The sequence below is a fragment of the Hyla sarda genome, chromosome 5 (genome assembly GCF_029499605.1).
Source record: "Hyla sarda isolate aHylSar1 chromosome 5, aHylSar1.hap1, whole genome shotgun sequence".
Taxonomy (NCBI): Eukaryota; Metazoa; Chordata; class Amphibia; order Anura; family Hylidae; genus Hyla; species Hyla sarda.
The window spans coordinates 296,846,046-297,077,890 of record NC_079193.1 but is presented as its reverse complement, the minus strand read 5'-3'; the positions used below and the strand labels follow the sequence as shown (position 1 = coordinate 297,077,890).

General features: G+C 44.4%; 1 protein-coding gene across 2 annotated transcripts; it reads right to left on the bottom strand.

Moving 5' to 3' along the window:
* Positions 1–41,986: 41,986 nt before the first annotated feature.
* On the bottom strand, positions 41,987–167,840 carry CLVS1 (clavesin 1). Of its 2 annotated transcripts, none has more exons than XM_056522022.1 (6): positions 167,464–167,840; positions 144,593–145,171; positions 116,927–117,101; positions 81,328–81,438; positions 75,980–76,215; positions 41,987–44,590 (listed from the first exon to the last, which is right to left on the bottom strand). In XM_056522022.1, exons 2-6 carry the CDS (start codon positions 144,979–144,981, stop codon positions 44,503–44,505), a joined length of 999 nt encoding a protein of 332 aa, XP_056377997.1. In that variant the 5' UTR covers positions 144,982–145,171; positions 167,464–167,840; the 3' UTR covers positions 41,987–44,502. The 2 variants fall into 2 exon arrangements, with proteins under 2 accessions (XP_056377997.1, XP_056377995.1); XM_056522020.1 differs by lacking the exon at positions 167,464–167,840 and adding an exon at positions 149,471–149,659.
* Between the last annotated feature and the right edge of the window lie 64,005 nt (positions 167,841–231,845).

Genomic DNA, 231,845 nt, shown 5'->3' with positions numbered 1-231,845 from the left:
GCCCCACACAGTCTCCACCTTCAGCATAGGTAGATGCAGGCCTCACTGTGCGGTACTATTGCCGAGGCAGCTGCAAAGTTTCGTGGACCATGCCCACCTCGGCGACTGTATTGCCCAACGTGGCCTGCGTCTCCCCGCACTAAAGGTGAAGATCAAGCAGGTCTGAAACTAGGGACTTGCACTTTAAAGGGGTACTCCAGTGGAAAACAAAAATTTCAAATAAACTGGTGCCAGAAAGTTAAACAGATTTGTGAATTACTTATCTTTAAAAATCTTCATCCTTCTACTACTTATCAGCTGCTGCATACTACAAAGGAAGTTGTGAAGTTCTTTTCAGTCTGACCACAGTGCTCTCTGCTGACACCTCTGTCCATGTCAGGAACTGTCCAGAGCAGGAGAGGTTTGCTATGGGGATTTGCTCCTACTCTGGACAGTTCCTGACACAGACAGAGGTGTCGGCCGAGAGCACTGTGGTCAGACAGAAAAGAAATGTAAAAAGAAAAGAACATCATCTGTTGTATACAGCAGCTGATAAGTACTGAATGGGTTATGATTTTTAAATAGAAGTAGTTTACAAATCTGTTTAACTTTCTGGCACCAGTTGATTTAAAAAAAAAATAAAAAAAAAATAAAAAAAATTCCACCAGAGGACCCCTTTAAGTATTCTGGGACTAACATCATCTTTTCTAGTTGGGTTTCTGTCTTCTCTAGTGGTGGTCTGTTATATATTCAGAGTTATATATTCAGGATTTGTGATACTGTGATTGACTGTGGTATATACTGTTGACATATCTCAAACCCACCCCCAAGACGACATGAATTGTTAAAAAGTGGAAACCTATAAGAAGACATCCCTGGCTCTAAGATAGAAGCATTACGCTAGTATTGACATGGATCTTTTACATTGCTTGTGTGGGAATTCTCTTTTAGTCTCAAAACCTTGCCTGGCTACCACCCGCCATATCACTTATATGGTAGGGGCTTAATTTTATCCCCTGGACCCGTCAGCTATCTTTAAAAATGGATTATACATGATTAGAAAAAACATTATACACGTCCTTCCTTTCCATAGCATTACTTCCAGTGGAGATGAGCTGCAATACCAGACGCTGCCAATAGTAAAGACTGGTGCTATAAACCCTTATTATAACCCTCAATAGCCCCTTTAATATTTAAAACGGTGGTGGACTTCATCATTTGCACATGGCATTTGCACACTAGATTTTTTTTATTATACAATTGTTTATGAAATGCAATGAAATGTAAGGTTTAAAGGGGTACTCCGGCCTTTATACATCTTATCTCCTATGCAAAGGATAGGGGATAAGATGTATGATCGCGGGGGTCCCGCCGTTGGGGACCCCCCGCAATCTGTCATTAGGCACCAACCTTTTTGAGCTCTCTTCAGCGCTGGAGGCTCCGAGTGCCAGAGCTCTGCGGAGAGCTCAGAAAGGTGGGTGCGTAATGACAGATTGTGGGGGTCCCCAGTGGCGGGACCCCCGGGATCATACATCTTATCCCCTATCCTTTGGATAGGAGATAAGATGTATTAGGCCGGAGTACCCTTTTAATGTACTTTGATCTATTTAAGGATGCAGAGTTCTGTTTTCTCAGATGATTTATGTATGACCATAAATTCTTGTTCTGGGTTCATGTACATTAGTAATAATTGTGTTTCCTAAATATACACTCAATATAGATACAGTGGTCCCTCAACATACGATGCTAATCCGTTCCAAAGGGACCATCATTTGTTGAAACCATCGTATGTTGAGGGATCCGTGCAATGTAAAGTATAGGACAGTGGTCTACAACCTGCGGACCTCCAGATGTTGCAAAACTACAACACCCAGCATGCCCGGACAGCCGTTGGCTGTCCGGGCATGCTGGGTGTTGTAGTTTTGCAACATCTGGAGGTCCGCAGGTTGTAGACTACTGTTAGAGGAAGTTGTACTCACCTGTCCCCGCCGCTCCGGACCGTCACCGCTGCCCCGGATTCCGCCGTCCATCGCTGTCGCCGCGTCCCCGGGGTGTCCCTGCCACTCCAAGGCCTCTGCTTCCCCGGAATCCTCACTCTCCGTCGCCGCCATCACGTCGCTAAGCACACCGCTCCTATTGGATGACGGGACGGCGTGCGCAGCGACGTGATGTCGACGATGGAGAGCGCGGATGCAGGGGATCCTGAAGAGGATGGGCCAGACCCCCGAGGACAGGTAAGTGATCGTCAGCGGACCACACGGGGCACAGTAAATGGCTATCCGGTGGCAGCTGAAGCAGTCTGCGCTGCCGGATAGCCGTTTATGCGATGGCCCCGACATACAAAAGCATCGTATGTTGATGCTGACTTCAACATGCAATGGCCTCTGAGAGGCCATCGTATGTTGAAATGATCATATGTCGGGGCCATCGTAGGTCGGGGGGGTCACTGTATTTATTTTCTCCAAGCTTAAGCCTTAAGAGCTGTTTGTAATATGAGGACAGGGAATGGGGACAACATGGAACTGAACACAAATTATTAATGAAGAAACATTTCATGTAAAAATCTCACTTATTATTCTTGTATTTTTTATGGATATGATGAGATCATTGTATGTTGAATTTCTGTAGATAAATACATCAAAGTACAAGGAAATAAATACCTTCTAATTGTGTCATAAAACTGAGTGTCTTATGTGTGAAATACTAAAGCTCACAAATTGTAGAAGACCTGATGTACAATAGTTTGAGCTACAGAAGTAGCAGAGCTGAATCTTAATCCTTTTTAAGAAAATATAACATTCCAAAATCAGCACCCCTCCCCATCCTGTGTCTTGCTTTGAAGTGTTGGGGTCTATTCACACGACGGAATTTTCGATTGCGGAATTTTGCCTCAATCTAAGGCCCATAGACTTCTATGGGATTCCACACTCCCATTCACACTTCTAAAATTCCTCTTGGGGAATTACGCTAGCGAAAGTGTGAATGGGGGTGCGGAAGCCCATAGAAGTCTATGGGCTTTAATTTGATGCGGAATTCCGCAAGCGGAAATTCTGCCATATGAATAGACCCTTCATGTCATTTCAGAAAAAGTTTTCATGAGTGAGGGTCCAGTGCTGCTTCTTCCCAATAGCTTATGTTCTCTGAAGATGGGCTCCAAAGAAATTCTATAGAGCTTGTCTTCAATGAGCGCGGTAAAGGGTTGAAAAGCAACAATCTCTCAGAACTCATCCCCATTGGTCGTTATGACATATCAAAAGTTTTCTGAAAGGACAGTGTGGTGCACCACAGCGGTGAATGGCGCAACCACGGGTGTTGTGGTGTGAGTGGTGGGATCAGATGTTATTAACCCCGGGGGTCAGATGGTATTAACCCCTATGTGTTTGTGACGCCAGTGTGGTTTTCGTGTTCTGGAACACCACACGCCCGGATTCTCCGCTATCCCATGGGCTAGTAGTGAATAAAGAGTCCACAACCAGTTATGGGTAAACGGAGGCTTTACTGAATAGAAGACAGGTTTAATTATCTTCACAGCAATGGCCAGAATTCCCAGAGATGTGACCAGTACCCAGAGGACCTTGCAGCTTGCTGGACCAATACTTGTAATTATCTTGACTTTGACTTGTCATTTAGACTACTATGTGCAGGACTTGACTAACTTCAGTGACAGCAGACATAGACTTGTAGACTTACTGGAGAGTTGTAGCTTTGTGGTACTCCAGATGCTGAACACTTATCTCTAAGGCCTATGGTAGCTGCTTCAGCAAAGACTTGTTCTCAGCAGCAGGTGGTAAAGCGAAGAGAGTGAATTAAAGATGAGAACACCCCTTTATATAGTGGGGGGCTGGACTAAAGCCCTTTGGTCAAGCTGTGGGTCATAGGTTGAAGCTTGTGCTCTCTGGGAGTACATGTTACAACCAATAACTGCATAACTAAACAGGATTACAGGATGTGACAGGATTACTCACAGGTCTTTGAGTCTTCCAAAGGTCCTCTTTACTATCTAGACATAAGGATCCTGTCTATACTCTTAACCTGTTAAGGACCCAGGGCGTACCTGTACGTCCTGAGTCCGCTCCCGATCTATAACGCGGGGCCACGGCGTGGCCCCACGTCATAGCGGGTCGGGCCCGGCCTCTAACAACGGCCGGGACCCGTGGCTAATAGCGCGCGGCATTGATCGCGGTGCCGTGCGCTATTAACCCTAAAATGAAAGTGAAAGCATGCCGGTTAGCTCAGGGAGCTGTTCGGGATAGCCGCGGCAAAATCGCAGCATCCTGAACAGCTTACATGACAGCTGGCGGATCCCTACCTGTCTCCTCGCTGTCCGATCGCCGAATGACTGCTCAGTGCCTGAGATCCAGGCATGAGTAGTCAAGCGGCAGAATCATCGATCACTGGTTTCTTATGAAAAACCAGTGATCAATGTAAAAGATCAGTGTGTGCAGTGTTATATCCCCCTATGGGAGCTATAACACTGCAAAAAAAAGTGAATAAAGATCGTTTAACCCCTCCCCTATTAAAAGTTTGAATCACCCCCCTTTTCCCATTAAAAAAAAAAAAAAAACAGTGTAAATAAAAATATACATATGTGGTATCGCCGCGTGCGGAAATTTCTGAATTATAAAAATATATTGTTAATTAAACCGCGCGGTCAATGGTGTACGCGCAAAAAAATTCAAAAATCCAAAATAGTGCATTTTTGGTCACTTTTTATATCGTGAAAAAATGATCAATAAGTCCTATCAATGCAAAAATGGTACCGCTAAAAACTTCAGATCACGGCGCAAAAAATTAGCTCTCATACCGCCCCATTTGTGGAAAAATAAAAAAGTTATAGGGGTCAGAAGATGCCAATTTTAAACGTCTAAATTTTCCTGCATGTAGTTTTGATTTTTTCCAGAAGTACGACAAAATCAAACCTATATAAGTAGGATATCATTTTAACCGTATGGACCTACAGAATAAAGAGAAGGTGTCATTTTACCGAACAATGTACTGTGTAGAAACGGAAGCCCCCAAAAGTTACAAAATGGCGTTTTAAAATTTTTTTTGTCTCACATTGATTTTTTTTTACGTTTCGCCATACATTTTTGGGTAAAATGACTGACGTTATTACAAAGTAGAATTTGTGATGCAAAAAATAAGCTATCATATGGATTTTTAAGTGAAAAATGTAAAGAGTTATGATTTTTTAAAGGTAAGGAGGAAAAAACGAAAATGCAAACACTGAAAAACCCCGGGTCCTTAAGGGGTTAAAGATATACACAAAATATTTCATAAATTAACAAGAGAACAAGGGGAGTCACTGTAGGGGAGCCCCCATGTCACTGAGGGACTCAACTGACAGGGCCTACAGGTAGTACAGGGACGTCACAACAGTTAGGGCTAGTTCACACTGAGAAAATTCAGCCAGAATCTGCAAGGAATCTGATGTGAATTCCGTTGTAAATTCTGCATGGATTCCACCTTGAATCAGATTCCCATTGATTTTAATGGGATTTCCATAACTCTGTTTACACAGAGTATTTTCCATGTGGAAATTTTTTACGTGGATGTGAATTCTGCCAGAAGAATTGACATGTCCATTCTTTCTCCAAATTCTACAAGTAAAATCTCATCAAGTCAATGGGACTTTTAATTTCCGCATAAAAATAAGCTTAAAATTCCACACCTAAAAACGCACCACTTCCAGTGTATTTCTGCTTCATTTTACCATGGAGTCGACAGGATTTCTGCAAGGAAATTTTTCTCGACATTTCCTAAGTGTGAACATAAACATACACTTTTAGGCCCCTTACACTGCCATCTGGCTCTGTTAGGGGGAGCTCCGTCGGGAGTTCCAGCAAGTTTAGCGGAGAAAAAAATTGTGCAAGCACAACTCCGCTTAACTCCTGTAAAATTACTGGATCACTGATGGACCCCATGCAAGTGTAGCCGTTTGCATCCGACCTGTTTCAGGGTCCGTTCAGCTCAAGAAAAAAGAAAAAAAGCTGATCGGACCCTTAAGGGGGTACTCCGGTGCTTAGACATCTTATCCCCTATCCAAAGTATAGGGGATAAGATGCCTGATCGCGGGAGTCCCACAGCTGGGGACCCCCGGGATCTTGCATGCGGCACCCAGTTTGTAATCAGTCCACGGAATGTGTTCGCTCCGGGTCTGATTACCGGCGACCACACGGCCGGCGGCGTGTGACGTCACGCCTCCGCCCCCGTGTGATGTCACGCTCCACCCCTCAATGCAAGCCTACGGGAAGTATTTCACACGCCGCCGGCCGGGTGGTCGCCAGTAATCAGACCCATATCGAACACACTCCGGGGACTGATTACAAACGGGGTGCCGTGTGCAAGATCCTGGGGGTCCCCAGTGGCGGGACTCCCGCTATCAGGCATCTTATCCCCTATCCTTTGGATAGGGGATAAGATGTCTAAGCACCGGAGTACCCCTTTAATGGGTCAGATGCAAATGGCAATGTGAACCTAGCCTAAGCTGTCTGGATGCAGAAAAAGTTGCCTCCTGCTTTATATGAAGATCACTAAGTCTCACCTCTGTGGTCATGTTCAGCTGTGAGAGCCATCTGCTTGCTGAATATAGAAGAAATCCTGTAGACTTTAAAGTTTAAAGGGGTACTCCGGTGGAAAACACTTTTCAACTGGTGCCAGAAAGTTAAACAAATTTGTAAATTATTTATATTTAAGAATCTTAACCCTTCCAGTATTTATCAGCTGCTGTATACTACAGAGGAAGTATTTTTCTGTCTGACCACAGTGCTCTCTGCTGACACCTCTGTCCATGTCAGGAACTTGTCCAGAGCAGGAGCAAATCCCCACAGCAAACCTATCCTGCTCTGGACAGTTCCTGACATGGAAAGGTGTCAGCAGAGAGCACTGTTGTCAGACAGAAAAGAACAACTCAGCTTCCTTTTTTAGTATACAGCAGCTGATAAGTACTGGAAGGATTAAGATTTTTTAATAGAAGTCATATACAAATCTGTTTAACTTTCTGCCACCAGTTGATTTAAAAAAAAAAAAAATAATGTTTTCCACTTGAGTACCCCTTAACCTCTTTAGGACATGGGACGTTCTCTAACGTCCCCGCTACCTGGGCTTTAATGCCCAAGGACGTTAGAGAACGTCGTGTTGTATTTCCAGTCCCTGCCGCTCGCCGGGCAGAGATCGGAAGTGGATGCCTGCAGAAATGCTTCAGCAGGCATCCAGGGCAAACACCGAGGGGGGCCATGTAGGCCCCCCATGTCGGCGATCGCCGCAAATCGCAAGGGAAATCGCCCTTGCGATCTACGGCAATACCGGGCTGATCGGGTCTCTGGGACCCGATTGCCCGGTAATTTTGCATGATTCCGGTTGTCACAGACAGCCAGGACCATGCTGGAGGCTAGGAGAGAGGTGGCAAGCCGGCCACCTCCTCCTATCCCCTGCAATCCGTCGGTTAGCTAACCGACCAATCGCAGGGGGGGGGGGGGGGGGCGGCGGTTACTTTGAGGGAAGTGCCACGGTACTTACCTCGTCCCTGAAGACCCGGATCCCGGCGATGAAGACGGCGGCGGCGACAGGTGAGTTCCTCTTCAGCCGCGGTCGGGCCCTTTACAGCAATGCACGTCGCCGTAAAGCGACATGCATTGCTCTAATGGGACCCTGTATACTACAACTCCCAGCATGCCCAGCCAGCCCTTGACGTCTGGGCATGCTGGGAGTTGCAGTTTTGCAACATCTGGAGGTCCACAGTTTGGAGACCGCTGTGCCCTTCCAGATGTTGCAAAACTACACATCCTCAGCATGCCCTTACTGTCCAGGCATGCTGGGAGTTGTAGTTCTGTAACATATGGCCCTTCAGATGTTGCAGAACTACAATTCCCAGCATGCCTGGATAGTTTTGGCATACTGGGAGTTGTAGTTTTGCAACATCTGGAAGGGCACAGATTGGGAACCACTGTATTAGTGGTCTGCAAACTGTAGTCCTCCAGATGTTGCAAAACTAAAACTCCAAGCATGCTGGGAGTTGTAGTTCAGCAACATCTGACTCTAAAGATGTTGCCGAACTACTACTTCCAGCATGCCTGAGAATGTTTGGGAGTAGTGGTTTTGCAACAACTGGAGGCACACTGGTTGGGAAACATTGTCTGTTTCCTAACTCAGTGTTTCCCAACCTGTGTGCCTCCAGCTGTTGCAAAACTATAACTACCAGCATGCACTGATAGACTGTGCATGCTGGGAGTTGTAGTTTTGCAACAGCTGGAGGTTCACATGGGCAGGGGCAGGGGCAGGGTACATTCACATGGGCAGGGGCTTACAGTGAGCATCAGGCTGCAAGTTTGCGATGCAGCAAATTTTGCGCGGCAGCTCAAACTCGCAGCTGGAAACTCGCTGTAATCCCCCACCCATGTGACTGTACCCTAAAAACACTACACTACACTAACACAAAATAAAATAAAAAGTAAAAAATACTACACATACCCCTACACAGCCCCCCTCCCCTCCCCAATAAAAAACGTCTGGTACGCCACTGTTTCCAAAATGGAGCCTCCAGCTGTTGCAAAACAACAACTCCCAGTATTGCCGGACAGCCGTTGACTGTCCAAGCATGCTGGGAGTTTTACAACAGCTGGAGGCACCCCCCTGTTTGGGAATCACTGGCGTAGAATACCACTATGTCAACCCCTATGCAAATCACTAATTCAGGCCTCAAATGCACATGGCGCTGTCACTTTGGAGCCCTGTCGTATTTCTAGGCAACAGTTTAGGGTCACATATGGGGTATCGCCGTTATAAATTTATTTTTTTTTTCCTCCTTTAACCCCTTATGAAAAAGTGAAGTTGGGGTCTACAACAGCATGTTAGTGTAAAAAAATAAATTTTTTACACTAACACGCTGGTGCTGCCCTATACTTTTCATTTTGACAAGAGGTAAAAGGGAAAAAAGCCCCCCAAAATTTGTAACGCAACTTCTCCCGACTACGGAGATACCCCATATGTGGGCGCAAAGTGCTCTGGGGGTGCACAACAAGGCCCAGAAGGGAGAGTGCACCATGTACATTTGAGGTGATTTGCACAGGAGTGGCTGATTGTTACAGCGGTTTTGACAAACGCAAAAAAAAAAAAAAAACACATGTGACCCCATTTTTGAAACTACACCCCTCACGGAATGTAATGAGGGGTGCAGTGATAATTTACACCCCACAGGTGTCTGACAGATCTTCGGAACAGTAGGATGTGCAAATTAAAAATTTTGTACAGCCCACTGTTCCAAAGATCTGACAGACACCAGTGGGGGGGTAAATGCTCACTGTACCCCTTGTTACGTTCCTCAAGGGGTCTAGTTTCCAATATGGTATGCCATGTGGGGGTTATTTTGCTGTCCTGGCACCATAGGGGCTTCCTAAATGCGACATGACCCCCCCCCCCCCCCCCCCCCCCGAGCAAAATTTGCTCTCCAAAAACCAAATATGACTCCTTCTCTTCTGAGCATTGTAGTTTGCCCGTAGTGCACTTCAGGTCCACTTATGGGGTACCTCCATACTCAGAAGAGATGGGGTTACAAATTTTGGGGGGTATTTTCTGCTATTAACCCTTGCAAAAATGTGAATTTTGGGGGGAAACACACATTTTAGTGAAAAAAAATATATATTTTTTTTACATATGCAAAAATCGTGAAACACCTGTGGGGTATTAAGGCTCACTTTATTTCTTGTTACATTCCTCAAGGGGTCTAGTTTCCAAACTGGTATGCCATGTGTTTTTTTTTGCTGTTCTTGCTCCATAGGGGCTTCCTAAATGCGACATGCCCCCCGACCAAAATTGCTCTCAAAAAGCCAAATATGACTCCTTCTCTTCTGAGCATTGTAGTTCGCCCATAGTGCACGTAGTGCACTTCAGGTCAACTTATGGGGTACCTCCATACTCAGAAGAGATGGGTTTACAAATTTTGGGGGGTATTTACTGCTATTAACCCTTGCAAAAATGTGAAATTTGGGGGGAAATACACATTTTAGTGGAAAAAAAAATATTTTTTTTTACATATGCAAAAGTCGTGAAACACCTGTGGGGTGTTAAGGTTCACTTTACCCCTTTTTACGTTCCCCAAGGGGTCTAGTTTCCAAAATGGTATGCCATGTGGGGATTTTTTGCTGTTCTGGTACCATAGGGGCTTCCTAAATGCAACATGCCCCCAAAAACCATTTCAGAAAAACGTACTCTCCAAAATCCCCTTGTCGCTCGTTCACTTCTGAGCCCTCTACTGCGCCCGCCGAACACTTTACATAGACATATGAGGTATGTGCTTACTCGAGAGAAATTGGGCTACAAATATAAGTATAAATTTTCTCCTTCTACCTCTTGTAAAAATAAAAAAATTGGGTCTACAAGAAAATGCGAGTGTAAAAAATGAAGATTGTGAATTTTCTCCTTCACTTTGCTGCTATTCCTGTGAAACATCTAAAGGGTTAAAACGCTGACTGAATGTCATTTTGAATACTTTGGGGGTGCAGTTTTTATAATGGGGTCATTTGTGGGGTATTTCTAATATGAAGACCCTTCAAATCCACTTCAAACCTGAACTGGTCCCTGAAAATATTGAGTTTGAAAATTTTGTGAAAAATTGGAAAATTGCTGCTGAACTTTGAAGTCCTTTGGTGTCTTCCGAAAGTAAAAACACGTCAATTTTATGATGCAAACATAAAGTAGACATATTGTATATGTGAATGAATTTTTTTTTTATTTGGAATATCCATTTTCCTTACAAGCAGAGAGCTTCAAAGTTAGAAAAATGCTAAATTTTCAATTTTTTCATCAAATTTTGGAATTTTTCACTAAGAAACGATGCAAGTTACCACAAAATTTTACCAATAATATAAAGTAGAATATGTCACAAAAAAACAATCTTGGAATCAGAATAATAGGTAAAAGCATCCCAGAGTTGTTAAAGTTTAAAGTGACAGTAGTCAGATGTTCAAAAAACGCTCTGGTCCTAAGGTGTAAAATGGCCTGGTCCTGAAGGGGTTAAAGGAAGGTGTCACGTACAACATTTTTGGAAACACCAGTTTTATTGCAGTTGTTTTCAGTTCCACCCAGTCCCTTCACGGTAAACTTCTACTTTGTTTTATCCCTTACAATGTTGAGGGGGTTCATGTGCAGGTTTAGTGCTCAGTTCTGTGAACACTGCAAAGGGCATAGAACTTTTTACCTTAAATAAACAAAAAAAAAAACTATAACACTGGAATACTCCTTAAAGGGGTACTCTGGTGGAAACTTTTTTTTTAATCAACTGGTGCCAGAAAGTTAAACAGATTTATAAATGACTTCTATTAAAATGTCTTAATCCTTCCAGTACTTATTAGCTGCTGAATACTACAGTGGAAATGCTTTTCTTTGTGAAACACAGAGCTCTCTGCTGACATCTCTGTCCATTTTAGGTACTGTCCAGAGTAGAAGAAAATCCCCAGAGAAAACATATTCAGTTCCTAAAATGGACAGAGATGTCAGCAGAGAGCACTGTGGTCATGATGTCAACAGAGAGCACTATGTTCCAAAAAGAAAAATTTCCTCTGTAGTATTCAGCAGCTAATAAGTACTGGAAGGATTACGTTTTTTAATAGAAGTAATTTACAAATCTGTTTAACTTTCTGGCACCAGTTGATAAAAAAAAAAAAAAAAAAGAAAGGTTTCCACCGGAGTACCCCTGATGTTATAAGGCTTCCCATAATACAGCCAGTGTCCCCCATAGCAGAGTCAGCCATAATGCCCTTATTACAAGGTCAGAGAGAGAGTTCTTACTAACAAAGCCATCTACAATCAGATCATATACTGTATAACTTCACAATGTGGGCACTGTTTATATGAAAAGCCTAGCTCTGCCATATCTGTACACCATCAGTTCTGTCTTATCTGCACTTTACATGTGCTATTTATGGGGAAAAAGAGGCATTAAAAGGAATATGTCTGCTGCAATGAACTTTCCAACATATAGTTATAGCGTATAAGCCGACCCGAATATAAGCCGAGGCCCCTAATTTCACCCCAAAAACCCAGGAAAAGTTATTGACTCGACTATAAGCCTAGGGTGGGAAATATATCATCCCCCACTGTCATCATCCCCCCTCCCTGTCATCATCCACAATCCCATCATTAACACCCTCATCATCATCACCCTGTCACCATCCCCCCTTCATCATCACCGCCTGTCATCATTACCCTGTCATCATCCCACACCCCCCCTTCATCATCACCGCCTGTCATCATTACCCTGTCATCATCCCACACACCCCCCTTCATCATCACCGCCTGTCATCATTACCCTGTCATCATCCCACACACCCCCTTCATCATCACCGCCTGTCATCATTACCCTGTCATCATCCCACACCCCCCTTCATCATCACCGCCTGTCATCATTACCCTGTCATCATCCCACACCCCCCCTTCATCACCGCCTGTCATCATCCCCCTGTCATCATCCCACACACCCCCCTTCATCATCACCGCCTGTCATCATTACCCTGTCATCATCCCACACACCCCCCTTCATCACTGCCTGTCATTATCCCCCCCTGTCATCATCCCCCCTTCATCATCACCGCCTGTCATCATCCCCTTGTCATCATCCCACCCCCCCTTCATCATCACCACCTGTCATCAGCCCACCCCCCCTTCATCATCACCGCTTGTCATCAGCCCACCCCCCCTTCATCATCACCACCTGTCATCATCCCACCCCCCCTTCATCATCACCACCTGTCATCAGCCCACCCCCCCTTCATCATCACCGCTTGTCAATGTCTGATTACAGTGGTCTTCAACCTGCGGACCTCCAGATGTTCTAAAACTACAACTCCAAGCATGCTGGGAGTTGTAGTTTTGAAACATCTGGAGGTCCGCAGGTTGAAGACCACTGCTGCCTTCAACATCATCCAGACAGCTTCTAGCTAATTGTCAATCAAACAGGAACAAGGATAGGAAGTTACAGCGAGGAGACGTTCCAGCGCTAAGCATTTCAGGATATTGGAAAATCCTCTCCACCAGAGAATAAAACAATTGTTTAGCCTTATGAAAGCACAAATATGTGAGAGGCCAAGCGTCTCCTTGCATTGACAGTGTCAGCAGGTATGAACTTGAATTGCAGCTGACAGATTCCCTTTAAATAAGTAAATGTATGAGCGAGCCATTATGCTTTTATGCTGCTACTTAATTCAGTTTTATATTCTGCATTTATTTTCCGGTATTGTATAAAATTACCTTTCTATTTCCATGTGTGACAGTAAAAGGATTGAGTACTTGGGTCAGGATTACTCTATAAACTATTTATCATACATTGCAAACTTGCTTCCATTTAGATTGCCTGGTAAAAATATTAGGTGCCGTTTGTCTTTATTCCCTTCGCCTCTGCAATCTTGTTCCGTTTGATGGTAATCTTATATATTTCTGTGTGATCTCTCGGTGATAGGTGTGTGGGCTGGTTCATCAGCTTAAATCACAGATGAACTAAGGCTCATACAGCGGCTGATAGGAAAACATGAATATGTCATCCATCTGCGTCCTCTGTTCATGCACTTGTATTAAAGGGGCACTACCCTGGAAAACATTTTTTTTTTATCAACTGGTGCCAGAATGCTAAACAGATTTGTAAATTACTTCTATTAAAAAATCTTAATCTGCCTGTACTTATCAGCTGTTGTAAGCTCAACATGAAGTTTGTTTCTTTTTGAATTTCCTTTCTGTCTGACCACAGTGCTCTCTGCTGACATCTCTGTTCATTTTAGGAACTGCCAAGAGCAGGAGCGAATCCGCATAGCAAACCTATCCTACTACGGAGAATTCCTGAAATGGACAGAGGTGTCAGCAGAGAGCACTGTGGTCAGATAGAAAGGAAATTCCAAAAGAAAAGAACTTCCTGTGGAGCATACAACGGCTGATAAGTACAGGAAGGATTAAGATTTTTTAATTGAAGTAATTTACAAATCTTTTTAACGTTCTGGCACCAGTTGACTAAATTTTTTTTCCCCACTGGAGTACCCCTTAAAGAAACGGATTACAAACAGAAATAGAAAGTAATTGTATTTATTTATACATAGGTTTGGAATGATTTGCTCCATCTTATGATTTATGTATCGTAACTAACAAAAAAAAAAAACAGCTATCTATCTCTATAACAAGACATTTGCCTTGTATTACATTTGAGGACCACCATGCAAGTACTAAGACTGCACACTGTAATCGCACTATAAGAAATACTCTTCACAGTCCTGTGCTGACCTCCAGCAAGCAGCACCCCTCTGAGACTAAGCGGGTTGACCTCATGAGGTGATGACACTAAGCCACATCCCAATCAAGAAGTAGCCTAACATGTAGCCCACTCAGGACACAGCTGCATTCTTGCATTTGCATTTTTTTTTGGTCAAAAACGTGACAGCAAGATTTTTTTTTTGGCAAAAACGTGACAGAAAGTAAAAGATTTGGATCAGCGATACATTTCAGCCACCATGCAAATGTTGTATTACATGTACTTCAGCTTCAGTCATCTCTATATTATGCTCAGAGCTCAAGGAACAAGGAGGCTTTGATGAGCCTCAGCATGCATGCCTCCTCTCTCCCCCACCCCTATCTGCTTTGACTGATTGATGTACAAGGCTTAGTGCATGAAGCCAAGCTTTAAACTTCAATCATGAAGGTAGGGAGGGGACATACTTGATGAGGCAAAGTCTCTTGGTTGCCAAGAATGAAATCCATTATTTCTCAGCTGCTCCCTATTCATGCTTGAGATTTGGATGGTCCTGAAGGACTCCAGCTAATGAGAACAGTGTTCCTGCTGTGAAAAAAGAGCAGGAACTCTGTTCCCATGCATTCCTGCATGACCTAAATGGGCACTGTCCGATAAGAAAAACTTTTATATGTTGTACATTTTGGCAAAACATTAAACTTTCTAATATACTTCATAAGAAAAATTTATTTCCTTTTTATAGAAATCATGGCTTATAAAATCATGGCTTTGTCCAAGCTGAAGCACAGGCATGGACAAAGTCCAGTAAGTGAGGGATGGTTTGCATTCCTCTGTGCTCTCTCCTGTCGGATAATACTCCTCTGTGTTCTCTCCTGTCTGATAATACTCCTCTGTGCTCTCTCCTGTCTGATAGCACTCCTCTGTGCTCTCTCCTGTCTGATAGCACTCATCTGTGCTCTCTCCTGTCTGATAGCTCTCCTCTGTGTTCTCTCCTGTATGATAGTACTCCTCTGTGCTCTCTCCTGTCTGATAGCACTCCTCTGTGCTCTCTCCTGTCTTATAGTGCTCCTATGTGCTCTCTCCTATCTGATAGCACTCCTCTGTGCTCTCTCCTGTCTGATAGTACTCCTCTGTGCTCTCTCCTGTCTGATAGCACTCCTCTGTGCTCTCTCCTGTCCTATCAGACAGTGCTAGCCCACACTTACTTACTCAATTTTGTCCATGCCTGTACTTCAGCTTGGACAAAGCCAAAGCCTGCATCTTCTGTCCTTAAGGAACCTAGACGTACAGGTACACCAGTGGGAATTTGGGTCCCCGCCTAATCTCGGCACATCGCATCCCGGCACATCACTGAGTGGGTCCTGACCGCACCAATCACAGTATATGGGGACGAGGGAGAGGAGCCAGGAGCATGTTGCTCCATTCTGATCAGCACCATTGTGTGTCTGGTACTGAGCAGGACGGATTCCCGTTCTGCTTCTTCTCCTTTTGAGTGTTTTAAGTGCCCCTTGCCGTTGTTTCTGTGCCCCCTGGCGCAGGAGTGATTAGGGAAAGCTTTAGATTAGGCAGGGACAGATTTAGATTGTAAAAAAATAGAATTATTTTTTCAGTGTGCCGTCTGTAGGTGTCCGCGGGTCCGCAGCACCTTTAGCTGCGTGACCCGGGCCCTATAGGGTAGCTGCGGTCTGCCCCCAGCATTTTTTTGGGGGGCGCAGAACTTTTCTTTTTTTTTACTGTGTGGTTGACCCTCTTCCGTATAAAAGAGTGGTAGGCCACCGTTAGCTAAAGCCCACCTACTGCTGATCAGTCCCATAGTACTTATCAGCGTTTTTTGTAGTGCAGGTGCTTTTTCAGGTTATAGCGGCTTTTCTTTTTCTTTTTTTTGCACCTAAAGTCGGTCCGTGCCACCAGTAGCAGGCCTATGCTGTGTGGAAAGACCATACCGGTGTTAGGCCTGCCTCACCGCTGTCAGTGATTTATCTCCCCACTGACGGACCCCCCCACTGACTTCTGCGCCCCCTGCTGCCACAAAGCGCTAATCAGTGCACACACCACTGATTAGGTAAGCGCTTTTTTTTTTGGCACAGGGCTTTTTGCGCTAGGGTAGGGCAGGAAGTAAAAGCACACACTACACACAGCACATACACCAATAAAGTGTTCTCCACAGGGAAATGGCCCGCAGGGCATTTTCACTGGAGGAGGCATATGCCATACTTGCCTCTGACACTGAAAGTGCCACAGAGGATGAGGAAGACCCCACCTTCCTTATTTCTTCCACGTCCTCCACATCATATTCTGATGATGAGCCACCAAGGCGGCTGAGTCGCCGCCATGCGAGGCCGCAAACCTCTTCTTCTCCTGACCCTGTGCCCCATGCTAGTATGAGTCCCCCTGGCGCTCATACTAGTCAAGTCCACCAGCCAAGTTCACTGGTGCCCTGTACATCATTAGGTTCACTGAAATAGACTATTTTAGTTATTATTTCAGTGATGACTTTGTCAATATGATGGTTGAGACGACGAATCTGTACGCCCAACAGTTCATCACTGCAAACCCAGGCTCCTTTTTTAGCTAGGCTGGTTCCCAGTCGATGCAGCCAAAATGAGGACCTTTTGGGGCCTCATGCTTCATATGGGGCTAGTTAAAAAACCAAAGGTTTGGCAGTACTGGAGTGGGGGCATCCTCTACCAGACCCTGCTTTACAGTATGGCCATGACCCGTCCCCGGTTTGAGGCCATTCGGAAATGTTTGCATCATGCTGATAATGCGGTATGTCCCCCCCCCCCAAACTGATCCCACGTATGACCACCTTTCAGGTCGGTCATCAATCACTTCAGGGCCAAATTTTGGGAGGCTCATGTCCCTGGAAGGAAGGACTCTGTTGATAAGTCTCTCATCAGCTTTAAGGGGAGGCTCAGCTACCGGCAATACATCTCATCCAAGCGTATGGCGTGTAGATGTATAAACTTTGCAAGAGTACCTCAGGGTACACTTGCAAGTTTATGGTGTATGAGGGACAAGATTCCGTATTGAACCCCCAGAATGTCCCCCCACTCTGGGTGTTAGCAGAAAAATCGTTTGGGGCCTTTTGCAGCCATTGCTAGATAAGGGTTACCACCTTTACGTTGATAACTTTTACACTAGTATCCCTCTCTTCACATTCCTCGCCGCCAGATCCATGCTCGCTTGTGGGACAGTCCAGAAGAATCAAAGAGGCCTTCCTTCCTATCCCCTGCAGACTCCTATCCCCCGGGGTGAGTCCTGTGCCCTTACCCATGAAAAGCTGTTGCTGGTCAGGTACAAGAAGGATGTCAATATGCTGACCACAATTCATGGGAACGGCAGCACCCCTGTCCCTATGTGAGGTACCTAGGGACCGGCCCTCAAGCCTGATTGTATTCTGGGCTACAATCAGTATATGGGGGAGTTGATCTCTCTGATCAAGTCCCCAAGCGATATAATGCTATGCCAAAAACACGGGCATGGTACAGGTTGCCATGTACAACTCTTTTGTACTGTCCCAGTACGCTGGCAACACAGAGACATTCCTGTAGTTCCAAGAGGAAGTTCTAAAGGCCCTAATCTTTGGTAACCGCCAAAGAGCGGGTCAGAGCCCCTCTAGAACTGTGGTCGCCCGGATCGTCCCCGGCCAACACTTTCAAGGTGAGGTCCCGCACACTGGAAAGAAGGGACGATCCCCCCCAAAAAATACAAAGTGTGTCACAGGAGGTGGATTCGGAAGGACACCAACACTCAGTGGGATACTTGCCTCTATAATCCGGGCCTCTACAAAAGAAAAAAAAAAAAACCTCTTTCCCAATACCCCTGATAATCTCCCCCCCCCCCCCAAAAAAAAAGGGTCATGGGACACAGAGTCAACAGCATTGGGGGTTAGCATTGGTGAAAATAGATAGGTTTGCTATGGGGATTTGTTCATGCACTGGACAGCTCCTGACATGGACAGAGGTGTCAGCAGAGAGCACTGTGGTCAGACAGAAAAGAACTACATAACTTCCTGATAAGATGATAAGTTCTTGAAGGATTAAGATTTTTTTTAAATAGAAGTCCATTACAAATCTGTTAAACTTTCTGGAACCAGTTGATTTAAACAGTTGATTTAAAAAAAAAAAATTTCCAACAGAGTACCCCTTTAATGTTTTGCTAAGATGTACAACATATTAAAAGTTTTTGAATTTTACAGTGCCTATTTAAGCCCTGCAGTGGACCTGTTATAGCCATCCTACCAAATGATTCTGCTACATAGTGGTGAAGGTGGAGAAAGAAACATTGGGGAAGATAATCAAAAATTGTCTCAAAGAAAACTGTCTTTATTCAGATCTCTGCTTTCATTTTGGATTTTACTTTTTAAAAAAAATGAAAGCTGTGATTGGTTGCTATGAGAAGGAAAGACAGTTTTTCTTTGAGACAGTCTTCCCCATTGTGCTAATTTTCTGTTTAAAAAGCAGATGAATTAACTTTACATACACAAATATACTCTAGAAGTGATTGTGTATCATAGGGGCAGTGCCATGGCTTTATAAATGCTTAAAGGGGTACTCCGGTGGAATTTTTTTTTTTTTTTTTATCAACTGGTGCCAGAAAGTTAAACAGATTTGTAAATTACTTCTATAAAAAAATCTTAATCCTTTTAGTACTTTTCAGCAGCTGTATTCTACAGAGGAAATGCTTTACTTTTTGAATTTATTTTTTGTGTTGTCCGCAGTGCTCTCTGCTGACACCTCTGTCCGTGTCAGGAACTGCCCAGAGTAGCATAGGTTTGCTATGGGGATTTTCTCTTGCTCTGCACAGTTCCTGATACAGGCATCAGGTGTCAGCAGAGAGCACTGTGGACAACACAAAAAATAAATTAAAAAAAATAAAGGTTTTCCACTGTAGCAAAAAGCTGCTAATAATTACTGGAAGGATTAAGATTTTTGAAGAGAAGTAATTTACAAATCTGTATAACTTTCTGGCACCAGTTCATTAAAAAAAAAAAAAGTTTTCCATCGGAGTACCCCTTTAACCCCTTAAGGATGCAGGACGTAAATGTACGTCCTGGTGCGGTGGTACTTAACGCACCAGGATGTACATTAGCGTCCTGTGCATAACCGCGGGCATCGGAGCGATGCCCGTGTAATGCGCGGCTGATCCCGGCTGCTGATCGCAGCCAGGGACCCGCCGGCAATGGCCGACGCCCGCGAGATCGCGGGCGTCCGCCATTAACCCCTCAGGTGCCGGGATGAATACAGATCCCGGCATCTGCGGCAGTACGTGATTTCAATGAATGATCGGATCGCCCGCAGCGCTGCTGCGGTGATCCGATCATTCAGAACGCCGCACGGATGTCCCCTCATGTTCCTCCTTCTGGCTCCTGGCGTCTCCTGCTCTGGTCTGAGATCGAGCAGACCAGAACAGAAGATAGCCGATAACACTGATCTGTTCTATGTCCTATACATAGAACAGATCAGTATTAGCAATCATGGTATTGCTATGAATAGTCCCCTATGGGGACCATTGAAGTGTAAAAAAAAAATGTAAAAGTAAAAAAGTGAAAAATCCCCTCCCCCAATAAAAAAGTAAAACGTCCGTTTTTTCCTATATTACCCCCAAAAAGCGTAAAGAATAAATTTAATAGACATATTTGGTATCGCCGCGTGTGTAAATGTCCGAACTATTAAAATAAAATGTTAATGATCCCGTACGGTGAACGGCGTGAACGTGAAAAAGTCCAAAATTGCAACTTTTTAAAAACATTTTATTAAAAAAAATTATTAAAAGTTTTTTAAATGCAAATGTGGTATCAAAAAAAGTACAGATCATGGTGCAAAAAATGAGCCCCCATACCGCCACTTATACGGAAAAATAAAAAAGTTATAGGTCATCAAAATAAAGGGATTATAAACGTACTAATTTGGTTAAAAAGCTTGTGATTTTTTTTAAGCGCAACAATAATATAAAAGTACGTAATAATGGGTATCATTTTAATCGTATTGACCCTCAGAATAAAGAACATATGCCATTTGTACCATAAATTGTACGGCGTGAAAACGAAACCTTCCAAAATTAGCAAAATTGCGTTTTTCTTTTTAATTTCCCCACAAAAATTGTGTTTTTTGGTTGCGCCATACATTTTATGATATAATGAGTTATGTCATTACAAAGGACAACTGGTCGCGCAAAAAACAAGCCCTCATACTAGTCTGTGGATGAAAATATAAAAGAGTTATGATTTTTAGAAGGCGAGGAGGAAAAAATGAAAACGTAAAAATTATATTGTCTGAGTCCTTAAGGCCAAAATGGGCTGAGTCTTAAGGGGTTAATGGGGATAGTGAATTTTCATCACCATTCATAATTAGTCTTGTGAACCCAGCAGGGATGGAACTGCCCATTTTGATGGCACTGCCCACTGACAGCTGTCTGTTTGGGTCATTGGATTTACAGATGGACTGGGACTTGCAGTACTAATACAGATGCAAAAATCTGTCCATATTATGCTAGGGTGAAACTTTCCTAAGGGTGTACGATGGGTGAGACTAACACCTGAAGGCCCAATTACAGACTAAAGATTTATTAGAATGATGATTGAGTAGAATGTATCATGTGGAAGCACTAGTTTGTACTCAACAACAGTACAAGCAGGAAGTCTTCTTTGTACTCCGGAGACTGATTCCAATGGCTGGGAAATGTCATATCAGCAGTTTTGTCGCATAAGGCAGCACTGAAAATGGTTTGGATATGGAAATTGCTCCAAGCACTTGATTCTACTTAGAAATCTTACAAATGGAGGCTCGATTGATAGGAATTGGAGACATTGGAGAAAGTTATAAAATTCCATGGCTTAGGTTAAGTGCACATCTGCGTCCGTCACAAAATCCATTGAACAATAAACGGCAATAGATCCCATAGACTTTTAATAGAGTCCATCTGGTATCTTAGTCGTAGGCTTGAGCAAAAAAAAATAATAAATAAATAAATAAAAACAGCAGTATTTTTTTTCTCTGCTCATGCCCATCTATTCAAACAGTGAACTTCGCTCCAACGCAGATGTGAACTTAGTCTTAAAGGGGTACTCCAGTGGAAAACTGGATTTTTTTTTTAGATCAACTGGTGCCAGAAAGTTTAACAAATTTGTAAATGACTTCTATTTAAAAATCTTAATCCTTCCTGTACTTCTCAGCTGCTGTATGCTCCACAGGAAGTTCTTTCTTTTTGAATTTCTTTTCTGTCTGACCACAGTGCTCTCTGCTGACATCTCTGTCCATGTCAGGAACTGTCCAGAGCAGGATAGGTTTGCTATGGGGATTTGCTCCTGCTCTGGACAGTTCCTGACATGGAGGTGTCAGCAGAGAGCACTGTGGTCAGACTGGAAAGAAAATCAAAAAGAAAAGAACTTCCTGTGGAGCATACAGCAGCTGATAAGTACTGGAAGGATTAAGATTTTTTTTTAAATAGAAGTAATTTACAAATCTGTTGAACTTTCTGGCACCAGTTGACTTAAAAAAAAAACAAAAAAAATATGTTTTCCACTGGAGAACCCCTTTAAGGCTCAAACACAGGGCATACGCAGGGTATTTGCTGCTGCAAAAAATCTGCCATGTAGAAATATGGGGCGGGGGGGGGGGGGGGGGGGAGATTTATCAAAACCTGTGTAGAGGAAGAGCGGTGCAGTGGCACAAAGCAAACAATCAGATCACTTCTTCCATTTTGCCTCTGAAAAATGAAAGATGCAATCTGATTGGTTGCTATGGGCAACTACACCACTGTTCCTCTATACAGGATTTGATTCATCTCCCCCATGTTGTATATGCTGTGTATGGGCTATGAGCAGACACATGGGGCTTTCCCGCTGCAGCCCTATGTGTGTAATAAGGTTTGGAGGCGGCCAAGCGCACCAATGTAACTGTGACATGCGGCCCCCCTCCAAACCTTATTTCACCCTCAGGGCCGCATCATATGCACAGCGTTTTTCCTGCTGCCTGGTTGTTTTCTCGCAGCTTCAAATAGGGTGTGTGTGACCCTACCCGAAAGAAGACTTTACAGCTCCCATACTTATACTCCACATGAACAAAAACCCGGAAAATAACATCTTTACTGGAGCAACTCTGTGTGGTATTTATTTTGGAAATATATGTCAGTTTATGGCTAGAATTAACAATTAAACAATAGAAATGTTACCATATAGACACCCACAGCACTGACTTATCACACTCAGAGTACGTAGGTACACATCTTATTACGAAGCAGAACAGTAACACTCATTAGTACATTTTCTGTATACACTTCCAGGAGGAATAACAGAGGAATGATGCTTCTGCATTATTTCAAGTAAAGTATAAGTATTTATAGAACAGATATGTCAGCTAGTCTACCCATCATTGCACTTTATAAGCTCAGTATGCTTTAAAGGGGTACTCCGGTGGAAAACTTTTCTGTTTTTAACCTCTTAAGGACCAATGACGTCCTGGGACGTCATGGCACCCTGGGCCTTAAGGACCAATGACGTCCCACGACGTCATGGCCTTTTCCGGTCCCTGCCGCTCGCCGGGCAGAGATCGGAACTGGATGCCTGCTGAAATCCTTCAGCAGGCATCCAGGGAAAACGCCGAGGGGGGCCATGTAGGCCCCCCATGTCGGCGATCACCACAAATCGCAAGGCAAATCGCCCTTGCGATCTGCGGCGATACCGGGCTGATCGGGTCTCTGGGACCCGATCGCCCGGTAATTTTGCATGATCCCGGCTGTCACAGACAGCCAGGACCATGCTAAAGAATAGGAGCGAGGTGGCAAGCCGGCCACCTCCTCCTATACCCTGCGATCTGTCGGTTAGTTAACCGACCAATCGCAGGGGGGGGGGGTTACTTCCTCCCGTCCTTGCCGGCCCCTGAAAGTCCGGACAGGACGGGAGGAAGACCGGAGGAAGTGGCGGGCGACGGGGGAGTGCTGGGGACCGGCCCCGGTACTTACCTCGTCCCTGAAGACCCGGATCCCGGCGATGAAGATGGCGGCGGCGGCGACAGGTGAGTAGCTCTTCAGCCACGGTCGGGCCCTTTACAGCAATGCACGTCGCCGTAAAGCGACATGCATTGCTGTATTGGGACCCTGTATACTACAACTCCCAGCATGCCCAGACAGCCCTTGGCGTCTGGGCATGCTGGGAGTTGTAGTTTTGCAACATCTGGAGGTCCACAGTTTGGAGACCACTGTGCCCTTCCAGATGTTGCAAAACTACACATTCTCAGCATGCCCTTACTGTCCAGGCATGCTGGGAGTTGTAGTTCTGTAACATCTGGCCCTTCAGATGTTGCAGAACTACAACTCCCAGCATGCCTGGACAGTTTGGGCATACTGGGAGTTGTAGTTTTGCAACATCTGGAAGGGCACAGATTGGGAACCACTGTATTAGTGGTCTGCAAACTGTAGTCCTCCAGATGTTGCAAAACTACAACTCCAAGCATGCTGGGAGTTGTAGTTCGGCAACATCTGGCTCTAAAGATGTTGCCGAACTACTACTCCCAGCATGTTTGAGAATGCTGAGAGTTGTGGTTTTGCAACAACTGGAGGCACACTGGTTGGGAAACATTGTCTGTTTCCTAACTCAGTGTTTCCCAACCTGTGTGCCTCCAGCTGTTGCAAAACTATAACTACCAGCATGCACTGAGACTGTGCATGCTGGGAGTTGTAGTTTTGCAACAGCTGGAGGTTCCCCCCCCTGTGAATGTACAGGATACATTCACATGGGCAGGGGGCTTGCAGTGAGTATCAGGCTGCAAGTTTGCAATGCAGCAAATTTTGCGCGGCAGCTCAAACTCGCAGCGGGAAACTTGCTATAATCCCCCGCCCGTGTGACTGTACCCTAAAAACACTACACTACACTAACACAAAATAAAATAAAAAGTAAAAAACACTACATATACACATACCCCTACACAGCCCCCTCCCTCCCCAATAAAAATGAAAAACGTCTGGTACGCCACTGTTTTCAAAATGGAGCCTCCAGCTGTTGCAAAACAACAACTCCCTGTATTGCCGGACAACCGTTGACTGTCCAGGCATGCTGGGAGTTTTGCAACAGCTGAAGGCACCCTGTTTGGGAATCACTGGCGTAGAATACCCCTATGCAAATCCCTAATTCAGGCCTCAAATGCACATGGCGTTCTCACTTTGGAGCCCTGTCGTATTTCAAGGCAACAGTTTAGGGCCACATATGGGGTATCGCCGTACTCGGGAGAAATAGCCTAACAAATTTTGGGGGGCTTTTTCTCCTTTCACCCCTTATGAAAAGGTGAAGTTGGGGTCTACACCAGCATGTTAGTGTAAAAAAATAAATTTTTTCACTAACATGCTGGTGTTGCCCCATACTTTTCATTTTGACAAGAGGTAAAAGGGAAAAAAGCCCCCCAAAATTTGTAATGCAATTTCTCCCGACTATGGAGATACCCCACATGTGGGCGCAAAGTGCTCTGGGGGCGCACAACAAGGCCCAGAAGGGAGAGTGCGCCATGTACATTTGAGGTGATTTGCACAGGGTTGGCTGATTGTTACAGCGGTTTTGACAAACGCAAAAAAGACAAAACCCCACATGTGAACCCATTTCGGAAACTACACCCCTCACGGAATGTAATGAGGGGTGCAGTGAGAATTTACACCCCACAGGTGTCTGACAGATCTTTGGAACAGTGGGCTGTGCAAATAAAAATTTTTGTACAGACCACTGTTCCAAAGATCTGACAGACACCAGTGGGGGGTAAATGCTCACTGTACCCCTTGTTACGTTCCTCAAGGGGTCTAGTTTCCAAAATGGTATGCCATGTGGGGGTTATTTTGCTGTCCTGGCACCATAGGGGCTTCCTAAATGTGACATGCCCCCAGAGCAAAATTTGCTCTCAAAAAGCCAAATATGACTCTTTCTCTTCTGAGCATTGTAGTTCGCCCATAGTGCACTTCAGGTCAACTTATGGGGTACCTCCATACTCAGAAGAGATGGGGTTACAAATTTTGGGGGATATTTTCTGCTATTAACCCTTGCATAAATGTGAAATTTGGGGGGAAACACACATTTTAGTGACATTTTTGTAAACATTTTTTACATATGCAAAAGTCGTGAAACACCTGTCGGGTATTAAGGCTCACTTTATTCCTTGTTACGTTCCTCAAGGGGTCTAGTTTTCAAAATGGTATGCCATGTGGGTATTTTTTGCTTCCTAAATGCGACATGCCCCCCGAGCAAAATTTGCTCTCAAAAAGCCAAATATGACTCCTCTTCTGAGCATTGTAGTTCGCCCATAGTGCACTTCAGGTCAACTTATGGGGTACCTCCATACTCAGAAGAGATGGGGTTACAAATTTTGGGGGGTATTTTCTGCTATTAACCCTTGCATAAATGTGAAATTTGGGGGGAAACACACATTTTAGTGACATTTTTTAATTTTTTTTTTACATATGCAAAAGTCGTGAAACACCTGTCGGGTATTAAGGCTCACTTTATTCCTTGTTACGTTCCTCAAGGGGTCTAGTTTCCAAAATGGTATGCCATGTGTTTTTTTTTCCTGTTCTGGCACCATAGGGGCTTCCTAAATGCAACATGCCCCCCAAAAACCATTTCAGAAAAAGGTACTCTCCAAAATCCCCTTGTCGCTCGTTCGCTTCTGAGCCCTCTACTGCGCCCGCCGAACACTTTACATAGACATATGAGGTATGTGCTTACTCAAGAGAAATTGGGCTACAAACATAAGTATAAATTTTCTCCTTTTACCCCCTGTAAAAATTCAAAAATTGGGTCTACATGAACATGCGAGTGTAAAAAATGAAGATTGTGAATTGTCTCCTTCACTTTGCTGCTATTCCTGTGAAACACCTAAAGGGTTAAAATGCTGACTGCATGTCATTTTGAATACTTTGGGGGGTGCAGTTTTTATAATGGGGTCATTTGTGGGGTATTTCTAATATGAAGACCCTTCAAATCCACTTCAAACCTGAACTGGTCCCTGAAAAATTGTGATTTTGGAAATTTTGTGGAAAATTGCTGCTGAACTTTGAAGCCCTCTGGTGTCTTCCAAAAGTAAAAACACGTACATTTTATGATGCCAACATAAAGTGGACATATTGTATATGTGAATTAAAAAAAATGATTTGCAATATCCATTTTCCTTACAAGCAGAGAGCTTCAAAGTTAGAAAAATGCAAAATTTTAAATTTTTTCATCAAATTTTGGAATTTTTCACTAAGAAACGATGCAAGTATCGACAAAATTTTACCAATAACATAAAGTAGAATATGTCAGGAAAAAACAATCTCGGAATCAGAATGATAGGTAAAAGCATTCCAGAGTTATTAATGTTTAAAGTGACAGTGGTCAGATTTGCAAAAAACGCTCTGGTCCTAAGGTGTAAAATGGCCTGGTCCTTAAGGGGTTAAATCAACTGGTGCAAAAAAGTTAAACAGATTTGTCAATTAGAAAATGTAATAATCAAGAATGACAGGAGCGCTACAATTGTGGACATGGGGTTATATCCTGTAGAGCTGCTAGACCATAACGTATGCAATCCCGCAAAAACATACATGTTTATTTAGAAAGATAATAAAAATAAGTTGTTATGGTCAGGGCTATGGGACTTATTTGTATATATATATATAAATATATATATATATCTACATAAAGCGTATCTGATTGTAATGGAAGTAAGTATGGTAGCACTGTATACTGTAGATAGTGTTATGATGGATACTATTGTTTCCCACTTGTTCGGATTGTATTGATATCTATACACAGAAATCGCTATTAAATAAACGCTATATATTAAATAAGCATTCGCTATGGGTTGTACTGATTTTTTGAATGTTCAAATGTACTTGCGTTTTTTGTTGCCGTTCGGTAGTACTACAGTATACAGTGCTACCATACTTACTACTATTACAATCAGATACACTTAATATAGAGATATATATATACAAATAAGTCCCATAGCGCTGACCATAACAAATTATCATTAGATTTGTAAATTACTTCTAGTAAAAAAAAATCTTATTCCTTCCAGTACTTACTAGCTGCTGAATACTACAAAGGACATCACGAGCACAGTGCTCTCTGCTGACATTCCTGTCCATTTTAGGAACTGTCCAGAGCAGCATATGTTTGCTATGGGGATTTTATCCTACTCTGGAAAGTTCTTAAAATGGACAGAGGTGTCAGCAGAGAGCACTGTGCTTGTGATGTCAGCAGAGAGCTCTTTGTTCCAAAAAGACGAAAATTTCCTCTGTAGTATTCAGCAGCTAATAAGTACTGAAAGGATTAAGATTTTTTTTATAGGAGTAATTTACAAATCTGTTTAACTTTCTGGCACCAGTTGATTTAAAAAAAAAAAAAGTTTTCCACTGGAGTACCTCTTTAAACCTGTGACTCTCAAGCTCAGTGTTTTCCAACCAGGGTGCCTCCAGCTGTTGCAAAACCGCAACTCCTAGCATGCCCGGACAGCCAAAGGCTGTCCGGGCATGCTGGGAGTTGTAGTTTTGCAACAGCTGTAGGCACTCTGGTTGGAAAACACTGCTCAAGCTATTACAAAATAACAAATATAGTATACTCTAAGGGCCATGTTATGGTGACGGGCTGCAGATCTTGGTGATTCTTCAGAAGACTTGATCACTAGTGTGGCCCTTTAACTTAATCCTTGTTGGCCGCATTTCCATTGTTTACAGGGGGTGATGTGTAGCCGATAGTAATAATTTAAATGGCTGCAGAAAAGATTTAGTCAGCTGACCAGCAAGCCAAACACAGGAACCAGCGTTCCTAAAATAATTCTAATTCGCTCTATAACCAGCCAGTGTACGAGCCTTTAAAGGGGTGGTCGGGGGAAAAACAACTTATGCCCCTATCCACAGGATGGGGAATATGGGGGAGATGAATCAAATCTGTGTAGAGGATAAATGGTGCAGTTACCCATAGCAACCAATCAGATTGCTTCTTTCATTTTTAAAAAGGCCTCTATAAAAATGAAAGAAGCGATCTGATTGGTTGCTATGGGCCACTCAGCTACTTTTCCTCTACACTTGTTTTGATAAATCTCCCCACACGGCAGAATTTCCAAGTGGAATTCCGCATTGGAATTCCACATGGAGATTCCGCAGCAGCAGAGTCCCATTAAATTTAATGGGATTCTGCTGCGCTGTTAAACATAGCAGAATTTCCGTGACGGAAACATCTGCTATGAAATTCCGTTGTCTGCAGAAAGAATAGACATGTCTATTCTTTCTGCGGACTCCGCACGGAATGCATTGCCGTCTATGAGACGGTGCAATACCAAGCGGTCCTAGCGCCGCCATGTTATGCTGGCACTCCACATTCAGTGGAATGTCCGCATGGAGAGTCTCTGTGTGGCGTTCCCCCGTGTGAGCATAGTGTACAGCACGCAGGTCTCCTTGGCACTTCCATAGAGAATGAATGGAAAGTGTGCCGCCTGCCGAGGGTCCTGTTCAAGAGACAAAACTATATTCAGACCTCAAAATAAAACTGTTTCGTATCATGTTGTTTTTGTGTCCTTATTTCGGAATCTGGATTATTTTTTAATAAAAGATTTAAGCGTAACTTGCACCTTTTTTGTATCGTTTCTTGTATTTTTCATATGAAATGCTGATAGTATGAAGCAAAGGTAAATGGATTGTTGTCTTTTTATGGTATTACACTTGAACACACAATAACCATTGTTCTGTGATAGCACAGACGCCTTATAATTCAAGGTATAAAATCAGATCTAATGAAGTCTCGGGTGCATTGTGTTTATAATGTATTGTAGAGTCTGCAAAATGATTGTTACCAATTACTTTAAAAACTACTCACCTTGAAATTGCTCATTATCTTTAATAAAAGGGTTTCAGAAATAGATTGAAATCATGCAGTACAAGCTGTGTTTGCAAGCTATAACATTAAACCTAACACTGCTTTCTCGTGTCGCCATAACAGCTTTCACCCTTGACCTCTGATGGTGTCAGATCCTTTATTCCATGTAAATGTAAGGTGGAATCTCCATGGATTAGAAAGAAAGAAGCTGGTGATGTGGTGTACAGTAAAACGGTTCCATTACTATCCGACTTTAAAAACAGCTAAATCCCACTTGTTTAACAAACAAAGGCCCTGGACGCATTTTGAGCGCATGTGCCCTTTAACTCAAAAAGCATGCGCTTGAAATGCGTCTAGGGGCTTTGCTTGTGATTGGCACCAGTTTGATGTATCGTTTTAAAAAGTTTAATAATAAAGGAACTGCGGTGACCCACAGGTGTATGATGGGACCACGGGTGCAGCAGTGTAAGTATTAACCCCTGGGGCAAGATGTTGTCAACCCCTAGTGTTCGTGACGCCAGTGTGGTTTTAGGGTTCCGGAACACCACACACTTGGTTTCTCCGCTATCCCAGTTGCTAGTAGTGAAATGAGAGTCCACAACCAGTTATGGTCAAATGGAGGCTTTACTGAGTATGGAAGGAAGACAGGTGGAATTATCTTCACAGCTAAGGCCAGATTTCCCAGAGAGCTGGCCAGGACCCAGAAGGACCTCACAGCTTGATGGACCAATATACTTGTAATTAACTTGACTTGAGATTGGACTTGACTTGACTATATGCAGAACTTGACTAGTTTCAGTGACAGCAGACATAGACTTGAGACTTACTGGAATGACTGTAGCTTTGTGGCCTCCTAGGTAGCTGATCACTTGCACTGAGATCTCTGGTGGTTGCTGTGCTCAGTAGCAGATGGAATCTCAGAAGAGAGTGAGTTGTAATGGCTGCCCTTTTATATAGTGGGGAGCTGGACTAAAACCCATTGGTCAAGCTGCTGGTCATGGGTTAAGCTGGTGTTCTCTGGGAGAACATGTGACAACAAGTCATGTGACTACATAACATAACATGTGATAGACTTACGCAGGTCCTTTAGACCTCCCTTTGTACTACCTATACATTAGGATACTGTCTAGGCATTAAAGCAATACACACAACATTCTGTAAACAACAGGGGATACCCTACAGGGGAGCCCCCAGGTCACAGAGGGTCTAAACCTGACAGGGCCTAAGGGTAGTACAGGACCATGTCCTATACTGGGACCAGGGCCAGTTTTAGGCTTAGCGTGGCCCTGGACAAAATCAAAAGAGTGGCCCCAAAAGTCATAATAGTGCACTAACCAGATTTGCACATTTTTGGTCACTTCAAATACCATAAAAAATATCTAAAAAAGCAATTGAAAAGTCCCATCAAAACAAAAATGGTACCGATAAAAACTACAAATCACAGCGCAAAAAACGAGCCTCATATCCCCATATACAGAAAAATAAAAGAGTTATAGGGATCAGAATAGTACAATTTTATATTTTTGTATAGTTGCCCCACATTAGGTTGGCAGTACAGTTCCCCCACATTAGGATGGCAGTATAGTTCCCCCAAATTAGGTTGGCAGTATAGTTCCCCCCACATTAGGTTGTAGTTCCCCCACATTAGTTTGGCAGTATGTTCCCCCACATTAGGTTGTAGTTCCCCCACATTAGGTAGACAGTATAGTTCCCCCACATTAGGCTGGCAGTATAGTTCCCCCACATTAGGTTGCAGTCCCTCTCCCCCATTAGGTAGGCAGTATGTTCCCCCACATTAGGTCGCAGTTCCCCCCCCCCCCCATTAGGTTGGCAGTATGTTTCCCCCCCATTAGATAGGCAGTATAGTTTCTTGTGGGCTGTGGGGATAATATGACGAGTGACGTCTCCTGCCGGGTCCTCTCTGCTGCGTCAGGGACGTCACTCCTCATTTCCTGCAGCCGGACACAGAATGCTTCACGACACAGTTTTTTTCACTACACCGGCGCTGCAGGAAATGAGGAGTGATGTCCCTGACGCCGCATAGAGGACCCGGCAGGACACGTCACTCATCATATTATTCACACAGCCCGCAAACCCGCCGTTTTAAAGTGACTGCGGCCAGGTTGCCATACGTAATTGCCTGGGTTGCAACCCCCCCCTAACGCCAGCCTTGACTGGGACATTACAGAACAATTTTACTGTGCGCTGGATCATCTGCTTCTTCCTTCTGATGTACTTTGCACCTGGCCAGTGTGGATCCAAGTGCTAGCCCTTAAGGAAGGTAAGCTGAAGTCTCTTCCTACATTAACTCTTTGTCTCCATGGATTTGACTTGCTTTTCCATCACATTCCACAGATATTAATATAAATTAGATTCATAGGCATAACTAGAGTCCTGTGGGCCACAGAACAATTTGTATAGGGTATAGAACTAAAAATTACACATATATAACATTACATATATTTTATATGAATGTTTACACAGTGTGCTCTGTGAAAAGCATAAAGAGTTAGGACCCATGCCCACTACGGAATTTCTCTGGGCGGAGATTCTGGTGCAGCAGCCTCCTATTGTCTTGAGTGGGATTCTGCACTATGTACACTGCTAAGTTTCTGGAAGTTCCAATTCCAACTCTGACCAAAGAATGAACATTTGCATTCTTTTGGCGCAGTTCTGCATTGCAGTCAACAGGGGGTCATAGCACCGATTCATTCCAGCAGGGCCGACTGCACATGAAATCTCTGCCCAAAATTCCTTCATGTGGAGATTCCATAGTGTGCATGGGCCCTAACACTGTTTGTGTGTAATTAATCAGACCACATTCTATTAGCGATCAATCAAAAAAAAAAAAAAAAAAAAAACAGGGGAAATTTAACTTTTTCGGGCAACTGTATTCCATCTGGACCTGGTGATTTGAATTATTTAATCTATTTAAGGCAGCACTTCTGGGATATACAGATTGCATTTAATGGAGAGTTTACCTTATCCTTCTGCATTTCACCTGACATTTATTTTCTTCTGTGAATACAATGGAGAAAAACATGTTTAATATATTTACTTTCTCCTCATCACCCTCCCTTTTTATTTTTAAAGGGCTACTGTTGGGACGTATCAGTTCTTTACCATATATGGTAAAAACAGTGTAAAATATAGATATTTCCACAAAATAAGGCTAAAACTGTTATAACAGGATGTCTGTGCTAAGCACCTGATTTGCATATTACAGTTAGATCAGATAATGCAGAAGTAATAACTACAATCCCTTCTTATAAAAAACTGTTCCTATTTTTGCAGAGTAACAGAGACATTGGGGGAGATTTATCAAAACCTGTGCAGAGGAAGAGTGGTGTAGTTGCCCAAAGCAACCAATCAGATTGCTACTTTCATTTTCCACAGGCCTCTAAAGAGGCCTGTGGGAAATGAAAGAAGCAATCTGATTGGTTGCTATGGGCAACTACACCACTCTTCCTCTGCACAGGTTTTGATAAATCTCCCCAATTACCCTGCTGGAAGAGGCCACTGCTATCAAGAAATTCTGCTGCTATGAATTGGTTTAGTTGGTACTGTGGCAGTGTGGCAAGGAAAGGGTGTATTTCCTTGGCTCACCCTGCAGAAGCTCTCACCTGCTTCTTAAGTAATGAGGCAGGAGGGAAGGGAGGTGTATATGAGATGGAGACTTCCTAGGAGACAGCATGTGGGCTGTAGGGAAGAGACAGAGCCTGCTGAGGAGTACACAGCCCGAGCTATGAGTGGCTCAAAGAGAGTGACATGAATTGTGAGTAGAAGGTTGCAGGGGACATATGTTTAACCGGCTGAGGGAAGCTCAGCGGTTGTTAGTCAGGACAAGCTGATCTGTTTAGTCAGTGACCAGACGGTCTAGGATTTTGTTTTGTTCCTGCTTTTTGTTTATTTCTTTCCCTGCAACCTGTCTAATAAAACTGGCAAGGTGCCAGATTTGCATTATAAGCGTTTGTTTGCTGGTTTATTGAGAAGAAACGCATCCTGTGGCGTGGTCCAGGACGATCCCAGAGCTAATCCCCAAGTCGGATCGTCACAGTACTTTCACATGAATGCAGCAGAACTTTGCACAGACCATCATCAAGGCACCTGCTGGCTTGCATTCTTTCCATAGCCCATCCTGGTGCCATCTCTTGCCACACATGCACCCATTCGCTCACATGATGCAAAAGAAAACATCAGATTTCTTCCACTTCTCTGTGGTTCAGTTCTCATCCTCATGTCACCATTGTAGGCACTTACTTACTTGGAAAAGGTGGGTACAGTCCTAGGAGAGAGTCTCCAGCCCACCGGAGCACCTGAAAGCTGAACTCATTTATGCAGGCTAAAGTCAGCAACCGCCGAGCCGAGAAGTTTGTGACAAATCAAATTACTGTAAGGCTGCTTTCATACTATGAAAATTCATCCGTAATGAACGTCCGTCATAAAAATCTTGAAAATCGTCCGTTAAAAAATTCCATTATAGTCTATGGGATTTTTCTAATAGCCGTTTTAACCCGTTATCGCCCGTTATTAATAATGGACGTTATTTTGTGACATTTTGCACTATTTCTCCTCTTACTATCGCCCGTCACAAAATAACGTCCGTTGAATAACGTCCGTTAAATTATTAACGGGCGATAACGGGTTAAAACGGCTAAGAGAAAAATCCCATAGACTTTAATGGGATTTTCTAACGGGCGTTTAACGGCCGATTTTCAAGATTTTTATGACGGACGTTCATTACGGATGAATTCTTATAGTGTGAAAGCAGCCTAACTTTGCTCATCTCTAACAGCAGCATTGACTTTTCCAGCAATTTGTGCTACAGTAGCTTTTCTATGAGATTGGACCAGATGGGGTAGCATTCACTGCTCATGTGTATAAATGAGCATTGGATCCCATCAAAGGCTTACCTGTTGTTTTTCGATGCTAATGACTTCACACTGAAAACACTCCACAGGACCCCTCCATTTAAAAGTTGCTTTGACCCAGTAGCTATTACAAATGGGCCCTTGTCAAAGTCACCCAGATTCTTATGGTTGTCCATTTTTAGTGGTTCCAACACATCCATTCTCAAACCTACTATTCACACACTGCCTAATATGTCACCCTCTTGACACCATTGTCACAAGATAATCAATGATATTCACATTGGCCTTGTTATATTTAAGGGGTATGTGTCATTAAAAAATGATCGGTTGTTTGAATCCAGTTTTTTTTTTTTTACATATTTTTATAGAATTTATAAAATTATCCATTTTATTACGGTATATGTTATAAAATAATCTTGAAAACCTACAGTTTTTACTAGGCTCAATATTGCATAAATACTTCTGCATGTAACAATTTATCCACTATCTACAGGATGGAGATAAGTGTCTGATCGTTGCGGGTCGTCTTCGAACTCAAATCTCCTGCTGCATTTAGTGTAGAGTCGGCTCATGCTCCATAAATTCTCTATGGGAGAGCCAGACATAATAATAACAATAATAGTATTAATTCACTTTTGGGTTAATTATTTATGTGGATAGTGCTATAGTTCACAGCATAACTGATATTTGAGGAAATATAACAAAACAATTACTAAAATGTAGCAGTGGCTGTCAGGCACCATTGTGGAGATTACAGGGGGTCCAGTGTTTACCAGGGGTGTCAAACACCCGGCCCGCCAGACCTGGTCATGTGGCCCGCCGCCAGCCTTCACCTTTAATCTTGCGCTTTAAAAAAAATAAATTAATAAGAAAGCCGCCTCTTCAGCGCATGCGCGGTGATCCTCCTTCGGTCCTCCTGGTCCTCCGCCTCTATGGTTGTACGTCAGTGACGTCCCGCGCGTACAACCATAGAGACGTGGGAGGAACAGGAGGACGCGCGCAGGCCCTGGTAAGTGACCGGTCACCGATCAACCAGTCCTGGCACCTACTGCTATGGTCCATGGGCCATAGCAATAGATGTGACCCCGGGCCGGAGGAGCGGTGACCGGATCACAGTGGGGCCAGCACACAGACATACAGCCTCCAGCCATACACTGTATATGGATGGAGGCTGTATGTCTGTGGGGAGGGAGGGGGGGATGCTGCCAACCTAATGTGGGGGGAACTATACTGCCAACTAATGTGGGGGGAACTATACTGCCAACTAATGTGGGGGAACATGCTGCCTACCTAATGTGGGGGGAACTATACTGCCAACCTAATGTGGGGGAACATGCTGCCAACCTAATGTGGGGGGAACTATACTACCAACTAATGTGGGGGAACATGCTGGCAACTAATGTGGGGGAACATGCTGCCTACCTAATGTAGGGGGGAACTATACTGCCAACCTAATGTGGGGGAACATGCTGCCAACTAATGTGGGGGAACATGCTCCCTACCTAATGTGGGGGGAACTATACTGCCTACCTAATGTGGGGGGAACTATACTGCCTACCTAATGTGGGGGGAACTATACTGCCTACCTAATGTGGGGGGAACTATACTGCCTACCTAATGTGGGGGGAACTATACCGCCAATCTAATGTGGTGGTGGGGGGGACTATACTGCCCACCTAATTTGGGGGGAACTATACTGCCTACCTAATGTGGGGGGAACTATACTGCCAACTAATGTGTGGGAACATGCTGCCTACCTAATGTGGGGGGAACTATACTGCCAACCTAATGTGGGGGGAACTATACTGCCAACTAATGTGGGGGAACATCCTGGCAACTAATGTGGGGGAACATGCTGCCTACCTAATGTGGGGGGAACTATACTGCCAACCTAATGTGGGGGAACATGCTGCCTACTCATGTGGGGGAACATTCTGCCTACCTAATGTAGGGGGAACTATACTGCCATCTGATGTGGGGGAACTATACTGCCAACTAATGTGGGGGAACATGCTGCCTACTAATGTGGGGGAACATGCTGCCAACTAATGTGGGGGAACATGCTCCCTACCTAATGTGGGGGAACTACACTGCCTACCTAATGTAGGGGGAACTATACTGCCAACTAATGTGGGGGAACATGCTGCCTACCTAATGTGGGGGGAACAATACTGCCAATCTAATGTGGGGGGAACTATACTGCCAACTAATGTGGGGGAACATGCTGGCAACTAATGTGGGGGAACATGCTGCCTACCTAATGTGGGGGGAACTATACTGTCAACCTAATGTGGGGGGAACTATACTGCCAACCTAATGTGGGGGGAACTATATTGCCAACCTAATGTGGGGGGAACTATACTGCCAACCTAATGTGGGGGGAACTATACTGCCAACCTAATGTGGGGGGAACTATACTGCCAACCTAATGTGGGGGAAACTTTACTGCCAACCTAATGTAGGGGAAACTATACTGCCAACTAATGTGGGGGAACATGCTGCCTGCCTAATGTGGGGGGAACTATACTGCCTACCTAATGTGGGGGGAACTATACTGCCAACCTAATGTGGGGGAACATGCTGCCTACTAATGTGGGGGAACATGCTGCCTACCTAATGTGGGGGGAACTACAAGGTACTGTACATTGCGGTAGGAGGGGTAGTCTTATATGGCGAGTATATCCCAAACTCTACATTTTAACTGTAAAAGTTGGGGGTCGTCTTATACACCCAGTCATCTTATACGCCGGCATATACGGTATGTGGGGGGGGGGGGAGGGGTCCTACAGATACAACCAGCCCTTTGAGGGTGACCACACTGCTGATGCGGCCCCCGATGAATTTGAGTTTGACATCCCTGGTTTAGACCCTGGTGAAAAATGAAACACTCATTCCTTATGTTATCCTTTGGATAGTGAATAAGTGATTTAACTTGGAATACCCCTTTAAGAAAATTCCTAATGTTTGATCACCTGTCAGTTATTGGGAAAATGTGGATCATCTTGCCTAGTAGCCTTTACCCTATTAAAATCAATGGGTTTTCTGCCATAATATTATGCCAACATATACCTCTAAAGTACTGTTGGGTGTAAACCCAGCCTTACTTTTCAATTGTTTCTCTAACTTTGCATTTTAGTGACAGAAAAAAAAATGTTCACCCCTCCACTGTGATGTTAGTGTAACGGGACATGGCAGGTGGTGGATCCTCTGGGCCTGTGTGAATGATGACGTGAGCCGTGCCAGGGAGCGGAGTCTAAGGTGCCGCTGGTTTTCACCAGAGCCCGCCGCAAAGCGGGATGGCCTTGCTGCGGCAGGCGCACCCAGGTCACGTCCACACAGGTAGCTGGGTATGTAAGGTAGCAAGGAACACGGTAACAGGGACACAGACTTTCACAAGAGCACAAGGTAACCAAAGATCTGGCAGGAAACCAAGGGAGGAGCTGATATTTAAGGACAGGGTGCAGGTGTAGACACTTGATTAAATGAGCACTGGCCCTTTAAGAGTAAGAGCTCCAGCACGCGCGCGCCCTAGGAGGCGGGGGCACGCGCGCCGAGGCTGCGAGAACATGGAGAGGTGGAACATGAGGGCTGGGATTCGCATGCGGGCACGTCCCGCGATGCGAATCCCAGCCCCACCGGCAGCGGGGACATGAGCAAAGAACGCTCACACCCAGCGTGTCCAGCCTGAATGCAGGCGTTACAGTTAGCTTCCAAGGACTTCTGACCGATCATGTGCTCAGGGCATGCAATCGGTATGCAAGTAGAACAACACAGAGCAGGATCCAATAGGAGAAGTTGTAGTTTTGCTAATACTAGGGGAGATGTGAGCAGACAGCATACTGAGGGAGGGGGCGGAGACCTGTACAGGTCAGGATTAAGTACTTAGTGATATATTTAAAAAACCTTTTTTTTGTTGGATCTGACGAGTACGCTTTAAAACAAGGTTCAGACTGTATAATGTAGGCATCCAGGTTTCACATGTTTAAAAGAAGTCAAGTAAAAGCAAATAAGTTATAGCATAAATTTTATTACATGGTGAGGAACATTGCAAATAAAAGAAAGCAAATAGAATCTTTGGCACTTGAGATATAACTGTTGAATTGACCCTTACATTTTCCTTATGAATCGTTTTGTTCACATTTTAAGTACAAATGATTCTAAATAGTTGTCATGTGTTCAAACAAAAGACTAAAGACTCATTCACACTGTCACCATTTTCTTGCTATTCAGATTTCTATCCTTTATTCCCTAGTTTAAGGGGAAAAACCGAGCTGTATGACACTATCATGGTACTGCTAACAACAGTCAATGAATGTTCACTTTAAAGGGGTACTCCGTCCCTAGACATCTTATCCCCCATCCAAAGGATAGGGGATAAGATGTCTGATGGCGGAGTCCTGCCGCTGGGGACCCTTACAATCTCGGCTGCGGCACCCCACGGTGCACGGAGCGATGCGGGGCGGAGGTTTGTGACATAATGGTCACGCCCCCCTCAATGCAAGTCTATGGGAGGGGGCGTGATGGCCGACATGAGCATGGAGGGGGTCGTGACCGTGACTGTGGAGATAGAGGATAAGATGTCTAGTGGCGGAGTACTCCTTGAGAGGTCGACATACCCTTACTTTTTCTTATTATAGTTTAGTAGAATGGCCTGAAATTCAGATGCACAGTCACTAAAGCTTGTGAGGAAATAAAAAACATTGCCTAGTTGGTTGTACAGGCACCCACAGCTACTGACTATTCAAGTTAGGAAGATTTTGAAGGTTTTTCGAAGACTTTGCCATTGGTGGAGACCAAAAGAACAAAGAAGCTCTAAGACAAAAAAATTCTAGCATTATTGGTTAGTTCAATAAAATCTCATCATCGGACAAAGCCGTCACATTTCAGTCCTATTGTCCATTTTTATGGCTGAAAAAGAGCAATATTGGAGCTGGAAGTTCTTTCTTCTTTTGTGCTGTACTTTCCCTTGGCTTTCAGTCAAACCTCCTGCCCCCACCATACTGATATTGATGGCCTATTCTAAGGGGCTCTATTACACGGCCTGACACTCCGTGTAAACAAGTGATCGTTGCCCATTTTCTGTGCATATTACAAGTCTTGACTATGGTGTCAGGAGAGCCGCATAGATGATTGCTCAATAATTTGTGCCATCATTCGTGGGTCTCACATGCCCTATTACACACGGAGATGGGGGCTGAAGAAAGATTATTTTTTAGCAGGGCAAATCAAAGTGATCCGCCATTTATCAGCTGATCACCGGCCCTATTACACAGGGTGACATTAGCCTATTTGGTCCACAATCGCTCTAGGCTAGGTCATCAATATCATCAATTCTGGAAAACACTTTACAAATTAATTTTCATATTTTACGGATCCCTTGTGCAGTAGTCAGTTTATCAGGACTGCCTAAGGGAATGATGCCTTGATATTGCCTACAGCACCATGATGTTGGCAGACCATAGGAAAGCAAGTATCGGTTAAATAACTAGAATTTATGTATCCATATAACTAGCATGCTGGGGCACATTTACAGTCCAGTCATTTCCTACCCCTGCTCAAGATACTGCTGTGCATGGGTCATACTGTTATTCCTGGGTTTAGTTTGTGATGTCTGGATTATACATTCATTTTCAGCATTGCTTGGTAAGGAGAACAGAGTTGGTAAGTGAATCGCAATTGATGAAGGCCAGTTTAGGGTAAATGGTACGTCACCTATATATGTTACACAGGTCAGAACTGAGTATGCCAACCACACAATGCATTATAGCCACTGTATTTCCACACTTGTGGTATCACCTTGCTGGCACATCAGGAAAGGTCAGGAGAATAAAAAGTGATAAAAAAAAAAAAAAGAACAAGGAGATAATAAAGCCAAATATGTTGTTGTAATCTACATTTTAAAGTTGTAGATTTTAGAGTTTTAAAAGAGGGAACAATGCAGTCCTGTCTGCATCTTTTCTGTGACAGCAGAATGCATCTCTGCGCAGTTAAGCTTAGGAGTCCAGGGGGAGGTCCTAATCAGTGACTGACACCTATCTACTGTATATGCACACTCATATAAGGAAGAATGTACATGAACTTTCCCACTGGAGGCTGCTCACTGGACTCCTAAGCCAAGGGATTTCAATCAACAAGTATATACACAGGGTGGGCCATTTATATGGATACACCTTAATAAAATGGGAATGGTCGGTGATATTAACTTCCTGTTTGTGGCACATTAGTATATGTGAGGGGGAAAACTTTTCAAGATGGGTGGTGACCATGGCGTCCATTTTGAAGTCGGCAATTTTGAATCCAACGTTTGTTTTTTCAATAGGAAGAGGATCATGTGACACATCAATCTTATTGGGAATTTCACAAGAAAAACAATGATGTGCTTGGTTTTAACGTAACTTTATTCTTTCATGAGTTATTTACAAGTTTCTGACCACTTATAAAATGTGTTCAATGTGCTGCCCATTGTGTTGGATTGTCAATGCAACCCTCTTCTCCCACTCTTCACACACTGATAGCAACACCGCAGGAGAAATGCTGTTATGATTCGGCTAGCTGGATGTGGATCCTCTGTGTCAGCAAGGGATTGGCGTGGACCGTGTCGGTGGACCGGTTCTAGGTTGCTACTGGTTTTCACCAGAGCCCACCGCAAAGCGGGATGGTCTTGCTGCGGCTGTAGCAACTAGGTCGTATCCACCGGCAACGGCTCAACCTCGCTGACTGCTGAGAAGGCGTGGGACAGAAGGATTAGGCAGAGGCAAGGTCAGACGTAGCAGAAGGTCAGGGGCAGGCGGCAAGGTTCGTAGTCAATAGCAATAGCAGAAGGTCTGGAACACAGGCTTTGGACAACACTAAACGCTTTCTCTGGCACAAGGCAACAAGATCCGGCAAGGAAGTGCAGGGGAAGTGAGGTTAAATAGACAGGGAGCAGGTGGAGGCTAATTAGACTGATCACTGGTGCACTGGCCCTTTAAATCTTAGAGAGCTGGCGCGCGCGCCAGAACGTGACAGCCGGGGACCAGGACGGGTAAGTGGCTTGGGATGCGATTCGCGAGCGGGCGCGTCCCGCTATGCGAATCGCATCCCCATCGTGAATGTCAGTGCAGCGCTCCCGGTCAGCGGGTCTGACCGGGGCGCTGCAGAGAGGAGATCGCCGCGAGCGCTCCGGGGAGGAGCAGGGACCCAGAGCGCTCGGCGTAACAAATGCTAGCACAGGCTTCCAGTATCCGTAGTTTCAGGTGCTGCACATCTCATATCTTCACACCATAGACAATTGCCTTCAGATGACCCCAAAGATAAAAGTCTAAGGGGGTCAGATCGGGAGACCTTGCGGGCCATTCAACTGGCCCTTGACGACCAATCCACTTTCCAGGAAACTGTTCATCTAGTAATGCTCGGACCTGACACCCATAGGGGGAGATTTATCAAAACCTGTGCAGAGGAAAACTTGCCCAGTTGCCCATAGCAACCAATCAGATCGCCTCTTTCATTTTTCACAGGCCTTCATAAACATGAAAGCAGTAAACTGATTGGTTGCTATGGGCAACTGGGCAAGTTTTCCTCTGCACAGGTTTTGATAAATCTCCCCCATAATGTGGTGGTGCACCATCTTGCTGGAAAAACTCAGGAAACGTGCCAGCTTCAGTGCATAAAGAGGGAAACGCATCATCATGTAGCAATTTCGCATATCCAGTGGCCTTGAGGTTTCCATTGATGAAGAATGGCCCCACTATCTTTGTACCCCATATACCACACCATACCATCAATTTTTGTGTTCCAACAGTCTTGGAGGGATCTATCCAATGTGGGTTAGTGTCAGACGAATAGTGGTGGTTTTGCTTGTTAACTTCACCATTCACATAAAAGTTTGCCTCATCACTGAACAAAATCTTCTGCGTAAACTGAGGGTCCTGTTCCAATTTTTGTTTTGCCCATTTCTCCTGCGGTGTTGCTATCAGTGTGTGAAGAGTGAGAGAAGAGGGTTGCATTAACAATCCAACACAATGGGCAGCACATTGAACACATTTTATAAGTGGTCAGAAACTTGTAAATAGCTCATGAAAGAATAAAGTTACATTAAAACCAAGCACATCATTGCTTTTCTTGTGAAATTCCCAATAAGATTGATGTGTCACATGACCCTCTTCCTATTGAACATGAAATTTAGTGTATGTATTTGGTGGTATGTTTTAGTTTATTATACGTGTAAAGTGTTTTGTTGGTGTTTTTCAAGTCCTATAGATAAGCCTATAGGAAAAATGTCCCAAAAAGCACCTTACCAAGAGTATGCTGCACTTTTTTTTTTTTTTTTTTTAATGCCACGGATCCTAAAAGTGTGACAAAATAAAAAGCATTGGGGGGATTAAATAAAAACTCTCTACAACAAAACTGTCTTAGTTGTCCATAGCAACCAACCAGCGCAAAGCTTTCATTTCTTAAAGGGGTTGTCCAGGCAAAACGTTCTTTTAGAAATCTGGTCAGGGAGAGGATATGTAATAAAAAAAAAAATTATGAAATGTGTTTGAAAGGGTTTTGTATTTTGTTCTTTACTTTTAATCCTTACTATGCCCTCTTTGTTTATTGAGTGTTTTCTAAAATCCTTTGCCACCAGGTTTGACCAACACTGGAAGGTCTATGGTAGCCTCCCAACTCTCCACCGACAGATAATTTCAGTGGAGACACAGATTTTCGCTACCCGATCCTTTTGTTTAGAAAGGGATAAAATGAAACCAGCGATGACTGTGGATTATCGCTCCCATGAAGAACACTGTGGATTAACTCTTCCCATGAACAACACACAAACCTTCATATGTGCTGAATGTCCATGTGTATAAGAAAGTTAGCCGAACAGTTATTGAAAACAAATGCCACCTTAAACTGTCAGCTTTCTCCCCCCGCACTAACCAGCGGTACTGGTTGGTAGTGCGGGGGGATGCTGATCCTTACCGTGCCCGTAATCTTCTATTTTCAGTATATGCAAATGAGGTGCTATCTGGCACCGATTGGGCTAACTGGCCGCAGCGCCCCAAGCTCATCAATATTCCTCCCCTCTCTCTTCATTACAGAGCAGGGAGAAGAGGGAGAGGCGGAGGGAGGGGAGGAATATTGATTAGCTGGGCGGCGCTGTGGCCAGAGGCACTGACGTAAGATTGCCAGTTAGCACCTCATTTGCATATACTGAAAATAGAAGATTACAGCCAAACGGTGCTGCGGATCCGGGCACGGTAAGGATCAAACTGATCAGCATCCCCCGTACTACCAGCATGTACCGCTGGTTAGTGTGGGGGGAGAAAGCTGACAGTTTTCCTTTAAGCTGATCTGCGCCTGCTCGAATCTAAGGGTGTGTGTAAATGTTCTTTCTTTAAAATTAACAAGGGAGATAAGGTATAAAAACTCAGTGCACATGAGCCCCAGGGCTACCTTACTATGGCACTATGTAAGCATTCAGAAGTCAAGCTACTCTTAAATCCGAGTGTTTGTTGGATACCCAACAGACTGGTGTAAGACTTTATAGATAAGTATGTCTTGATGTCTCATCTCGGTTTACTTCTTTGTATCTTGTTTGATTTTTACTGGTCTTGTTGCACTTTTTTTGCTTTGTAATTTTTATATCTATTCACTCAGCTATTGTGTGTAGATCTATTTATTCTCACATACTTAACATTTACTGGAAAATAAGTCAGTGTACATCAGGGGTATATATCAGGGGTATACATTGGGAGAATTTTCCACTGTTTGCCTCCAACATATGCCACTCTATATGTAAACAGTGGATTACCATGCCCCCTCATGTTTAAATATTCAATCAGTTGAATATATTTGATATGTGCACTTGTTTTTATAATAATGTGAATTCAGCCTTATAAAACTAGTAATGATAATCTACTTAAGTAATTACCAAATAAAAGCATATTTAATATAAATGCAATGTCCTTTAATGTGTAGTGTATAGTGCGGACCACCAAAACAGGGCCATTCCCTGATATACTAAAAACAAAGGCAATATCAATCAGGCAAACCTGCATACAATCAATCTCATTTGTGTAGATGTGAACAGATTTCCTTTGATGCGAAGAACATTCATTACATATCCAATAAAATTGGGCAAAACGAGTTCCAATTAAGTTATGAAAAAAAAGTGTTGGGTAAATACTTGGCACTACTAAACTGATAGAACATGACTTTTACTTCAGATTTGTTTAGCTTTGTTATATTTTGCCAACTTTTTGCTGGTGATTTACTTGGTAAACTAAACGAAACCTCATTTGTCTCTAGGACGTGGTATAAAAATACTAACCATATAAGCTTTTTTTTTCTAGACAAAATGTACCCTATATTATATTTCATTTACATTAGGCAGTACAGTATATGTCTTACTATATGGAAGGCTCTAATGCACTTTGTTTGGGTCCTTTTTGGCAGTAAAGGAATCTTCACAGTTATAAAGTTGCTCCTGTTGGTTGGCACTATGGCAATGAAATAAACAAAGTCTTTGCACCTTGTGCAAGTAGCTGGTGAGAATTTCGCAAAGTGACAGAAATAAAGAGAAAAAAAAAGACCCATTGGTGAATTATAAAGTGAACGTAGTGATGTCCGAGAGATCAGTCCAGGGCGAGAAGCGGCTGAGTGTTTTCACTGTCTCTGTGGTCCTCGTGCATCAAGGTACCAGGTTCTACCACTGATTGAGACCTACAAGAAATAAGAAAATGTCACACTTATTGTTGACTATGGTTGTCGACTGTTGTGAGCAAAGTTTTACAGATTGGGAATCAGTTTTCCATTTTCTGGTTCTTAATTAAGTGATGACCACAATAAATATAATCTAAATATTGGATCATTACTGAAACATGAGGGAAGCAGCTGTAGGAGTACAGAGGTGGCAATTATACAAGGGCCATAATGGGACCCCAATGCTTTTTCTGCCATTTAAAGGAGTACTCGCTCCGGGGACTGATTTTAAGGGGGTGCAGCGTGCAAGATCACAGGGGTCCCCAGCGGCGCGACCCCCGCAATCAGGCATCTTATCCCTTATCCTTTGGATAGGGGATAAGATGTCTAAGTGCTGGAGTACCCCTTTAAAGTATCCCTGTCATGAGAAGAACACTCACTGGTCACTTTATTAGTTACATCTTGGTAGTACTAGGTTGGACCCTCTTTTGCCTTCAATCCTTGTGACATACTGTACTTTCTACAAAATGCTGGAAACAATCCTCAGAGATTTTGGTCTATATGATATAAATATACAAAAAACCCTCTGGGTATTGACCCCCTCAGGGCACTGACCCTAGAAACATGGAATGAATCTCCCTTAAAATATAAAATGTATTGGTTAATAGAATAATTGTGCAATTTTCTTAGAAAATATAAAATGAAAAAAGTTAAAACCCAGTAGAATGCCTACTATTGGGTATATCCAAATGAGATACTTCTTTTAACTCCACATGTGGGTATAGCAGAAGATACAGTGAACGATTTTGTGTGACTGAGACCCTCAGGAAAATAGGGGTTAGGTCTTGATATATTTATTCTGACAGCCACCTAATGAACCATACCGTGATAGGACACCAACACTTTAGCGAATAATTTAAAGTGGGCAAACATAGGCATCCTAGGTTTATATGATAGATTGTGCAGCAGGTCGTCTGCTTAATCCCATCAATTGTAGAGGCGTACTGACTTTACAACTGTTTCACAGTCTTTCATTACCATTCATGTATGGAATGTATGTATGTATAATGTATATGTTGCCCTAATTACATTAAAATACTTTGGTTGTAAGGAGTAGTGTTGAGCGGCATAGGCCATATTCGAATTCGCGAATATTCGCGAATATATGGACGAATATTCGTCATATATTCGCGAATATTCGCATATTCGTTATATTCTCGTTTTATTTTCGCATATGCGGAAATTCGCGTATGCGAAAATTAACATATGCGAATATTAGCATATACAAAATTAACATGCGCGAAAATTCGCATATGCGAAAATACGCATATGCGAATTTTCGCACGACAGTCTCACACAGTAGTATTACAGCCTTCTTTACACCACACAAGCTGGAAGCAGAGAGGGGTGATCACTGTGATGTGTACTGTGAAAAAGAAACAAAAAAAAAAAAACGAATATTCGTAATTACGATTATATAGCGCTATATTCGCGAAATTCGCGAATTCGCGAATATGCGATATTCGCGAATAATATTCGAATTGCGAATATTCGTGAGCAACACTAGTAAGGAGTAATTATTTGAGTTACTGTTGCCTTTCTATTATCTTGAATCAGTCTGCCCATTCTCCTCTAACCTCTGACATCAACAAGGTATTTTTGTCCTCATAACTGACACTCACTGGATATTTTCTCTTTTTCCAACCATTCTCTGTTAACTCTAAAGACGATTGTGCGTGAAAATCCCAGTAGATCAGCAGTTTCTGAAATACTAAGACCAGCCTGTCTGGCACCAACATGTCCAGGCATGCTGGGAGTTGTTTTGCAACAGCTGGAGGAAGCCTGGTTGAGAAACACTGTAGGAGGTGCAGGCTTTGCTCTAGATTTTAGCTTGAAAACAGATGTTAAGAAAGTTGATCTTATTTCAGTGGAGCTCTAATCATAATACCCCATTTAAGGTTATTTCAATTTATTCCTTGAACATCTATGACATAGGTAGAGAAGGAGTCGTCTGTATGACTGGGGTTAAGGGTTCATTGATAGTATGAGTTCTGTTAATTACCTAATTAGTCTTATAAAGCTTTGATGAGACCAGATGTCAACATCTCGCCAATAGAGGGTAATACGGCTAATACATTCTGCTGTTTGATTTATATTACAGAACTCAGAGGATCTTCTAAATTATGCAGCCATGAAATCTAACTCATGTGAAGGTCAGAATTTAGCAAGATAGGAAATGTGGCTAATTCATTGGAGGGAATTAGAACATAATTTCTAATGATGTACCATAAGGCTTTAAAAGTGCATCACTGAAAGGGGGAATAACTATTAACTGTGTGTTATTACAGGTATAAAAGGTGCTTGCGTTATTAAATGTCATTAAAGAGACTGTTTAGTTATAAAATAAAAATTATTTGCCATAAAAAGCAATATATATATATATATATATATATATATATATATATATATACATATACTTTTTTTCATTTTTTTTAAGATTAAGAATATTTTACTATTCTGTGGCTAGGTGTCCCCTTGGGTTTCGGCATGGTCACATATATATATATAAAAGATAGTTTGTGGTATACATTGTCAAACAACCAGAACAGTATGCCTACTTATACCGTGGGATATCTGCACCGGATCCATTAAGTTTAACCCCTTAAGGACTCAGCAGTTTTTCACCTTAAGGACTTAGCCCTTTTTTTGCATTGCTGACCACTGTCACTTTATGCATCTCTTCGATGCTTTTACCATTTATTCTGATTCCGAGATTGTTTTTTCGTGACATATTCTACTTTAACATAGTGGTAAATTTTCAGCATTACTTTCATGCTTTCTTGGGGAAAAATCAAAAAATTTTATGAAAATTTGGAAAATTTTGCATTTTTCTAACTTTGAAACTCTCTGCTGGTAAGGAAAATGGATATTCCAAATAAATGTTATACTGATTCACAAATACAATATGTCTACTTTATGTTTGCATCATTAAGTTGACATTTTTTACTTTTTGATGACATTACAGGGCTTCAAATTATAGCAGCAATTTTTTAATTTTTTATGAAAATTTCAAAATCAAAATTTTTCAGGGACCAGTTAAATTTGAAGTGGATTTGAGGGGCATTTCTGTGAGAAATACCCCATAAATGACCCCATTATAGAAACCTCACCCCTTAAAGTATTCAAAATGACATTCAGAAAGTTTGTTAACCCTTTAGGTGTTTCACAAGAATAGCAGCAAAGTGGAGGAGAAAAATCAAAATCAGCATTTTTTTACACTAACATGTTTTTGTAGCCCCATTTTTTTTCATTTTTAAAAGTAGTAAATGGAGAAAAAGCCCCCCAAAATTTGAGTATGGAAATACCTCATTTGTTGACATAAAGTGCTCAGCGGGCTCACAACATGGCTCAAGAGGGAAAGAGCAACTGTGGGATTTTTTAAAATAAATTTTGTTGTCATGGTTTTTGGGGGCCCTGTTGCATTTAGGAAGCCCCCATGGTGCCAGAACAGCAAAAAAAACAACAAAAAAAAAACAACAACATGGCATACTATTTTGGAAACTACACCCCTCAAGGAACGTAACAAGGGGTATAGTGAACCTTAACACCTCACAGGTGTTTGATGACTTTGCATTGAAGTTGGACGTGAAAATGGTAACTTGATTTTTAACACTAAAATGATGGTGTTACCCCAAATTTTTCTTTTTCACAAAAGGTAATAGGAGAAAAAGGACCCCAAAATTTGAAGCCCAATTTCTCCCGATTAAGATAACATCCCATATGTGCACATTAAGTGCTCTGCTGGCGCACTACAGGTCTACGAACAGAAAGAGCACCATTGGACTTTTGGAGAGAGAAAATTGAAGTCGGGGGCCATGTGCATTTGCAAACCTGCCGTAGTGCCAGAACAGCCGAAACCCCTCACATGTGACCCATTTTAGAAACTACACCCCTCACAGAATTGTATAAGGGGTGCAGTGAGCATTTACATCGCACTGGCGTTTGACAGATCTTTGGAACAGTGGGCTGTGCAAATGAAAAATAAAATTTTTCATTTTCACGGACCACTGTTCAAAAAATCTGTCAGACACCTGTGGGGTATAAGTGCTCACTGTACCCCTAATTACATTAGTTTCAAAAATGGGATCACATATGGGGGTTCCACTATTCTGGCACCATAAGGGGCTTTGTAAACACACATGGCCTTCAATTCCAGACACATTCTCTCTCCAAAAGCCCAATGATGCTCCTTCTCTTCTGAACATTGTAATTCGCCTGCAGAGCACTTTACAGCCACATATGGGGCATTTCCATATTCAGAAGAAAGGGGTTAAAAATGTTGTGAAAAAATATTTTTTTTCATTTTCATGCCCAACTTTAACGGAAATTCTTCAAACACCTGTGGGGTGTTAAGGCTCAATATACCCCTTGTTGCGTTCCCTGAGGGGTGTAGTTTCCCAATGGGGTCACATGTGGGTGTTTTTTTTGCGTTTATGTTAGAACTGCTGTAACGATCAGCCACCCCTGTGCAAATCACCTCAAATGTACATGGTGCTCTCACTTCTGAGCCTTGTTGTGCGTCTGCAGAGCATTTTACGTCCACATATGGGGAATTTACGTACAAAAAGTATGGGGCAACACCAGCATGTTAGTGTAAATAATAAAAAATTTTTAGAAATAACATGCTGGTGTAGACCCCAACTTTACCTTTTCATAAGGGGTAAAAGGAGAAAAAGCCCCACAAAATTTGTAAGCCAATTTCTCCCGAGTACGAAAATACCTCATATGTGGCCCTAAACTGTTGCCTTGAAATACGACAGGGCTCAGAAGTGAGAGAGCACCATGTACATTTGAGGCTTAAATTAGGGATTTGCATAGGGACTGACCCAGATGCAAGAATTACACTTGCCTCCGATACCAAAATTACCTTATGGCAGTGTTTCCCAAACATGGTGCCTCCAGCTTTTGCAAAACTCCCAGGATACCTGGACAGTCAATGACTGTCCGGCAACACTGGGAGTTGTTGTTTTGCAACAGTTGGTGGTCCGTTTTAGAAACCGTGCTGTACCAGATGTTTCTCATTATTGGGGAGAGGGGGGATAACTGTGTAGGGGTATGTGTATATGTAGTGTTTTACCCTTTATTTTGTGTTAGTGTAGTGTAGTATAGTGTTTTTAGGGTGCAAACACACGTGCGGGGGTTCACAGCGAGTTTCCCGCTGGGAGTTTGAGCTGCAGAGGAAAATTTGCTGCATCTCAAACTTTCAGCGAGAAACTCACTGTAAACCCCCGCCCGTGTGAATGTAGCCTGTGCATTCACATGGGGGGGCCTCCAGCTGTTGCAAAACTACAACTTTGGCTTTCCGTGCATGCTGGGGGTTGCAGTTATGCAACAGCTAACATTGGTTGCAAAACACTGAGTTAACACTGAGTTAACAAACTCTCAGTGTTACGCAACCAGTGTGCCTTCAGCTGTTGCAAAAACTACAACCCCCAGCATGCAAGGACAGCAGAAGGGCATGCTGGGATTTTTAGTTATGCAACAGCTGGAGGCATACTTCTACAACTTCCAGCATGCCCTTTGGCTCTCCGTGCATGCTGGAAGTTGTAGTTATGCAACAGCTGGAGGGAATACTGTAAGAAGTACTGTGACTGAGCATTGAGAGTTTCTGTGTATTCCCCCCCCTCTTTTTTCTGTCTGGAGGGGACTGCAGGTGGAGAGTGGGTGAACTAATTATTGATTGTTTTATTTATCTTTATTTATTTTTATATATTTGTTACTGTTAATACTTGCAATCCCCAAATCTAGTATGGCCTCCATGTTGGAAAATGCAGTCCAGTGTACATCTTGTGCAATGTATGCAATCCTTGAACAGCAGTTTTAGGGTGCATATTGTTGTGCGAGATGTATGTGAGTTGCTCATTTGGAAGTCCAGATCCTGGATCTAGAGGAGCAACTGGCAACACTGAGATGCATTGACAACCTGGAGAGGAGTCTCCTGCTCACTGAGCAGGTACTCTCTGGGGTAGAGGTGGGGGAGGATAGTGGGACGGAGGTACAGGAAAGTCAGGCAGTTAGCTGGGTTACAGTTAGAAAATGGGGTAGAGGGAAAAGTGTCAGGAAGGCTAGTCCTGATCTGGCACACCCCAACAAGTTTGCCCATTTGGCAGATGAGGGGGATGCCATTTCAGAGCTAGCAGAACTGCAGCAGGCCTCTGACCGCCAGGGGGGTGTCTGCTCCAGTAAGGAGGGAGGAGTGCAGGGCAGGCCAGACAGGTACTGGTAGTGAGGGACTCAATTATTAGGGGGACAAAAAGGGTGATCTGTCACAAAGACCAGGATCGCTGAACAGTGTGTTGTCTTCCTGGCGCTCTAGTTTAGCACATCGCGGATTGGGTTGACAGGTTGCTGGGTGGGGCTGGAGAGGACCCAGCAGGCATGGTACATATTGGCACCAATGACAAAGTAAGAGGTAGGTGGAGTGTCCGTAAAAATGATTTAAGGGACTTAGGCTGCAAGCTTAAGGCAAGGACCTCCAAGGTAGTATTTTCTAAAATATTACCTTTACCACAAGCCACACCAGAGAAGCAGCGGGAGATCAGGGAGGTAAACATGTGGCTCAGAAGCTGGTGTAGGAAAGAGGGGTTTGGGTTCATGGAGAATTGGGCAGACTTCACTGTCGGATACCGGCTCTACCGTAGGGAGGGGCTGCACCTCAATGGGGAGGGTGCAGCTGTGCTTGGGGAGAAGATGGCTAGAAGGGTGGAGGAGTGTTTAAACTAGGGACTGGGGGGGAGGGAACCTACAACGTAGAGGGGGAAGATAGTGTAGATAGAGAGGGGGGACTTAGTAATATACCTGGGGGTGGAGTGGAGGAGGGGTTAGAGTAGTTAATAGGGATAGGCTTCATAGGAAAAAAAATCATACACCATTGTATTGCATGATAACTATTGCCAGAAGTCTGTCCAATAAAACAGAGGAACTGGAGTGGTTGATGTCTGAAGAAAATTATGACATAGTGGGTATTACAGAAACTTGGTTGGATGATAGCTGTGACTGGGCGGTCAACATACAGGGTTATAGTCTATTCAGGAAGGATCGGACAAAACGGAAAGGGGGAGGAGTTTGTCTTTATGTAAAGTCCAGTCTGAAGGCCACACTGCGGGAGAATATGTGGGAGGAAAACGATAATGTGGAGTCATTATGGGTAGAAATATATGGAGATAAAAATGCAAAAATTCCGGTAAGGGTTTGTTATAAGCCACCAAACATAATGGAAGAGGCAGAAGGTCAATTACTGAGGCAAATAAACAAAGCAGAAAATCAGAATGAGGTGATAATAATAGGGGACTTTAACTGTCCTGATATAAACTGGGAGACTGAGACCTGTGAATCTCATAAAGGAAACAGGTTTCTGACTATAGCTAAAGACAATTATCTGTCCCAAATGGTACAGGGACCGACCAGAGGGGGCGCCCTACTAGACTTAATATTAACCAGCAGACCTGATAGAGAAACTAACGTGCAAGTAGAAGGATATCTAGGAAATAGTGATCATAATATAATACATTATAACTTGTTCTTCAAAAAGGGACTCTCTTAAGGGGCCACAAAAAAAATGAACTTTAGGAAAGCAAAGTGCGATCAACTCAGAGAAACCCTTAACAATATAAAATGAGATAATGTCCTCAAAAATATGAATACTGACACTAAATGGGAGACTTATATCTTAAATATCTTAAATTCTCACTGTAAGATGTATATACCCTATGGGAAAAAAAGGGTCAGAAATAAAAGAAAACCAATATGGATGATTAAAAATGTTAAGGGGGGGGGAATAAATGACAAAAATAAAGCATTTAAACTACTAAAACAGGATGGCAGTGAAGAAGCATTAAAAAGCTATAGAGAAAAAGTTAAAATATGTAAAATACAGATGAAAGCCGCAAAAATAAAGACTTATTGCCAAAGAGAGTAAAACTAACCCCAAAATGTTCTTTAACTATATAAATACCGTATTTATCGGCGTATAACACACAATTTTTAGGCAAAAATTTTTAGCCTAAAGTCTACCTGCGTGTTATACGCCGATAAGCCGCTGCAGTTTAATGATTTAAAGCGGGCGCTTTAAATCAATGAACTGCAGCGGCTTTGCAGGTGCAGAGACCTGCCGTCGCTGCCGGCTTCTCTGCCTGTCCTGGGGTCTAGAGCCCTGCTGCCAGCCCTTCTCTCCCCCTGGCTATCGGTGCCGCTGCCCGTTCTCTCCCCCTGGCTATCGGTGCCACTGCCCCATTGCCGGCGCCGATAGCCAGGGGGAGAGAAGTGGCGCCGGCATTGGGTAAGCGGCGTCGACAGACAGGGGGAGAGAAGGGGCAGTGGCACCCATTGCCGGCGCTGCTGCCCTGTTGCCTCCCCCATCCCTGGTTGTATAATTGCCTGTTGCCGGGGTCGGGTCCGCGCTGCTTCAGGCCTCCGGTGTGCGTCCCATGCGTCGTTGCTATGCACTGCACGGCGCGGTGCAATGACGTCACTCATCATTGCGCCACGCCGTGCAGTGCATAGCAACGACGCACACCGGAGCCCTGAAGCAGCGCGGACCCGACCCCGGCAACAGGTAATTATACAACCGGGGATGGGGGAGCCAACAGGGCAGCGGCACCGGAAATGGGTGCCACTGCCCCTTCTCTCCCCCTGGCTATCGGCGCCGGCAATGGGGCGCCAGCACCGATAGTCAGGGGGAGAGAACGGGCAGCGGTGCAGATAGCCAGCGGGAGAGAAACGGCGGCAGCAGGGCTCTAGACCCAAGGAAAGGCAGGGGGAGAGAAGCGGGCATCGACGGCCTCTCTCCCCTGCCTTTCCTGGGGGTGTATCGGGTTATACGCATGCACAAACACGCACCCTCATTTTACCAAGGATATTTGGGTAAAAAACTTTTTTTACCCAAATATCCTTGGTAAAATGAGGGTGCGTGTTACAGGCCGGTGCGTGGTATACCCCGATAAATACGGTAGCAAAAAGGTCAAAAATGAAAGTGAAGGCCCTTTAAAAAATGATGAGGAAGAAATTATAGATGGGGATCAGGAAAAAGCAAATATACTAAACAAATTCTTCTCCACTGTATTCACCGAGGAAAATGAAATGCCAGGTGAAATACAGTGTGATAATGTAAACTCCCCAGTACAGGTCACCTGTCTAACCCAGGAAGAAATACAGTGCCGCCTACAAAAATTCTAAATAGAAAATCACCAGGTCCAGATGGCATTCACCCCCGAATTCTAAAGGAATTAAGTATTGTAATAGAAAGACCTTTGTTTTTAATATTCAGGGACTCTATAGTAACAGGGACTGTTCCCCAGGACTGGCGCATGGCAAATGTGGTGCCAATATTTAAAAAGGCGTCAAAAGGTGACCCCAAGAATTATAGACCTGTTAGTTTAACCTCTGTTGTATGTAAATTGTTTGAGGGTTTTCTAAGAGATGCTATTTTGGAGTACCGTATATACTCGAGTATAAGCCGACCCGAGTATAAGCCGAGACCCCTAATTTCAACCCAAAATCCCAGGAAAAGTTATTGACTCGAGTATAAGCCTAGGGTGGGAAATACCTCATCCCCCCCTGTCATCATCCAGACCCGTCATTAACATCCTCATCATCCCCTTGTCATCATCCCACACATCCCCCCTTCATCATCCCCTTATCATCCCACACATCCCCCCTTCATCATCCCCTTGTCATCATCCCACACATCCCCTTATCCCACACATCCCCCCTTCATCATCCCCTTGTCATCATCCCACACATCCCCTTATCATCCCACACATCCCCCCTTCATCATCCCCTTGTAATCATCCCACACCCCCCCCCCTTCATCATCCCCACCCCCCTTCATCATCCTCTTCTCATCATTCGCCCTCAGTGGTCTTCAACCTGCGGACCTCCAGAGGTTTCAAAACTACAACTCCCAGCAAGCCCGGGCAGCCATCGGCTGTCCGGGCTTGCTGGGAGTTGTAGTTTTGAAACCTCCGGAGGTCCGCAGGTTGAAGACCACTGCGGCCTTCAACATGCGGACCTCCAGAGGTTTCAAAACTACAACTCCCAGCAAGCCCGGGCAGCCATCGGCTGTCCGGGCTTGCTGGGAGTTGTAGTTTTGAAACCTCCGGAGGTCCGCAGGTTGAAGACCACTGCGGCCTTCAACATGCGGACCTCCAGAGGTTTCAAAACTACAACTCCCAGCAAGCCCGGGCAGCCATCGGCTGTCCGGGCTTGCTGGGAGTTGTAGTTTTGAAACCTCCGGAGGTCCGCAGGTTGAAGACCACTGCGGCCTTCAACATCATCCAGCCCCCTCTCACCCCCTTTAGTTCTGAGTACTCACCTCCGCTCGGCGCTGGTCCGGTCCTGCAGGGCTGTCCGGTGAGGAGGTGGTCCGGTGAGGAGGTGGTCCGGGCTGCTATCTTCACCGGGGGCGCCTCTTCTCCGCGCTTCCGGCCCGGAATAGAGCCGTTGCCTAGACAACGACGCATCTGCGTCATTGTCAAGGCAACGTGACTATTCTGAGGCCGGGCCGGAAGCGCTTAGAAGAGGCCTCCCCGGTGAAGATAGCAGCCCGGACCACCTCCTCACCGGACCACCTCCTTACCGGACAGCCCTGCAGGACCGGACCAGCGCCGAGCGGAGGTGAGTACTCAGAACTAAAGGGGGTGAGAGGGGGCTGGATGATGTTGAAGGCCGCAGTGGTCTTCAACCTGCGGACCTCCGGAGGTTTCAAAACTACAACTCCCAGCAAGCCCGGACAGCCGATGGCTGCCCTGGCTTGCTGGGAGTTGTAGTTTTGAAACCTCTGGAAGTCCGCAGGTTGAAGACCACTGCGGGTGGGGGGAGTTCACTCGAGTATAAGCCGAGGGGGTGTTTTCAGCACGAAAAATCGTGCTGAAAAACTCGGCTTATACTCGAGTATATACGGTATATTGCTAAAAATAAAAACATGACCCCATATCAGCATGGATTTATAAGGGATCGGTCCTGTCAAACTAACCTGATCAGCTTTTATGAGGAGGTGAGCTCCAGACTGGACCAGGGGCAATCGCTGGATGTCGTATATCTGGATTTTTCCAAAGCATTTGATACAGTGCCACATAAAAGATGTACAAGAAAGATATAGTGGAGCTGGGGAGGGTTGAAAGACGGGCAACCAGAGTAATATGGGGAATGGGAATGTGGTGCCTGGTGAGGCAATGGTGTTACAGGGTCTGGTGGTATTAACCCTTGGTTTGTCGTGACGCCAGGATGCGGTTGTTTTGTATAGATGGCCCTGCTGGCAACCGGCCCAAAAATGGAGGGATAATAAACGGAAGGTCCACAGCAGGATTTATGAGATAACTGGAACTTTTACTTAACTTCTTGAGCAAACAGTCTTTACAATTAAACAGTTTCTCCTGAGGTAACCAGGATGCAGGTTCTTCACAAGCTTGGCTGGGACTAATAGTCTTGAGCTTTAAGCAGGCCACTGTGCTACTAATTATAGGATTTGAGTTGAATAGTAGTCACAAGGAATTTGTAGATAGAGCATTATAACTCATGGTTTTAGTGGCTGCCAGTCTAGGCTTTGGCCTAGGTAAGATGAATTGAGATATGCTGATTGTGCTTGCTTGAGTGTCCAGCAGGAAGGGCAGGAACAAGAGAGAGAATTTAGTGACTGCAGCCCCTTATATACTAAGGAGGCTGGACTAATCCCATTGGTTGTCAAGCCTGTAGGTCCTGAATCCAGAGAACTCTGGGTGCATCACATGACATTATCACATGACCCAGGAAGATCCTATACATCTATACAACTTTGTACATAACTTCATACATAACGACCAATATACACTATACCTTTATAATGCATTATACAAGGCGAGTAAAGGGTAAGCCCTGCAGGAGAGCCCTGTGGAATGGAGGGACTCTAACTGAGGGGACTTAAGACAGGGACAGGACAAGGTCATGTACCGGGATACCACAAGAGGATTACAGTACCCAGAAAGATTATCAGAATTAAGGTTATTTAGTTTAGAAAAAAGAAGGCTTAGGGGCGACCCTAATAACTATGTATAAATATATCAGGGGACAGTACAGAGATCTCTCACATGATCTATTTATACCCAGGACAGTATCTATAACAAGGGGGCATCCTCTACGTCTAGAGGAAAGAAGGTTTCTACACCACCACAGACGGGGGTTCTTTACTGTAAGAGCAGTGAGACTGTGGAATTCTTTCCCGGACAAGGTGGTCACGGTGAACTCTGTAAAAGTGTTCAAAAGGGGTCTGGATGCATTTTTGGAGAATAATAACATCGATGGTTATGTTTACTAGATATTAACCCCTTAAGGACCAAGCCCATTTTCACCTTAAGGACCAGAGCATTTTTTGCACATCTGACCACTGTCACTTTAAGCATTAATAACTCTGGGATGCTTTTACTCATGAATTTGATTCCAAGATTGTTTTTTCGTGACATATTCTACTTTAACATAGCGGTAAAATTTTGTCCATACTTGCATCCTTTCTTGGTGAAAAATTCCAAAATTTCATGAAAAATTTTAAAATTTAGCAATTTTCAAACTTTGAAGCTCTCTGCTTATAAGGAATATAGGCATTCCAAATAAATGATATTTTGATTCACATATACAATATGTCTAGTTTATGTTGGCATCATAAAGTTTACATGTTTTTACTTTTGGAAGACATCAGAGGGATTCAAAGTATAGCAGCAATTTTCGAATTTTTCACAAAATTTTCTAAATCTGAATTTTTCAGGGACCAGTTCAGTTTTGAAGGGGATTTGAAGGGCCTTCCTATTAGAAATACGCCATAAATGACCCCATTATAAAACTGCACCCCTCAACGTATTCAAAATGACAATCAGTAAGGAAGTTAACCCTTTAGGTATTTCACAGGAATAGCAGCAAAGTGAAGGAGAAAATTCTAAATCTGCATTTTTTACACTCGTATGTTCTTGTAGACCTAGTTTTTGAATCTTTATAAGGGGTAAAAGTAGAGAAATCCCCCCAAAATATGTAACCCAATTTCTCTTGAGTAAGGAAATACCTCATGTGTATGTCTAGTGTTCGGCGGGCGCAGTAGAGGGCTCAGAAGGGAAGGAGCGACTGGGATTTTGGAGAGTGAATTTTTCTGAAATGGTTTTTGGGGGGCATGTCACATTTAGGAAGCCCCTATTGTGCCAGAACAGCAAAAAACCCTCACATGGCATACTATTTTGGAAACTACACCCCTCAAGGAATGTAACAAGGGGTCCAGTGAGCCTTAACACCCCACAGATGTTTGATGACTTTTCGTTAAAGTCGGATGTGTAAATGAAAAATTATTTTTTTCACTGAAATGCAGTTTTTTCCCCCAAACTTACCATTTTTACAAGAGGTAATAGGAGACAATGCCCCCCAAAATTTGTAACCCTGTTTCTTCTGTGTATGGAAATACTCCATATGTGGATGTAAAGTGCTCTGTGGGCGAACTACAATGCTCAGAAGAGAAGGAGCGCCATTGGGATTTTGGAGAGAGAATTTGTTTGGAATGAAGGTCGGGGATCATGTGCTTTACAAAGCCCCCCGTGGTGCCAGAACAGTGGACCCCCCCACATGTGACCCTATTTCGGAAACTGCACCCTTCAGGGAATGTAATAAGGGGTGCAGTGAGCATTTACACCCCACTGGCCTTTGACAGATCTTTGGAACAGTGGGCTGTACAAATGAAAAATTAGATTTTTCATTTTTGCGGACAACTGTTCAAAAAATCTGTCAGACACCTGTGGGGCGTAAATGCTCACTGTACCCCTTATTACATTACGTGAGGGGTGTAGTTTTCAATATGGGGTCACATGTGGGTGTTTTTTTTTTGTGTTTATGTCAGAACCGCTGTAACGATCAGCCACCCCTGTGCAAATCACCTCAAATGTACATGGCGCTCTCACTCCTGAGCCTTGTTGTGCGCCCACAGTGCATTTTATGTCCACATATGGGGTATTTTCGTACTGAGGAGAAATTGCGTTACAAATTTTGGGGGTCTTTTTTTCCTTTTACCTCTTGTGAAAATGAAAAGTATGGGGCAACTCCAGCATGTTAGGGTAAAAAATGTAAAAACATTTTTACAATGACAGCTGGTATAGACCCCAACTTCACCTTTTCATAAGGGGTAAAAGGAGAAAAAGCCCCCCAAAAATTTGTTAGGCAATTTCTCCTGAGTACGAAAATACCCCATATGTGGCCCTAAACTGTTTCCTTGAAATACGACAGGGCTCCGAAGTGAGAGAGCGCCATGCGCATTTGAGGACTAAATAAGGGATTTGCATGAGGACGGAACCGGATGCAAGAATTACACTTGCCTCCAGTACCAAAAATACCCTATGGCAGGGTTTCCCAAACAGGGTGCCTCCAGCTGTTCCAAAACTTCCAGCATGCCTAGAAAGTCAATCGCTGTCCCGCAATACTTCGAGTTGTCTTGCAACAGCTAGATTCTCCATTTTGTAAACAGTGTCATACGAGAAATGTTTTATTCTTATTTGGGGGGGGGGGGGGGTGAAGGGGGGCTGTGTAGGGGTATGTGTATATGTAGTGTTTTACTTTTTATTTTGTGTAATGTAGTATAGTGTAGTGTTTTTAGGGTACACTCACACGGCCGGGTCTACAGGAAGCTTTCCGCTGAGAGTTTGAGCTGCGGCGGAAAACTTGCTGCATCTCAAACTTGTATCATGAAGTTCGCTGTAGACCCCCGCCCGTGTGAATGTACCCTGTACATTCACATGGGGGGGGGGGTCCAACCTCCAGCTGTTGCAAAACTACCACAACCAGCATGCCCTTTGGCTGTCCGTGCATGCTGGGGGTTGAAGTTATGCAACAGCTGAAGGCACACTGGTTGCAAAACACAGTTTGTTACTTAACTCAGTGTTTCGCAACCAGTGTGCCTCCAGCTGTTGAAGAACTACAACTCCCTGCATGTACAGTTTATCAGTGCATGCTGGGAGTTGTAGTTTGAAACAGCTGGAGACACACTGGTTGCGAAACACTGAGTTAGGTAACAAACTTTGCAACCAGTGATCCTTCATCCGTTGGAAAAACTACAACTCTCAGCATGCAGTGACAACTGAGGGCATGCTGGGACTTGTAGTTATGCAACAGCTGAAGGCCTACTACTAACACTCCCAGCATGCCCTCTGGCTGTCCGTATATGCTGGGGGTTGTAGTTATGCAACAGCTGGAGGCACACTGGTTGCAAAACACTGAGTTTGTTACTTAACTCAGTGTTTCCCAAAAAGGGTGCCTCCAGCTGTTGGGACATGTTGGGAGTTAGTTTTGAAATATCTGGAGGGTCACAGTTTGGTGACCACTGTGCAGTGGTGTCCAAGCTGTAGCCCTCCAAATGTTGCAAAACTTCAACTCCAAGCATGCCCAGACTGTCCAGGCATGCTGGGAGTTGTAGTGCTGCAAAATCTGAAGGGCCACATGTTACAGAACTACAACTCCCAGCATGCCTGGACTGTCTGGGCATGCTGGGAGTTGTAGTTTTGCAACATCTGTAAGAGCACAGTTTGGACACCACTGCACAGGGGTCTCCAAACTGTGGGCCTCCAGATGTTGCAAAACTACAACTCCCAGCATGCCCAGACAGCCTTTGGCTGTCTGGACTTGCTGGGAGTTGTAGTTTGGCAACTCCTGGAACGCAGCAGTGAAGATCACTGCTCCGTCTGCCGCTGCCTCCGCTGGTCCCGCGCTGTCTGTCCGGTACCGCCGCGGTTCCCGCTGCGATCGCTGGCCCCGGGACATGATCGCTGGTCCCGGGACCCTCTGCCATCTTCCCCCCCGCTCTGCCCCGACATCCAGGGGCGGGGCAGAGCGGGGATTTCACCTTTAACTCCCCGCCCCCCTCCTGCCATTGGTCGCTAGTCCTAACGACCAATGGCAGGGGTTTAGGAGCGAGGTGGCAGCTGTCACCTCGGTCCTATCCCTTCAGGATGATCGGAGCGGTCTCTGACTGCTCCGATCATCGTTATTTTCCGGGTGATCGGGTCACCAGAGACCCGATCAGCCCGGAACCCCGCAAGTCCTTGTCATTAGTCAGTCACTAACTGACTGACTAATGACAATGATCTGCAGCAGGGGACCAGTCTGATTGGTCCCCTGCTGCATAGTGTCATCGGTCAGCTGTCCAGGACAGCTGAGATGACATTTCTATCACCATGCCAACGGACATGGTGATAGAAAATGTATTGGACGTTTATACATGTCAATTTGCGTTGTCACAGAAAAAATGGATGTGTATACACGTCCATTTGCGGGAAGGGGTTAAGGGAAAGCATGTTGATCCAGGGATTTATTCTGACTGCCATACTGGAGTCGGGAAGGAATTTTTACCTCTAGTATAAGGGTTTTTTTATCCTTCCTCTGGATCAACTCAGCAGGGACTCATTAGGGATATAGGTTAAAGTAGATGTGCTCTGGTCTTTTTTCAACTTTATGAACTATGTTACTATGTTACACTGGTTGCAAAACACTCAGTTTGTTACTTAACTCCGTGTTTCCCAACCTGTGTGCCTCCAGTTGTTGCAAAACTACAGCCAAAGGGAATGTTGGTAGTTGTAGTTATGCAACAACTGGAAAACAGTTTGGAGACCACTGTTTAGTGGTGTCCAAACTGTAGTCCTCCAGATTTTGAAAAACTACAACAACTACAACTCCAAGCATGCTCAGACTGCCCAGGCATGCTGGGAGTTGTAGTTCGGCAACATATGAAGGGCCACATGTTGCCGAACTACAACTCCCAGCATGTCTGGGCATGCTTGGAGTTGTAGTTTTGCAATATCTGGAGTGCTACATTTTGAACACCACTGTATAGTGGTGTCCAAACTGTGCTTTTCCAGATGTTGAAAAACTACAACTCCCAGCATGCTGAGACTGTCCAGGCATGCTGGGAGTTGTAGTTCTGCAACATCTGAAGGGCCAGATGTTACAGAACTACAACTCCCAGCATGCCTGGGCAGTCTGTGCATGCTTGGAGTTGTAGTTTTGCAACATCTGGAGGGCTACAGCTTGGGCACCACTGTATAGTGGTCTCCAAACTGTGGCCCTCCAGATGTTGCAAAACTACAACTCCCAGCATGCCCAGAAAGCCTTTGGCTGTCTGGGTATGCTGGGAGTTGTAGTTTGGCAATTACTAGAAGGCAGCAGTGAAGGTCACTTAACACTGATCTTCACTGCTGCCTCCATTGCTGCTCCGCCGCCGCTTAATCACTGCCGCCGATCCCACCACTGCCGGATGCCGATCCCGCCGCCAATCCCGTGGAGTCTGGCCTCCTTGTGACTCTGGTACCTGCCGCCATCTTCCTCGCCTATCCCCTGCCATTGGTCGGGTTGTAATCAACCAAACTACTCTCTTTATCAGAACTTATGAGGGTAAGAAGTTTATTTTTATAATTTTTTGCAGAAAATATGAAATTAAAGCAGGCATCTTACTGTTTACCAGCGTTCATATCACCCTTTAGGGTACATTCCTATGGCTCTGACGCCATTGTAGAAACTATACATAATTATCACTTAAAACTCCCTAGAAATAGATGACAAGTGTAATTTCCACCAAGGTCTCCTCAGAATGTAAACTACTTAGAGCTCTGGGGGGTGGAATAATATATAGGATTGCTATTTTAATTGCACGCGTGTCCTTGGTGTAGGTCAATGCTATTAATCTGATTGCAAGTCACAGCTGCGGCTGCTGAACCACGCTTATATCTTATGCTGCAGGCTACAGTACAGCTGGGAAGTGTATGGTTGCTTTCTTCCATTCACTTTCTGTCATGCTACATTATACACATCAAAAATGATGTACCATGTTTGGGTGAGCGACAGCACTGTTTCACAGTATAGACTACTCTTGTTTTTTGGTCTAATGGAGACTGAAGATGAGGCTTGGTATGTAACCTAGGGTCATTGTGATGGACTTAAAAGATCAGGGCACTTGCTTTACACATTCATTCTGCAGACCATAAAAATAAATTCAGCACAGTTACAGCCAGTGACTTACAGGTGACACATTCCATTTTGATCCCAATCATGACTTATGGAACCAACATTAAAAGGGGTACTCCGCCCCTAGACATCTTATCTGGGTACTCCCATGATCTCCCTGCTGCACCCAGAGTTTGTTTAGAGTATTGGGTGGAGCGCCAGAGGCTCGTGATGTCATGGTCATGCCCCCTCAATGCAAGTCTATGGAAGGGGGCATAATGCTCCCTCCCATAGGCTTGCATTGAGGGGGGAATGGCCATGACGTCACGAGTGGGGCGTGATCGTGACATCACAAGCCTCTGCCTCGCATCGCCAGTCATCTGGCACAAAGCGAAGTTAGCTCCATGCACCGAATGGCTGGGGTGCCGCAGCCAAGATTTCAAGGGTCCCCAGTGGCAGGATCCTGGCGATCCAAAGGATAGGGGATAAGATGTCTATGGGCGGAGTATCCCTTTAAACTCTGTCCCAGACATATATGATAAAGAGTTCTTCTCGAAAGGCGTGATGGTCTATGCTTTTATTCCTTTTCCCTCTCTTTTTTGTGATGATTTTAACAAGATTAAAATAAAGCTTGCTATTTTTACTATATTCTGCCTGAAATATGGCGTGCTGGTTTCCTCCTCTTGGGAGTTACTGGCCCGCCAAGAAGTGGAGGAGACATGCGCCGCTTCCTCCGCTGGGCGGGCAAATAATGATGAGGAGAGTGGCGTGGGAGGTGGTGTTGCGAGCATTCAGGCTCCTGAAGCAGACACTGTTGAGGAACCTGAGAAGGACATCAGTGACATGCAGACACAACTCGATGATGATGAAGCTGATCGCACTTGGGAGCCGAGTGCAGAAGGGGCTTCATCATCATCAGGAGAAGAGGGTTGCAGGTTGCCCATGAGGCATGGTTGGCATTCAGCATGATGGCAGAAGGGGAAAGTCTGGAGCCAAAAGTGCTTCGCGGCAGCCTACCTTCACGGGAGGTAGTGGAACAGGGGTTCCGGGAGTCGGCGGCAGTAGCAGTCAATCAGTGCGGACTGTTGTTGGGAAAAGCTACTCGGCAGTGTGGCAGTTTTTCATCAAGCATCCGGAGGATGTTTACCTGGCCACATGTAAGATGTGTCGGCAGAAGGTGAAGCGGGGCCAGGGTCCCAATGTTGGCACCACGGCCCTGCATCAACATATGCAGCATAACCATTAAGCGGCCTGGGAGAACCGTGGCTCCGATGTCGTGGTCCAGCCTGCTGCATCACCCAGTGGCACGCCGCTCCCTGTTTCAGCCAGCCAAAGCTCCACCACCTCAGCCGAATGGAGCTGTGTGTCATACTCCAGATGCTCCTTCTCCTCCTACTTTGAGTCAGTCATTCCGCCAGCAATCCATCGGTGAAGCCATGTCAAAGAGACAACAGTTTGCACCCACTCATCCAACGGCGCAGAAGCTGAATGTTCTCCTGTCCAAGTTACTGGTGCTGCAGTCCCTCTGCAGTGGACTCTGCACCTTTCAGAGGACTGATGGCTTGTGCCGAACCGAGGTGGAGAGTCCCAAGCCGTCATTTCTTTGCAAATAAGTCAACACCAGCCCTGCACAATTTTGTGGAATAGAAGTTGGGCCAGTCCTTGAGCCACTGGGATCGACCCGATATGACACGGGGTCACCGCGTGACCCTGCGTTATATTGCAGGAGACGGCACAGGACCTAAATATACATCCTGTGGCGTTAAGGAATTAATTATATTCTTAGGATAAAATATATGTACCTAAAAATGTTTTTTAAATCAAACAAAAGGAAAGGTGTGCAAAAAACACCATGTGCCAGAGGAAGTTTTTACTCCCACCGGTTACAATGGACCATATGTTGTTCCCTTCCACCTTTTAGAGGTCTTTGCATCACATCAATACTTGGTGGTGTAGGTGGTACATGGTGTTATTTGCACACCTTTCCTTTTGTTTAATAATAAAAAAAAATTGGGGTCCATATATTTTATCCTAAGCAAATTATTAAATTAACTTAATTTAACTTTTACGTAATGCATATCCTCAATACTTACCTGAGCACACTAACACTAAGGTAGTTTTTTTCTGCCTACCTGCCTCAGCTACTATTCTGATCCTGACACCCGCCTGATGCCACACATTGGATGCCAAGTTCTCCTTTTTTCATCCACCTTCAACACTGGGAACTGGTATTGCCACCCACCGCAACTATGTTCTCCTCGTGCTGATGTTACCTCCAGGCTGTCTCATTCTGCCACCATATGTTCTCCTCATGCTGATGCCAGCTTCAACTGTCTCATACTGCCACCATATGTTCTCCTCATGCTGATGCCACCTCAAGGCTGTGTCATTCAGACACTGTATGTTCTCCTCATGCTGCCGCCAACTCCAGGCTGTGTCATTCAGGCACTATATGGTCTCCTCATGCTGCCAAGAGCTCCAGGCTGTGTCATTCAGCCACTATATGGTCATCTCATGCTTTCGCCACCTCCAGGCTGTGTCATTCAGCCACAATATGTTCACCTCATGCTGCTGCAAACTCCAGGCTGTGTCATTCAGCCACTTTATGCTGCCGCCAACTCCAGGCTGTGTCATTCAACCACTTTATGTTCTCCTCATGCTGACGCCACCTCCATGCTGTGTCCTTCAGCCACTATATGGTTTCCTCATGCTTCCGCCACCTCCAGGCTGTTTCATTCAACCACTTTATGTTCTCCTCATGCTGCGACAAACTCCAGGCTGTGTCATTCAGCCAATATATGCTTCCACCAACTCCACGCTACGTCATTCAGCCTCTATGTGGTCTCCTCATGCTGACGCCAAATTCATACTGTGTCATTCAGCCACTGTATGGTCTCCTCATACTGATGCCACCTCCAGGCTCTGTCATTGTGCCGCTCTGCGACAGTGATTCTTATAGTGATTCCTCTGATCTGCAGTCATATTGAATAACAGTATTATTTCACTAACCCAGCAGACACCCTCTGCTAGGCAAATTGTTCTACACCCCTATTGAGGATCCCATTAGGCCAGAAATAGACGTTTGTATTAGCGATTCGGACTTATCAAATTTTTCAAAAATTCTCTCATCTCTCGCTGGGACCCCCCCCCCCCCCCCCGCAATCTCCTGCACGGGCCTGGCCTCTGCCGTGGCTCTCCCGTGCAGGAGGTGTGCCAGCAACAGCATGACGCCCTGTCTTCATGCATCCCTTCATCTGAAATAAAGCTGCATAGGGGAAGGGGCTTGTTCTTCGACCTCTGTGAGGACAATGACACACGCATTAGCCGGCGCATAGCGGGGTCCTGTACAAGAGATTTCGCGGGGGGTTCCCAGTGGTCGGACACCCCCATGATTAGACCTGTGGATAGAGGATAAGTTTATTTTACTGCAGATCTCCTTTAAATGATGGACATTCCAGTACATATCTCCTGTATATGCATATATGCCTATGTGTCATTAAAAAAATCCTTGTTTAGGAGAATGTACATTTTTCACCTTCCATATAAAAATCTACATGTACAGTGTGGGCCATTTATATGGTACACCTTCATAAAATGGGAATGGTTGGTGATATTAACTTCCTGTTTGTGGCACATTAGTATATGTGAGGGGGAAACTTTTCAAGATGGGTGGTGACCATGGCGGCCATTTTGAAGTTGGCCATTTTGAATCCAACTTTTGTTTTTTCAATAAGAAGAGGGTCATGTGACACATCAAACTTACTGGGAATTTTACAAGAAAAACAATGATGTGCTTGGTTTTAACGTGACTTTATTCTTTCATGTGTATTTTACAAGTTTCTGACCACTTATTAAATGTGTTCAATGGGCTGCCCATTGTGTTGGATTGTCAATGCAACCCTCTTCTCCCACTCTTCACACACTGATAGCAACACCACAGGAGAAATACTAGCACAGGCTTCCAGTATCCATAGTTTCAGAATGGGCAAAACAAAAATTGGAACAGGACCCTCAGTTTACGCAGAAGATTTTGTTCAGTGATGAGGAAACTTTTATGTGAATTGTGAAATTAACAAACAAAACCACCGCTATTGGTCTGACACTAACCCTCATTGGATAGATCCCTCCAAGACTGTTGGAACACAAAAATTGATGCTATGGTGTGGTATATGGGGTACAAAGATAGTGGGGCCATTCTTCATCAATGGAAACCTCAAGGCCACTGGATATGCGAAATTGCTACATGATGATGTGTTTACCTCTTCATGCACTGAAGCTTGCACGTTCCCTGTGTTTTTCCAGCAACATGGTGCACCACCACATTATGGGTGTCAGGTCCGAGCATTCCTAGATGAACAGTTTCCTGGAAGGTGGATTGGTCATCATGGGCCAGTTGAATGGCCCCAAGGTCTCCCAATCTGACCCCCTTAGATCTTTGGGGTCATCTGAAGGCAATTATCTATGCTGTGAAGATACGAGATGTGCAGCACCTGAAATTACGGATACTGTAAGCCTGTGCTAGCATTTCTCCTGTGGTGTTGCTATCAGTGTGTAAAGAGTAAGAGAAGAGGGTTGTATTGACAATCCAACACAATGGGCAGCACATTGAACACATTTTATAAGTGGTCAGAAACTTGTAAATAACTCATGAAAGAATAAAACATGAAGAAAAAAATATAGGGGAAAATTTTTCCAAGCGCTCAGAGAAGTGATTAATAATCTAACACAATGTATTATGGATAAGGACTTACTCCACAGTGGGGGGGAAATGTTATTAAAACGTATCCCCCCTCCTAGTAGGCACATCAAGCAGATACAGGACCAATGGCAGTCACATGTTTCCACCCAGGTTACTAACCGATTCCGGACTGAGGTGAGCAGACCACTGAGTCGGCAAGCTGTAGATTCTTAATAGTTTATTTGACACATGCGACGCGTTTCTGAGGTATTTTATTGGCTTGCGCCAACTCCTTCATTAGGCATATAGTATATATAATACAAACAGTTTAAATACCTTCACTCTGGGTCTTCGCATGTAGCGTCTTCCGGGTGGTCCCGCATGACATGTGACGGACTTCCGGTCGGCGTCCGATCACATGACTCCACTATGCGTTCCAAGGAACGTCATTTCCTGTGGGTGGTGGAACGCAAACGGAAGCAAAACATTACAGAAGACCCAAAGATCAGGTGACAATAAAATTTACACTTTTAAGATATCATGTTACTATCATCTAAAATAAGGAGCTGTATATAAATATACAATTATACCAAAGTACATAAAAATATTGTTTAAAAAATAATTAAATAATAATATGAATACAAAAATATATTAAAATATATATTTTTTCTATAAAAAATACTAGTATGCCTGTTCTAGACTCTCATTGAGACCATGGGGAAAAAGAGTGTTTTATAATCTCGAGGTTTCTTTTTCTCTACGGGGGAAACTTTCATGACTCCAGCATTTTTATCATGATGGGTAAGGAAATGTCTGGATACGCTATGTAAAGCATATCCATTTTTAATGTCGGACCTATGTTTGTTGATTCTAACTCTAAGACTATTAATAGTCCTCCCTATATATCTTAGGCCACAAGGGCACTCTATCATATATATAATGAAATCACTACTACAATTTAAAAATTCTTTAATAGGATATGGTTCAGATTCCCCTTCAATGGTTATTTCTGTCCTCTTATTACAAATATGTGTACAGCATTGGCACCTATTTTTACCACACTTGAATATTCCCCTGGTCTCCAGCAAAAATCCTTCTTTATACAATGTTAATTTAGATTGTTGTTTACGGGGTACAGATGGGGCAAGAATATTTTTTTAAGTTTTACTTCTCCTAAAAATACAATTAGATTTTTTGGGGATATGTTCTCCAAGTATAGGGTCACTGGTAATCAAATGCCATTTTTTTTGCAATATTTTCTTTATCTCCGCATGTGAATTATTATATCTAGTAATAAATGCTATATTATAGTTGGAATTAAGATCTCTTGATATTGGTTCTTCATCCCTTTTTTTGTTACTGGGTAGACATTCTACTTGAGAGAGTGTTTTAATTTTCTGCTCTGCTCCCTCGATCAGAGGTGGTGGATATCCCTTTGACTTAAAACGATGGCGCAATGTACACAGCTGTTGGCTAAAATCTACCTCGGCTGAGCAATTGCGTCTGATTCTTTTCATTTGCCCGTAGGGTATGTTGTTCTTCCAACTTTTTTTATGGCAGCTGCTGTAATCTAGGTAGCTGTTTGTATCCACCTCCTTAAAATGGGTGGTGGTATGCAGACAGCCGTCCCTCACCTCAATGTCCAAATCCAAAAACGTGGCTCTAGAAGCACTAATGTTGGATGTGAAGATTAGGCCCCAATCATTTGTATTGAGCTTTTCTATAAAATCAATTAAGGACTCTTCACTGCCATTCCATATCATGATGATGTCATCAATAAACCTTCTATAGAACACAATTTGTTTGTTACAAATGCACGCCTCAAATGCCCCTACGTACAGGTTTGCGTAGCATGGGGCAAATTTTGTCCCCATTGATGTGCCGCAAACCTGCACGTAGTGGTCACCATTGTATGCAAAATAATTGTGAATTAATGTATACTGAATGGCATCTAGTATAACCTTTTTTTGTTTTATAGGCATAAGGGGGTCCTCCTGCAGAAAAAGACCAACTGCCTCAACCCCCTTTTTGTGAGGTATATTTGTATACAGGGCGGCTACATCTAGGGTAACCCAGATGTAGCCCTCCTCCTATTCAACATCTCTAAGGAGGGACAGCAAGTGTCCCGTATCTTTTAAATAGGCTGGAAGGCTAGTGGCGAACCTCTGTAATTGATGGTCTATATATTCAGATAATCCACTGGTGACAGAATTCATACTCGCCACTATTGGTCTACCCGGAGGTTTCTTTTTATCTTTGTGCACTTTTGGCAGAAAATAAAAATAAGGAGTGCTTGGATAGGGGTTATACATAAAGTTCCGTTCACGTTTTAAGATACATCTATCTGCTAGGGCTTGATCTAATAAGATTTTTAGATCTTTATTATATATATCCGTAGGATTTTTGTCCAGTTTTTGATAATATTTTTTATCTGACAAAATTTTGGTGGCCTCTTCATGATTTTCTGCCTGATTCAAAATAACAACTCCCCCCCCCCCCCCCTTATCGGCTGGCTTAATCACTATATCTTTATTCTTCATAAGTGTTTGGAGTGCTATTTGTTGTTCTTTATTAAGGTTTCTTGGAAATGTAATTCTTTCTCTCTTTTTAAACATATCTCTAAAATTTTCTAGGACCTTATTATAGAAGGTTTCCAAAAAGAATAAAGTTACGTTAAAACCAAGCACAACATTGTTTTTCATGTGAAATTTACAATAAGTTTCCTTCCTATTGAAAAACAAAAGTTGGATTCAAAATGGCCAACTTCAAAATGGCAACCATGGTCACCACCCATCTTGAAAAGTTTCCCCCCTCACATATACTAATGTGCCACAAACAGGAAGTTAATATCACCAATCATTCCCATTTTCTGAAGGTGTATTCATATAAATGGCCCACCCTGTATATAGATCTGCTACTAATACAGCAAGTATTAATAAACAACTAGGCATTGCAAGAAAACCAAATGCTTTTTCAGGGAATCAGAGGTGGAGCCATTGGGTTGTTATTAGGTTTGGCTTTGGCTTTAGTTTAATTTGGCAAAGACATATGTCTTTTCTGGAAGGGATCCAGGTTGCAGTTCCCAGCACAGAGGGCATCCTGGGATACCAGAGGCTTAGTAGTCCGACATAGTCGTAACAGTGCAGTCGATATAGTCGAAGTAAAAGACTAAAAACAAACTGGCAAGCATCAACACAGATCAATAGCATTCATAGACTTAGCGAATTGGGATATATACTGTATTTTGCAGCTCTAGCAATGTATATAGAGCCACGTACAGGCAGCCAGAATCGGCAGTCCTTGCAGGTCATTACTACGGTGCTGTAAGCACTTTATTTGCTGCCATATGGTGCCTCCATCCCACATCATAATATGGAGTAAAGCTTCTAAGGATTACATTCCCTTACTATGGCGTCTGAATGAACACATCGTAATAGTTTCCTGTTTTATTCAGAAACAGCCTGACAAAAAAAAAAAACTCCACTATTTCTCCATATGAAATCACAAACATGGTAGTGCAATATTGCCCAATAAGCTTGTCTGGATGCTGTATTACAGCTGTGCACAATTCAGAGATTGTACTTAACATGATCTTACTTTAGGACAGAGACCATGATATCAGTGAACATGTAGTAAGCAATGTGTGGCTAAATTACATTAAAATGTTCAGTATAGTCTGACAGATTAAACAGCCAGGTACACACAAAGCCTATGTGCCAAGCTGTACGTTGTCACATGCAATACTTGGTGGGGCTATGAATGGTGGTCTTTTGTTTGATTATGGTCTTGCTCATACAGTCACCAGTACACCCAGTAATGTTGATCTTGGTTTTTAGAAAATTGTCACCCCAGAACTGTAAGCATTGCTGCAGATCTCTGGGAGACTGGCATCACAACCCCATGGCATTAGCAATAATTCAGACATCTGGTATCTGCTTTTTTTGGTCAAAAGACAACTAACTTACGATACCCAGTAAGGTCCCCTTCACATACATCAGTTGTCCGGCAGTCTTTCCCTCCAGCAGGCACCAGAGGGAAACTGATGCTAGAACTGAATGGGATAGTTCACAGTCATCCGGTGTCTCAGTTTGGAGGCCGGATGGCTGGATGTGCCGGACGACACCGGACAGGGGAGCACAGCTTGCTTGATGCTAGACAACTGATGACAACTCACGCATATTGTCATCAGTTGTGGCAACAGTTCCGTCAAGATTTAGGCTAAGTTCAATAGCAAAAAAAAAGAAAATGGGTTTGTGTACTGCTCACTTCTCCCGTACATGGGAATACGGTCTTCTTCAATGTTAGTGGGCAGAATCCAAAAGGAGAAAGGGGAAATCACAGCCCGGGTGCAGGGCCCGACCAGAGGGGGTGCCCTACTAGACTTAATATTAACCAACAGACCTGGCAGAGTAACTAATGTGCAAGTAGAAGGATAGTATTGAGCGGCATAGGCCATATTCGAATTCGCGAATATTCGCGAATATATGGTCGAATATTCGTCATATATTCGGTAAATTCACATATGCGAAAATTAACATATGCAAAAATTAGCATATACCAAAATTAGCATAAGCGAAAATTCGCTTATGTGAAAATTAGCATATGCAAATTCTCGCATATGCAAAAATTTGCACGCCAGTCTCACACAGTAGTATTAGAGCCTTCTTTACACCACACAAGCAGGAAGCAGAGAGGGATGATCACTGTGATGTGGAAAAACAAAACAAAAAACAAAACAAAAAAACAAAAAAAACGAATATTTGTAATTACGAATATATAGTGCTATATTCGCGAATATTGGCGAATATGCGATATTCGCGAATAAAATTTGCATTGCGAATATTCGCGAGCAACACTATAGAAGGACACCTAGGAAATAGTGATTATAATATAATACATTGTAACTTGTTGTTACACTATGCGCTCCGGGCTCACACGCTGGTCATGGGCGCATGGTCTCCTTACCTTCTGCTGCCGACGGGGCTGGGACTCGCATCGCGGGACGTGCCCGCATGCGAGATCCAGTCCGTCACTCTCCAGGTGTTTCTCCTGCCTCTGCCTCCACCTCTCTGCCTCGGCGCGCGTGTCCCCGTCCCTTAGGGCATGCGCGCACCGGAGTTTTAAGGTTTAAATGGCCAGTACGCTCATTAGTGTAGCCACCTGTGGCTTTTTTTTTTTTTTATATAAATTCCTCTACCCTCCTCAGTTCTCTGCCGGGTCTTTGTTGCCTTGTGCCCTAGAGAAAGTGTTCCTTTGTTTTGCCTTGCCGTGTACCAGATCTCCTGCTCTTGTGACTTGACCTTGCTCCTCTGCTGCCTTCCAACTGAACTCCTGCTATGTCCCAACTACGCTACTCTGCCGCCTGCCCTGACCTACTGCTATACAGACTACGAGTTTCCTCATCCCTCCTGTGACTCGCATCTCCTCAGCCGCCTGTGTGGTCGAGCCGTGCCAGGGGTAGCGACCTGGGTGTCGCCTGCAGCTGCAAGCCCATCCTGCTTTGCGGCGGGCTCTGGTGAAGACCAGCGGCACCTTGGACTCCGCTCCCTGGTATGGTCTGAGTCATCTGCCACACAGGTCTAGCGGATCCACATACACCGGAGTTCCTGTCTTCAGAAACGTGAGTGTAACACTTGTTCTTCAATAAGGGAATCTTGCGAGAGGCCACAAAAACAATGAACTTTAGGAAGGCAAAGTTTGACCAACTCAGAGAAGCCCTTAACAATATAAAATGGGATAATGTCCTCAAAAACAAGAATACTGACGCTAAATGGGAGACTTTAAAAAATATCTTAAATTCTCACTGTAAGATGTATATATTTATACCTTATGGGAATAAAAGGATCAGAAATAAAAGAAAACCAATATGGATGAATAAAAATGTTAAGGGGGCAATAAATAACAAAAATAAAGCATTTAAACTAGTAACATAGGATGGCAGTGAAGAAGCATTAAAAAGCTATAGAGAAAGATGTAAAATATGTAAAAAAAAAAAAACAGATAAAAGCAGCAAAAATAGAGACAGAAAGACTCATTGCCCAAGAGAGTAAAACTAACCCCAAAATGTTCTTTAACTATATAAATAGCAAAAAGGTAAAAAATGAAGGTGTAGGACCTTTAAAAATGATGAGGAAGAAATTATAAACGGGGATCAGGAAAAAGCAAATATATACAACAAATTATTCTCCATTATATTCACTGAGGAAAATGAAATGCCAGGTGAAATACAGTAAGATAAGGTAAACTCCCCAGTACAGGTCACCTGTCTAACCCAGGAAGAAGTACAGTGCCGCCTACAAAAAATCTAAATAAACAAATCACCAGGTCCAGATGGCATTCACCCCTGTGTTCTGAAGGAATTAGGTAATGTAATAGACAGACCCCTATGTTAAATATTCAGGGACTGGCACATGACAAATATGGTGCCAATATTTAAAAAGGGGACAAAAGGTGACCCTGGGAATTACAGACCAGTTAGTTTAACCTCTGTTGTATGTAAATTGTTTGAGGGTTTTCTAAGAGATGCTATTTTGGAAAATCTTGAAAAAAATAAATGTAAGACTCCATATCAGCATGGCTTTATGAGGGATCGGTCCTGTCAAACTAACCTGATCTGCTTTTATGAGGAGGTCAGCTCCAGACTGGACCAGGGGGAATCGCTGGATGTCGAATATTTGGATTTTTCAAAAGCATTTGATACGGTGTCACATAAAAGGTTGGTGCATAAAATGAGAAGGATTGAGCTGGGGGAAAATGTGTGTAAGTGGGTAAGTAACTGGCTCAGTGATAGGAAACAGAGGGTGGTTATTAATGGTACTTATTCTGATTGGGTGACTGTTACTAGTGGGGTACCACAGGGGTCCGTCTTGGGTCCTGTTCTATTTAATATATTCATTAATGACCTTGTAGAGGGGATGAATAGCAAAGTAGCAATCTTTGCAGATGATACTAAACTCTGTAAAGCGGTAAACACTATAGAGGACAGTGCACTATTACAAATGGATCTGGATAGGTTGGAGGTTTGGGCTGGGAATTGGCAGATGAGGTTCAACACTCATAAATGTACGGTAATGCACATGTGGAAGAAAAATCCGGGCTGGGATTATGTATTAAATGGGAGAACACTTGGGACGACTGATGTGGAATAGGACTTAGGAGTCTTAGTTAATAGTAAATTTAGCTGTAGTGACCAGTGTCGGGCAGCTGCTGCCAAGGCAAATAAAATCATGGGGAGCATCAATAGGGGCATAGATGCCCACAGCAAGGAAATAATTCTACCGCTGTACAAATCACTAGTCAGACCACACATAGAATACTGTGTACAGTACTGGGCACCAGTGTACAAGAAAGATATAGTGGAGCTGGAGAGGGTTGAAAGACGGGCAACCAGGGTAATACGGGGAATGGGAGGACTATAGTACCCAGAAAGATTATCATAATTAGGGTTATTTAGTTAATAAAAAAGAAGGCTTAGGGGAGACCTAAAAACTATGTATAAATATATCAGGGGGAAGTACAGAGATCTCTCCCATGTTATATTTATACCCAGGACTGTATCTATAACAAGGGGGCATCCTCTACGTCTAGAGAAAAGAAGGTTTTTATACCAGCACAGACGGGGGTTCTTTACTGTAAGAGCAGTAAGACTGTGGAATTCTCTCCCGGAGGAGGTGGTCATGGTGAACTCTGTAAAATTGTTCAAAAGGGGTCTAGATGCATTTTTGGAGAATAATAACATCCCTGTAATGTATACTAGATTTATAGGGACAGAAGGTTGATCCAGGGATTTATTCTGACTGCCATATTTGGAGTCGGGAAGGAATTTTTACCTCTAGTATGAGGGTTTTTTGCCTTCCTCTAGATCAACTCAGTAGGGACTCATTAGGGATATAGGTTGAACTTGATGGACTCTGGGCTTTTTTCAACCTTATGAACTATGTTATACTATGTTATACACAGAAACTCACTGTAAACAGGTTGATCCTGCCATGTGTGTGAAAAATGGTGAGAATTTGGATCCGATTTCTTCATATATTAATCTCTAAACTAGAAAAAACTAGTATTTAATCCATGTGAGCCAACAGCCTTTATTGCAGCTACAGTTTATTCTGCATTTGTAGTATGCTTGAATCTGTTGTTATGTTGACTACAATACTCATTGCAAAAAAATGTAAATTGGCTATATTGTCATTTGGACCTATTATATTGTTTTGTGACCAATGGTCTTAACAGTAGTCACATTGCCCTTGTTTTACCCCTATGTAAAATAAATCTATTATTGAGAAGCAAACCATTGATAAAACTTGTCCTCAAGCAGTGGCTGTGGGACTCAATGTGACTCTTCATAGGAATTCTGAGTAATGACCATATGCACTGGATACAATAAAACATCTATATTGACTGAATACATATTCTAACCCTCTTAACAGTGCCAATGTGGATGGTATAATACCAGCATAATCCTATGATCAAAAATATTTGTATATGTTTGTAATTTCTTGTTTTCCCATACTTCATACTGTATATATATATTTCCTTCACTTAAATGTGTTTCCTGACCATTACAGCTGTATACTGCTCACAAAATGCAAAATGACGAGAACCCGTGATTTCCATAACTCCTTTGATGTACATTGGCATTTTTATGTATTGTAAATTATTATATAAAGGACTAAAATATTGATGCTTGTTAATACTGTGAACTTTATGGTGAACTTCAGGGTGTAGCTGCAGAACATAGTTACCTTTTCATATATTTCGGCGAGCAATCTCTGTCTACATTGGTAGGCGCACACTTCACATGGATGGCATTGTAAGAAGTGTGAGTATACTCATTCTCATCATTGTAATCAGGACCAAGCAGAGTCCTCGCCCATGTCCCCATGTCATATGGTGGCAGTGTACCCCCAAACTCTGATGGTAAACATTCTGGGTGGATCAACTGGTGCAGACTGTTAAGATTGTTACCATGGAGGAAAATCTGAAAAATAAAAACAATAAAACATGTAAATATTTCAGGAAAATTTTCTTAAATAGCTGAAAATCATTTTCTTTGTCAACCATAATTATTCCATATAATGTGTTGTTGTCGTTCTAATCCCTCTCATTAAATAGGATTCTCTGCTATTCAGTTTTCTCCTACATTCACTTCACTGAGTTAATATCATGTCTTCCAGGGGCAGAACTCTATCTACTGACTGTAATAGCTTAAAGAGTACCTTTCGTGATCTAAACTCTCTCTAATCCCCCCCCCCCCATCTGTCCCTGCCTCTCACTGACACTATCCCTGTGTTTCTTTTCATTCAAAACACCCTCTTTTTACCTGATTTATTGTCTTCTTGGCTGCTCATTCAGCCTTTCTGGGGGACATGTGAACTCTTGTGTCTCATGGTCCCAACTACTATTTTATTAATACAGAATTAATATGTACCATAACCATAGATGTCATGGGACCTATATTGTTCCCCTGTACCTAAAAAAAATTTATGGAAAAATCCTTGTAATTAGGGCATGGGGTGAGGTACACTTGTGCAGGTTCATATTACCCCCAAAAAAGAAGATTATGTGATCTTGCTATAGCTCTCTCTGCCCACCATCCATATTAGGCTATGTTTAGGCTAGGTTCACATCTGCATTATTTTTTCCATTCATCTGCTCCATTGAAGAATTAACAAATGAATTGGCAGATCCACCGCACACCGGATACAAATGACCCTGTTGGAACCAATTGACTTTAATGGAGTCCATTTGGTTTCCAACATGGCGTTCATTATTTGACTGAATAAAATAGTGCTGCACTCTTTGCTATATTGTTTGTTATTTTAGACGGAACCCACAACAGATTCACTAATAAAGCCTCCGACATGTGTGTGGTGAGGGTGGGAGGAGGGCAGATGGAATTACCCTAGGGGCAGATGGAATTAACCCCTTGTATTCGTGACACCAGGGCGTGGTTTATCCTCTACACCGCCCAAAAGTATACCACTGGATCCTGGGCTAGGCATGGGGGCAAACAATGACTCCGACGCCAAGTTACGGAACAACGGAGTCAGACAGATGTAACAGTTTATACAGCTTGGCTAGGCCCACGGGGGGGGGGGGGGGGGGGGGGGGGGGTTGGGCAGTGATTTCAGGGACCACAGGGTTTGCTGGGGCCTATGGTGGACTTGGACAATTTGATGCAGGGCCATGCTGACTTGAGACAGATTGATTTGGACTGACTTGACTGAGACTGACAGACTTTACCCCGTTTGTAGTTTACCAGGTTTTGACCTGGGGGTAGTGGACTTCTGGATCTGTGGCTGCGTGGTAGACGTTTGTTCTCTTTAGGACACCAGACACTCTCTCTAGACTTGACCTCACTGTGGCTCAGCAAAGACTCAAAGAGAAAGAGGAAGCTCCACCCAGGATTTATATTGGGAGACTCTGGATGGGTCCCATAGGTCACCCTGTAGGTCACATGGTCACTGGTACCTTCCTTGGTTACAATCACATTAGAACAGTACTTTACTCCTTCCTTCTCCATACCCGTACATCCTGGGTCCTCTCCCTTTCCATAATGCCGGGCCACTGCGTGGCCTCGTGCCATAGCGGGTCAGGCCTGGCACCTAACAATGGCTGGGACCCGTGGCTAATAACCCTTTAAACTGAAAGCTAATCTAAACTGAAAGCTAATCAGTGCCGGTTAGCTCAGTGGGCTGTTCTGGACAGCCGCGGTGAAATTGTGGCATCCCGAACAGCTGGAGTACACGAGGAGGGTGCCTTACCTATCTCCTCCATGTCCAATCGCTGAAGGACTGCTCTGTGCCTGGAATCCAGGCATGACAGTCAAGCGGCAGAATCATTGATCAATGTTATCCTATGAGATAACAATGATCAATGTAAAAGATCAGTGTGTGCAGTGTTATAGCCCCCTATTGTTAATCAAACCGCACGGTCAATAGAGTACGTGCAAAAAAAATTCCAAAGTCCAAAATAGCGTATTTTTGGTCACTTTTTATATAATGAAAAAATGAATAAAAAGCGATCAAAATGTCAAATTAATAAAAAAAATAGTACAACTAAAAACATCAGATCACTGCGCAAAAATTGAGGCCTCAAACCGCCCCGTACGCGGAAAAAAAAAAAAGTTATAGGGGTCAGAAGATGACAATTTCTAAATTATTAATTTTCCTGCATGTAGTTATGATTTTTTTCCAGAAGTACGACAAAATAAAACCTATATAAGTAGAGTTTCAATTTAATCATATGGACCTACAGAATAAAGAGAAAGTGTAACTTTTACCGAAAAATTTACTGCGTAGTAACGGAAGCCCCCAAAATTTACAAAATGGTGTTTTATCTTCAATTTTGTCGCACAATGATTTTTTTTTCCGTTTCGCTATATATTTTTTGGTAAAATGACTGATGTCATTACAAAGAAGAATTGGTGGTGCAAAAAATAAGCCATCATATGGATTTTTAGGTGCAAATTTGAAAGAGTTATGATTTTAGATAAGGAGGAAAAAACTAAAGTGCGAAAACAGAAAAACCCCGGGTCATGAAGGGGTTAAAGGCATAGAACAAATATATACATTGCATTGGATAACACATGCATTATTTAACTATTCAGGGGACACAGGTGAAGTGGAGGCCCAGGGCTCATGGAATGGAGTCTGCCTGACAGGGCAGCAATGGTACAGGGGTGCAACTCCTGTACTGGGCCACTACACATGAGTGAACCTAGCCTTACACCTAGTTTCTTTGAGTGTATTTTGAGACACACACCCTTTTATGCCTGAAAAATATCAAAACTGGCCCTCCTTTACTAAGAGTGTTGGGTTTTACTAGTGTGAAATGTTGTTTCTGACTTGTAGGATTCCACTCTATTTACTATATAGATTCACAGATTTTTAAGTTTGGAAAGTTTTCTGACCAGCTTTTTCTTAATGGAAATTTCCAGCCATTTATTCTCAGGATTTTCTGTGAATTCAATAGTAAACAGGTCGGGTTGTAGAAACCTCGCCCATTTTCCGGGCGCCCATGCCCCTTTTTCGGGATTGTCTGGTAAAATGAAAGTTGAGCTGTGATTGGTTATTGTGGGCAACAGAGAGAATCTTATTATAAGACAGCGTGATAACTTTCCCTCAGTTTTTTTGTCAGTATTTTTAAGCAGATATCTAAAGTGGTTCCAAAAACCACAAAAAGATGCAAATCTTTCCATTATAGTGTTTCCATTCCCCTCCTGGTTTTGGCTAAAATATTCTGACCAAAATACTAAGTATGAACCCAGCCAAATACTTGAAAACACTTGAAAATTGCAAGCAAAGACCTGAAATACATAAAACTGTAAAATAAAATGAGCCATAAAATATTAAAAAGGCACCTAAAAGTGCATAAAAAATGTATATTAAATGTAAAAGTAATATATTTTTTATCATAAATTTTTTTTACATTTTTATTTGTAATGTATTTTAATATTGTGTTTAATAAAGTGTGTGTGTGTTTCACTTTTTCTCTATTTGTTACATTTTTTTTTAGATAGTACTACTACAGACTGTTCCATGATGGGAGTAGTAGTACCTGTACTAATAGACAGATAGCTCCCGGTGTCACTCCTGACATCTGATGCGATCATCCTATCTATTGCAGAGATGTGGAGCGGCTTTCTCATGCGCTCGCATCTCTGCACTATAATACTACTACTCCCACTACCTAAAAAAAAAAGTTAAAAAAAGTTAAAAACACACACACACACACACTTTATTAAACACATTATTAAAATACATTACTAATAAAAAGTTTAACAAAATGAATTAAAAAAAATATATTATATTTACAAATAAATGGCCCTTTTCTACATTTTTATTATTGTCTGCTACATTTTTGGTTCCCTGCCTGCCCAAATAAATTGATCCCTGTTTAAAAATTAATAAAAATGTTGTTATAAAAAATATAAATTTCGTTGAATACAATTTTTTTCATCACTACTGCATTTTTTTTAATGGTACCCTACAAAATGTTAATAAAATAGGGATCTCCATCCCTTTTTTGGGATCGCTGAAGTCCAAAAAAAGAATAAAAACTGCCTGCAAAAACGCCAAAGTTAAAACCCACATGGCCTGAAAAAAATAGATTTCTGTAAAAAAATGCCATACTTTAAACTTGTGGTTGTTTTTGTAAACCAGTCTCTGAGATCAAAATAGCTGAAAAACGCCCAAAGAATAAAAAAATAAAAAAAAAAACACCAAAATGAAAAATGCCAAGTGGCTGAAAAAGTGCAGTGCGGCAAAATAGATGTTTTTTTTCGACATTTTTGCGTGAAAAGCCTCAGTGGAATGCTAGCCTAAACAATTATATTTTTGAACCTTGAATTCAAAATAAGGTTAAAAAGGCAGATGGATTCTTTCCTATAGTATATCATTATTTATAAACCCATATTGTACACCCAAATTGTGCATTGTGTTTTTTGAAATATGAGTCTTACATTAAAAAAAATATCTACGTGTGTGTCGACGTATTGCAGACTCTTTATTTGATGGGTTTTGGTATCAGATTGTAAGGTGATATCCTCAACTATACTAAGCATAAAGACTGTGTAAGAAGAGAAAGAAACTAATCTACTCTCCCAGTCACGGCTAAAGACTGAGCGTTTGATCATATTACCAGGCTCGGGAGAATCTGTTCTAAGATGGACAGATACAGCTGCAGGAAAATAATGAAATAATAAAATAGTGCACCTTCTGCTGTAAATAGACCTGCTCCATTATGTACAGCAGCTGATCCTTCATACAATTGTCAGTAATTACAGCTTCTAGAGCTGCCAGTAGTTTTAATATATTCCCCCCTTCATATCACAAATGAGATTCTGACTGGTTAGTTCCTGTTCCTTCTAAAGATCAAAGATGCCCTCATCCCGAAGACTCACACTGAATATAATCCATTGCCATAGCTTTATTGATCGGAAGCAGACAATATGCAATCCACAGCTGTGACCACAACACACCATATGTTTTAATCTCTGAGGTTTCCAGCAAAAATACTGACTACACTGCTCCTCTGGAGATTTGGAGAAAGCCCAGGATGTGGCCTTGCATGATTTTTCATGTCTTACCCTTTTTCGTGTCTTGTCTTTAAGGAAAGGTTTAATTATGGTATACAGGGCATGGATGTACCAAGGTTGATTGACAAAGTGGACGCCTCCAAAGCGAGCTGGAAAACTGTCCTAGAAGCAAGAGGAGAACAGATGCTCATTACTGGATATAATAGGATGGCCAGCTGGTCAGAAAGGCAATCCATTACATCAATGACACAAGTTTAGAACAGTTTTCTCACTAAACCTTATTATATATCTGCATACATAGTCTACAACATACAAGTTGTTGGAAAAAAGGATTACATATTGACATCTATGAGATATAAAATGTTATGCAAAGGTACATATTTTGTAAATGCATACAAATATAGTTGAAAATGAATTAAAGGGTATCTCCGGTGAAGAAAAAAAAAAATCAAATCAGCTGGTGCCAGAAAGTTATACATATGTGTAAATTATTTCTATCTTAAAATCTTGACCCTTCCGGTACTTGTGAGGCACTGTGTGCTACAAAGGAAGTTGCATAATTCTTTCCAGTCTGACCATAGTGCTCTTTGCTGCCACCTCTGTCCATGTCAGGACATAGAAGACCACTCCTGCTCTGGACAGTTCCTGACACGGACAGAGGTGTCAGCAGAGAGCACCGTGGTCAATCTGGAAAGAACTACACAACTTCCTCTGGAGCATACAGCAGCGGATAACTACTGGAAGGCTTAAGATTTTTAAATAGAAGTAATTTACAAATCTCTTTAACTTTTCTGGAACCAGATGATTTGAATTATTATTTTTTTTATTTTTTTTTTTACCACCGGAGTACCCCTTTAAATTATAATTCTCTAGGGTCAATCTCAAAATTTTGTCTAGTACCAGCAATATCCTGGGTATCAAAGCAGGGGAGCTAAAAGGGCATGTGGAGGTCTTAGATGGGTGCCAGCAAGCCATAAAGCCTTAGAAGTGTTGTTGCCTAAGGTCAATCACTTCTTATTAGAAGGATGTCTTAAAAATAAGAAGAAAACAAAATGTCCCCATGCTTATCTGTAATCTGTATAGAAACCTGCCACTGTTTCCCTACAGCACCACGACAGGATACCAGAAGGATTACACATTGTACATTCACATCAGTGGGTTGTCTGTATAACACAGGTCAGGTTGGTCCTGATGCTCTATGCAAACTGCAACACTCACGTTTCAGAAGACAGGAACACCGGTGGATGTGGATCCGCTGGACCTGTGTTGCTGATGACTCGGACCGTACCAGGGAGCGGAGTCTAAGGTGCCGCTTGTTTTCACCAGAGCCCGCCGCAAAGCGGGATGGACTTGCTGTGGCAGACGGCACCCAGGTCGCTACCCCTGGCATGGCTCGACCACACAGGCAGTTGAGGAGATGCGAAGTACAGGAGGGAAAAGGCAGCTCGTAGTCAGGATAGCAGAAGGTCAGGGCAGGCGACACAGTAGCGTAGTCAGGGCATAGCAGGAGGTCAGTAGGCAGGCGGCAGAGGAGCAAGGTCAGAGAAAAGGATCAGATACACGGCAAGGCAACTCTCAGGTATGCTTTCTCTAAGGCACAAGGCAACAAAGATCCGGCAGGGAAGTGTGGGAGGAGGAATTTATCAATTATCCCCAGGTGTACTACACTAATGGGCACACTGGCCCTTTAAATCTTAAAGCTCCAATGCATGCGTGCCGTAGGGGAAGGGGACACGTGCGCCGGAGCAGAGAGGCAGGAGCAGGAGAAGCACCTGGTGAGTAACAGACTGAGATTCACATGCGGGCACGTCCCGTGATGCAAATCCCAGCCCTGCGGGCAACAGCAGGTAACAGGACCAGCGTGTGTGGCTGGAGCGCATAACGTAACAGTACCCCCCCTTTAGTCTCACCTTCTTTTACGTCTCAGAAAACTCCTGAGAAGGTCACAGTCCAGAATATTCTCCTCAGGCTCCAAAGACCTCTCCTCAGGACCGTAACCCTCCCAGTCGACCAGAAAAAATTGTTTACCACTCACGGTTTTAGTGGCAAGAATCTGTTTAACTTTGTAGACATCAGAAGAGCCGGAGAAAGGTGTGGGGACAAGATTCTTTTGAGAAAACCAGTTTATGACAAGAGGCTTGAGGAGAGAGACGTGGAAGGAATTGGGAATTCGTAACGTAGCAGGTAGACTGAGTTTGTAGGAGACGGGTTGATTTTTTGTAGACTCTTGAAGGGACCAAGGTAGCGAGGACAGAGCTTGTAACAGGGTTTCTTGAAGCGGATGTACTTGGATGAAAGCCACACCATGTCACCAGGAGAGAAGGACGGAGGAGGTCTTCTACTTTTATCAGCTTGTGCCTTTATGCATGAAGAAGCCTGGGATAACAACTGTTGGGTCTTTTGCCAGATGGTGGAGAAGTCACGGGCCAGCTCATCAACAGCAGGCACACCGGAGGAATTTGGGAGAAGAAGAGGAGAACGGAGATGGAATCCGTAGACAACAAAAAAGGGAGACGACCTCGTGGACTCAAAATCCTTGTGATTATAAGAGAATTCAGCACAGGGGAGAAGGTCGACCAAATCGTCTTGGCAAGCAGAAACAAAATGCCGAAGATAAGTCTTAAGGATTTGGTTAACCCTCTCCACCTGACCATTGGACTGAGGGTGGTAGGCCGAGAAGTCCAGCTTGATGTCCAGACGGTTACAAAGGGCTCAGCAGAATTTAGAGACAAACTCCACACCGCGATCCGAAACGATATGCTGAGGAAGTCCATGTAAACGAAAGACATGCAGCAAGAAGTACTTCACCACCTGTGGGGCAGAAGGAAGACCTGGTAGAGGCATGAAATGAGCCATCTTGGAAAACCGATCTACAATGACCCAAACGAGATGGCGGCAAATCGGTGATGAAATCCATGGCAATATGGGACCAGGGAGTCTCCGGAATGGGTAAAGGCTGTAAGAGTCCTGCAGGTCTCTGTCGTGGGGTTTTGTCAGGGGCACAAGTTTCACAGGAATTAACAAAATAAGAAACATCACATTCAAGATGGGGCCACCAGTAGTCCCGGGAGATTAGAAGTAGAGTCTTGCGTATTCCAGGATGTCCTGCTTTCAAGGAAGAATGACCCCATTTCAGTACCTTGCATCTCAATCTGGCGGGCACAAATGATTTTCCCAGAAGAACTTGCTGAATTTCAGCAGGAGCGCCAGGAATCAAACGGTCAGGAGGAATAATATGCCTAGGCGTGGAGTCCAAACCAATGACCTAAGAGGACCTGTAGAGGGCATATGCTCTGATGTTCTTGTCTGCTGGACGCAAGTGGATGAAGAAGTTGAACCTAGAAAAAAACAGTGACCACCTAGCCTGACGGGGTTCAAACGCTGAGCAGACTGAAGGTATAGAAGATTCTTATGATCTGAGTAGATGCTGACCGGATGAGAAGAACCTTCCAATAAATGTTGCCATTCCTCCAAAGCTAGCTTAATAGTGAGGAGTTCACAATCTCCAATGGAGTAATTCCTCTCAGCAGTAGAGAATGTCTTGGAGAAGAACCCACAAGTTAGAGTCTTGCCATTGGCGTTTATCTGAGTGAGAACAGCACCTGCTCCAATAGATGAAGAATCAACCTCCGAAGCAAAGGGCCTCTCTGGATCAGGTCTTGTAAGCACGGGAGCAGAGGCAAATGCAGACTTTAAATGGGAGAAGGCCTCTTCAGCCTCTTGAGGCCAAGATTTAGAATTAGAAGTCTTCTTAGTGAGAGCCACAATTGGAGCAACCAAGGACAAAAAATGTGGGATAAATTGACGATAATAGTTATCGAGTCCCAGAAAGTGTTGAATAACACGTAGGCCTGAAGGACGAGGCCAATCCAACACTGCAGACAATTTATCTGGATCCATCTGCAGGCCCCGATGAGAGACAATGTAGCCAAGAAACGGAAGACTAGACTTCTCGCACAGACATTTCTCCAGTTTGGCATAGAGATTATTCTTCCGTAGTCGCAGAAGAACCAGACGAACTTGAGTACGATGCTCCTCTAAGTTGGAAGAGAAGATCAGGATGTCATCTAGGTATACAACAACACAGGTGTAGAGATCATGGAAGATATCATTGACAAACTCTTGAAAAACGGCTGGAGCATTGCAGATACCAAAAGGCATTACGAGATTGAGTGCTGCGGAATCTGTAGGCGCTATATAAATAAAATTGTTATTATTATTATTATTGACGGCCATTTTCCATTCATCTCCCTTGCGGATATGAATGAGGTTATACACTCCACGTAAGTCCAACTTGGAGAAGACCTTGTAGACGGTCAAAAAGTTCTGAGATAGGAGGTAGTGGGTAACGGTTCTTGACCGTGATTTTGTTAAGTCCCCTGTAGTCAATGCATGGACGGAGTGAGCCACCCTTCTTCCTAAGAAACCAGCTCCAGCAGGAGAAGTGGACTTACAGATAAAACCCTTTTGGAGATTCTCCTGGATATACTCAGCCATGTCTTTGGTCTCAGGAACCGATAGAGGGTATATTCTTCCACAAGGAGGAGTGGTACCAAGCAGAAGATCAATAGGGCAGTCGTAAGGACAATGTGGAGGCAGACACTCAGCCTGTATCTTGCAGAATACATTAGAGTAATCTTGGTAAGGTGGAGGCAGACCAGGCAAAGGAGGAAGACGAGAAACAACTTTAGGCTGGACTGGACTGAGACAAAGATTTTGACAGAACTGACCCCAGCAAATAATTTCTCCAGTTCTCCAATCTAGTTGTGGAGAGTGACGTCGTAGCCAAGGAAGGCCAAGAAGAAGCTCAGAAGTACAGTGAGGCAGTTCATAGAATTCAATCTTTTCTTTATGCAGAACACCCATTTGCATGACGAGAGGCTCAGTATGGAATATCACCTTACAGTCCAAATTTTGTCCATTAACAGAGGAGATGAACAAAGGCCTGGCAAGCCGAGTAACAGGAAGATGATATTTGTGGACGAAAGAAGCATCAATAAAGTCACCTGCAGATTCAGAATCCAAAAATACTATAGTGCTGAAGGAAGTGCAGAAGTGAAGACTTGTACAGAAATGGTCAAGCGAGGAGAGGTTGTATTCACACTCAGGGACGCCTCTCCTACGTGACTAGGTGCAAGCGTTTTCCTGGATACTGTGGATGAACACAACAGTCTTTGAGGAAGTGTTCCGGGAAAGCACAATACAAACACAAATTCTCACTGCATCGTTGTGATCTTTCCTGTTGCGTAAGGCAGGAACGGTCCACTTGCATAGCCTCTTCTGCAAGAGGCACAGGAAACTGTAGAGGTGGACGTTGAAAGACGGGTGCCATGTGAGGATATCTCCGTGTTCTAGCAGGTTCCCTCTCTAAGTGCAGTTCTTCCTGCCTATCAGCAGAACGCATGTCAATACGTGTAGCAGGTGGATGAGTTCAGTCAGAGAAGAAGGAGGATCAAGTGCAGCAAGGGCATCTTTAATCCTGCTAGACAGTCCTTTTTTGAATGTGGCACACAAGGCCTCATCATTCCATGCTAGTTCTGAGGCTAGAGTGCTGAATTGAACCGCATAGTCACCAACGGAAGAATTCCCTTGACATAGGTTCAGTAAAGTCGTCTCAGCAGAAGAGGCACGTGCGGGTTCCTCAAAGACACAGCAACATTCTGCCAGAAAAGCCGTCAAGTTGAAAGGTACCGGATCAACGCGGTCCCAAAGGGGTGTAGCCCAGGCCAAGGCTTTTCCCGACAGTGGGCTAATAACAAAAGCCACCTTAGCACGTTCTGTCGGAAACAGTTTAGACATGAGCTTTAAATGCATGGAGCATGTGTAATGAAGCCTCTGCATAACTTGGAATCACCGTCATATTTAGAGGGTAATGGTAGATGTAGCTGGGAGCCAGAAGATACTGCAAGAGCTGGAGGAGAGAGTGGGACAGGTTGCGGATGCTGCTGTTGCAAGGCCAAAAGCTGTCGTATCATAGCAGACAGTTGGGTAAGTTGCTGTGCCTGTCTCACCAATTGCTGAGACTGACGTACCACAACGGAGGGAAGATCCGCGACTTTAGGCAAGGGTACCTCAGTGGGATCCATGGCCGGATCTTACTGTAACACTCACATTTCAGAAGACAGGAACACCGGTGGATGTGGTTCCGCTGGACCTGTGTGGCAGATGACTCGGACCGTACCAGGGAGCGGAGTCTAAGGTGCCGCTGGTTTTCACCATAGCCCGCCACAAAGCGGGATGGACTTGCTGTGGCAGGTGGCACCCAGGTCACTACCCCTGGCATGGCTCGACCACACAGGCGGCTGAGGACATGCGAGGCACAGGAGGGATAAGGCAGCTCGTAGTCAGGATAGCAGAAGGTCAGGGCAAGGGGCACAGTAGCATAGTCAGGACCAAGCAGGAGGTCAGTAGGGAGGTGGCAGAGGAGCAAGGTCAAGTCACAGAGCAAAGGATCAGATACACGACAAGGCAACTCTCAGGTATGCTTTCTGTCAGGCACAAGGCAACAAAGATCCGAAAGGAAGTGTGGGAGGAGGAGGAATTTATCAATGAGCCACAGGAGTACTAGACTAATGGGTGCACTGGCCCTTTAAATCTTTAAGCTCCGGTACGTGATTGCCCTAGGGGACGGGAACATGCGCGCTGGAGCAGAGAGGCAGAGGCGGGGGCAGGAGAAGCACCTGGTAAGTGACAGACTGGGATTCGCATGCGGGTGCGTCCGCAATGCAAATCCCAGCAGCAGAAGGTAACTGGACCATGAGCTCACAGCCAGCGTGTGCGGCCGGAGCGCATAACGTAACACAAACGTTCTATGCTTTGGCTAATAGATAAAGATCCTGAACCTGTTGCATATGGACAGGAATTGTCTCAAATTTTACTTATAAATTGACAAAGGTGATACTCTTTATATGTGGACAATTGGACAGCATTAAACTTTTTGTACCTTGATCATCACAAAGTATAACTTTAATATGATGTGTAGGAATGAAGTAAAACTGAAACCTCAACCTTCTGAAAAATGAAAAAAATGATATATAAAATATATATAGAAACCAGTCCTCAAGAGCACTAGGGGTATACAGTGAGTAAAAGGATAAAAAGTGTATTTTAAAGTGCAGTTAGTGTGGGTGTATTTGGTGTTGGGAGAAGTAGGATTAGTGATGGGTTGTTTGATAAAATATTTTTTGAGACATAGCTTTCTTATGTATTTTTCCACACAAATATATGCGTCAAACTTATTAAGTGGTTGACTTGGTGCAAATTTCAAACCCTTGTTGAGTAGTTTAGTTTGTGTATCAGTAACTGATGTTGAACTTAAATTGATAATGTTAGAGTTTTCTAAGTGGTTTTTCCTATTTTCAATGGGGGTTGTGTTCCTCGCTGTGGTTCGCTTCTGTCTTCTTCTAACCCTCTTTTTCTTGGGGTGATGGTGTGTAATGAGAGGGTTGAAGGGATTGGATGGATCTCTGCTTGTACTGATTGTGTCTTGGGATAATATATTGCTGGATTATGTGTGTGTGGGTAACGTGTAGTGGGTGGGTGTGATATTGGGTGTCCTTGTTGGGTGGTAGGGTTGGTGAGTGAAGTGGGGTCTGTAATAGTTGTTGTTTGGTTGTGGGGAATATCTGTGTTGATAATTAATAATGGTGGTTGTGGTGATTGGTGATTGATAAGGTGACCTTCCTCTCTGTCTCCCTAAAAAATTATCATTATTAATATCATTCAAAGGGGCAAATCTGTTGTGGATTGGTATAGTATATTTTGTTTGAACTTGTTCAATTTGTGGTTGTGTATTATCTGCTTCATTATTTTTAGAGGGCGGTGTACTTTTCTTAATCTGCCAGGAGAGTTAATTTTTTATTTTTCTGTGTGATTTCTTTTTCTAAAGTGTCCTCAATATAGGAATATATTGTTTGCCCGGACCCCCCCCCCCCCATCTATATAGTTCTATCATATGTCTATTTTTGCATATAATACCCATATATTTTTATCATATGCCTATTTTTGCATATAATTCCTATTTATGCTTATTTTTGCATATAATACCCATATATTTTTCACCATTAATTATATATGTATACTTCTATTTATTTATTTTTTATTTTTATCTCTATTTTTATCCTATTTTTGAACAAATCTATTTTCAACATATTCATATTTTTAACATACCTTAACATTTTATTGTATACATTGTCATCTATATATCTTTACATCACATACTTATTAATATACTGTATCCAGATTCTAGTGATTTAAAACATAAGTCCTGCATTTATATGCATGTATATGTCTAAATATATTAATATATATATATATATATATATATATATATATATATTCATTGTCATATTCAGTATATGCTTTATATATACACTATATCCCACATCCCTTTATTCTTTTTCACATATACTTAATGAACAAATATCCATAAGTGATAATAACTATATTTCTTTTTCTTTTCTTCTATCCTTCTATTCTCCTTCTATCTTAATTGGATCCATCCCTTACTTTGTATAAAACTTTGAATTGCCAATCTCCATGTTTTACTTGCCACCCTAATTATTGTGACATCACTGAATACAGACTACATAAATATAGACCTCCTCACCAGGTATACATCCTCTTTTGTCACTGAAGAAAAGGCCTGTGGCCTTGAAACGCGTCTGACCCGCCATTAAGCACTATTCCACTAAGTGTACATCACTTACAAATAGACTATATCCATTTTTCTTGACTTGCAACTGCTGGATGCCCTTACTATTGGGACCACTGTGACGCGCGAATTGTTAGCGCACCATTCAGACATGCATCTGCTTCCAGTAATTTACTACACAGCCCCGGGCGGCGGAACTCCCGGACACTATTCCACGAGGCCGGACGCCTTTCCGTGCCAGTCCGGGACACTTGGAGCCCACGGGAGAGCCACTCACCCAGATCACAATCCAGCAAGGCATCGTAAATACAGACAGACTTCGCTACCTTAAGACACTGCCGTTCCAAGCCTGCATCCGAGATCTGCCGAAGAGGGTGAGTGGTGCTGTGCACCGTTCCTTTCCAAACATCGCTGATACAACTGTGTTACAATTACCTAAGACTGCAACATAGTTACAAGCTTTACAACTGATGTGATTTACTCAGCACTACTGGAATCTAGAAATATTTGTGTACACAAATGTGTCTTTTTTTTTCCAGAATAACGTTTTTATTCATCAAATATCATTCACAACAATGACAAAGAGGTAAGAAAAAATCTCGCCAGTAAGTAAAGGTACATAAAACATTGTAGATAACTAGCTAAGCAAGAATTGCACAATATATAGTCACAGGTTACAGCATCGTCTCTTGGTATCCGAGATGAGCTTTCACAATTAGTGCAATCAAACGGGAAGTACGCATTTCAGTGGGAATGGCAGTCATGAGAGTCAATCTCTATCTAAGGTAACACTTTCCACCGAAGCATAATGGAACCAACGTACATATCACTTATACGTAGCTGTGGAACGAGTAAATAAGTGATGCAGAAGCAAGGTTGAAGCTAACCTGAGTCTAAGAAGGTTGCGGGGGTGTGAAGGGGAAGGGGAAGGCAGAGGGAAGGAGAGGGAAGAAGAGAAGGAATGAAGAAGAAGAGAAGAAAGAAGGAAAGTGCTAGGGATATGAGGGGGAGGGAAGAAGACAGGCAGGCCGAGGAGCACCCCGAGGGGGAGGAAGGTAGAAAGAGAGGAGGGAAGAACAGAAGAGAAAGACAAGGAAGTGAGTAGCTAGAGCTAAAAGGTTTAAAAGCAGCATAGTGAGATTCTCTCGTGGTGCACATACCTCTCCAGACCAGTTGCCATCCATCGATCATCCCTTCTATCCATTCAGGTGTAGGGTCCTGAAATCAGGCGAGGATATATAAGCTAGCCAGGGGGCCCAAACCTCGTGAAATTTGATGCATTGGCATCTGGGGTCAGCCAGTAGCTCCTCCATTCTACAGATGTGTGAGACTTCCCTAAGCCAAGATGAATGAGTGGGGGCCATAGAAGACTTCCAGAGCCTGGGGATTACTGATCTGGCAGACATCAGTAAAAAATGTGTTTGTTTGGTGGCACGTTTTGGTGAGTCTCGCGGGAGGATCAAGAGCAGTAGGGTAGCCGGGTCCCGAGGGAGGTCCAAAAGTTGTCAAGTTGGGGGCAAGACAGCCATATATGGGTCATGGTACCCCCCTCGATTTCCACATCTCCAGCAAGAATCCGAGACAGAGGGGTATATACGGGAGAGGAGAGCGGGCACTCTGTACCAACGGGAGATGATTTTATAGTTAGTCTCGTGTATCCTGCAGGAGATGGAAGATCTATGACAGAGGGTCAAGGCTTTGCACCAATCAGCATCTGAGAACACACTGCCTATTTCCCTTTCCCATGCTGCTCTGAAAGGCAAAGGAGTAGAGGAATCCATATGCAAGAGTAGTGAGCACTACTGGAATCTAATATCATTGATAACTCGCTGATACAACTGTGTTGCAACTACCTAAGACCATAACATTGTTACAAGCTTTACAATTGATGTTATTTACTCAGCGCTACTGGAATTTAATATAATTGATAACTCAGCTACTGCTGGAATATCATTTGCTATTTAATCTGATGAACTGTGTCTTTTGGAATACCTTTTGCCATCTAATCTGATGAACTGTAGCTAATGAACTTGGTATCTGATGAATTGTGATCTATGGTGAGTGCATCAGTCTGGCCACACCACTTCCGCATGCCACACCCCATCTTACAAAGCCACACCTACCATATAAGCCACACCCTCTTTATTTTCTACCCTTTTTGTACATTGCAAGCTACGGCCACTTTCACAAAACCACACCACCTTCTATTTTCACCCTAAAATCTCTTCATCACAACTCAGCCCCACCTGAGGACGGGATTTGAGGATATGATATGAAAACAGGAGATGGAGACAGGAAGTTAGGTTAGGATGTGAGGTCATCCATGATTGCATATAAGGTCGGGATATGAGGACGGGATATGAGGACAGGGTATGAGAGCAGGAGATAAGGATGGGAAATGAGGTTGGGATATGAGGAAAGGATATGATGATGGTATATGAGGACAGGATATGAGGACGGGATATAAAGTCAGGATATGAAGTCAGGATATGAGGTCAGGATATAAGGATGGGATATGAGGATGGGATATGAGAACTACATAAGAGGACGGGATATGAGGTTGGGATATGAGCATGGGATATGAAGTTTGGATATAAGGTCGGGATATAAGGACAGGATATGAGGACAAGTACTTCCTCCTATGTTGCTTTTCCTCCCCCACAAGGATTAGGTAGGAAATACCGGGCAATGCTAGTATATAATAAAGTAAAAGCTGCAGGATAGTCATTTCCTTTGTATGATTAATTTGTCAGCACTGGGATATATTATGGATGGACATTGGATTAGACAATAGAGTAGGGATATGTGACAAATGGGCCACTAGGAACATTACACCTCTAAAATACATCAGCTGTTAGGTAGCGGACTGCATATTGGTTTGACATGTCCAGTTAGTAACATGATGGTCTTATTCACATGACAAAGATATAAATATAAAATGTGAAATATTTTTGTTCCCCCCCCCCCCTTATTGACTCTACCAATTCTAAATGGTGTTGATGTTTCAGATAAAAACACATGTTTCAGATAAAAACAATATTAACACTAAGCCAATTCATCATAAGTGACATTAGTTAACCATATATCATGTAGAAATGTTATGGTAACTTTATGTTAGAAAATGTGTGCATGGCATAGCCAGTTGTAACTCTTGCAAACCCTCTTTATGTATAATGAAGAACTGATTGTTATGGAACAAGCATATGACCCTATATCTTTTCCCTCATCTTTATCTAGCATTCTTAATCTAAGATTAGGGCTGGTCATACACATTAGATACCTGCCAGACACTTGTTCCTATTTGAATGGAGCGTTGGTAACCGTGAGTTACTTCCCTTTGTCCCTGTAAACTCTGCTATGCTAATGACTGTGAGAAATAAGATTCTCTGGTCCGATTAAACCAAGATTGAACTTTTTGGCCTGAATTGTAAGCATCTTATTAAAAGGAAACCAGGCACTGCTTATCACCTGCACAATACCATCCCTACAGTAAATCATTGTGGTTGCAGCGTCATACTGGGGGCAACGTGTGGAGGGGGACAGGGGAGTTTAAAACACTGGGTCAGGGAGACTGGTCAGGGTTAAGGAAAAGCTTAAAAGAGCAAAGAGTACAGAGATATTCTTAATGAAAATCAGATCCATAGCTCTGGACCTGAGACTGGGCTGCAGGTTTATTTTCCGACAATGACTCTAAATACACAGACAAGACAACACAAAAGCTGCTTAGGAACAACTCTGTGAATCTCCTTCAGTGGCCCAGTCAGAGCCCTGACTTGAACTTAATCTAACATAGACGAGACCTGAAAATGCTTCCATCGCTGGTCCCCATCACACCTAACATAGCTTGAGGGGATTTGCAGAGAGGAATGGCAGAAAACTCCCAAATCAAGGTGACATCATACCCAAGAAGACTTGAAGCTGTAATTGCTGCCAAAGGGGATTCAACTAAGTCCTGAGTAAAGGGTCTGAATACTTATGTAAATGTACTATTTTTTTTTTTTTTTATAAATTAGCAAAGATTTCAAACATTCTGTTTTCACTTTGTCAGTATGGGTATTGAGTCCAGAATGATGCGGGAAAACATGACTTTTGTTATTTTATTTTAGCATATGACTGCGACACAACAAAATGTGAAACAATTAAAAGGATCTGAAGACTTTCCAATTGCATTGTATTCTTGTTAACACAATGCGTTATAGACACATTTATTGTTGATGCTGAGAATGTAGCCTGTCCATTATATGTGTAACTAGTATTAAAAAAAGGTTTTGAAGTAAGAGTTCCAATTTGCAGACTTATTCCTTTAATAGAGCATTTGTTATGCAGCATGTGTGTACAATGCAGCAATCTAATGGCTTTTCAGTTGTATCGTTTTGCTTTCTCACCCACACCATCACATAGGTCCCCAGTGAAGCCACCTGAATATAACTATCTGGAACACAAAGAATGTCTGTGCATAATTGAGAGCCTTAATTCCCAATGAATCCCCTGACATGCAAAACAGAAACAATTAAAATATCCAGCAGCAACCACAGATCTGTATTCACTAGGCACTTTTACGTGGACCCAGCACCCAGCCCAGAACTTTATTCTACACATCACTCTTATGTTTTCATTCACTTTCTGACACATTTCTGTGGCTAAACTTGTTGTGGGGTTGCCCCTGTTATTGGGAGGGGGGGGGGGGTGATTGAACCTGTTATAGAGAAACTTTAACTAGCAATGTCTGCATTCTACCAGGTTCAGGATGCACACGAGTGGGTCATATTGATATGATCTATTTACAGTTGATGTACCTTCTAAATAGCTTTGTCTAACAGGAGTAAATCTAAATGACATTTCCTGATTTAAGAGAAAACCAATTTAGCTAACCAAAAAAGTTAAGGAAGCAATAAACGATAGGAGGAAAGCATTTAGATTACTAAAACAGGAAGTTAGTTTGGAAACATTAAAGAATTATAAGGAGAGAAATAAAATCTGCAAAAAAGAAATGAAACTAGCAAAAATTGCAGCAGAGTAGAATTGCTGCAGAAAGTGAAAAGAACCCAAAAATATTCTTCACCTACATAAATAATAAGAAATTTCAAGCTGAAAATGTTGGCCCCTTAAGAAATAATATGGGGGTAATGTTGGAGGAGGATGAGGAAAAGGCCAATCTACTAAATGACTTCTTCACTACTGTATTTACAGAGGAAAATCCAATGTCAGATAACAGGAGAGGGAACGAAGTAAATTCTTCAGCATATCTCATCTGTTTAAACCAAGAAAAGGTGAGGTGCCACCTTAGTAACATAAAAACACACAAATCCCAGATGGCATCGGGCCCAGATGGCATCCATCCCGGGGTTTTTCAAGAATTAAATACTGTGCTAGACAGACCCCTATTCCTTGTATTTAAAGTTTCTATAATGACAGGGATTGTTCCACAGGACTGACACTTAGCAAATGTGGTACCAATATTAAAAAAGGGGTAAAAAAGGGATCCTGGGAACTATAAGCCACTAAGTTTAACATCTGTAGTGGGTAAAAAAAATTTGGGGCTTTTCTGAGAGATGCTATTCTGGAATATCTTAATGAAAATAACCTTCTAACAGAGCACCAACATGGGTTTATGGGGGATCGGTCCTGTCAGACTAATCTGATCAGCTTCTATGAGGACGTCAGTTATAGATTGGATCAGGGTAAAGTTGTGCATGTTATGTATCTGAACTTTTCTAAAGCATTTGATACTGTGCCACACAAAAGGTTAGTACATAAAATGAGGATACTGGGATTGGGGGAGGACATATGTAAATGGGTTAGCAACTAGCTCAGTGACAGGAAGCCGAGGGTGAGTATCAATGGAACTTACTCTGGTTGGGTGACAGTTACAAGTGGTGTACCACAGGTGCCAGTACTGGGTCCACTTCTTTATAATATGTTTATTAATGACCTTGTAGAGGGAAGTAGAATTTCTATATTTACAGATGACACTTGATGGCCTCTTGTCTTTTTTCGATCTTACAAACTAAGTTACTATGTAAGAGACTGTAGGTTTTAAGGGTCCGTATGTATTTCAGAACATTCTAAAAATGTATCCTAATATGATGCATTGTGACAATACTGATTCTAGGAAGGAACCAAAAGGAGGCACCATATGGCAGCACAGAAGACATTACAGACCCACAATGCTCCCTGCATACGGCTCTGCGCTCATTAACAAAGTCTTGTGCTGAATAATGGAAATGCTTACGATTATTTGGAATGGTAAAAAGAGCAAATCTGGGGGGGTAAGTCCTCCCGCAACAGCATGTGGGGGGAATAGGGGGTGCCAACATTGCCTTAACCTGGGTATTTAGCTAGAGTACAAGGGCAGGGATCTGAATATTTGTAAAGAAGCTGAGATATGACTCTAAGCTTTTAAACAGTTTTTAATCTGTATTCCTTGAATGCTATTGGAACTCATTTTCACTTGCATGTCATGTCATGGAATGCAACATACAGTAGCTTTAATCACCAGAAAGACATATAGTACATATTGGAAAAACTGCAGTGTTCACACAAACGTTGTGGCCCCCTAAACCAGCTGATGGCGAGAGCGCTGGGAGCCGTACCCCAAGGATCTAATGTTGATGACCTATATTTTACTTTATCAGGCTTGGAAACCTCTTTGGGGTGTATTCACATGTACAGTATCCTCTGCATATTTGATCTGCATGATTTTTTGCTGCAGATTTTAATGTAAACTAAAATACTGAACACAGCTTCAAATCCTGCACACGCCCTCAATTTTAAGTTTTACATAAAGCTTTCTTCCATGTTAAACTTCACTGGACATGTGATATATGGACTTCACTGTGGAATAATTTTAAAAAAGGGAATAAGATCATTCTTTAACATTTCTTATTGAAATATTTAAGAATCCACTATTCATATCAAAGTATAATGGATATTATTTCTGACAACAAGGGAGAAAAAACATAAAGAAAAATAAATCTTCTCCATTAACCAAATAAAGCCGTGTATAACACCTATATACAGCCGTCCTGGGGTTACATCAAAACGTATTTTATGTCAAAGCTTATAATATATCTACATGCCATCTAAACCAGCGCATATGTTACAATGCTAAATCTACAATAGAGGGTGTTGAAAGATGGATGTAATACTTGAGATGTAAATGTTCAAAGATTCTTTTTCATATGATCTCTTGGGATGAGCAAATCGAATCTGATGAATCAAAATTCGTTAAGAATTTCAGGAGAAATTCGATTCGTAACTAATGCGAATATCACAGCCATTCGATCATGCAAATCGCTTCATTAAACTCCATTTAGTGTGGTCCAGGCTCCAGGGCATCTAAAATGGCGGATCCACATGTGAGGACATGGGGCAAAGAATCCTGGGAAGGCGGGAAGAAGGGTCGGCAAAATTACAATGAATCACATGCAGCATGCAGCCGATCAGCAGCCAGCCACCCCTGTGATGTCACAGCCCTATATAATCGTCAGCCATCTTGCAGCCAGTCACATCAGCGTTCTATTACAGAGAGAGGGACAGACAGCAGTGTCTGTTGCACAGAAAAGCATTTTTACAGCATTGATTCACCTCCCATTCACATCAGCGTTCTATCGCAGAGGGAGACAAAGAGCAGTGTGTTTTACAGCAGCAATTCACCTCAAGCCTAAATCCAGCCTAGAAGCACTGATAGGGAAGGGAATGAGATTGAGAGAGCAAGTGCAATTTTGGGTGTAGTACACAGCGACTGTGTGCTGCAGCACTGGTGTGTACAACAACTGAAAAGCTAATAGTAGCCAGCGAGTTAGGGTGAGCAGAGCACTAAAAGCGTAAGTGTAACCTGTGCATATATCTAAGTGGTATACCTTTTTGTTCCTGTTAAAGTCTTAAGGGCCTAGATGCTGTGAAAGGCCAGCCAAAAGTACACACCTGCTGGTGTTGTAGACAAATACTGTTTTAAGCGTACTGGAGACCATTTTTTCTCCCCTCATAAGTGCATACCACATACGTACATCTAAGTGGTGTACGATTTTGTTCCTGTTAAAGTGTGCTGGTGTTGTAGACAAATATTTTTTTAAGCGCAGTGGAGCGTATTGTACTCCCCTCATATACACACTAAGTATGTCAGGCAGAGAAGTGCCAGGACATGCACAGAGTAGTGGCAGAGGCCTAAATTCATCAGCCAGAGGTTGCAGCAGAATAGGAGCGAGTGGCAGCAGGAGTTGCAGCGAGAGGCCTGAGCTCCCGGTATCAGCTAGCTGTCGTGTCTCGACCAGCAAGCCATCTGCCATCATCGATTGATTAACATGGTCATCCATTTCATCACAAGTGACTCCCCCAGTCAACAGTCGGTGGGTTCCTCAGACACAACCCTCAGTTGGCATGGCCCGGGAACAGTCCCTGTCCTCTCATTGCCTCTGTCCTATGCTGTTCCCTCCCCCACAGAAGTATCTTATGCTGTGGGTTCAGCTCCACTATTTAGTGAGGACGATCTAGAGGACAGTCAGCAGCTACTGCACAGCCAAGAAGTGGAGGAGACATCCGCCCCTTCCTCCACTAGGCGGGCAGGTAGGGATGAGGAGTGGGGCGTGGGAGGTGGTGTTGTGAGCGTTCAGGCTCCTGAACAGATACTGTTTAGGAACCTGAGGAGGACATCAGTGACGTGCAGCCTACCTTCCTGGGAAGTAGTGAAACAGGGTTTTCTGGAGTCGGCGGCAGTAGCAGTCAATCAGTGCGGACTATTGGTGGGAAAATCAGCTACTCGGCAGTGTGGCAGTTTTTCATCAAGCATCCAGAGGATGTTGACCTAACCCAATGTTGACACCACCACCCTGCGTCAACATATGCAGTGTCACCATAAATCTGCCTGGGAGAACCGTTACTCTGATGTGGTTGTCAAGCCTGCTGAATCACTCAGTGGCACGCCGCTCCCTGTTTCAGCCAGCCAAGTCTCTACCACCTCAGCCGAAGGGAGCTGTGTGTCATACCCATCTTATGTCGCTCCAGATACTCCTGCTCCTCCTACTTCGAGTCAGTCATTCTGCCAGCAATCCATCGGCGAAGCCATGTCCAAGAGACAACAGTATGCGCCAACTCATCCAACAGTGCAGAAGCTGAATGTGCTCCTGTCCAAGTTGCTAGTGCTGCAGTCCCTCCTTTTTCAAGTGGTGGACTCTGCACCTTTCAGAGAACTGATGGATTGTGACTAGCCGATGTGGAGAGTTCCAAGCCGTCATTTCTTTTCGAAGAAGGCAGTACCAGCCCTGCACAATATTGTGGAACAGAAGGTGGGCCAGTCCACGAGCCTGTCGGTGTGTAAGAAAGTGCATGGCAGTGCCGACGTGTGGAGCTGTAGCTACGGTCAGGGACAATACATGTACTTTACGACCCACTGGGTAAATGTGGTTCCTGCACAGCCACAACAGCAACTTGGACAGATCACGCCACTTCCTCCTCCATGCTCTCAGGCCGTTGGTCCTGTGACAGTGTGCTACTCCGCCTCCTCATCCTCCACCATGTCCTCAGCCTCCACTGCACGGACAAGTCTCAGTGCCCCTCCAGCATGCCATATGTGCACGGCGGTGTCACACTGTTCTTCACATGGGTTGCCTTGGTGAACAGAGTCACACAGGGGAGGAACTGCTAAAAGTAATTCATCAATAAATCTAATCATGGCTTACTCCACGAAAACTGGAAATGGGAACCATGGTGACCGACAATGGGAAGAACATTGTGACAAGGAAGCCTGAGACATGCGCCCTGCATGGCACACGTGTTCAATCTGATTGTCAAGCAGTTCCTGCAGTGTTCCCCCCATCTGCAAGACATCCTAACAATGGGAAGGAAACTTTACATGCACTTCAGCCACTCGTACACCGCAAAGCACACCCTCCTTGAGCTGCAGTGTCAGAACGGCATCCCCAAACATCCAAGCGGATCTTCAATATCTTCAATATCAACCAGTGGCAGCTCATACGTGACACATGCCGTTTGCTCAGGCCCTTTGAGGAAGCCACATTATTAGTCAGCCGCCAGGATTACAGGATGAACAACGTCATTCCACTGCTTCATTTGCTACAACATGTGTTGGAAATGATGGCTGGTCAGGGAACTGGAGACATGGTGCCTACATCTCATGGCCACATGAGCCCTGTGGGGACGGAACTGGAGGAGGGGAGGGGCACAGTGAAGCACAATTTAGGTTTCGCAAGATGGGCACTTTTTCTAGTCATCTGAGAGGAGAGGAGGAGCAGGAGCAGCTAGAGGAGCTAGAGGGTTATGAGGAAGGCGAGACAGAGGACCCAGACACATTGTGGCAGTATGCTGTGGAGATGGAGGCAGGGAGTCCCTCCGAGTCCCTTGCACAAATGGCACGATGCATGCTCACTTGCTTGCTTAGTGACCGCCGAATTGTCACCATTCAGCAGCAGGATGACTTCTGGCTCTCCACCTTATGAGACCCTCGCTGCCGGCACAAATTGGGGCCTTTTTTTATACCTACTGAGAGGGAGGATAAATTGACCTACTACAGAGACATCCTACGTAGTTAGTTGGCCGATGCCTATCTGCGCCATCGTCCATCCTCTCGCAGGTCTGACTCCGGGGGCCCTCTGCGCTCACCTTCCACTGCCATGGCTGCTGGGGAGGGGTGGGGTGGCAGGAGCAATACCAGTTCTATCAGCAGCAGCCTGAGTCTGCAGTGGCTAATGAGTAGCTTTCTTCACCCGCATAGTGGAGCAACTCATCAGCAGCAAGTAGACCTGGAGCAGGACCTAAACCAGCAGATGGTGGCATACCTACACACCTTGAAGATCCGCTGGACTTCTGGGCAGCCAAACTTGATTTGTGGCCACAACTAGCAGAGTTTGCCCTGGAAAAGCTGTCCTGCCCAGCCAGTAGTGTGCCATCAGAGCCGGTGTTTAGTGCGGCAGGGGCCATAGTCACCCCAAGGAGAACTCATCTGTACATGAAAAATGTGGAGAGACTGACCTTTGTAAAGATGAATAAGGCTTGGATCGGCCAGGATTTCCACCCACCAATGCCTGACGCATCAGAGCAGATTGACCATGGTGCCACACCAACACTTCACAAATATGAATAGTGCAAAACATATTTAGGTGCTGCTCCCCAGTAACAGACATTCCTCGGCATAAGACCACAAGTAAGTATTGAGGATATGCATTAGCTAAAACGTAACTTTTCTTAGGATCAAATATATGTACCCAAATTTGGAAGGGTGGAAGGGAACAACGTGACATTGTAATCGGTGGGCGTAAAAACTTCCCCTTTAAGGTCGTACTCTCGCATGATTAATTCCCTTCTTGGCAAGTGTTACCCGCTCGAAAAAGGATGGCCCCACACAGGAACCTCTCCCTATCTCCACCTACAAACACTGCCATTTCACAGGGTTTTTAGGTGGAAGTAGGGAGAGTTTTCTGTGTGGGGCCGTCCTTTTTAGGGAGGGAATTAACCCCTTAAGGATCGGGGTTTTTCCCGTTTTTGCATTTTCATTTTTTGCTCCTTGCCTTTAAAAAATAATAACTCTTTCAATTTTGCACCTAAAAATCCATATGATGGCTTATTTTTTGCGCCAACAATTCTACTTTGTAATGACGTCAATCATTTTGCCCAGAAAGCTACGGTGAAACGGAAAAAAAAAATCATTGTGAGACAAAATTGAAAAAAAAAACGCTGTTTTGTAATTTTTGGGGGCTTCCGTTTCTATACTTATATAGGTTTGATTTTGTCGGACTTCTGGAAAAAATCATAACTTCATGCAGGAAAATTAATACGTTTAAAATTGTCATTTCTGACCCCTATAACGTTTTTATTTTTCCGCGTATGGGGCGGTATGAGGGCTAATTTTTGCGCCGTGATCTGAAGTTTTTAACGGTACAATTTTTGCATTGATAGGACTTAATATGCACTATTTTGGACTTTGGAATTTTTTTGCGCGCACGCCATTGACCGTGCAGTTTAATTAAAGATATATTTTTATAATTCGGACATATCCGCACGCTGCGATACTATATATGTTTATTTTTATTTACACTGTTTTTTTTTTAATGGGATAAGGGGGGTGATTCAAACTTTTAATAGGGAAGGGGTTAAATGATCTTTATTTACTTTTTTTTTTTGCAGTGTTATAGGTCCCATAGGGACCTATAACACTGCACACACTGATCTTTCTCATTGATCACTGGTTTCTCATAAGAATCCAGTGATCGATGATTCTGCCACTTGACTGCTCATGCCTGGATCTCAGGCACTGAGCAGTCATTCGGTGATCGGACAGTGAGGAGGCAGGTAGGGACCCTCCTGCTGTCCTGTAAGCTGTTCGGGATGCTGCGATTTCACCGCAGCTATCCCGAACAGCCCACTGAGCCAACTGGCACACTATCACTTTAGGCGTGGCATTCAACTTTGAACGCCGCGTCTAAAGGGTTAATAGCGCGCGGCACTGCGATCAATGCCGCGCGCTATTAGCCACGGGTGCCGGCTGTTGTTAGAGGCCACGCCCGACCCGCTATGACGCGGGGCCACGCCGTGGTCCCGCGTTATAGATTGGGAGCGGACACATGACGTCCCAGTACGTCATGTGTCCTTAAGGGGTTAATAGGGCGAGAGTAGGGGAATTTTTTACCCCCACTTGCTACAATGGACAATACGTTTTTCCCTTCCACCTTTTCGAGGAAAGTGTTACTCGTCTTAAAGGCTGCCTCACACAGTAACCTCTCCCTATTTCCACCTAAAAACCCTGGGAAATGGCAGTGTTTGAAGGTGGAAATAGGGAGAGGTTGCCAAGAAGGGAATTAATAATGCAAGAGTAGGGTCTTACAGGGGAGGTTTTTACCATACGTTGTTCCCTTCCACCTATTAGAGGTCTTTGCATTACATCAATACTTGGTGGTGTAGGTGGCACGTGGTATTTTTTGCGCACCTTTCCTTTTTGGGTACATCAATTTTATCCTAAGAATATTATTAAAAGCTTAGTTTTACGTAATGCATATCCTTAATACTCACTTGTGCACACTAACACTTTTACAAAAGAGACCCTTTTCTTCTACCTGCCTGCCTCAGCTGCTATTCTGATCCTGCCACCCACTTGATGCAACACGTCTGATGCCAAGTTCTCTTTTTTTCACCCACCTTCGTCACTGGGTACTGGTATTGCCACCCACCGCCCCACTATCAACAGGTCACTTTTAGGACTCCTGATGCTGCTGATGCCACCTCCAGGCTGTTTCATACTGCCACTTTATGTTCTCATCATGCTGATGCCAGTTCCAGGCTTTCTTATTATGCCACCATATGTTCTCCTCATGCTGCTGCCACCTCCAGGCTGTCTCATTCTGCAGCTATATGGTCTCCTCATGCTTCTGCCACCTCCAGGCTGTGTCATTCAGCCCTATATGGTCTCCTCATGCTGCTGCCAACTGCAGGCTGTCATTCAGCCACTATATGGTCTCCTCATGTTGCCACCAACTCCAGGCTGTGTCATTCGGCCATTATATGGTCTGCTCTTGCTGCCGTCAATTCCAGGCTGTGTCATTCAGCCACTATACGGTCTCCTCAAGCTTCCACCACCTCCAGGCTGTGTCACTGTACCACCATGTGGTCTCCTCATGCTGCTGGCACATTAAATAAAACTTTTTAGGTTCATCTATTTGAAAGCTTAAATTTAAATGTTAAAAAATATCTTTAATCTTTTCAATTGTGAGGCCCTATGGTCTTGTCAGGCTGTTGCCACCTTCAGGCTGGGTCATTCAGCCACTATTTGGTCTCCTCCTGCTGCCGCCACCTCCACACTGTGTCATTCAGCCACACTGGGTGCGATTTAACAAAACCTGTCCAGAGGAAAAGTTGCTGAGTTGCCCATAGCAACCAATCAGATTGCTTCTTTCCTTTTTCAGAGGCCTTTTCTGAAATGAAAGAAGCAATCTGATTGGTTGCTATGGGCAACTCAGCAACTTTTCCTCCAGACAGGTTTTGATAAATCTCCCCCTATATGGTCTCCTCATACTGATGCCACCTCCAGGCTCTGTCATTGTGTAACTCTTCAACAGTGATTCTAACAGCAATGCCTCTAATCTGCATGTCATACTGAATAACTGTATAATTTCAGTAACCCAGCACACACCCTATGCATGTTACAGCAAGGCAAAGTGTTCCACACCCCTATTGAGGCTCTCTGTAGGCCAGAAATTGCCGTTTTTAACCTCTTGGGGACCAAGGGCGTACCTGTACGCCCTTAGCTTCCTCCCTTTCTATAACGCGGGGGTCATAGCGGGTTGGGCCTAACAATGGCCGGGACCCGTGTCTAATAGCGCGCGCCACTGATCGCGGTGCTGTGTGCTATTAACCCTCTAGCTGTGGCGTTCAAAGCTGATTGCTGTGGCTAAAGCGAAACTAAAATGCTTCCGGCAGCTCAGTCGGGCTGATTGGGATCATCGCAATGAAATCGTGAAGTCCCGATCGGCTAGGACGCAGCAGGAGGGTGCCTTACGCGCCTCCTGCGCGTCTGATCTCCGAATGACTGCTTCATGCCTGAGATCCAGTGTCACGAACCGGCAGGACTGGTAGTGGATCCTCTAGACCAGAGAGGCGATGGCACGGGCCGTACCAGGGGAACGGAGTCTGCGGGATGGACTTGGTGTGACAGGTAGCCCCCAGGTCGTTCCCCCAATAGCGGCTAGACCTCTCCAGCAGCTGATATGGTGAAGTACACAGGGAGCAGGCAAAGGTCAGGGCAGGCGACAAGGGTTCACAGGCGAGTAGACGGTAGCAACGGGTTCAGCAATAGGCAAGGAGATACAGGCTACTAGGAACGCTTTCTCAGAGGCACAAGGCACAAAGATCCGGCAAGGGCAGGAAGGGGCAGGCAACTTTTATTAGGAAGGAGCAGGGGTCATTAGCCAGCGCACCAATCAATGGTGCGCTGGCCCTTTAAATTTACTGAAGGTGGCGCGCGCGCCCTAGAGAGCGGGGCCGCGAGCGCCGGGAAGCAGAGAATATCGGCGCAGGGAACGAGGCGCCGGGTAAGATATACTGGGACGCGGCGCGTGAGCTGGGACCAGCCGCCATGGCAGCCGCGTCCCCGACACAAGGGATCCCGTGCTCCCGGTCAGTGTGTCTGAGCGGGAGGCACCGGGATCCCGAGGAGAGGGAACGAGGAAGCGGGCGCTCCGGTCCGGAGGCGGGAACCGGAGCACTCGCTGTGACATCCAGACAGGAGCAGTCAAGCGCCGATAGCACTGATCAATGCAAAGCTATGGCTTTGCAGTGATCAGTGTAAAAGATCAGTGTGTGTGCAGTGTTATAGCCCCCTATGGGAGCTATAACACTGCAAAAAAAAAGTGTGAAAAAAAGTTAATAAAGATCATTTAACCCCTTCCCTAATAAAAGTTTGAATCACCCCCCTTTTCCCATTTAAAAAATAAACATATGTGGTATCGCCGCGTGTGAAAATGTCTGAATAGTAAAAATATATTGTTAATTAAACCGCACGGTCAATGGTGTACATGAAAAAAAATAGCCAATTTTTTTGGTCACTTTTTATATCATGAAAAAATGAATAAAAATCGATCAAAAAGTCCCATCAATACAAAAACGGTACCGCGAAAAACTTCAGCGCAAAAAATGAGCCCTCATACCGCCTGAAAAATTTTAAAAGTTATAGGGTTCAGAAAAGGACAATTTTACAAATTTTTATTTTCGTGCATGTAGTTATGATTTTTTCCAGAAGTATGACAAAATCAAACCTATATAAGTAGGGTATCATTTTGAACATATGGACCTACAGGATAAAGATAAGTTGTAATTTTTACCGAAAAATTTACTACGTAGAAACGGAAGCCTCTAAAAGTTACCAAATACAATTTTTTCTTCAATTTTGTCGCACAATGATTTTTTTTGACATTTCGACGTAGATTTTTGGGTAAAATGACTGATGTCATTACAAAGTAGAATTGGTGGTGCAAAAAAAAAAGCCATCATATGGATTTTTAGGTGCAAAATTGAAAGGGTTATGATTTTTAAAAGGTGAGGAGAAAAAAAATGGAAAAACCTTTGGTCCCCAAGGGGTTAATACAGATTTGCCACCAATAAATTCGGACCGAACCAAATTTTTTGGGAAAATTGGCAAATCGGTCGAATAACATTTTTCTAAAAGTAAGCTCATCGCTAATGATCTCCCTTACTAACAACAGCATATTCTGTGATTCCTTCATTGTGACAGAAAATGGAAGCAGTATAATTGTAAAACAAACTAGAAAGTGAAAATAAAATAACTATTATAGTAAAACAAGTTAGGAGCTGAGTAGCAATGGGGTATAATCCTTTATTAGCTCACAGTAGCTAAAGCTAAGGAACAATGCTTTTTTCCTGGCAGATATAGATGTCATTTTGCCTCAGCCATCTTTACACTCAGTCAACAATAGTGATTTGAAGAGATTTAGTATGTCATTCCTAAAAGGTCAGTGGTATGTTCACTGTCTGTGGCATTGATGGTTTGGTGCCTGGCGGTAAATGGAATATTCATCATCGGGATCTTGACTGTGAATGGTACATTAAGGTGCCCATACACCTCCAGTAGCTGTCATCTGAACATTTATTTGGCTGATAGCTATAGTTCCTGATCTCTTCACACACATAAACATTTGGCAGAAGAGGAAGGATATGCCTCTACCAGACAGCTTCGGTGTTGGCTTATATCTTGGAGAACAAAAGACATGGGTGGTTGAAACTCAACAAGCCTGATCTTTCTCTCCCTAACATCATCAGGAAGCCCCCTGTCACGATGCCGGCTGGCAGGTAGTGGATCCTCTGTGCCAGAGAGGGATTGGCGTGGACCGTGCTAGTGAATCGGTTCTAAGTCACTACTGGTTTTCACCAGAGCCCGCCGCAAAGCGGGATGGTCTTGCTGCGGCGGTAGTGACCAGGTCGTATCCACTAGCAACGGCTCAACCTCTCTGGCTGCTGAAGATAGGCGCGGTACAAGGGAGTAGACAGAAGCAAGGTCGGACGTAGCAGAAGGTCGGGGCAGGCAGCAAGGATCGTAGTCAGGGGCAACGGCAGGAGGTCTGGAACACAGGCTAGGAACACACAAGGAAACGCTTTCACTGGCACGATGGCAACAAGATCCGGCGAGGGAGTGAAGGGGAAGTGAGGTGATATAGGGAAGTGCACAGGTGATAACACTAATTGGAACCACTGCGCCAATCAGCGGCGCAGTGGCCCTTTAAATCGCAAAGACCCGGCGCGCGCGCGCCCTAGGGAGCGGGGCCGCGCGCGCCGGGACAGGACTGACGGAGAGCGAGTCAGGTACGGGAGCCGGGGTGCGCATCGCGAGCGGGCGCTACCCGCATCGCGAATCGCATCCCGGCTGGAGGCGGTATCGCAGCGCCCCGGGTCAGTGGAACTGACCGGAGCGCTGCAGTGAGGAGAGTGTAGCGAGCGCTCCGGGGAGGAGCGGGGACCCGGAGCGCTCGGCGTAACAGTACCCCCCCCCTTGGGTCTCCCCCTCTTCTTGGAGCCTGAGAACCTGAGGACCAGACTTTTGTCCAGGATATTGTCCTCAGGTTCCCAGGACCTCTCTTCTGGACCACAACCCTCCCAATCCACTAAAAAGAAGGTTTTCCCTCTGACCTTTTTTGATGCTAAAATCTTTTTGACGGAGAAGATGTCCGAGGAGCCGGAGACAGGAGTGGGAGGAACAGATTTGGGAGAGAAACGGTTAATGATAAGTGGTTTAAGAAGAGAAACGTGAAAGGCATTAGGAATACGAAGAGAAGGAGGAAGAAGAAGTTTGTAAGAGACAGGATTAATCTGGCGCAAAATTTTGAAAGGACCAAGATAGCGTGGTCCCAACTTATAGCTAGGGACACGGAAGCGGACATATTTAGCGGAGAGCCATACCTTGTCTCCAGGGGAAAAAATGGGAGGAGCTCTTCTTTTCTTATCCGCGAATTTCTTCATGCGTGAAGAAGCCTGTAAGAGAGAATTTTGGGTCTCTCTCCATATGATGGAAAGATCACGAGAAATTTCATCCACAGCGGGCAGACCAGAGGGCAAGGGGGTAGGGAGGGGAGGAAGAGGGTGACGGCCGTACACCACGAAAAATGGGGATTTGGAGGAAGATTCAGAGACTCTGAAATTATACGAGAATTCGGCCCAAGGTAGAAGATCTGCCCAGTCATCCTGGCGGGAGGAAACAAAATGTCGTAAATAATCACCCAAGACCTGGTTAATTCTTTCTACTTGTCCATTGGATTGAGGATGGTATGCAGAAGAAAAATTTAATTTAATCTTGAGTTGTTTACAGAGAGCCCTCCAGAATTTAGACACGAATTGGACGCCTCTATCCGAGACGATCTGCGTAGGCAACCCGTGAAGACGAAAAATGTGTACAAAAAATTGTTTAGCCAACTGAGGCGCTGAAGGAAGACCAGGAAGAGGGATGAAATGTGCCATTTTGGAGAATCGATCAACGACCACCCAAATAACATGTTGCCATGGGATGGGGGTAAGTCAGTAATAAAATCCATACCAATCAGAGACCAAGGCTGTTCGGGGACAGGCAGAGGATGAAGAAAACCAGCGGGCTTCTGGCGAGGAGTCTTATCCCGGGCACAGATAGTGCAGGCTCGCACAAAGTCCACCACATCAGTCTCTAGAGTCGGCCACCAATAGAAGCGAGAGATGAGTTGCACAGATTTCTTGATGCCCGCATGACCTGCGAGATGGGAGGAGTGACCCCATTTGAGGATTCCGAGGCGTTGGCGTGGAGAAACAAAGGTCTTTCCTGGAGGAGTTTGCCTGATGGAGGCTGGAGAAGTGGAAATCAGGCAGTCAGGAGGAATGATGTGTTGAGGAGAGAGTTCAACTTCAGAAGCATCTGAGGAACGAGAGAGAGCATCGGCCCTAATGTTCTTATCGGCAGGCCGAAAGTGAATTTCAAAATTAAATCGGGCAAAGAACAGAGACCACCTGGCCTGACGAGGATTCAGCCGTTGGGCAGACTGGAGGTAGGAGAGGTTCTTGTGATCGGTGTAAATAATAACTGGAAATCTTGATCCCTCCAGCAGATGCCTCCATTCCTCAAGTGCTAATTTAATGGCTAGAAGCTCTCGATCCCCGATGGAGTAGTTCCTCTCCGCCGGAGAGAAGGTCCTAGAAAAAAACCCACAAGTAACAGCATGCCCGGAAGAGTTTTTTTGTAGAAGGACAGCTCCAGCTCCCACTGAGGAGGCATCAACCTCCAATAGGAAGGGTTTAGATGGGTCAGGTCTGGAGAGCACGGGAGCCGAAGAAAAGGCAGACTTGAGCCATTTAAAGGCGTCTTCCGCTTGAGGAGGCCAAGACTTGGGATCGGCATTTTTTTTGGTTAAAGCCACAATAGGAGCCACAACGGTAGAAAAATGTGGAATAAATTGCCTGTAATAATTGGCGAACCCCAAAAAACGTTGGATGGCACGGAGTCCGGAGGGGCGTGGCCAATCTAAGACGGCAGAGAGTTTGTCTGGATCCATTTGTAGTCCCTGGCCAGAGACCAAGTATCCTAGGAAAGGAAGAGATTGGCATTCAAACAGACATTTCTCTATTTTGGCATAGAGTTGATTGTCACGAAGTCTCTGAAGAACCATACGGACATGCTGGCGGTGTTCTTCTAGATTGGCAGAAAAAATCAGGATATCGTCCAGATATACAACAACACAGGAGTATAGGAGATCACGAAAAATTTCATTAACAAAGTCTTGGAAGACGGCAGGGGCGTTGCACAGGCCAAAGGGCATGACCAGATACTCAAAGTGTCCATCTCTGGTGTTAAATGCCGTTTTCCATTCATCCCCCTCTCTGATGCGGATGAGATTATAAGCACCTCTTAAGTCCAGTTTGGTAAAAATGTGGGCACCTTGGAGGCGATCAAAGAGTTCAGAGATGAGGGGTAGGGGGTAGCGGTTCTTAACCGTGATTTTATTAAGACCGCGGTAGTCAATGCAAGGACGTAGAGAGCCATCTTTTTTGGACACAAAGAAAAATCCGGCTCCGGCAGGAGAGGAGGATTTACGGATAAAGCCCTTTTTTAAATTTTCCTGGACGTATTCAGACATGGCAAGAGTCTCTGGGACGGACAGAGGATAGATTCTGCCCCGGGGTGGAGTAGTGCCCGGGAGGAGGTCAATAGGACAATCATAAGGCCTGTGAGGAGGTAGAGTCTCAGCTTGTTTTTTGCAAAAAACGTCCGCAAAGTCCATATAGGCCTTAGGGAGACCGGTTACAGGAGGAACCACAGAGTCACGGCAAGGGTTACTGGGAACCGGTTTTAGGCAGTCCTTGGAACAAGAGGGCCCCCAACTCCTGATCTCCCCAGTGGACCAATCCAGGGTTGGGGAATGGAGTTGAAGCCAGGGAAGTCCAAGGAGAATTTCAGAAGTGCAATTGGGGAGGACCAAAAGTTCAATCCTCTCGTGATGAGATCCGATGCACATTAGAAGGGGCTCCGTGCGGAAACGTATGGTACAGTCCAATCTTTCATTGTTTACACAATTGATGTAGAGGGGTCTGGCGAGACTGGTCACCGGGATGTTGAACTTGTTGACGAGAGAGGCCAAAATAAAATTTCCTGCAGATCCGGAGTCCAAGAAGGCCACAGCAGAGAAGGAGAAGGCAGAGGCAGACATCCGCACAGGCACAGTAAGACGTGGAGAAGCAGAGTAGACATCAAGGACTGTCTCACCTTTGTGCGGAGTCAGCGTACGTCTTTCCAGGCGGGGAGGACGGATAGGACAATCCTTCAGGAAGTGTTCGGTACTAGCACAGTACAGGCAGAGATTCTCCATGCGGCGTCGTGTCCTCTCTTGAGGTGTCAGGCGAGACCGGTCGACCTGCATAGCCTCCACGGCGGGAGGCACAGGAACAGATTGCAGGGGACCAGAGGAGAGAGGAGCCGGGGAGAAGAAACGCCTCGTGCGAACAGAGTCCATATCCTGGCGGAGCTCCTGACGCCTTTCGGAAAAACGCATGTCAATGCGAGTGGCTAGGTGAATGAGTTCATGTAGATTAGCAGGGATTTCTCGTGCGGCCAGAACATCTTTAATGTTGCTGGATAGGCCTTTTTTAAAGGTCGCGCAGAGTGCCTCATTATTCCAGGATAATTCTGAAGCAAGAGTACGGAATTGTACGGCATACTCGCCAACGGAAGAATTACCCTGGACCAGGTTCAACAGGGCAGTCTCAGCAGAAGAGGCTCGGGCAGGTTCCTCAAAGACACTTCGAATTTCCGAGAAGAAGGAGTGTACAGAGGCAGTGACGGGGTCATTGCGGTCCCAGAGCGGTGTGGCCCAAGACAGGGCTTTTCCAGACAGAAGGCTGACTACGAAAGCCACCTTAGACCTTTCAGTGGGGAACTGGTCCGACATCATCTCCAAGTGCAATGAACATTGGGAAAGAAAGCCACGGCAAAACTTAGAGTCCCCATCAAATTTATCCGGCAAGGATAGTCGTAGTCCAGAAGCGGCCACTCGCTGCGGAGGAGGTGCAGGAGCTGGCGGAGGAGATGATTGCTGGAGCTGTGGTAGTAACTGTTGTAGCATAACAGTCAGTTGAGACAGCTGTTGGCCTTGTTGCGCTATCTGTTGTGACTGCTGGGCGACCACCGTGGTGAGGTCAGCGACAACTGGCAGAGGAACTTCAGCGGGATCCATGGCCGGATCTACTGTCACGATGCCGGCTGGCAGGTAGTGGATCCTCTGTGCCAGAGAGGGATTGGCGTGGACCGTGCTAGTGGATCGGTTCTAAGTCACTACTGGTTTTCACCAGAGCCCGCCGCAAAGCGGGATGGTCTTGCTGCGGCGGTAGTGACCAGGTCGTATCCACTAGCAACGGCTCAACCTCTCTGGCTGCTGAAGATAGGCGCGGTACAAGGGAGTAGACAGAAGCAAGGTCGGACGTAGCAGAAGGTCGGGGCAGGCAGCAAGGATCGTAGTCAGGGGCAACGGCAGGAGGTCTGGAACACAGGCTAGGAACACACAAGGAAACGCTTTCACTGGCACGATGGCAACAAGATCCGGCGAGGGAGTGAAGGGGAAGTGAGGTGATATAGGGAAGTGCACAGGTGATAACACTAATTGGAACCACTGCGCCAATCAGCGGCGCAGTGGCCCTTTAAATCGCAAAGACCCGGCGCGCGTGCGCCCTAGGGAGCGGGGCCGCGCGCGCCGGGACAGGACTGACGGAGAGCGAGTCAGGTACGGGAGCCGGGGTGCGCATCGCGAGCGGGCGCTACCCGCATCGCGAATCGCATCCCGGCTGGAGGCGGTATCGCAGCGCCCCGGGTCAGTGGAACTGACCGGAGCGCTGCAGTGAGGAGAGTGTAGCGAGCGCTCCGGGGAGGAGCGGGGACCCGGAGCGCTCGGCGTAACACCCCCGTACACATTAGACAGTCCTCAGGTTTGTCCAACTTTTGAGTGAAATGTATGGGGAACTTAAAGGGGTTCTCTAGTGCTTAGACATCTTATCCCCCATCCAAAGGATAGGGGATAAGATGCCTGATCGCGGGAGTCCCGCCACTGGGGACCCCTGTGATCTTGCCCACAGGGCCGACGGCGTGTGACGTCACACTCCGTCCCTCAATACAAGCCTATGGGAGGGGGCGTGATAGCTTTCACGCCCCCTCCCATAGGATTGCATTGAGGGGCGGAGGCGTGATATCACACACCGTCGGCCCTGTGGTCGCCGGTAATCAGACCCGGAGCGAACACGCTCCGGGGACTGATTATAAACGGGGTGCCACGTGCAAGATCATGGGGGTCCCCAGCGACGGGACTCCCGCGATCAGGCATCTTATCCCCTATCCTTTGGATAGGGGATAAGATGTCTAAGCACCGGAGAACCCCTTTAAAGTGTATCTTTTTCGGTGGTCGAAGTAACAGTGAGCGTGTAGTCATACTGTTGCAATGCAGCATTACATCTTGAGTTGGCCATACACATCATTTCAAAGTTGGCTGAAGCCAACTACAGCATTTTGTCAGGAGCCAATAATGTAATGTGTATAGGGCCCTCAGTGATGGATGTGGGGGAAAAACAGGATCAGACATGTTGACGTCCAACATGCCTAAACCTACTTACCTGCTTGTGCTTTTCTTTCAGCCATTGGAGGACAGACATGAAGTCCCCATATGTATATGTATTGTCAGCCTGATAAGAACATTTCACAAACACTAAGGAACGGTGATCATTTAGCTTATGAAACACTAGCTGAGCACCCTGCGTTGCCCAGTTTTTCCTTCCTAATCCTTGTTGGGGAGGAAAATCAACAAAGGAAGAAGCGTTTGACTTCATATCCCTTCCTCATATATTGTTGTCATATCCCAACCCCATATCCCGACCCTATATCCCGACCTCCTATCCCGGCCTCCTATCCTGTCCTCCTATCTCAACCTCCTATCTCGACCTCCTATCCCGACTTACTATCCCGTCCTACTATGTCGACCTCCTATCTCATTCTCCTATCCAGACCTCCTATCCCGTCCTCCTTTCCCATTCTCCTATTTCGACCTCCTATCCTGTCCTCCTATCCTGTCCTCATATCTCTACCTCTTATCTCGACTTCCTATCCTGTCCACCTATCCCATCCTCCTATCCCATCCTCCTATCTCGACCTCCTATCCTGACCTCCTATCCCGTCCTCCTATCCTGTCCTCCTTTCCCGACCTCCTATCTCGACCTCCTATCTTGACCTCCTATCCCGTCCTCCTTTCCCGTTCTCCTATTTTGACCTCCTATTCCTCCTATCCCATCCTCCTATCTCGACCTCCTATCCCGTCCTCCTATCCCGTTCTCCTTTCCCATTCTCCTATTTTGACCTCCTATCCTGACCTCTTATCCCAACCACCTATCCCGACCACCTATCCTGACCTGATATCCCGTCCTCCTATCTCGACCTCCAATCTCGACCTCCTATCTCGACCTCCTATCTCAACCTCCTGTCCCATCCTCCTTTCCCGTCCTCCTATCTCGACCTCCGAGCTCAACCTCCTATCCAGACCTGTAATATGTGTACCAGGTATTAAAATATCTCCAGCCATACGGAAGTTATGTGGAATATACATTTCCCATTGATTTGCATGGGACTTTAAACAAAAACCCCAACCCTGGCAAATGGGGGTGAGTAAGGGTTAAATTACCTATCCTATGTTTGTTGTTGACATATAAGTAACATGTGTGACAAGATTCATGTTAATATCTTTAGCCATTTGGACCTGATGCTGGAACATACACACATACACATACACACATACACACACATACTGTACATAAACACACACACACATACAGCTTCCAGCTTCAAAAATTATGGACTTTCATACAAACTTCCAACCCCTTTTTCACCCCCTTAAGGGTTGAATTTCTAAAAATGATTTCTTATTCCTCGTCTACGTCTTAAAAACAACACCTGTGAAAAAATTCAGCTTTCTAGGTCCAAAGGTTTAGGCTGGGCGTTGATGAGTCAGGCCTTCTCTTTTTTATATGTATATAGATAATAGCTCCTTCTTCTTATTGTAAGTGGTCTGATGGTCAGTTGACCATGCTGTTTGGTTAAATATTAAGCATACAGTCCGTGATAGTCTATGGCACTATTATCTTATTATAGGTATCTAAGTATCTGTTAGACAATAGAATAGTTACTATTCAGTGATTGAAGGTCATCATTATGGTCCCTGGTGGTCAGCTCAATATCTACTGAAATATTAGTTCAAAATCCTTGGTGGTCAGCAATGCAGTATGAATGGGACCAGGGGACCAGAGTAAGCATTCTGTAGATATTTGTAGATAAAATGTAGGGAAACCTTAGTAAATACAGTGGAAAAAAATTGTAGGGAATTAAAAACCCACAAAGAAAACTACACAACACTCTTAGTAAATCAGGGCCATTGTGTATGTGTCAGTACTAAATCTAGTAACAACTCATGTTTCAGCGGTCTTTGGTGAACCAATAGTTTTAGGGGGTAGTTCCATTCCAACCATTTTAAGTATCTGTGAGACTTGTCCGATTCCTCTATCTACATATACACAGATATTTTATCAGTATGGAACCATTTCTCCTCTTCCCTATGTGTTTTAATTTAGTTAAACCTTCCTATTTTATTAAATGGAGTTGCCTTTGATATGCTTTTCGGATGCTGTTTACAGACTGCAGTTGTGACAGTAACTTATCTTGATTTTTAGGTGGGTCATATCAGTTTTCTGAGACAAATGTCCACACATCATTTTAGGTTGATATCGGTCTCTTGTATAGAAACTGAGTAGAAATCTGGCATGGTACCCTTAATAATAGGTGGTGTCAGGAGAAATCCAGCAAGCCTAAAATAACTACATGTGTTTTAGTCTCAATCATATACTTTTATGCCTGTCATGTTTATTTGCCACAATATAGGAAAGCAAATTGCCATATTTGCTTTTGACTTCTAAAATTGACAGCTAAAATAGCCTTAGAATCCAAGAGACATTCTATTTTGGACATAACTGTGCACAAAGCCCTACGTCTGCCATAATAAACTCACTAAGCTTGTGAGCCAAACCATAATGTGTGTGGCTAAGTAGAGGATCAATTGAGTGAGACTGCTGCAATAAAGAGAACCTAGAATGCAGTAAAGAGAATCACTTTGTGTGAAATGTTAGCAATGTTCTGGCAATGGAACATCTATTTAACAGACTGAAAACTCTGTAAGTGTGTAATGTGCAGTCCATTGCCTACAAATAACTAGTAAAAAATTGCGGATGACCACAGGCAGTTTTAGATTTTCTAAAAGCTAAAGGACTGCATCTACTAGTATGTATATAGATGATAGATAGATAGATGCCCAACATTTGTGCCCAACTTGGAAATTTGTGCACATAGTAATGTTACCCACTTAGTGAAAGTGCCCACCTTAGTAGCAATGACCCACATAGTTTGACACCAATAAAGTGTTCCTCTTTTTCCCCTTCACATACTGTAATTGTATTTCCCTTGGTCCCACCAAAAACAAAACTCACCTAGCCCTGCTCTCATAAAAAATGAAGTGCCTCGGGCAATAGGCTTCTTTTGGACAATTGCCTTTGCCACAAGGCAAGAGCAGTCAATATCACTACATCACGTCAGCCTTAAGAGATGGGGGGGGGGGGGGGGGACATAAAGATTTGCATGGAGTAGACCGAATGATACTGTATGTAGAAACTTATTTCCAGGCAATATTCAGTGGGAAAATGTATGCAAATCTCATACTAGCCAAATCAGAATCTTCTCTAAAAGTGATACACCATGGGGGAAATTTGGCATTTGCCATTTTTCATACATTTTTTCAAGTCTGCACTTGCTCTTTATACCAGTTACCTTTTTGATGTTTAGTTTGTACGCTACCTATTGAGCCACCTTTTAAAATATCATTCATAATTATTTTGGTTATTTTCCTTTTTTAGGTGATTTTGCATGAGAAAAAAATGCATTTTATGCAATGTAGCTTTCCTCCCGAAGGAAGAATTCTCCATATATATCGCTGGGGTTCTCCAACAACGTTACTTTTTCACATTATTCAATAGATTTTTTTTTTTTTTTTTTCAAAAACAGCAAAACTAACAACAAAAAAACAGGAATAATTGCCTTTGTTTTGCATGGGTCATTTGGGGAATACAAAAGTATGAATGATCCATTCTCCTTATTGTTCTGTAACCCTGCCACACATCTCCAATTTTACAGATTCATCTCTCTATATCCATCTATTCCTATGGCAGTAATGACAGTTTTTGTTCATGCATGTTACATTGAAGGTGAATGTTCTCCTTTTAATTTAACAGATGCTGCACATTTAAATCCTCTAAACCTCTGCTGAAGGATTACACAGAAAATCTCTATGCAGCATTTAGGAAAGAGAATACCAGCTGTAACTACGATTTCAGAGAAAATGGAGCACAAATTCTGCCTTTCCATACTAAGTAAAAGTAGCTGTTCACTTCACATACCTGTAGCCCTTCGATGGCTAGCCTGAGGATTGAAGGGGTGAGCTTGGAGGCTTGCTTGAAGGAAAAATTGCTCCAATCTATTATTAAAATAAAACCATTGACCTGAAGCTCTTGGTCTTCTATTAGAACTTCTAGCGAAAGGAGAATGGCACGTAATATGTCCACAAAGGAGTTCCTTAAAAAAAAGAAATGCTAGTTAAGGAGCATCTTGAAAAAAATAAAAGCTTTACACAATTGTTATTTTTAAAGGGGTACTCCACTGCTAAGCGTTTGGAACAAACTGTTCCGAAAGCTGGAGCCGGTGTCGGGAGCATGTAACGTCATAGCCCCGTCCCCTCATGACGTCACACTCCGCCCCCTCAATGCAAGTCTATGGGAGGGGGCATGACATCCATCATGCCCCTCCCATAGACTTGCATTGAGGGGGCGGGGCGTGACATCATGAGGGGGCGGGGTTTTTGACATCATGAGCTCCCGGTGCCAGCTCCAGCATTCGGAACAGTTTGTTCCAAATGCTGAGCAGCGACATACCCCTTTAAGGAATGCATTTGTCTACAATAGACTTTCATCAGTCTACAATGCACAGTTCCTATTGCCCATATTATGTCAAACTTATATGGAAGCCCACAGTCTCACATAGCTTATTCAATCGGTCTGGCTTCAAGGAGAATGCCGGCTCCACGTGGCGCAGGATACAAAAGGAATGGAGATCAGATAAAATCGAGGTCGTTTATTTCCCAACATGCAATGCGTTTCGGTGCATGAAAGCAGCTTCATCATGCATCATTGCTGCCTGATGAAGCTGCTTTCCAGCAGCGAAACGCGTTGCATCTTGGGAAATAAACAATGTCGATTTTATCTGATCTCCATTCCTTTTGTATCCTGCGCCACGTGGAGCCGGCGTTCTCCTTGAAGCCAGACCGTTTGAATACCTTGCCTAGCCGGGGGCTGCGGATACACTACCTCTTGATGCGCTTACCATTGTTGTGGATGACATTACACACCCAAATCTGGTGAGCTGCTGTCTTATTTCATTTTTATACTGAGTATCTCTCTTTTATCCAATCATGAAGCGCTCTCCCTTCCCCCCCCCCTTTAGATCACATAGCTTATGTCTAAGATAATGGGTATTTATTCTTCATCCAGTCAAATGAATAGCAGTCTATGTAATGTATACAGTAAATGTGCTGGAACCCCTTCTATCATGTCTAAATGCCCTGAAAGGGCATAGAACAGGGGTTGTGCTGGTGAGCCAACTTCAAAAGGTTTTGTATGTAATAACATCTATGGCCAGGTTTAGACCACCCATCCTGTAGATGATCTATAGAAAACTATCAGGTACATGCCCACATGCCCATACATTAAGATAATGTTTCTTCGACATAAGTTTTGATGTGATATATTAGGATCTGGCAATGACCAAAACATTGAAAACATAGCAGAAACCACTTTGATACAACTGAATACAAGAACAGCATACCATGTAGTATACACTTATTATTGCAGTCAATGGCAGACATATGCAACTGTGTAGGCATACAGTTAAATTCATATGACAATATGTTCCGCAGGACTAGTTCATCTAATACTGCATTTTAGTTGATGGAGAATGTTATTAAATGGGTGGGCGGGTGAAAAACAACGTATTCTTTATCCACAGGATATGGGATAAGTGTCTGATTGCGGGGGGTCCAAATGCAGTGACCACCTGCAATCTCCTGAACAGGACCCCGCTCTCTGAGAGGAATGTGTGCTGCAGACTACACGCACTCCATTCATTTATCTGGTCTCTTTGGTAGTCTCATAGAGAATGAATGGAGCACATTCTGTCTGCAGCACACACTCCTCTCAGAGAGCTGGGTCCTGTTCAGGAGATCGCAGGGGGTTGGTTCCGGGGGTCAAGTCCTGGGAAAAAGAGTGTGTGAACTCACCCAAGATTTCCACTTAAAGGGGTACTAGACATCTGCCACTGGGGACCCCCGCATTTTCCCTGCTGCACCCGGCATTCGTTTAGAGCATTGGGTGCAGCACCCACCTCACCTCATGAAGTCACGCTCACGGCCCTTCAATGCAAGTCTATGGGAGTGGGCGTGATAGCCATCCCGCACCTTCCCATAAACTTGCATTAAGGGTGCATTACTGTTATGTCATGAGCATCTGCCGCGCATCACCAGTCATCCGGCACGGAATGACGATCGCTCCATGCACCGGATGTCTGGGGTGCCACAGCCGAGATCGCGAGGGTCCCAAGCAGCAGGACCCCCGTGAACTGACATCTTATCCCCTATCTTTTTGATAGGGGCTAAGATGTCTAGGGGCAGAGTACCCCTTTAAGGGCTGGTCCTGCAGGACTCCTGCTAATGGGAACTCTGTTTCTGCTGTTGAAAAAGTGCAGGAACTCCGTTCCCATGAGTTCCTGCAGGACTTGAGCCCTGGTTGGTTCTGCACTAATCCCCTACCCTGTGGATAGGGGATAAGATGTTTTTCACCGGACCACCCCTTTAATGCATTTTACAGGAAAAAATTAAGAGCATTTGACCAATTCTAAGTTATTAACAGAGAAGGTGAGAATAAAAGCGGGATAAAAATGTAAAGGTGTGCAGTCCACGCTTGTAGTTTGTAGGTGTTTTAACACAACATTTTGGGTAAATCAGCTGTAAAGCTATTTGTTCAGGAATACTGAGTTGTTAAAAAGGGAGAGTGATTTTTCTAGAACTATATTTCTGGCTTTGTACCAAAATGTTAAGTTTTATAGGCATAAATAGTGCTCAGAATGTGTAGATGCTTTCAAATTTTTATTTCAGATATAAATGCAACTGGAGAAAAATGCCAACAGAAAACACTAAACACATTAACTGTTAGGTACAGCAATACAAAAATATATCTGAGCATTACACATACACCTTGCCCTAATCTACTGCAGAACATTCCATTTATTTTATGACTTATTCTAATAGGGTCAAGAAGCTAGTCATAGTCAGCCAGGAGGTGAACTGGAGAAGAACTGCCCCTTTTCCATTGTTCGCTCTTTTTCCAGTATCATTTTGTGGCTGCATGCATCCTGTTAAAGTGGTTATCCAGCCAAAAAAAATGAAAAAGTATCCCCTATTCATAGGATTACAGTAAATCAGTAGATTTGGAGTGGCAGACGGCAAACGCTCCATGCACTTTCAATAGGAGCGCTGGAGATACCCGAGAGCTGCACCTTAGTATGGTCAGCGCTCACCTAGACACTGTATGAAGCGGCAGACACTCTTATTCTCTGTGGATAGGGGATATGGTTTTTTTTTGGTTAGAGAAAATACGGTAGGAGGAATTCCGGTCGGAAATTCCGTAGTGGGACCCTAGCCTAATAAGTCATCAATAATGATGTCACATCACTGCTTATTTCAGTCCATGATGTGGTAACTTTTTGCCCATAATGGTCTTTATCCTGGACAATATGTCACATATCCACAGTATAAGGACTTGAGTGGTGCGGACTGACAAAGACTGTCAGCGGGCATACAGTTACAGGTCAGGATTCTACAAATGTTATTTCAATGGAGGGGTTTTCCTATATTCAGAAAAACTCATAAAAAAATTCTGAATATTATAAATTTGTTCTGCATGAATAGTGTTTTGGGTGAATTTCTAATTATTAAACCAACTACATTAAAGGGGTTCTCCGGTGCTTACACATCTTATCCCCTATCCAAAGGATAGGGGATAAGATACCTGATCGCGGGAGTCCTGCTGCTGGGGACGACCGTGATCTTGCACGCGGCACCCTGTTTGTAATCAGTCCCCGGAGCGTGTTCGCTCTGGGTCTGATTACGGGTGACAACAGGGCCGACGGCGTGTGACTTCACGCCTCTGCCCCCGTGTGACGTCACGCTCCGCCCCTCAATGCAAGCCTTTGGGAGGGGGTGTGACAGCTCACGGGATAGGGGATAAGATGTCTAAGCACCGGAGAACCCCTTTAAAGGGGTACTCCGCAGCTCAGCATTTGGAACAATCTGTTCCGAACGCTGGTGACGGCACCGGGAGCTCGTGATGTCATAGCCCCCTTCATGACGTCATGCCCCACCCTCTCAATGCAAGTCTATGGGAGGGGGCGTGATGAATGTCACGCCCCCTCCCATAGACTTGCATTGATGGGGCGGGGCATGACGTCATGATGGGGGCGGGGCTATGACATCACAAGCTCCCCGACATCGGCTCCAGAATTCGGAACAGTTTGTTCCAAACGCTGAGCAGCGGAGTGCACCTTTAAGGGAACCAGCCAAGGAATATTTTTCCTATTTCAACACCCATACAGAGCTTATATATTGGTTCCATTTTGTTGCCATCTGAAAGCTCCCTGTGCCTTGCACATGTGGAAAAATACTCAGGTGAATGCTAAATATATTCATTTTGAAAACATAAACTTAATGGGACCTTGGCCACAAGGGGTTAAATTTGTGTACCTAAGAGCAACACCTGTAGGGTCTGACTAGGGGTACAGGAAGGCACTGCTGTCTCTTTTATAGAACATTTCTGTTGACATCTTGTTATTTTTTCAAGTATCTTATGGTCCACTTGTACAGAAATTCCTTGCAATAAAGGCAGACATTGATTTTGTCTGAGACATCTTCTATCTAAGTGATACTTACAAAAATGTCCAATAATTGATTTTTCAATCACAAACAAAATGTTGCAAATAATAGAGATGACAATGCGCATCAGCCCCTTTCATGGTCAATAAAATATCACATAGAATGTATGTATCTACTATATGTCTTGTTAGAGGACTCCGGTTATTTGCCGTGACATTTTAATCAACATGGCTTGTATACATTAGGACGTATCCGCCACTGTTGTAGAAATTATTATAACCATTGTTATCTTTTCATATATTCCCACTGAAGCTCTGAGATAAGGGATGACTCACACTTCGGCTTGCTGAAATGTTATAAATTTTAATAAGGTACATATAAGTCTTCGGGTTCATGCACTTGGCACGGAGTTTGTATGAAGCCAAATGACTGGCTCCTAAGTACAGAAAGTACAGGATAGTACAGACTGTTGGGCGCCTTATGTTGTGTGCAGGTATAGAGATGATCGAATCGAAGTTGACGAACCCGAATTCGTTACGAATTTCATAAAAAATTCGATTCGCAACGAATACGAATTTCGCCGCGATTCTATAGTGCGAATTGCTTCATTAAACTCCATTTTACAGCATTTCAGGCTATTGGGGACCTAAGGTGGTGGATCCACATGTGAGTACATGGGACAGGGGATTATGGGAGGGCGGGAAAAAGCGGCGGGAATGAAGGTAGGCGGGCTGACCCTGAATCACATGTGAGATGCAGCTTATCAGTGTTCACTGACCCCTGTGATGTCACAGCCCCTATATAATCGGCGGCCATCTTGCCTCTCTTCATTTCATCTATGCACTCAGATGGAGAGGACGGGACTGCGTGTGTGTGAATAGCCCATACCACAGCGTTACACTGCAACTGCTAGTCACATCAGCATTAGGGAAAGGCAGGAGTGCAGAGTGCTTTGCTGTTACACTGAGAAGGATCATTGATAGCTAAACCTCCTATTCACGTTATTGAGCATTGCAGCAGAGAGGGGCAGGTAGCTGTCAGCTGCCTCATACAGATCTCCAAGCTGCCTGAACTTTCTGAAGCATCTTATCTCCTCATTTTTCAGCTCAATTGAGTTTATTTTTATTTGCTCTACAAAACTTCTGCTGCTCAGAATTGTGTGACAGAGTGCAATTTAGGGTTTAATCCCTGGATTTTTTTTTTTGGTGGTACTGCACTGTTGGGTCCTGCTGCTGTTCAGGAATATGTGATTGTTCAGTGGACTGTAGTGCATTTGCACCATTTTGTACCTGTTAATCTGTCAAGGGGCTGGCTACATACTGTGCAAGTCCAAACAATACTGTTTACCGGCAGTTTTTTATTTTTTAAACAGTTTTTTCTGTGTATAGTTACGCATATATAACTGCCCTCATCAGTGCATACCGCATAGGTACATGCAAGTATTGTACCATTTAGTACCTGTTAAGCTGTCAAGGTGCTCCATACCGTCAAAGTCCAAACAATAGTATCCACCGGCTGGTGTTTTACAAAAATACAGAGTTTTTTCTGCTAATAGGCCCTCATCAGTGCATAACGCATACATACATCCAAGTACTTTACCATTTAGTACCTGTTAATCTGTCAAGGTTCTCCAAACCGGCTAGGTATGTCAGGCAGAGAAGTGTCAGGACGTACACAGAGGAGTGGCAGAGGCCTAAATACTTCAGGCAGAGTTGGCAGCAGACTTGGGGCGAGTGGCAGCAGGAGTCACAGCGAGAGGCCTGAGCTCCCGTTATCAGCCAGCGGTCGTGTCTCCACTAGCAACCCATCTGCTGTAGTCGATTGGTTAACACGCTCATCCACATCATCACAAGTGACATCTGACACCCTCAGTCAACAGTCGGTGGGTTTCTCAGACACAACCCTCAGTTGGCATGGCCCGGGAGCAGTCCGTGTCCTCCCATTGCCTTTGTCCTATGCTGTTCCCTCTCCTAAAGAAGTATCTTATGCTGTGGGTTCAGCTCCACTATTTACTGAGGACGATCCAATAGAGGACAGTCAGCAGCTACTGAACAGCCAAGAAGGGGAGGAGACATGCGCCGCTTGCTCCGATAGGCGACCAAGTAGTGATGCGGAGAGTGACGTGGGAGGCGGTGTTGCAAGTGTTCAGGGTCCTGAAGCAGACACTGTTGGGGAACCTGAGGAGGACATCAGTGGCGTGCACACAACTGTTGATGATGATGAAGCTGATCGCAATTGGGAGCCGGGTGCAGAAGGGGCTTCATCATCATCAGGAGAAGAGAGTTGCAGGTTGCCCTTGAGGCAGCAAGGCGGTAGCACGGTTGGCAGTCAGCGTGGTGGCAGTAGTGGAAATTCAGGAGCCAAACGTGCCCGGGGGAGACCACCTGCTTCGCGGCAGCCTACCTTTCCGGGAGGTAGTGGAACAGGAGTTCCTGGAGACGGCGCCAGTAGCAGTCAATTAGTGCAGACTGCGGGTAGGAAAATCAGCTACTCGGCGGTGTGGAAGTTTTTCATAAGGCATCCTGAGGAGGTTCACGTAGCCACATGCAAGATCTGTCGGCAGAAGGTGAAGCGTGGCCAGGGTCACAATGTCTGCACCACAGCCCTGCCTTCGCCACCATAAAGCGGCCTGGAAGAACTGTGGCTCTGATGTAGTGGTCCAGCCTGCTGCATCACCCAGTGGCCATCCGCTCCCTCCTTCATCCAGCCAAGGCTCCACCACCTCAGCCGAAGGGAGCTGTGTGTCAAACCCTCCTTCTGTTGCTCCTGCTTCTCCCGCTTTTAGTCAGCCATTCCGCCAACAGTCCATTGGCGAAGCCATGTCCAAGAGACAGCAGTATGCGCCCACTCATCCAACGGCGCAGAAGTTGAATGTGCTCCTGTCCAAGTTGCTGGTGTTGCAGTCTCTCCCTTTTCAAGTGGTGGGCTCTGCACCTTTCACAGAATTGATGGCTTGTGCCGAGCCGAGGTGGAGAGTCCCAAGCCGTAATTTTTTTTGCGAAGAAGGCAGTACCAGCCCTGCATAAGTTTGTACAAGAGAAGGTGGGCCAGTCCTTGAGCCTGTCGGTGTGTTCAAAAGTGCACGGCAGCGCCGATGTGTGGAGCTGTAACTACGGGCAGGGACATACTTGTCTTTTATGGCTCACTGGGTAAATGTGGTTCCTGCACAGCCACAACAGCAACTTGGACAGGTCACACCGCTTCCTCCTCCACGCTCTCGCTCCCAGGCAGTTGGTCCTGTCACAGTGTGCGACGCTGCCTCCTCATGCTTCACTGTGTCCTCGGCCTCCACTGCACGTCCAAATCTCGGTGGCCATTCATCGTACCATGTGTGTAGGGCACGGCGGAGTCAAGCTGTTCTTCACATGGTTTGCCTTGGCGAACAGAGTCACACAGGGGAGGAACTGCTAAAGTTCATTCGTAAAGAAATCCAAGTATGGCTTACTCCACGAAATCTGGAAATGGGAACCATGGTGACAGACAATGGAAAGAACATCGTGTCCGCGCTGCGACAAGGAAGTGGGAAACATGCGCCTTGCATGGCACACATGTTGAATCTGGTTGTCAAGCACTTCCTCAAGTCTTCACCCCATTTGCAAAACATCCTGAAAATCATCCTGAAACTGTGCATGCACTTCAGCCACTCGTACACCGCCAAGCACAACTTCCTTGAGCTGCAGCGTCAGAACAGTATCCCACAACATAGTCTTATTTGTGACGTTGCCACACTTTGGAATTCCACCCTCCATATGTTGGACAGACTATACGAACAAAGAAAAGCCATCACCGATTTCTTGATGATCCAAGCAGATAGGAGTACTCCTCTGTGTAACTTCAATGTGAACCAGTGGCAGCTCATACGTGACACCTGCCGTTTACTGAGGCCCTTTGAGGAAGCCACATTATTTGTGAGTCGCCTGGATTATGCCATGAACAACATAATTCCACTCCTACATTTCCTACAACAAATGATTGAAACCATGGCTGGTCACGGCAATGGAGACGTTGCGCCTACATCTCAAGGCTACATGAGCCCTGTGGGGGCTGAACTGGAGGAGGAGGATGATGAGGGGCAGAGCGGAGCACAGTTTAAGTTGGATGAGATGGCCGGTGTTTCTAGTTTTTGGACAGGAGAGGAGGAGCAGGAGCAGCCAGAGGAGCTGGAGGGTTATGAGGAAGTTGAGACAGAGGACCCAGACACACCGTGGCAGTATGCAGTGGAGATGGAGGCAGGTAGTCACTGGCGCAAATGGCACGATGCATGCTCAGTTGCTTGCGTAGTGACCCCCGAATCGTCAAAATTCGTCAGCGGGATGACTTCTGGATCTCCACCTTATTAGACCCTTGCTACTTGCTGGGGGCCTTTTTTACACCCACTGAAAGGGAGGACAAACTGACCTACTACAGAGACATTCTACGTAGTCAGTTGGCTGATGCCTATCGGCCACATGGTCCATCCACTCGCAGGTCGGACTCGGGGGGCCCTCTGCGCTCACCTTCCACTGCCATGGCTGTTGGGGAGGGGAGGGGTGGGAGGAGCAGTACCAGCTCAATCAGCAGCAGCCTGTGTCTACAGTCGCTGATGAGTTGCTTTCTTCACCCGCATAGTGAAGCAACTCCTCAGCAGCAGGTAGACATGGAGCAGGACCTGAACCAGCAGGTGGTGGCATACCTTGACATGGCCATGCCAACAACCATTGAAGATCCGCTGGCCTTCTGGGCAGCCAAACTTGATTTATGGCCACAACTAGCAGAGTTTGCCCTGGAAAAGCTATCCTGCCCGGCCAGTAGTGTGCCATCAGAGAGGGTGTTTAGTGCGGCCGGGGCCATAGTCACCCCAAGGCGAACTCATATGTCCACCAAAAATGTGGAGAGACTGATGTTTGTCAAGATGAATCAGGGATGGATCAGCCAGGATTTCCAGCCACCAATGCCAAATGCCTCAGAGTAGATTGACCAAGCTGCTACACCAACATTTCCCAATTATGGTTGGTTATGAAACCCTCTTGGGTTTTCAATTAGGGTTATGGAACCCTCTTTGGTACTGCGATTGCCTGCTCCTGGCTCATCCTTTGTCTTTCAGGAACTACTTGCCTCACTGATGCTTCTGGCCGTGGGTCTTTAATTTTTTGATGTTTAGCAGTAGCTAAATACATGCCTAATGCAAATTTCAACATTCATCTTTAAATGTAAGGGGTTGGTTAGGAAACCCTCTTGGGTACTGCGATTGCCTGCTCCTGGCTCATCCTGTGTCTTTCAGGAACTACTTGCCTCACTGATGCTTCTGGCCTTGGGCCTTTAATTTTTGGATGTTTAGCAGTAGCTAAATATATGCTTAATGCAAATGTCAACATTGATCTTTAAATGTAAGGGGATATGAAACCCTCTTGGGTACTGTGAATGCCTGCTCCATACTCATTCTGTGTCTTTCAGCAACTACTTGCCTCCCTGCCCTCAGGCCTTGGGCCTTCAATTTTTGGATGTTTAGCAGTAGCTAAATACATGCTTAATGCAAATTTCAACATTGACTTTTAAATGTAAGGGGATGGTTTTGAAACCCTCTTCGGTACTGCGAATGACTGCTCCTGACTCATTCTGACTCATCTTACGGCCACATGAGCCCTGTGGGTGCTTGTGAGATTAGGTCCTTTGTACCCACACGGCTGGGTCCGGGACACAAATTTTGATTTAAATTTCAAATAAAAAAATCACACATTTCAATGGTCTCCTCATGCTGCAGCCAACTCCAGGCTGCGTCATTCTGGTAATATATAGAGAGCACTCGCTGTCCTAAATTTTGTTAAAATTTTTCATCAAAAATGTTTGTCTTTTTTATTAGGGATTGTGAAGTTTTGGTGCGTACTCATGCATCAGCCAACTCCAGCCTGTGTCATTCAGGCAATATATGGTTTACTGATGGCGCTGCTGGGCCTGGGTCTGGGAATTTCAAATTTTCTCATAGGTAGCACCCGCTATCCAAAATCTTCGGTTTACATTTCTTAATTCATCTTTTAATCTTAGGGATCGTGAAGGCCTAGTGCCTACTCATGCTGCCGGCAACTCTGGGCTGTGCCATTCAGCCACTATATGGTGTCCTCATGCTTCAGCCTCATCCAAGCTGTGTCATTCAGCCACTATATGGTGTCCTCATGTTTACAACATGTCCATGCTGTGTCATTCAGCCACTATATGGCGTCCTCATGCTGCCAACATGTCCATGCTGTGTCATTCAGCCACTACATGGTCTCCTCATGCTGACAACACCTCCATGCTGTGTCATTCTGCCACTTTATGGTGTCCTCATGCTTCAGCTTCATCCAAGCTGTGTCATTCAGCCACTATATGATGATGTCCTCATGCTGCCAACACCTCCACACTGTGCCATTCAGCCACTATATGGTGTCCTCATGCTGCCAACACCTCCATTCTGTGTCATTGAGCCACTATATGGTGTACTTATGCTTCAGCCTCATCCAAGCTGTGTCATTCAGCCACTATATGGTGTCCTCATGCTGCCAACACCTCCACACTGTGCCATTCAGCCACTATATGGTGTCCTCATGCTGCCAACACCTCCATTCTATGTCATTGAGCCACTATATGGTGTCCTCATGCTTCAGCCTCATCCAAGCTGTGTCATTCAGCCACTATATGGTGTCCTCATGCTGCCAACACCTCCACGCTGTCATTCAGTCACTATATGGTCTCCTGACACTGATGCCACCACCAGGCTCTGTCATTGTGCTGCTGTGCGTCAGTGATTCTAAGAGCGATGCCGGTAATCTGCATGTTATTCTGAATCCAAAAATTTGGTTCGAAACAAACTTTTTCGGAAAATTCAGCGAATCGGCAGAATCGAATTTTTGAAAAGTTCGCTCATCTCTATTCAGGTATTTAACTTTTGAAGCAGTAATTGTAGATAATACCTCAGTTGGATTTATACAGGAGCGACAAAGATGAAAATCCTCTGTGTGCCCTGGACATTGTACCTGGTGGCACAGTGCAAACTCTAGTTTTAACTGTATTTAGTAGGGGTGTTGTTACGCCGAGCGCTCCGGGTCCCCGCTCCTCCCCGGAGCGCTCGCTTCACTCTCCCCGCTGCAGCGCTCCGGTCACATCCTCTGACCCGGGGCGCTGCGATTCCGCTGCCAGCCGGGGTGCGATTCGCGATGCGGGTAGCGCCCGCTCGCGATGCGCACCCCGGCTCCCGTACCTGACTCGCTCTCCGTCTGTCCTGTCCCTAGGGCGCGCGCGCGCCGGGTCTCTGCGATTTAAAGGGCCACTGCGCCGCTGATTGGCGCAGTGGTTCCAATTAGTGTGTTCACCTGTGCACTTCCCTATATCACCTCACTTCCCCTGCACTCCCTTGCCGGATCTTGTTGCCATTGTGCCAGTGAAAGCGTTCCTTGTGTGTTCCTTGCCTGTGTTTCCAGACCTTCTGCCGTTGCCCCTGACTACGATCCTTGCTGCCTGCCCCGACCTTCTGCTACGTCCGACCTTGCTTCTGCCTACTCCCTTGTACCGCGCCTATCTTCAGCAGCCAGAGAGGTGAGCCGTTGCTAGTGGATACGACCTGGTCACTACCGCCGCAGCAAGACCATCCCGCTTTGCGGCGGGCTCTGGTGAAAACCAGTAGTGGCTTAGAACCGGTCCACTAGCACGGTCCACGCCAATCCCTCTCTGGCACAGAGGATCCACTACCTGCCAGCCGGCATCGTGACAGTAGATCCGGCCATGGATCCCGCTGAAGTTCCTCTGCCAGTTGTCGCTGACCTCACCACGGTGGTCGCCCAGCAGTCACAACAGATAGCGCAACAAGGCCAACAGCTGTCTCAACTGACCGTTATGCTACAACAGTTACTACCACAGCTTCAGCAGTCATCTCCTCCGCCAGCTCCTGCACCTCCTCCGCAGCGAGTGGCCGCTCCTGGGCTACGCCTATCCTTGCCGGATAAATTTGATGGGGACTCTAAGTTTTGCCGTGGCTTTCTTTCCCAATGTTCCCTGCATCTGGAGATGATGTCGGACCTGTTTCCCACTGAAAGGTCTAAGGTGGCTTTCGTAGTCAGCCTTCTGTCCGGAAAAGCCCTGTCATGGGCCACACCGCTCTGGGACCGCAATGACCCCGTCACTGCCTCTGTACACTCCTTCTTCTCGGAAATCCGAAGTGTCTTTGAGGAACCTGCCCGAGCCTCTTCTGCTGAGACTGCCCTGTTGAACCTGGTCCAGGGTAATTCTTCCGTTGGCGAGTATGCCGTACAATTCCGTACTCTTGCTTCAGAATTGTCCTGGAATAATGAGGCCCTCTGCGCGACCTTCAAAAAAGGCCTATCCAGCAACATTAAAGATGTTCTGGCCGCACGAGAAATTCCTGCTAATCTACATGAACTTATTCACCTTGCCACTCGCATTGACATGCGTTTTTCCGAAAGGCGTCAGGAACTCCGCCAAGATATGGACTCTGTTCGCACGAGGCGTTTCTTCTCCTCGGCTCCTCTCTCCTCTGGTCCCCTGCAATCTGTTCCTGTGCCTTCCGCCGTGGAGGCTATGCAGGTCGACCGGTCTCGCCTGACACCTCAAGAGAGGACACGACGCCGTATGGAGAACCTCTGCCTGTACTGTGCTAGTACCGAACACTTCCTGAGGGATTGTCCTATCCGTCCTCCCCGCCTGGAAAGACGTACGCTGACTCCGCACAAAGGTGAGACAGTCCTTGATGTCTACTCTGCTTCTCCACGTCTTACAGTGCCTGTGCGGATGTCTGCCTCTGCCTTCTCCTTCCCTGCTGTGGCCTTCTTGGACTCTGGATCTGCAGGAAATTTTATTTTGGCCTCTCTCGTCAACAGGTTCAACATCCCAGTGACCAGTCTCGCCAGACCCCTCTACATCAATTGTGTAAATAATGAAAGATTGGACTGTACCATACGTTTCCGCACGGAGCCCCTTCTTATGAGCATCGGATCTCATCACGAGAGGATTGAACTTTTGGTCCTCCCCAATTGCACCTCGGAAATTCTCCTTGGACTTCCCTGGCTTCAACTTCATTCCCCAACCCTGGATTGGTCCACTGGGGAGATCAAGAATTGGGGGTCCTCTTGTTCCAAGAACTGTCTAAAACCGGTTCCCAGTAACCCTTGCCGTAACTCTGTGGTTCCTCCAGTAACCGGTCTCCCTAAGGCCTATATGGATTTCGCGGATGTTTTCTGCAAAAAACAAGCTGAGACTCTACCTCCTCACAGGCCTTATGATTGTCCTATCGACCTCCTCCCGGGCACTACTCCTCCCCGGGGCAGAATTTATCCTCTCTCTGCCCCAGAGACTCTTGCCATGTCTGAATACGTCCAGGAGAATCTAAAAAAGGGCTTTATCCGTAAATCCTCCTCTCCTGCCGGAGCCGGATTTTTCTTTGTGTCCAAAAAAGATGGCTCCCTACGTCCTTGCATTGACTACCGCGGTCTTAATAAAATCACGGTTAAGAACCGCTACCCCTTACCCCTCATCTCTGAACTCTTTGATCGCCTCCAAGGTGCCCACATCTTTACTAAATTGGACTTAAGAGGCGCCTATAACCTCATCCGCATCAGAGAGGGGGATGAGTGGAAAACGGCATTTAACACCAGAGATGGACACTTTGAGTATCTGGTCATGCCCTTTGGCCTGTGCAACGCCCCTGCCGTCTTCCAAGACTTTGTCAATGAAATTTTTCGTGATCTGTTATACTCCTGTGTTGTTGTATATCTGGACGATATCCTAATTTTTTCTGCCAATCTAGAAGAACACCGCCAGCATGTCCGTATGGTTCTTCAGAGACTTCGTGACAATCAACTCTATGCCAAAATTGAGAAATGTCTGTTTGAATGCCAATCTCTTCCTTTTCTAGGATATTTGGTCTCTGGCCAGGGACTACATATGGATCCAGACAAACTCTCTGCCGTCTTAGATTGGCCACGCCCCTCCGGACTCCGTGCTATCCAACGTTTTTTGGGCTTCGCCAATTATTACAGGCAATTTATTCCACATTTTTCTACCATTGTGGCTCCTATCGTGGCTTTAACCAAAAAAAATGCTGATCCCAAGTCCTGGCCTCCTCAAGCAGAAGACGCCTTTAAACGACTCAAGTCTGCCTTTTCTTCAGCTCCCGTGCTCTCCAGACCTGACCCTTCCAAACCCTTCCTACTGGAGGTTGATGCCTCCTCAGTGGGAGCTGGAGCTGTTCTTCTACAAAAAAATTCTTCCGGGCATGCTGTCACTTGTGGTTTTTTCTCTAGGACCTTCTCTCCAGCGGAGAGGAACTACTCCATCGGGGATCGAGAGCTTCTAGCCATTAAACTAGCACTTGAGGAATGGAGGCATCTGCTGGAGGGATCAAGTTTTCCTGTTATTATCTACACCGACCACAAGAACCTCTCCTACCTCCAGTCTGCCCAACGGCTGAATCCTCGCCAGGCCCGGTGGTCTCTGTTCTTTGCCCGATTTAATTTTGAGATTCACTTTCGTCCTGCCGATAAGAACATTAGGGCCGATGCTCTCTCTCGTTCCTCGGATGCCTCAGAAGTTGAACTCTCTCCGCAACACATCATTCCACCTGACTGCCTGATCTCCACTTCTCCTGCCTCCATCAGGCAGACTCCTCCAGGAAAGACCTTTGTTTCTCCACGCCAACGCCTCGGAATCCTCAAATGGGGTCACTCCTCCCATCTCGCAGGTCATGCGGGCATCAAGAAATCTGTGCAACTCATCTCCCGCTTCTATTGGTGGCCGACTCTGGAGACGGATGTTGTGGACTTTGTGCGAGCCTGCACTATCTGTGCCCGGGATAAGACTCCTCGCCAGAAGCCCGCTGGTTTTCTTCATCCTCTGCCTGTCCCCGAACAGCCTTGGTCTCTGATTGGTATGGATTTTATTACTGATTTACCCCCTTCCCGTGGCAACACTGTTCTTTGGGTGGTCGTTGATCGATTCTCCAAAATGGCACATTTCATCCCTCTTCCTGGTCTTCCTTCTGCGCCTCAGTTGGCTAAACAATTTTTTGTACACATTTTTCGTCTTCACGGGTTGCCTACGCAGATTGTCTCGGATAGAGGCGTCCAATTCGTGTCTAAATTCTGGAGGGCTCTCTGTAAACAACTCAAGATCAAATTAAATTTTTCTTCTGCATATCATCCCCAGTCCAATGGACAAGTAGAAAGAATTAACCAGATCTTGGGTGATTATTTGCGACATTTTGTTTCCTCCCGCCAGGATGACTGGGCAGATCTCCTCCCATGGGCCGAATTCTCGTATAACTTTAGGGTCTCTGAATCTTCCTCCAAATCCCCATTTTTCGTGGTGTACGGCCGTCACCCTCTTCCCCCCCTCCCTACTCCCTTGCCCTCTGGTCTGCCCGCTGTGGATGAAATTTCTCGTGATCTTTCCATCATATGGAGAGAGACCCAAAATTCTCTCTTACAGGCTTCATCACGCATGAAGAAGTTCGCAGATAAGAAAAGAAGAGCTCCTCCCGTTTTTTCCCCTGGAGACAAGGTATGGCTCTCCGCTAAATATGTCCGCTTCCGTGTCCCTAGCTACAAGTTGGGACCACGCTATCTTGGTCCTTTCAAAATTTTGCGTCAAATTAATCCTGTCTCTTATAAACTTCTTCTTCCCCCTTCTCTTCGTATCCCTAATGCCTTTCACGTCTCTCTTCTCAAACCACTCATCCTCAACCGTTTTTCTCCCAAATCTGTTCCTCCCACTCCTGTTTCCGGCTCCTCGGACATCTTCTCTGTCAAAGAAGTCTTGGCTTCCAAGAAGGTCAGAGGGAAAACTTTTTTTTTGGTGGACTGGGAGGGTTGTGGTCCTGAAGAGAGATCCTGGGAACCTGAGGACAACATCCTAGACAAAAGTCTGCTCCTCAGGTTCTCAGGCTCTAAGAAGAGGGGGAGACCCAAGGGGGGGGGTACTGTTACGCCGAGCGCTCCGGGTCCCCGCTCCTCCCCGGAGCGCTCGCTTCACTCTCCCCGCTGCAGCGCTCCGGTCACATCCTCTGACCCGGGGCGCTGCGATTCCGCTGCCAGCCGGGGTGCGATTCGCGATGCGGGTAGCGCCCGCTCGCGATGCGCACCCCGGCTCCCGTACCTGACTCGCTCTCCGTCTGTCCTGTCCCGGCGCGCGCGGCCCCGCTCCCTAGGGCGCGCGCGCGCCGGGTCTCTGCGATTTAAAGGGCCACTGCGCCGCTGATTGGCGCAGTGGTTCCAATTAGTGTGTTCACCTGTGCACTTCCCTATATCACCTCACTTCCCCTGCACTCCCTTGCCGGATCTTGTTGCCATTGTGCCAGTGAAAGCGTTCCTTGTGTGTTCCTTGCCTGTGTTTCCAGACCTTCTGCCGTTGCCCCTGACTACGATCCTTGCTGCCTGCCCCGACCTTCTGCTACGTCCGACCTTGCTTCTGCCTACTCCCTTGTACCGCGCCTATCTTCAGCAGCCAGAGAGGTGAGCCGTTGCTAGTGGATACGACCTGGTCACTACCGCCGCAGCAAGACCATCCCGCTTTGCGGCGGGCTCTGGTGAAAACCAGTAGTGGCTTAGAACCGGTCCACTAGCACGGTCCACGCCAATCCCTCTCTGGCACAGAGGATCCACTACCTGCCAGCCGGCATCGTGACAGGTGTGAATCGCCAAGAATTTGGCGATTCGATTCGAATCGCGATACCAGTGTGGCGATTCGATATATCCCGATATATCGCGATACCGTCTAGGTGACGATACATCGCGATATATCGCCCACCTGGGAGCATTCATAGATCCCAATAGACGCCGCTGTCAGCTTTGACAGCGGCGATCTAGTACTCCGGTGCTCACTTTTCTCATGTTATCCCGTCCGGGCTGCAAAATAAAATAAAACGCACTTTATCTTACCTGCCAACGAGCCCGCGGAGCTCCGGTACACTCCGGTACAGGTGTTCGGTCCCCGGGCTGTATTCTTCCTACTTCCTGTTAGTCCGGCACGTCACATGGAGCTTCAGCCTATCACCAGCGGAGGCGGGACATCGCTGCGGCCAGTGATAGGCTGAAGCTCCATGTGACGTGCCGGACTAACAGGAAGTAAGAAGAATACAGCCCGGGGACCGAACACCTGTACCGGAGCTCCGGGGGCTCATTGGCAGGTAAGATAAAGTGCGTTTTATTAAAAATTCCACATCCCTAAAAGAATCGATTCAAAAATATTTTGAATCGATTCTGTATCGGCAAATGAAAAATCGCGATTATCGCGAGAATCGATTTTTTCTTACATCCCTAGTATTTAGGTACTCAGGATGCAGATACAGTTATATGATACTGTGGAGCAGAGAGCCATTAGCTCTCTCCTCTGCTATGTACTATCCCAGGCCGCTGGTCAAGACATATTTGTTGCTTATTTGTTGCTTTGTTGCCTTGTGTTCTATGTGAAATCTGCTATATATAGCCCATTCTCACAGTGACATACATACAACAATTTTAAAGGAGTTCTCCAGGAAAAAACTTTTTTTTTTATATATCAACTGGCTTCAGAAAGTTAAACACATTTGTAAATTATTTCTATAAAAAAAATCTTAATCCTTTCAGTACTTATGAGCTGCTGAAGTTGAGTTGTTCTTTTCTGTCTAAGTGCTCTCTGATGACACCTGTCTCGGGACCTGTCCAGAGTAGAAGCAAATCCCCATAGCAAACCTCTTCTACTCTGTGCAGTTCCCGAGACAAGCAGAGATGTCAGCAGAGAGCACTGTTGTAACGCCTGCTCTCCGGCCGGACATGCCATCCATGAGCACTGTTTGCTCATGTCCCCGCTGCAGACAGGGCTGGGATTCGCCTCACAGGACATGCCCGCATTGCGAATACCAGCCGTCACTAACCTCCCTCATCCTCCGTCTGTTAGGCGCCTTATGTTGTGTGCAGGTATTTAACTCTTGAAGCAGTCTTTCTTGTAGATAATACCTCAGTTGGATTTATACAGGAGCGACAAAGATGAAAATCCTCTGTATGCCCTGGATATTGTACCTGGTGGCACAGTGCAAACTCTAGTTTTAACTGTATTTAGGTACTCAGGACGCAGATACAGTTATATGATACTGTGGAGCAAAGAGTCATTAGCTCTCTCCTCTGCTATGTACTATCCCAAGCCGCTGCCTACAGGAGTAGGAGGAAGTCAGTTAACCTGTGACATTGTCAGCATGCTCCTGAGTCTTATGGGCCACAAGTCTACACCAGCCTGTTGCCTATGAGGATGGCCCAGAAGATAGAAAAATACCCAGTAAAAACAAATCCACAAGTTTTTTTTTCTTTTGAAAAACATATGGACCAATATTAACCCCTTAAGGACCAGGCCCATTTTATTTTTGCATTTTCGTTTTTTCCTCCTCGCCTTCTAAAAATCATAACTCTTTTATATTTCCATCCCCAGACCCATATGAGGGCTTGTTTTTTGCATCACCAATTCTGTAATGACATCACTTATTTTACCATAAAATGTACGGCGCAACCCAAAAAATATTATTTATGTGGGGAAAATTGAAAAGAAAGCCTCAATTTAGGAATTTTGGAAGGTTTTGTTTTCACAGTGTACACTTTATGGTAAAAATTACGTGTCTTCTTTATTCTGTGGGTCAATATGATTAAAATGATACCCATGATATATGCTTTTCTATAATTGTACTGCTTAAAAAAAATCTCAAACTATTTTAACAAAATTAGTATGTTTGAAATTGCCCTATTTGACCACCTATAACTCTCTCATTTTTCCGTATACGGGGGCGGTATGAGGGCTCATTTTTTGTGCTGTGATCTGTAGTTTTTATCGGTACCACGCTTGCTTAGGTTTTACTTTTTATTAAAGGACAACTGTAGTGGGACACTTTTATATACGGTATGCCTGTGCCGGGGCCTAAAAAAAAACAAAATAAACTCATACATACCTTCCTACGAGCCCCCGTTGGTCCGGCACAGGCCTCACGGTCTGGCAGTGCTGACCTCATTCCACTTCGTGGGGACGGGGACGCGATCTGATCATCCATTTAAAGTACCTCACTGCCACAGATGCCGTGATCTGTATTGATCATGGCATCTGAGGGGTTAATGGTGGACATCTGTGTGATTGCGGATGTCCGCCATTACCGGCAGGTCCCTGGATGCTGATAGCAGCCGGGACCTGCCGCACATGATGGGAACACCAGTCCGGTGCTTGCGGTCATAGCGGAGCGTAAATGTACGTCATGGTGCCTTAAGGACCACGGCACCATGACGTACATTTACGTCCATTGTCATTAAGGGGTTAAAGGGGTATTCCAGAATCTTTTTTTATTTGACTATGCTACAGGGTCTCGCAATACTTCTGTGATTATTGCCCCAATATTTATTTTTAACAGCATACAAAAATACAAAAAGAAAACCAATATGTCAACAGAAATGTTCTATAATCACTATGAGCCAGCGGTACCTTCCTGTACCCCAGGTTGCAGTGCATCGAGACCTGACATCACTAGTCAGGTGATCAGAAGGAGCCAGTCCTGCTTCATTTTAGCTGTAGGCCCCCTGGTTAGGAAACACTGTGTTTCAATGGGTGGGGTGGCTGATGTGTGGAAGGAAGGAAAGTGATCTCAAACTTTCAAGCGTGGAACTGTGGGATGTGTAGTTTTTGCAGTTCTGGCCAGTAAGTACTAAAATCACCTTATGGTGGACAACCCCTTTAATAAGCAGGGGCTATTGGGGGCGAAAACAATGAATGGAGAGGGCATTAAAGTAAAAGGCTTACAGACTGGGGGTAGACTTACTAAGTGGGGTCCAAACAGGCCCATATTACTCTGTGGAGTTTATAGGGGGCCATATAACTGTGAGGCCACACATAGGGGGAACTATTGCTGTTTTGGTGGCACAATAAGCAAAGTGATTTTATGGTTCGTGGCACCAAGGGGGACATTATTACCATTTGGGGGCACTATGATATATGAAAAGGAGAGGGTGGTGCTGTAAATACAGGAAGCCTCAGATGTTTTCCAGCATATTTTACAGATACAAGATATGGTTGAAAAATATCTTCATTGCAGTCCCTGGGCTAGATAGAGAAGAAAAAGAGAATGACTTCAAGAAGACATCACCGGTGAGTCACTGGTTGTAACTACAATGTAACCTCTTGTACTGTCTTCAGAGCCTTGTACAGATGGTATCTACCACTATATGGTCACTGTATGGGAGGAATTGATTAAAAGTAAAGCCGCCTGCACTTTGGGGTAAAGCAAAAAAACACTATGGGGCAGATTTATCAAAAGCTATGCAGAGGAAAAGCTTAACCAGTTGCCCATAGCAACCAATTAGATTGCTTCTTATTTTTTCAGAGGCCTTTTTTAAAAATAAAAAAAAAGCTAATTGATTGGTTGCGATGGGCAACTGGGCAACACTTCCTTTATACATGTTTTTATAAATCTCCCCTATGTGTCACTAGTAGACTATAGTTGGTCCATTAAACTCAGTTGCCAGGAATGGATAGAACACTGTATACAATGGCACATCATTCTGCTAGTACGCACACATATACCCCGAACATAGGATACATTTTCAAATGTGAATGTAGCCTACAAAACAACCTAGATATTATCCTCCTGGGCCACCATGAGATTAGCCTCATGCAGAAAATAACTGTCCCTATACATTCAATCATCTAACTTATCTTTACCATAAATATATGTACTCTTTGGCAAAGCTTATTTGTTGCTTTGTTGCCTTGTATTCTATGTGAAATCTGCTATATATAGCCCATTCTTACAGTGACACACATACAACAATTTTAAAGGGGTTATCCAGGAAAAAAGTTTTTTTTTTTTATACATCATCTGGCTCCAGAAAGTTAAACAGATTTGTAAATTACTTCTCTTAAAAAATCTTAATCCTGTCAGTACTTATGAGCTGCTGAAATTGAGTTGTTCTTTTCTGTCTTAGTGCTCTCTGTTGACACCTGTCTCGGGAACTGTCCAGAGTAGAAGCAAATCCCCATAGCAAACCTCTTCTACTCTGTGCAGTTCCTGAGACAAGCAGAGATATCAGCAGAGAGCACTGTTGTAACGCCTGCTCTCCGGCTGGACACGCTGGCCATGAGCGCTGTTTGCTCATGTCCCTGCTGTCATCGGGGCTGGGATTTGCCTCGCAAGACACGCCCGCATGCGAATACTGGCCGTCACTCACCTCCATCATCTTCCGGCTCTCCGTATCCTCACAGCCCCGGCACGCGTGTCACCGCCTCCAAGGCCAGTGCTTATTTAATCAAGTGTTTACACCTGCACCCTGTCCTTAAATATCAGCACATCCCTTGGTTCTCTGCCGGATGTTTGGTTGCCTAGTGCCATAGTGAAAGTCCTGTGTTCCTGTTACCGTGTACCTGTTCCTTGCTACCTTACCTACCCTGCACCTGTGTTATCTGCTCTTACCTACTGCCATCTTGCCACGTCCTGCCGTCTCCCTCTGTGCTACACCATCTCCCAGCTACCTGTGTGGATAAGTCGTGCCAGGGGTAGCAACCTGGGTGCCACCTGCCGCAGCAAGACCATCTTTGGTGAAAACCAGCCGCACCTTAGACTCCGCTTCCATTACAACTGTTGCCAGACATAAAAGAACAACTCAACTTCAGCTGCTGTTAATTATTGGAAGGATTAAGATTTTTAATAGAAGTAATTTACAAATCTGTGTAACTTTCTGGAGCCGGTTGATATATAAAAAAAAAAAATGTTTTTTTTCCTGGAATACCCCTTTAAGCTATCTAAACTGACAGTCCTAAATAGCCACCAGGAAGGGGAAGGAATCAATATCTGTGTTCTTGAACATGCAGTTTACATGACCAAGGTAAATAGCTTTTTAATGTCCTGGCCACTGTCTCCTGAAGTGTCAAATAATCAGGATCTTCTGTTTCCTTCCACCAAGCCTCCTGTACTAAGAGCCCTCCCAGCCTTACCTCTCACCTATGATTGACAGCTCTAGCGGTTGTCTGACTAAACCACTGTTTCCCAACCGGGGTTCCTCCAGCTGTTGCAAAACTAAAACTCCCAGTATGCCCGGACAGCCAAATGCTTGGAGTTGTGATTTTGCAACAGCTGGAGGCACCCCAGATGGAAAGCACTGGACTAAACAATAGAGCTGTTTCTCGGTCATGTAAGGTGCATAACTAAAAGCACAGGTATGGTAGCTCAGATTTCCTTTAAAGGGGTATTCCAGGGAAAAACTTATATATACTGGCTCCAGAAAGTTAAACAGATTTGTAAATTACTTCTATTAAAAAATCTTAATCCTTTCAATAATTATCAGCTGCTGAAGTTGAGTTGTTTTCTGTCTGGCAACAGTGCTCTCTGCTGACATCTCTGCTTGTCTCGGGAATTGCACAGAGTAGAAAAGGTTTGCTATGGGGATTTGCTTCTAAACTGGGTGGTTCCCGAGACACTTGTCATCAGAGAGCACTTATACAGAAAAGAACAACTCAACTTCATCAGCTCATAAGTACTGAAAGGATTAAGATTTTTTTAATGGAAGTAATTCACAAATCTGTTTAACTTTCTGGAGCCCGTTGATATGTATAAAAAAATGTTTTTTTTCCTGAATAACCCTTTAAATACTGCAATAAATGCCAATGAGAATAATTAAATTCTCGTAAATTCAACTAAATAAGCGATTATCTAAAGATTATATGTTATGTCTCGGTGACAAAGTTCAGAAATGAAAGAATTAAGCACAAATGCTCCTACCTAGACATTGTTTATTTTGTTACGTCCTTCTCTTTTGAAATCTTCATACAAAGGACAATGTATTTTTCGCACTATCAACTTTTCATGTGTGGGTGGCTACATTAGTTGAGTTCAAAATAGACAGTTTCCAGCTTCATTTACAGTTTGCTATTGTGGTTGGACAATGACTGTTCTCATAGACCAATGGATGCTGTTGGCGGCCATCTACTGCTTTTAGTGTTTTCAATGCACTTACATTTGTCTTGGATACAATAACATTTTTCCAAATTCCTTACAGATGGGATCATAGAAGAGTTATGGGTTTTAAAAGATGAGGAATACAAATGAAAATGCAAAAAACAAAAAATCGCTGCGTCAATAAGCGGTTAAGAACAATAAAATGCAACCGCCAGACAATAGCTTAGAAAAGTCTAACCGGTATTGCACAGTAAGGACCTTTGAACACTACATTTACTCATTACAAATAGCTTCCCATTCTCTCCAGAATCACATTTAGAAAAAAAAATTCTAATCAAATCAGACAACAACATACGGCATGCTGCTTGGCAATTACAGTCCTTGGCAAGTAAGTAATTTACATAGAAATAACCACCCAAAGACCTCATAGTAATTATGCTTAAATACCAGAATCCACCTCTAGCAGATTTTATGCAGCATCTCTGGGTAAGATATAAACTAGTGTTCTCTGCTAAGGATTGTGCCGTCCAAATGGCATCTTGACATTTACACGTAATTCAATGAAATAGACAAAATATGACACGGCTGAATATTAAATTGTTTCAACATAATGAGAACATCTCCCCAGAAAATGTATTTATTAAATAATGAACAATGCAATTAGGGTGAAAATAATTAAATCATTACTTAAAAATAAAAAGATAGAACACCAGCAATGCTGGTAAAAAAGGAGAATTATTAATTATAGTTAAACGAGAAGTATCCTGCAGAAAAATGTATCCTCAATCCAAAGATCACCAGGGGGGGGTCACGGGCACCCCTCGTGATCTCCTGCACGGGACCCTGGCTTTCCACAGGAACGGAGTGTGTCGACCCCCGCATGAGGCAGCGGCCGACACTCCCCCTCCACGTATCTCTAGGACAGCGCTGTGTCTCCAGCTCTCCCATAGTGATACATGAAGGGTGTGTGTCAGCCACCGCTTTGTGCAGGGTTAAATACGCCCCATTCCCGGGAAGAGCGAGGGTCCTGTGCAGGAGATCCCGGGGGTCCGGTTGAACCTCACAAAATCAGACACTTATCCCTTATCCTTTCGATAGAGCATAAGTGTTCCTGCGCGATAGTTTTCCATTAATTTTGGGAGACAAATTAAAGGGGTACTCCACTGCCCCAGCATACGGAACATTATGTTTCGAATGCTGGGTGTGGGCTGCAAGGGCTGTGACATCACAGGCATGCCCCTCGTGGTGTCACACCACGCTCCTGAATGCTGAGGCAGTGGAGTACCCCTTTAACTATGAGTAGAGATGACTGAGATTCCTGAAATTGGTTTCTGGAGGATTTGCTGTTTTCAGGATTTGACTATACACTTGCTGCCACCTGGCACAACAAATGTACAGTCGTGGCCAAAAGTCGTACCAAAATTATTATTATTTTTTTTTACAAAGTTTACTGCTTCCGTTTTTTTGGGAAGGTATTTTAATCATTTCTATGGTTACTGTAGCAAGTATGTAATAGATTTTTACAATTTTAGTTACACACACACACATCAGGGGGAAGTAATGATTGGTTTTATCCTGGCTTTGTGGGGTAAATTTGTCACACAGTTTGTCTCAGATGCTGTTTAGAGACTTTTCATTGTGATCTTTGTTTTAGACTTATTCAAAAACAGTCATGAGCAATTCTATACCAGTCTATACCAGTCACCTAATGTGTGGAAACTGCTACCTAATGTGTGGAAACTGCTACCTAATGTGGGGAATCTATGCTACCTAATGTGGGGAAACTAAAACCTAATGTGGGGAATCTATGCTGCCTAATGTGGGGAAACTGCTACCTAATGTGGGGAAACTGCTACCTAATGTGGGGAATCTATGCTACCTAATGTGGGGAAACTATCCTTTCTAATGTGAGAAAACTGCTACCTAATGTGGGGAAACTGCTAACTAATGTGGAGAAACTGCTACCTAATGTGGGGAAACTGCTACCTAATGTGGGGAATCTTTGCTACCTAATGTGAGGAAACTGCTACCTAATGTGGGGAAGCTGCTACATAATGTGGAGAAACTGCTACCTAATGTGAGGAAACTATGCTACCTAATGTGGGGAAACTGCTTCCTAATGTGGGAAAACTGCTTCCTAGTGTGGGGAAACTGCTACTTAATGTGGGTAAACTATGCTACCTAGTGTGGACAAACTATGCTACCTAGTGTGGGCAAACTATGCTAACTAATGTGGGCAAACTATGCTAACTAATGTGGGAAAACTGCTACCTAATGTGGGGAAACTATGCCACCTAATGTGGGGAAACTGTGCTACCTAATGTGGGGAAACTGCGCTACTTAATGTGGGGAAACTGCTACCTAATGTGGGGAAACTATGCTGTCTACCTAATGTGGGGAAACTATGCTGCCTACCTAATGTGGGGAAACTATACTGCCTTCCTAATGTGGGGGAACTATGCTGCCTACATTGACCCACATGGTGAAGAGGTGGGGTAGAGGTGATGGCCACACCATGACCTTAACACCACCACCCCACCACCAGACTGGGCTTGCTGGGAGTTGTAGTTTTGCAACATCTAGAGGCACCTTGGTTGTAAAACAAACTGCATTGAAAGGCTTCCAAGACAGTGTTCCACAACCAGGGTGGCTCCAGATGTTACCAACCTACAACTCCCAGCATGCCTAGACAGACAAATGCTGTTTGAGCATGCTGAGAGTTATAGTTTTGCAACCGCTGAAGGCACCCTGGTTGGGAAACACTCAACTACTGTCATACTGGACTACCTAACCTATCTACATACATGCCTACATACCTGACTATATATATATATATATATATATATATATATATATATAAACATTTAAATTAGCTCACCACACCACCTTCACAGGTAGTGTGACCTGTGAAGGTGGTGTGGTAAGCTAATTTAAATGTTTTTTTACCCAGAAGCCCGCAGAGTGCTAACTGGCCTAACTTGAATCTTCGTTACACCTGAAGAGGTGTCCTCTCCCTGAGGAAAGTACTGACCCTGTTTATATATACAGATAGATAGATAGATAGATAGATATAGATAGATAAATAATTACTTTTATGGTATACAGAGCCAGCCTGTGTACAGCTGGTATACACAGTACCTCTATATGGTCCTCTATATAATCACTTATTTGGTGCATGTGTTTCATTTGTTCATTTTTTGTACTGGTATTATTGGTAATATTGGTCTTAGATTTGGTTAGATATGGTCACTAACAGTATGGCGGTAATATGTACGGGGACAATTCTCCTTGTATACTGGTATACTGTGTGCAATTGGGTGTGAATGAAGGCGTGATTAGGGGTGTAATTAGGGGTGTGGTTAGGGGCGTGGCTTGGGTTTTGGGCTCTAGCTCCCGGTCTTTTGCAGACCTGGCAATGCCCCTGGAATAAAAAGACATTCACCTACGCCACTTTTCATGAATACCCCCATTCCCCCCACTGGCCCTGATTTTTGAAACTGGAGAAATTTTAATCCTAACAACCTCACAGCTTGGCTTTCATATTTTAATGAGGTCTGGTAACATGAAAGCTGAACTGTGATTGGTTGTTATTGGCAAAATCTCTCCGGTTTTGATAAATCAGTGCCATTAAGTTTGGGGGGTCATGGAAACTATGGGCAGGGTACTACTGTCAAAGACAAAAGTCCCTACTCCTGTATTAACTGAGCAAGGCATACACTGTATGCCTCACTGCTCAGTGAATATCTGCTGGGGCAGGTGCAAAGTGCCCGCCCGGTCTAACAAACGTGATTAAGCATCAATATACAGCATCATCACTTCTGGGCAGCCCATAATATTTCCTGGGCTGGGGGCTCTGCACCAAGGCCAATGAATGTGAACTGAGTGGTGAGGCATACTGTGTATGTGTTTCTGCTCAGTGAAAGGAGCATGGACTACTGTCTTACATAGTGGCTTGCAGAGAATGTTTACGGCCTACTTGACATTTACTGAAATGTGTAAACTCAACAGATAATCATTCGGTTCGTTTTTTACCCTACTAAATGCATTTTTGTAGAATATTACCCATGAAAGATTTATACAAACAGACAATAAAATATTCCATCTTTATACCGATAGATTTTAGGCCATTTAACATAACAATTAGTAAAAAGACTAAATGCTATCTACATTTACCTACTCTGGTCCCAGTTGGCTGCAAAGAGTAGAAGTATCTTCCTTCCATAGTGATCACGGCTGTCCAGCACACCAGGAAATCCATCCATGAGAGCACGTTTAACTCCTGGATCGTCTGGTTTAAGATTTTTAAACATGTCCAAATTAAGTTGACGATACTGGAAATACTGGGCGAGAAGCCGAAAAGCTTCCATCTGATTGAACTTTCTTGCTCGTAGAAACCTTAATATGAAGGCATCGTCTGTCCGTAGGAAGCCAATATCTGGTCTAGTGATGATCATGTCTCTAACTTGTTGGATATCCTGATGTAAAGTGTCTGGATTTTCGTTCAGTTCCAAGCGAGCTTTTTCTATCGTCTCTGGACTTAGTCCAACCTGTAAGTGGGTCATCTTTATAACCTGTGGATGTGTTAAACCTTTAATTTCTGCTTAAATAGATGCAGAAATGCTCATACCCTCCACCAAGGCTGGATAACAAATCCTCCAAAATGATATATTATTTCAGTGTCCCACAATACCACGATCAGGAGTAAATGCAAGGGTGAAATGCGGAGAGAATCCAGCAACTAAGGCTTGATATCTACAAACAGAAACACAAAGTTTCAGTTAAAAATTGGCATTACACAATGTATTCCACAATATGCAAATCTTTTTTATTTTCTTTTAAATTTTATTGATAAAGGAATGTAAAGGATGCCAATATCTCATATAATGTTGATGATACGTACAGTAAAGTCACAGTAAAATCACTGCATTACGACAACTAAATGACTTTCATAATTCCTTATGGCAGTGTATTCCAAGCCCAGTCCTCAAGTACCCGCAACAGGTCCTGTTTTCAGGATTTCCTTATTCTTTCGCAGGTGGTATAGTTATGGTCAGTGCATCAGGTATAATCACCTGTTGGGGGTATTTGAGGACTGTGCTTAGGAAACACCCTATGGGGTAAAAAGTCATAGGCCCTACAGATAAGTTGTGATGGTCAAGTGACTTTCCATAGTGAGCTTGCACCAGCTGGACTGTTGAGCCCTATTGAAAGCCTAGGGTATTATCAGTGTTTTCAAAGCTAAAGACATTTCCACTGAAGCTATGTTCACTCAGCAGAATTTCCACAATTCCAGACAAATTCTGTTCAGCAAAGCTTACTGAGTGGAATTGTGGAATTGTGAAATTACAGGCCCCATTGACTTCAGTGGAATTCAGGCCCCATTGACTAAGGAATTTAGCCATGAAATTCTGCAAAATATAACACTGGTCTTATATTTTTGCGGAATGCAGAAAGAAGAATTTCCACCGCAGACATTCTGCTGTCTGAATGGGACTATCCCATTGAAATCAATGTGCAGTAAAATTTCAGCAGAATTTCCGGCAAAACTTCCGCAGGATTCTGCATGGAAGTTCCGCCGTGTGAACCTAGCCTTAAAGTAAAAAAATTGCACTTATCTAAAGCTACCATGTAGATTACCTTTAGCCAGCATTCAATTATGTAAGTCCCTATGTTGGAAAGAGCTGTTTAACAAACTGAATAATCCAGACCAAGCCACCTGTGAACTTATCCCTCATAGCGAATATTGGGGTTGTTGAATGAAAAACTGTAAAACAAGTCTGAAAAAGTACGTAACTTTGGAAACATAATCTTTTTAGCATCTCAGTAAGGATCACATGGCACACGTCTCTCCATGCTGATCTTATTAACGGTAACAAGGGCTCCTGAGTTGATGGCATTCACCACCTAAATGACAGCTCCACATTACAATATTAAGCATGCAGTTGAACCCACATACAGACTCTATAACCTAAATGTAGTCTATACTTAAAGGGGTACTCCGCCCCTAGACATCTTATCCCCTATCCAAAGGAAATGTGGATAAGATGTCTGATTGGGGGGGTTCCGCCGCTGGGGACTCTCTCAATCTCCCTGCTGCATTGGGCGTTCATTTAGACCATGGCGTCACAAGCCCCACATCGTCAGTCATCCAGCACGGACCAAAGTTCGCTCCGTGCACCAGATGTCTGGGGTGCCGCAGTTGAGATCACAGGGGTCCCCAGCAGCGAGACCCCGCGATCAGACATCTTATCCCCTAACCTTTGGACAGGGGATAAGATGTCTAGGGGTGGAGTACCCCTGTAAGGGTTCCTTTCCTTTTTAGATGAATGTAGATACATTTTCAATTGTTTAACTATGGACACATATTTATCATTCAGCCTGGTTTTGCCCATAGCAGCCAGTCACAGCTTGGTTACTATGGGCAAAACCAGACAGTTTTAGATTCATGCAGAATGATTAATCTGGGCCTATAAGTACATTTCTGGAACTATTAAAGGGGTATTCCAGGATTTTTTTTATTTGACTATGCTACAGGGGCTGTAAAGTTAGTGTAGTTCATAATATAGTGTCTGTACCTGTGTATGACGGTTTTCTTACAATTCTTCTGTGATTTTCACCCCAATATTTATTTTTAACAGCATACAAAATTAATGTTGTCTCAGAATTTTCCCAGGTAGCAATGCGGCCGAGACCTGATATCACTAGTCAGCTGATGACAGGGAGCCTGTCTGCTTCAATGGGTGGAGCGATCGCTTGGTGGGAAAGAGATCAATCTGCAACTAATGCAACAGCTGTAGGCACCCTGATTGAAAATCACAGGTCTTTTGAATGGATGCAGCTCATTTATGTTTCAATGGGTGGGGTGGCTGATGTGTGGGAGGGAGGAAAATGGAATTATGGGATTTGTAGGCAAAAAAGAAAAGCTCAAACAGGAAATACCAGTTCACAAAAAGCTAGCCACAGTGTTATGGTAATCTCACAACATAGTCAATTAGCCCCAAGACAAGCACAGATCCTTCCTAAGTATGTCCATTACTGTCTGGCAGGTATGTACTAAAATCACCTTATGGTGGAGAATTCCTTTAAGTGTATTGCTGAATTGGAAATAAGTTGGCTATTATATAATATTGCTATAGAAAAGTGATACGTGACAAAGATTGCTGAATTAGCTGTCAACTATTCATAGTACTGTTAACAATACATGATCATCTACTTTATACATTGTTCTGCACATAAACATATCATGCCTGGAGCCCTCAAATAACAGCCTGGCACACTGGCATTTCTGATTTTTAAGAACAGTAGGCACAATCTGTACACACATGTGTATATAGTGTCAATACATGTATACAATCAATATACATGCACACACAGACATATGTGATGCATTTAGGACTTCATTGAATCAAGTAGGGAAGAACAGAAGTGACTGCTCAATGGTGCGGTGACAACTCATCCAGGAAGTCACAAAATATCTTATCTAAACGCACCAGCTTTAAAGCCTCAGAAAATATTAAGGTCCTCATTTCACACCTGGAGACCACTCAAAAATGGTATTCATGGAAGCAGGGACGTGCACAGGTTGACTAGAAAGGGGGCTTGAGCCCCAGCCCTTTTGATGTTCCTCCTATGAGTGTCCTGGGCAGTCTGGCATCATTATGTGGGCATTTATAGAAATAATTATAAGAAGTGGCTTTTTTTTTTTAGATCAGCCCCTGCCCCCCCCCCCCCCCAAAATGTCTGTGCACGTCCCTGCATGGAAGAAAAGTAAGAATGAACCCATTACCATCCAGGAGAAACAGACATGCTCAGCTTGTATATTTTGCACATGCAGTACGTATGAATGATCCTCGGTTTGTCAATAAACTATATTTTCCAGAACATATCTGACAAGCAAGGAATCCATTGAGAACTGGGATCAGCAGGCCTTATGGGGTTTTATACAGCCTGTTATATACCGTATTTTTCGTCCTATAGGACGCACCGGCATATAAGACGCACCCCAATTTTAAAGGTGCAAAATCTAGAAAAAAAAAGATTCTGAACCCAATAGTGATCTTCAACCTGAGGACCTCCAGATATTGCAAAACTACAACTCCCAGCATGCCCGGACAGCCAACGGCTGTCCGGGCATGCTGGGAGTTGTAGTTTTGCAACATCTGGAGGTCCACAGGTTGAAGACCACTGGTATAGGAGGTAATACTCACTTGTTCCCGCCACTCCGGACCCGTCACCGCTTGTCACCGCTGCCCTGGATGACGCTCCATTGCTGTTGCCGTGTCCCCGTGGTGTCCCCGACGCTCCGGACGTCTTTTTCCCCGGGATCCACGCTCTCCGTCGCCGTCATCACGTCGCCGTCATCACGTCGCTACGCACGCCGCTCCTATTGGATGACGGGACGGCGCGCGCGACGACGTGATAATGTTGATGGAGAGCGCCGGCCATGCAGGGGATCCTGGCACAGAGCAGACACCGAGGAGGCCGGTAGGGTCCCTCCTGGTGCAGCCGGGTTAGTGTCACTTTCGCTTCAGACGCCAAAGCTGACCGCCGCGATCAAAGCCATCAAAGCTGACCGCCGCATCTGATGGGTTAATACAGGGCATCACCGCGATCGGTGATGTCCTGTATTAGCCGCGGGTCCAGGCCGTTGATGGCCGCAGGGACCGCCGCGATAGGTGTGTATTCGCGTATAAGACGCACCAACTTTTCCCCCCCAGTTTTGGGGAAGAAAAAGTGCATCTTAAACGGCGAAAAATACGGTAGGTGGAGCAATGTACCTACATAATAACTCTGTTTGTGTTTGTTTTATGGGGAAAAAATCAAACATTGGTGACCATCTATGAGTGACTGGTTGGAGATCATCTCTCACCATGGAGGACCCATCTTGTCTATGCTGACAGCCTATTGATGTGCAGATACTATACATTACTTCTTTTCAGCTATGTTGGCACTGTATGATAACTAAAAAAAACACTGGTCCAGATTTATCAATTTGTCTGACTCCAAAACTTTCTGGTTTTTCCCATAACAACCAATCACAGCTCAGCTTACATTTTCATAGGGCTCATTCGTGGCCACTGAACTGAATGGGGCCTGGTCCTGTCTGCCACAGTATATGTTGACCTCCCGTTCTCGGCTGGATGCTTATAATGCCGATACCTGTGACGGACAGCGTGAACCCAGCCATTGGGGGAGATTTATCAAAACCTGTCCAGAGGAAAAATTGCCCAGTTGCCCATAGCAACCAATCAGATCGCTTCTTTCATTTTTAACAAGGCCTCTGCAAAATGAAAGAAGCAATCTGATTGGTTGCTATGGGCAACTCAGCAAGTTTTCCTCTGGACAAGTTTTGATAAATCTCCCTCATTGTGTCTGGTTTCCTCACAGATTACAGAGTACTAGGTGTCCCATCAGGGAAACACTTTGTCAAAGGAGGATTCTGACATGTTACGATTGCCTAAAGCAGGCCAATGCTTTAAAGGGGTACTCCATCAGAAAACATCTTATCCCCTATCCAAAGGATAGGGAATAAGATGTCTAATCGCAGAGACCCCCGGTATCTCCGCTGCAGTACCCCAGTCATCTGGCGCCCAGAGCGAACTCCATTCCGTGCCAGATGACTGGCGACTACAACCCCCACGCCCCTCCATTCATGTCTATTGGAGAAGGTGTGATGGCTAGTAAGTAGCCATCATGCCCCCTACCACTGCCCGGAGATCATGGGGAGTCCCCAGCAGCAGGAACCCCATGATCAGACATCTTATTCCCTATCCTTTGGATAGACGATAAGATGTTTTCTGGCAGATTACCCCTTTAACTTTATTCAAAGATAAACAATATATCCTAATATGAATAAAAAGGTGGATATATTTTTAACCATGTAGTGTAGCTTACATTTGAAGGTAATATTTAAAGGGGTACTCCACTGGAAAACATTTTTTTTTTTTTAAATCAACTGGTGCCAAAAAGTTGTAAATTACTTCTATTAAAAAATCTTAATCCTTCCAGTACTGTTGCTGAATACTACAAAGGAAATTCTTTTCTTTTTGGATTTCTTTTCTGTCTGTCCACAGTGCTCTCTGCTGACACCTCCATTTTACACCGTCCATTTTAGGAACTGTGCAGAGCAGCATATGTTTGCTATGGGGATTGTCTCCTGCTCTGGACAGTTCCTGACACGGACAGAGGTGTTAGCACAGAGCACTGTGGAAAGCCAGAAAAGAAATAAAAAAAAAAATGAATTTCCTCTGCAGTATACAGCCGCTAATAAGTACTGGAAGGATTAAGATTTTTGAATAGAAGTAATTTACAAATCTGTTAAACTTTCTGGCACCAGTTGATTTAAAAAAAAGTTTTCCACCGGAGTACCCCTTTAACCTACTTGGTTTTCCATGCTGTCATGGAACACAAAGCCCATTTTTCAGAGGATGAGATTTCGTTTTTAGATCAAAGTGTATTCAAAATAAAATAAATAAATGTACAAAAAGCCATCATATTGCCAAATAAGCCTTTCTGTGCTACACGGGTTTAATAATCTGACAAATATGTAAGCACATACTGGATGTCGAATGCAACCACATGATTATGTCGGCCTATTCTTCAATGCCTTGTAAATTAAATAGTTCAGGGCAGAACTCAATCCCTCTAAATTCTCTGCTTCTCAAAAGACTTCTCCGGATCAGTTCTGCAGCTGAGAGCGATGCGTGCGCTCTACAATGGAGCAGATGTTCATTGAAAAGAATGTGTGTACATACGCTAATAACCTGCCAGAATACTCACAAAGTCCACACATATTGCATGGGGGTGCTTAGAAGATGTACAAAAGAATTTGATGCAAAACTGCAGTAACAGGACATAAAAATATAGCAAAGAGCAGAACATTCAAGTGCCAGAAGAAGACAATAGAAGTTTATATATTACACCTTAGTCAATACATTAAAAACAAACATAATAATGGATGGATGGATAGATAGATAGATAGATAGATAGATAGATAGATAGAAGATTGATAGGTAGATAAATAGAAGATATATATATATATATATATATATATATATATATATATGTATATATATATATATATATATATATATATATGATAGATAGATAGATAGAAGATTGATAGATAGATAGATAGAAGATAGATAAATAGAAGAGAGAGATAGATAGATAAATAGAAGATTGATAGATAGATAGATAGATAGATAGATATGAGATAGATAAATAGAAGATATATATATATATATATATATATATATATATATATATATATATGATAGATAGAATATTGATAGACAGATAGAAGATAAATAAATAGAAGATAGATAGAAGATTGATAGATAGATAGATAGATAGAAGTTTGATAGATAGATAAATAGAAGATTGATAAATAGATAGATATGAGATAGATAAATAGAAGATAGATATATAGATGATAGATAGACAGATAGATAGATAGAAGATTGATAGGTAGATAAATAGAAGATTGATAGATAGATAGATAGATAGATAGATAGATATGAGATAGATAAATAGAAGATATATATATATATATATATATATATATATATATATGATAGATAGATAGATAGATAGATAGAAGATTGATAGATAGACAGATAGATAGATAAATAGACAGATAGATAGAAGATAGATAAATAGAAGATAGATGGATAGAAGATTGATAGATAGTTGATAGATAGATAGATGATAGATAGATAGATAGATAGATAGATAGATAGAAAGATAGATAGATGGAAGATTGATAGATTCATAGATATATAGATACGAGATAGATAGATGGAAGATAGATAAATAGAAGATAGATAGACAGATAGATAGAAGATAGATAGATAAATAGAAGATAGATAGATAGAAGATTGATATATAGATAGATTATAGATAGACAGATAGAAGATAGATAAATAGAAGATAGATAGAAGATTGATATATAGATAGATAGAAGATAGATAGATAAATAGAAGATAGATAGATAGAAGATTGATATATAGATAGATAGATAGATAGCACTGCTGTAGATGCATGTAGCATCATTTGCCATGATAACCTGTTGACCATTATTCATTGATGATATAATATCCGCTGCTGATACCACTACTGTACGCCACTTCATTGTTGAACTGAACTTCCAATAGACAATGAAAGCAAATCAATATTAACTAATTGTTATCCTGGCACGTTTCCTTTACACCCTGCATCTTTAAGACCCTTGCATTGTGCGCCTCCCATCTGTCACAGTCTACCAAATACCAGCTGGTCAATGAAATTTGGCTTGTAAATTGTCCTCAGCTTCACTTCTATTAGTGGGAGCATAAAGCAAAGTCAGAAGTCTCAATATTATTCTCAGATTGTGACAGTAGACACTTGTTTTCTTGTGGTTTCTTAGTTGAAACAAAGCGCAGCTGAATGGTTAAAGCGAAGGGGAAGGAATATTGTAATTCTATACGATATAATATATATAAAGCAGTACTCTATTAGTGTGACAAGTCAATGTCTTATAGTACAGTATAGACACCATTAGGAATATTTAATTTACAGGAGAATTTGAAAACTGTCTGCTGCCGTATCCCTGCCGGACCAGTGTCGCACCCCTCTGGAATAAGCCGGATGGAGTCAGCTAGCGACTCTGGTCCGCTAATTTTTGGGCCATATCCTGTTTTGTTGCCAGACTGAAAACTGTGGTCTGCCATGGTTTTGGTCTGGCAACAAAACCAGATACGGTAAAAAAATTAGCGGACCGGAGTCACTAGCTGACTCCATCCAGCTTATTCCAGAGGGGTGCGACACTGGTCCGGCAGGGATACGGCAGCAGACAGTTTTCAAATTCTCCTACCAGATCTGGCTGCTGTATCCCCAAAACTTGATGTGAATGCACCCTGACATGTATTCAGTTTGTCCTGTAGCCGCCCCCTACATTATACAGTGTGCTATCCCAGGGGCTGATACAGCCATCACTCAAGAGCAGAGGGAAAGGGTTTGGAAGGTTTTATAGGGAATGTATTAGAGGATACTAAAACATGTTGGCCCTCATTTACTATTGCAAACCCGACATGTTTTGTCGGGTTGCGCGCCAGATTCTGTCGCATTGCACCAGAAATTCTGTCTGCGCCAGATTGTGCACCAGAATTTGCGCCAGAATTGAAAAAAACCTGACTAACTCTCCATTTTGCTAAGAAAACCTGAAAAAGGGCATGGCCACCAGGAAAGGGGGCGTGGTCTCAGAAAAGGGGCGTGTTCCCGACATTTTCACAAAAACCCAACATATTTACTAAGGTTTCCACAGAAAATGTGGTGGATTTGAACTGAGGAAAACCCAACAGATCAGAGCATGTGTAAAAAAAGCAAAGTGTAGGGAAAGTGGAAAATGTAGGGAAACCTTATTAACCCCTTAAGGACCCAGCCCAAATATACCTTAAGGACCCGGCCATTTTTTGAACATCTGACCACTGTCACTTTAAGCATTAATAACTCTGGGATGCTTTTACCTTTCATTCTGATTCCGAGATTGTTTTTTCGTGACATATTCTACTTTATGTTAGTGGTAAACTTTTGTCGATACTTGCATCATTTCTTGGTGAAAAATTCCAAAATTTGATGAAAAAATTGAAAATTTAGCATTTTTTTTACTTTGAAGCTCACTGCTTGTAAGGAAAATGGATATTCCAAATAAATTATACATTGATTCACATATACAATATGTCTACTTTATGTTTGCATCATAAAATTGACGTGTTTTTACTTTTGGAAGACATCAGAGGGCTTCAAACTTCAGCAGCAATTTTCCAATTTTTCACAAAATTTTCAAAATCAGAATTTTTCAGGGACCAGTTCAGTTTTGAAGTGGATTTGAAGGGCCTTCATATTAGAAATACCCCACAAATGACCCCATTATAAAAACTGCACCCCTCAAAGTATTCAAAATGACATTCAGTAAGTGTGTTAACCCTTTAGGTGTTTCACAGGAATAGCAGCAAAGTGAAGGAGAAAATTCAAAATCTTCATTTTTTACACTCGCATGTACTTGTAGACCTAGTTTTTGAATTTTTACAAGGGGTAATAGATGAAAAATCCCCCCAAAATTTGTAACCCAATTTCTCTCGAGTAAGGAAATACCTCATATGTGTATGTCAAGTGTTCGGCGGGTGCAATAGAGGGCTCAGAAGGGAAGGAGCGACAATAGGATTTTGGAGAGGGAATTTTGCTGAAATGGTTTTTGGGGGGCATGTCACATTTAGGAAGCCCCTATGGTGCCAAAACAGCAGAAAACCCCAACATGGCATACCATTTTGGAAACTAGACCCCTCAAGGCACGTAACAAGGGGTCCAGTGAGCCTTAACACCCCACAGGTGTTTGACGACTTTTCGTTAAAGTCGGATGTGTAAATGAAAAAAAAAATGTTTTCACTAAAGTGCAGTTTTTCCTCCAAATTTACCATTTTTACAAAGGGTAATGGGAGAAAATGCCCCCCCAAATTTGTAATCCCATCTCTTCTGAGTATGGAAATACCCCATGTTAGGATGTAAAATGCTTTGCGGGCAAACTACAATGCTCAGAAGAGAAGGAGTCACATTTGGCTTTTTGAAAGCAACTTTTGCTGAAATGGTTTTTTGGGGGCATGTCGCATTTAGGAAGCCCCTGTGGTGCCAGAACAGCAAAAAATACCCACATGGCATACTATTTTGGAAACTACACCCCTCAAGGAACGTAACAAGGGGTCCGCTGAGCCTTAACACCCCACAGGTGTTTGACGACTTTTCGTAAAATTTGGATGTGTAAATGAAAATTTTTTTTTTTTACTAAAATGCAGTTTTTCCCCAAAATTTTACATTTTTACAAGGGGTAATAGGAGAAAATGACCCCCAAAATGTGTAACCCCATTTCTTCTGAGTATGGAAATACCCCATGTTAGGACGTAAAATGCTCTGCTGGCGAACTACAATGCTCAGAAGAGGAGGAGCGCCATTGAGCTTTTGGAAAGCGAATTAGTTTGGAATGGTAGTCAGGGGCCATGTGCGTTTACAAAGCCCCCCGTGGTGCCAGAACAGTGGAACCCCCCACATGTGACCCCATTTTGGAAACTACACCCCTCACAGAATTTAATAAGGGGTGCAGTGAGTATTTACACCCCACAGAACTTTGGAACAGTGGGCTGTGCAAATGAAAAAGTTTATTTTTCATTTTTACGGACCACTGTTCCAAAAATCTGTCAGACATCTGTGGGGCGTAAATTCTCAATGTACCCCTTATTACATTACGTGAGGGGTGTAGATTCCAAAATGGGGTCACATGTGTCGGGGGTTCATTATTCTGGCACTATGGGGGCTTTGTAAACACATGTGGCCTTCAATGCCGGACAAATTTTCTCTACAAAATCCCAATGGCGCTCCTTCTCTTCTGAGCATTGTAGTTCGCCCGCAGAGCACTTTAAATTCACATATGGGGTATGTTCTTACTCAGAAGAGATGGGTTTACAAAATTGGGGGGGCTTTTTTCCTATTTCCCGATGTGAAAATGAAAAATTTAGGGTAACACCAGCATTTTAGTGAAAAAATATAATTTTTTTCATTTTCCCATCCAACTTTAATGAAAATTCGTCAAACACCTGTGGGGTGTTCAGGCTCACTATACCCCTTGTCACGTTTGGTGAGGGGTGTAGTTTCCAAAATGGGGTCACATGTGGGTATTATTTTTTTTTGCATTTGTCAGAACCGCTGTAAAATCAGCCACCCCTGTGCAAATCACCAATTTAGGCCTCAAATGTACATGGTGCACTCTCACTCCTGAGCCTTGTTGTGTGCCCGCAGAGCATTTTACGCACACATCTGGGGTATTTCTGTACTCAGGAGAAATTGCGTTACAAATTTTGGGGGTCTTTTTTTCCTTTTACCGCTTGTGGAAATAAAAAGTATGGGGCAACACCAGCATGTTAGTGTAAAAAAATAAAAAAAATTTACACTAACAGGCTGGTGTAGCCCCCAACTTTTCCTTTTCACAAGCGGTAAAAGGAAAAAAAGCCCCCCAAAATTTGTAGTGTAATTTCTCCTGAGTACGGAGATACCCCATATGTGGCCCTAAACTGTTTCCTTGAAATACGACAGGGCTCCGAAGTAAGAGAGCACCATGCGCATTTGAGGACTAAATTAGGGATTGCATAGGGGTATTCTACGCCAGTGATTCCCAAACAGGGTGCCTCCAGCTGTTGCTAAACTCCCAGCATGCCTGGACAGTCAGTGGCTGTCCAGAAATGCTGGGAGTTGTTGTTTTGCAACAGCTGGAGGCTCTGTTTTGGAAACCCTGCCGTACAAGACGTTTTAAATTGTTTATTGGGGGGGGGGGACAGTGTAAGGGGTGTATATGTAGTGTTTTACCCTTTATTAGGTGTTAGTGTAGTGTAGTGTTTTTAGGGTACATTCACACTGGCGGGTTACGGTGAATTTCCCGCTAGGAGTTTGCACTGCGGCAAAAAATTTGCCGCAGCCCAAACTTGAAGCAGGAAATTTACTGTAAACCCGCCTATGTGAATGTACCCTGTACAGTCACATGGGGGGGGGGGGGGGCAAACCTCCAGCTGTTTCAAAACTACAACTCCCAGCATGTACTGACAGACCGTGCATGCTGGGAGTTGTAGTTTTGTAACAGCTGGAGGCACACTGGTTGGAAAACATTCAGTTAGGTTCTGTTACCTAACTCAATATTTTCCAACCAGTGTGCCTCCAGCTGTTGCAAAACTACAACTCCCAGCATGTACTAATCACCGAAGGGCATGCTGGGAGATGTAGTTATGCAATAGCTGGAGGTACGCAACTACAACTCCCAGCATGCCGAGACAGCTGTTTGCTTTCTGGGCATGCTGGGAATTGCAGTTTTGCAACATCTGGAGAGCTACAGTTTTTAGACCACTGCACAGTGATCTCCAAACTGTGGACCTCCAGATGTTGCAAAACTACAACTCCCAGCATGTCCAGACCACAAACAGCTATGTGGGCATGCTAGGAGTTGTAGTTTTGCAACATCTGGAGGGATATAGTTTAGAGACCACTGTATAGTGGTCTCAAACTGCAGCCCTCCAGCTGTTGCAAAACTACATATTCCAGCATGCCCAAACAGCTGTCTGGGCATGCTGGGAGTTGTAGTTTTGCAACATCTGGAGGGCTACAGTTAGAGACCACGGTCTCAGACTGTAGCCCTCCAGATCTACTTACCGGCTTCCGTAGGATCCTCGGAGCCGTCCTCTTCAGACGCACGTGACGCCGCCCGCCGATCAAAGTCGCCGCAGCCTCCGGACGGGTAAGTGGACGTCGGCGCCCGGTCCCCTTCGGTTCCCCGTTCTGCCCCGCCTATTGTGGGAGGGCAGGACGGGGAAAACGAAAGTTAACCCCCCCGCCCCCGGTCTGCTATTGGTCGTCCCCTCTGACGATCAATAGCAGACCAATAGCAGGGATAGGAGGGGTGGCACCTCTGCCACCTCACTCCTATGCCTACAGGGGGATCGTGGGTGTCTTGGACAACCGCGATCCCCCTTCTATTCCGGGTCACCGGGTCACAATAGACCCGTATGACCCGGAATCGGCGCAAATCGCAAGTGTGAATTCACTTGCGATTTGCGCCGATCGCCGACGTGGGGGGGTCTGATGACCCCCCTGGGCATTTGCACGGGGTGCCTGCTGATTGATATCAGCAGTCACCCCGGCCCGGTCCCCGCCCGGCGCGCGGCGGGGACCGAAATTCCCACGGGCGTATGGATACGCCCTGGGTCCTTAAGTACCAGGACGTCAAGGCGTATCCATACGCCATAGGTCCTTAAGTGGTTAAATACCGTGGAAAATAAATTGTAGGGAATTAAAACCCACAAAGAAACCTACACAACACTCTTAGTAAATGAGGGCCTTTACCTTTTTCTAAATATGTTTCTATATTTCTGATTGTTTCTTTTTTAATGGGGACAGCCCTCTTGCCCGACTGGTTTTAACAGCATTTAGATATATAGTTCACAACAAGCCCCATGGACATAAGTAACAATTGACAGGACCAGTCCCATACACGTGAATGGAAGAATTCACAGGCATTAACCGTGAACTTTGCAAAGGAAGCGAAGACTGATTTGTGAGCATCATCTCTGTTAAAGAAGAAAAATAAATGATAGATGCAGCTCACCACTCCAGTGTACAGCATAACTGAAGAATAAGTCTATGTTCGGAGAGCAGGGCAGGCAAACAGCGGGCCATATCCCGGGCAAGACTAGAGAGGGTAAAAAATAAGGGCCTCCAGCTGCTCCAAAACAGTGGACAATTAAAACTTCACTTTTATTCCATGTGCGTTATAAACAATAGAATATGCAACATTGTGATAAAACAAGAAACACTGACATGTTTCGAGCCCAGTGTGGCTCTTCATTGTGGCAATGTGTTCTCGGGCATGTGCCCCTTATATAGTGGCAACCATAAGTGAGCCTGTCCAACACCGGAGCGGGCCGAAAGCAACGTGGATGTGATGTATGTCAGCTTAATCCCGGCTACACAAAGCCACAAATCATGGAACGGATTAACAAGGTAAATTCATGAGGAAGCAGGGACACACATCAATAGAGCTTCAAAAGTAAAATGCAGCCCAGGTAAGGGGCATCAATCATGTCAATGGTGGGGTGTGAACTCGCCTCTCAACCATAGAAGCAGCATAGAAAGTAAATGGAAGATGCAGCATGTTATGAAGGATGTGTTTCATGCAGAAGTAACGAATAGCCGATGGTACGGCAATAATGAATATAGCATCGGATATTCGTTACTTATGCATGAAACACATCCTTCATAACATGCTGCATCTTCCATTTACTTTCTATGCTGCTTCTTTGGTTGAGAGGCGAGTTCACACCCCACCATTGACATGATTTATGCCCCTGACCCGGGCCGCATTTTACTTTTGAAGCTCTATTGATGTGTGTCCCTGATTCCTCATGAATTTACCTTGTTAATCCATTCCATGATTTGTGGCTTTGTGTAGCCGGGATTAAGCTGACATACATCACATCCACGTTGCTTTTGGCCCGCTCCGGTGTTGGACAGGCTCATTTGAGGTTGCCACTATATGAGGGGCACATGTCCGAGAATACATTGCCACGACTAAGAGCCACACTGGGCTCGAAATGCGTTGGCGTTTCTTGTTTTATCACCGCGTTGGATATCCTATTGTTTTTAATGCACATGGAATAAAAGTGAAGTTTTAATTGTCCCCCCGTTTGCCCTCTCTAATCATCTATGTTAACCTTTTGCTGTAATGCTGTACAGATCACTTTTCAACAGCCTCCTCCTTATCATCACAGACAGAGCAGGAAGTCTCAGATTTGTGGTGAAAAGAAAAATGATAACATTTTATGTCATATATGGAAAATTAGAAGAAGAAAAAAACATCATCAACAATTCTTAGAAGATCTGTTTAGCATTAAACATTGATTTGGGCGGGACAATCCATTGGTTGAGCCAGTGTTTCCCAACCAGGGGGGTGACGCTTGAAACAGCTGTCACTGAAACTCCCCTGTCTGTCTCCACGCAGCTCCCTGCTGCAGTTTGTTTTGCACAGAAGATTATTAAAGTTACAAGAAGTTTCTCTACATATGGTGAGTGCCATTTTTCATTCTCTTTATGAAGATGTATTAACTGATGATTTCCTAGGAACAGAGCGCCCCATTACAGCAGATCAAATGTGTATGCCTACCGCAAAGCCGCACTCCCTCTCAGTGTGAACACAGCCCACTATCTTTATGCTTTTTGTGAAAAGAAAATATGTCTTTGGGGGGGATTTTGTTTTCAAAGAGTTAACTTGGTGGTATATATTACATGTTGGCTTTATTTTTCTGTAAAACAAAATGCATAAAGTTATTGTTATGTTTTTTTAAAATCTTTATGACTACAACGCTGTGTGCAGGCTTGTTTATTTGCTTAGTTTTTATTGATATACTTTTGAACAGGGTGTACTATCCCCTGACTATCATCTCAACTGCCTGGCACACCAACAATTGCATCATGGGGACCAAATAAGGACATTTCCACCTACAGTAGTTTCTAACCATCCACATGCTGTGGCCGCTGTTGACCATGGCCAATGTGGAGTTAAATGACCAGGATCAGAGTTGGTGAACACCATTTCTCTGTCTTGTGTCACTTCATGACTAGAGAACAATTACACCAACAGGAGCATTTTATCAATATTGGCCCACATTTATCATTGTCTTTAGACAGTTTTTTGTGTCTAAAAAAGGGGCAAAAAAGGCGCAAGCAGGGTTTATTTGCGCCTTTTTTGCCCCTTTTTGTTTACACATTTCTGCTGATTTTGAGTTGTAATCCACTGATTTTGTCAATAGACATGATATGGAAGGGATTTACCATTGCGCCTTTTTCTAAAAAGGAGCAAAAAAAGGCGCAAAGCCACTGAAAAGTCTCTAAAACTACACCAGCCCAGACATGGTGTAGCTTTTTGGTGTATGTGTAGACAGAAATTTCAGAAAATGTGACCTGCACAAAATTTATCAAAGCTCTTTTACCTTTTAATAAATTTGGTGCTCCTACACATTATCAGCACAAAAAAAAAAGGTGTAAAAAATGCTTCACTTGCACTGGAATGATAAATGTGGGCCAATGTCTTAAATTGCATTCACTTTTGTGATGGTCCAAACAATGCAAATTGTGACAAATTTGACAAACTGCCACATGCAGAATTCTTTTAGTGTGACTAGTTTAGAGTTTCCTCTTCCCTGCACCCACACATCTTAAAATAAGATTGGGCCCATTTTGCAATCTCTATATACTATGTCCCTTTTTCTATACACTTTTCAAAACTGTATTGGATGGGGAAAAAGTCTCTAATGTTCACAACAAATTTTTGCGCATGCCATGCACTCTAGTTTTGAACCAAAATTTCAGCTGGAGCTTGCTATTTTGGTTTAGTAAACCTCCCCCAAATATTTAACCTAAACATTCACATATTAAATAAATTTTGATCGTTTAAAGGGGTACTCCAGTGAATATTTTTTTTTTTTTAATATCAACTGGCTCCAGAAAGTTAAACAGATTTGTAAATTACTTCTATTAAAAAATCTTAATCCTACCAGTTCTTAAGTTGAGTTGTTCTTTTCTGTCTGACCACAGTGCTCTCTGCTGACACCTCTGTTTGTCTCAGGAACTGTCCAGAGTAGGAGCAAATCCCCATAGCAAACCTCTTCTGCTCTGGGCAGTTCCTAAGACAGACAGAGGTGTTAGCAGAGAGCACCGTTGTCAGACAGAAAAGAACAACTCAACTTTAGCAGCTGATAAGTACTGGTAGGAGTAAGATTTTTTAATAGAAGTCATTTACTAATCTGTTTAACTTTCTGGAGCCAGTTGATATTTAAAAAAAAATAGTTTTTCATCCCTTTAACAACTCTCAGCTTCAAATCTTTTAATTACTGTATCAAGGAAAAAAGGGCATAATACTGCATGAGTGTACCATGGGGTCACATAAAGGGATCTTAATACCGAGTGTGTGCACAAAGGAAGGGTACATTACTCAGTGGAGGAACAAAAAATGGGGCATATTACTAAGTTGGGCACAAACAGGGGCATGATGCTGTGTGGGGGCACAAAACAGGGTAATATTAATGGGAGGAAGAGGCTAACTAGTGCATGGGGGCACTGGGGGATAACTGGTGTGAAGGGCATAGTACTTTAGTTATACCCCAGGTTTTAATGCCAATGCCCCCCCCCCCCCCCCCCCCGTCCCCTCATGCCATATAGGTAGTTAGAAGGACAAGATGGGTCTGTTTACTATTATTATGGGGCTTTTGGATAATTTTAGGTTACAAGTTACGGACGATTCTGTCATCTTGTTCACAATGATTCTCACTGGAACATTGTCAAGTTGGCTTCATATGAACTTTCATACTTCTGTATCTGAGATAAAAAGTATGTTAATACACGTGGTGTGGAAAACTAGATCATTATTGTGTTTTGTCACATCCAGACAAGTAACACTGAACACTGTTACTAGAGATGAGCGAACTTACAGTAAATTCGATTTGTCACGAACTTCTCGGCTCGGCAGTTGATTACTTATCCTGCATAAATTAGTTCAGCCTTCAGGTGCTCCGGTGGGCTGGAAAAGGTGGATACAGTCCTGGGAAAGAGTCTCCTAGGACTGTATCCACCTTTTCCAGCCCACGGGAGCACCTGAAAGCTGAACTCATTTATGCAAGGAAAGCCATCAACTGCCGAGCCGAGAAGTTCGTGACGAATCAAATTTACTGTAAGTTCGCTCATCTCTAACTGTTACCTTTCCAATGCCGTATATGTGTGTGAAAGAGGTCACCTAAAGGGAGTCCAGCATGAGAAAAAGAGTCCATTTGTAATACACGTCGTCCTTTTGTGTTGATCCTGCGAATTGCAGCAGCAGATTGTTTTGTTACTTGATCTTATCAATAGACGTGGAATAAGTCCATAGGGATTTATTGGTGTATATATCCCATCCATTCGGATGAGCACATGTAAACAAACACTGTAATGCAAACTTCTCTCCCTGCCCCCATCCAAAGCTACGGGGTCCATCATCAGCGCTAGGGAACTGAACTGAACACTATGCTATATATTCTATTATACAAGAAACTATGAAACCTGAAGCATCTCATAAACCAGTGCAATGGGGAATTCCATTGCTGATCACATGTTTTTTTTATATCTTGTTATTAGATTTATCTATGAGAAATATACTGTACACCTTACTGTATATGCTGCTATACTGCCTCTATAATCCTAAAGGGAAGTATACAATGATCAAGCTGCATTACAGGATACATGAAGGGATTATGTACATAGTAAATTCTAGATATTACGTTATCATATAATATACTTCCCTAGATGCTGGAGGGATTCTATAATAATCTGTATAGCTGCTAGGGGAGCACCACATTTTTTTGGGCACCCTGTAGATCCATTAGAAGACTATGGGCTGCCATAAAACAGATGTTAGAGTATTAAGATGGAGGGCTGGAGTTATACCATGGGGAATTTAGAATGCATATTATTATTATTATATCATTCAGCTACATTGAGCTATTATAATAATGACATATTCATAAAAAAAAAAAAATATATATATATATATATATATATATATATATATATATATATATATATATAGTGTGTGCACATGTTATTCCAACTCCTTCAGATGATTCTTATGGTACACAATTCTCCAAAATTGGTATAATTAAAAAAAATGGGAAATGTGATTAAATACAACACATTTATATCCCAGTAACTTAAGTGTTGGCCTTGTTGACAGTAAACTGCATTTACACATTAAGCACTTGCTTTACTCATTTATGTGACTGATATGTTAATGTTTAGGTGGGAATTCATCCTATACTGGAGTAAGTAGTATTCCCATCTAGGGCTGGGCGGTAAACCGGTTCATACCGAATACCGAAATTTTTGAGCTGCACGATATGAATTTTAACCCATACCGCAGTACCGGTTTGGCCCCTCCTCCTCGGGAATGAATGAATCAGCCCAGCGCTGCACTGTCCCTATTTCGGGGAACTAATCCTATGTGACCTGCGAGCGCTATTCTGCCCCCCTCCCCAAATAATTATTAGTCCAGCACTGTCCCCATCAGGGTACTACTCACACGTCACCCGCATGCGCTGCCCTCCTCGTCCTGTTTGTTGCGGGCGCCGGCGCTGACATTCTATACCAGTGGTCTCCAACCTGCGGACCTCCAGATGTTGCAAAACTACAACTCCCAGCATGCCCGGACAGCCGTTGGCTGTCCGGGCATGCTGGGAGTTGTAGTTTTGCAACATCTGGAGGTCCGCAGGTTGGAGACCACTGCTCTATACTGTGCGGTATCCCTATGCCCGGGCTGCAAAAAATAAACAAAATAAACTTTAACTCACCTCCCGTTGGTCCGGTACCGGCCTCACTTGTTTCTTGGGGACGGGAACGTCGGACAGCCGTCAGCCTATCACCAGCCGCAGCGATGTTCCACCTCAGCCGGTGATAGGCTGAGCCCACTGTCATGTAAGAAGCCGGCTTCTTACATGACAGTGGGCTCAGCCTATCACTGGCCGAGGCGGAACATCGCTGCGGCCAGTGATAAGCTGACAGTGACAGCTCTCCGACGTTCCCGTTCCCAGCGTAAGGCTGACGTAGGTGCGTTAAAGTTTATTTTGTTTACCTTTTGCAGCCCGGGCATAGGGATACCGCACAGTACAGAGTGTCAGTGCCGGCGGCCGCAACAAACAGGACAAGGAGGGCAGTGCATGCAGGTGACATGTGAGTAATTACCCCGATGGGGATGTGGGCTGATAATTAATATGGGGGGGGGGGCTAGGAAATACCATAATATACCATGGAACCGGCAAAAGTTTAAAAAATACCGTGATACACACATTTGGTCATACCGCCCAGCCCTATTCCCATCTAGTAATTTATGGAATAGCCACAGGAAATGACATAAATATCCCCTATATGCTGGTCCTCACCTCATGAGATGTCATCATGTAAGAATGGTCAAGTGAGGACAGTAAGAATGGCGCCCCAGTGATGTGCTCATCAAGGGGGAGGTGCGTGTGGAGATGATAGCCAATTGCTGACTGTAATAGAGTGTGATTTCAGTGTTAGGGATTCTATGTTAAAAACGAACACATGTCCCAATCTGTCTACAAGAGAAAAATGGTGCACATACATTAGTAAATAGGATCGTATTCAATGTTTATACAACCTGTTTCTGTTTATCCTATCAAGTTCTGAAAATGTTCTTCTTCAGGGGTATGGGAAAGGCAAGGCTACATGTGACCAAGAGGCTCCGCCAGGAGGTCCCACCCTAACATATGTCTGTACAGTGCAATATTTCCTGTACATGGTCCAACTACCCACATTGTTCCCACAACACACAAAGTCTGTGCACCTCTATGCACCCAACAGGTTTCCACTGTATAAAACTGTTTGTTTATCAGATTCAAATGGATTTCTAAGCACAATAAACAATAACAAGATTTACACAGATGATCCTTTTCACTCTCTGTATATATAAGGCAGACATCCACTTCAGTAATAAAGCTATTGGGTAAAATATATGGATGCAGAATACTTTAGGCATGATGAAGCATTCTATACAGTCATCCCTCAACTTACAATGGCTTCAACATACAATAGTTTCAACATACAATGGTCTTTTCTGGACCATTGTAGCTTGAAACCAGACTCAACATACAATGCTATGGAATCTGCGAAATGTGTCAATGGTTGGAAGAAACGACCAATCAAAATGGACATTTCACTGGTAAAACCCCTGTATTTCTAAAGTGCATGCCCTGACTGGTGTCTGGTAGCGCCTCCTACAGTACAGGGAGGCATTACATGTTCTGTACTCTTTACCTGTATTACTGAAGTGTATGCACTGACTGGTGTCTGGTAGCGCCCCCTACAGTACAGGGAGGTATTACATGTTCTTTACTAGTCTTTACCTGTGCCAGTTTTAGCTGCTCATTTGGACACCAGGTGAGGGCGGCTCCATTTTCCCTTTTTTTTTTTTAGGACATTATGTGTACTGTACAGGACCCTGAAGAAGCTTCTGTCCTCTACATAGACCAGTGGTTGCCTAAGAGGGTGCCTCCAATTGTTGCAAAACTACAACTCCCAGCATGCCAGGACAGCCGAAGGCTGTCTGGGCATGCTGGGAGTTGCAATTTTGCAATAGCTGGAGGCACCCTGGTTGGGAAACACTGAAATAGACAGTGATTAGACAGTGATTACAGCTCCCAGCAAATCTTTCTTACTTTTATATGTAAGGATTTACTTTATCTGTATTAGTTATCTACTTATTTATCTTTAATCCTCACTTTTTCCTATTTTTGGATGACATTTTGGGGGCTTCAGAACCAATTACCAGGTTTCCATAGAGTTATGGTCTCAACATACTATGGTTTCAACATACAATGGTCGTCCTGGAACCAATTAATATTGTAACTTGAGGGACCACTGTATATATATATATATATATATATATATATAGTTAGTTAGTAGATTTTTTTTTATTTGTTTCTAGTTAGTAGATTTTCCTGGGCTATCAAGTAAAAGCGAGATGATGCTACTTTGCATGTTTTTATTGAGGGACATCCTCCATCTCTAAATTTGTACCTATTCGCTCTGAATAAAAAGTATGCACCCGAGCTCACATTACTGCTCCCATATCCGGCGTCACAAACTATTTTTATACATTGTATCTACAGTAATTTTATTCAGCAAAAAAAGCTAGAGTGCAGGAAAAACTATTATCTATCAGAGAGACGCCGATTCTGTAACCCTTCAGACTACCATATAAATATATCTCAACTAATAGAATATCGTCAATTCCTTTCCCGGCAATCTCAGTCCTACAGGAACTCACTTCCACATATAGGCTTCTTCCCGTCGCCTAAGCCCTTGCCTCTTGTACCATCATCTTTGTTTCCATTCAATTGGATTAACCCATTCATTCCAAAAGACCTAAGAAAACCATCTTTTCGAACCATTCATCTACACCCTTTAGTCTCCTCGACAGCTGCCTTGTAACCATCGCACCCCATCACTTTTGTGCCTGCTCATTGCCTACGACTTAACCCCCCCCCCTTGCTGCTTACATCCTTTCATGGCTTTGTCTTTTATGCATCAAGGCGAAACCTTATTTGTTTATTTATTCATTTTTTTTAAAGGCGGTGATTGGAAAAATTGGACAAAATGTATTCATCGCATTGTACAGTGATTTCATCGCAGTCCGTGCTATGCCAGCTTCTGCTCCATTACGCTGACTCACCAGAATCATCAGCATGTCCTGGTCCTGAACTCCTGTGCCTTTTGTCTCTGTAATAGAAGGGTTGTGTGTGTGGTGGATTATGCAGAGCACTGTTGGATGGAGAAGGCTGGAGCTGACACACTGCAGATGGGAGCTGTCCATGAGCTGAAGTGCTGAAATGCTGCGGCTACAATAGAAATCAGAACATGGTAGAATCTTCACATACCTGTTACGCCTCAAATCCGTGCCGAGAGAACCAAGCTGTCCATCTTGGATGGGAGAATAGGAGCTGTCTACTTCAGTCAAGTTTACAGAATAATGTCTTCCGCTGTGGGTTCTGCCAGAAGGCTTGAGTGCCAGAGAATGAGGCAGTGAAAGAGTCCTCCCCAGCAGTGGTTGTCTTCAAGGCAATAGGGAAAAAAAAAAAACCTTGCTTGCAGGAGGCAGACCCACCCCTACTATCTTATTGGTGGATCTGGAATTGTGGAGCAAATATTTAAACTGAATTTCGCATTTCTCCGTAGAACAGATGTAGCCTGATAGATGCGCAAAAGATTAGCAGATAATACGGTGAATTTATCATGGTATACTGGTAATAAACAACTGATATATGTAAAATATTTGGGTATGTTACGTTAGTATATTCTATATAAGATTTTACTGTGAATTTGAATCTTATACTAGGTCAGTGTTTCCAAACCAGTGTGCCTCCAGCTGTTGCAAAACTACAACTTCCAGCATGCCCGGACAGCCTTCGGCTGTCCGGGCATGCTGGGAGTTGTTGTTTTGCAACAGCTGGAGGCACCCTGGTTGGGAAACTCTGTATTAGGTAAATTAAAGCAAAGTATTCATTAGGGATGAGCGAACTTACAGTAAATTTGATTCGTCACGAACTTCTCGGCTCGGCAGTTGATGACTTTTCCTGCATAAATTAGTTCAGCTTTCAGGTGCTCCGGTGGGCTGGAAAAGGTGGATACAGTCCTAGGAAAGATTCTCCTAGGACTGTATCCACCTTTTCCAGCCCACGGGAGCACCTGAAAGCTGAACTAATTTATGCAGGATAAGTCATGAACTGCCGAGCCGAGAAGTTCGTGACGAATCAAATTTACTGTAAGTTCGCTCATCTCTAGTATTCATGATAGGCAAGTATATGTAAAGAGATATAGAAGAAGAAGCATATGGAATATACCTATCTCAGAAACGCATGTATTACATTGAATTTTGCCAGTTCTGGAATATTTATCCTATTCATATGTTATTAGATGTCGAGAGATAATTCACACAAGCAGGCCATGTCCACACGGCGGAAATTTTGCCGGATGTCCGCCCCCGGAAAACACGGGCAGACATTCTGGAAATAGCGGGCGCCAGCTGGAACATTCCAGCACTAGGACCACTTGCAAATGCACCCTCTCCATAGATGGCTATGTGTTTCCGAGCGTATTCTGCCGAAAGAATGGTTGTTAGAATGTTGGTTGATGCCAGAACTGGAATTTTCGCTGCGGAAACATCTACTGTGGAAATTCCGCCAGGTGAATGGTGCAGCAGAATCCTATTGAAAATGATGGGACTCTGCTGCAAAGAATTTCCGAGCTGAATTCTTTTTTTGCCTGTTTTCGCTCAAAATTTCTCTTGTGTGAACATAGCCGCAGGGGGAAAAACACACACTCTGCATGCAGGTGCTGCCTTTGTCGGATATGGTGGCCTTTTAACGTGTTGCAGTCAATAAGAGGGTGTTGTTGGTTGAATAGATTAAAGGAGAAGTATCACGTGAAAAATCTTATTCCCTATTTCCAGGATAGGGGATATTTGGGATTGCAGAGTGTCCAACCGCTGGGACCCCCCACGATCTCCTGTATGGGTCCCCAGCTCTCTCCAGGAATGGGGCGTGTCAACCCCCTCCTCTATATATCTCTATGGGAGAGCCGTTCGGCTATCTTCGGTTCTCCCATAGAGATATATATTTAGTGGGCGTGTTGGCCGCCGCTTTGTGCGGGGGTCGACGCACCAGGTTTCGAGGAGAGCCAGGGCCCTGTACAGAAGATCTGGGGGGTTTTAGCGGTCAGACCCCCCTGCAATCTAAAATTTATCCCCAATCCTGCTAATAGGGGATACGTTTTCGTACATTATACTTCTCCTTTAAAGATGTGTTCACAGTGATGTCGCAGTACAGGTGTAATAAAGTGAAGTAATAATACTGAGATGATAAACAGTAAGACGTGTAAAAGAAATGGTGAGGTCACAGGACATGGATAATAAACACAATGATGGATCTGTCTAAAAGTACTAAACACAGTGAACTCATAGTACAGGGATGACAAAAATAAGATGTGATGCTACAGCATTTAAAATACAGTGGAAAATGTATTACGCTGACTTATAGTAAGATTCTCTTTGTTACCCATAGCAACCAATCACAGCTCAGCTTTCATTTTACCAGAACAATATGAGAAATGAAAGCTAAACTCTGATTGGTTGCTATGGCCAACAAAGAAAATTGTACTATAAGACAGCATCATAAAGCTCCACCACAGTGATGAAAAAGTACAGAGAAAATATAGAGTCATGTCGCGCACAAGGATAATAACCACAGTGATGTCACAGTTAAAAACAATAAACACAATGACGTCATGTATAAAGATAATAACCGCAGTGATATCACACAATAATGTAATGTATAAAGAAAATAACCACAGTAATATAACAGTATGTGGATAATAAACACAATGATGTTACAGTACAGAAGTAGTGAACACAGTGATATCACTGTACAGCGATCTATTACTGCAGTGATATCAGAGCTCAGGAGTAATATACATGGCTAGATGAAGGACAGTTATGTCACAGTACAGAGAATAAACACAATTATTACTTACTGTGGCGTTGGGGTGTGAGGTGCAGGGTAGGTGTTATGATAACCCAAGGAGCAGATGTTATTAACCCCTTCTTGTCGTGATGCCAGGGTGTGGTTAAGCCTTAACCACCAGAAGGTAATATCGCTGGTCCTGGGCTAGGCTAGAGGCAATGAAGTCACCGACACCAAATTACGGACAAACGGTGGCTTTACTGAGGGTAGACAGATGACACAGTCTATGCAGTACAGCCAATATCCCAAGGAGGTGACCAGTGACACAGGGGGACCTCGCAGGCTTGCTGGGACTTGCAGTAATTAGACAGACTTTGGTGCAGGCCATGGTGATTATAAGGTGGACTTGACTTGACTGACATGATGACTGACAGTTAGATGACTTTGGCTTACTTGCAATTTACTGGTGGCTGCAGACTTTAGGCTTAAGGCCTCCAGTGCTCCGGAAACACATACTAAGACGACTTGACTGCCCTGGACATCAGGTACTAAGAGCATGGAAAGAGAGAGATTGCAGCTCCTCCCCTGGTTTTATAGGGGGGCTGTGCAAGGAGTGTCTCTTGGGTAACAATTACATAGTATAACAATTAAATAAACAGTACATTATTAATATCACAACTTATATACACAGGGGATAATACATAAAGGGGGCCCTGGGGACATGGAGAGACTCTGCCTTTCAGGGCAGGAGAAGTACGGGGAAACACCATCCTGTACTGGGTCACCACAAACTCCCCCAGTTTAATGAAGTCATCCTCGACGCCCAGTCCTAGAGGGCAGAGGACCGTAATGACCACAGGGGCCACGGACAGTTCCTGGGGCATTTCAAACGACATCCATATCCAGGTCTGATGCAGATGAAGACAAAAAAATTACACGCTCTGAAGTATAAAAAGACATTAACGATATGACTACTGAAGGATATGACTAAGACATTATACATAACATTAGATACTATCCTAAGGGATTGGGCTGCCAGAGGCTTTTTACCCAATGCCTTGGCTACTGGGGTCCCTCGGCGGACACACTTCTCCCCAGCACTCTATGTATATCACTAGACCTCACTAGACATTTGCTACCTTATTTTTTTACTGTATGTGCGCAGTGGGTTAACAGGAATACCTTCTGGCCAGCAAAGTATCCTGGACACGTGGACACAAGACAAATATTAGACATTCTTATCATAGACATTTGCATTATAGACAGTTGTGGACTGGTACGACAGTAGATGCTACAGCCCTAATGTAAGTGTAGACATATATACATGACTTAATCTGGTATTAATGGACTATGTGTAGCACAGGACTCTATGTGTTACTTCAATCTTTATAATATTGTCCTGGCGGTGAGGTAGTAGTGATGCCCCTCCTGAGTCAGGATACCTCCTATAAAAATTGCCAGACACAAAAACACTGTACACCTTGACTTTTCTGTACAAACAAGTTATTTACATTTATTACACTGTACCATGACAATTAGATGATATTGACATAAGTATCAGCATGTGCAACATAGCAAGCAAAAAAAAAATTGCTCTAATAATATGTACACAAGTGTCCATTGTACTGCTCTACAGTACAGGTACACTATAGAGTTCTTGGCAAAGAATCTTGGCTGATTGCTGGGCACACACTTATGCAAATGGTTACAATAAAACTTCTTGACAAGTTCGTCAGGTGCTGTATTTGAAGGTTGCTGTAGAAACCTGAAACAACAAAAGTATTCTTACACAGAACACAGTTTGTCTCTTCGACCAAAATAGTAAGTTACTTGACTGACAAAAATGCTCCTTACTATGGCATCTTTCCATCCCAGCCTCGCCGGTCGGTTTGCTGCCTAGGTTGTGACATGAGTGAGTTTTCCACGAGACATGGGACAATTGGGAATCTGTGATGGTCGGACTCACAGTGACCACCACTTGCACCGCAGCAGCTTGCGCCACTGGGGGATGAACAGTCGGTGCCTGGTGGACCAGCCAAACCTCTGCAACAGCTGGAGTAGGCTGAGGCACTTTGGTCAGTGCCCGCTGATTAGGCCAAACCTCCTTGACCACAGGAGTAGGCCTAGGTAGATCCTCAGATGACACTAGTAGGTATCTTGGAGCCATAGCAGGCGCCTTGGGCATGAAGACCTCCATTTGGGCGGCACCTTTGACTTTCGGTGGCAGCAGCCCAAAGGGATCTGCATCCCAGTCGTTCGAAGGGAAATAAGCAAATGGAATCTGTGTTGCATTCTTCGGATGGGTCAACGCAGCTGCCCACACTCCTCTCATGCTCTGCACAGGCGTGTACTCCACAATTTCCCCGCTCTCAAAAGAATGCATTTCTCGGGGGAGATAGTCCCTCTGTACTACCCGTCGATTAACTAGGATGGTTCCTCCATGATGGCAGTCCATGAGGGTGCCAAACCCCCGTACCTTGTCAAACTTCCACACCATCGTGCGGCAGCGTTTCAGGGGTGGCTCATCCCCTCGGGGATGCTCTAACTTCCTTATATACAGGGCCTCTAGGGTTTTTGTGTCCTGTTGCTGCGCCTGTCGCACCCCAAATGGCAGCAGCTTCGGCCCATACTTCTCCATTCTCGAGCACTCAGTTACTCCACAATTATAGTTACTTCAGCGTTTCTTTTGACCATTTCGGACTGGACCTTAAGGATCTGGGGGATGGGACTTCCCTGGCAGGGGAAGAAGGTGCTCCCTCATGTACCGGATCAAATTAGGCTCCTCACCGAATAACCACTTAGGCAAAGGTGGTGACGGTGGATGGACAATAGACTTCGGGGCCTCGGGGGTTTGCTCAGGGCTAGGGGTGGAAGGAGGGGTAGAAAACGTGGCCTCAGCCGGGGTACTCCCTTCCGGTTCTTCCTTCAGAATTTCGGCCCAGGACCCCCATGTCCGCTGGTGATGGGACAGCCTCACCGGCGATGATGCACTTGACTTGGATATATCCTCCTCTGGGGTTGCTGGCCAGTCCCCATCGTCCTCTGGCAGTGGGACTAAATGGCAGGCCTAGATGTTGCAGGCGGTCAGCCAGTTCTTGAACCAGCTGCACCGCGGCAACTTTCCGGGCCTCCGGCACCATCTTGAGACTCTCCGCACGTGTTTCTACTTGCTCTTCCATGTTGCTCCTCTCAGCACCTTCTGGTATATTGTACAGATACGGCAGCGTGGCAGCAGTGGGGATCCGGGAAAATTGCCGCCGGCCGGAAGTGCATCGTCAGTGCAGTGTTAACTTCCGCTCCCCTGGCAACAGGGGGCGGATCTTCACAGTTTCACTTCGGCATGGAGACAGTGACATGATTTCCGCGCGGGATGTTGACCAGCGCGGGACATTTTCACGCACTTCTCTGGCGCATCTTTAATGTGTTTAGGTTTCAGGCAATGCTAAATAATGTAACATGGCTTCCGTTCTAATTTTGCACATAGTTGTTGCGATTTTATATGCCCCACACCCATGTCCTGTTTGTGACACCAAAAAAGGTTGGGGTGTGAGGTGCAAGGTAATTGTTATAACCAAGGGGGAAGATGTTATTAACCCCTTCTTGTCGTGAGGCAAGGGTGTGGTTAGCCTTAATCACCTGAAGGTAATACTGCTGGTCCTGGGCAAGGCACGGGGGCAATGAAGACAGCGACGCCAAGTTACGGACAAACGGTAGCCTTACGGAGGGTAGACAGATGACACAGTCTATGCAGTACAGCCAATATCCCAAGGAGGTGACCAGTGACACAGGGGACCTCGCAGGCTTGCTGGGACTTGCAGCAATTAGACAGACTTTGGTGCAGGCCATGGTGACTACGTGATGGACTGACGTGATGACTGACAATTAGATGACTTTTGCTTACTTGCAATTGACAGGTGGCGGCAGACTTTATGCCTCCAATGCTTCGGACACACACACTGGGACGACTTGGCTGCCCTGGACCTCAGGAACTAACAGCATGGAAAGAGAGAGATTGCAGACCCTCCCCTGGTTATATAGGGGGGCTGTGCAAGTAGCCCATAGGTCACTTGGGGGGGGGGGTCACCTGGTCACTAGTGCCTCCTGGGTAACAATTACATGGTATAACAATTAAAGAAACAGTACATTATTAATATCACAACTTAGATACACAGGGGATAATACATAAAGGGGGGCCTGGGGACATGCAGAGACTCTGCCTGACAGGACAGGAGAAGTACGGGGGAAACACCATGCCATACTGGGGCAGCACTTTACCTTATTGTGGCAACCTCTGCATACATTCATTATAGTCATGGCATTGCTCACAATATCGGAGAAGATAAATAAATATGCAGAACAATATGAGAAGCAAAATATGGTATAGTATATTACTTTTGCTTCCTTTGCCAGACAGGAGATGACTCCTGCTAAAATGTTAGTATTGTGGGAGATTAGCTTCATAGAGCCAGGCCTATAGTGACAAATAGCGACCAGTCAAATAGCGTGTAATGGTTGTGTTTTTCAGCAAACAAAAAACACAGCCGTGAGCAAAAAATACAAGGCAGCCAGGTACCATGTGGTAAGAAGTGGGCTCTGGTCACTGTTACCAGGGTTAAAGGGGTACTCCACCCCTAGACATCTTATCCTCTATACTTTGAATAGGGGATAAGATGTCTGATCGCGGGGGTCCCACAGCTGGGGACTCCGCGATCTCCCTGCTGCACCCGGCGTTCGTTTAGAGCGTCGAATGCAGCACCGGAGGCTCGTGACATCACGGCCATGTCCCCTCATGCCCTCTCCCATACACTTGCATTGAGGGGGCATGGCCGTGACGTCACGAGCGGGGCGTGACCATGATGTCACAAGCCTCCGACCCACATCACCAGTCATCTGGCATGGAGCGAATTTCGATCCTTGCAACGGATGTCTGGGGTGCCGCAGCCAAGATCACGGGGGTCCCCAGAGGTGGGACCCCTGCAATCAGACATCTTATCCCCTCTCCTTTCCCCTGCCTTTAAAGGGGTACTCCGGTGGAAAACTTTATTTTTTATAAATCAACTGGTCCCAGAAAGGTAAACAAATTTGTAAATTACTTCTATAAAAAAAATCGTAATCCTTCCAGTACTTATGAGCTGCTGAATACTAAAGAGGAAATTATTTTCTTTTTGGAACACAGTGCTCTCTGCTGACATCTTGAGCACAGTGCTCTCTGCTGACATCTCTGTCCATTTTAGGAACTGTCCAGAGCAGCATATCTTCTTAAACAGTTCTTAAAATGGACCGAGATGTCAGCAGAGAGCACTGTGGTCATGATGTCAGCAGAGAGCTCTGTGTTCCAAAAATAAAATAATTTCCTCTGTAGTTTGGCCACAGCTGGAGGCACCCTTGTTGGGAAATGCTGAATTAAGCAGATGTAGGTAGGGCAGGGTATACTAACAATGGCAAAAAGGCGATAGTGAGGAATTCTAAAGATGGGATTGTTGAAAAGTGTGACAATCCCCCATACTCGAAATTGGTAGGAGTCCCCGAGGTCAGATCCTCATTGATAAACCTGTTATCTCCTATCCTGTGAGAATAGCAGTAATTTGTAATAAGAACCTGTCTGTGTCTTCATATGTAAATACCTCCAGTTCCTGGAACCTCCATTCACAAAGGAGTTTTCATGGAGGAGGAACGGAGACCAAATCAAATAAATATACTAGAAGCATATGAACAATGTTGTCTACATTTCCATGATCCAGGACTTGTAAGGCTATGTTCACACAATAAAATTTCCATGTTGAATTCCACAGCAGCAGAGTCCCATTGATTTCAATGGGATTCTGCTGCGCTGTTCACATAACGAAATTCAAATTCTGGTGTCAGCAGAGAGAATAGGCATTTCTATTCTTTCTGCAAACAGCGCACAGAAGGCATTGCCATCTATGAGATGCTGGCGCTCTGCTGTCAGGAGCAATGTCCGCACAGAGATTTTTTGTATGGACATTGCCATGTGAACATAACCTTAAGAGGAAGGAAAACTGCAGAGTGTTCACATTCTAAAGTTTTATCCCCTACAATTCATAGGACACACTTTAGCTTCACACCATTAAAAATGACCTTTCTATTCCTGTGATTGAGAAAAGTTTTTCCTTAAGTGTTAGTCCGTTTTAATAGAATTTATGGCACCCTGAAGAGATCCAGACACATATAACCCGTGTAATGCTAATAGTTTCTTTTGAAAAGGAACAGTAAAATGTGTATGCAGATTAGAAAGATGTCCAAGTTATTGAGCATGACTTATAAAATATTCAGTCCAGAAATTAAAGTGATTGTAAATGCTTAATATGACCAGTATCCAGACTTTGCAATATTGAGCCTCCCCCAACGTGTCCCTGCCTCATGTACTCCGCGTCTTCTGAGGATTCATGGGTGATAAATTCCTCCCCAACCCCCAGACATTCCTGGACCTGGAGCCGCCCGCCCGGGGAGAGGAGAAAGTGAAGACAAGAGACTGGTGAGACCTCTCTGCAAAACTGTGTATTTAATGCAGTGTTTCCCAACCAGGGTGCCTCCAGCTGTTGCAAAACTATTACTCCCAGCATGCCCGGACAGCCTTTGGCTGTCCGGGCATGCTGGGAGTTGTAGTTTTGCAACAGCTGGAAGCACCCTGGTTGGGAAACACTGATTTAATGTTTTAATGTAACAGGGAGAAAGGGGGTGCTGAGAGGCTCTGGGGGGTGCCATTGCCAGGAGGATGATCCTCCTTATGTATGATGGGGGTGCTACTGATGAATGATGGGGGTGCTGCACCCCTATTATCCATCAGCAGGATCATCCTCCTGTGAGTAGCACCCCCATCATCCATCAGCAGGATCATCCTCCTGGATGATGGGGGGTGCCTCTGGCAGGAGGATGATCCTCCTTATGTATGATGAGGGTGCTACTGATGAATTATGGGGGTGCTGCACCCCCATCATCCATCAGCAGAACATCCTCCGGGATGATGGGGGTGCTACTGGCAGGAGGATGCTCCTGCAGATGTAGCACCCCCATCATCCTGGCCTTAGCACCCTCATAATCCATTGGGAGGATCATCCTTCTGCCAGTAGCACCCCCACCATCCTGGATGATGGGGGTGCCACTGGCAGGAGGATGATACTCCTTATGTATGATCAGGGTGCATAAGGAAAGACTATAGAGAAGTCACCTGTAGTCACTGATATTATTGTGTATTTTCCTCATTATGTCCCATCAGAGCTGGAGTCACTTGTAAGTTCTGCAGTTGTGATGAGTAAAACTACAACTCCCAGCCAGGGCCGGTGCAAGGATTTCTGCCTACACAAGCGAAGCTCCATTTCGGGAATCTCGGTGGGCCGCAGCAATAAAACCAGAGAGGGTGGAGTGGTGGCAGTGACCTCTGCTGTGCGGCGGCGGGGCGCACAGGTGGGGGTCTTAGTATAAAAAAAAGTCTTCATTTTTCCGCCCCCATCAGCTGCGAGTCCATGCGCCCTCAAGCGGATGCATGGTTTGCCTTATGACAGCACCGGGAGCTGTAGTTTTAATTGGTGAAACCTTTTTTAGCGCTTTCCCATTCTTTGGCAATTGGTATATTTGATTATTATACTGGAATTTTTCACACTGCTCTACATCAGTGGTGCCTGTCACAACAGGCTAAAAACTTACTGGGGGGGGGGGGTAGGTATGGGGTGACACCATTTTATATCGCATCGGGTGACACCAACCTTAGCAACGCCACTGGTTTTATGGCTAAGTTAATATCAAAATTACAGCATCATGTGGTAACCCAAGGTAACTAATAGCCTTTTTCAAAACACACTGAAGTTGCAATTTTATATGGTTTTTAACCCCTTGCCGCAAAACAGCATTTCTGAACGGCACTACGGCACAGGAGGGTTATGAACGAGCTCAGGAGCTTACATCATACCCGCATGGTCCCAGCTGCTATCAGAAGCCAGGACTTGTGGCTAATGCTGGATATCGCAGTTTAGGCAGCTGTCCGGCATTAAATCTTTAGACGCTGCGATCAAATTTGATCGCCGCATGTAAAATGAAAGCTTCCCGGCAGCTCAGTCGGGCTGATCGGGACCATTGCGGTAAAATCGCGATGTCCCGATCAGCTAGAACGCAATCACCTGCTGATAACACTGATCAATGCATTGCAATGCACTGGCAGTAATCAGTGTATTGAATCAATGTACTGCATGTTATAGTCCTCTATGGGGGCTATAACATTGCAAAAAAAAGTGAAAAAAAAAAGTGGAAAAAAAGGACCGCAGGTATTTCTGTTTTTGCACTTTCGTTTTTCCGTCTCACCTTTTAAAAATCATAACCCTTTCAATTTTTCACCTAAAAATCCATATGATGGCTTATTTTTTGCACCACCAATTCTACTTTGCAGTGACAACAGTCATTTTACCCAAAAACCTATAGCCGCGAAATGGAAAAAAAATCATTGTGCGAGGAAATTTAAAAAACGCCATTTTGTGATTTTGGGGGCTTCTGTTTCTACGCAGTACATTTTTCGGTTAAAATGACACCTTATCTTTATTTTATAGGTCTATACGATTAAAATGATACCCTACTTATATAGGTTTGCTTTTGTCGTACTTCTGGAAAAAATCATAACTACATGCAGGAAAATTTATACATTTAAAATTGTCCTCTTCTGACCCCTATAACTTTTTTATTTTTCTGCATATTGGGCAGTATGAGGACTCATTTTTGCGCCGTGATCTGAAGTTTTTATCGGTACCATTGTTGTATTGATCGGACTTTTTGATCGCTTTTTATTCATTTTTTCATGATATAAAAAGTGACCAAAAATATGCTATTTTGGAAAAAAATGTGCTCGTACGTCATTGACCCTGCGGTTTAATTAATGATATTTTTTTTATAGTTTGGATATTTAGGCACGCGGTGATACCACATATGTTTATACTTATTTTTATTTACATGGTTTTTTTTATGGGAAAAGGGAAAGGGTGAAATCACATTTATTAAAATTTTTTATACTTTTTTTTTTTGCAATGTTATAGCCCCCCATTTTCACTGCGGTGGTCCCGATAAGCCCCACTGAGCAGCCGGGAAGGTTTTACTTTCGTTTGAACGCCGCGTCTAAAGGGTTAATAGCGCGCGGCACCTCGATCGCTACCGCGCGCTATTAGCCCCAGGTCCCGGCTTCAGTTACATGCTGGGACCGACCCGATATGACACTCAAAGATCAGATCAAAACAAAAATTGTACCGATAAAGACTTCAGATCATGGTGCGAAAAACTGAGCCCTCATGCCGCCCTGTACATGGAAAAATAAAAAAGTTATAGGGATCAGAAGATGACAATTTTAAACATATACATTTTCCTGCATGTAGTTATAATTTTTTTCAGAAGTACGACAAAATCAAACCTACATAAGTAGGGTATCATTTTAATCGTATGGACCTACCGAATAAAGATGAAGTGTCATTTTTATCAAAAAATTAACTGCATAGAAACGGTAGCCACCAAAATATACTAAATAACGTTTTTTCTTCCATTTTGTCGCACAATGATTTTCTCTTCGTTTCGCTGTAGATGTTTGGGTAAAATAACTGATGTTATTACAAAGTAAAATTGGTGTTGCAAAAAATAAGCCATCATATGGATTTTTAAGTGCAGAATTGTAAGGGTTATGATTTTTAAAATTTAAGGAGGAAAAAACTAAAGTGCAAAAATGGAAAAAGGATATGTCCTTAACCCCTTAACGACGCGGGACGTAAATGTACGTCCTGGTGTGGTGGTTCTTAACGCATCAGAATGTACATTTATGTTGCATTCATGACTGCTGATAGCAGCCAGGGACCCACCAATAATGGCCAACATCCGTGATCGTGCCGATGTCTGCCATTAACCCCTCAGATGCCGTGATCAATACAGATCATGGCATCTGCAGCGCTGTGGTCACTAAAATGGATGATCAGATTGCCCGCAGTCCCTATGGGGACTATTAAATTAAGCTAAACCCAGCTAGAAATGTTATGTTTGATTAAACCCAAAAAATGCAGGCAACTTGGCCTAAAATGCTTATTCCACATTCACTCTCAATGGTTTTAATGCATATTTATGTTACACACAGGTAGAAATACTAAATGTTTGATTAAATGAAGAAAATACAGAAAACTTGGCCTAAAATGCATATTACACATTCACGCTTAATGCCTTTAATGTGTATTTTGTTAAACCCAGCTAGAAACATTTTATATGTCTGAATAAACTCAGAAAATACAGGTAACTTGGCCTAAAATGCTTATTCCATGTTTACTCTCAATGCTTTTAATGCGTATTTATGTTAAACACAGGTAGAAATACTAAATGTCTGATAACTTTGCTGAGCCTGGCAAAATTTGAATGCTTTGCAAGCTGCTTTTATCCAAAGTTCTAAGTAAAAGCTTTATTTAAGTACTGCATACCACTTTTTCTTTGTCAGACAATGAAACAGAAGTTTGGCAGTGTGGTGTTGACTGCGATGATGTTATGGATGATGATGAGGGTAGGAGTCCCCGATGTTAGTGCCACGTAGCTGAGTGGTAAAACACAATATTTGTAGGTGTATCCCAACTTTTTTGTGACCAAGCTGTTCTCACGCTATCAACACAGATACCCTTATTAGGGAAGGCGATTCAATACAAAAAACAAGTGCCAACTAGGCCCAAAATGCCAATTAACCCCTGATAATAAATCATAATTTTTATTAAAGGGGTTATCCAGCATAAGGTGATTTTAGTACGTACCTGGCAGACAGTAATGGACATGCTTAGGAAGGGTCTGCGCTTGTCTTGGACTAAATGGCTATGCTGTGAGATTACCATAAACACTGTGGCTAGGTTTCTGTGAACTTGTACTTCCTGTTTTCAGTTTTCTTGTTTGCCTACAAATCCCATGATACCATTTTCCTCCTTCCCACACATCAGCTACCCCACCCATTGAAACATAAATGAGCTGCAGACCTGTGGTCTTCAATCAGGGTGCCTACAGCTGTTGTTGCATTAGTTGTAGATTGATCCCTCCACCCATTGAAGCAGACAGGCTCCCTGTCATCAGCTGACTAGTGAGTCAGGTCTCGACCTCATTGCAAGCTGGGAAAAATCCGAGACAGCAGTCATTTTGTATGCTGTTAAAAATAAATATTGTAGTGAAAATCACATAAGAATTCTGAGAAAACCATCACACACAGGTAAAGACACTGTATTATGAACTACACTAAATTAACAGCCCCTGTAGTATAGTCAAATAAAAAAAAAATCCCCGAATACCCCTTTAACCCCTTAATGACGCAGGACGTAAATGTACGTCCTGGTGATGTGGTACTTAACCACAGACCAGAGCAGAAGATGACCGATAACCCTGATCAGTGCTATGTCCTATACATAGCACTGAACAGGATTAGCAATCGAATGGTTGCTATAAATAGTCCCCTATGGGACTATTTGAGTGTAAAAATAAAAGTAAAAAAAATAAAGTAAAAAAATTTGAAAAACCCCCTCCCCCAATAAAAACGTAAATTGTCCCATTTTCCCTATTTTACCCTCAAAAAGTGTAAAAAAAAAATATTTTATATACATATTTGGTATCTCCGCCTGTGTAAATATCCGTACTATTAAAATAAAATGTAAATGATCCTGTACGGTGAACCGCGTGAACGTAAAAAAAAGTCCAAAATAGCTGCTTTTTTGTAACATTTTATTCCCCCAAAAATTTATAAAAAATGTAATAAAAGTTTTGTATAAGCAAATATGGTATTACTAAAAAGTACAGATCACGGCGCAAAAAATGATGCCTTATACCGCCGCTTATACGGAAAAATGAAAAAGTTATATGTCTTCAAAATAGGGGGATTTTAAATGTACTAATTTGGTTAAAAAGTTTGCGATTTTTTTTAAGCGCAACAGTAATAGAAAAGTCTATAATCATGGGTATTATTTTAATCATATTGACCCAGAGAATAAAAAACACATGTCATTTTTACCATAAATTGTACAGCGTGAAAACAAAACCTTTGCTAAATTTGCTAAATTGTGGTTTTCTTTTTAATTTCCCCACACAAATAGTATTTTTTTGGTTGTGCCATACATTTTATGGTTAAGTGAGTGATGGCATTGCAACTGACAACTGGTCACGCAAAAAACAAGCCCTCATACTAGTCTGTGGATGAAAATATAAAAGAGTTATGATTTTTTGAAGGGGAAGAGGAAAAAACGAAAGCGTAAAAATAAAATTGTTTCAGTCCTTAAGGTCCAAATGGGCTGAGTCCTTAAGGGGTTAAGCATATATTAAGATGGACGTGAGTTTAAAAAATACCTATATTGTCACGGTTATTTGGAAGTTCACTAGATACCACAGTGTAATGATGTATTGGAAATGTATCACAACCAATACTGCAGCTAATGCCGCTAACACTGTTCATATAGGCTATCATATATAATATTAGCCTAAATTCAGTATTGTCACGGCTTGTAGGCTAATGGACTGCAGCCTTGGGCTAATAATATATGATAACCTATATGAACAGTGCTAGCGGCATTAGCTGCAGTATTGGTTGTGATACATTTCCAATACATCATTACACTGTGGTATCTAGTGAACTTCCAAATAACCGTAGCAATATAGGTATTTTTTAAACTCACATCCATCTTAATATATGCTTAATAAAAGTTATGTTTTATTATTAGGGGTTAATTGGCATTTTGTGCCTAGTTGGCCCTTGTTTTTTGTAAGCTGTTCTCATACACAAAGCCCAGGAATGAGACCTTTGAAACCTGGGTTCCATGAAACAACTTTTAAAAAGTACCTGTCACCAAATAAACTGTTCTCAACTCCCCCAGTCTATGTTCCGTAAACTACTCCAAACACCATTCCAGCCCTTAAAAAAGTTCAGAGCTTTAAAAAGCTGTGTATCATACCTTTCTTCTTGCTCACATATTGCAATTTCACAGCAGGAGAAAGTGGGAGCATTTCCCAGCAGGCACGACATCACTGAAGCCTGCTGGGGGACCACTTCCGCCCTCACATGGTTGCTGTGGTGTGATGAATCGAAGACCACAGGCTCTGTGCATGTTTCAGTCTGTGTTGCATTAACGAGGCTCTCCTGCAACTTTCAGTCTGTGCAGCTTTCTGTGAGAAAGTAGCATGTACTTTTGTAGAAATAAATCTTTAGTTCCTTGGCACTTGTATGTGATTCTAAACTCTCTCAGATATGTAGGTGATAAAGTTATCTGATGCACTAGCTAAATGTTTAAATTACAGAAACTAGAGGAAAAGGATTTCAAAGGGGGGTGACCATGGGGAAATGCAGACTTAACATGCCACTATTGCCGCAATCCTTGAACCACACTCTGAAAAGTGTCCTTGACTTGGCAGACAGGCTGGCACTGGTCCGACTGAAGGCAATATAGAAACAAGTAAATGGACAGCAAAACTTACATTCAGCTTTCTTCTGCTCTTGAAGAAGAGCAGACTATCCTTGCAGCTGGACTTGGGCTAGGCTCAAGAACTTCTTTAGTGCATACAGGACTAATGACAATGTTGCCTATATGTAGAGGATAAACCTGACATAAGTGGTACCTAGTTCAACTATATTTCAATTTCCTTTGGAGGGACAGAGATGAGGATGTAGACATGTATACTTGGCTAGTCATGTTCTGCCTACCTAACTCAGTAAAATTAGGTCCAACCTTATGCTCCAGGAGAGGAGAGCAGTCTTAGAACAATCTCCTTCATTGCTTGGCTAGGTGTCCTACTGCTAGGACCTGCACTCTGGCCGCACACGTGGGCCGTGAGCGCATGGCCCCGTCTCCTTCTGCTGCCGGTGGGGCTGGGATTCAAATCGTGGGACGCGCCCACATGCGAATCACAGCCCGTCACTCACCTCCTGTTTCTTCTGCCTCCTCTCCGTCCTCTCTACTATGGTGGGCGTGTCCCCATCCCCTAGGGCACGCACCAGAGCTCTGAAATTTAAAGCGTCAGTGCGCCCATTAATTAAGTAAACACCTGTGGCTCACTTAATAAATTTCTCCACCGCCCACTCTTCCCTGCCGCACCTTTTTGCCCTAGTGCCTGAGAGAAAGCGTTGCTGTGTATTGCCTCGCCGTGTATCATACCATTTGCTCCCTGACCTGACCTTGCTCCTTTGCCGCCTGCCTACTGACCACTTGCCATGTTCTTGACCACGCTACTGTGCTGCCAGCCCTGACCTTCTTCTATCCTGACCATAAGTTGCAGTATCCTACCTGTGCCTCGAATTCCTCAGCTGCCTGTGTGGCTGAGCCGTGCCAGGGGTAGCGATCTGGGTGCCACCTGCCGCAGCAAGTCCATCACGCTTTGCGGCGGTATCTGGTGAAAATCAGCACCTTAGACTCCACTCCCTGGTACGGTACTTGTCATCTGCCACACAGGTCCAGCAAATCCACATCCACCGGTGTTCATGTCTGCTGAAACGTGAGTGTTACAATAAGATCCGGCCATGGATCCTGTTAAGGTACCCCTGCCTGAAGTTGCGGATCTTCCCTCCCTCTATTGTGGTATGTCAGTCTCAGCAGTTGGCTCGACAGACACAGCAACTTACCCAACTATCTGCTATGATGCAACAGCTATTGACCATGCAGCAACAAAAGCAGCAGCAACTTCAACCTGTCCCACTCCCTCCACCAGTTTCTGCAGTGTCTTCTGGCTCTCAGCTACATCTGCTTTTATTGGAGCTCATGTCTGAACAGTTTCCGACGGAACGTGCAAAGGTGGCCTTTGTCATTAGCTTACTGTCTGGAAAAGCCCTGGCCAGGGCTGCACCCTTTTTGGACCACGGTGATCCGGTATCCTCCAACATGTTGGCTTTCTTGGCAGAATTTCGCAGTGTCTTCAAGAAACCTGCACGTGCCTTTTCTGCTGAGAAGGCTTTGCTGAACCTCTCTCAAGGGATTTCTTCCATTAGTGACTATGCAGTTCAATTCTGCACTCTAGCCTCAGAACTAGCATGGAATGATGAGGCCTTGAGTGCCACATTCGAAAAAAGAACTGTCAAGCAGGATTAAAGATGCCCTCGCAGCACGTGATCCTCCGTTTTCTTTGACTGAAATTATCCACTAGGCCACCCGTATTGATGTGTGTTTTGCGGAGAGTCAGGAGGAACTGCGCTTAGAGAGGGAACCTATCAGAACACGAAGATATCCTCACCTGGTACCCGGGTTTCAAAGTCCACCTCTACAGTTTCCTGCGCCTCTAGCCGAAGAGGCTATGCAAGTGGATTGTTCTCGTCTTATGCAACAGGAGAGATCACGCAGTGAGAATTTGTGCTTGTATTGTGCTAGCCCGGAGCACTTCCTCAAGGACTGAACAGTTTGTCCACAGCGTCCGGGAAATGCTCGCACCTAGGGTACATGGGAGAGGTGTCCCTGGGTGTGAATACTACCTCTCCTTGCCTAACTATTTCTGGACAAGTCTTCGTTTCAGCCAAGTTTTCCTTCAGCGCTACAGCATTTTTGGATTCTGGATCCACAGGTGACTTTATTGATGTTTCTTTGGTCCACAAGTATCATCTTCCTGTCACTCAACTTGCCAAGCCCTTGTTCATCTCCTCTGTTAATGGACAAAATCTGGACTGTATGGTTCACTTCCGTACCGAATCTCTAGTCACGCAAATGGGAGTATTGCATAAGGAAAAGATTGAATTCTATATACTGCCACACGGTACTTCTGAGATTCTTATTGGCCTTCCGTGGCTGCGACGCCATTCTCCGCAACTGGATTGGAGAACTGGAGAAATTGTTCGCTGGGGACAATCCTGTCAACATTTTTGCCTCCAACCAGTTCTGCTTAGAGTTGTTTCTCGTTTTCCTTCTTTGCCTGGCCTGCCGCCACCTTACCAAGATTTTTCTGATGTCTTCTGCAAGAAGCAGGCTGAGTCTCTGCTGCCACATCTTCCTTACAACTGCCCCATAGATCTTCTGCCTGGTACTACTCCTCCTCGTGGAAGTATTTACCCTTTATCGGTTCCTGAGACCAAAGTATATCCAGGAGAATCTCCAAAAGGGATTTATCCGTAAGTCCTCTTTTTCCGCAGGAGCAGGTTTCTTCTTTTTTGGGAAGAAGGATGGCTCACTCCGTCCATGCATTGACTACCGGGGACTTAACAAAATCACGGTCAAGAATCGTTACCCACTACCTCTTATCTCTGAACTTTTTGACCGCCTCCGATGTGCCAAGGTCTTCTTAAAGTTGGACTTACGTGGAGTATATAACCTCATTCGTATCTGCAAGGGAGATGAATGGAAAACGGCCTTCAATACTCGTGATGGACATTTTGAGTATCTCGTAATGCCTTTTGGTCTCTCCAATGCTTCAGCCGTTTTTTAAAGAGTTTGTCAATGACATCTTCCGTGATCTTCTCTACACCTGTATTGTTGTATACCTTGATGACATTCTGATCTTTTCTACCAACTTAGAGGAACATTGTACTCATGTTTGTCTTGTTTTTCAGCATCTACGGAATAATCATCTCTATACCAAACTGGAGAAATGCCTATTCGAAAAATCTAGTCTTCCGATTGGCCTCGTCCTTCTGAACTACGTGCTATTCAATGCTTTCTGGGATTTCCTAACTATTATCGTCAATTTATCCCACATTTTTCTTCCTGTTCCTTCTGAATTGGCCTTCTCCTGTTTGAAGTCTGCATTTGCCTTTGCTCCCGTGCTTGCTAGACCTTACCCGGAGAGGCCCTTTGCTTTGGAGTTTGATACCTCATCTGTTAGAGCCGATGCCGTTTTTACTCAGAAAAATGCCTAAGGCAAGACCGTAACTTGTGGGTTCTTTTCCAAGGCATTCTCTCCTGCTGAGAGGAATTATTCCATTAGAGATCGTGAACTCCTCACTATTAAGCTTGCTTTGGAGGAATGGCGACATTTATTAGAGGGATCATCTCATCCGGTCAGCATCTACTCAGACCATAAGAATCTTCTATACCTTCAGTCTGCATAGCGTTTGAACCCCCGTCAGGCAAGGTGGTCTCTGTTCTTTTCTAGGTTCAACTTCTTTATTCACTTCCGTCCAGCAGACAAAAACATCAGGGCTGATGCTCTCTCCAGGTCCTCTGATGTTATAGGTTTGGACTCCACGCCTAGGCATATTATTCCTCCTGATCGATTGATTTCTGAAGCTTCTGCTGAAATTCAGCAAGTTCCTCCTGGAAAATCCTTTGTGCCCTGCCAGATTGAGACTCAAGGTATTGAAGTGGGGTCATTCTTCCTTGACAGCAGGTCATCCTGGAATACGTAAAACAATATTTCTAATCTCTCAGCACTACTGGTGGCCCCATCTTGAATGTCATGTTTCCGATTTTGTCCGTTCTTGTGTTATTTGTGCACAGAGACTCCCTCTTCCCATATGGCTATGGATTTTTATCACCGATCTGCCACCATCTCATAATAACATTATCATTTGGGTCGTTGTAGATCGGTTTTCCAAGATGGCAGATTTTATTCCACTACCTGGTCTTCCTTCTGCCCCACAGCTGGCAAAGTACTTCTTGCTGCATATCTTTTGTCTACATGGTCTTCCTCAGCATATTGTCTCGGATCGTGGAGTGCAGTTGGTCTCTAAGTTTTGGCGAGCTCTTTGTAACTGCCTGGACATCAATCTGGACTTCTCCTCGGCCTACTACCCTCAGTCTTGAGACTTATCTCATATTTGTTTCAGATCGCCAAGACTGGGTCGACCTTCTTCCTTGGGCTGAATTATCATATAATCATAAGGATTCCAAATTCACAAGGTTGTTTCCCTCTTTGTTGTCTACGGACACCATCTCCTTTTTCCTCTTCCTCTCTCAGTTCCATCCGGTGTGTCTGCTGTAGATGAGTTGGTCCATGACTTCTCCACCATCTGGCAACTAACTCGATAGTCGTTATCTCAGGCTTCCACATGCATGAATGTGCAGGCTGAGAAGAGTAGAAGACTTCCTCCGTCCTTCTCTCCTGGTGACAAGTTGTGTCTTTCCTCTAAATACATTTGCTTCAAGATCCTCCGCTATAAGCTTCATCTTTGCTTCCTTGGTCTCTTTCAAGCTCTGCAAAAAATGTATCCTGTCTCCTACAAATTCAGTCTGCCTGCTACGTTACGTTTTCCCAATTCCTTCCACATCTCTCTCCTCAAGCCTCTTGTCATAAACCAGTTTTCTCAAAAGAATCTTGTCCCCACACCAGTCTCCGGTTCTTCTGATGTCTTCAGGGTTAAAGGGATCCTTGCCACAAAAACCGTGAGAGGTAAACAATGTTTTTCTGGTTGACTGGGAGGGTTACGGTCCTGAGGAGAGATCTTGGGAGCCTGAGGAGAATATTCTGGACCTTGACCTTCTCAGGAGTTTTCTGAACCCCAGCAAATCACAACTCGTCACTCACCTCCAGTTTCTTCTTCCTCCTCTCTGGCCTCTCTGCTTCGGTGCGTGTGTCCCCGTCTCCTAGGGCACGTGCCGGAGCTCTAAAATTTACAGGGTCAGTACGCCCATTAATTAAATAAACACCTGTGGCTTACTTAATAAATTTCTGCACCTCTCACTCTTCCCTGCCGGATCTTTGTTGCCCTAGTGCCTGAGAAAAAGCGTTCCTGTCTATTGCCTTGCATCATACCCTTTGCTCCGTGACCTTACTCCTTTGCCACCTGCCTACTGACCACTTGCTATGTCACTGACTACATTACTGTGCTGCCAGCCCTGACCTTCTGCTATCCTGACCATGAGTTTCCATATCCTACCTGTGCCTCGAATTCCTAACCGCCTGTGTGGTCGAGCCGTGCCAGGGGTAGTGACCTGGGTACCGCCTGCCGCAGCAAGTCCGGCGGCAGGCTCTGGTGAAAACCAGCAGCACCTTAGACTCTGCTCCCTGGTATGGTCATCTGCCACACAGGTCCAGTGGATCCACATCCACCGGTGTTCCTGTCTGCTGAAACATGAGTGTTACACCTACTTATGACTAGATCAATCATTCAGCTGTACAAAATGATGTAATACATGTTAAGACATCAACCCTTTGCATGCTGTAAAACTCCATGTATGCCTAGACTTGTGGTGCAAGACAGAAAATACATTAAAAATGCAGAAAATATACTTTGCATGACCATTCAATACTTGAGAAACATACTTTGCTTCTAGCAAACCTGTTATACTTCAGCCACTCAACTCTACACTGGTGTAGAGTTGAGTGGCTGAATAGTTGAGTGGCTGTGTAACAGCTTGTGCTGGGCCACCACCACAGCACATTTTAAATAGTGTCTTTTCTACTATTAACTGATTCACGGACTCCACTAGGAGTTACGGCAGCTTAGAAAATACAGAAACAGTGTAGTTTACAGTGTTATGCTTTTTCTATGGGAGTCACGGAAATACTATAGCACTCTCATATAGCACAGAGAAAAAACACAGTTGGTACTATTATATCAACTCAGTAACCCAGTTATTCAGCAATCGTTATTGGTAACACACTCTAAGGGCCTGCGGTGTATGAGCAAGGGTGGTGTTCTGTAAAACAGATTTTAGCAATAATATACTGTATCCATATAATAAAGAAATCTATGGCTCTTAGCCAAATCTTCAGCATTTTTTTCAATTCAGGCAGAGCTGTCATGGGCACAATTTTTGTATGGCCACATAACGCCTGATCCAAGCTAACAGGTCAGTGGCATTGCTATGGGGAATGCAGGAGTACAGGCCGTACCTGGGCAAATTCCCCAAGCAATTTTAGCCCATTGCCCTGGATCTCTGATGACCCCTTCCTGAACTGCATCTGTATCTGGAGGATGTTTGTCCAGTGAGATAGATTGAAGGCCTGCAGTGAAACACACAGCAGCTTCATTAATTGTGGGGACCAGGACTAGGTGAGTATTATTATTTTCTGTTTGGCTACAATGGGACATTAGGGCAAGGCAAAATTGTTACTATATGTGGACACAGAGGTCACTATTACTGTTTGATGGCACAGGGTGCATTTGAACTGTATGGGGGGCACATGGGGGTATTATTACTATATGGGAGCTGAGAGTGGCATTACTTCTGCATGGGGGCTCTATTACTATATAGAGGTACAGGCAGAGGCATAAGTTGTAGCTTCTGGGTACCGATGCAAAATCTGCAACAGGGCCCCATGTGCCAATTATGATACTGGTCTCTTATGGGGCAGATGTTTTTTGGGGCACCCTTAGGCACCAGGGCCAAGATGCGACTGCTACCTCGGCACCCCTTATAACCTATGCCCCTGGATGCAGGGGGTATTATTACTACATTGGAGCACAGGGCCATTATTACTGCATGATTATGACTGCATATGGTACACCTATGCCCTGCAGAGATGAGTAGCAGTTAGAAGAAATAATCATGGTGGTCTATATGAGATGGAGAAGAAAAGGCAAAGAGAACAACTTCATTCAGAGAAAATGTAACCTGTAAGTCACTGGTTGTAAATGTGAGATTGTGTGTATGTTTTTATTTCTGTTTGTATTTTTTTTGTTGGGGGGGGGGTTAAGGGGGTTAGATCCTAGACCAGGGGTCCTCAGACTTTTTAAACGGGGGGCCAGACCGTTGAAGGGCCGGACTATAGTTAAAAAAAAAACTATGAACAAATTCATTTGAACACTTATATATCTTATTAGTGGTTTACCTCTTTAAGTATGCAGCACAGTTCCCCCCACATTAGGTTGGCAGTATAAATCCCCACACATTAGGTTGTAATTCCCCCACATTAGGGTTTGCAGTATAGTTCCCCCACATTAGGTTGTAGTTCCCCCACATTAGGTTGGCAGTATAGTTCCCCCACATTTAGTTGGCAGTATAGTTCCCCCACATTAGGTTGGCAGTATAGTTCCCCCACATTTAGTTGGCAGTATAGTTCCCCCACATTAGGTTGGCAGTATAGTTAACCCCCATTTAGTTGGCAGTATAGTTCCCCCACATTAGGCTGACAGTAAAGTTCCCCCCACATTAGGTTGTAGTACCCCCACATTAGGTTGGCAGTATAGTTCCCCCCACATTACTTTGGCAGTATTGTTACCCCCACATTTAGTTGGCAGTATAGTTTCCCCACATTAGGCTGGCAGTATGTGACCCCACATTCGATTGTAGTTTCCCCCCATTAGGTTGGCAGTATAGTTCCCCCACATTAGGTTGGCAGTATAGTTCCCCCACATTAGGTTTTAGTTCCCCCACATTAATTGGCAGTATAGTTCCCCCCACATTATGCTGGCAGTATAGTTCCCCCACTTTAGGCTTGCAGTGTAGTAGTTCCACCCACATTAGGTTGTAGTTCCCCCACATTAGATTGGCAGTATAGTTCCCCCATATTAGGTTGTAGTTCCCCCACAATAGGTTGGCAGTATAGTTCCCCCACTTTAGGCTGGCAGTATAGTAGTTCCCCCCACATTAGGTTGTAGTTCCCCCACATTAGATTGACAGTATAGCTCCCCTATATTAGGTTGTAGTTCCCCCACATTAGGTTGGCAGTATAGTTCCCCCCACATTGGTTGCAGTTCCCCCACATTAGGTTGGCAGTATAGTTTCCCCAAATTAGGTTGTAGTTCCCTCACATTAGGTTGGCAGTATAGTTCCCCCACATTAGGTTGGCCGTATAGTTCCCTCACATTAGGTTGGCAGTATAGTTTCCCCACATTCGATTGTAGCTCCCCTTCATTAGGTTGGCAGTATAGTTCCCCCCCACATTAGGTTGTAGTTCCCCCACATCTTTTGGGACACAGGGATGTCCTTAGGCAGCGGAGGTAAAAACACCCGGTGGGCCGGATAAATGTCCTCAGCAGGCCGGATGTGGTCTGCGAGGGAGGTGGGGTTTGAGGACCCCTGTCCTAGAAAGTTCCCTGTGATATGTCCAGACTATTTTTTTGTACTGAGGGGAGATTTATCAAAATCTGTGCAGAGAAAAAGTTGCCCAGTTGCCCAGAGCAGCCAATCAGATTGCTTCATTTATTTTTCAGAGACCTTTTTTTTTTTTTTTTAAATGAAAGAAGCAATCTGACTAGTTACTATGTGCAACTGCACCACAATTCCTCTACAAAGGTTTTCATTTTTCATTAATCTGTTGCCTTGAGAGGAATAATTCAGTTTTTCTCTACTTTCTCCTCATAGTCTCGTCTTTAACTGCTTTTCTGTCATATATCTACAATTTTGAAGGACCTTAAGCAGAATTAGAGTTTAGTATGATAAGTTTATTGTTTGAGAAGTTTGGGTTGCAAACTAAAATCAAATACTATGCATGATATTTTGTTAGTATGGTTAAAGCATCATAAAATGGTTATACCCATAATTTACCCCAGATTCTGGTAATAATAAGATAAATTAGAGTACCTATCTGTGCTGTAATACAGAGGCTATGCCCCTTTTCTGTTAAGCCTTGCCCACTTTCTAAAAAGTTGCAAGCCGGTAAAGTCACCAAAAAGTAACATATTTTTGCACAAATGAGCATTGTGCAAAGATATGCAACTGTTGTATGCCAGAAAATAGTGTTGAGCGGCATAGGCCATATTCGAATTTGCGATATTTTGCGAATATATGGACGAATATTCTTCATATATTCGCTAAATTTGCATATACGCAATATTCATGTTTTATTTTCGCATATGCAAAAATTCACACGCCAGTCTAACACAGTAGTATTAGAGCCTTCTTTACACCATACAAGCTGGAAGCAGAGAGGGGTGATCACTGTGATGTGTACTGTGAAAAAAAAATTATAATAAAAAAACAAATATTCGTAATTACGAATATATAGTGATATATTCGCGAATATTTGCGAATTTGCGAATATACGATATTCGCGAATAAAATTCGCATTGCGAATATTCGCGAGCAACACTACCAGAAAACTGTAGCAAAAGCCATGATAAATGATCCTCATTATGTTTATAAAAATGTCGGTGAGATTGGTAAATCTAAAGTGCCAATCCCTGTTTTTGTTATATAGTCCAGTTGTCCAGGACACAATGCAACCCATCTGTCTGGTAAAGCAGAATCCAGCTTGGAAACCTTTTAGCTGCAACTGGAATATGTCACTTGTGCCTGAGACAAAACTCTGTCTCGCACATAAATCATAAACAAAAAGCTGCGTTGTGTATTGAGTCTGACATAATATGATCTCTATCCATCAAATGTAATAGTGGAACCATTTACCCTTTCAGGTGTCACTGAGCTTTAGTTTATATGACCTTTGTAAAATGACCTATTAAAGCTTACCTGATGCAGAAAACCAGTGTCCTCTCTGCAAAAGGAGAGTGAGGGCTAGCCAGAGTATAAGTTTAGAAATTACAGTTTTACAAGACTTGGCTACAAGTTTCACTAGTCCACAACTGCCTGCTGTCTGCTGGCCACAACTAGCACTATTGCATCACCCTTGCTGTCCGTTGGCTACTACAACTACTACTAGTCCATCACTGCCTGTTGTCCACTGGATATTACAACCACCACCAGTCCACCACTGCCTGCTGTCTTCTGGATACTACAACTATCACCAGTTCACCTGCTACTTCCAGCCAGGCCTACACATACACAACCCATGATCCCAAGAAGAAAAGGATAACTTTTTTCAGCTTTTCATACAAAAAAACTATTTCTTCTTCACCATATCAGGACACCAATCCTGTTGCAACTCACACAAAAGGAGAATTTTTGGACAACCCCTGACCTTAATAAAAGGGAGAATTTTTTTGAACTTTTCATACAGCTTTTTACAAATATCCTTCAAAGGGTACTCCGCCCCTAGACATCTTAGCGTTTATAAAATTCTCCCTTTCAGAAATTGCTACAAGATTGATGTCTGATTTTAGGGAAAGGGGTACTCTGCCCCTAATGGGTCAAGGTACGCAGCCAGTTTTCCATGGCCACTTACTCTGCCAGCACTACCACTGCAGGAGGCAGATATTCCAATTTGACATTAATCATCACCAAAACAGTGTACTGCTACTACCATCCAAACATACACATACACAACCTGCCATGATCCCATGAATACTGTATTGCTGCCATGTGTACGATTCAGGCCGAAGCCATGCTACGTACAAATTGTACCTGCAGGGGTTAAATGGCCAATGTCAGATACAAAAACTTTTGATATGTTGTAAACCAATAGGTTTTGCAATTGCTTTCATTAGAACATTTTCAGTATTTCATACTGAAAAAGCCAGTCAAACAACTGCCTCCCCCCCCTGCCTGCATGGACACATACTAGTTTTGCTGTGTCCATGAATCATTACCTATGTCATGGACACACTTCCTTGATTGACAGCTGTGAGTGCAGGGCTCACAGCTGGAGGAAAAATCCTCCCACTGTCAGCTTGTGTCCCACTACTGTCAGTGAGGAAAGGCTGGGAGTTGTAGTTTTGCTAATGCTTGGGGAGATGTGAGCAGACAGCATACTGAGGGAGGGGCCGGAGACCTGCACAGTGAGGCCACGCCCGCTCCCTTTGAGAGAACTTCAGACTAGTGAGCTAAATTACAAGTTTAATAAAAAAAATAAAATGCTAGACACATAAAAATTAGATGTACATGGTCAGGATTAGGTACTGAGTAGAGATGAGCCAACCGAAGCTGACGAACCCGAATTCGTTACGAATTTCATGAAATATTCATTTCTCAACGAATGCAAATATCGCCGCGATTCTATCGCGCGAATTGCATCATCATCACAGCCCTATATAATTGTCAGACATCTTGCTGCTTCTCATTTCATCCATGTACTCGGAAAGAGAGAGAGAGGACGGACGGCGTGTGTGTCAATTGCTTATACCACAGGGTACCGCTGGCAACTGCTAGTCACAGCAGCATTGTGGACAGACAGAAGTGCAGTGCTATGGTGTTCTCACTGAGAAGGATCTTACGATAAATAAACCTCCTATTCACATTCTTGAGCATTTCATCAGAGAGGGGCAGATAGATTTCCGTTGCCTCATACATATCAACAAGCTGCCTGAACTTTATCAACCATCTTATCACCTTATTTTTCAGCGCAATTCTGTGCTTTTTTTGCTCCACAAATCATCTGCTGCTCAGAATTGTGTGTAGACTGTATGAAAAATCAGTGCACACCATTCTTAACACTCTGTGACAGAGTGCAATTCAGGGTTTAATCCCTGTTTTCTTTTTTTTGTGGTGCTGCACTGTTGTGTCCTGCTGCTGTTCACAAATATGTTTTTTTCAGCGAACTGTAGCGCATTTGTCTGCCCTCATACGTGCATATCACATGCCTACATAAAAACAGTCTACTATTTTGTATCTGTAACAAGTCTAGACACAGGGAAAGTCCTTCTGACAAAATGTAATCACCTAATGGTGTTTTACAAACAGATTTTTTCTGCGTATTGTTTTCTGCCCTCATCAGTGCATACCGCATACGTACATCCAAGTAGTGTACCATTTTATACCTGTTAATCTGTCAAGGGCCTACATACTGTGAAAGTCCAAGCAATTGTACTCACCGGCTGGTGTTTTACAAAAATTACAGAGTTTTTCTGCTCATTGTAGTGCATTTTTCTGCCCTCATCAGGGCATACCGCATACGTACATCCAAGTAGTGTACCATTTTATACCTGTTAATCTGTCAAGGGCCTACATACTGTGAAAGTCCAAGCAATTGTACTCACCGGCTGGTGTTTTACAAAAATTACAGAGTTTTTCTGCTCATTGTAGCACATTTTTCTGCCCTCATCAGTGCATACCGCATACGTACATCCAAGTAGTGTACCATTTTGTACCTGTTAATCTGTCAAGGGCCTACATTCTTTGAAAGTCCAAACAATAGTACCCACCGGCTGGTGTTTTACAAAAATACAGATTTTTTCTGCGCATTGTTGCGCATTTTTCTGCCCTCATCAGTGCATACCGCATGTGCACATCCAAGTAGTGGACCATTTTGTATCTGTTAATCTGTCAAGGGCCTACATACTGTGAAAGTCCAATCAATAGTACTCACCGGCTGGTGTTTTACAAAAATTACAGAGTTTTTAGGCTCATTGTAGCACATTTTTCTGCCCTCATCAGTGCATACGGCATACCTACATCCAAGTAGTGTACCAATTTATACCTGTTAATCTGTCAAGGGCCTACATACTGTGAAAGTCCAAGCAATAGTACTCACCATCTGGTGTTTTACAAAAATACAGATTTTTTCTGCTTATTGTTGCGCATTTTTCTGCCCTCATCAGTGCATACTGCCTACGTACATCCAAGTAGTGTACAATTTTGTACCTGTTAATCTGTCAAGGGCCTACATACCGTGAAAGTCCAAACAATAGTATTCACTGGCTGGTGTTTTACAAAAATTAGGTTTTTAGGCTCAATGTAGCGCATTTTTCTGCCCTCATCAGTGCATACCGCATACGTGCATCCAAGTAGTGTACCATTTTATTCCTGTTAATCTGTCAAGGCCCTACATACTGTGAAAGTCCAAAAAATTGTTCTCACCGGCTGGTGTTTTACAAAAATACAGATTTTTTTCTGTGTATTATTGTAAATGTTTCTGCCCTCATCAATGCATACCGCATACGTACATCCAAGTAGTGTACCATTTTATACCTGTAAACCTGTCTAGGGCATACATACTATGAAAGTCCAAACAATAGTATTCACCAGCTGGTGTTTTACAAAAATTACAGAGTTTTTAGGATCATTGTAGCGCATTTTTCTGCCCTCATCAGTGCATACTACATACGTACATCCAAGTAGTGAACCATTTTCTACGTGTTTATCTGTCAAGGGCCTACATACTGTGAAAGTCCAAACAATAGTTCTCAACGGCTGGTGTTTTACAAAAATACAGATTTTTTCTGCGTATTGTTGTTCATTTTTCTGCCCTCATCAGTGCATGCCGCATACGTAAATCAAAGTAGTGTACCCTTTTATACCTGTTAATCTGTCAAGGGCCTACATACTGTGAAAGTCCAAGCAATTGTACTCACCGGCTGGTCTTTTACAAAAATTACAGAGTTTTTAGGCTCATTGTAGTGCATTTTTCTGCCCTCATCAGTGCATACTGCATACGTACATCCAAGTAGTGTACCATTTTATACCTGTTAATCTGTCAAGGGCTACATACCGTGAAAGGACAGCCAAAAGTAATCACCTGCTGCTGTTCTAGACAAACTCTGTTTAAAGAGTAGTGAAGCGTATTGCAATACCCTCATATACGCACTAAGTATGTCAGGCAGAGAAGTTCCAGGACGTGCGCAGAAGTGTGGCAGAAACCTAAATACTTCAGGCAGAGTTGGCAGCAGACTAGGGGCGAGTGGCAGCAGGAGTCGCAGTGAGAGGCCTGAGCTCCCGTTATCAGAAAGCGGTCGTGTCTCGACCAGCAACTCATCTGCCGTCGTCGATTGGTTAACACGCTCATCCACATCATCACAAGTGACATCTGACACACCCAGTCAACAGTCGGTGGGTTCCTCAGACAATACCCTCAGTTGGCATGGCCCGGGAGCAGTCCCTGTTCTCCCATTGCCTGTGTCCTATGCTGTTCCCTCTCCTAGAGAAGTATCTTATGCTGTGGGTTCAGCTCCACTATTCACTGAGGACTATCTAACAGAGGACAGTCAGGAGCTACTGCCCAGCCAAGAAGGGGAGGGGACATGCGTCGCTTGCTCCGCTAGGCGGACAAGTAGTGATGCGGAGAGTGACGTGGGAGGTGGTGTTGCCAGGGTTCAGGGTCCTGAAGCAGACACTGTTGGGGAACCTGAGGAGGACATCAGTGAGATGCAGACAACTGTTGATGATGATGAAGCCGATCGCAATTGGGAGCCAGGTGCAGAAGGGGCTTCATCATCATCAGGAGAAGAGAGTTGCAGGTTACCCTCGAGGCAGCAGCTGAGCCAGCAAAGCGGTAGCACGGTTGGCAGTCAGCGTGGTGGCAGGAGTGGAAGTTCTGGAGCCAAACATGCCCTGGGGAGACCACCTGGTTCGTGGTAGCCTACCTTTCCGGGAGGTAGTGGAACATGGGTTCCTGGAGACGGCGCCAGTAGCAGTCAATTAGTAGTGTTGCTCGTGAATATTCGCAATGCGAATTTTATTCGCGAATATGTGATATGAATATTCGCGACTATAGCACTATATATTCGTAATTACGAATATTCGTTTTTTTTTTCTTTTCACAGTACTCATCACACTGCTTCCAGCTTGTGTGGTGTAAAGAAGGCTCTAATACAACTGTGTGAGACTGGCGTGCGAATTTTCGCATATGCGGAAATTTGCATATGCTAATTTTCACATGTGCGAATTTTTGCTTATGCTAATTTTGTATATGCTAATTTTCGCATATGCGAAAATAAAACGTGAATATTACGAATATGCGAATTTAGCGAATATATGACGAATATTCGTCCATATATTTGCGAAATATCGCAAATTCGAATATGGCCTATGCCGCTCAACACTATCAATTAGTGCGGACTGTAGGTGGGAAAATCAGCTACTCGGCGGTGTGGCACTTTTTCATTAGGCATCAGAAGGAGGTTCACGTAGCCATATGCAAGATATGTAGGCAGAATGTGAAGCATGGCCAGGGTCCCAATGTCGGCACCACATGCTTGGCCACCATAAAGCGGCCTGGGAGAACCATGGCTCCGATGTAGTGGTCCAGCCTGCTGCATCACCCAGTGGCAATCCGCTCCCTCCTTCATCCAGCCAAGGCTCCAGCACCTCAGCCGAAGGGAGCTGTGTATCAAACCCTCCTTCTGTCGCTCCAGATGCTCCTGCTTCTCCCGCTTTTAGTCAGCCATTCCGCCAAGAATCCATCGGCGAAGCCATGTCCAAGAGACAACAGTATGCACCCACTCATCCAACGGCGCAGAAGTTGAATGTGCTCCTGTCCAAGTTGCTGGTGCTGCAGTCGCTCCCTTTTCAAGTGGTGGACTGTACCTTTCAGAGAATTGATGGCTTGTGCCGAGCCGAGGTGGAGAGTCCCAAGCCGTCATTTCTTTGCGCCCTGCATAAGTTTGTACAAGAGAAGGTGGGCCAGTCCTTGAGCCTGTCGGTGTTTTCCAAAGTGCATGGCAGCGCCGACGTGTGGAGCTGTAACTACGAGCAGGGACAATACTTGTCTTTTACGACCCACTGGTTAAATGTGGTTCCTGCACAGCCACAACAGCAACTTGGACAGGTCACACCGCTTCCTCCTCCATCCTCCACGCTCTCGCTCTCAGGCAGTACGTCCTGTGACAGTGTGCGACTCCGCCTCCTCATCCTCCACCGTGTCCTCGGCCTCCACTGCACGTACAAATCTTGGTGACCCTTCATCAAGGGTATGGCGGTGTCAAGCTGTTCTTCACATGGTTTGACTTGGCGAACGGAGTCACACAGGGGAGGAACTGCTAAAGTTAATTCGTAAAGAAATCCGAATATGGCTTACTCCACGAAATCTGGAAATGGGAATCATAGTGACCGACAACGGGAAGAACATTGTGTCCGCGCTGCGACAAGGAAGTGTGAAACATGCGCCCTGCATGGCACACGTGTTAAATCTGTTTGTCAAGCACTTCCTGAATTCTTCACTCCATTTGCAAAACCTCCTGACAATGGCAAGGAAACTGTGCAAGCACTTCAGCCACTCGTACACCGCAAAGCACACCCTCCTTGAGCTGCAGCGTCAGAATGGTATCCCACAACATAGTCTTATTTGTGATGTTGCCACACGTTGGAATTCCACCCTCCATATGTTGGACAGACTATACGAACAAAGAAAAGCCATCACCGATTTCTTGATTATCCAAGCAGATAGGAGTGCTCCCCTGTAACTTCAATGTGAACCAGTGGCAGCTCATACGTGACACCTGTCGTTTGCTGAGGCGCATTGAGGAAGCCACATTATTTGTAAGTCGCCTGGATTACGCCATGAACGACGTAATTCCACTCCTACACTTCCTACAACAAATGATTGAAACGATGGCTGGTCACGACAATGGAGAAGTCGGACCTACATCTCAAGGCTACATGAGGCCTGTGGGGGCTGAACTGGAGGAGGAGGATGAGGGGCAGAGTGGAGCACAGTTTAGGTTGGATGAGATGGACGGTGTTTCTAGTCATCATACCGGAGAGGAGGAGCAGGAGCAGCCAGAGGAGCTAGAGGGTTATGAGGAAGGCGAGACAGAGGACCCAGACACACCGTGGCAGTATGCAGTGGAGATAGAGGCAGGCAGTCCCTCCGAGTCATTTGCACAAATGGCACGATGCATGCTCAGTTGCTTGCGTAGTGACCCCTGAATTGTCAAAATTCATCAGCGAGATGACTTCTGTCTCTCCACCTTATTGGACCCTCGCTACCGTCCAAGAATGGGGGCCTTTTTTACACTCACTGAGAGGGAGGACAAACTGACCTACTACAGAGAGATCCTACGTAGTCAGTTGGCCGATGCCTATCAGCAACATGGTCCATCCACTCGCAGGTCTGACTCGGGGGGCCCTCTGCGCTCACCTTCCACTGCCATGGCTGCTGCGGAGGGGAGGGGTGGCCAGAGCAGTACCAGCTCCATCAGAAGCAGCCTGAGTCTACAGTCGCTGATGTTTAGCTTTCTTCACCTGCATAGGAACTCATCAGCAGCATGTAGACATGGAGCAGGACCTGAATCAGCAGGTGGTGGCATACCTTGACATGGCCATGCCAACAAACATTGAAAATTCGGTGGACTTATGGGCAGCCAAACTTGATTTATGGCTGAAACTAGCAGAGTTTGCCCTGTAAAATCTGTCCTGCCCGGCCAGTAGTGTGCAATCAGAGCGGGTGTTTAGTGCGGCCGGGGCCATAGTCACCCCAAGGCGAACTCGTCTGTCCACGAAAAATGTGGAGAGACTGACCGTTTGTCAAGATGAATTAGGGATGGAGCCAGGATTTTCAGCCATCAATGCCAGATGCCTCAGAGTAGATTCACCATGCTGCTACACCAACACAATTATGGTTATGAAACCCTCTTGGGTTATCAATTAGGGTTATGAAACCATCTTGGGTACTGCGAATGCCTGCTCCTGACTCATCCTGTGTCTCTTTCAGGAACTACTTGCCTCACTAATGCTTCGGGCCTTGGGCCTTTAATTTTTGGATGTTTAGCAGTAGCTAAATACATGCTTAATGCAAATTTCCACATTGCTCTTTATTGAAGGGGTTATGAAACCCTCTTGGGTACTGTGAATGCTTGCTCCTGACTCATCCTGTGTCTTTCAGGAACTACTTGCCTCACTGATGCTTCTGGCCTTGGGCCTTTAATTTTTGGATGTTTAGCAGTAGCTAAATAGATGCTTAATGCAAATTTCAACATTGATCTTTAGTGAAGGGGTTATGAAACCCTCTTGGGTACTGTGAATGCTTGCTCCTGACTCATCTATTGTCTTTCAGGAACTTCTTGCCTCACTGATGCTTCGGGCCTTGGGCCTTTAATTTTTGGAAGTTTAGCAGTAGCCAATACATGCTTAATGCAAATTTCAACAATGATCTTTAAATTCTCTGCGCTCTTCCAGGGCCGTCGCCTACCCCGCTGGGGCCGATCGGTACCAACTACCAATCGGTAGTAGAGACAGTTGGTGTGTACAAAGGGCAGGGACATTAATGAACCTGAGCTAATGACCCGCACTTAGTTGGAATTCTTCTTTCATGGCAAATAATTACAATCCCCGATCCCTATCATGAACGGGGTTCGGCGGGTTACCCGCACCTGTCGGTGAAGGATAGACACATGCTGGTCCGTTCAGTGTAGCGCACGTGCAGCCCCGGACATCTGAGGGCATCAAACACCTGTAATTGCTCGATCTCGCGTGAGCGCAATGTAAGGGGTTATGAAAGCCTCTTGGGTACTGCTGATGCCTATTTCTGACTGCTTCTGTGTCTTTCAGGAACTACTTGCCTTCATGATGCTTCTGGGCTTGGGCCTTTAATTTTAGGATTTTTTAAATAGATACATACATGCTTAATTTAATTTATTAAACCCGCTTGGGTACAGTTTTTTTTCACATTTTCTGATATTGTTCTCAGTAATAAACTTGAATTTTCCAGAATAACAACCATTACACCACTGATGGCTTGTTGTGTGTTATTTTTTTATAAAAATTTTCAAAAATAAGACTGAGAGGGATGAACTCTGCTTCTTTATTTCAGAAAACATTACTTTAGAGAAGAATGTTTTTTTGTGGTCCACCGTCCTGCATAATAGAGTCTTCTGGATTCTTGGATATGCGCTTGTGTCAGGAACCGAACTGGAAGCGGGTAGTGAATCCTCTGTGTTAGTGAGGCGATGGCGTGGGCCGTACCAGGGGACCGGTTCTAAGAAGTTACTGATTTTCACCAGAGCCCGCCGCAAGGCGGGATGGACTTGCTGCGGCAGTAACTCCCAGGTCGTATCCCCCGATAGCGACTCAACCTCACTAACAGCTGAGATAGGCGTAGTACACAAGGATAAGGCGAGGGCAAGGTCGGACGTAGCAAGAGGTCAAGGCAGGCAGCAAAGGTTCGTAGTCAGGGGAAACGGCAAAGGTCTGGATACACAGGCTTGGAAACCCATAGAACGCTTTCTCAGGGCACTAGGCAACAAGATCCGGCAGGGACAGGAAGGGGAAGTGGGTTTTTATAGTGTAGGGAGTAATTGGAATTAATTGGGCCAGGCACCAATTAATGGTGCACTGGCCCTTTAAATCTGAGAGACCCGGCGCGCGCGCGCCCTAGAGAGCAGGGCCGCGCGCGCTGGGACTGAGCAGGAGGACGGGGCCGGTGAATGACACGGGATGCGACCCCCGGGCGGGCACGTCCCACCGCGGGGATCGCATCCCCACCGAGAGACACAGAACAGCGCTCCCAGTCAGCGAGTCTGACCGGGGTGCTGCAAGCAGGAGTTTAATGCTGCGAGCGCTCCGGGGAAGAAGTGGGACCCGGAGCGCTCAGCGTTACAGTACCCCCCCCCCCCTTAGGTCTCTCTTTTTGGAACCCCAGAATTTACGAATGAGTTCCTTGTCAAGGATATTAGCCTCGGGTTCCCAAGACCTCTCTTCGGGTCCACAATTCTTCCAATCCACAATAATTTTTTTTTCCTTGGATGACCTTGAAGGCGAGGATCTCTTTGACTCAGTGACAGGAGCAGGAGCGGTGACCTTGGGGAAATAACGGTTAAGTATGAGAGGTTTGAGAAGGGAGACATGGAAAGAGTTAGGAATACAGAGAGAAGAAGGAAGGTGGAGCTTGTAGGAGACAGAATTGATTTGGTTTTCGATTTTAAATGGCCCGAGGTAACGAGGACCCAACTTGTAGCTAGGGACACGAAACCGTATGTATTTGGCAGAGAGCCACACTTTGTCACCAGGGACAAAGACAGGGGGAGTTCTTCTCTTTTTATTCGCATGTCTCTTCATACGAGAAGAGGCCAGTAAGAGCGACTTTTGAGTCTCCTTCCAGATAGAGGAGAAGTCCCGGGTTAATTCATCCAAGGCAGGAACTCCAGAAGAAGTGGGAATGAGGAGGGGGGGGGGCAGCGGGTGAAGGCCGCACACCACAAAAAATGGAGATTTGGCGGAAGATTCAATATTTTTGAAATTGTACGAGAATTAAGCCCAGGGCAGAAGGTCGACCCAATCATCTTGGCGGGAGGAGACAAAATGTCGCAAATAGTCACCAAGAATCTGGTTCACTCTTTCCACTTGTCCATTGGATTGAGGGTGATAGGAGGAAGAGTAATTTAATTTGATCTTTAATTGATTACAGAGAGCTCTCCAAAATTTGGACACAAATTGAATGCCTCTATACGAGACGATAAGCGTGGGAAGCCCGTGAAGACGAAAAATCTGCAGAAAAAATTGCTTCGCCAATTGTGGCGCAGAAGGAAGGCCAGGAAGCGGAATAAAATGATCCATTTTGGAAAAACCATCAATGAACACCCAGATGACAGTGTTGCCATGGGATAAAGGAAGGTCAGTGATGAAGTCCATGGCTATGTGGGACCAAGGTTGTTCAGGCACCGGCAGAGGAAGGAGAAGACCAGCAGGCTTCTGGCGAGGGGTCTTGACACGTGCACACACTGTACAGGCTCGTACGAAATCGGTCACATCCTTTTCCAGGGAGGACCACCAATAGTGTCTGGCAATCAACTGTATAGATTTTTTGATTCCAGCGTTACCAGCCAGAAGGGAGGAATGGCCCCATTTGAGGATCCGGAGGCGAAGACGTGGAGGAACATAAGTTTTTCCTGGAGGAATAGACACCAAAGAAGCAGGAGCAGAAGAGGGGGGGATAATGTACTGAGGAAGGGTCTCGGCTTCTGAGGCATCGGTGGTACGTGATAGAGCATCAGCCCTGACATTCTTGTCTGCGGGACGAAAATGGATTTGAAAGTTGAAACGGGCAAAAAACAACGACCATCTAGCCTGGCGAGGATTTAGCCACTGGGCGGATTGAAGATAAGACAAATTTTTGTGATCAGTATAGATGGTATGGGATGAAAGGATCATTCCAGAAGATGTCTCCACTCCTCAAGTGCCAACTTAATAGCCAATAGTTCACGGTCTCCTATGGAATCATTTTTTTCAGGAGGAGAAAAGGTTTTGGAGAAAAATCCGCATGTGATATTTTTTCCTTTAGCGGATTTTTGTAGGAGAACAGCTCCGGCTCCAACTGAGGAGGCGTCAACCTCGAGGAAGAAGGGCTTCAGGATCTGGTCTGGACAAGACTGGAGCAGAGCAGAAGGCGGCTTTGAGGTGGTTAAAGGCTTCCTCCGCCTGTGGCGGCCAGGATTTCGGATTAGCATTTTTCTTATTCAGTGCTACAATAGGAGCAACGATGGTGGAGAAGTGGGGAATAAATTGATGATAATAATTAGCAAATCCGAGAAATCTTTGGATAGCTCGTAGGCCAGTGGGACGAGTCCAATCTACTACCGCCGAAAGCTTATCAGGGTCCATTTGAAGACCTTGACCAGACACAATGTATCCCAGGAAGGGGAGACTGCTGCGTTCAAATAGACATTTCTCAATTTTGGCGTAAAGATAATTTTGACGTAGTCGCTGAAGCACTTGACGGACATGAAGGCGATGTTCCTCTAGGTTGGAGGAGAAAATAAGGATGTCATCAAGGTAGACTACCACACAGGAATACAGCATGTCCCGAAAAATCTCATTAACAAAGTCCTGAAAGACTGCTGGGGCATTGCAAAGCTCAAAGGGCATGACAAGGTATTCAAAGTGACCTTCTCTAGTGTTGAAGGTGGTTTTCCATTCATCACCTGCACGAATACGGATGAGGTTATATGCGCCCCTTAGACCAAGTTTGGTGAAAATATTAGCTCCCCGTAGTCGGTCAAAGAGTTCGGGGATGAGAGGCAGTGGAAAGTGATTTTTTACTGTAATTTTATTGAGTCCATGGTAGTCAATACAGGGGCGTAGAGATCCATCTTTTTTGGCAACGAAGAAAAATCCAGCTCCTGCTGGAGAAAAAGATTTTCTCTTTTGAGTTTTTCCTGAATGTACTCTGTCATGGCTTCTGTTTCCGGGGCAGAAAGTGGGTAAACCCTACCATGGGGCGGTGTGGTACCAGGGAGCAAGTCGATGGGGCAGTCATAGGGTCTATGTGGAGGTAAGACCTCTGCTTGCTTTTTACAAAAGACATCTGAATAGTCCTGATAGGCCTTAGGAAGACCTGACAATAGAGGAGCGAGGGAGACTTGATTGACAGGAACCGACTTAAGACATCGCTTGTGGCAGGAAGGTCCCCAACTCTTAACGTCCCCAGTGGCCCAGTCGAGGATAGGTGCGTGACGCTGGAGCCAGGGCAAGCCAAGAAGAATTTCTGAAGTACAATTGGGCAATACGAAAAATTTGATATTTTCAGTGCGGTTCAGTGCGATAAAGCACGGTGCAGACCAGTCTCTCTCCATTCACCGAGGCAATGAAGAGAGGTTTGACAAGACGGGTAACAGGAATATTGAACTTGTTGATGAGTGAGGCCTCGATGAAATTTCCTGCTGAACCAGAGTCCAGAAAGGCCTCAGCAGAAAAGGAGGATTTAGTGGGCAAGGAAATCCGTACTGGAATAGTAAGACGTGGAGAGGAAGAATTCACACCTAGTAACGCCTCTCCCACGTTCACTAGCTGCGCGCGTTTCCCTGATGCAGAGGACGAAGAGGACAGTCCATTAAGTAATGATCAGAGCTCGCACAGTATAGACACAAGTTCTCGTTACTACGGTGAGTCCTCTCTTGTTGGGTCAGGCGAGACCGGTCCACTTGCATGGACTCCTTACCGGAAGGCACAGTAACAGATTGCAAAGGATGCTGAAAGAAAGGAGCCAGGCACGGATTAAGCCTGGTGCGAACGAGATCTTTTTCCTGGCGAAGCTCCTGGCATCTTTCAATGTAGCGCATATTAATGCGGGTAGCCAAATGAATGAGATCAGATAGGGAAGAAGGTATCTCTCGTGCGGCCAAACAATCCTTGATGTGGCTGGATAAACCTTTCTTGAAGATCGCGCAGAGAGCCTCATTATTCCAGGCCAACTCAGAGGCCAGAGTACGGAACTGTACGGCATATTCGCCCACTGTAGAGTCTCCTTGGATGAGGTTTAGCAGGGCTGTTTCAGCGGAAGAGGCACGGGCAGGTTCCTCAAAGACACTGCGTAGTTCAGTGAAGAAGGACTGGATGGTAGCAGTAGCGGTGTGGCCCAGGACAAGGCCTTTCCAGATAGCAGACTGACCACGAATGCCACCTTAGACCGTTCAGTGGAAAAGTGGTCCGACATGATCTCCAGGTGCAGCGAACACTGGGTAAGGAACCCACGGCAGAGCTTGGAATCCCCATCAAACTTGTCGGGTAGAGACAGACGGACTCTGGGCGTGGAGGTGGCAGCTCGCTGTGGAGGAGATGCTGGAGCTGGTGGAGGAGATGGTTGCTGCTGTGGAGGTAGAAGCTGCTGGAACATAGCAGTCAAATGTGACAGCTGCTGTCCTTGTTGAGTGATCTGCTGGGACTGTTGGGCGATCACGGTGGTGAGATCAGCGAGGCTTGGCAGTGGTACCTCAGCAGGATCTATGGCCGGATCTACTGTCAGGAACCGGACTGGAAGCGGGTAGTGGATCCTCTGTGTTAGTGAGGTGATGGTGTGGGCCATACCAGGGGACCGGTTCTAAGAAGTTACTGGTTTTCACCAGAGCCCGCCACAAGGCGGGATGGACTTGCTGTGGTGGTAACTCCCAGGTCGTATCCCCCGATAGCGACTCAACCTCACTAACAGCTGAGATAGGCGTAGTAGGATAAGGCGAGGGCAAGGTCGGACGTAGCAAGAGGTCAAGGCAGGCGGCAAAGGTTCGTAGTCAGGGGCAACGGCAAAGGTCTGGATACACCGGCTTGGAAACACACAGAACGCTTTCTCAGGGCACTAGGCAACAAGATCAGGGACAGGAAGGAGAAGTGGGTTTTTATAGTGTAGGGAGTGATTGGAACTAATTGGGCCAGGCACCAATTAATGGTGCACTGGCCCTTTAACCCCTTAAGGACCCAGCCGTTTTACACCTTAGGACCCGGCCATTTTTTGCACATCTGACCACTGTCATTTTAAACATTAATAACTCTGGAATGCTTTTAGTTATCATTCTGATTCCGAGACTGTTTTTTTGTGACATATTCTACTTTAACATAGTGGAAAAAATTATTGGTAACTTGCATCCTTTCTTGGTGAAAAATCCCCAAATTTTATGAAAAATTAGAAAATGTTGCATTTTTCTAACTTTGAAACGCTCTGCTTGTAAGGAAAATGGATATTCCCAATTTTTACTTTATTTTATTCACATATACAATATGTCCACTTTATGTTTGCATCATAAAATTGACAAGTTTTTACTTTTGGAAGACACCAGGGGGCTTCAAAGTTCAGCAGCAATTTTCCAATTTTTCACAAAATTTCCAAAATCACAATTTTTCAGGGACCAGTTCAGGTTTGAAGTGGATTTGAAGGGTCTTCATATAAGAAATACCCCACAAATGACCCCATTATAAAAACTGCACCCCCCAAAGTATTCAAAATGACATTTAGTCAGCATATTAACCCTTTAGGTGTTTCACAGGAATAGCAGCAAAGTGAAGGAGAAAATTCACAATCTTCATTTTTTACACGCGCATGTTCTTATAGACCCAATTTTTTTATTTTTACAAGGGCTAAAAGGAGAAAATTTATACTTATATTTGTAGCCCAATTTTTGTCGAGTAAGCACATACCTCATATGTCTATGTAAAGTGTTCGGCGGGTGCAGTAGAGGGCTCAGAAGCGAAGGAGCGACAAGGGGATTTTAGAGAGTATGTTTTTCTGAAATGGTTTTTGGGGGGCATGTTGGATTTAGAAAGCCCCTATGGTGCCAGAACAGGAAAAAAAACACATGGCATACCATTTTGGAAACTAGACCCCTTGAGGAACGTAATAAGGAATAAAGTGAGCCTTAATACCCCACAGGTGTTTCACAACTTTTGCATATGTAAATTTTTTTTTAAAAATGTCACTAAAATGTGTGTTTCCCCCCAAATTTCACATTTTTGCAAGGGTTAATAGCAGGAAAAAAAACAAAAATTTGTAACCCCGTCTGTTCTGAGTATGGAGGTACCCCATAAGTTGACCTGAAATGCACTACGGGCGAACTACAATGCTCAGAAGAGAAGGAGTCATATTTGGCTTTTTGAGAGCAAATTTTGCTCGGAGGGCATGTCGCATTTAGGAAGCCCCTATGGTGCCAGGACAGCAAAATAACCCACACATGGCATACCATTTTGGAAACTAGACCCCTTGAGGAATGTAACAAGGGATACAGTGAGCATTTACCCCCCCACTGGTGTCTGTCAGATCTTTGGAATAGTGGGCTGTACAAAATGTTTAATTTGCACAGCCCACTGTTCCAAAGATCTGTCAGACACCAGTGGGGTGTAAATTCTCACTGCACCCCTCATTACATTCCGTGAGGGGTTTAGTTTCCGAAATGGGGTCACATGTGGGGTTTTCTTTTTTTTGTGTTTGTCAAAACCGCTGTAACAATCAGCCACCCCTGTGCAAATCACCTCAAATGTACATGGTGCACTCTCCCTTCTGGGCCTTGTTGTGCGCCCCCAGAGCCTTTTGCACCCACACATGGGGTATCTCCGTAGTCGGGAGAAATTGCATTACAAATTTTGGGTGGCTTTTTTCCCTTTTACCTCTTGTCAAAATGAAAAGTATAGGGCAACACCAGCATGTTAGTGCAAAAAATTTATTTTTTTTACACTAACATGCTGGTGTAGACCCCAACTTAACCTTTTCATAAGGGGTGAAAGGAGAAAAAGCCCCCAAAATTTGTTAGGCAATTTCTCCCGAGTACGGCGATACCCCATATGTGGCCCTAAACTGTTGCCTTGAAATACGACAGGGCTCCGAAGTGAGAGCGCCATGTGCATTTGAGGCCTGAATTAGGGATTTGCATATGGGTGGACATGGGGGTATTCTACGCCAGTGATTCCCAAACATGGTGCCTCCAGCTGTTGCAAAACTCCCAGCATGCTTGGACAGTCAACGGCTGTCCGACAATACTGGGAGTTGTTGTTTTGCAACAGCTGGAGGCTCCATTTTGAAAACAGTGGCGTACCAGACATTTTTCATTTTTATTGGGGAGGGGGGCTGTGTAGGGGTATGTGTATATGTAGTGTTTTTTACTTTTTATTTTACTTTGTGTTAGTGTAGTGTAGTGTTTTTAGGGTACAGTCACACAGGCGGGGGATTACAGCGAGTTTACCGCTGCGAGTTTGAGCTGCCGCGCAAAATTTGCTGCATCGCAAACTTGCAGCCTGATACTCACTGTAAGCCCCCTGCCTATATGAATGTACCCTGTACATTCACAGGGGGGGGGGGGGGATCTCCAGCTGTTGCAAAACTACAACTCCCAGCATGCACAGTCTATCAGTGCATGCTGGTAGTTATAGTTTTGTAACAGCTGTTGGCACATGGGTTGGGAAACACTGAGTTAGGAAACAGACAATGTTTCCAAACCAGTGTGCCTCCAATTGTTGCAAAACCACAACTCCCAAACATTCTTAGGCATGCTGGAAGTAGTAGTTTGGCAACATCTTTAGAGCCAGATGTTGGTGAACTACAACTCCCAGCATGCTTGGAGTTGTAGTTTTGCAACATCTAGAGGACTACAGTTTGCAGACCACTAATACAGTGGTTCCCAATCTGTGCCCTTCCAGATGTTGCAAAACTACAACTCCCAGTATGCCAAAACTGTCCAGGCATGCTGGGAGTTGTAGTTCTGGAACATCTGAAGGGCCAGATGTTACAGAACTACAACTCCCAGCATGTCTGGACAGTAAGGGCATGCTGAGGATGTGTAGTTTTGCAACATCTGGAAGGGCACAGTGGTCCCAAAACTGCGGACCTCCAGATGTTGCAAAACTGCAACTCCCAGCATGCCCAGACGCCAAGGGCTGTCTGGGCATGCTGGGAGTTGTAGTATACAGTGTCCCAATACAGCAATGCATGTCGCTTTACGGCGACGTGCATTGCTGTAAAGGGCCCGACCACAGCTGAAGATCCACTCACCTGTCGCTGCCACCGCCGTCTTCATCGCCGGGATCCGGGTCTTCAGGGACGAGGTAAGTACCGGGGCCAGGCCCCAGCAATCCCCCGTCCCCCGCTGCGTCCTCCGGTCTTCCTCCCGTCCTCTCCGGACTTCGAGTGGCCGGGCAGGGTGGGAGGAAGTAACCGCCCCCCCCCCCCCTGCGATTGGTTGGTTAGCTAACTGACGGATCGCAAGGGATAGGAGGAGGTGGCAGGCTTTCTACCTCACTCCTAGCCTCCAGCATGGTCCTGGCTGTCTGTGACAACCAGGATCATGCAAAATTACCGGGCGGTCGGGTCCCAGAGACGCGATCAGCTCGGTATCGCCGTAGATCGCAGGGGCGATTTCCCTCGCGATTTGCGACAATCGCCGACATGGGGGGCCTACATGGCCCCCCTTGGAGTTTGCCCTGGATCCCTGCTGAAGGATTTCAGCAGGGATCCGCTTCCGATCTCCGCCGGGTGAGCGGCAGAGACCCGGAAAAGACCATGACGTATGCATACGTCATGGGTCCTTAAGACCCAGGGAGTGATGACGTATGCATACGTCATGGGTCCTTAAGACCCTGGGTGTGATGATGTATGTATACGTCATGGGTCCTTAAGGGGTTAAATCTGAGAGACCCGCCGCGCGCGTGCCCTAGATAGCGGGGCCGCGCACGCCGGGACTGAGCAGGAGGACGGGGCCGGTGAGTGACTTGGGATGCGACCAGCGGGCGGGCACGTCCCGCCACGGGGATCGCATCCCCGCCGAGAGACACAGAGCAGCGCTCCTGGTCAGCGAGTCTGACCGGGGCGCTGCAAGCAGGAGTGTAACGCTGTGAGCACTCCGGGGAAGAAGCGGGACCCGGAGCGCTCGGCGTTACAGCTTGTTCTTAAACAAAGGTACAAAAAAAAAGCAATGGCCGGTCAGGGCAATGGAGACGTTGCACCTACATCTCACGGCCACATGAGCCCTGTGGGGGCTTGTTAGATTCGGTCCTTTGTACACTCAAACTTTAATTTAAATTTCTAATAAAAAAATCAGACATTTCAATGGTCTCATCTAGAGATGAGCGAACTTACAGTAAATTCGATTCGTCACGAACTTCTCGGCTCGGCGATTGCTGACTTTTCCTGCATAAATTAGTACAGCTTTCCGGTGCTCCGGTGGGCTGGAAAAGGTGGATTCAGTCCTAGGAAAGAGTCTCCTAGGACTGTGTCCACCGTTTCCGGCCGACGGAAGCACCTGAAAGCTGAACTAATTTATGCAGGAAAAGCCATCAACTTCCGAGCCGAGAAGTTCGTGATGAATCGAATTTACTGTAAGTTCGCTCATCTCTAGTCTCATCATGCATCAGCCACATCCAGGCTGTGTCATTCAGGCAATATATGGTTTACTGATGCCGCTACTGGGCCTGAGTCTGGGAATTTCAAAATTTTCTCATAGGTAGCAATAGCGATCCAAAATCTTCTTCAAACATTTCTAAAATTAAAATTGTTGTGTTTTTTTGGGGGGATTGTGAAGCCCTGGTGTGTACTCATGCATCAGCCATCTCCAGGCTGTCTAATTCAGGCAATATATGATTTACTGATGCTGCTGCTGGGCCTGGGTCTGGGAATTTCAAATTTTCTCAAAAGGTAGCATCCGCTATCCAAAGTCTTCTTCAAAAAATTCTAAAATTGTTGTGTTTTTTCTTAGGGATTGTGAAGCCCTGGTGTGTACTCATGCATCAGCCAACTCCAGGCTGTGTCATTCAGGCAATATATGGTTTACTGATGCCGCTGCTGGGCCTGGGTCTGGGAAATTCAAATTTTATCATAGGTAGCACCCGCTATGCAAAATCTTCGGTTTAAATTTCTAAATTCGTCTTTTAATCTTAGGGATTGTGAAGGCCTAGGGCCTACTCATGCTGCCAACACCTTCACTCTGTGTCATTCAGACACTATATGGTCTCCTCATGCTGCCAACACCTCCATGCTGTGTCATTCAGCCACTATATGGTGTCCTCATGCTTCCAACACCTCCACTCTGTGTCATTCAGCCACTATATGGTCTCCTCATGTTGCCAACACCTCCACGCTGTGTCATTCAGCCACTATATGGTCTCCTCACACTGATGCCACCACCTGTCAGCTGTCATTGTGCTGCTGTGCGGCAGTGATTCTAAAAGCGATGTCGGTAATCTGCATGTTATTCTGAATAACAGTATTATTTCACTACCCAAGCACACTCCATATGCGTTTTAGAACACAGCAAAGTGTTCTATACCCCTATTGAGGCTGTCTGTAGGCTAGAAATAGCTTTTTATAGATTCGCCGCAAAAAAAATCGGATCGAAACGAACTTTTTCGGAAAATTCGGCGAATCGGCAGAATCAAATTTTTGAAAAGTTCCCTCATCTCTAGTACTGAGTGATATATTTAAAAAAAATAATTTGTTGGATCTGACGGGTACGCTTTAAGGAGGAACTCGAGAAGCGGACAAAAATGTCCCGTGCAGGTCAGCGTGCCACCCCTGGGCGTGGACATCATGTAATCGTCCCCATGCCGAAGTGGAAGTGCTTGTATTTGCCTGTTGTTGTCGGGGGACCGGAAGTCAACGCTGCACCGATGACGTCCTTCCGGCCGGCCGCCATTTTGTCAAAGCCACTTGTAAAAGAAACAAGACGGCGAGCGCTCTTCAGTCCGGAGATGGCAGAGAGGAGTACAGAGATGGCAGAGCACACTGGAGCACATGGAGAGAGCACCAAGATGGTGCTAGCGGATCGTAAAGTTGCCACGGCTACAGCTCAATTATTTCAAGACTTGGCTGACCGTTAGCAGTGGTTGTCCCTTGGGGCCGAGGAGGCCTACCCTCAGAGGATGACAAATGGCCAGCCACCCCGGAAGGGGAATCATCCGAGTTGGGAGAAGCATCGCGGGTGAGGCTGTCCCCTCACCATAGGACCTGGGGATCCTGGGCAGAGATTGCTACCGAGGAGTCGGAAGTAAGTACCCCTGCAGAGGCCACATTTTCTACAACTTCTTCCACTTGGTTGTTTGATGATGAGCCTGCATTAATCCAGTATATGAGGCAGCACATTCTTCCCCTGCCAGAGAAGCCTCATCCCCCAGTTCCCACAGCTCAGGCCAAAAAAGCCCGTAGAGAAACTGAAGTTGCTGCCATAGTAGAGGAACTGCGGGCACAGAAGAAAGAGATGTATAGGCCCAAACTGCTGCTGTATGAGGTGCGTCAAGAACAGCAGCAAGACACAAAACAGCTGGAGGCCCTATATGTCAGAAAGCTGGAGAATCCCCAGGAAGGTGAGCCACCCCTGGAGCGTCGCCACGCTACTGTTGTAAAGCTTGACCGAGTCAGGGAATTTGGCACACTCATTTACTACCGACGTGGGGGCACAATCCTTGTCAACAGGAGAACTGTCCAAAGAGACCATCTTCCCCCAACACTGCATTCCCTGCAGAAAGGTGAAATTGTGGAGGATACTTCGGTGAGGAGTCTGCAAGGAGAGCGGGCAGCAGCCATCACCAGGCCAAAGAAGCCCACTCAGCTGCCATTCACCTACTTTCATTTAGACGACTGGGACGATTATCCTTTTGGGATGAGACCAATGAAGATCCCAGACGCCGCCCTTGAGGAAGAGACCTACATGCCCTAGGGGCCTGTTATGGCTCACAAGTTTCTCAAGAGATCCAGCTCTTCATCTTCCTTCACAGAAAATGTGCCCAGCCCTTGAGGTGGTGTGGCCTGATCATGGGGCACCAACTGATATGCCTAGACCTACTCCAGTCACGGAGGTGTGGCCTGAGCAACAGGCACCAACAAATGTGCCTTGGCCTACTCAGAATGTCAAAGAGGTTTGGCCGGACCAACGGGCACCTACAATATCCCCAGTGGCGCAAGCTGCTGCTGTGAGTGTAGTGGTCACTGTCAGCCCGACGATTGCTCAGTCAAGATTAGCCCATGTGGCATGGTGTACTCATGTGAACCCCATGGAGGGGGTCCAGTCTCCTAGATTTATGTCCCAACCTAGGAAGGATACTGATAGGCAAGACTAGGAAAATGCCTACTTAAAGTTGTGTACAATGACTGCACCTACTACAGATATATGACTAACTATTCTGTACACAAGTTCAATCTTCTTGATACAGGTTTACTACACCAGAGCAATGTTTCAGAAGAGTACCTGACAGACTTTCGTCAAGCCAGTTTTTTGTAAGTCTTGAGCCCAGCTACGGCCGTGATTCTAACCAGAGACTCCATAGTGTATTAGGACTACTGAGCCATACGTGAACTTTAATGTATATATGGTAACAGTAATATATTTTGTGCACCATGTTGCACTCCGGGATAACAGGTGATCTAACATGACCATCTCAGTTATTATGTTAGCCGTACTTAACCCTCATGTCTACAGGTATTAAAAGTTATGCCTAATAAAATGTAATAAAGTGTAAATGATTTACTGTACATGTGTACAGGATTGTTTAAAGGGGTTATAGTGATAACACATAGGTGTTGCCCCAGCCCCACTGGGGGAGATGAGAAAACCACCTTCACACTAGCGCCTTACACAGCCAGATATCTAGACTGACCTAAATAGTGAATACACTCAATACCCATAAGCCTCAATCACAAAAGACATCAGTCACAAACTTCAGTCAAATATACATTAGGGACTGTAGCATTCTTATATCAGTCCGCACCACTGTAAATCACTAAAATGGCATTTAACTAATTATATTTCTTCTTGTCTTTGCGTGCGCAGGGTACTTCATTGGCCAGAAGGTATTCCTGTGGCTAACCAAATGCACTCACAAACGTAAGGTAACAGAATGTCAAATGTTATCTAGAGTAAAGTGTTCTAGGGGTAAGTGTGTAATGCTGATAGACCCTAGTGGCCAAGGCATTGGGCAGAAAGCCTCCGGCAACCCAATCTTCAACTACTGTCTAACAGCAAAAAATAAATAAACAGTAGTATAATGTCAAAGTGTATGTATAAGCATTGCCGTAACCATGCATACCAAGTCTAATAGTCAGTCAAATATCAGTAATAGACAGATATATCATAGTACTAATCAAATGTCACAGTACTCATAAAGTGTGATGTCATAATCATAATAAAATGTCAGATATAGTCCAGTGTCATAAAATGTCCTAGTCAGTCAGAAATGTATAGTCAGTTATGTATGTAATATGCACAGTCACTAGTTGTGCAAAGTCCATAGTCATACCTACTAAAAAAAAAAAAAAGTAATGTCATAGTATAAGTCATGTCGGTATAGTCATAGGTATATTGAATCCTTATCTCAAGCAAGTCATAGAGTTATTATGTTCATCAGATTTGCAGAGCACGTATTGACATTATATACAAAGACACTTATCACCAGTTCATCAGTTTTCAAATTAATTTCGTCAACATGGAATTGGACATTGTATGTAATGCTTCAGGACTGCATACGGCCCAGTGGCCATTTCGCTCCTCTCCCTAAGGGGACAGACGTCAAGGGCGACTTATATTAAGTAAGGGGGTTTGTCGTGTCCCGGTACAGAACATGGATCTGTACAGTTCCTAAAGTCCCCTCAGGTAGAGTAACTCAAGTCCGTAGGGCTCTCCTGCAGGATCCCCCTAGGTCATTTTTACTGCATATTAATTATGTACATATATTATAAGTATTGTACAGTGAATATAAACTATGTGCAAAGGTAATTAGGATGTTTAAACTAAGGTCATGTGATATGTGATCCCCTGATACCCAGGGTTCCAGAGGCACAGGTAACCACAGGCAACCAGCTACCAATGGGCTTTAGACCAGCTCCCTGATATATAAGGGGCTGTAGTTTCCACACAAGCTCTCTTTCTTTCCTTTGATTCCTGGACAAGAAAGCAAGCACAAGTCCTGTACAAGTTCAGTCCAGTTCAGCTAGGCCAAAGCCTACAAGTCGGCATCCACTTCTAATCTGTAAGTCTTCTATGTTTACAAGTCAAGTCTCTACTGTCCCTACCAAAGTCATTACAGTAGCGCAGTGGCCTGCATCATCATAATTACTACTACAAATCCAAGCATGCCTGAGAGGATCCCTGTGTCCCTGTTACCTCTGTGGAAGTTGGACCTGTAAAGACTATTATACTGCCTTCTTCAGTAAAATTCCAGTTACATGAAAACCTGCTTTGGGCTCTCATTTATGCCAATTTGGGTTGGTTGTCGCCGGTGACCTACACCATACAAGCACATCCTGGCATCACGAACACTAGGGGTTAACATCATCTTGCCCCAGGGGTTAATACCATCTGGCCCCACCACCTACACCGCAACACCTGTGGTCCCGTCATACACAAGTGGTCTACCACAGTTTATTCTTTCTTGGACATAGAAAACAGAATTTCCCTGCCGAAAACATCTGGCACGGAAATTCTGCCATGTGCACAGTGCAGCAGAATTCCATGGAATTCAACGGGATTCTTTGGCAGTGGAATTTCTGTGTGGACTTTCCAAGCGGAATTTTGCACGGAAATTCCAACATGTGAACATAGCCTAAGGCATCTTTGATTTAAACCCTTTTGTTCTCAGAGAGGAAAGCTGCTACCATAGCAAACTGATAGTGGCCTCCACCTCCTCTCTCCATTAAAAATAGGGGGCAAAAGTTCATTTGTGTGGAGAAAGAACGTTCAGCTGACAGCTATTGAAGGTGTATGGCCTCATAAATCCCTAGGGGACACACAACATACATGTATGTCTTTGTGCCCTGGTACTTAGTGCACATCAATGTACATGTACAGGGATTCTGTGTCTTAGACATGGTAATCGGGCCAAGCTAGCTGCTGCTATCAGCAGCCAGCACCTCATTGATGAGGTGGGCGCCATTAACTCTTTATATGCTGTGATCAAAACTAACCATGGCATCTAAAGCTTTAGGGGGATTTTGTGAGACTCATTGGGCCACCCTCAGGAAAATTAAGGGGTCTGATTAGTCAAGAGCTCTGCTTACCTGCTCCACACTGCTCTGCTGCCATCCACTGGTATGGTCGGCCTTCCGGCAGACTATACAAGGGGATCACAGGTATCACTGATAAGTGCTATACTAATGCATAGCACTGAATAGTAACAGCAATTATAAAATTTCTGTAAATATCTGGACATGATGGAAGTTGTAGTTTTGCAGCAGAGGGGGGCACCTTGGTTAGGAAACACTGAGTTAGAGACTAGACAATTAAGGATTTATTTTGAGATGTGTTTGAATGGTGAATTCTTGCTCCATATTGAAGAATAAGACTAGCTATGGTTAGATCCAAACTGAACCTATTGGACTGGGATTTCTTGACATCTCAACCATCTTGTGCTAGGAATTCTTGCCCCCAGAGTTGTTACAGGATGAATACACTTTACCAAAAAGAATATTCTTTTATTCTCCCCACCTGTCCCTATTTTCCTGGCATTGCTTTGCAACTCCAGGAACAAATCTATTTGCCCTTGTGTTTCCACAAATCTTTGTAGGATGATCCTATGATCTGATTTGGCAGTGGTCCATTTGTGTAGGCATGATATATATTTTTTATTTTGTATAGAATCTAGAGTGTAGAATAAAACCAGAGATAGCAGCTTTTCTAATGTTCTTCTGCAAGTCTTATCTGTAATGCTAATTAAATATGCCTTCTATTTGTCCTTACTCTACGGATCAGTGAGAGACTCTGTAGCAGAATGCTGTGTCATAAATAATGGAAAATTGCAAGCAGCCTCCTTATTTTTATACTGTAGTGACCTCTGCTGTCCAACATGTTAATGTGACTAGTCCAGCACTTCCTTACATATACAATACATTACTATGTGCCTGTGTATCAGTATGTAAATTAAATTCACATGTAATTTATATAGAGTTGTTTACATCTATGAATTTGTGTTTTACCATTACATACCATGTAGCATAATAGAACATTGATTAATTCCTTAAAGAATTCCAGCTCAGTACTGAATTTAAATCATATAAAAGTATTCATAGAAATCCACTGCATAGCAAACACCATAATCACCATAGTGTGTAAGACCCCTTTGTACCACCAAAACAGCTTTGAGCCATGGAGGCATGGGTACAGGGTACACACGTACAGGATCCTGCGCAGATTTGATGCACAGGATTTCAAGCTGTGTTCAGACATTCAGTTTACATTGAAATCTGCAGCAGAAAATCCTGCGCATCAAATCTGCACATCAAATCTGCACAGAATACTGTACTTGTGAATAGACCATAAAGGGATACTCCAGTGGAAAACTATTTTTTTTTCAAATCAACTGGTGCCAGAAAGTTATACAGGTTATAAAGGTTGTAAATTACTTCTATTAAAAAATATTAATCTTTCCAGTACTTATCAGCCGTAGTATACTACAGAGGAAGTTGACTTGTTCTTTTTCTGTTTGACCACAGTGCTCTCTGCTGACACCTCTGTCCGTGTCAGGAACTGTCCAGAGCACGAGAGGTTTGCAATGGGGATTTGCTCCTACTCCGGACAGTTCCTGACATGGACAGAGGTGTCAGCAGAGAGCATTGTGGTCAGACAGAAGAGGACAACTCAACTTCCTCTGTAGTAAACAGCAGCTGATAAGTACTAGAAGCATTAGGATTTTTTAATAGAGGTAATTTACAAATCTGATTAACTTTCTGGAGCCAGATGATATGAAAAAAAAAAAAAATAGTTTTCCACCGGAGTACCCCTTTAAGAAATCTAAAGATGTCCCCTGGTATCTGGCACCAAGATGTAAGCAACAGGTTCTTTAAGTCCTGTAAGTTAAGAGGTGGATCAGAATACATGATGGATAGGTGATACGTGCCAAAGTATTATTTACATCATTGCCAGGACCCAAGGTTTCCCAGCAGAGCATCATACTGCCTGCATTGACTTGTCTTAATGTTACAGTTCATCCCAAGCAAGGAATGCACATGCAATAAGCTGTCTCCATGATGTAAAAAAATAAATAAAAATTATAAGTTTGTGACTGTATAGGGCCATGTTATTTTTTTGTAGTACTGAATGCCAGAAATATCTCACAAAACCTGTTTTGGAAATGCCCTCACAAAAAAAACAGTGCAAACTAGGCACAAAATACCCGTTACCCCTATTAATAAAACATAACTTTTATTCAATATATATTGTTAAGACAGACGTGAATTAAAAATACCTATATTGTCATGGTCTTATAAAGTTCATTGAGTAACACAGTGTAGGATGTATTGGGGAAACTGTTTAACACCCAATACTATGGCTAATGCCACCTACTCTGTAATAAGGTTATGGTGTGTATTATCTTAGCCTAAGGCTGCATTCCATTAGGCTGTAAACCGGGACAACAACGACATTTTAAAATCAAACAGACACTACCACCTAACTAGTTTCACTCACATGCATGAGCTTCATCAGAGGTGAAGGCTAGTGACTGTCAAAATGACGATCGTTTGTACTTTTATGTTCTCTGTTGCTGACATCACCCACTTGACCCGATATCCATTTAGCCAATTGCTAGGTACATATTCAATAGACATTATATTCTGCCAATCAGATCTTCAATCGGCGTGCATCATGTACCAGTCATTTCATTTGTTTATCAGTGTTCATTGGTAACCCCTATCCCGGGGTGCCACATCATAATACTTGCTCCACTTATCTTGCCATAACAGCCAATAAGGTAACTTATCTGAATGGCCAATCGATTCCCCTCCCTGCTTGTACCAATCCACATCTTTGATGTATTAACGTATAGATCTTATGTCGAGTGAGGGTTGTTCATCCCTAAAAAAACTGTTGATGGGACAATAGATGTAAAATTCCCAGACTGTGTCATTCCTACTGGTATAGTTTATCTCCCCCCCTTCCATCATATAATTGGGATTTGAGGGGGGCATCGAGGGAATGCCCATATCTGTCGCACCCATTGGTAGAGGTGGAACCTGTGTACCGCTGGGATTTATCTGCCTGGTTAGAAAGCCCATAGGTCCAGCTACTGAGGAAGATGATGGAAGGGGGAAGACAAACTATACCAGTAGGGTTGACACAGTCCGGGAATTTTACATCTATGGTCCCATCAACAGCTTTTTTAGGGATGAACAACCCTCACTCGACATAAGATCTATGGAGGGAGATATGAGTGAGGAGGCGAGCTCTACCCTGCAGGTTATAAATCTTTCCTCATTTACATTAACAGAAGATCAATTGAATCTACTGAGGAAGGGCTTGTCTTTTACCCCGGTACCCAAGTTTGATCAGTTTACATGGGTTAAAGATGTAAATCTCTTTGCCCGGAATCTTGCCCTACATAAATGGCAGTCAAATCGTAACCGCTACCCAAAATATCTCAAGAGTAGAGAGAATGAAGCGATCGAGAGTTTGGTGAGTCTGCTTAATGAAAATGAAGTTAATGAAGTGGAGTTCTGTTCACCACAAATCACATTAAGACCTAAGTCACAATTTACACAGAGTATAACACAATTCCCTAACATCGATACCTTTGTATCGTTGGTGACTGAGGACCTTAGTAGATTACACCCTTGGCAAAATAAGATCCACTCTAACCTGTTGATCAGTGAACAGAATGCACTGACCGAGTTGAGATCCCTGGAGAATCTAGAGATTAAACCCTCCGATAAAGGGGGCCGACATTGTCCTCATGGAGAAGTCTGAATATGGGAAAATGGTGCGTTCCCTATATAATAAATTGGATATTAATCCCACCCCTGCGTTTCTCAAAGAATTATATGCTTTACTGATGGAGGCTAAGGCTAACAACGTCATATCTTAAGAAGAATTCAGATTCATCTATAACCCTAATCCAACCCTGGCAACTTTCTACACACTCCCCAAGGTGCATAAAGAGGCTAACCCAATTAGAGGAAGACCGATTGTCTAAGGGAATGATAGCCTGACACAGGGAGAGAATGTATATGTCGACAAAATCCTATCACCTTTTGTTAGTACACTACCATCATTTATAAAAGACACTAAAGATATGGTCACGAAGATCAAAGTCACTAACACTACTTCACTGGAAAGTTTGGACGTAGAATCACTTTACACCAATATTAGACATGACTTAGGATTAAAGGCTGTCAAGAAATTTCTAGATACACAGAGCACTACCTTCACTGATCACAATAATTTCCCTTTATCACTTTTACAATTTGTACTTACACACAATTATTTTTTATTTGACCGCACCTTTTATCATCAAATTAAGGATACCGCCATGGGGAGCACATGTGCACCCACGTACGCCAATACTTTTTTGAGGTGGTGGGAGCACGAACATGATTTTTGTGATGATTTGCTTTTGTACACTGAGCACATTTTATTTTGGTGGCGGTATATTGATGATATTCTTATTTTATGGGATGGGGACACTGCACTTTTCACTGATTTTGTCGACATATTGAATCACAACAACATCGGAATGAGATTTACATCAGAGATACATAACAGAGAGATCAATTTCCTGGATATAACCATCTATATAGCCCTAAAGATAGGAATACCTGTCGGCCAGTTCCTGCGGGCCCGTTCCAGAAGGAATGTCGGAATCTAACTGAAAGATTCATTCAAAGCAGATACCCCAAAAAATGCCTCAGAAAAGCATATAATCGAGCATGCAAAAGAGACAGGGACAGACTTCTTCATGGGGACAATTCTGGTGTCCCCAGACCAAATGACAACTTAGGTCAAAATCAGAAGCAGAATCTAATACGATGCATCGGGGCATTTGATACATACTCAGAGGAAATGAGGAGAATTCTCACAAAACACTGGAGAGTACTTACTCTAGATGGAGGGAACTGTGGTCTGCATTGCAGCAGAAAATGCCGATGCGTTCAGGCGCTCTCCTCGCAAGTGTAGATCAATCCAAGGTTGGATACAAATCAAATCCAAAATGGGAAATGATATATAGGCAAAAGGATTTTATTTAACATAAAAGAATAAAATGGGGATAGTGAAAAAGGCCGTAACATGGGGGATGGGACAACGCATTTTGAAGGGCGTGATCCCTTCTTCGTCAGGTCCAATGGTTATGCAGATGGAGATGTCATCATTTATACCAGGAGGAGTGCCTCCTCCCATTGTATGTGCTCAGCCACACTGGAGGGAACCAGGGAGCAGTCTGTGAGCCGGACCTAATGCTGCGGTTATTGCCCACTGGCCCCTGGTTTTTTCCCATGCGGCACAGACTGAGTGTCTGGAGGTCCGCCAGCGACTGGAAGCGAGCCGGGACCAGACGACAGGCACTACTCCTGGTATAAATGACGACATCTCCATCTGCATAACCATTGGACCTGACGAAGAAGGGATAACGCCCTTCGAAACGCGTTGTCCCATCCCCCATGTTACGGCCTTTTTCACTATCCCCATTTTATTCTTTTATGTTAAATAAAATCCTTTTGCCTATATATCATTTCCCATTTTGGATTTGATTTGTATCCAACCTTGGATTGATCTACACTTGCGAGGAGAGCGCCTGAACGCACCGGCATTTTCTGCTGCAATGCAGACCACAGTTCCCTCTATTTCCAAGACCGCCTAGGATCATTCTAAGACGGAGAAAGTGACGTGGCAGCACTCCCGGACTTTCTATTCATTACGCTATATGGTGTTGTACCCGTAGTGCAACACCCAAAGGTGAGCAGAACTGCTTCTCTTTTCATTTACTCTCAGTCATTAGGAGTAACGGCACATTGCTGCGCTTTTTTTCTGTTCCCTTTTTTTTCTATAGTTTCACTTACTCTAGATGAAGATATCAAACAGGTTATAGGGGCAAGACCTAATATTACCTACCGCAGAGGCCCAAATCTAAGAGAGCTATTAGTACATAGCCATATTTTGAGGGAGACCAAGGATACATGGCTGATATCCAACATCACTGGGTCCTTTCCAAGTGGTAATTGCATATACTGTAAACATTTACTCACTGTGAAAAATTTCGTTAATCCAGTGGATGGTAGGACGTATGAAATTAGGCAATTTTTGAATTGCAGAAGTAAGGGCATCGTATATATTGCAGGATGCACCTGCTGCAAGTTATATGTTGGCAAGACCATTCAAGAATTCAGGAGAAGGATTTGTCAACACCTCAGTGCTATTAGGAGGAATGAAAATACTCCCATATCATGCCATATTACCCATCTTCATGGAGGTAATCTGGATAACCTTAGATTCTGGGTGATCAGTCAAGTCAAATTGGGATCACGCAAAGGTAACCTTGACAACCTCCTCCTGAAAGAGGAGGCTCTTTGGATATACAGGCTCAAGAGCCTGAGTCCCAATGGCCTTAATGAAGGTTTTTCATTCTACACTTTTTTGTGATCTAGTAGTTATACTTTAATGGTAGGATGGTTTTTTCGTTGCCCTTACCTACCGTTGTACTTACTTGGCTCGGAAAATTTCCGATGTGGTAAATATTGAACCTGTTATTGCTATTCTACTTGATTTTTGTTACTTTTTGGGCACTGATTGGTTCTTAGCATATATTAATTGTTAGATATTTGATGTAGTAAAATTGACAATTTTTGATGTACTATGACGGTCTATAAGTAGTCCTCTGATCTTAAACTGACCTTTTACTCAAAATCTAAAATCCCTACAGATCCATTTTGGAAGGTGACTATACACTTACATACAGACCCACCTACACAACTTACCTGTGAGATCCCAGATGGCATCCTGGTCAGCTGTAGGTACATTTATTACTAGCTTTAATTTTATCCTTCTCAGTCTTCCAGTCTTTCCACTATGGCCCCTGAGGAGACACAGTTTTTCTACTTAGTTCTCCTATGCAGTTTATTTATTTTTAACAACGTCGCTCCAGGTCAGTTATACATTCCTTATCTGGTCTAAGACTGAATGCCTGCACACAGCGGCACTGAGACTAAGTGCCGGCGCACGCGCATATGATCTTCAAACCCTGAAACGGGGATAAGTGTGAGCGCAGGCGCACATTGAGCGGGATTTGTCCCTGATTATAAGTTCTTGCGCACGCGTATCGACCTCAGTAGCCGCAGCTGTGTTTTCATTATCCGTGCGCACACAGCGGCACTGGGACTAAGTGCCAGAGCACGTGCATATGATCTTCAAACCCCGACATGGGGATAAGTGTGGGCGCAGACGCACATTGAAAGGGATTTTCCCACAGTATAAGTTCTTACGTACGCGCATGGATTTCAGTAGCCGCGGCTGTGTTTTCATGGTCCGTGCGCATGCGCAAAGACTAGGAAGTGACGGGGACCTGACCTGGAAACAGATGCAGGACGTTAATACGTAGAAGATGTGGATTGGTACAAGCAGAGAGGGGAATCGATTGGCCATTCAGATAAGTTACCTTATTGGCTGTTACGCCGAGATAGGTGGAGCAAGTATTATGATGTGGCGCCTCGGGATAGGGGTTACCAATGGACACTGATAAACAAATGACTGGTACGTGCTGCTTGCTGATAAAAGATCTGATTGGCAGAATATAGTGTCTATTGAATATGTACCTAGCGATTGGCTAAATGGATATCGGGTCAAGTGGGTGATGTCTGCAACAGGGGACACAAAAGTACAAATGATCATCAATTTGACTGCACCTCTGATGAAGCTCATGTATTTGAGTGAAACTAGTTAGGTGGCAGTGTCTGTTTGGTTTTAAAATGTAATTGTTATCACTGTTTACAGCCTAATGGACTGCAGCCTTAGCCTAAGATAATACATACCAAAACCATATTACAGTGTAGGTGGCCATATTATTGGGTGTTAAACAGTTTCCCCAATACATCCTACTGTCACGATGCCGGCTGGCAGGTAGTGGATCCTCTGTGCCAGAGAGGGATGGCGAGGACCGCGCTAGTGGACCGGTTCTAAGCCACTACAGGTTTTCACCAGAGCCCGCCGCAAAGCGGGATGGTCTTGCTGCGGCGGTAGTGACCAGGTCGTATCCACTAGCAACGGCTCACCTCTCTGGCTGCTGAAGATGCTGAAGATAGGCGCGGTACAAGGGAGTAGGCAGAAGCAAGGTCGGACGTAGCAGAAGGTCGGGGGCAGGCGGCAAGGATCGTAGTCAGGGGCAACGGCAGGAGGTCAGGAACACGGACTAGGAACAGACAAGGGAACGCTTTCACTAGGCACAAGTGCAACAAGATCCGGCAAGGGAGTGCAGGGGAAGTGAGGTGATATAGGGAAGTGCACAGGTGGGAGCCAATTAAGCTAATTGGGAAGATTGGGCCAGGCACCATCATTGGTGCACTGGCCCTTTAAATCGCAGAGACCCGGCGCGCGCGCGCCCTAGGGAGCGGGGCCGCGCGCGCCGGGACAGGACCGAGGGAGAGCGAGTCAGGTACGGGGGCCGGGGTGCGCATCGCGAGCGGGCGCTATCCGCATCGCGAATCGCATCCCGGCTGAAGGCGGACCCGCAGCGCACCCGGTCAGTGGATCTGACCGGGGCGCTGCAACAACGAAGATGAGGCGAGCGCTCCGGGGAGGAACGGGGACCCGGAGCGCTCGGCGTAACAGTACCCCCCCCCCTTGGGTCTCCCCCTCTTCTTGGGGCCAAAGAACCTGAGGAAAAAAAACTCAATTTTTCCGTGATGAGGTCCGATGCAAATTAGGAGGGGTTCTGTGTGGAAACGTACGAGACAGTCCAATCTTTTATTGTAAAAACAATAGATGTAGAGGGGTCTGGCGAGACTGGTCACAGGAACGTAGAACCTGTTGATGAGAGAGGCCAAAAAAAATTTTCCTGCAGATCCGGAATCCAAGAAGAGCATAGTAGAGAAGGAGAAGGTAGAGGCAGATATCCGCACAGGCACAGTAAGGCGTGGAGAAGCAGAGTTGACATCAAGAACTGTGTCACCTTTGTGCGGAGTCAGCGTACGTCTTTCCAGGCGGGGAGGACGGATAGGACAATCCTTCAGGAAGTGTTCGGTACCGGCATAGTACAGGCAAAGATTCTCCATGCGGCGTCGTGTCCTCTCTTGAGGTGTCAAGCGAGACCGGTCAACTTGCATAGCCTCCACGGCGGGAGGCACAGGAACGGTTTGCAGAGGACCAGAGGAGAGAGGAGCCGGGGAGAAAAAACGCCTCGTGCGAACAAAGTCCATATCCAGGCGGAGCTCCAGACGCCATCCGGAAAAACGCATGTCAATGCGAGTGGCAAGATGAATGAGTTCATGTAGGTTAGCAGGAGTCTCTCGTGCGGCCAGAACATCTATAATGTTGCTGGATAGGCCTTTTTTAAAGGTCGCGCAGAGAGCCTCACTATTCCAGGACAACTCGGAAGCAAGAGCACGGAACTGAATGGCGTACTCGCCAACGGAAGAAACACCCTGGGCCAGGTTCAGCAGGGCAGTCTCGGCAGAAGAAGCTCGGGCAGGCTCCTCGAAGACACCACGGACCTCAGCGAAGAAGGACTGGACTGTGGCTGTGGCAGGATCATTGCGGTCCCAGAGTGGTGTGGCCCCAGACAAGGCCTTTCCAGAAAGGAGACCACGGCAGAGACTAGAGTCCTCATCAAATTTGTCCGGCAGAGACAAGCAGGGGTTAGGAGCGGCCGGTTGCTGCGGAGGAGTTGCAGGAGCCGGCGGAGGAGATGGTTGTTGCAGTTGCAGCTGCTGTAACTGTGACTCCAGTTGCTGTGTCACGGTGGACAAGTATGCCAGCTGGTGATTTTGTTGGGTGATCATCGTGGAAATGTCGGCAAGACTTGGCAGCGGCACCTCAGCGGAATCCATGGCCGGACGCTGCGGAGGAGTTGCAGGAGACGGCGGAGGAGATGGTTGTTGCAGTTGCAGCTGCAGTGTCAGTGGCAGCAGCTGCTGTAACTGTGAGTTCAGTTGCTGTTCCACGGAGGACAAGTATGCCAGCTGGTGATTTTGTTGGGTGATCATCGTGAAAATGTCGGCAAGACTTGACAGCGGCACCTCAGCGGAATCCATGGCCGGATCTACTGTCACGATGCCGGCTGGCAGGTAGTGGATCCTCTGTGCCAGAGAGGGATGGCGAGGACCGCGCTAGTGGACCGGTTCTAAGCCACTACAGGTTTTCACCAGAGCCCGCCGCAAAGCGGGATGGTCTTGCTGCGGCGGTAGTGACCAGGTCGTATCCACTAGCAACGGCTCACCTCTCTGGCTGCTGAAGATGCTGAAGATAGGCGCGGTACAAGGGAGTAGGCAGAAGCAAGGTCGGACGTAGCAGAAGGTCGGGGGCAGGCGGCAAGGATCGTAGTCAGGGGCAACGGCAGGAGGTCAGGAACACGGACTAGGAACAGACAAGGGAACGCTTTCACTAGGCACAAGTGCAACAAGATCCGGCAAGGGAGTGCAGGGGAAGTGAGGTGATATAGGGAAGTGCACAGGTGGGAGCCAATTAAGCTAATTGGGAAGATTGGGCCAGGCACCATCATTGGTGCACTGGCCCTTTAAATCGCAGAGACCCGGCGCGCGCGCGCCCTAGGGAGCGGGGCCGCGCGCGCCGGGACAGGACCGAGGGAGAGCGAGTCAGGTACGGGGGCCGGGGTGCGCATCGCGAGCGGGCGCTATCCGCATCGCGAATCGCATCCCGGCTGAAGGCGGACCCGCAGCGCACCCGGTCAGTGGATCTGACCGGGGCGCTGCAACAACGAAGATGAGGCGAGCGCTCCGGGGAGGAACGGGGACCCGGAGCGCTCGGCGTAACACCTACACTGTGTTACCCAATGAACTTTATAAGAATGTGACAATATAGGTATTTTTTATTCATGTCTGTCTTGATAATATATATTGAATAAAAGTTAAGTTTTATTATTAGGGGTAAGGGGCATTTTGTGCCTAGTTGGCACTGTTTTTTTTGTAATTGATTGCCTTCCCTAATAAGGGTATCGGTGGTTTTAATCCTGGAAATGCCCTTACGCATTCATCCGTTCATCCCAATTTGGTCCTTGCTAAAGTCACTCCTATCTTTGACATTGCGGCTACATCGCAATGTCTGAGTACACTGCGCATATCAATGCGCAGTGTACATAGGCCGATTATAACACATAAGGTTGAATTCACATTGCGACAGATTTGTTGCAGAAATTTCAGCAACTGCAGGAGGCACAATATGGGTCGGGTCACCGGTGGATCCGCAGCATAATATATGCTTAAGGTGAATTCATATGCTAAAGATTTGTTGCAGAAATTTCTCCTTTACATATACAGGTGAAACTCGAAAAAATAGAATATCGTGCAAAAGTTATTTTATTTCAGTAATGCAACTCAACTGCGAAAGGAAGCAGGAAGTGCTCCAAAATCTTCTGGTAGACGGATGCGTTGACCCTGGACTTAATGAAGCACAGTGGACCAACACCAGCAGATGACATGGCTCCCCAAATCATATTAATTGGGGGGCTTTGGGGTGTTCATGAGCTTTAAGCCATAATAATCATAATTATGACAAATCACGTCTTGAACTATCTTGCTTTGCATGTAATGAGTCTTTCTCATATATTAGTTTCACCTTTTAAGTGGCATTACTGAAAGAAATTAACTTTTGCACAATATTCTAATTTACAGTTTCACCTGTAAATGGAGGTGGCAGAAATCCATGTGCTTGCAACAGAAGCATCCTTATTCACATGATTGGAACTGATTTTCAGTTGCTGAAATTTCTGCAACAAATCTGTTGCCATGTGAATTCTCTCTTACATGTTAATATCGGCCTATGGCTAGACCAACACAATGGCCCTGATTTACTAAGAGTGTTGTGTAGGTTTCTTTGAGGGTTTAAATTCCCTACAATTTATTTTCCACAGTATTTACTAAGGCTTCCCAAAATTTTTCACTTGCTCTACATTTTGCTTTTTTTACACATGCTTTGATCTGTCTGGTTTTCCTCAGCTCAAATCCACCACATTTTCTGTGTAAACCTTAGTAAATACGTTGGGTTTTTGTGAAAATGTCGGGAACACTCCACTTTTCGGCGACCACGCCCCCTTTCCCCAATGACCACACCCCTTTTCGGGTTTTCTTAGTAAAAGGGAGAGTTAGTCAGTTTTTTTCAATTCTGGCGCAAATTCTGGCACAAATTCTGGCACAGACAGAATTTCTGGCGCAATGTACCAGAATCTGGCTCACAACCAGACAAAACATGTTGGGTTTGCAATAGTAAATGAGGGCCAATGATTTTGACACAGGTCAAATGGATTTCGTGTGACTGTCAGGACACAGTAGCAGTCACTTGTGAGTCACAATGACACCCCAATCATTTACTGTCATGAAGCATGATCCCTACAGTGTGAGAAGACAATATTTGGTTGTGCAACCCGTATCGCCACCAAAATCCCTGTTTCCTTAGGCTTAAAGATGTACAGAATGCCTAATGTGGACCATTTAGACAGTTTTTAGGTCAAACTAATAAGATACTTTGGGGGAGATTTACCAAAACCTGTGCAAAGGAAAAGTTACCTTCTTTCATTTTACAGAGGCCTCGTTAAAAATGAAAGAATAGAGCTGATTGGTTTCTATGGGCAACTGGGCAACTTTTTCCTCTGGACAGGTTTTGATAAATCTCCCTATTTGCTTTTTTCAACTGGAAAACTTTAGACATCATGTATATCAATGAGAAATGCAGTTAATAGAAAATATTTCTAGACGATTGCTTGAAGTGAACTTACGTCTTTTATCGTTTCATGGTTCATAGCTTTGAAATTCTGTGCTGATCTTAATATACAGCAGCTTTATATTTCTAGAGCTTTTGTTTTCTGATAGAGAACTCCAAATCCACTGCATAGACACAGATGGGAAAGATAACACCATACATGCAGACTACCAGCAGCTCCCACAACAGGGAACATAGGAGCTTATTACATATTGTTATACATGGGAAAAATTGATGAGCCAGGCAGCATTATACTCCCATGTTCTCTGTAATGGCAGCTGCAGGCAGCCAGCACATTATCCTCTATATCTATGCATGGAAATTAGAGCTCTAGATCAGAAAAACTAGGTGCAGACTACTTGTATACATGGCTGCTAGGGAAAATGTTTGTGACGCCTAGAGCATGGAGTGAATGAATGTAAGTTAAATAGTCCTATAAGATGTTGTCACTTACCACAGCTCCAATGTATTGGTAATCTGTATCCAAGTGCTGGGAAAATAACTCATCAAATGCTGGGATGTAAAATAACCACTATTGAACTTTATTGAGTTTAGCTGCAGAGAAATGATACAGCCAGGATTTTCCAAAGACTGAAGACAGGTTTATACTTGCAGCAGTGGATGAGTTAGAAAACCACAGTGCTGTTATGGGCTTGTTGAGACTTGTAGTTGTAGTAGAAAACACTGACTAGACTATGGCTTGACTATGACTTGGACTTGACTTAAATTCGGAGAAGATGACTGACATGGACTTGAGCTTCTTCACACCAGGAATGCCAATTTAGTTCATACCACCAGGGAGGAATACAATGGATAGATGTGGCCAGAAGATCAACACACCTTTAACTTTTTCTTCACTATGGGGCCCGTCAGACAAACAGCTATTGTCCCCAAATCATGGACTGAGACTACTGAGATGACTGCACTGGAGTCCTGGATGGCAGGATACATGTGAGGAGTGTGCAGTCGCTCAAGAATAATGGACTGGCTTGATGCCTGCTTCCATGAGGTATGGGGCAGGAGCACACATTAGAGGTCTTGTCTCTATTCTGTCTGGGGCCAGGCTGACTCACTGAAACTCCTCCCTGTCTGAGCGAGCAAGGGTGGAGTAAGGGCTGGCTTACCATGATCAGCTACAGCTTCTGTGGTTTCCTTCCTCACCCTTGACAGAGAAATATGGTTAACCCTTCACATGTAATTAAGGGCACAATAGCACCAAAAAGGTTAAAAAAAACACAACCAAAGCATCTTTATCACAAAACACATTCAAACACAGATTTGGGGGGGTGGAGACGGACACCTTTAGCATAACATCCACCCAACAGAGCAGGCAAACAAGGGTATTCCGCTCCTGGTTACCACGTATGAAGATATAATAAGAAATTAATCAGCACACAAATTTGGATCTTAACATGTAATAATAATATACTGTTTACTCATTAAATCCAATGTATAAGGCCAGGTTTACACTTTGACAATTCTGACTGGAATTCCGCTTAGGAAACATTGCAATACATGAAAAAAGGGCCCTGATTTACTAAGAGTGTTGGTTTTTATTAGTTTGGAGTATTGTTTTAGACTTATGTATCCTACATGTACACAAAAAAAGTAAACACTG

Excerpts from the sequence above, each read along its gene's own strand:
- CLVS1 (XM_056522022.1), bottom strand. The coding sequence starts at position 144,981 with ATGACCCACTTACAGGTTGGACTAAGTCCAGAGACGATAGAAAAAGCT. Across the intron at positions 81,439-116,926 it reads TAGCCATCGAAGGGCTACAG|GACAGTTTTCCAGCTCGCTT; the intron begins GTATGTGAAGTG and ends TCTTGCTTCTAG. Across the intron at positions 44,591-75,979 it reads TCGCCGAAATATATGAAAAG|GTCTCAATCAGTGGTAGAAC; the intron begins GTAACTATGTTC and ends TATTTCTTGTAG.